General features: G+C 44.7%; 2 protein-coding genes across 7 annotated transcripts; one reads left to right on the top strand and one right to left on the bottom strand.

Moving 5' to 3' along the window:
- Positions 1–52,186: 52,186 nt before the first annotated feature.
- Positions 52,187–179,105, top strand: Rreb1 (ras responsive element binding protein 1). Of its 6 annotated transcripts, none has more exons than XM_057787422.1 (13): positions 52,187–52,239; positions 113,304–113,405; positions 117,842–117,980; positions 118,954–119,166; positions 123,580–123,669; positions 124,937–125,100; positions 144,824–144,968; positions 145,668–145,804; positions 157,440–157,629; positions 159,157–162,076; positions 167,826–167,987; positions 173,300–174,103; positions 175,795–179,105. In XM_057787422.1, exons 4-13 carry the CDS (start codon positions 118,996–118,998, stop codon positions 176,271–176,273), a joined length of 5,262 nt encoding a protein of 1,753 aa, XP_057643405.1. In that variant the 5' UTR covers positions 52,187–52,239; positions 113,304–113,405; positions 117,842–117,980; positions 118,954–118,995; the 3' UTR covers positions 176,274–179,105. The 6 variants fall into 6 exon arrangements, with proteins under 6 accessions (XP_057643405.1, XP_057643406.1, XP_057643408.1 ...); XM_057787423.1 differs by having other exon boundaries at positions 117,842–117,941; XM_057787424.1 differs by lacking the exon at positions 52,187–52,239 and adding an exon at positions 52,821–52,877.
- Positions 179,106–196,652: 17,547 nt separating this feature from the next.
- Positions 196,653–227,167, bottom strand: Ssr1 (signal sequence receptor subunit 1). Its single transcript, XM_057787179.1, has 9 exons — positions 226,998–227,167; positions 224,713–224,825; positions 219,308–219,395; positions 217,346–217,608; positions 215,896–215,972; positions 215,110–215,188; positions 213,226–213,319; positions 208,737–208,800; positions 196,653–197,407 (listed from the first exon to the last, which is right to left on the bottom strand). The coding sequence occupies exons 1-9, from the start codon at positions 227,074–227,076 to the stop codon at positions 197,383–197,385; spliced, it is 882 nt and encodes a 293-aa protein (XP_057643162.1). The 5' UTR covers positions 227,077–227,167; the 3' UTR covers positions 196,653–197,382.
- Between the last annotated feature and the right edge of the window lie 13,141 nt (positions 227,168–240,308).

Here is a 240,308-nt window from a genome sequence, read left to right on the forward strand (position 1 = left end):
GAACTAGCTCTTGTAGACCAGGCTGGTCTCGAACTCACAGAGATCCGCCTGCCTCTGCCTCCCGAGTGCTGGGATTAAAGGCGTGCCCCACCACCGCCCGGCTTTTTTTTTTTTTACTGAGTGTGGGTTTAAAGTAGCCCTGGTTGGCCTGAAAGTTTCTTTGTAGACCAGGCTAGCTTATGACTTGCAGCAATCTTTTGCCTCTGCCTTCTAAGTGCTGGGATTACGGTTTTTCCACCATCATGTCCAGCTGTGATATTCATTTGCATTGACGCTGGAGGTTGAACCCAGGACCTTGCAGATCCTAAGCACAGGTCCATCATTCAGCCTGTCTTCCAGCCCAAATTATTATTATCTTAGGCCTAGATGACCTTGGCCATTGTCACAGGAGTGACAGAATGGCAATCATGATACTTATTGAAATAACTGGCTTCTATTCAAGTAAAGGATTATAGATTTTTTAATTGTATTTTATGCATATGAGTGTCTTTGTCTACATGTATGTATTTGTACATGTGTGCCTGGTGCCTGAAGAAGTCAGAAGAAGGTGGCAGATGTCCTGGAACTGGGATAGGGGATGGTTGTGAGTTAACATGTGGTTATACAAGAATTGAACCTGGGTCTTCTGAAGAGTAGCAAGTGTTCTTGACCGTTGAGTTGTCTCTCCAGCCCAGTGGACTCTGAAATCTTCATTTCAATGAGAAAATACCGTTATTTTCACTTAGGGTGTTTGCATAAGTTATGGAAGGACTTTATTTAGAATTACACATGGCAGACATTCATATTCTGTAGGAAAATGATAGTTAAAAAAGTTTTCTGGAAACTTGAAGAAAGTTAGAAAACAGAAAGATTTTCTACTCAAGAGATAGTTTGTCGCCAGGGAGCGGTGGCGCACACCTTTAATCCCAGCACTCGGGAGGCAGAGGCTCTCTGGGAGTTCGAGTCCAGCCTGATCTACAAGAGCTAGTTCCAGGACAGGCTCCAAAGCTACAGAGAAACCCTGTCTCGAAAAACCAAAAAAAAGCCGGGTGGTGGTGGCGCACGCCTTTAATCCCAGCACTTGGGAGGCAGAGGCAGGTGGATCTCTGTGAGTTCGAGACCAGCCTGGTCTACAGAGCTAGTTCCAGGACAGGCTCCAAAACCACAGAGAAACCCTGTCTCGAAAAACCAAAAAAAAAAAAAAAAAAAAAAGAGAGAGAGAGAGATAGTTTGTCTTTGAAAGTTTGGTTCATAGCAGAATAGTTCTCATAAAAACCAACAGAAACTTTAAGCAAAATGTAGCCATAAATGTCCTTTTCCCATCTAGCCTTTCTCCAAATTTTACCTCAGAATTTATGATTCTTCTATATAAGATGATCTGCTGTTAGTTACAAGCCAGATTTAAAACAAAAGTTAAATTGAGGAAAAAAATATATGTCAAAAAAAAAAATCTCTGTGAGTTCGAGACCAGCCTGGTCTACAAGAGCTAGTTCCAGGACAGGTTCCAAAGCCACAGAGAAACCCTGTCTCGAAAAACCAAAAAAAAAAACAAAAAACAAAAAACAAAAAAAGAGTTAGTGCCAGGCAGTGATGGCACACACCTTCAATCCCAGCACTCAGGAGGCAGAGACAGGTGGATCTTCGAGTTCAAGGCCAGCCTGGTCTGCAGAGTGAGTTCCAGGACAGCCAGAGATACACAGAGAATCCCTGTCTCGAAAAAGAAAAAGAAACCATCAATGCAAAGTTGGGATATGGCTCAGTGATAGAGTGCTCCACTGGAATGGGGGAGGGCCTAGGTTTGTTCTCCATCATTAGAGAAAATTTATTTTTTAAAGAAGTTGTCACCAGTACACGCCTTTAATCCCAGCTCTTAGGGAACAGAGGCAGGCAAATTTGAGTTTGATACCAGCTTGTTCTACATAGCAAGTTCCTGGGCAGCCAAAACTACACAGTGTACACAGGGAGACAACTCTCCTGAGGTGGGGGAGAAGTTACCTATTCACTATATCAGATTTTCACATGTGTTACTGATGTGTTAGGAGCCATCTACTCACTGACAGTCTCAAAATAGTTTTTAAATGAGCGTGTATTTGAACATATGATCTACCTCCATAATGTATGTACAGAACTGTGTTAAGCACTGTGGGAACTACAAACAAGTGGATGTTCAAAAAAAAAAAAAAAAAGTCAATCCAATAAGGTCTCATTGAGGGTGACAGCCAGGTGACAAATGTGAGGAGTTTAGTTGTCCAGGAATTAAAGCACCAGTAAGCTGGGCAGTGGCAGTGCACCCCTTTAATCCCAGCATTCAGGAAGCAGAGACAGGCAGATCTCTGTGAGTTCAAGGCCAGCCCAGTCTGCTGAGCAAGATCCAGGACAGGCTCCAAAGCTACACAGAGAAAACTTATCTTGAAAAACCAAAAAGAAAAGAGAGAAAGAGAAAAAGAAAGAAAGGAAGGAAGGAAGGAAGGAAGGAAGAAAGAAAGAAAGAAAGAAAGAAAGAAAGAAAGAAAGAAAGAAAGAAAGAAAGAAAAGGATCAGTAAACAAAACAGAGAGGAGACAGTGGGCTCATTTACAGAAGTCAGGAGACGGTGGGCTCATTTACAGAAGTCAGGAGACGGTGGGCTCATATACAGAAGTCAGGAGTTGAGAGGTAAAGTGAGAGATTTAAATATGTTTTTCTTCTGGCTTCTCTTCCTCTAAAATGCTAACAGTGAACTTGCACATTGTGTCTGTATAAAAAGAAAAATTGGCTGTTTTTTAAGGGTATTGTTACCGCCAGCCAGTGTGTAAATGATTACCAGTGGGGGCCAGACAAAAACTGTCCCTGACAATTCCAGCATGGCTAGAGAGCTCAGCAGGCGAGGATGGCGAGGCGATAATGGAGGTGACAGGGAAGGGAGAGGACAAAGCACACACCCGAGCTCAGGCCTGGGTGATCTAGGGTGCTGGGAATGTTCTGGTATGGTGGCTGACAGGTGGCAGCCATCAGGAAGTAGTTCCAAGGAAGGTCTTTTTTTTTTTTTTTTTTTTTTTTTTTTTTCGAGACAGGGTTTCTCTGTGTAGCTTTGGAGGCTGTCCTGGAACTTGCTCAGCAGACTGGGCTGGCCTTGAACTCACAGAGATCTGCCTGTCTCTGCCTCCTGAATGCTGGGATTAAAGGGGTGCGCTGCCACCTTTAATTAAGTTTTCTCATAATTCCCCATTATCTGCAGATAAAGTCTCAATACCGAGTTCAGCGAGCTATTCCTTGTCCCTGATTGGTCTGTCTCTAATCTTATCACTGAAATGACAAATTTTATATCCAATCCATCTCTTCCAGCAAAGCTGGTCAATTCAGATTCCGGGCCTGTGCTCTACAACTTCCGGCCTTTGGCTCACAGGCTTAGAGCAGAACTGCCCTTCTTTCTGGCTATAAAAATCACATCCATCATTTAAGGCCCAATTCAAGTCTTAAGACCTTCCTTGGAGCCAGGTGGTGGTGGCATATGCCATTAATCCCAGTACTTGGGAGGCAAAGACAGATGAATCTCTATGAGTTCAAGGCCAGCCTGGTCTACAGAGTGAGTTCCAGGACATTTAGCGCTACAAAGAGAAACCCTGTCTCAAAAAATAAATAAATAAATAAATAAATAAATAAATAAATAAATAAATAAATAAGTTCATCATTTTATTTGACATAATGTTACATAGTTAATAGACTCCAGAACAATTAAACATAACCCAAATATGCTGAGGGAAACCCACAAAATTCAGGTTTTTTTTCTGTTCACTTCATTGCAGTGGTCTGGAAAGGACCCTGCTACATCACCAAGGTAGGTTGTATGAAATCAAAGTTAGATTTGGAGGTCAGCCTTGGGGTCAGGTTATAGTGAGAGTTTAAGGAACACTATTGCAGGAACCCAAGAGGACAATGAGAATAACTTTTGTTAAAGGAAATGGGAGTGGGGATGTAACTCAGTAGTGGTGTACTTGACTAGTATACGCAAGGCCCTAACATGACCGAAAAATAATTTGTGTAAAGATAAAATGGAGGTTGACTGGAGAGGTGGTTCATTGGTTAAGAGAGCTTGCTGCTTTCAGAGAGCCTGGGTATGGTTTCAGCACCCATGTTGGGCAATTCACAACTGTGTATGATTTCAGCTCCAGGGGATCTGACAGCCTCCTCTGGCCTCCACAGTCACCCCCATACACGTGCATGCACATATACACACATAAATAATAGAAAACGACAATTTATTTTTATTTTTTTATTTTTTTGGTTTTTCAAGACAGGGTTTCTCTGTGGTTTTGGAGCCTGTCCTGGAACTAGCTCTTGTAGACCAGGCTGGTCTCGAACTCACAGAGATCCGCCTGCCTCTGTCTCCCAAGTGCTGGGATTAAAGGCGTGCGCCACCACCACCCGGCTGAAAACGACAATATTGTATAGAATGTGTAAGGGCAGGACTCGGAGGTCAAGGTAATGGATGATGTACATCTAGACACTCTGAGCAGTAGGAAGATCCGCAGGAAGCCCGAGTTCCAAACAAACTGCCAAGCTCATTTTGAGAAACCTGTGTTCAAGGTCAAGTCAGAACCTGGGTTTAAGTGATTTAGGGGAATGGGTGAGTCACGGGTGTGTGCTTCACGCACTGGGAGTGATGGCGGGTCCCAGGTGTGACTGAGCACCTGAGTTAGAACCAGCTGGCCAAAGACCAGTTTAGTGAGCATTCTCAGTTAAAATGTACCTCTGTCCAATTTGGAAAATCTCCCTCCTCGTAGACCACAAATTAGTCATTTCTGGGGCTTTCTGGAGAGCCCAAACGATGGCTCAGCACTGTTCTAACCAGAGTGCTTTAGCTCAGTGGCTCCTGACCTGCCTCATCAGATTAAGGCGCCCCACCCTTAGGCACGGCATCAAATCCTCCAGGGGTCAGTAGTCCATTCTTTAATAAGCCCTTTAGAACATCCTGGTGCGGATATTCTGGGATAACGTTTGGCTTCACCAGTTTATGGTCCAGCTTGAGACACCCCCCCAGGCCTCCTGTGGCTCTCCTAAGGAGACTAAGAAGGTTCTAGTTTTCCACACATTCTTGTCAAACCTGTCCTCTGTTTGCGGATTGGATGGACAGCCCTTCACAGCCAGTACTCAAAGTTGTTTTTATCCCGGTGACCTGGTATCTTCCAAATTTAGCCGTGGTCTGGAAGAGAGGATGGATGCCTCAAGTCCTCTGCCCGACGGGGTTGAAAGGAGGTGGCGTTGCTGAGCTCTGTGTGGTGGGGAGTGACTCAAACTGTGTACATGGAAGCCGTGGAGCTGATGCAATAACCCAGCTTGGGCAGACCACTTCCTGTACCTTTGGATTCACAGACCTAGGGTGTGGCGATTGGCAGCCTTAGGAGTACTCTGTTTGGCTGAGGTCTCAAGGCAGCTCTGTCATTCTAAGGTGAGGTGAGGCGAGCCACAGGCTGTAAACCCACAAGGTCCCACAGGGTCTACTAACTTAAACACAGATACATCCTCAGAAATTTGGACTTAGATTCCAAAAGGCTGTGGCCATGGATGCAAGAAATACCCACCTGCACGTGTATTTTATTGTCACAAAAGAAATGTTTGCTTCCTTGAACACCAGGCAGACATTTTGTCACAGCCAACCTTCAGTCAGTCCAGTATTATTTGCCCAGCCACAAACTGATCATTGATTCTTCATTTTGTTTATAAGGTATAAGGAGAACTGCTCATGTGTCTATAGTATGACTTGCCGTAGGAATGAGTGAACTCGTGTTTAAGATTGACAGTGAAGGTTGTGACAGAAATTTTACCCCACACTCCACCCTGTTCTGTGTATGTAGGGGTTTGCTGTGCACACATGAGAGCTGAAACTTGTGGAGGCTGAAGTATCCGATCCCCCGGAGCTAGAGTTACAGATGGTTATGAATCAAATTGAACTCTGGTCTTCTGGGAGAGCAGTCCACACTCCTAACCATGAATCCATCCCTGCAGCCCAAGAGTCCGTTAAAATGTTATTTTCACAATTACTTACTGTTTCCCCGTAGCCATTTGTAATGCCCATGAAGCAGATTTGAAGGCCGTCACTCCAGTGGGTCAGCTTCAGTTCCAAAGTTTTGGGTTTGTGTTTTTCCAAAGGAGAAATGCCCTCCCACAGCTGTGGTGTCTGGGGACATGTATAGTTATTTCATGGCCGTCCACTTGAAAGCACTGCTGGACTTAATGAAACACGTGGAATAAGCTGATTTTACTCAAAACTGCTTTTTGCTTATCGGCCTTTAAAAGATGTGTTAAAACCAGTTTGGCAGCTTTTTTACTATGAAGTCCTAGAGAAAGAACTTTGAAACAGTATCAATGCTGGAACTAAAGCAGAACAGTTTTAAACAATATTTCTGATGTTCAAGCCTCCGAATTAGGAGAACTCTCTTTGCAGGAAAGTCAAGGTTTCTTGATAAGACTGGATTATCAATATTTTTTTTTTTTTTTTGATTTTCGAGACAGGGTTTCTCCGTAGCTTTTGGTCCCTGTCCTGGAACTAGCTCTTCTAGACCAGGCTGGCCTCAAACTCACAGAGATCCGCCTGCCTTTGCCTCCCGAGTGCTGGGATTAAAGGTGTGTGCCACCACCGCCCGGCTCAATATATTTTTTTAAAAAATTGATAGCATCCAAATCATGCATAAGTAATGTAGAGTTTCATCGAGAACTTGGGAGACGGCTGGTGGGGAGGAATACCTGCGTATTCAAATCCTTATCCACCTAGTCCCCTCTGCTTCCAAGTATAGCACAGATGTGGTAGCATCTATTTCTAAATCCTTCTACTATGATTGTGTAGATGATATTCATCCTTTTGCCGTCTCAGCCTGAGATGGTCTCTGGAATTTCTGATCCTCCTGCCTCTAGCCCCTAAGTGCTAGGATCACAGATGTGAACCACCACACTGGGGATTGAACCCAGGGCTTCCTGCATGGTAGACAAACACTCTACCAGCTGAGCTATGGAAGGACATAGGCATCAGCAGCCAAAGACTGCTCCTTAAAGGACTAATTTCAGAGTCTCTGTTATTTATTTTGTTTTTTGTGGGGCTAGGTCTAAATCCCTGGACCTCAGAGATACTAGGTAGTCACACTATCTATGTACCTGGTGGTATGCGCTGACCGCTTCACACTGCATTTCTAGAATGTTTGTCTTTCTCAGTGCACGGTAGTTGTGGGTTTCAACAAGACTGCTGGAGAAAAGGGGCAATCAATTCCTATTGTCAAATTGAAGATCCCTAAAAATGCTGAATTGAGACTATCTTGGGAGTGGAACATGATCTTAAGGTTAGCTTTTGTTTTAAATCCAAAGTGGTTGGTTGGTTTCTCGTTGAACTAGAGAAGTACTCCAACTTTTAAACCCCAAAGTGCAGCTGGGCAGTGGTGGCGCACACCTTGAACCTCAGCACTCAGGAGGCAGGTACCGGTGGATCTCTGTGAGTTCGAGGCCAGCCTGGTCTACAAAGCAAGTTCCAGAACAGCCAGGGCAGTTGTACAAAGAAACCCTGCCTAGGAAAAAAAACAAAACAAAACAAAACATGAGGCTGTTTGTCACAGTGAAATTGTGATTGAAAGGAAACCTTAGGAAAGGTGGAGACCTTGTGTTTTCTGCTACGAAAGTGCATGGTCTCCGCACTGCCCCCCTTTGCTTTGCCAGTCCCTTTCTCAGCAGAACTGCTGCGAACTCCTGAAATGTCAGCTTAGCCCTCAGACTCTGTGTGTGTCTCACTTTTGATTACTTTGGTCCTCAGCCAGCCTCATATTTGACACTCTGGCCATGGGCAGCGTTGGTGCCACTTGGTCTTGAGCTGTTAATCTTTTTATTGTTTCCTGTCATTTTGTCCCGTGATTGATGCTCTTGAGCCTGGGGCAGGGGAGTGATGAAAATGACTTTGAAAATAGTTTTGGAAAGGAATAAGTTAAATTGGGTCTTGGGTCTTACTTGAGAACAGAGAAAGATTGAAAAGAGCACACAGTGTGTTTTAGAAGGCTACATGGGCCCAGGCATGAAGGGAGCGAACGTGCTCCTGAGTGCCTTGCAGAAGTGAAAGGGGGCTTTTCTGGTATTTTATCATGGTTGCATAATTCGGATCTCCAGTTTTGTGGTGGGATGGACAATAAGACCTCCTAGGTCTATGGGAAGGTTACTGAAAAGGGTCTCTTTTTCTTCAAGTTAAAAATAAAATGAGTTTTTCCGGGCGGTGGTGGCGCATGCCTTTAATCCCAGCACTTGGGAGGCAGAGGCAGGCGGATCTCTGGGAGTTTAAGACCAGCCTGGTCTACAAGAGCTAGTTCCAGGACAGGCTCCAAAACCACAGGGAAACCCTGTCTCAAAAAACCAAAAAATAAAAAAATAAAAAATAAATAAAATGAGTTTTGAATCGTAGCCTTAAAAATCTTCCCAATATGCCCCCTACCACTTAGTCCACTCATGAGGGTTGGCTCTGACTTGTAACATGCAAGAGAGACCCTCTGGGATGTGAGAAGAAAACACAACATCAAAGGCCTGGCGGTGGTGGCGCACGCCTTTAATCCCAGCACTTGGGAGGCAGAGGCAGGCGGATCTCTGTGAGTTCGAGACCAGCCTGGTCTACAAGAGCTAGTTCCAGGACAAACTCCAAAGCCACAGAGAAACCCTGTCTCGAAAAAACCAAAAAAAAAAAAAAAGAAAGAAAGAAAACACAACATCAACTTGTGAATTTTGCCTTTCCCTCTGTAGAGTTGGGGTTTTCGAGATAAACTATTCTACTGTGATCTTGTAGCATAAACTACAACTCTTTGCGGCATTAAGTCTGTTGCTGTAGCCAATTAAAGCACAGAAGCCAGTGACATGTTCTGCATTCATGTGTTTGTAAGTTGCAATCCTGTCTACTACGAACATTTTCTAGTCACCCCCAAACAAAACTCCTGTGTTTGTTAAGTATTAACTCTCTATCATATCTTGCCCAAGACCCTCATAACTTCTACTCTACTTGCTCTTCCCTGTGCACCTTCTGGATATTTCACAGCAGTGGACCATAGCTGTACTTTTCCTTTCGAGTCTTGCTCTTTCATCTGGCATGCTTTTTTTTTTTCGAGATTCCTCTCTGCTGTAGCCAGGATCAGCACTTCCTTCTTTTTCTAATGGCTGAATGGTATCCTCCCATCCACGCATAGCACACTTTGTTCAGTCTTCACCTTTCCTAAGGTCTCTTGTGATCACTAAGTTTCACAGTGAGAACAGGCTTATGTGTTGTGTGTGGCCCTCGGCTGATTTGAATGACGCTGCTAGAAATACTGGCTTGCAGGTATCCGTGGGATTGTTGAGTCATATAGTAAATTTCTTTAACTTTTGGGGGAGCTACCAAGCTGTTGTTCACTGTGGTTACATTTTACATTCCTTCTAGCAATGCACATGTTTCTTTATATCTTTTCTAGTATTTGTTATTTTCCATTTTTCAAAATCTAGACATCCAGGCTACACCTTTAATCCCAGCACTCAAGAGACAGAAGCAGACAGATAGATCTCTATGAGTTCAAACCAGGTCAGCTTGGGCTCTATGATAAGACCCTGCCTCAAACAAATTCTCACCACCCAATTGAAATTAAAGTGGGATCTCACTGAGATTTTGATTTCTCTGATGATATCAACCATGTTTCTGGGTTTTGTTTTGTTTTCTCCCAATACTAGGGCTTGAGCCCAGGGCCTTGTGCATGCTAATCACACACTCTATCATCTGAGCTACATGCCCATCTCTTCTTTTCATGCTCTTATTTTCTTTGATGATTATGATGATGATGATAATGATGATGTCTGTGTGTGGTATGTGTGCATGTGTGTGCAGGCAGGCATGCAGGTGTGAATGTGCAAACCAGAAGACAATTTTACCTGCTGAGCCACCTCACCAACCTTATTTCTTATTAGTCATTGGTATAAGTTCCTTCAAATAATGTCTATTAAATTTCTTGTGTTGCCAATTTTGCATATTTTATAACATATCTTGTAGCATATAGATAAAGATATGGGGATACTTGGCTATATGCAAATGTTTTTTAAAGATAGAAGGATCCAATTTGTTAGGAAACCCTGATTACAGTCAATAATGATCCATTTTATTCCTAAAAGCCTGACATTAACAAAAGACTGTCTATTTGTTTGTCTGAGATCTCATTTGTTTGGGTCTCAAATGGCCCATGCTGACCTCAAATCCATTATGCAGCAAAGGCTGAACTCCTGATCCTCCTGCCTCTACCATCAGAGTGCTGGAATTAACACCACACCTGAAAGAAGGAAACATTGATGAAAATCCTTGGTCAACTATTATGTGTATGCTGGGGCCTCCCATATGAAATTAATCACTGGGTCCCACAGCTGTCTTTTATGATGTTTCCTTTTTAATTAAATCCTAGTGGGGAATAATCCCAGCCCTCGGAAGACTGAGACAGGAGGATTGCCGTAAGAGGCTGACCTAGGCTACATATCAAGTACCTGACCATACAGGGCCACATAGCAAGACTCTGTCTTAGAGAAAGAGAATGGGAGAAAGGGAAATACACTTAAATGGTTTCAAGTTAGAGACTTGCCTTGCGCTTGGTGCAGCTGTCTAGTGAGTCAGTGCATTTCAGGGTGTTTATGAGTTATTTGTTTGTTTGAGAGGGGGTTTCACTATGTAGCTCTGGCTATCCTGGAACTAGGTCTGTAAACCAGGCTGGCCTCGAACTCACAGTGATCTGTTGAGGGAGTTGTGGGCCACTTCCCAGCCTCCCAGCTCCTGGCTACCGGCTAGCTTTACACCCAAAATAACAACACACAAACTATTCATATAAGCACTGCTTGGCCCATTTCTATTAATGTGTGTAGCACCATGAGATGGTGACTTACCAGGGAGATTCTAGCTTACGTCCATCTTGGGTCTGAGCTTCATTGCATCTGCCTCAGAGAGGAGAGCTATATCCTCTGAGCTCACTTCCTCTTCCTCCCAGATTCTGTTCTGTTTACTCCACCCACCTATGTTCTTAACCTATCAGGCCAAGCAGTTTCTTTATTAATTAACCAATGACCTTCCTCCATCAGTGATCCACTTGTCTCTACCTCTCAAATCCTGGGGTTAAAGGTCACCAGTCCGGCACTTATGAATCTTATTAAGAAATGTCATTTGGGACTGGGGAGATGGCTCAGTGGACAGAATGCTTGCTGCCCATGCAGGAGAACTCAAGTTTGGATCTCCAGCACCTACATTAAAAAAAAAATCTGAACATGGCAGCCTGTAACCCCTGTACTAGGAAGTACAGACATGCCAGTGCTGAGGGCTTGCTGGCCAGGAAGACCAGAAACAGGGAGCCCCAGGTTCAGTAAGGGACTTTGTCTCGAATATAAGGTGGAGCACGATAGAGGAAATACAGCTGATGTTGACCTGTGGCCTCCATACACATGCAAACACACACTATACAACACATGGCACGTCATATATAAGGACCAGAACTCACAACTCTCGAGACACAGACCTGGCTCTAAAATATAACGATGTCATTTGTGAAACTCCTCTGTCTCTGGGAAGGATGGAGCTGATCTAGTCAAGGACACAGAACATTTCAGGCGTGGGTTTGAGCTGTTAACCGCTTGACCTTCCTATTGTTGTTTTATCCTCTGAGAGTAAACTTTGGGAAGTTGCCCTAAAACTCCAGCTTCTATCAAGGTGTGACATCATCCTCCCAGTAATCCCGATGTGTTTCTTGGAAAGTGACCACACAAACAGGCGTTTTCCAAATAAAACATTTGTTTCAGTAAACAGGTATTTTACCTAGTCACTCAAGTGGAGAATTTTAAAACCAGTGTTTGTTTTGCCAGCAAACATTTTGTTTCAATCTTTGCAGTTTAACAAGTGGGAGAGACTTAAGTGGCTCCTAGAAAAACCAATGCTGGGCTGTCAGCAGCTACCTATTTGCTGTCAGAGAGTAACTTTCACCGCACATGTGGAGAAACAGCCAGTGCTTTCTGGAGAGTTCTGTACTTGGTTGCAATCAAGATGGAAAGTCTCAGGTGTGTGCACATCCTTACTCCTAGCACTCAGGAGGCAGAAGCAAGAGGAGGGCCAGCCAGCATGGTCTACAGAGCCAGTTCCAGGCCAGGCAAGGCTACATAATGAGACCCTGACTCCCTCCCTCCTCTCTTCCCTCCCCTACCTCCCCAACACAATCAAAAACTTAGGTTTTATGGTGGCGCATGCCTTTAATCCCAGCACTCGGGAGGCAGAGGCAGGCGGATCTCTGTGAGTTTGAGACCAGCCTGGTCTACAAGAGCTAGTTCCAGGACAGGCTCCAAAACCACAGAGAAACCCTGTCTCGAAAAACCAAAAAAAAAAAAAAAAAAACTTAGGTTTTAGTGTTTTAGGTTTGGGAAGGGCTTTTAATTATTTTCTTATGTCAAAAGATGAGTAGAAAGGAATTATTAAGTTGGAAGTTGATTTGGGGCTGGGGCTTTGGGCTCAGTAGTAAAGTAGCTTGCCTGGCATGTATGAGGCTCTAGGTCCCATCCTTAGCACTGAAAAATAAAAAATACTTCTATATTTAAGTTTGATAATCTATGATTTAAATGTATGTCCCTTTGAGTGACTTTGTGACCATTTAACTTGATATAAATCGGAACTCTACACAACTATGAGTTCTGCATCCAGGGAATCAATATACGCTGGAAAAACAGAAGCAAAAGCAAGCCAGTTGTTTGTTTACTAAACATATATAGCGCTATTTTTCCTTTGTCATTATTGCCTAAAACACACAAAAATATCTCATCTACTTACATGACATGTATATTATAGTTGGTATTATATAGGAGCTGTCAAGAGAGTTGACTACAGGTATTTGGAAACACATGCCTAGATTCTATGCAGAGAACCCTTAAACCCAAACTCTGAACAAATGAAGATTTTGGCTTTTAGCTTTTTACTTAAAATTTTTATTACAGCCATTTATTTATTTTCTATTAATTGTGTGCATATGAATGTGGGTGACTGAGTGTTCAGGTAAGAGAATAGCTTCTGAGAATCTGTTCTCCTACCACTTAGGATTAAACTCCCGTCATCAGGTTTGGCAAGCACTTTAACTCACTGAACCATCTTGTCAGCCCTCTTTTTAAAATTAAGTTAAATCTGCAAATTGTACAGCACTCCCATGAATCCTGGAATCTGGGTTGGCTTCCAACTCTCTCTGTCATATAAACTAAGTTTGAACCTCCGATCTTCCAGCCTCTGTCTGCCTTCCAAGGCCTGGGATTTTACTATAGTCAGGCACATCAAAAGGATCGTGCAGAGACATCAGTGTTCACTCCTGGATACTGACCCTACACCAAGTCTCTTTGACTGCGTGATTCTAAAGAATTTACTTCATCTTGGTGTGCCTCTGTTCTCCCACCTGTAAAATGGAGATCCTGGGCAGGGAGATAAAGGCCAGTGATAGAATATATATTTCCCATGCATGAGGCCCTAGGTTTGGTACCCAGCAACAAAAAGAAAAGTAAAATATGAATCATTGCAAAGGTGAAACTCTCTTATATCAGCTGATTAGAAACAAACACAGCTACCTTTCTGAGCGTCCACCTTTAAACCCAGCACTCCGGAGGCAGAGGCAAGCAGATCTCTGTGAGTTCTAGGCCAGCCTGGTCTACAGACTGAGTTCCAGGACAGGCACCAAAGCTATAGAGAAACCTTGTGGGGGAGGGGAGGGACTTGAGTGAGTAAATGTGTAGAATATGCTATATCCAAAGAACGTGGAACACGGAATCTTAAATGTTTGAATACTGATTCTGTCTGTTCACATCTTAACATATTTCCTTAACATCTAAGAAAGTTTGATCATTTTCCTTGACAATCTGTATCTAGGAACTGAAGGGCAATTACTGTCCTTCTAGAGCAGTGATCTCAACCTTCCTAAGGCTGTGACTCTCTAACATACTTCCTCATGTTGCGGTAGACCCCCCCACACCATAAAATTATTTTCATTGCTACTTCTTAACTGTAATTTTGCTGCTGTTACGAGTCATGATGTAAATGTCTGTGTCTTTCAATCGCCTTAGGCAAGCCCTGTGAAAGGGTCATTCAACCTCTAAAGAGGTCACAACCCACAGGCTGAGAACCACTGTTCCAGAGAAACTGAGTTCAGATTCCACCACCCATGTTGGGCAACTCACAACTACCTATAACTCCAGCTTCTGGTGATCCATCTCCTCACTCTGGACTTTAAGGGCACCTCCATACACAAGGCACATGCACACAGAGGGATATATAAATATATAGTGTAGTCAATTGTAGTGATGAGGCGAGCAGGTCTGCTTTTTGTCCTGCCCGGCTCCCGCAGGGCTAGCTTTACACCCGAAATAATGACATACAAATTGTATTCTTTTAAACACTGCTTGGCCCATTAGCTCTAGCCTCTTACTGGCTAACTCTCACATCTTGATTAACCCATTTCTAATAATCTGTGTACCACCACGAGGTGGTGGCTTACCGGGAAGATTCTAACCTGTGTCCATTTCAGAGAGGAGAGCTATGGTGTCTGCCTGTCTCTGCTTTCTCTCTCCTACAATTCTGTTCTGTCTTCCCCGCCTACCTATGTTCTGACCTATCAGGCCAAGCAGTTTTCTTTATTAATTAACCAACGAAAGCAACAGATAGATAGAAGACCCACCTACGTCAATATAGAAACATTTTAATAAAAAATAAAACTCTTTATAATACATATTTTATATTCCCATCTATCCCAACATGAATGGGGCACATTAGCCCATGTATGTGGAATTTATTACTTGGTATTAGTATATAACATATATATATCGCATTGTATAATATACATACATATACATACTTTTGCTGCATCAAGTGGTATATCAAGCATCTCTGTGTGTATGATGTCCTTGAAGCTACTTAGTCTATTTTATGAGTTGAGTGTGATCATATTTGGTTAACGCTAGTCAAATGTCGCGTCCCATGAGTCACTGCTTAAAACAGACAAGAATATGGACAGTGTGACAACTCATTGGCCACCACTCTGTTCTGATAGAGCTGAATGCTGTTTCTGTTTCACCCATTTGACGTTTTACCCAATTCAAATCTTTGTAGGCGATTGATTTTTGTTGTTGAAGTTTACCCAAAAAATTGGCAGTCTGCTTCGTTCTCTTTTTCCTGCTATCTCAGGCTGTTGTCAACCTCTAACTTCTTCCTCACTGGTAGCATTAAGATGGCACAGAATTTACTGCAGGATCACCCACAGGGTGCCTGGGATCTTCTTAGAGTCTGTGTTTTCCAATACTCCGTGTTTTCCTGAGTTTGGTATCAGAGGTGCCATCCCATTGGAGATTAAAGTCACTTTGTGTGCTGACTAGCACCCAGCATAAGTCCGGACCCCCTTAGATAAGAAATGTCATTCTTTGTCCATTCCTATCCCTTTCATAGAGGTGTCTGTGGAACTATTTTTTTTTTAAATATATGCTCATACCAAAAAAAAGTATATACAAAATTTCTTAGCGGTATTATCCACAAAGAAACTCAAATAGCCGTTAGTTGCTGGGAAGATAAATAAAATATTGTACACCTCTACAATGGAATATTATTTGACAGTAAAATGGGCGTGAAATCCTGATACATGCCACAACATGGACGGGCCTTTCAGCGCATCATACTGAGCCAGACAGAAGACTGCATATTATCGCTCTGGGATGGTAAATTAGAGCATCAAAATTAAATGGAAGAATTCATAGAAAAGCAGAAATGGAAGGAAAGCGTACATCCGTCCGCCTTGCCTCATGCCTCCCTCTGGTTTCAGTTCTACGGCATAGGCTCCGTCACGTGGCTCTGACTCACGTGGGAGGCTCAGAGGAAAGCTGCCAGGCTGCGTGTGATTTCACTTTGTTGGATGACAAAGAGACTCAAACTGAAACCAGTGAAAAAACCAATGTGTTCTTAATGGTTTTTACCCAAACCATAAATCCCGCCCTTGGAGAGAAGGGGAATCACCCAAGAGTTGGCCCAGGTCCTTCAATATGCTCTAGAACGGGTATCTCTCAAACTCTTTTCTCTCTCAATATTTGTCAATTCGCCGATCACCCGCTCACACTGACCGAGTGTGGCCACCTCACTCCAGAAATTCACCTAAAACACTATTTCTTGAGCCTGTTCTCAACCAAGGGAGCTCAACAGTGTGAAAGGCAAAGAAATTCCAGCCTCTGGAAAGGTTCCCAGGGATACTGTCCATCAGGCAGAGCTTGCTACAAATGATGAAGGTGGTCCGGCTGGGTTTCCATGGATCAAATATCATCAGATGGAGGACTAAAGAGCTGATGCTCATTTAGTGATGTGGTAGGTGAGTACCTCATGTTTGAGCAGAACGTCGTCTACTATTAGAGAACTATTGTCCAGAAGGGCAGGCGGCAGCACAGAGATGTTTGGTTGCACACCCAACATCTAACCTTGGATGCAGGGTTTGTCATGGTCTTTGTGAACCTCTTTGTTAATTATAACATAAGCTGGTTTTCAGCAAAAAGTGGACAGTAGAGTCTAATCCTTTTTGTTTGCAGTTGTTTGTGTTGCTGGGGATTGAACCCAGCCCCTCCTGCATGCTAGGCAAGGGTTCTGCCACTCAGCTGCGTCCCTAAAGGGTTTGCTTGGATCATAGCAGTAGCTTAAGAGTTCTGCTAGATGCTTTATAAATTATCCATTGCTTTGGAAAATCCTTACCAAGTGTTTAGAGTTCTTAGGGCTTGGAATAGGTATGTCACCAAAGAGAGGGGTGCACAAAACTTGTCGGTGTAGCCGACAAACCAGAAACTTCTCTACCCGTGTCTGGACATAGATTAGAGGATTTCAGAGGCTTGGGAAACGCCTAAGCTTTATTGTTACCAGGTGTTGCCTTATACTGAGCTGTGTGCTAAGCATTTTAAGTAGTTTTTTACAAACTTGTTTTTTGTCAAATTCTATTACTAATGCATTTCACAGGAAACTAAGCCTAGAGACATAACTCCTAGTCATATGACATGACTCCTATAACAGGAAGATGACCCTCTTGTTTTGTTTGTTTTTGTTTTTTTGAGACAGGGTTTCTCTGTGTATCTCTGGCTGTCCTGGAACTCACTTTGTAGACCAAGCTGGCCTCAAACTCAGAGATCCGCCTACCTCTGCCTCCCTGAGTGCTGGGATTCAAGGCGTGCGCCACCGCCACCTGGCAAAGATGACCCTCGTTTATGGGTGTGCCATTTGCTTACCCGTGGCTAACAGACAAAGAGAAAATGCAACCTGGCTCTTGGCTCAGCAGGTAAAGGAGCTTTTTGCACCGGCCTGCTAACGTGAGTTAGATTCGTGGAACCCACAAGATGGAGAGAGAGAACTGACTCTTGTAAGTTGGCCTCTGAATGGAATATGTGTGCTGTGGTATGCACATGCCCGCCCCCATCTTCCAACACACGCTTGCACGCGCATGCGCGCACGCACACGTGGAAAAATTTTAAAAGAGAAAATATGGGAGCTGTGGAGAGATGGTTCAGCAGTGTAGAGCACTTGTTGCTCTTGCAGAAGACCTGGGTTCAGTTCCCAGAAGAATCCCTGTAGTAGTTGACAGTCATCCATAACCCCAATTCCAGGGGACCTGACACTCACTTCTGACTTCTGTGGGCACCAAGAAGGCATGTGGTGCACAGGCAAAAGACCAATATACATAAAATAAAATAAATCTCTTTTCAAAAGATGATTTCTAAAAGAGAGAGAGATAGAGAGGATGTAGCCAAAAGTTAAAAAAGGAGCTGGGTGCTGATGGCATATGCTTTTAGTTCTAGCTCTCAGGGAGGCAGAGGCAGGCGGATCTCGGTGAGTTTGAGACCAGCCTGGTCTACAAAGTGAGTTAGTTCCAGGACAGCCAGGAGTTAGAAAAGCAGAAGGTGTATACTACCATGGTGGTGGTGGTGATGGTAGTGGTAGCGAGTTTGCCACAGAATCCTGCTGCGTAGCCTACTCACCTGTCACTCACTGTGCCTCTCAGACACTTACAATTCTGTTGCCTCAGCTCCCAAGTACAGGGAGTACAGGCCTGGTCTGCCAGCTATGATTATTATTTTTAGACCTAGTCTTGCCAAGGCCTTGGATACAGAAGCATAGGTTCTAAGCCGTGCTGTCTAACCTGTGCTGTCTCTCTCTCTGACTTAGTGTTTAGAAAATGGATGTTTAAATGGAAGAGATATAATAAAGAATCCACTAATTAAATGTACTACTTCATGAAAAATAATCACATATATATGTGTGTATATATCGTAAGTGTAGAGTTCCCCCAAGTTCTCACAAAATGAACACACCCTTTTGAGTTTTTAACTAACATAGACCTGATTTCAAGTTCTGGACCTAGCTCTTCCCACCTGTTAAATAGCTCTAGGAAAAGGATTTAACCTTTGAGGGCCTCGGTTTTCTCCCCTACCCAACAGGGAAGAAATAATTGTCTTTCACAGGTATTTGTATTGAAAAGTGATATCTTCATTTCCCAGACATTCTCCAGACATTCTTTTTTTTTTTGGTTTTTTCGAGACAGGGTTTCTCTGTGGCTTTGGAGCCTGTCCTGGAACTAACTCTTGTAGACCAGGCTGGCCTCGAACTCACAGAGATCCGCCTGCCTCTGCCTCCAGAGTGCTGGGATTAAAGGCGTGCGCCGCCACTGCCTGGCTCCAGACATTCTTTTCTCTAATCTCAGGAGCCCTTCTTCGCACAGACACCCCTACAGTACACTACAGTACATTAGATGTGCAGCTGAATGTTCATATTGATTAGAAGTCATCTGGAGAAATGGTTAATAACATGAACTAGGGAAAACAAACGAGCTGGCTGTGTAATCTCAACACTCTAGAAGCCGAGGCAGGAGAATTGCCATGAGTTAGAAGCTAACCTGGACTACACAGTGAGATCTTGGGGTTAGAGGAGAACAGAGCAGTACCTAGTTCCTACTTTCATGTTTGAACCATTTACTTTGGAGATTCCTTTGAAGGGTGGTTTGGTTAAAATAGATTAGCTGGCCGTGATTACCATTGGGAGTCTAAGGCAAGAGGATCAGGAGTTCCAGGCCATCCTGGACTTTAGTGAGGTTTTGTCAAATGGGCTGAAGAGATAGCTCAGTGGTTAAGAACACTTGTTGCTCTTGCAGAGGACCTGGTTCAATTCCTAGCACCCATTTAGTGGCTCACAATGATCTGTAACTCCAGTTCCAGGGAACCTGGTGCCCCTTCCAGTCCCTTCTCACACCAAGCATGCATGTGGTACACAGACATACATACAGACCAAACATTCATATATATAAAATAAAATTAAATCTAGAAAAATTAAAACAATAAACAAAGTAGTAGATTAAAGGCGAAATCTACTTAATCATATACACTTCCCTTCATCCTGAAAAGGAACAACAGAAAAATACACTGTACAACAATATTTAAAATATATAAATACATAACAAAAGAGAAAGAACAAATATATGAACGTATGTTTGGGGTTGGAGTGTAGGTCAGTGGTAGAGTATACTTAGTATGTTTGGGGCTCTGTATTTCAACCCTGGAATCAAAAACTTATTTAGTTAAATCAGTCAGTCAGTGGGCAGAGGACGTAAGGTGGATTGAAACAAAATATCATAAGATCTCGCTTGTTCTAGAAGCTTGGTGGTGTCCTAGTTCCTGTGCCCCTTTCTCTACTTTGCTCTGACTAAATCTACCCCCCCTTAACCTCCCACCTATGAATCTATAATAAACTTCACTCTAAAAACAAAACAAAAATCGCTTTATCTTATTTGCTAGATGTGGTCTGTGGAATTGATTTTGAATGTCTTGCTAGCACTCAAAGCAACTAGACGAAGCCGTTTGTCATCCAGTTCAGAGGACCCAAGGAAACTGAAAAGAAATCAGTTGTGCAGAACAAACCCAGCTTTTTTGCTTGGTTCCACACCTTCCTGCTGTGGGTTTTCATAAGGACAACTTGATAGGAAGCCGCAAAGGACCCCGTGATAGAGAAAACCTGGTTTGTTGTGATGGACCTTACGGTACCAACAAAGAACACAACACTAATGCCTTACTTTACAAAAAATAGTTTGAAAAATAGCCATAACATCTCTTATATTTTCTTCTCCAATATTGCTATAATCCAAGGGAAATGAGTTGGACTGCTTATACCAACCTGGAATAGCGAGCGCCATCTGTGAACTCCTGCCCAGCCATGGCCTGGGAAGCGGGACTTCTGGGTTTAGGTCTCATGGGGAAAGAACAACTTAGCACTGGTTTTGCAGACAACCTTCAGGAGGAGGAGGAACGGTTTTCAGCAAGGGCTTTGACAAGAGTCAGCTCATGAGGTATCAACCAGTTTGAAAGACGATGCAGGATGTGCCATAAAAGACCTCTGAGGGTCTGAAAATTACACTTGAAACTCACCATACTCCCACCAATGAGGAGCAAGGTTGAGGGTAGAGTAAGGCGGTCAGTTTTCTTGTATGGGAGACTGTGCACACAGCTGAACATGCGCATTACATGCCCTCGGTGCTGGCTTAGCCAGAATATCTAGATGATTCTAGAGGCAAATTAGAAAAATAGAACTCAGCGGGTGGTGGTGGTGCACTCCTTTAATCCCAGCACTTGGGAGGCAGAGGCAGGTGGATCTCTGTGAGTTCGAGGCCAGCCTGGTCTACAAGAGCTAGTTCCAGGACAGGCTCCAAAACCACAGAGAAACCCTGTCTCAAAAAACCAAAAAAGAAAAAAAGAAGAAGAGGAACAACTCAGGATTTTTTGTTTTGTTTTGTTTTGTTTTGTTTGAGACAGAGTCTCCTCTGTTGCCCTGGCTGGCCTTGAATTCACTCTGCACACTAGGCAGGCCTTGAACTCCCAGAGATCAGCCTATCTCTACCTCCAGAGTGCTGGGACTAAATGTGTTTGCCACTGTGCCTGGCAAATGATGGCCTCTCACTATTGTTCTTGATGACAGAGCTGTTCTGGAAGACAGGCTTGGGGATTCCTTGGGAATCTCTGATATCTTTTCAGGGGTACATGGAGTCAACACTATTTTCATAACAACATTAAAATATGATCTTGTTTTATTGCCGTTTGTTCCCTCTGGCTTCCCTAGAGGATGCATGATGTGTGGGATTGCAACAGACTGAGCAGAGAACCCAGTGACCTTCCATTAAGCCAGCTACTCAGAAATTTCCAAAAAAATTAAATAGAGCAGTGACATTCTTCTCATTAACTTTTTTGGTGAAAAAAGTTATTTTTGTAAAATATGATATTTATATTAACACATGGCTAGTTTTTTATTATTTTAGCTGAATTAAAATTTTACATTTCTTTTTGTTTTGTTTTGTTTTGTTTTGTTTTATTGAGACAGGGTTTCTCTGTGTAACTTTGGAACCTATCCTGGAACTTGCTCTGTAGACCAGGCTGGCCTCAAACTCACAGAGATCCGCCTGCCTCTGCCTCCCTAGTGATGGGATTAAAGGCGTGCATGTACTACCACAGCCTGGCAAATTTTTATATTTCTAAGCTTTGCTTTTCAATACATAAAGTACCTATTGGGATAACATACAGGAGCTCTTTGGGGCCCTTGATAATGGTAAATGTTCAAAGGACTCTTGAGCTAAAATATCTGAGAATCCCTGTGCCAGGCATGTGCTTTCCATAGACTTTGTTGGTCTGGTACACTAATGATAATATACAAAACAAGAGCTAGGTATATAGCCTGGTAGTAGAGTACTTACCAACACTCCCAAGGTGCTGGGTTTGATCCTCACTTAGCACTGCAGAAGAGCAAAACTCAAACCAAAATAGTCCACAGCACACAGAATGGCTGTGACTCTGGAGAAGTGCTGTCCTCACTAACCCAGCCCAGACCTGCAGACGTGTTCCCAACGCTAAACACCTCTGCTTTCCTGCCAATGTAGTCATCTGATGGGCATTCATCTAGCACTAGGATTAACTACATCGTTTACTAAAGGAGAAAAGTCTCCTGCCCTTGTGAAACTTCTAACAAAAAATGCACTAAGAAATCAGGACTATCCAGCCCATCTTTGTTTGTTTGTTTTGTTTTTTCAAGACAGGGTTTCTCTATGTAACCGCTCTGGCTTTCCTGGAACCTGCTTTGTAGACCAGGCTGGCCTCAAACTTACAGAGATTCTCCTGCCTCTGCCTCCCAAGTGCTGGGATCACAGGTGTGCACCACCACCAGCCGTCTCAGCCTGTCTGTTTTATTTGGATCAACACATATAGCTGGTATTGTGTCTGTGGAAATGGTAGGATGAGACTCTCTGAGAGAATGAGCCCCATTCCTTACTGTGGGCCAGGCCCTGGGAAGACTGGTCTGTGTAGACTGAACTTGTTCATTCGTTTCCCAGCCACCAAGACCCGAATAATCACACAGAAACTATATTAATTACAACTCTGTTTGACCAATAGCTTAGGCATATTTCTAGCTAACTCTTACATCTTAAATTAACCCATTTCTATTAATCTGTGCATCACCATGAGACTGTGGCCTACCAGCAAGATTCTGACTGGCAGCTAGTGTCTTTCTCCTGCAGCTACTTGGTGTCTCCCTGACTCTGCCTACTTTCTCTCTATATCTATCTCTCTTCAGATTTCCCACCTGGCTTTACTCTACTAAGTCACTGGCCGAAATAGTTTCTTTAATAGTCAATGGTAATAAAACATCTTCAAAGCTTACAGAGGAGAATCCCACATCAGTCCTGTGTGCATTATTTATTCAGCATCCCAACCCCATATTAGAAGTGGTCATATGTCTTCACAGGTAAAGGCTTGGAGAGAGGTAGAGACAGAGACTTTGAGTTGTCAGCTAATAGGGGACAGAACCAAGGGCTAGGTGTGCAACAATGGTAAAGAACTTGCCTAGGATGTGTGTGAGGCCCCATCTTTTACCCACAATGCAGTGGGAGCCAGAGTTGGTGCATTATTATAGCATATTTCTGTCAGGCTGTCTGTTGGACTTCCCATTTACTGGTCCCCACATCCTTGTTAGGGACAGCATTGCCCAGGTGGTACGCATGCACCACAGCGCATGTCTTCATCCGTGTTCTCACGCAGATCAGAGAGCAATGGTGAAGAAACCTCTGCCCCTTCCAGGGTGGAAAGCTAGCACTGCAAGTGAATCCGAGTGGCATATTCAAAAAGGCATTGTCTAAACTGGAGGCAGGAAAAAGTGTAGCCAGCCAACCAAGAGAAGCACGCTGAGGGCCACTGACATGTGTGATGCTAGGCTCCAGGAAACCCTCACAGGAAGGCCTGCCTTGTGCGTCATCTTTATCGCGAGAGCAAGTTCACATGTCAAATCACGTCTTTCTTCGCCAGAGCGATTGTATAAAGTGTCTGCTAGAGGTGACCTTTCTGGATCTGTAACTGATCTTATTTCTTTTCTTTTTTATAAATTGATTTTTGTGTGTGTGTGTGTGTTTTGTTTTTTTGAGACAGGGTTTCTCTAGGTAGCCCTGGCTGTCCTGGAACTCCCTCTGTAGGCCAAGCTGGCCTCCAACTCACAGAGATCATCCTGTCTCTGCCTTCTGAGTGCTAGTGTTAAAGGCTTGAGCCGCCACACCTGGTTTATTTATTTTCTTGAAACAGGGTCGCACTCTAGTCTCAAACTGGCCTGGAGTTCATTGTGTAGCAGAGGCTGGCCTCAGCAACCCTCCTGCCTCAGCCTGGTTGTGTAGCACAGGCTGGCCTGCCTTAGCCTCCCAAGGACAAAGATCACAATAGGGATCCACCAAGTCAGGCTTTTTTGGTTTTTCGAGACAGGGTTTCCCTGTAGCTTTGGAGCCTATCCTGGAACTAGCTCTTGTAGACCAGGCTGGCCTCAAACTCACAGTGATCCGCCTGCCTCTGCCTCCCAAGTGCTGGGATTAAAGGCGTGCACCATCAGCGCCCGGCTCAGGCTTGTAATTCATTTGGATTCAAAACCAGTAAGTTTGTTCACTCAGGGATTCAGAGCACTGTCACAACGGTTTTTATTTTTCCTCATCCCACAGGAGCCTCTGATTTGTCTTTTTACCGTCTCCCTTCCCTCTACCACCCTCCCGAAGAACTTTCTCCATCTGTGACCACAAAACAGTGACTTATATTAAGGTTCCAGAGTGGCGACCACTTTGTGTGTTAACCCCAAATACAGGTGATATTTGCAACCAAAACCCATGTAGTCTGGACTCTTTCCGTGTCTTCCAGAAGTCTAAGGAATTTAGGCTAAATCCTGAACAGAGAGCTCATACGTGCACATGAGGGTCACTAGGTGTGGAATCAAGGCCTCCTCTTGCCTGAGTTTTGGGAAGTGCCCTCTCCAGCTGGTATCATTCTGTCATTTGTCACACTGACGACAGGTGCGGTGGAGACAGCCCGAGATGGTGACAGTAGAAACTTCAGAAAGGGCCATTCCTCAGACTTCAGAGTTCCATGCGTTCAGCCTTCCCCGCTTCCTCTGGATGGTCATCTGAGCTGATAGCTCCCGGGTAGAACGTGCTCTTAGCATATGTGAGACTGTGGGTTTAATCCCTAGAGTTCATTTCTGAACCCCTCTTCACCTCCCCTAACAAGACAAGTTCCTGAACCAGTCTTGGTGGGTACAAGCTACTCAGAAGGCCAAAGCCAGGAATTACAAGTTGAAAGCCAGCCTGAGTTACTCAATGTGAGTTCAAGGCCAACTTGGCAATTTAGTTAAGACTGTGTCTCAAAAATTATATATAATAATTAACAAGGCTGGGGATGTGTTTCAGTGGTAGCACACTTGCCTTCCATGCTTGGGGCCCTCAGTTCAAGGCCCAGGACCATAATGAAAGAGACAAAGACACTCTTCCCACCCTACGTGGTTCACCAACCAAGCCCTCACTAGGAACACGTGATGCTCAGGGCATCTTCTTCCCCATGGCTTCTCTTCCGAGAGTTAAGTGGCTCTGACAGTCTCTGCGGGCAGATCTGTTGCTCAGCTTATCAGCTTCCCACCGACCTTTGTCCTGTTGACTTGGTAAAGTTTGGGTGCACTGAAGGAGCTGGCAGAAAAACAATACATCCCTGTTCAAGCCATCCTCCCTTTGCTCCCGTGGTCCCTTTCCCGTTCTCTCCACCACTGTTTAAATAAGACTCTTTCCCCACTATTCCTGAATCTGATGTCCTGGAGAATACTTGTAAAAAGCCAGGTACTGGCAGGCAAGTATGTTTGTAACTGGCAAGAGGACTTGGCAAAGTGGTCCCTTTTGACCGTCTCGGCGAATTGATGTTGGCTTTTTCCTTATATTTCGAATGCTGGCAGCCTGCTTTCTTGATGTCTTCAAGACCAGGCTCACACAGAAAGAGTGGTATTTGGCTGGCTGGTGTAGTCCAAGGTCATCCGAACAAGATGGTTATACTTGGTGGATTGTTTTCATAATTACTGTTTCAAATAGGGACCATGTAGAGAGGAGGACCTTTTTGCTGGTGTGGTTTCTGGACATTGGCACTGTGTTCACAGTTTATACAAGGTGATAAGAGCCGGGACTTTAGTGACACAGGCTAACTCTGTGACCTTGGTGACTTAATCTCTCTAAACCTCGTTTCCATAAGTGGGGCATCCTGTCTTTCTCAAAGGGTGATTGCAACGGTTAAATGAGATCATGTAGGCTAATCACTTGGCTCAAATTTAAGCCAGGGCTTTTAGTACACATGCACATTTATTCCTAATCAACTTCCTGATCCAAATCTGTGGATGGCTCTGTGTGTTTGTGTGTGTGTGTGTGTGTGTGTGTGTGTGTGTGTTGGTGAGGGGGCAGGAGGACCTCATTTTTTAGCATCTGGTGGTCCACATGCCTGTAATCCCAGCTTGTGGAAGCCCAAAGCAAGACGATCATAGGTTCCAGGCCATTCTAGGTTCCACAGCCAGGTTTGCAGGGAAGGAGATCCTTGAAGGAGGACTGGGGACTGTGACTCAACGGTAAAGCACTTGCCTCGCTTGCAGAAGGCCCTAGTTTCAATGTCCAACGCTAGCAGTACCGCTTGAGACGGATGGGAAATAGCAAGGGAAACAGAAACTAGGCCTCAAGCAATGTGGTACTCCTGGAGAATTCCCAGGAGGCCCAAGACAGACCAAGGCCCCCAAAGAGATGCAAGCACAGGAGGCTTGGCGGGTGGTTTGCACCCCCTGTTGGCCCCGAGGGGGCTTCAGCTTCTCTCCCTGACCTTTGGAACACTTGCACAGGATGCAACCAAAACCTAAAGTACTTGGCAGAGTTCAGGGACTCTGTCCCAATGCTGCACCTCCTATGACCAAGAAGGCGAGTCATTGCCAGCACAGAGCCACATGGCCTTGTCAAGTCACTTTCTGACCCAGGCTGGTGTCCGTGAACGCTTTCGGATTCGACACAGTGAGAAGACTACTCAGCTCTGAACTCTGTGGTCGGGAGTTTAGTCTAAGCCTCTGCCTCGCCATCTGAAGGAGCTTCCACAAGTGACATCAGTTCTCACAATACTGAGTTCCCCATAAATCAGTTAGGCTCATCTCACCCTGGAAACTCTCTCTGCGTTGGAGACCATCCCTCTGCCACTGAGTTATCTGCCCAGTCCTTGGTCCTTGTCCATCCAGGCAACAGCACCTCTGTCAGGCTGAATGCCTGGGACACGGTTCCTAAATTCGCCTGCACTTATCAGACTCTGGCCTGTTTTTTTTTTTTAATTATTATTATTATTATTATTTTTAAGTTGTAGTTTTTAAGCCGGGCGGTGGTGGCGCACGCCTTTAATCCCAGCACTCGGGAGGCAGAGGCAGGCGGATCTCTGGGAGTTCGAGACCAGCCTGGTCTACAAGAGCTAGTTCCAGGACAGGCTCCAAAACCACAGAGAAACCCTGTCTCGAAAAAACCAAAAACTAAAAAAATAAATAAATAAAATGGTAGTTTTTAGACCTTGCTGCACACAACCACACCCATGGTTGCTCAAAATTTTCAGCTTGCTTTCCAGCATCTTTTACACCCTGGCCGAGTCACGGCTGCCCCTCAGCTCCCATGCTGCACCTGCTTGGCTTCCCCTTGGGGGTCTGAGACTGAGAACCGAACCATCAGCAACCTTTCACTTTCGGTGTGCCTCTTCCTGAATGAGTCGGGACACCCATTTTTTTTTCCCTAGCTTCTCTCTCTCCTCTCAAGGGCCCCATCTAACAGAATGCATGGGGTGAGGTGGGGAGGTAACCTCTGTGTGCTTCTCTAGGCGTCAAAACCATTTTGGTTTAAATTAAACGCCTTCCACAGAATTCATTTTTAAGAAGACTGGAGCGGTTCATTAGAAAGTGAAAGTAGCTGCTAATCCTTTTTAAATGTGAACTAACAAGTCATTTCACACACTCACGCACACGCACACACACTCACGCACACACACACACACACACACACGCACGCACGCACATGCACACCGGAAACTAAGTACAAATGAGCAAAGACTTGGATCTTGTCATCTTTTCATCGCCCTCCTTTTGCCCAGGGTAAAGATGTTATAGCTGCCCTTACAATGCACACTCCTGCTAAACTCCTTAGGTAGGGGAAATAATTGGCTTTTCCTTGAGGGAAGGGTAGTCACAGAGTGTGCCTGAGCCAGTCTCCCGCAAATCCCCTGGGTACTGAATAAGAAAGCCTGTCTAGCTTCCAGTCTGCGACTCTTCTCGCTTTCCTTTGAACAAGGCCAACCCATTGCTCTTTTTCAGCCCAGCTCTGGCACTGAAAAAAATCCAGTAGGTGGCCAGAGACTAAAGGGAGCTTCGGAGAGCCAGAGAATCTGGTTTTAAAAAGAAAGCTCGCTCGCGTGTTTGTGAAGCAGAGAATACTTGAAGAGTTGAGTGGCGCTTTTGCACACCAGCTTAAGGACAGGTGACTTCTTTAGGTGTGTCCCCAGTGGAAATGTTCCACCGTAGCTAAACGACATTCTCAAGATAACCCCTGCAACGGGAGCCCCTGCTACCGGAGCAAGGGTTCAGATCAGAACTCGCCAGCCTCCCCGTTACTCTTTAGCTATGACTTGGTACCATCCTGCACATCTCACAGCAAAGCCCCTGGAGTGTGTTCCCTGGCATATGGAAGAAGGCTGTCCACATCACAGGAGCCAAACCCCAGGAGCTCGGCCGGCTGAGAACTTTGCCCTTGTAAACTGCTCTGGTAAAGGACTCTAAGGCAGGAGCCTGCGATAAGGAAATTGCTCCGCATTGTTTTATGGTTCCAGAATTCACCCAGTTTCCTGTAGTGTCCCATGTTCTTCTGTTTGAATCGTGGAAGCCTAAGAAGCCAGCGTAACCCTGCTCCCACCAGCTGGAACATCCCATTCACCCCGTCTCCGGGATATGTTCTGTCACTGGGGTATTCTGAGGGACAGTCTGCATCTCTGAGTGAAATATCTACCGGATCTGCCATGGCTCCAGCGCTCACATGGAAGTGTCTTTGTTTGATTTTTTTTTTATTGGGGTGAGGTATGAATTACTGTAACTTTTACCAGCCTAACTATTTTTAAGTGTGGAGGCCATGGCATGAAGTACACTCACACCATTGTGTAACCGTCACCACTGTCTGGCTCCACAGTCCTGTTCAGCTTCCCAAACTCAAACTGTCCTGAAACAATAACAACTTCCAATTTCTCCTAACCCCTGGCAACTTCCATTTTACCTCCCCTTTCTAGGAGTCTTCCTGCTCTGGGTACCTTATGTAGGTAGAACAGGGTAGTAGTCATTGCTGGTTATTTCACCTAGCAGAATGTCCTCAGGCTTATGAACTTGTGTGTTGGTCCCTGCCTGTCCTTTGTGTGTGTGTGCGCGCGTGTGTACACACACGTGCATAGTGCTAGTAACAAATGCAGAACCTTGTGCTTGCTAAGCAAGTGCTCCATCCCTGAACTACACCTCCAGCAATCTCCTTACTGTCTAAAGCTAAGCAGTATCCCAGGGACGGAGAGATTGCTCAGCAGTTAAGAACACTGGCTGCTCTTCCTGTGGACCCAGGTTCAATTCTGAGTGCCCACATGGCAGCTCACAACCATCTGTAACTTCAGCTCCAGCAGAGCTGACACTCTCTTCTGGCTTCTACTGGCACCAGGCATGCCAATGGTGTACAAAGATACAGGTTAGGCAAAATACCTGTACACATAAGGTAGAACTTAATAAATTTTAGTGGTGCATGTTTTAATCCTGAAACTCAGGAGGAAGAGGCAGACCTGATCTACAAGGACTACACGGCGAGATCCTTTCTCAAAAACAAAACAACCAGAAAACCAAACAAAAGGTATTCTAGTCTGGCGGTGGTAGCACATGCCTTTAATCCCAGCACTTGGGAAGTAGAAGCAGGCGAATCTCTTGTGAGGTTGAGGCCAGCCTGGTCTACAAGAGCTAGTTCCAGGAAAGCTAGGACTGTTACATAGGGAAACCCTGTCTTAAAAAAAAAAAGTAGGCATTCTATTACCTTGGCAGTGTTGGCACATATCTTTAATCCCAGCATTTGGGAGGCAGGGGTAGGCAGATCTCTGAGTTAGAGGTCTTCAAAGTGAGCTCCAGGACAGCCAGGGCTACACAGAGAAGTGCTGTCTCGAAAAACCAAACAAACAAAAGTTGTCCTATCGCATGCATTTTCCAGCCCTTTCATCCCTCATTTCCACCTCTTGGCTACTGTGTGTAGTGTGGCTGTCAGCATAAACATACCAATACCTTTCAACACCCCGTTTTCAGTTCTTCAGGGTATATACCCAGAAATGTCATTACTAAATCCTATGCCAGGTCTATTTTTAGCTTTTCAAGGAACTGCCAAACTTTTTCCATTCTGACCAGTGCAGACGGGCAGCAGTTTTCCTGCACCCTCAAAACACGATTTCCTGATTGTTTGGACAGTAGGTATCCAAAAGGTGTCAACCTCAGTGTCATTTGTTTTTTTCTTGCCTAGTTTTTATTCTTAATTATAGATTTATCGAAGTTTTTCTAAATTTTTGGTGCATTTGTTTATTGTGGTGTGTGTGTATGTGTGTGCGTGTGAATGTGCATGTGTGCGCATGTGTGTGTGAGTGTGCATGTGTGTGCATGTATGTGTGGTGTGTGTGTATATGTGTGCGTGTGTGTGTGAGTGTGTATGTTTGTGTGTGTGTGTCAAAGGACAACTTCAAGAGTTGGTTTTCTCATCCTAGCCATGAATCACATAGCTGACGTTCCTGGGATTGAACTCAAGTTGTCAGTCTTGGCAGCAAACCCCTTTATCCGCCGAGCCATCTTGCCAGCAAGCTTTATAGTTGTTTAATATCTAGTAGCTCAGCCGGGTGATGGTGGCGCACACCTTTAATCCCAGCACTCGGGAGGCAGAGGCAGGTGGATCTCTGTGAGTTCGAGACCAGCCTGGTCTACAGAGCTAGTTCCAGGACAGGCTCCAAAGCCACAGAGAAACCCTGTTTCAAAAAACCAAAAAAAAAAAAAAAAAAAAAAAAAAAAAAAAAAAAAAATCTAGTAGCTCTTCTTTCTGTAGTTCTTTAGTAAAGTGGTTTTTGTTGACTTTTGTCATTGTTATGTTTTGTTGTTGTTGTTTTTTTTAACAACATCTCTCAGGCTTCCCTTAAAACTTTATATGTCAAGTAATTTATTTAGTTCTATGTGTGTGTGGATGGAGGTCAGAGGACAACTTGCAGGAGTTGGGTCTCTCTTACGTGGATTCTGGGAAGCAAACTCAGATCACTACATTTGATGGTGAGCACCTTACCTATTGAGCTGTCTCGCTGGTTCCATCAAACTGGCCTTAAACTCCTGGTTCTCTTGCCTCAGTCTCCCAAGAGTAGGACTACAGGCATGGACTACAGGTATGGACTACAGGTATGGACTACAGGTATGGACTACAGGTATGGACTACAGGTATGGACTGCCCTGCCGAGCGCTTTACCAAAATTGTATTTGGTATTCTCATTTGTTTCCTTCAGATGCACCCAAGAATTATTTTTACATTCCTATATTTTATAGAAATTTTGTTTTATACATTTGAAGTTTTGATAGGAGTTGCATTCGTCATATAAATTTAGGATGCACATTAAAGGCATGAAGATACACACCTTTAATCCTAGCACTTTGAAGGCAGAGGCATATGGATCTCTCAAGTTTGAGGCCAGCCTGTTCCATAGAATGAGTTCCAGGACAGCCAAGGCTACGCAGAGACACCTTTTCTTGAAAAAACAAAAAACAAAACAAATTGTATATTTTTGGTAGTCATTGGTTTCATAATGAAAATATGTTATGTAGATGTGTATACCAGAGAATATTATAATTGTCCACACACTTTCTTCCTTCCTTCCTTTCTTTGTTTTTTTCTTTTTTTTTTTTTTTTTTTTTTTTTTGGTGGTGTTTTGAGATAACGTCTCTCTATATAGGCCTGGCTGTCCTGCAACTCACTATTTAGACCAGATTGGCCTCAAACTCATAGAGATATGCCTGCCTCTACCTCCCAAGTAGATTAAATCCCAAGTACTGGGATTAAAAGTATGTGCCACCACACCTGGATAGTTGTCCACTTCCTAAAGCAAATCAATACTATATTAGGAAGAACATAGTCTTTGCAAACAAGACGACTTGGGATGTGTGTGTGTGTGTACACATATATATATACACATATGGACATATATGTATATAACATACACACATATATTTATTGATGATGATGATGATGATGATAGGGTCTTGCTCTGAGCCTGGAGTAGTCTAGAACTTAACAGTCCTCTACCCAAGTCTTCCAAGTACTTACACATCACAAGTGTGCACTCCCAGGTCCCATGAGAGCTGGATTTAAATCTCATGCCTGCTAGTGACCAGATGCATGACCCTAAGGAAATGTGAGTGCACTGTTTGTGGCTATTACTCCAATAAATTGTGGCTAATACTATTAGAGTTCTCTTTAATATATTTTTATTAACTTCGGTGTGTTTTCTAGTCACACAATGATATGACTGACAATTAATGATAATGTTAGCTTTTTCTTCACAGTATTCATCTCTCTTAAATCTGATTCATGTTTTATTGAATTAACAGGAAAAGACACCAGTGCAGTGCTATGTGATTATGTTGAATCAGTCTTGTAGGGGTATTCTGCTTGGGAGAGGAGTGCTGTAACTGTTCATTATTAAGTCAAATACCACTGATTCCACTGGTTGTACTTTTGGTTTTTTTTTTTTGTTTTGTTTTTTGTTTTTTTTTTGAGGCTTCTCTGTAGCTTTAGTGCCTGTCCTGGAACTAGCTCTTGTAGACCAGACTGGCCTCGAACTCACAGAGATCCACCTGCGTCTGCTTCTCTAGTGCTGGGATTAAAGGCCTGTGCCACCACCACCTGGCATACTTTGGATACTGTATGTTAGAACAGTAAGTATTTCAGTTATTGTTAAATGTTTTAAAATGGAAATCAGTTATTTGGGGATATTTATTCAAGCTAGATATTATATTTATCCAAGTTACAATGTTAATGTATCCAAAAGAAAGAATAAAAATGAAAAATTTATCTTGTCTTTTTCTTTCTCTCCCTTCCTCCCTCTCTCCTTCTCTCTCTCTCTCCTTCCCTCTTTCTTTCCTTTCTCCATCCCTCCTTCCCTCCCTCCCTCCCTTCCTTTTGTTTTTTTTTAGATAGGGTCTCTGTTGTCCTGACCACCTTTGAATTCACAGAGATCTGCCTTCCTCTGCTTCCCAGATGCTAGAATAAAAGGCATACCACACCCTGCCCAGAGCCCATCCTATCTTGAAACAGATTAATTTTTCCTCCAAAAATACCCTTGATATGGAGTCTTTATGAGCTTTCCAGTAGACTTGAGTATAGGAATGCAGTCAGTTAACTTACAGGAGGCGTTTGCCTTCCTTTGGTTCTGTGAACAGTTTCTTTATATGGTAGAAATATGTACCTTAGTTCCTATCTAATTTGAGTTCACAGCACATTTTTATCGATTCCAATTATATAACGAAACTTAGAACATTTAATCACAAATCATGGGGGTTAAATTCAGTCTTCTTTTTAAGTACTTATTTATTCCCTTTCTGTGTGCACATATACATACATGCCATAGCATCTGTGTGGCGGTTGGAGGACACCTTGCAGGAGTTAATTCTCTCCTATCATGTGACTTCTAGGCAGCAACCTTGAGTTGTCAGGTTTGGGAGCAAGCACTCTCATCCACAGAACTATCTCATTGGTCATAATTCTATATTCTTAAACTATATTGTATTCTTCTGATTTAGGATCACTGACATTTTTGTAACAATTTTTTTCTTGATATGAAAGAAATTTTTTCTTAATTTCGATTTGTTATTGGTTTTTTTTTTGTTTTGTTTTGTTTTGTTTTTTGGTTTTTCGAGACAGGGTTTCTCTGTGGTTTTTGGAGCCTGTCCTGGAACTAGCTCTTGTAGACCAGGCTGGTCTCGAACTCCCAGAGATCCACCTTCCTCTGCCTCCCAAGTGCTGGGATTAAAGGCGTGCGCCACCACCGCCCGGCTCGATTTGTTATTGTTTATTTCTGTTGCTTTTCCTTGAGACAGTGTCTTACTTGGTGGTCTAGGCTATGCTGGAATTCATTCTGTTGCGTAGACTGGTCTTTAGCTTGTGGCGATCCTGGTTCTGATAGTAGAGAAAATGAACCAACTCCCACAGGTTGTCCTCCCCCCTCAACATATACACAGCATGGCAAATGTACATGCTCACACACGCATATACACACATATACACAGCATGGCAAATAGACATGCTCACACACGCATATACACACATACACAGCATGGCAAATACACATGCTCACACACGCATATACACACATATACACAGCATGGCAAATATACATGCTCACACACGCATGTACACACAATACATAAATATGGAAATGTAATTTTTAAAAAAATTTAAGGGATATAATCTTTAAACTTCCAAGCTTCTATTCACAGTAATTGAAAATATAATTTCCACAATAATGTGTATGTATATATACATATATATATATACATATATATATATATATATATATGCTGTTTTCTGAACTTTGCTAAAGCTAGAGGTGAAACTTTTCAAATAGGTTTTACTCGTTTGATGGGGTAAGAATCTTACTGTGCTTTCCTATTCTTGATACCGAAGTATCACAAACTGTTTACTAAAGATTCATATGTCTTCTCCTGTTAATTCCTTCTGTCTGTCCTTTGTGTACTTAGAAGTCTTGAAGTGTCCATTTCATTGATTGAGAACATCATAATTAAGAGAAAAAGCTTGGAGACAGAGGCAGATGAATATCTCTGAGTTCTAGGTCATCCTGGTCCACACAGGGAATGCCAGGACAACCACAACTCTGCAGTTAGATCTTGGAACTGATGGCTGGGTGTTGTGTTCTCTACCTCTAATCCCAGCAGAGGCCGAGGCAGAAGGATCTCTGTGAGTCCCAGCTCATCCAGAGCTACAGGGTGACCCTGACTCAAAACAAAGAGTGGAATTTAGATTGTTCCCCTTCAGATCTCAGTTTTGCTGTTTATTCACTGGCCATGCCCTGAGAATGTCACTTCTTAACTACTTAGTATGTACATTTAAAAGTGGAGCTAATTAGGGGGCTGAAGGTGGCTTAGAGGTTAAGAGTGGGTCCTGTTCTCATGGAGGACAGAGCTTTGTCCCACAAAATACCGGGCACAGCAATAAAAATAAAGCCAACCATCAAACCACTAAAGTCATTTCATTCTGACAATTTAAAATACTCTGTCATCTACAGTACAGAAGGAAGGGTTTAGGCAACAGGTCAGAGGACTTGAATTCCAATTCAGCCTTCACCATTCGGCAGCTTTTAAGTTGGGTATATTATTCACTGTTAACCTAAAGCTCTCTTTTTTTTTTTTTTTTTTTTTTTTTTGGTTTTTTGAGACAGGGTTTCTCTGTGGTTTTGGAGCCTGTCCTGGAACTAGCTCTGTAGACCAGGCTGGTCTCGAACTCACAGAGATCCGCCTGCTCTGCCTCCCAAGTGCTGGGATTAAAGGCGTGTGCCACCACCGCCCGGCCTAAAGCTCTCTTTTAAAATGATTGTGGAAAAAAAAAAAATCCACATTAGACCAGCAAGATGGGTCAGTGGATAATGATGCTTGCCTGTTGGTACACAGGCTTGACAACCTGAGGTCAGTTCCCAGAATGCACAGTGCAGGGAGAGGAACAACTCCTGAAGGTTGTCCTCTAAACTCTACACGAATGCTGTGGTACACATGTGTAAGCATTCGCACGCACGCACGCACGCACGCACACACACACACAGACATAAACTAATAATAATAAATAAAGTACAGGGCTGGAGAGATGGCTCAACAGTTAGGCACACTGGCTGCTCTCCCAGAGGACCTAGGTTCAATTCCCAGTACCCACATTGCGGCTCACAACTGTCTGTAACTCCATTCCCAGGGAATCTGACACTTTCATACCAAATGCACATAAGATAAAGTTACATAGATATTTTAAGAAATAAATAGCCGGGCAGTGGTGGCGCATGCCTTTAATCCCAGCACTTGGGAGGCAGAGGCAGGCGGATCTCTGTGAGTTTGAGACCAGCCTGGTCTACAAGAGCTAGTTCCAGGACAGGCTCCAAAACCACAGGGAAACCCTGTCTCGAAAAACCAAAAAAAAAAAAAAACCAGACAAAAGAAAAGAAAAGAAAAAAAGAAATAAGTAAATAAAACACAAACTTTAAAAACTTGTAAATCGCCGGGTGGTGGTAACACAGGCTTTTAATCCCTTTAATACCAGAACTCAAGAGTTCAAGGCCAGCCTGGTCTACAAGTGCTAATTCCAGAACAGACTCCAAAGCTACAGAGAAATCTTGTCGGGGAGGGAGAATGTAAAGTCAAAACTTACTCCAAATTCACATGAAATGAAACCAAATTGACCGATCGTAGTCTTCAAATATGTATGCTTCTATAAAATAAGCCAATGTTTCAATGACTCCAAAACTTTTATGACATGGAGCTGGAGAGATGGCTCAGTGGTTAAAAGAAAATGCTGGTATTCCAGATGACTCAGCTTGAGTTCTCAGTTGTGGCGTAAAGATACCCACCTTCTGACCTTCAAAGGCATCTGTACTCACCTCTCTCTCTCTGTCTCTCTGTCTCTCTGTCTCTCTCTCTCACACACACACACATACTCACGTACACATATACACAATACAAATAATTTTTAAAAAATAATAAAATTTTAAAATTACATTTACAAAAATGTATAACTCATTTTCATTATGATGGCTTTATCATCTTACCTATAGTGGTATAATATAACTTCAATAATATTATCAGAGATTATGAGAAATTATGAGAAATTTATTTATTTTTATTTGTTTAAGACAGGGTCTTATTCTGTAGACCAGGCTGGCCTCACATTCAAGATATCCACCTGCTTCTGCTTCTGTAGCTCCAGGACTAAGGGCATGCCTAACCGAACCAAGAATTTTGTTTTATAAGTACCTTAACCACATACACCCACATATACAGTTATCTACTTGTACGGAATCTTTAATATGTGACAGCTTAGGAACAGTGATCTACCGGTAGCACTATTCTGTTTTAAAGAAGAGATTGCATAGGGAATTTGAGCGAATTAAGGTGTGTATGTTTGGCTGTGGAATATAGTTATTAAGTGTCTAATTTTAAGGGCTAGAGATGTGACTTTCTTGATAGAGTAAGTGCCTAGTAGTATGCAGAGAGCCCTGGGTTTAATCCCAGCAGCACGTAAAACCGGGCGTGGTGGGACACACTTGTAAATCTTAGCCCTGGGGAGGTGGAAAGGAAGGTCAGAAGTTTAAAGTTGTCTTTGGATACTTAGTGACTTTGAGCCCAGTCCTGGCTACAGGAGACTGCTTCAGAAAAGGAAGCAAAAGAAGAATATAATTTAAACATGTACAATAGCTGCAGTTCACTGAGAACCTGCCATGGGCCAGGTACTTTACTTGAATGCTTTCTGCACATCCTCTCCTTCAATCCTCCGAGCTGTGAGTGGCCACAGCTCTTCTGAGCAAAGGAACCAGCTTCACTCCAAGGCGGACACCTGTCCTAACATCATTGGCAGTCAGTTTCAGAACCAGGCCAGCCCCGTCCATGCTCTCCCCTCTGCAGCCTACCTGTGTGGTTTTCGTTTTGTCCAATAAATTACAATTTCTAAGAAACTGCAGAGGGAGGGAAAACCTTTACCCTAAATCTGAATTTTGAATTTTAGTATAGGCAGAAAATACCATATGTATGAAGTTGTCTTATTTGTTGTTGTTTCTCTAGATGGGGTCTCTCTGCGTAGCTCTGGCTGTCCTGGAACTCGCTCTGTAGACCAGGCTGGCCTCCAGCTCACAGATATCAGCCTTGCCCCTGCCTCCTGAGTGCTGGCATTAAAGGTGAGCACCACTACTATACAGCTTAGACGTGTATTCTAAAGGGAAATTATGGAAGGGACTCGAGGTGAAGAGGGTCACGTGTTTTACAGCGGCTACCAGTCTTATCCGTCACATTCTCCAAATAATTGCATCAGACCCTTGACTTTAAAGATTCTTACTAGTGCAGGGTGTGGTGGCACACACCTTTAATCCCAGCACTAGGGAGGCAGAGGTATAGTCAGATCTCTTGTGATGGAGAGGGGAACCTGGTCTCCATACTGAATTCCAGGACAGCCAGGGCTATTTAAAGAGGCCTTGTCTCAATCAGTTAATTAATTAAAATGAAGACACTTACTTGGGCTTGTGAGATGACTCAATGGGTAAAGGCACTTGTAACCAAGCCCAGAAGCCTGAGTTTCATACTTGGGACCCACAGCGTGGAAGGAGAGAACCAACTCCTTCAAACTGTGTTAATCCCACCAGGCGAGAAAAAGACCACTATCACATTTCTGAGCTAAGTTTGGAGAGAGCTTTATTAAATACTGGTTAGAATGATAGACACTTGCCAGGTCCATATCCAGGATCCTTAGAGTATGGTGGTGAATCACATTAGTCAGAGGTTTATAAAGGCAAAACCTAGAAGGCTATGTGCTTCCCACCTTCGTCCAATCAGGGGCAAGCATACATCCTGATTACTTCCTGCCTCCATACCTCCGGCCTACCTGTGGTCAAGCCTAACCTGTGCAGTTGGGGCGATTACGCTTGTTTACAGAAGTGAAAACAATTTATCTTACATGAACAACAGCCCCCAGCTTTCCAGGAGGTCATCTGTCCTGGAGCGAGTGGGGCTTACAGGTTAGAGGTGTTTTGTTTTATAGATCTCTTAAGCACAGTAATTTAAACTTAAAACACAACCATTACCGTTGTCCTCTGACCTCACACATAGAGGCAAGTTCATGAGTAAATAAAACACAATTAAAATTTTAAAATTAAGATAGTTACTTCCAGAGCCAGAACTGTAGTTTAGTTGGCAGAGTTCTTACTTGCCTAGCATGATAACCTAGGTGCTAAAAGTTTAAGGGAACGGTGCTGGGCAGTGGTGGTGCACACCTTTAATCCTAACACTTGAGAGGGAGAGGCATATGGAACTCTGTGAGTCTGAGGCCAGCCTGGTCTACAGAGCGAGTTCCAGGACAAGCTACACAGAGAAACCCTGTCTTGAAAAAACAAAACAAAACAAACAAACAAAAAAAAAAAATTAAGGGATGAAGAAATGGCTCACCAGCTAGGAGAACTTGTTGCTCTTGTAAAGAACCCCAGTTCAATTCCTGGCATCCGCATGGTGGTTCATCACTGTCTGTAATTCCAATTCCAGGATGAACTCTTCTGACCTTCTCAGACACCAAACACACACAAGATACACAGACATACATGCAGATCAAATACCCATATGAAGTAAATAAATAAAATTAATCATAAAAATAAATCTAAAACACACACACATGGGAGGAGCTATAATGCATGCATGCATGTATAAATATACACACATAGATGCACAGCTTAAGACAGTTAAGTCATTTCTTGAGGCGGGCACATGATAAAGTGGTGACTTGGCTAAGGCCACCACATCACCTTCTAGAAGTCAGACTCATTCTGATACCATGGGTTTCACTGTGCAGCGACACTGAAGCTCCAGAATGTGTTTCTGTTTCCTATGAGAGGGAAGTCTTTACACCGAGGGGATTCATATATGGCTGCTTTCAATGCTGATAACTGGACAGGGTTTTTCACAGCCATTTGGTAGTGTGACTTTCCTGTGACATCTTCAGCATGTCTCACAACTGAAAACTCTCAGTCTGACCCTTTGACTGGGGAACATGAGAATCCATTGTATGAGTAGGATGACCAGGCAGTCTGGGCGGGGCCATGACAATAGTCAAGGGCTGTCTGTCTGTAGTAGTAAAGTGGTCCACCCTTTACCAGCGTCCTTTGAAGCTGAGGCTAAAGTTTCTTGTTTTGGTTCTGACCACCATTCAGCTGGAGTTGTAGAGACACACACTCACGACTGGGAATGTAGCTCTGTGGTAAGGCACTTGCCTGGAGAATATGAGGTCCAGGGCATCAAACCCTAGCGTTTCGGGAAAACCCAAAAAGGATAGATGTGCACACTACTCACTGAGGAAGTATGTGCTTTATTTACCTGTACCTTGCCTTGTAAATGAAGAGCTCCACCCTACAAAGAAACGCGAACTTTTAAAGTGTAAGTCTTCTGGACTAAGAAAGATTTTCATTTGATAAGGAGGACAAGGCTTTTGTTTGTTTGTTTGTCTGTTTGTTTGTTGTTCGTCTTGTCAGAATGGCTGACCCTTTCAGAGTCCTGCAAAGGAAGGACTGAAGACTTGTAGGAAACAGTGAACTTGCCTTCTGGAGGGAGGATGGGCTCAGAAGAGTTGTGTAACATCTCATGAAATCTTGTATATTTATATCTCTGAAACATTTGCCATGTGCACGCGTGCTAACAACACAACGGTCTAAAGCCCACCAGGTTGGCGGGAAGTGTAACTCGGTGGTAGAGCCCTTGCCTGGCACGGGTGAGGCTCCATCTCCAGCGCTGCCGAAAGTAAGAGGATGGCAGCTGAGAACGGGGAAGTAAACTTGGCTGCAGACAGCAAAAGGAGTCGGTTCTCCTGCTTACTTTTGACACATTTCTAACAACCTTGGTTATCCAGTTTCCTAACCGCTGCAGATTAGAGCAGATCAATTCAAAGGGGAAGAGCAGGTTGCTATTGGCAGGCACACAGAGTTCAGAAAGAAGTGACAAGGGTCAGCCAGATAGTGAGGAGGAGAAGCAACAAAAAGCAGACAAGTGCTTTGGCTGGAAGGGACTGTGGCGGCCTGGGGAGTGCTGGTGAATGGCTATGGGACCTCAAAAGAACAGTTTCTTCAGGATGGGACCACCTGCAGCCTGTGCTAAAATGCTGTTTACAAAACACTGGCATGGGCCTGGAAGTATAGCTCAGGACACACGTGTACCTGGTGTGCACACGTTGAACTCTTGACACCAAACAACAAAGGCAGCAAAAGCTATTGAATGATAGTTGTTAGTATAGACATTTATGATCGTATCATTTTGTTCCTATATTAGTTTTCTGGTGTTTTAGAAAACAAAGCAGGGGCTGGTGAGATGGCTCAGTGATTAAGAGCACAGACTGCTCTTCCAGAAGACCGGGGGTCAATTCCCAGCACCCACATGGCAGCTCTCAGCTGTCTGTAACTCCAGTTCCAGAGAACCTGACATCATTATACCAATGCACATGAAATAAAGTTAAATAAAGTTTAAAAGAAAGAAAGAAAGAAAGAAAGAAAGAAAGAAAGAAAGAAAGAAAGAAAGAAAGAAAGCCAAGCCATACACAGTGCATTTCAGAGGGGGACAAAAAATGACTTCTACTTAAAATGATAACTCTTCAACTACCAGAAACAATGTTTTCCTTAAATCATCTGTGTAGCTAGAGGAATGATGGACTAGTTGAGGAATAGCCTTTGCTTAGAGTAATAAGCGTGCATCAAAGTGTTCTCAGTAGCTCACTCCTACCTTCTTTCCTCTTCCTTTTTTCTCTTTTTTTGAGACAGAGTCTCATTGTGTAGCTCAGGCTGGCCTGGAATTCATATGTAGACCCGGCTGGTCTGAGGCTCCCAAAGATCCACCTACCTCTACCTCATTAGTGCCACCTCTGCCAGCTGCTTTCTACTCCTTGTCTGCGACTCTTTAAGGGAGTGTTGTTAAGGAAATTTTGAAACTGCAAATGACGTCTCAGACCTGGCCAACCTTCTACTGCATTTACTACTCCTAGGCAAACCCTTTCTCCAACCACTTACCCCTTTCCAGCTCCCCTTACCCTCCTCCTCCAGGTTGGTTCCAACTCTGTACACTTTGCCACATATAGTATGTCAAGGGTATGCAAATTCTGCAGGGCAGTGGTGGCACATACCTTTAATCGGGAGACAGGTGGATCTCTGTGAGTTCAAGGCTGGCCTAGTCTACAGAGTGAGTTCCAGGGGGAATAAAAGAGTATGCAAATCCCTTCTTTCAAGAGAGACTTCATCTATGGAGCCTCTCACTCAGAAATCAGTTCCTAGCCGGGCGGTGGTGGTGCACTCCTTTAATCCCAGTACTCTGGAAGCAGAGACAGGTGGATCTCTTTGAGTTCCAGACCAACCTGCTCTACAGAGTAAGTTCCAGGACGGCCAGGGCCGTCTGCTGAGATCAGAGGTGTGTGCCACCACCACCCAGCTCAAACTGGGTAATTTATAATGAACGTAAAGAGTGGTTTATCTAGCTCCTGGCTCTAGAAGTCCAAGCACATGGCTGAGGCATCTGCTCAGCATTTGGTGAGGCCCCTCTTGCTGCATCATAACACATTGAGGGGGTGGGGTGGCGGCATCCTGTAGGACACAGTAAACAAGCCGGCTGACATGCCTCCCTTAATCCCACTGTCATACAGGAGGACCTCGGGTTTTGTACTCTCCTGCCTCTGCCTCCCGAGGGTTGGGATTACAGATTGTGCCGACACAGAGCTTCATGAATCCGAGGCAAGAATTCTACCAACTGAGCTATATCCCTTGTCCCTTTTTTCTCTCCCCTCCATTTTATTTAAACAAAGCTATAATCCAACCAGGCATGGAAGTGCTCCTCTGTTATTCTAGCACGGAAGAGGCAGAGGCAAGAGTACTGCAAGCCAGAGGCCAGCCTGAGCTGCACAGTTTCTATCTCAGGAAAACAAAACAAATATCCATGACCACCATCCTTACCTCCATGACCTCCTATAATCCTATTTGCTTCCAAAGGCTCCATCTCCAAGATCTATAAACCTATCAACATTGCACTTTGGAGATTAAGTTTTAGCATACATTTGGGAGGAGACAAATAGCTAGATCACAGTATCCTCTGTGACTTGAAGAAGTCCGCCTTCTTGTCTCCTCCTGTGTCATTAATCTCTCTCTCTCTCTCTCTCTTTCTCTCTCTCTCTCTCTCTCTCTCTCTGTCTCTCTCTCTCTCATTATAATGTCACCAGTCAGATTTGATCAGGACCCACCATAATGTTTCCATCGTACATCAGTAATCACTTCAAAGATCGAATACAGTTTCTTTCTGAGGCATTTCAAATTAAGGCTTAGAAGTGAATGTGAGGGGCCAAGGCTGAGCCCACCGTACTTCCTCTGATATTTATTTATCTGTTTGTTGTTTGTTTGTTTGTTTGATTTTTTCGAAACAGGGTTTTTCTAAAGCTTTGGTGTCTAACCTGGAACTAGCTCTTGTAGACCAGGCTGGCCTCGAACTCACAGAGATCCGCCTACCTCTGCCTCCCGAGTGCTGGGATTAAAGACGTGCGCCACCACTGCCCAGCTCTTCTTCTGATATTTATACATTCCCCTTCTCATCTTCCGAGTGCTACTGCACATTGCTCCCACAACAGCCTAAGCAGCTATTTTATACTTTTCATCTCAATCCCAACCCCTCCATCATTTTCTGTCCATCCCCATGATTGATCCGTGTCTGGTTTGTTTCTTACTTACTTACTTAATTCATTCATTCTTTTTTTTTTTTTTTTTTTTTTTTTGGTTTTTCGAGACAGGGTTTCTCTGTAGTTTTGGCGCCTGTCCTGGAACTTGTTCTATAGACCAGGCTGCCCTTGGACTCACAGATCCACCTGTCTCTGCCTCCCAACTGCTGGGATTTAAGGTATGTACCACCACTGCCTAGCCTTATTTCACTTTGTGTGTAGGAATATTTTTCCCTACATGCATGTATGTGCACCACATTCATGCCTGGTACTAGCAGAGGTCAGAACAGGGTGTCAGATACCCTGGAACTGGTTACAGATAGATGTGAGCTGTCGTGGGGATGTACTAGGAATCAAACCCAGGTCTTCTGGAAGAGCATCATAACACAGTGCTCTTTCTGTTGAGCTATCTCTCTGGTCCCTGTTGCTCTGATTTCACTTTGTATCTGCTCCAGTTCCTCAACTCAGACTTCTCCATCTCACCAGCATCCATCCTTGGGTTCTCCTTCCCAGAGAACCCCATGCCTGGTTCCTGCTTGACCCCATCTTGCTTGCTCTCTTAGCTCTCCGAGCTAGCTAGGCCTGCTTTCTTTGTCTTCACTCCCTATGGAAGAGCAGCCAGTGCTCTTAACCTCTGAGCCAAATCTCCAGCCCCCAAAAGGACCTCTTGTCACCCTGCTTCCTTCTGGCATGAAGGCCTTGGAGGGAAACTCAAGAGTTATGACTAAGGTTTGTGTTAGCCTCAGCCTGTGCCTCTTTCTTGGTCTTCTGTGCTGGAGTTTTACACATTCAAGGCCATCAGTTACTAGCTCTCACAACTTGCTCCCTTTCCCCCACCAATATGTCTTCTGTGTCCCTACAGTTCATCCTCCCTCTCCTTTGTTAGAGGGTGATTTATCATTGTGGGGCTAGAGAGAAGGCTTGGTGGTTAAGAGCCCTTGTTTTATAGAGGACTCTTGTTCAAACCCCAGAACCCAAGTGGTAGCTCCCAACCATCTGTAACTAGCTCCATCAGATCGGATGCCCTCTCAGACTTCCGCAGGCACCAGGCACAATGTCCCGTCATTGCTTCTCAGCCTCAGGGCTAAATCATCCCAAGGCTGATCTCAGGACATTTTCTTCTCTGTCACAGACGCAGGTACGTGCTCCTTCCTTCCAAAGCAGTTGCTTTCTGCTTCCAATAGCTGTGTTCCCTCCCTTTCTGGTGTAAAGTTTTTTTCTTTGGACATCAGTCATCTGGGAGACTTATCCACACCATACCTCTTTCACACTGATCCTCCCGGAGAGCTGAGCTCTTCCACCATGGCACTATCAACACTTGAGGCCAGAGAATTCTCCCTTGTGGGGCTTGTCCTGTGCACGGCAATAGACTAAGCAGCATGCCTGGCCTCTACTGATTAAGGGCTTAAAGTACCTTTCTTCCCATTTGTGATAAGCCAGGATGTGGAGATGTTGCAGAATGCCCCTTGTAGAGCAGAACTGCTTGTTTAAAAACATTGGTGTGAATGTTTAGGAATGTGGATTCTAAAGGCTGCCGGTGGTGGTGCATGCCTTTAATCCCAACGCTTGGGAAATGGAAGCAGAGGCAAAAAGGTCTCTGAGTTCGAGGCCAGCCTGGTCTACAGAGTGAGTTCCAGGGCAGCTAGGGCTACATAGAGAAACCCTGTCTCAAAAAAACAAAACAACAATAAAAGAATGTTGGTTCTGCCCAGGTGTTATCTCTAGTCTCTCTGCAGGTGTATTGAAATCCATAATATATCCAGCTAAGGCTTCACATTATTCTGCACATACAGAATACAATACTTGAGGAACAGAAAGAGGTTTATACCCCATGCTATGTGAGGGAATAACAATTATAAACAAAGCTGCTCAAACTAAAAATGTGTACCGTCTTATCTATCTGATTAAATTCTTTTTTAAAGACAGGGTCTCACTGTGTAGCTCTGATTGGCCTGGAACTTACTATGTAGACCAGGCTGGCCTCAAACTCACAGAGATCTGCCTGCCTCTGCTTTAAGTGCTAGAATTAAAGGTATGTGCACCATGCTTACCCTTCCTTCTCCCCAACCCCAGTAAAATTCTTGTTAATTGCACACACGGTAACAACTTTTCTGCACAACTCCAGTGAATTGTATTTTATTGAGATATTCAAAACAACCAAAAAGGCTTTTAAGAGAATCAGTAATCGATTTTATTCAAAGTTGTTTGACAATGGCAGTAGTGAGGAAGGTAGGCCCCTGGGGTTGGATGTGTGATTGCATTGCATTTCTATTACCAGTTCTTTGATATTGGGCACTCAAGTAATGTCCCAGCCTCAGCTGTAGAACGGGCACAGTCATGGCACCTACCTGACCAGTGTGTGGAGGGGCTGAAGCCAGATCTTAGCTAGAAGCTCACCCTTGGACCAGCGCCCGCCCAGCACAGCCAGTGTCCAGTAAGCGGTAGCTGCTATCTTCACTGTGCCCTTTTCCTTTCTCTTCCTTCTCAGCCGAGCTCACAGCCTTCACTTCCTCTTCTTCTTTAACCCCTTACTTCCTAGGCCTCCTTGCCTTCCACTCTCTCATCGGCCTGGTTTCGTAGAGCTTGCCTTTTCCCAGTCACTAGCCTTGATGGCTCTGTTTTAGGGTTGGCCACCTCTTCCCTTAAAAGCCACCACTTCCTCGGCTGATCTGCTTCAGAGGAAAACGAGAGGGCCCCCCTGTCACTCCCACTTCCTTCTCCTCCTAATTGCAAGCATTTCCCTGGGTTTAGCCTGGTGGACTCTGATTGTCCATTGTCTTTTCAGACCTTTAAGCGGGACCCAGTTCCCCCTGATCTTCATTGCATCTTCTCCCCAAAATTCATGGCACTAGTGAGCTGGCTCCCCATCTCTGTAAGTCACAGTCAAGGGACCAAAACTAACAGATTCCATCTTGTCCCCCTTTCCTCTAGTCCTTTCCATTCCTGCCGTATTCCTGCACAGACATCGGCCAGGCTAACATCGCTTAGTGACCTTTCTTGTTTTACACCATACTTTTTGATTAATACTCTATAGCTTCTTTCACTTTCTTTCTCCCATAGTCAATTGATCAGTTTCTCTTCATTTCATGGCCCATTTTCCCCCTCTTTCTTGAGACAAGGTTTCACTATATATCCCTCCCTTGAATTCACAATCCCGTTGCTGAGTTCTAGGATTCCAGGCATGTGCCACCATGCCCAGCTTGTGACCTAATGTCTTAAATCAGTTTTCTCCCCTCTACCTCAGCAGCAGCACCCGGATTTTTACTCTTTCTGAAGTGAACTCCTCGACTAACTCCTAATGAGTATTCCTATCTCTTTTTGTCATCTTCCAGACCATTCTCCACAGCACCATGAAGGAAGCTGGCTGCCCTCCTCTGTGAGCTCTTTCCTGGATGAAGTCCAAGTTTGCTTAGAGGTTTGCAGAAGCCCCCTGGCCGCTGCTCCAGCCCCATCTCTTGCTGCACCTCCCCCCAGCTGCTGTCACTGAGGGAGGTGTTTGCAGTTCAGGAGACTGACCTTGTGGCATGCCTCTGTGCCCTTGTGCTGGCTGCTCCCAGACTTCTCTGTCTGGTGTGTGCTACCTCCTCCTCTCTGCCTGGGAGACACCTACACGTCTCAGGAGACTCAGCAGACTGTGTCACCTCATCCAGGCAGCCTTCTCCAGTGTCAATATCCTTTCTTCAGAGGCATAGCCCCCTTTCCCCTTTATTTCCACCTCAATCCTTAGTGTCAGGTACTCTGCTACTTTCTACCTCAAATAGACTCCCACCTCCAGACTTTCTTATTTTTATTATTCTCTTATTTTACCTCAGGTGTTAGCTTGGTCCTGATTTCTTTACTTCTACTTTCCAACCTCCCCTCTGCTACAAGATGTTTTCTCACAGCTTTTTCTCCAAGAGAGTCTCTCTGCTCTCTGCCTTGGGTACTCAAGATTTTTCGTGGGTGATACAGAAAAATTCTGTGTAATCTCACATATTTAACTATGTCCCAGCACCTGTCAATTCCTGCCCATCTTTTAATACATCCATCCTAAAACCTTTACCGATTTTAGGAAAAAGCCCATAATTTGCTACAATACTGCTTTTTTGTTTGTTTGTTTGTTTGTTTGTTTGATTTTTTTTTTAATTTTTTGAGACAGGGTTCTCTGTGTTGCTTTGGAGCCAGTCCTGGAGCTAGCTCTTGTAGATCAGACTGGCCTTGAATTTACAGAGATCCACCTGCCTCAAGTGCTGGGATTAAAGGTGTGTGCCACTACAGCCTGGCTTACAATACTGTTTTTATGTCTACTGGTTTGGCTATATAATATATATGTTTTATACTCTCTCTATATGGCTTCATTTGATTGCCCTTTTGGTCCTAATTTTGGCTTGTGTGTGTGTGTGTGTGTGTGCGTGTGTGCATGCTGGTACCCTCAGAAACCAGAAGAGGGTATCAGATCTCTGGAGCTAGATTTATAGACAGTTATGAGCTACCTGATGTAGGCACTGGGAACTGAAATCTGGTCCTCTGGAAGAGCAGCAAGTGCTCTTAAACACTGGGCCGTGTGTCTCATTCCTCACCTTTTTGTTGATTTAAGATAGGGTCTATGTAGATAGCCCTGGCTAGCTTGGAGATTGTAGTAATACTCCTGCCTCTGTCTTTCCAGTAATGGGATTAAAAATGCACACCACCATGACTGGCCTAATTTATCAGTTTTATTCCCAATTTTTAATCTATTAACTTGCTGGTTATTCTCTATAGCTAACTTTCATTTATTGTGTGTGTGTGTTTACGTATGTACAGGCATGGGTGCCTGCACTTTGGTACACAGGTGGAAGCCAGAGGATAATATTTTGTTGTGAGTTCTCTCCTTCCACTGTGGGAATCTGACAGATTGAATTTAGGTCACCAGGCTGGCCAGCAAATGACTTTACCTGCTGATCCATCTCAACAACCTTCAAATTCTATTTACTTTTTTTTTTTAATTTTTTTAACTTTATTTTATGTGCATTGGTGTGAAGGGGTCGGATCCCCTGAAACTGGAGTTACAGACAGTTGTGAGCTTCCATGTGGATGCTGGGAATTGAACCACCAAGTCATCTCACCAGCCCCCTCTGTTTACTTTTTAAGCTCTTATGACTGATGCTACAATGGACATCTGTGACTGAACACATATGTCATTTTTAGTATAAGACTTAGGAATAGAATTGCTGGCTCACTCGGTCACTATGTGAGTTTTTTTTTTTTTTTTTTTTTTTTGGTTGTTTGATTGTTTCTCAAGACAGGGTTTCTCTGTAGCTTTGGAATCTGTCCTGAAACTAGCTCTTGTAGACCAGGTTAGCCTCGAACTCACGGAGATCTGCCTGCCCTCTGCCTCCCAAGTGCTGGGATTAAAGGCATGTGCCACCTCCGCCTGGCCACTGTGTGTGTTTTAAAGGACTGCCAAGTTATATTTCAGAATGGCTGCACCATTTCCCATCCCTCCAACATCCTTGCCAGCATTTACTTATGGGCCTTCAGGTGAGTGCCATTTTAGTGGCTGTAAAGCAGCATCTCATCGTGGTTTGATAACATGATTCTTCTTTACTTATTGGGTGTTTGGTAAATATTTATTTTATAAATGATATCAACATTTGAACAAATCTTTAAACAGGTACTTTGACTTTCAAGTTTATTAATGAAGGTGGTATAAGGCTATTAGAATCTAATTCTTTTTGTTTTGTTTTTCTGGGTAACAGCCCTGGCAATCCTGGAACTCTCCCTATAGACCAGGCTGGCCTTGATTGAACTCAAAGAGATCTGCCTGCCTTTGCCTTCTGAGTGTTAGGATTGAAGATGTGTGCCCCCATGCCTGGCTAGAATCCAATTCTTTTTAGTACTCTATTGTGTTTTATTTTGGCGTGAGATAGGGGTTTTTTGGTTTGTTTTATTTTTATTTATTTATTTGTTTGTTTGTTTTCGAGACAGGGTTTCTCTGTGTAGCTTTGCGCTTGTCTTGGAATTAGCTCTTGTAGACCAGGCTGGCCTGGAACTCACAGAGATCCACCTTCCCCTGCCTCACAAATGCTGGGATTAAAGGCGTGCACCACTATTGCTGGGCCCCGAGATATGGTCTTATGCTATAATTACAGCCAAGGCTGACCGGGAACTCACGACAATCCTCTGTAGTGTTGCTATTACAGACATGAGCCACCATGCCTCATGTGGTGCCATCATTTTTATTAGAATAAAAAAGAAAAATTCAAGGTGACTTTTTTGTTGCAAGAATTATCTACGTGGTATAAAAATGGTGATTTGTCACGAGAATCCATGGAACTTTGGACATTTGAAAGTATTTTATAAAATAAACTAACTGCAAGTAAAACTCCAACTTTGATATTGCTGCTGTTTGTGACTTAGCACAACGACAAGTAGGAAGTGAAGGCAGAAGGATGGTGAGTCTGAGGCTGGTCTACAAGAAAAGAGCCTGGGTCAAACAAAATACATCAAAACAAACAACAAAACCCCGTGTCTCCCAAGAGACAAGAAATAAGGTAGCATTAAGCATTATCAGAGTGCCCATCCTTGATCCCCTTTGTTGTTGTTGTTGTTTTTTTTTTTTTTTTTTTTTTTTTGGTTTTTCGAGGCAGGGTTTCTCTGTAGCTTTGGTGCCTGTCCCGGAACTAGCTCTTGTAGACCAGGCTGGCCTCGAACTCCCAGAGATCCGCCTGCCTCTGCCTCCCGAGTGCTGGGATTAAAGGCGTGCACCACTGCCTGGCGATCCCCTTTGTTTGAACAGGTTGTAAATTGGAACCACAACACTAATTTCTATGTCGACCGTATGAACTATTCTATTTATTTAAAAGCCAGCCTCCTCTGCAGACCAGTCCTCAAAACAACTTTTGAAAATAACACTCGTGCCAGGAGGTGGTGGCGCACGCCTGCCTTTAATCCAAACACTCGGGAGGCAGAGGCAGGCGGACCTCTGTGAGTTCAAGCTAGTTCCAGGACTGGCTCCAAAGCAACACAGAGAAACCCTGTCTCGAGAGGCTTAGGAGAGTGGAACCAGGTGGGTATAATGGCACACACTTTTAATCCCAGCACTTGGAAGGCAGAGGTAGGTATATCTGTGAGTTTGAGGCCAACCTGGTCTACAAACTGAATTCCAGAACAGCCAGAGCTACATAATGAGACTGTCTCCAAAAACAAAAGAAAACAAAATTGGAATTGCTAAGGTTGGCAGAGCACTTGCCTAACATGAGACCACGCTAGCACTTCATAAATGGGGTGTGATGGCACTAGGAATCACAAGTTCAAGATTATCCTCAGCGAGTTCAATGCTGGCCTGAAGACCTTGTCCGGAAAAAAAAAAAAATGCTACTGCTACAATTTCACTGGATAGAGTTTTGCTCAGTAAACAGTAGACTCTGGGAAATACAACAGGTTCTGAAAACTTACTTTTAATGACTGGAAGTCAAAGAAACAGCCAGCTGAATCAGTTCCCTCCCTGTCTGTGCTTTAGTCTACTTATCTCAAGTTAGGGGTAATGGTCCAACTGTTTTTCTTTGGTTCTAGAGAGATCTATCTTGGCCAGGTTTCATTTTGTTCATTCTATTCTCAGACAGACACTTCTGTCTGTAGTCCCCCCCAAACTAGAGAACATTTAGAGGAAGACTTCAAATTAAAGTCTATAATGGGCTTTACAACTCTAGGGTGCTGGAGCATTCCAAGAGGAGCCCATGGGGTGGAGTTAGGGCAAAGGTCATACTAAATAGCGTGTAGCCAGCTTTCTGCATGTATAACATCAACTAAGTGGTCCCAAATGCATAACTCTATAGTCCTGTTTTCTGTGCTTTTTATCTTCAGAATTTGTGTGTGTGTGTGTGTGTGTGAAGGTAACTATCATTCTTATCTTTCTGAAGATGTATCCAAAGGCCGAGAACAAGCCCCCTTTGGAACCTAAGTAGAAACTGTCTTACTAGTTGGAAACATGTCAGCTGCTTTATGGAGGAAGCACAGCTGAGGCCTGGCTTCTCTGGGTTCTGTGATAACTCGGGCCAAGGCAGTGTGGTGGCTTCAGGAGTCCCAGAGATGGAGAGAAGCTCGCAGGAGGACCCGTGCTTTTCAGAGTTGAAACAGGAGCCCTCTGAGAGAAAGAGATAGTTCATGTGGCTTCCCTGACGCCTTGAAGGGAGACGTGGATGACACAGCACCAGCCATTCCTCGCGGGGTGGGGACAAGGTGGAGGTAGACGCCTTCCTTAGGCCCCTCTCGGGCTGTCAGCATCATTTGTAGGAAGTGAGAAGGCAAAGTGACAAAAGTTTAGGACCCTTGCGTTTGGTTAGAAGAGAAGCAAGTTCCGAAGTCGCTCCGCTGGTGGGAAGGACCAACTTGGGAGAGAAACTGTAGGAGGTTGGGGGCGGGGTGAAGCGCCTGCTCTTTAATCTCCGGCCCCATCCTCTACTCGCCCCACCTGGATGCAGGGCGAGGACCGCGTACTTCAGAAGAAACTGTGCAGGTTGGGGCCCCGCTTTCAGATTCAGGGGAGCGGAGACGGATCTGGGGGTCCACCGTCACCACAGTACCTTCTCTCGGGCCTCCCGGGCTTCCCCCCAAGCTTCTCTCCGTATCTCTGCCTTTCCCCTGACTCTGTTAAAATAGTGAAACAAACCGTGTTGTAGAGTGATGGAAAGCCGCGGGCTGAGAGCCACTGGCTGTGAGGGGCTGGAGAGGAGGGGGTGCGGTGGCCGGAGATAGTGACCACCAGTGAGTGCTGGGTGGATCAGAATTGCGCTCAGCTGCAACCGCTGAGACCCTTCCCCTCGGGCGGCCGGGCCCGCCCCTGGCCCCGGGCGCCTAGGAGGGCGTGGGGGCAAACTTGGATCTGCTATTGGGGTATGGTGGGGACTCCACCTCCATCCATCCTGAGATAGTGGCAACTGCGGTTGCCTACCTTAAATTGGGGCGGGGGTGACGATTGGGACAGCCGGGTACCGCGGTCCTACAGCTCAAGCCACCGTGGCCGCTGCGGCAGCTCTGTAACACGTCCCCAGGAGACTCGCAGGAGCAACACGTGATGTGTCTACTTATCAGGGTGAGAGGGGGAGAGCGAGTCTCCGTGCGTGCGGGCGAGGAAGCGGGGCGGGGGGCCGAGGCGGGGGCCGAGAAGACGGCTGGGGCAACGGGGTCGCCAGCTCCTCGCCCACCTCCCTCCCTATGGGAGAAGAGGAGGAGGGGAAGTGACTGCGGAGTTGATGAACTTTGCACATCCAGAAACGCCATTTTGATTCCTTTTCCGGAACAAGTTTGCATCTCTCCTCGTTCTCTCCCCAAAGCCCACCGGTCCCTACCGCATCATGCCTGGGAGCCCAGCACCCTGCCGGGCCGTAAGTACACATCCCGAGTCCCCGCTTGCCGCACTCGGGTGGCTGCGAGATGACCGGGGCACTGCCGAGCGACCTTTTAAAGAACTTTTTGGGGATGGGGAGGGTGAAGTGTGCAGAGCGCGGTGTACTTCTGAAACTCGGCGTTTGGCAGAAAGGACCCGCGCGCCCCACGCCGCGCAGCATGCGCTCGGTTGGGGGTGCGGGGTAAGGGCGGCCGGGATGAGCTGGGCAGCCCTCTCCCCTCGGGCTGCGCGCCCGGCCGCTCCTCCTCCTCCTCCTCCCCTTCCTCCGCTTCTTTCCCCTTCCCGAGCTGCCGGCTCTGCCAACCAGCTCCCTGCGCGAGTCGCCGCAGCGCCCCGCCAGCAGGACCTGATGCGCATCCATATTAGCCGTCCGAGCGCAGGAATCCGGCCCGACCCGCGTCGCCGAGTTTATTTTTAACCAGTACCGCCGGGACTCGGATGGTGCGCGCACCACGGGCCAGAAACATCTTCCCAGCGCTGCTCTCCATCTTCCGCCCTCTCTCCCCCGACATCCTCCCCCCCCCATGTGGGAGGGGAAACTTTTCTCCTACATACTTTCTAGTCTCTCTCGGGTCGGGAAGCACGGAGATGACGGAGCCTACCAGCCGCCGCAAGGTATCCGGGGGTGCCCACCCGGGGTGCAGGCGCGGGGGGCTGCGCGTTCGGGGCTGCTCAGTGGGAGCATCCGCCGCGCCCTGCTCTGCGGACTTTGATCCTCCCGGGCGGACGGCGCCGACCGGGAGGGGCGGCAGGCAGCCCCGCGCCCTCTGCGGGCTCCCGGCTGGCGGCGGGGCTGCGGGCGACCACCGTCGCTGGGGAGGAGGGGAGGCGGCGACCCGGGCCGGGCCGACACGTATTGTTGGTGACTCTGAGGCTGACTAGGTACGAGCTTTGGGGGAGCCCCCAGCGTGGGGCGAGCTTGCATCGCGGAGGGGGGGCTCGCGCCCGGCGCCGTCACGAGCACAGGAAGGAGGCCGGGAGCATCCGAGGCGGGGCCGGCGCCCGCCCCACCGCCCAGCTGTGGAGCGCGCTAGGAAACTTTTGTCCGCCACCCGCTGGACCAATTTTTTCTGGAGTTCTGGGGCTTCGCTTTCTCCTCACACTCCGGCCCTTACCGCCGAGCGAGGAGAGTGGGGGAAGCCGGTGATTGTGGTGGGGTGGGTGGGTGGGAAACCGACGACGACGAGAGGCAGCCCCCCCCATCAGGCCCAGCTCCCCGCTCCCCCACCCCGTTCGCGGTCTCTTAGGAAACTGCGACCTTAATGGTTGCTAAGGAGCAGGGGAGGTCCTTCCCGTCGCCGGCCCCCTCCCTGGGAGGCGGTGTGTTTTCTGTACAGGGCCAGGGTCGCGTCGAGGATGTGACCCGCTCTCCGGCCCCGGGTGAGTGCGGGGTGCGGCGACGGTGCCCGCGGGCAGCCGGCCGAGGTCTAGGGGCTTGGGGACCCCACTGGGCTTGGGCTCGGCCACTTGACAGGCGCCGCGTGCAGCTTGCGTCCCTCGTCCTCGGTGCATCCGTGATGGGTTATAAAAGAGGAGGAAAGTTATTTCTCCTTGCTCAGCAGATTTGCCCTCCCTCGCTCCTTACTGGTTAAGAGATAGAACGTGAGCCCAGATCCGGACGAGCAGTTCACATTCCATTACGAAATTCTACACGGCTTCAGAGCCAGCAGCAGCACACATTAGGGGCACTTCGGAGGGGATTTTCTTCTTTGGGGGATGCTGGTAGAGGTGGTGGTGGAGATTGATACAAGGGTGAAAAAAAATAGCCTTTTGGGGATGTTGAAAACCTTGCCTTCAGGTTTTCAGCCCACCGTCTTGTTTTAGAGTTTAGAGCTAAGCATATCCCTGTTAAAGCTTATGGGAAGAAAGTTTGTTGGATGCTGGAAGTTGGTGAAGTATTTCTGGAAATGATTTCTGCAAAGGCTGACCTGCTGCTTGTGCATCCCCTGGTTGTGAGATTTCTTTTTCAGATAATATGGTGGTCTGTGTCTGAGTGCGAGTGTATTGTGCAATAGTTAATTGGAGTGGAAGGTGGAGAGATGAGTACAGCCAAGAAAAGAATGTGTTGCCCTTTTTTTTTCACATCCTCTGAGTTTGATGCTTTCTTGAGTAGGCAGGTATAGTTTCCAAGAGAATTTAACCCGGAAGTCTGAGTTGGAAGCCAAAGTCTTGGTTTAAATTTGCAAGAAAATTTTGTGCGAGCTTAAAGAAGCCATAGTTTTTATGGAAAGAGTTCAGTGTACTCTTCAGACTTTATGTGCAAGGGTGGACTCGTTTTAGAGCTTTGTAGTTGGTTTTTGTTTTGTTTTTACCTCTATCCATTGGGGAATCTACTGATGGGTCTTGCTTTGATGTATTTGGTTACACTGATGAATTAAACATTTGAATGGCTCTAATCAAGTTTTAAATGTGTGAAAAAATTCCTTCCCCAATTTTTACAAAAGAAAGAGGAGTACTTGATTTAATTGTGTCCCCTTCTCCATTTCAGATTAGTTAACTTGCACTGTCCCAATCTTAAAGTTTTTTGTTTTTAAGTAAGCTAGTTGTCTTTTCAGGGTGTTTGGTTTTTAAGAAAGGCTTAACTCCTAAGAAATGCTGCTGATGCTCCGTGGTACATGGGATACTATTCTCCCCGTTTCCCTGGATACCACTTTATTTCTCATCTGAAACTCAGACAGTACTCTTACCGTGGATGTGATGGGGAGCATTTGTCTGACTCAACTGGTACAGGTGGTTCATCCATTCCTAACCATTTACATCATCAGACAAGTGACCTTTTGATGGAAGGGGCTTTCATCGTAGATTTCTTCAGGCAGAACCTATCAACCTGAAGAGAACTTATTTGCATCCAGTAGGAGTACCCGAGTGTGGACGGAGGAAAAATAAAACCTGAGTGCCTTCGTCCTCATCTGATCAACAGCTGTTTATTGGTGATCTGCCCTAAGCCAGGCACTGACTAACAGCTGTTAGCAAACTTCTGTTTTTTACTTGGCTGTTTTGAACTGCTGTGTTGGTTCACTTCCTAGGTCAGTTGGGAAGTCTTTCTTGCTATTGTGTGCTCACTTGCTAACACCACTTAGCAGCTTCAGCTAAGTACATTTCCTGGTTAATGAAGTTGAAAAATTCTATCCTCTTAGGGTTTTGCATGGCATAGTTAATATAAACTTTTTACAGAAATTGGCTAAACAGGCCCTCTAGAAGTAGTGAGAAGTGGGTCCTTTTGATGTTTCTATTCATTATCCTTCTGAAAAGTAGGTGGTGCTTAGAAGGTCATAGGATAAAGGTTGCTAAGCAGCTAAACAGAAGGATGCTAAAATTAACCAAAGCTTTTTTGAAAGGGAGTCCTTCCCTGTTTTACATTATTTACTAGGTTTAATTAATTTCTGAATCCTATGTGGTTTTGACCTAGGAAGGTAGGATGTTAAAGTTGGTTTTGGTTTTTGTTATTTAAATAACTTTTGTTAAGTGTCTGTAATTGAAGTTTAGTACTCTCTGACCCGGTGCTGTGCTATCAAATGGCAGCTTGTCAGGGATGACTTTCTTGTCTTTTAAGAGGTTGAACTTCCTCGTTATGTGTGTGTGACATCACCTGCTTTCACATTAATAACAGATTTTTATGTTTGTTTTGGAAATTCTACATAGTCCTCCTCAAAGGTGATATTTTACCTTTGTATTTTTATTAAACGTATTTGCATTCAAAAGACAGAAGTGCAATATAGTATCAGTAGTAACTTCAGTGTGGTCCCTCCTGATGAGGAGGCAATAGCTTGCTTTTCTCCCGGATTCTTGTGGATGTGGCTGTTTCTGGCCCATGTTACCCTGCTTCTGTGGCTCTGTTTATTCAATCCAGCTGATAGATAACCCTTTTAAAAACAATTATTCTAGGTTTAGAATGTATTTGGAGGGACTGAGCAGATATTAGAAGGCAAAAAGTATTGTGGTTTGCATTTTGTCTTAAGTGTGTTTCAGGGTTCTTGAAGTTTTCATGGAGATGAAAGATGCAAGTAGGCTTGAACTAGTGGCTGGAAGCTATCACTTTTGTTGAGAGGCAGGCCTGCTGCGAAGCCAGAAGTTTCCCTGCCTCAAGGTTATACGTGTCTTTTTGACCTACCAAGCAGGCCTCGTTGACGGGTTTTCCCGTTTCTTTTCTCTCAATTTTTAGGTTTAGACTGCAGTTCTTGAGTAGAAACAATCACGTCTCTCAAGTGCAGGAGTCAAAGAATGCTTGCCATGCCCAGGGGTAGAGGATAATAAGTCAGTGGTAAGAGGTGTACCATCTGAACCCAGAGGGAGGCATGCGATGTGCTTTCTGAAATGCATGGCTTACTTTTAATTTCCCCCACTCCCACATGGCAAGCCGACCAAGGAAAGGAAACCTGTCTGCTGGTGTTTTCTTTACTGCAGAGGCCGAAGAATGAGGAAGGTGGGGAGGAGCCTTTCCTAGTTAGCAGTTAGTCTTCCCGAGCTGTGTCATCAGCTCAGCTTTTCTCAAGGTCTCTCTCTTCACGTTCCTCGGGTGCCCAACGTGGTCTGAAGGGCAGCCGAGCCGCCTGGAGAGTTCACCCTGCTTGTTGGCAGCTGAATTGGGGGCGGGCGGGTGGGGAGGCGGGGACAGGGAGCTCCGATCCTGCAGCCTGTTTTGATGGGCTTGCGGGCTGCAGGTTAGCCGTCTGCCCAACGGGAGCGGTGACTGCTGGTGAATAGGTGCTTCAGACAAAGCAGTGGGAGAGGGTGGAGACTGTTTGTTCTGTGTGATTCAGGCAACTAATGCTGAGAGAATTTGAAAACCTCCGCAAAGGCCGGGGCCTGGGGACTGACTGGCTGATGCTGCCACGATTCACCTGAGGGCTCCTTGAGGGCGGTGGAACTCACCGGGTGGAGAGAGAGGAGAGAATGAAAACCCCCACTGGTTTTGTCAGACAGCCAGACTGAAGAGAAAAAGTCTCAGTGGGGGTAATTAGATAAAGCTTTTAAATGCTCTATTTGTTTTTCCCCTGAGCTAGCTCGGTATTTCATCCCTTCACCCCCTTTTCCAAGACTGGGGAAGGATTGTTTCTAAAGTGTTTGATAGGCTGGTCATTGAATTACTTTTGCATTTCCTTTTTTTTTCGGGGGGGGGGGGATGTAGTTTCTGAGACTAAGTTTCAGCCTCCTTTTGAGAAGACATTTAGCAACAATCCTGAGTTTGAACTCAGAACAGCACAGATTTACAGCTAGGTTCATCCTGACCTCTGACTCCTGACTGCTGGCTGGAAGCAGCCTGGCCTCAGAGGACTTAGCAGTTCACAGATACTGTGGTTTTCTCTCTGTGGTGGTGTTTTAAAATGAGGGCAGACCCTTTTGGAAGCAATTCCCTGCTTGAATTTGAAAGTGTAAGGAAATCCAAACAAACACACACAACACTCCCATTGGCTGCATTGCTGCTGCTGAATACGATTATACACATCTTTTCATTAGCTTTTCTACCCCGGGGCATTGCTGGAAGGGTGAAATTAATGTCCCAGAAAGTCAAAATCTATATATGGAAGAAAGCGGTGTTTTTTTGAGCTCAAGATGCTTTGTGGGTATCCACTCCAGACTTCCTTTCCAGATTTTTTTACAATCCCTTTACTGTTGACTGAATTTACCTAGTAGTTTCTCTTGGAGGGGGGGGCAGGCAACCAACATAATGCAGTTTTTGCATTCCAGGGCGAGGAGCAGACACAACTAGCAGATTCTTGTTAATGGGGTTCACTTAAGAGCTTTAAGAAAGTCAGGTGTCAACAACCTTAGGACTTACTCATCGAAGGAATGGCTGTCAGCCTGTTGATTGTAGCAGTGTCTGGGAATATTTTACTGTGACCACTCCCCAACCCCATTGAGGAGGGGGATCCGTTAGCCTGTAAGGAACAGAGACCAGATGCTAATACACCTCCTTCAATGCAGCAGTGCAGGGCAGCCAGCCTCTCTCCACTCTCATGCAATGAAGACTTGAGTATTCAGCCCCAGATGTCCAGAAAAAAAGTCTACTTCCCAGCAGTTGGGCTCAGTCAGGGTGCACCTCTACGCTGCTGAGCCCTGGTACTACCAAGGAAAAGAGGGGGTGGTACAGTAGTTGTGTCCCAAGCAGACTGAATGTGCACTCCATCTTGCATGTGTCTTGTGGGGAGATGCACAATTCGATAGACTTGATAAGCTCTTTATTGCATGCTGGAAGGGAGCTCGGTTGGCAGGTTCAAAGTTTCACAGACAGTTTGAGGGTGGGGAAAGTGTTGAGTGGTGATAAATATACTTGGAAAACCCTGTAAGAACTTATTTACTAACAGGTTCTAGAACAGCCTTGATTCACTGACAGGAGGCTGCTCTTGTTCCTAGCTCAGCATTCCCAACACTCTTCAGCTGCTCTTCTGTCGGGTTCCCTCATTTTGTAAGTTATGTGGAATATACCTTTTTTTTTTATGTTTGAACTAGCCCTTACTTGCTCGATGCTTTTGGGCACTCACAGTCTCTCTTCATTTTGTTTCCCAAATTTTTGTAAAATTCTTCCATAATTATCTATCTATCTGAGCCCAGTCTTTGATCCAGACATCTTTTGGCAAGATAGGCTAGGGAGGAAAGAAGGAAAGGGCACAGAGATGGAGGTAGGGGCACAGCTACTGCAGGTACTTGGGACCCCACAGGGAAATGCCTAGCAACGTCAGGAGAGAGTTACACATACCACTTGCTTTACCCTTACCCGGGCCCTCCTCTGCTACCACCCTAAGTTTCTCACACTGGCACCAGGCAAGGCCTGGAGCAGCAGCGAGAGTAAAGGAGACAGTGTTTTTAATGGGAAGGGCCATGATGCTCTGGCCTCCCAGTCATGTTGTGTGCATCTGGACCATAGCTTTTATCTCTCACACCAGTGGACCAGCTGTGCCGAGAGCACACAGTGCCACAGCTCAGCAGCCACCTTTCAGCCCCTTGCCTAAAAGAGGTAAGGGACTGTCGCCTCCAGTGTTTGGGTGTGTTCCTGCCCTCTTCTCTTACCTCTGAACGGGCAACTCCCAGCTCTTTCTTTTTACAACTTTGCCCAAGCTGGAACCTTCAGGCACCTCGCCCTACAGATCCTTGTAAAAATGAAAGTCGTCTCCCTCCCTTCGGGGATCTGAAGTGTACCGTGTTTTCAGGTGGCCAGGCCAGGCTGTCTGCTTCACTGTCTTCAGCGACTGTCCCCACATTGGGCAGAACCCCTCACGGTGTCGCAAATGTCTAAGTTAATTAATTTCCTGTCGTCAGTTCCTCCCTTCTGTAGTTTACCGTGCATTGTCCACAGAGTGGTGTGTACCGTCCGCTTGAAAACGGCTAACCCTTGGCTGCTTGTGTCTTCAGGAAGAAACCCAAGGGCCTTCACATGGCCCACAGGACCTCCTTCAGCAGCCTCCACATGCAGTCTCTAGCCTAGCTCATGCCAGCCCCCCTTCACCACTGCCATTCTGAGAAACTTCTCTATGCTTTCCAATAGGCTGTGCTTCTTCTGCTGTGTGTTCAGCTCTTCTCCAGCTAGGAACCATTCTTCCCCCACCCCCCAAACCCTGTCTTCTGGGGACTGTTTTGTCCATCGTACAGAATAGCCCCACCCCCAATGTTTTCCCACCTCAGGAACGTTTTTTTTTCCCCATCGGTTTTGGAGAAGAGACACCTGTAAGCTGGAGCCCAGGCCTGAATAGCGCCACAGACGTACACATTTTTTTTTTGCACTCCCATCATGCCAAGGTTTGGTTCTAGGTGCACATTGGTGGGAAAGTCTTGGGTTTTTAAAATCCAAAATAAAAGTTGACTCAGTTTCATTAAAAGAAAAAAATTTTTTTTGAATGCTTGGTTGCTCTAAAAGCTGTCATACTGGGGCCTTTACTAATTATAACCACTTTTCATGGCTCTTGGTTTGAAGTTTACATTAAATAGGAGAGATGGGCACCCAGATCAAAGACAAGATCATTTCAGAGCTCCAACAAGTGGGCCCATTTTCTCTGCTTAGTTAGTTTTGCTTCATTAGTGGTATGAGTTAATAGGAGTGTTGGTCTGTGTATAATTTAACTTCTTTTCCTCCCATTACTCCTTGGACTTAAAACAAAACACCAAACCAGAAATATACAGGATATGGATCTTCCTTCATTCCTCCTTCATTTGTGTGTGTCTGCATCCATACACATGGTAGATATTGCTTGGAGGTCGGAGGAATGAAGGCTTGCCATTGTTTTAGGGGCTCTCCTTTATGCTGACTGGAACGGCTAAGACATGAAATGCTTCTGAATACACAGCATCATCTCAGTCTTTAAGAAGATACACACTTTGTATAAAAATGATGATGCTGGGAAGCTGGAGTGGGGGTTTCCAAACATAGCCGGGATATCCAGAACTCAGAAAATGGAGACAGGAGGATTAGAAGTTCAAGGTCATCCTTAGCTATAGTTAGTTTGTGGCCAGTCTGGAGTGTATGATACCCTGTCTGGTTCAAGAAAAAACATTGTGATATAAAACCATGCACATGGGTTTCCTTGCTAAATAATCACACACGAGAGAGAGAGAGAGAGAGAGAGAGAGAGAGAGAGAGAGAGAGAGAGAGAGAGATGTTTATAGAATCCTTTCTAAGGATGAAGTTATTAATGCTGTCAAATGTGTACAAGGACATAGTTGTCCCTCAGTAACACACACACACACACTTTTAGTCTTAAATGCCTACCTGCTAGGTCAAACTGAGAGTTGGCAGATGCAGTCAGCTGTGCTAACTTTTAATTTTAACTGAGTTCCTTTCTGATGGAGAGAGTAAAAATTTTGATATTTGAGAAAGGGTCTCTCTATGTAGCCCTGGAACTTTCTGTGTAGACCAGGCTGGTCTCAAACTCACAGAGATTTACCTGCTTCTGCCTAGGAGTCCTGGAATTAGAAAATAAAATTTGTCTATTTTTGAGAGAAGGCTTCTTTCTGTGTATCCCTGACTGTCCTAGAACTCACTCTGTAGGGTAGATGGTCTCAACTCAGAGATCCACCTGCCTCTGCCTCTCGAGTGTTGGAATTAAAAGCATGTGTTACCACTGCCCAACATAGAAAGTAAAAACATTGAAAAGCTGTTTTCTTTTTACCTATATTGAACATCTCAAAGCAGTTCCCGTAGAATGGTTGATTAAATCTGTGTATCTGGCTAAACACTTAAAGATTTAAATCAAGTATAATTTGCCTTTGTGTTTGTGCTGGGTATTGAATTTAGGGCATTGCACATGCTAGGCAAGTACCTCTGTCTCTGGGTTATAGCCTTACCCTGAAATTTTATTTATATACAAAATACTACATAGACACATATAATATTAACATAGCTTTTTTGAGGCATGAGGCAGGATTTCACTGTGTAATACAGGCTGGTCCCAAGTTAACTTAAATTTGAATACAGGGACACCACACCTAAATACCAAGTATAATTTAAAGGATGCGCAATTTTCACTTCTGAATTGGATCTTTATGGGTTGATTGCATTGTTGGTGATGAGCGCAGAGCCTTGCAGATGCTTGACAAATGTTCTGATGCTAAGGTATACCATTGGCACCTTGGTTTGCATCTAGACTGTGAAAATTAAGTTTCACTGAGTGGTGTTCAAGAGCTTTAAACTTCACATCCCTCTTTAAAGACTGCATATCCGGCTGGGTGTGGTAGCACACACCTTTAATCCCATTGCTTGGGAGGTAGAAGCAGGAGTATCTCCATGAGTATGGGGCCAGGCTGATGTACATAGAGAGGTCCCGTCTCAAAATCAACAACAACAAAAAGCCCAACTGAATTTTGTATCAGACAATTAATTCAGTCTCTTTGGAAAACAGGTAGTTTTCCATCACTTTTATGAAACCCATGGTATTTTTTTTTGTTTCCATAATATGCATAAATTTTATTTACTTTGAAGATATTAATGATCACCAAGGCTTTAGTTAGGGTGAGAAAGACTGTTAGCCTCTCAGAGAACACATTGCCTACAGAGCGGCAGGATCAGCAATGTGTTACCATGACAGGAAGGTAGGTCAGTGGAGGATTCTGGGAGACAGGTCAGGAAAAGCATCCTATGGAAGAGCCATTTATACGCAAACTTGAAAGACAAAGGAATGCACCAAAGGAATGCGGGTACTTAGAGAACAACTTGCTCAAAGGCCCTGGAATTGGAAGAGGGGATGATGTCTGTAAGGAAGGAGGAAAAGGCCGGAGCATGAGGGCTGCGTGAGAAGAGTAGCAAGTTGGTAATGGCTGGAGCATCGTGCCTGAGGTGCTAAGAGCCAGGAGAGCTGTAAAACCCATTACACCCAGGAGTGGCATTTTGAAATTAGCCTTTTAAGGCCACGCCTACCCACAGTAGAGAACAGACAGGAGGAAGCTTCTGGTTTCTCCTTGGGTCTGCAAGATCAGTTAGAAAACTAGTTTCTGAAAACTCATTGGCCTGTAGTTCGTGTGGGTGTAGAAGTGGGGAGCTTATGTGGATTTGAAGCGACATAAAGGTAGGACGGTCCCTGGGAAGCCTACACAGCTGGGTGGTTTCTGTCTCTGGCATCTCTAATTTTCTGAGATTGGAAGGTGGGCCCAAGTAAAATTGACGAATGAAGTTTTATGTTTTATTTATCTTTAAAAAAATCAATTTACTCTTTTTTTTATACATTTTTCTCTACCTGTACTGTTTATTTGGTAAAAATATGTACCCAGCATAGATGAAGTATGAAAAGTCATAATAATGAGGGTGGGGATGTTAATTTTTGCTTGCTTGTTTTTCGAGATGGGGTTTCTCTGTAACAGTCCTAGCTGTCCTGGAACTAGCTCTCGTAGACCAGGCTGGCCTACAAACTTCGCCTGCCTCTGCCTCCCGAGTGCTGGGATTAAAGGCGTGCGCTCTCACTGCCCGACCGTGTTAGGTAGGTCCTTAGTGGGAGCAATTGAGTTGCTTTCTTCTTTCTTCTGCCTCCTCTCTTTTTAGTTCCCTGATTTTTAAAGGGAACAGGAAATTTGTTGTCCGTGGCCGGAGCTTTTGAATTGTATTCAGGTGAGATGTATGATTATTGTTGTTTTTAATTGCATTTATTTGTGAAACACGAGCCTTCTGGCTACAGTGCCTATGTGAAGGCCAAAGGGCAATTTGGGAATCAGTTCTCTCTGGAAATAGTTTGGATCCCATGGATTGAAGTCAGGTTGTCAGGCTTGATGGCAAGTGCCTTTCCCCACTGAGCCATCTCCCCTGCCCTGCACACTGAAGTCTTAAGACTGCTGAGTTTTCATCCATTCTAGTTTTACTACGTTTGGCTTATGAGCAAAGGAAGGACTCACGGGAAGAGGTTTCAGGTAAAACTCCAAGCTAGGAGTCTTCAGAATTGCTCAGATGAGGGCTCTTTTCATGACCTGGTTTTCCAACTTAGTTCTTCATTAGAGGCACATGAAGACCCAGTGGGCACTCGGTGCCCTCACTGTCTTTGATAGTTGTGTTAATATTTCATTTGACAATAAACTTGTGTATCTACTGTGTGTATACTCAGTTCTCCCTCGGATCTGTGGGTGCCTCAGAATGCCATGAGGGAGGAGGACCTTGTCGCTGGAGAGTGGTTGTCTGTCTGGTATCAGCAGGCTTACCACCCATCACCACCCAGGCATCCTTCAGGTCGCTACCGTGCTAGCTTTTCTCCCTAGCTGACATAAGTCTTTTTGGAACCAGCCAGAGTGTTTTCCGCTGAGTTGGTACACACTAGAGGCTGGCATGCAGGCATGTTCCCTGTGCTCTTGCCACAGCGAGAAGCACGGCAATCTGACTCTCAGAAGGTTCCATGGGATTCTAGGGCTAAACAAGCAACAAGTAGCCAACCATGTCCTAGTGAGGACTCTTGCTTCCTGGGGGCGGGGGTATACTCGTCTGCACAGCTACCCCTTGTGCCTGAGTTGGGTCCCCCCTGTTAGATGGCCCATCCAGATTTGGGTAGTGCTTTTCTGAGGCCATTCAAATGTTCTTTAAAACCTCAAGTCCCACTAAACCCCATTTTTAGTCTTGACTGATGGAACATGAACATCCCATAAACCCCCCGGCAGCTCTGGTCCCACACTAGGGAGTACATGGTTTTCTGTCTCTTGCTTGGGATCCTGCATGTTTTTACATCACTGGTCCATAATAAATCATGGCACAACTGAAACCACACTTTTCTTCGGGTCTGTATTTGTTAAAGAACCGAACAGAGGTTGTTGGGGAGGCCACAGACCCTTCCCCTGTCTTGCTATTTTTTTTTTTTTAAATAGGGGCATGAGTAAAAACTGAAATAGCCCCCTATGCAGGCTGAGGCTCAGGGCCAAGCCTATAACCTAACTAGGTGGAGACAGGGAGGGTCAAGAGTTCAAGGTCACCTTCCCTGCTACAAGGCCAGTCTGGGTTGCATACTACCTTGTTTCCAAACAAACAATAGCTTAGGAGAGGCCTGGCAGAGGGAAACAAAACAAAACCTGGGCTTAAAATCATAAATTTTGAAATTTAAAATTTGAAAATTTAGGTCCTTAAGGTACTATGTAAACAGTTGGGGGACCTTCATCTCACTATGACCTTAACATGTGTGTGAGTTTGTGGTCTAAGTTGACTGTAGACGCCGCTCACTAGATGGTTGCCTTGTAATGGTTATCTACAGTTGCTGTCAATAGTTCATTCAGAATCCAAGTTTTGGTGACAAACATGCGAACCCACTCTTGTACAGTCCACCCATAGCCACTTATTTTGGGGCACTACCATGTCTCAGGTATGCCGTGTCTTCTGTCCAGATACCTTAGGCCACCTGTTGCCTAAGGATGAGGCGAGCTAGGCCTGTGAGGGTGGAGACAGCGCTTAGGGGATGTCTTATGATGCTGACGCAGGGAATCTAAAGCAGGGGTACCAGGAGAAAGCTTGACAAGAGACATAAAGATTATGAATCCAGGTGAATGCTTTAAAATTCCATCAGGCTTTATCCAGAAGTTCCTCATGATGTGACCTGAGGGTGTCTCTGTCCTTTCATGAACCCAAAGCCACTGTTATTTTACCTGAAAGTGTGGTTATGTGAATAACCAGAATTCAGAGGCAGGTAGGTCTCTAAGTTCAAGGTCTACAGTAGGAATTTCTAGCCAGCCAGGATTTCATAGTGAAGACTTCTACTTTCTTTTTTTTTTGAGACAAGGTTTCTCTGGTTTTTTGAGACAGGGTTTCTCTGTAGCTTTGGAGCCTGTCCTGGAACTAGCTCTTGTAGACCAGGCTGGCCTCGAACTCACAGAGATCCGCCTGCCTCTGCCTCCTGAGTGCTGGGATTAAAGGCGTGCGCCACCATCGCCCGGTGACTTCTACTCGTTCCTCAGAAAAGGGATGTTGAAGTACAGCATATGTTTTGGTACTGTGTGGAGTCATGAGTGGGGATGGACACCCCACTTGCTTGAATCTGTAGTGCTGAGGGATGGAACGCTGTTCGGACCAGGTAAGCCCTCTGCCACTGAGCCACATGTCTAGCCCTTGTCAGGCGCGCATGTGTGTGTTTATGTCTGTCTATCTATCTGTTTTTTAAGTCAGGGTTTCTTTGTCAAACAGTCCTGGAACTCGCTTTATAGACCAGGCTGGTCTCGAACTCACAGACATCGGCCTGCCTCTGCCTCCCGAGTGCTTGGATTAAAGGTGTGCACCACCACTGCCTGGCTTTGTCTCTTCTATTTTGGTTTTTTTTTTTTTTTTTCGAGACAGGGTTTCTCTGTAGCTTTGGTGCCTGTCCTGGAACTAGCTCTTGTAGACCAGGCTGGCCTCGAACTCACAGAGATCCGCCTGCCTCTGCCTCCCGAGTGCTGGGATTAAAGGCCTGCGCCACCACCGCCCGGCTTGTCTCTTCTATTTTAAGTGAGTCAAAAGCAGACTTATTTTAGAATTTATACAAAAAAAACCTCATTTGAAATTGTGTGTTACCGTGGTTCTGAAAGGCAGGAGACCCGTTTTAATTCAGCCTTAATTTTAACGCAACACTCTTAGCATATGTGTAATAGTTTGTTTCAAACATTGGAAATTACAAACAGTGTTCTGATGGCTTTGTATAATTTTGGCAAATTCTTTTTTTTTTCTTTTTTTTTTTTTGGTTTTTCGAGACAGGGTTTCTCTGTGGCTTTGGAGCCTGTCCTGGAACTACCTCTGTAGACCAGGCTGGTCTCGAACTCACAGAGATCCGCCTGCCTCTGCCTCCCGAGTGCTGGGATTAAAGGCGTGCGCCACCATCGCCCGGCTTGGCAAATTCTTTTTTAAAACAACTTTTTCTTTGGGGACAGGATCTCATGTCCTTGAATTTAGAATTTCCTGCTTCTGCTTCTAGAGTGCTAAGATTGAAGGTGTGTAGTCACACCTAGCAGAAATTTTAGTTCTTATTTTATTTTCTGAGTCATATCATTTCATTACTTTTTCAATGAAAATTGGCAAGAAAGTATTTTTAGTTTCAAAATAAGTCATAGTAAGTTCATTAAAATGGAGTTTTGAGATGCTAAGTCATTTTCTTCGCAGCAGTAAATTAAAATGATGAAAAGCTTTAATAAATAACATGAACAGACAACCAGTACACACTTTTTGTTTCTGGAAGTGACTCGTGGTGCAGCATTGGGTGAATAATAGTGTTTTGTGCATTGTGACTGTCACTGGGAGAGTAGATGGTTCGTAATCACATGACCGTATCATTTTGTTTCCAAGGGAATGCTGTATGTATGTTGGAGGTTGGGCAGTGGTTAGCGCTGCTCAGGTTCTGATGTTCAAAAGCAGCTTCAATGATAATGGGTAATGAAGCAGCGGCAGGATAGTGAGGGGGCTCAGAGTAAGATGCTGTCTAAGAAGCCTGATGACCTGAGTTTGATTCCTGGGAGAACATGGTGGCAGGAGAGGATTGACTCCTGCAAGTTGTCTTGGCCTTCACACATAAACTGTGGCCTGTGCACACCCAGACATATACACGTACGTACCCAATAAATCAGTAAGATGTAATTTTAAAGCTAAGGTTCACCTGATTGTTGTTCTGGAAGCGCTGTTTGTGCTGGTTTGTCTCAGGAAGTCTGATAGTTGCTATAGTATAGTGTGTCTCGTTTTGCTGCAGAAGATTGAATACAGAAAAGCAGTTTTTTGGGGGGGCAGGGAGTGCTCTGCACCTCTTGATCCTTCTGCCTCAGAGTTCTAGGGTACACCACCACACCCAACTAGAAATCTAGTCTTAAACGGGAGAAACTAGCACACGGTATTCATACTGCAAATGAATCGGTCTAGAGTTGCTTGGAGAAGTTCCACAGACAGCGTTTGAGTTCCAGGCCACCGTTAGTAAAAACATCATTGCCGAGGCTCACCTGCATGTGCTCTGAGCCAGGTATAGCATAAGTGAAAAAGTGATTACACTTCAATTTCACCCTTTTGGTGGTGTTAGTCTGTTGTGCAAAGATAAGTCTAGGCATGAGTAGGAGCAGTAGTCATTGCTCATATGTGTTGAGAACATACTAGTTACTATTGTCCCACATTCTCCATGTGCGTCATTTCCTTCATACTTCACAGGACTTGGACCCAGTGATGTAGGTGCAGTTATTATCCCCATGATTCAGATAAGGAATTTGAGACTTGAAGAGGCAGTGTGTAGTAGATGCAGACAGCGAAGTGGACAGCAGGGACTTGGCCACTGCTCTGCTAAAACTGCTTCTCATTAAAGTATTATGAACTCTCCAGATAAGTATTCCTTGAAAATTTTCTTCATATAGAACCCCTCCCTATGACACATATCAAAGGAACTGATGAACAAGTGTGTTGTGACAGGGTTTCTGGTTTCTAGAAACATCTCACCGGTGAAGTGGCGCATTCTGCCTGGACTCGTGAGTTAGACCACTAGACCAGCTAGATGGAGTGAGTCAGACCATCCATCTCTCTGCGGTGGTCAGAAGGGGACATTGGAGACTCCTAGAGTGCCCAGCTTCTACAGATAGTCAGCAAAGTAGCTGTTTTCTTGGGTGCTGTTAGAAAGGAATTGTAGGGAAACACTGAAATAAAACCCGGGGGAAAAAACCTGGAGGGGGCATAGCTAGAATGGACAAGGGAATGTTCACCAAGGCCCTTTGGGAAAGGTGACCTCAGAGAATAAGAATAGGTGGTATTTCACTATAGTAGGAGGAAGAGACTATCCTGAACCTTTCCCATGGACACCCATGTTGATGTTATGGACAGCTCAGAATTGTTTCAAAGTAAGATGTGTATGGTGCCCACTTTTGATGAGACGACCAACTGAATGCTCCCTTTGGATTTCTGCAGGAAAAACCAGTTCACTGCTTTTTGTTGTAATCACTTTTTGTTTGTTTGTTTGTTTGCTTTTGTTTTGATTGAGGTAGAGTTCCCAGGTAAAGTCCTGGCTTTCCTGGAACTAACTCTGTGTAGACTAGACTGGCCTTGAATTCAGAGACCCATTGCCTCTTCCTCCCAAGTTCTGGAATTGGAGCTAAAAGCATAAAGCATGAACCACCAAGCCAGGTTCCACAATCATTTGTTATTTTCTTTCATTCTTTCTTTCTGGTTTTTCAAGACAGGGTTTCTCTGTGTAGCTCTGACTGTCCTGGAATTCTGTAGACCAGGCTGGCTTTGAACTCTGCCTCCCGAGTGCTGGGACTAAGAGAATTTGGTCTGCACTGGTACCGTGGTGATCCTCAGAGTTCAGTGATCCATCTGTGGTGTGAGTGGTGACAACTGGATTGATTTCACAGTATCTTCAGGTTTGCCTAGTTCAGATGATATAGCTTCAGTTCCTTTGATTTTTCTTGTTCTTTGATTTCGAACTCTTGCAGTCCAAGCTGACCTGTAATTCTTGATCCTCCAGCCTCAGCGCCTAAGTGCTGGAATCAGGCATGGACCACCTTGTTGAGCTGTTTTGCTTCATAAACAGGAGGCATGGATTGGAGGATGGAGAACAAACATCCCATCTTCCTCAGTGTTTGTGGGGTGGGGCTCACCGTAGGTGCTTTGTTCTCTACAGGGGACCTGAGCGAATTGTTGAACTGACTGGGTCTGAATTGGTGTGGGCCCTCGAGCTTTGCTTTCTGTGTCTGGTGGGTCTGTGAAGGAGGACTGTTTTAAAAGAACAGAATTTTAGTTTTAGGTGCCACCAGCTCAGTTATCACCGGCGTGCCTGTGTGCTCGGTTATTATGATCGTTTGCTCATGGCAGTTTGATAATTTCAGTGGAAGTCCAGTGAGAAGCAAACTGGGAGAAATTTGTGCTCTTTATTTCTCAACTGTGGGCTGTCCCGTCAGTGTGTTTAGGTTGGTTACCCTGCCGTGACACCTAGACCAGGCTCTGGGAAGGCAAGGCTACCCATATGGTATGGTTCCTGGCTTAAGCTTCCATAACACTTGGCAACTGGCAAGACCATGTGGCAGAGATGCAAGCGGGAAGTGGCTGGGGAAAGAGGAAGTGAGGCCTCAGCCATGAAGGGTTTGCCATGTGGAGAAGGAGGTGGGGAAGGAAAAACAAGATGTACTTCTCGGCTGACAGCCTTGCACACACCGAAGCGGGAAAATGTGACGACTGAGCTGGGGACAGAGTGAGGCAGTTGGGAGAGGACTGGAGGGTGGCGTCCGGGTGCTGTGTAGATGGAGACAGACGTGAGAGATACTGATTGGTCCTTGGTTTTGCAGGCTGCCATAGACTTCAGTTGCTTTCCAGTAAGTCGTGGTGGGAGCAGCCTGCGCTTGGGAAAATGCCGTTAACCCCAGCACAGATAATCTCAATCTGTAGGTCGTGATTCTGGGGAGAAGGGGTCGAAAGACCCTCCCTTGGGGGATCCCATATCAGATACCCCGTGTAGCAGGTGTTCCATTTTGATTCACCACAGGAACAAAATTTCAACCAAATAATTTTCTGGTTTGGGGTCACCACAACCTGAGGAACTGTATTAATTAAAGCATGAGGAAGGTTGAGAACCACTGGCCTATAGGAAAATTACCCAAGAGAGGTGGCACCATGTTCAGCTAAGTGCAGTACGAAGTGGAAATTTGTTATCTCCTTTTATGTGACTGGGCTGGCCTGCAGCTCACTATGTTCTAGACTAGCATGGACCTTGCAGTGAGCTCCTGCTGCTGGGTCCTGGGCCCTGGGATTGCAGGGGTATATACACCATTATGCCCAACTTGGTGTCTTCTGTCATAGACTTCCATTTCAAAACCGAGGACTGTCTTGCCAACTACTGTTAAGCGATAACTGAGGGTATGGGGTGTTTGCCCTGGGTTTGATCCCTAGCCCTGCATAGGTTTTTTTAAAAAGATCATTGAAAGGTGGGAAAATCTATTTGCAGCAGATAGAACTGAATCAGACACTGTTTAATTTTTATTGTATTTTGCTAATTGGCACTTACTAAATTCATTAGAGAGCAGAAGTCTTTAAAAGGACAGAGACTCACACACACACAAACCCACTCAAAAAATGTTACAAGAGTTGGGCTGGGGTTGTTGCCCAGTATTCGAACATTTGCCTGTTACGCACCCCCACGCCCCCCTTCAAAAAAAAGAGAGAAGCAAAGGAGGTGAATCCTAGGAGCTTTTAGTTACTGTGATACCTGGTCTGTCAGTCCCCATGGACGGAGTGAAGGCATGCTGGGAATAAGTGAAGAGGGGGCTGGATATTCACACCTTGATACTGGAGCAGAAACCTTTTAGGGGCTGAAAAAGCCTCTGGTAGAAACAGTCTGTTTCTGAAACAGAAGCCCCTCAGGTCCTTCAGGCCCTCGCTCCACCTCCTTCATTGTATGCAAATGAGGCACTCAGGGAAGGGGGCCCTGCCCAAGGCTTTCAAGTGTCCTGGTAGGTGTGGAAGATGTCAGATAGCAGGCTCCTCAGACATTTAGTGGCTTAATAATTACTGTAGACACAGTGTTCCCTAGGACTCTGAAAACTCCAGAGTCCTCTGTCCTCTGGGGAGGAAATGCTAATTTTTTTTATAGGCCTGACTTTATCCATTTCAAAGCCTGTGCACAACAGACTAAAGGAGCCGCTGGCTCAGAGGATGGGGGAAAAAGTGTGTGGGTCTCTGTAAATTTGGTGGGTCAGACAGCACACAGACCTTCAAGTCACTCTTTTTGATCACTCAAAAATGCCAGGTGGTGGTGGCACACGCCTTTAATCCTAGCATTTGGGAGGCAGAGGCAGGCAGATCTCTGTGGGTTCAAGGCCAGCCTGGTCTACAAGAGCTAGTTCCAGGACAAGCTCCAAAGCTACAGAGAAATCCTGTCCCCAAAAACAAAAACAAAAAACCCCACAAAACTGATGAATATACTTTATCATTTTCCATGTTGCTGTTAATCTTTTATTGCTTAGTGTCGTTTTTAACAGTGGAGCTACAAGTGTGCAGGAGGAAGTGCGGTCCTCCTAAGCTGAAGCAGGGTTTTGGGGAACCAGGATAGGGGGAGGCATTTGAAAGTGCCACCCGCTCAACGTTCCTTTTGTATATGTGACCAGTGAGGCGAGGTGCCTGGGGGAGGTACCGTTTGTGACCCATGCTCAATGTTCATCACTGTCTGGCAGGATGTAGCTGCTTTTCTCTCCCTTTCGCTTAACAAAAAATAATGCTTTTAGCTTTATGTGTATGACTGGTTTGACTAAATACATGTGTGTAGTATGTGCGTGCCTGGTGCAAGTGAAGGTCAGAAGTTACTACATATTCTGGAACTGGAATTAAAGAGACTGATGTGAGCTGCCACATGCGTGCATTCAGCTCTCAACCACTGAGCCAACTCTCCAGCCCCGCTGTCTTCCTTCTAAAGGAGGAAATCTGGGGGTTGGAGACATTCGTGTTTCTTACATCATACAGCGAATGGTAGTTTTCCAGGAAGCTTTACAGCCCATTTTTATAGTCTTAGGAATAGTTTTTTTTTTCACCTCTTTTCTGATGTTTTTTGTTGTTTTGGTCCTGGGTCTGAACTCAGAGTCTCACATATACAAGGTGTGCCCTCTTCTGATGAGTTACACCCCCAGCCATCTTGTCATGTTCACCGTGGATGGTTTCTCTACACCTTGGTCCCCGGAGCATAATACTCAGTTCATGTGTCTTGAGGATTGGAGCATTGCATACGATTTGACTGCCTTCACCTCCAGTTAAAATAGCCTTAACTGAGCAGCTGTAGTATTGAGAGTATTTGGTTTGGTTTTGGCAGGTGAAACATGGTGGTTTTTTGCCTTCGGGGAGTTTTATGTTGTGAAAGGAATCCACAATGCTATGGACCACGAGCCAAGTTCCCATGGGAAGGCCAGAGTTAGGGGAGGCTCTCTGGACTGGGTCTGCACTTCCAGGAAAAGCACAAGCAGGGGCTGAGGTCCCAGCAAGAGAGGGCAGGCTGGTTTGGAAGTCCAGGGTTATAATTTGCTGTTGAAGATGATGTACGGAAGATAACAGGGTTTATGGGTTACTTAGAGCCCAGGACAGGTAAGGCAGAAGTTGATCTTTCCAGCTCTTGGTTACAGGAATCCTAGGATCTGAGCGGAGTAGGGACAGTTTGCCCTTCTGGGGCCTTGGCAATGTCTTCAAGAAGGAGAATGGTTTGAACATTGGTGCTTTGGTGTAGACACCATGATCCAAAGCAGAGAATACATCCCAGGGCATCTGCTATAGGATGCACTAAGCTGAGTGCTTAAGGTTTGTTAATTGCTCTGAGCCACTGCACTGATATGCACACACACGAGGAAATCTTTACTTTCCGCGTGGACTTGCTGAAAAGCTGAATCACATTCTCTGGCTCCCTACTGGACTTCATAGAGCTCCCGATTCGGGCGAGCCACACCTTTGCAAGGTGGGAGGAAGGTGGCTCAGTAGCAGGCAGCCGGGTTCTAGTTAGGCCTCTACCTGGAATCTTGGGCTCTTTTCTCTTTGGTCTGGGAAGCTCTTTTAGGGTGTGTTGTGTTTATAATGTTGGCAGTTGAGCCTCGGGTATCAGTAGGAAAACTTGTACACACCTAGGTGGAGAGAGCTGCCCGTCGGTCAGGACAGCAGATCTTACTATGGACATGCTCACGGTACCTGAGCCCATCTCCTTTCTTTCTTCATCCTGGCTTTGGGGCTGCTGGCTTCTGTCTCAGTCCACGAGGAGAAAAGTGGATCCAGGGCTTCCTAACCTGCCCTCCGCAGGGCAGGGCAAGTCTGGATTTATGGCTTTTTACTGATAATAAGTCCCAGATCATTTTGATCCTCTACAGCTAACTGGCCTTCCTCTAGAAACCTGCAAAGCAGTGGTAAATCCCTTTGCACTGCATTGCTTTGTGCCCCTCGGCCTCTGGTAAAGCTGGAAGTGCCTGACAGAGAGGCAGCCAGAGTCAGGGGCCCACATAATCCACACGCTCTGGACGTCACCCCGGGTGACTCAGATTCAGTTGCATTTGCCATTTCACAACCACCTGCATCTGATCTCCCTCCGGGCAAACTCTCTGCCTGGCGCCTGGTACTAGGAGCATAGTGCTCTTCCAGGGATGGCTTTTCCCAGCTGCTTCTTCTTTTTTTTTAAAGAAGCAGGTGTCGTGAGTGTTGAACCCGCCCTGTGCCTTTTCCCTGCTGCCCTCCTAACAGCGCTGGCAAGTGTGTATACTTAACTGTTTCAGAGATGGGAAGGATAGGAACTGAGGTGGAACTGAGTCCTCATCATTGGGACACATTTTTGCATTCACCTCATGAGGTCATTGTTGCTTCCATCTTACACATAAAGAAGTGTGGGGTTGCTTAGAGAGATGTGGCTAATTAGTCTAGGGTCAAAACGACAAAATTCAAATCCAGGCCAGGGTCCCACAGTACCCTTAATTCTTGTTCCTTTGCAGCCGCTCCCCCTTCCCCCCAGACAGGGTTTCTCTGTCTAGCTTTGAAGCCTGTCCTAGAACTCACTGTGTAGACCAGGCTGGCCTCGAACTCCCAGAAGGACTGCCTCCCGAGCACTGGGATTAGAGGCATGCGCCAACAACACCTGGCTGCTCCTTTGCAGTTTTATTAAGTAAAATAGTTTTCTCCTTTGTGACTGACCATAGCCTATTACTTCCATTGGGTTCATTTTTTTTTGTTTGGATCGCTCTCCCTCATTGTAAAAGGCAGAAGAAATGTATATAAAGGGTCCAGTAAGTATCAGTCATTTATTTATTTTTTTCCTAAAAGAGGGTGAAACCAGGTTTCTTTATCTAGGAGTGTTTTGCTCCATGAGGCCTTTTGGTCCTTTTAAAATTTTGTTGTTCTTGTTGCATACCAAGTGCTGGTGCATCACTGGGTGCTTGGTCAGTGGTCACTGAAGACAGGATGGCTAAGGCAGGGTTACTTTACCTGTTGGACAGGTGTAGACACGAGGCGGGATTTGGGTGTGCAGCTCGCTCAAGGGCCTTTGCGTTTCACACTGCAGGTTTTTGTTTTTGTTTATAAAAAGCAGATCCTTTTTACACATGTTAAGGGAGAGTAATCAGATCTATGCCGTGGGATTACAGAGCATGATATAAAACCCTATAAATACCCGATTCCAGCACCATATAAACAGTGGAGAAACTGAGCTGTATTTGTTGTTTGGCATGTGTCTTCGTTTTAGGCTGGATTACTGCACACCTTAGTGCAGCTGGAAATGAGCGAGTCAGTGGAACGCCCGGGAGCGTTTTTTAAATTGAACATCCCTGCCTCTGCTTTTTTCTTTTCAAGTCAAGTAGGTAGTAAAATTGGCCAAGTCAGTTCAACTGTACTTGGGTGAGTAGTGAGGAAGGTCAGGATTTGGTTAGTCTCTTCTCTAATCTTTGTTTACAACAACCATTGTGCTTGCTCTCCGTACTCCTTAACCGGCAGGTGAGGAAAATGAGGCCCGCTGAGGTGTCCAGGTGTGGACCGTTGGTCAGATTTCCTTAGGCATCAGCATGCCCTGTCTAGCCAGGAGGCCCAGTGTTTGTCTTTGTTGGTTTTCCTGAGCACTCATAGTGGAGCTACAGTTGCTCGGGTTATGGTGTTAGCAAGTAGTTTATCAATAAATCTGCCAGCAGCTGATAAGTCAGAATTACACTATGGTTGTAAAAATGTTTGTATTCATGGTAGATAATGAGGCATTTGAAGAAAAAGTGATTTGGCGCTTGTTTAAGATTAAAAAATTACAAAGAAAATAGCCCTAAGGACTTAAAAAAATCATTTTCCTGTAATATTTATTTTTATTTTATGCATATAAGCGTTGTGCTTAAGTGTGTTTACATCACATGCATGCTTAGTGTGAAGGGAGGTCAGGAGAGGGAACTGGATTCCCTGGAACTGGAGTCATGGGTTGTTGGAAGCTACCATGTGGGTACCGAGAATTGAACCTGTGTCCTCTGTAAGAGCAAGTGCTTTTAACTGCTGAACCACCTCTCTAACCTTCGTTGGATTTTTAAAATTAAGATACATAGTCACCGGGGAAAATGAATTAAAAGATTAATATGAGTGGAAAAGAAAGTAGGAGTATGCCTACAAATCTGAAAACACCGTTACTGCTAGTATATGTCTTTTTAGATGCCCTGTGGGCGGGGTTCTCATGCAGGCCAGGCTGGTCTTAGTCTCCCAGAATTGCCGGCGTGCACCACCATGCAGGTGGGTGTACGCTGTGCCAAGGATAGACTCCAGGCTTCGTGTATGCTAGGTGAGCTGTGCAGGACTTTTTTCTTGGGCGAACACAGTATGATTCATTTGTGGATGAGAAACTTCATTTTTATATACCTCCTTATGTTGTACTATATCTTTTTCAAATTTAAAAATATATGACAAGTCTTTCCTGACATAGTCAGTGTGGCATAACAGTCACATTGTTTTGACGTGATATCATCTGGAGGGCCAGATCATAGGCAAATGTTTAAATTAGTTTCCACTCCCTAGGTTCTCATTAAGGGGAGGGGAGATGTTTTCTCGTTTATTTATTTTTAAAGATTTGTTTGTTTTATGTGCATTGATGTTTTGGCTGCATGTATGTCTGTGTGAGGGTGTGGGACTGGAGTTACAAATAGCTAGCTGTTAGCTGTCAGGTGTGTGCTGGGAATTGAACCTACATCCTCTGGAAGACCAGCCAGTGCTCTTAACCATGGATCTGTCCCTCCAGCCCCCATGTTTTCTCTTTTAAATGAAGTCAATCTAGGATTCCGTTTTTTTTAAACACCATCAGAAAATGGTTTAACTTTATGTAAGAAAGGGCCGGGCGGTGGTGGCGCACGCCTTTAATCCCAGCACTCGGGAGGCAGAGGCAGGCGGATCTCTGTGAGTTCGAGACCAGCCTGGTCTACAAGAGCTAGTTCCAGGACAGGGTTTTTCGAAACCCTGTCTCGAAAAAAAAAAAAAAAAAAAAACTTTATGTAAGAAAACACTAACTGATAAAAGTGTTTGTTTTTGTGGAGCGAATGTGATCTTTCATTGTAGTATCCGGAACAAGCTGAAGTCAGCAATGACAAACAAATTGAGTAGTTCAAGAAGTCCCTCTGTAGGGCCAGACTCCAAGCTGGAGTTGTAGCAAGGCTCTACACTTGCTTTCCAACTGAAAACAAAACAAAAATCTTTTTAAAATTTGGAATAAAGAATTGTTAGGGGAGTGAGAAAGAGGGGCCGGACTCCTTGTTTGGGGTCTTTGAAATGGGGGTCTCACATCTAGGAGCAAAGTTCTTTTTTGCTTAACTACGTAGTACTATGGATATGACATGTCATTTACCAGTGGTTGTGTGTCTGTTGAGATATTTTATTTTAACCAGTCATCATATTTGGACAGTTTCATAATCTTCAAATATAAGGACTGTTATTGCTATTACTAATCTGTATGTATGTGTATACACACATGCATTTGCAAGGCTAGGCCTTGAACCTACAGTCTTATACTTATTAAACATAGGCTGTCACTAAGCCACACCCCTGGCCTTATGGATTGCTCTTTTTAAATTAACATGTATTTTCATACATGCTTTGTGTTGATTCCTCTCTCTGAATCTCTTAATGTAAAAAGATAAACTACAGTTCTAGGTGGCTATGGTAATGCACACTTGTGATCCCAGTTGAGAGGCAGGAAGGAGGACTTAACTGAGCCTTAGGGGCAGCCTGACCTATAAGTGGATAGTTAGCTCAAAAAAGCAAAATTGGCTGGGAATGGTGGCTTGTGCCTTTAATCCTAATACCCAGGAGGCAGTGGCCAGCTGTGAGGCCAGCCTGGTCTTCATAGAGAGTTCCAGGCTGGAGGGTTATATAGTGAGAACCTGTCTTAAATCTTCAAGACCAAGTATGACTTTATATTTTTAGAATATGTTGGAAACTGTAATGTCAGAAGGGCCATAATAGCATCTTAGTGGCATTTATTATCATTAATTATAGCAGAGTCTTCATATACTCAGAAAGGAACAGTACTTACATGTACTGGTAGATAACTTGCCCAAGAGATAATTGACTGGGTTCCTTGAAACAGCTCCCCAGAGGCTCCTGCCTCATACAGTTCCTGTGTGAATCACTCTAAGGTCTGCTGTCAGGAAAATAACTCTTAGGTCAGTTCTGAACTGTAAATGGAATCCCTTGCCTCAGTCCAGGAATGGCTGCAGAGTCGCTATGGAGTTGCTATGGAGTTAGGGCCGTTCTTCGGCACCTTAGGAAGATGTGTTTCGTTTCCACTGGCCCATCAGTAGGATGCCTTTCCCCTAGCAGTTTCCAGTGCAACCCTTTGACTGACATTCATTTTAGAGCAAAATATTGAGTTAGGGGAGGGAATTCAATCTGCCAGATTGTCTGATCATTCCTGCCTACCTCTTGCTATCATTCCCTTAAAAGACCCTTTTAATTGTCCTCTATGATCTGTTAGCATGAGCACCCAGTTTTAATTACGTTTAGTCTTTGTTTGTTTGTTTTAAATCTCTGAAATGGGCAGACTATATTTCTTGTACTGTATTCCTAGGTGACAAAATGATGCCTCTAGGCAGTTTGTTGTTGTTTTTCTTAGCAGAGCCTACAAAGAAACTTTGGGAGGAGAAGGTATTGTCTTCTCACATAAAGGAAAAGGGCCATAAATCTAGGGAAACTCTAAACATCTCGAAAGTGGCTTTTAAGGTAGAGCAACAGCAAAGAGACCTTCCATGGAAGGAGAACTTCCTCAGAAACCTTATCTCCATTTCCTCCGCTTGTGTTTTCCTCATTTTAAAACGGGATGCCTCCTGTCATCACCAGGGACAACAGGGTTACTGCACCGTTGAACTCGCCATGGTGCAGGCAGAAGCAGTGCAGGCGGAGGCGACAAGCATCTCATTGAAATGGGCCTTGTTATCTGTAGGAAGACCTTTCCACCATTCCCTGCTTTCCTAAGAGTCTGGGCTAGAAGCAGGTATTCTGTTTACATTTTAGGCGGGCCTGTGTGTGCTCCAAAAACAGTTAACGTGTCTCTATTTCAAGCCTTTCCAAGTCGCTCACGGAACTTTAGGCAGCTGCTTAGCAAAGAGGAGCAGACAGTGAGTGCTTATCAATTGACCCCTGAGAAAGCACAGGGGTCGCCAAGCCAGTCTCCCTAATCGGTGTGTAAATGCAATGCAGGCAGGGATAATTTGAGGCAGTAGGTCTTGTGAGGGAGATGGCAGGTGACCAGACAGTCAGCCAGGCCTCCGTTGAAGAACTTGTGGCCATTCGTCCTGTGTACCTTTGCTTGGTAAGCTCAGCTGCGAGGCAGGCTCCTTTGCCGTGACCAGAGAGGCCCTGGTTACTTTTGGTACACAGTGACCTCACGAAGGTCTCAGGGGGAAGAGTGTAAGAATTCCAAAGCCATTTTACCAGCTTGATTCTGGCCGAGGTTTGAGGTGGAGGGTGCCTTTGTAGATGTTAGTGATTAGAACTTTTTGTAATAAAATAGAAATGAGCTGTAATGGAAATCTTAGGGTTTTATTTTGTTTTGAAGTCTTAAACAATTGCCTCAGAGTATTTCACCTTCAGTAGCTAACTTTGGGTATTAAGTGGAATGGAGATAATTAGAAATAAACATTTCTCTATGTGAAAGAAGCTATTTGAGAAAGGGGTTATAAAAATATGTATATATATATATATATGTAAAAAAAACAGCCTAGGAGTACATATGTAATTTTTTTTTCTGAGTAGACCTACCTTCTTGAAAAGAAGGTGAATTTTTTTTTTTAGGTGTAACAGACCATAAAGTAAATAACATTCTCCAAAGACGTAAGTCTATAAACAAAGCTTAAATATCTTTATTTAAAATGGATTAAGTTCTGAAGCCTAATGCTTTTTAAGTGTTGTCTTATCAGGTGACTTACAAAAGTGTGTCACTAATCGTATGTGTTGCCCTCAGAATTTCATTAAGAAGGCATGCACTGGCTCATAGATTCTTACGTGCGGCGGTGGTGGCAGTGAAACAGAAACTGGATACAAATACGGAGGAGGGTAAAAAGATGAGGTCGTCGCACACCTGGCTGTCTCCCTACCCTTCCTTTCCCAACTCTGCCCCATTGCGAGGCTCTTGCAGAAGATGGAGGAAGCTCTGCTCTTCGGGTCATCATCCTGGATCCAGGCATGGGAGTGACTGGGCACTAAGTCCTTCCTCAGGAGCCCAAAGCTGACTCTTTATAGGCTGTCAGGAGGTGGGCAGTCCTGTCCTCAGGCTCTCCCAGAAAGGCCTGGGAGGAGCAGGGAGGAACAGGGAGAATGTTCTGCTCCCCTGGACTCTTCCTCCCCACCCCTGAGGTGCAGGGAGGAGTAGGTTGGGAGCTGGAATCCAGGGAGCAGGGCTGAAGGCTGTCACTGCCGTTGTCTGCACTGGCCAGGCTGCTGAGGCCCAGAGGTTGTTTAGCTGTTGGTCCTGCCCTCTTCATATTTGGGTGTTCTGGAAGTGCATCTGATGAGTTTACAGTGGACTCACACGAGTAGCGCACACACATACATGTTTAGATATGTCAGATACAGAGGCAAATAAAACCAAGAAGCCAAATGTTGAGGGTTTTGTTGTTTTTCTAAAGAATTGAAACTGGCTTTTCTGGCCCAACGGTGGAGTGGAGTTAGTGGCTTGCTCAAATTACTCCAGGTAGTCATTTGTTGTTTAGGTCACTAAATGTGACTCAGAAAGGTGCAGTGTTGAAGTGAGGCTTGGAAGGTTCCCCTGGTGCTTTGCTGGAAGAAGAGGATGGGAGAAGTCATTTGGCCCTGGCCTGACTCCTCCTCTTCCTCTTCTGGCCCGAGCTGCGGCTGCCTGGTGCTCAGTGCTGTGGCCGGATTTTCAAGTATTTTTCAGTTTTCAGTATCATCAGTCATCACATCCAGGGTTCCTTTTCGTTTTCAAGGGCACCCAGTCTAACGGTTAAGCCCCCCTTCAGTGTGCCTCCTCACTGTGCCAGCCGGGGAGGTTGATAATGTTAACTGATGCCCTGTCACTGTGAAAAAGCATCTGTTAATTAGACTTGCGCGCGCGCGCGCACACACACACACACACACACACAGCTGATGTGCAATTTTACTCAAGAATGTTAAAAACCCAAATCTTTGAGGGGGGAAAATGGAATGAAGAAAGACTGGCACTTTATCCAGTTTAAGCTGCTTGTTGGTTAATTAGGCATTTGTGCCTTATTCTAGAGGTGTAGAAAATGCCGATAACTGTAGTGTTCAACGGACACCAAGCTGTTGTCCAAATACTTCAGTTAGACTTAGGCTTCTTTCTTAATTGGTGGGAAGGAAAACCCACCCAGGAAAAGGAGGAAGCTGTGACTTACATTGGACATTTAAGTTCTTCATGCTGAAGGGTCTAAAGAACACACGTGTGTTTCTTTTTAATTAAGTGCCCATTTGTGCTTTTTCAAGACAGTAGCTGTCCGAATGCAGCTCAAAATGCTGCATTGATGTCAAGCTTCAGCAAATGAAAGTTTGGTACTTGTCACCCAAGGTCAAAAAATAGTTTTTGCTGTCTGAAGTTCATATAGATACGTGTATTTCTTTGCTGCTATTTTTAAAAATTGTTCTGGAAATTGAGGGTTTGGTTTTTTGTTTGTTTGTTTAGTTTCTTTTTTTTTAGGTTTTTATAGTAAGATTTATCTGTACCAGGAATTCATAAGCTAGTTAAGGCGCCATGCACTATACAAATGAATATGGTGGTGTATTAGAAGAATACTGTGATGCCTTGGTAGGAATAATTAGATGAAACATGCTTTTACTGTTTTCCTGCAACTTCCTTGCTTTCTGGAGAGTGATCATCAGTAACAAGAATGTGCTCTATTTTTTTTTTTATATAAATCTAAACAGTTCCAAGTGTAAGTTTTTTTTTTTTACTTTAAATCTCACTGACGTTGTGTGTGATGTCTCGCCAAAGGCTCTCATGTTATAGCACACCTCAGCATTCGTAATGAACGACTCTGTGGCGCACTGAATGAATTTAATATGTTAATATTCCTGTAAGGCCCAGAATTGCTTGGTTGCCCCTTGCCCTGCCTGCCTGGTACTGGCTGAAAAGGTACCATTGTTTGTTCTGCAAACACTGGGTGATGTTTGTTTCCAAGGTGACTGATTCTATTGGTGCTCTTTATGCAAGGGGGATGGGAAAGAGAAAGTTAACTTTAAACACCTGAGAGCATCCTAATATTGTGACACAGTCTATGTATGTTGGATGTGTAGAGGTTGAAATTTTATGTTAATTGGGGTTATTTGGGGAAAAAAAGGGATAAAATAGAAATGAGAAATACAGTGTGAGTTACTAGCAAGTTCTGCTATATAATTCACTATATAGTAAATGTATAAAGAGATGTTAAGAATCAAATCTACTTAGGCTGAAGTAAACTGGAAAATTAAAGAGCTAAGGGAAAGATTTTAGACAATAACTGAGAAATATTAACCTTTTTTTCTAGAGTTATGTATTTACAAAGACTATTCAGATAAATACTTGGCAGTATAATTAAAATTGGTCATTGATAAAGTATATGGGCCTTCAAAAAATGACAACATGAAATATAAATTTGTTTCAGTTTTGAGTTTTATGAAATTGTTTTTCTGACAACTAGAAAGGTCATTGATGTGTATTTCTTCCACAAAACTTCTTCAGGCGACAAAATAGATCAAAAAGCATCTTTTCATGGGTGATATATATGGACATAACTCGTTAAACTTGGGACATTGAGAATTTTTAGGTTCCAACTAGAGAAGAATATCCTCACCCCCACCCCCTGCAGTACATGGATGCGGTTAACAGAACTTTGCCTTTTCACTCCTATCTGGCCCGGTACAGTTCATGCGCAGGTTTCAGTAAACATTAACTACTTTTATCAGGGCTTGCAGTGTACTGAATGGTTAGTAAAGAGAGTGGACTGCAAGAGACAGATGAAAATGAGAGTCCAAGGTCAGGTGGCTGTTGAATTTTTTTTTTTTTTTAATTATTGAGAATTGAGGGGAAAAGCAAGTCTTTATGAGGCCTACCATTTTATGTGTGGAGGCTAACACAGATTTGTCCAGATGCCATGAGTGGCAAGGCCAGCTGACTTTAGAAACTCATGAAAAAGCATCCTTCAAGGATAAAAGGTTCTCGAGGCCTCGGCGACAAAAATGAGGTAACACTTATGTCACAGGGATTTCCCTTATTCTTTTCTAAAAGATGCTTCATGTTGGCCGTCAGACCTCCATTTGTATTTCTAGAGTTAGCCCAGTAAACCAAAGTGCTAGAATTCATATTGCCAAATATAGAATAAACAGGCAAGTTTCACATATCATGTAATATTCCAGAACTTTGGCTGTTATTTGGGTTCTTTTTTTTTCCCTAGCGAAAATGGGAAAATCTCAACACGGATAACAGCCTTAGTCTTCCTGTCCCTCCAACCCGGGGTTTTAAGGCGCTCACAGCCGTCGCCCGTTTGCCCGGCGGCCTGTCGGGTCTGGGAATGCTCCGACTGTGGCGGCCACCTCGAGGTGAATGTTGGAGGAACTTAAAGCCCTCGGTAAGTGCTTGGGCGCCCTCAGGCCCAGGTCTGTCCTTATCAGGACCAGGTCTGCACGCCGGGTGACCGGCGGGGCATCGGCTCGCACTGGGGAAGGGCATGAGGTGGGCAGCCATTACGAAGGCGTGCTCGGCGCGGACGGTTGGCACGGTGTGAGGGATGAGGCGCCTGAGGAGCTGGCCGCGCTCGTCCGGGCTCCTCGGGACCTGCACGACGCCAGCCCACCCTCCCGCCTCACCTCAGCTCAGCTCGAGTGTTGGGCACTCTGCGAGCGGACCACGGAGCTGTCAGTCAGGCCAGCAGCGTCGCCGATTGGCTGACGCGCCGGTTGGGGGCAGAGCCGGGCGCTGGCATTCCTGATGGGACCTTGAAGCTCTTCTCTCAGGATCTCTCTCCTCAGGCGCTCATCTCACCGCAGCCCTGACGGGGTGCAGCAGCCGAGTGGCAACCAGAGGTCTACAGAGCCGGTTGCGCCACGGTGACTTCCAAAGAATTCTCTCAGGGAGAGCTTAGAAAATGTGGGTGCCCTGAGCAAGACCCTCTTCCTCCTCCTGGGTAGTTCGAGGGCTTCTAGCTCGTGGCCACGTTTACAGTTTCGGAAGTTTTCCGAGGCCTGCGCTGGTCTGCTCGCAGAATGTACCCCCTCCACCTCCCAACAAGTCCCCGTAAGGCTCCGGGGTTTCCCCCACGATGGCTGCGGCTCTCTGGAGGGTGGTGCTGGACCCACAGGAGGCCCCCGTGGAGCAGGAAGTCAGGGACTTCCACGTGGGGACAGCAGCAGAGTGGCAGCAGCCAGGTGGCTGAGTGCGAGTGGAGCCTTAGCGCGGCCTTTCTGAATTCCTGGGTGGGGGCGGGGAGGGGAGCGTTTCTAAAATGACGCTCATTCGGAGAACAGAGGAAGAGGTCCAGAAGGGGCCTAGGGCTTTGCATTCTTCGTGGGGAGCCCCCTACCATGCTACAATCCCTCTGCTGAAAATGGGGCGCCCTTGTCTTCTTTGAATGATGTTTCAGGTTTCTCTTCTTGGGACCAGTTAGGAAAAAATGAGCCTGCTTCGCTGCGGTGAGGTTTCTTGATGTTCTGAACTTGGGCATCACCAAAGGGGATACCGTTGCTACTGTCGGGCAAAGGTTGCTTGCCACGGAGCCAGCTTGCTGAGTCTGCGCTGTCTTACTCTAATCCACAGGGTCAGCCTCGAAGCTTCCTGACGGGTGCTCTAGTTGTCTTTTACCATCATGCAACTCTGCAAAGAGCTGAGCCAGGGCCAGGGATGTAGGCTCGGATAAGTGGCCCTCCCATATAGCACACTGTAGGGGCCTAGAGATTTACCTCCTTTGCTAGCTTAGGTCAAGGCTAGAACCAGGTAATTCGGTGTGTTTGTGTCAAAAACTTCTGTGTGAAAAACCCTGTCTCGAAAAACCCAAACGCTTCTGATGAGGTGGGCATGGTGGCATACGCCTTTATTCCGAGCATCTCTGTGAGTTTAAGGTAGCTAGAGCTACATACCCCCCCCACACAATCTGATGAGGCAAATAGATGTTTTTTTGTTTGTGTGTGGTTTTTTGGTTTTGTTTTGTTTTGTTTTAAAGCGTGCATTGACACTCATGTGGGTCATAGCAGAGTTTCCAAGAGTTCTTTCTCAGTGGTTCCTGGGATTGAGTTTGTAACAGACACCTTTACCCTCAGGGCCAATCTTACAAATCCAGCAACTAGGTTTTTTGTTTTTCGGTTTTTTTAAGACCAATGAAAGGAGAATTGGTAAACCCCAAATTTTCCTAGCTGTTCGCTTGCTGCAAAGCTGAGTTGGCTATTAAACAGGGTGGTGCGGTACCTGTGCTAGAACCACCATGCCCTCAGCACCGACAGGTGTAAACGCCACTAATTAATTTTTTAAGAACTTGGAGCTCTGACAGAATTATCAGGGATGCTGAGTAGCAGGTACCAGATGTTTCTTTTGTTAAAGCCATGGAGATGTAGCGTCTCAGGCAATCAGACTATGGACGTTTAATCGCCTAGTCTGGTGTTATGGGGCTTGGAGTGTTGAATATTTTCTTTGAGGGGAGAAGAGGGCGTGGATTCTGGTTCCTAATGTGCCTTTCCCCCTCCCAGGGTTATCTTAGGTGGAGATGTTGACTCAATTATCATTAGGCCCAGGTCCTGGTAGAAGAGGGTTAAATAGTACTTGGGGGCCTCTTTATCTGAACCGTTTTTGCCACAGCTGAAATTGTCCGCCTGTCTCTAACTGAATTCAGTCCTTTTACACTGGGGGACAGCAGTACAGTCAGCAGCTCATCGTGTCGAGCAGGCTTTACAAGCCTCTGAACAGCTTTGCCTTTTGCAGTTCATGAATGCACCATTTGTTGTTTGGAGCACAACTGTTAGATACAACTGGTCTTGCAGCCCACTCTGCTTGTGACCAGTGAGCATCAGCGGAGATGGATTCCTCCCCCAACCCTTGCTTCTTCTTTTTTTTTTTTTTTTTTTTAAGGGACCAAGTTTTTACTGTAAATCCTATTTTGTCCACGCTAGAATTTCTTTGACCCAATTTACATTTTTCAAATGTGTAATTTTCAGAAATAAGGTTTTAGTTTGCTAAGAGTGGTCTGAGATTTCTGAATAGACATTTTAGTTGGTTAAAGAAAGATTTATTTGGGGGGCTTTTGCACACATGCTTTTTGTAAGTCAAAAACTTCATTGTGACTTTGAGGCTGAGTTTTCAATTGAAGTTAGAAAGTTCTTTGTACATCATCTCTTCATCAAATATTGCCTTCAATTCAGAATTTAAGATTAATTTATAAATGCTTTCATAGAAAATATAAGCATGAAGTGATGGGTTTGATTTAACCACTTTACAATGTATACATATATCAAAACATTTTATATATATTATATATATATATACTATAAATAAATACAGCCCCCCACCACCACCCCAGGGCTAAGACTCAACCCAGAGTCTTTGTTGTGCTAGGCAGTGACTACCACTGAGGTATATGTCCAGCTTGGCAAGTTTGTCAATCACACCATAATAAAACTTATTAATTAAAAAATAATTTAAGAGAAGCTGTCAGTTAAACTGTAATATGGCGTTCTCAAGTGTTTTTAGAATATTTCTGGATAACTTGATCATTCTTAAAGCGGGACCCTAATGCTCATGTTAGAATTTTTACTTCTGTTTCTTTCCACTCACACACACGTTTTTGGCCCTGATTGGTTGCAGCAGCTGTTTACATTGAAATTATTCCTCCTTTATAGTTTAATGTATTTCCGCTAGAGAGCATTAGCATCCCTTTCTGCTGTGCTTTCATGTCCACGTTGATTGTTCCAACCGCTGTTGGATCTTGGGTGGGCCGAGATGAATTTCTGTTAGAAGCATCCTATAACAACTGATTCCATGTGCATTGATAACCAAGGTCCTCTAAAATGATACTGTCAGGTTGCTGCAAATGAAGCTTTGTGTAGTTGAATCTTTGATTTGTTTGTTTGTTTTGGTTTTGAAACCAGGGTCTTAGCAGGCCTTGGCTGGCCTGGGCTTGCTTTGTAGACTAGGTTAACCTTGAACTCATACACTTGCCTCTGCCTGTGTTCTGAGACTAAAGGCTAGTACCACCCACCACACCCTGCTGTGTAGTTAAATCTTAAAAGTAAAAGTAAATTGTTATTTTCTTTCTTTCTTTCATTTTTTTGAGGCAGTCTTACTATGCAGCCCAGGCTGACCTCCATCTGTTTTTCAGAGACATTACAAAGACACTGGATTATATTTGTGTTTTTGTTGAAAATTGGCATAAACAAACACATAGAGGAAGAAAGTAGAATCTGGTGTGAGCTCTTCTCACGTCACTGTTCTTTTGTGAAGATGTCTCCTAAGCCGCAGATTATGTGGTAAGGCAAACTCATGGTTAAGGGTTCTCAACTGTAGCCTTCTCAGCCCTGTCCTTAACTTTTAAAGCGTGTTTTACATACGCAGTGTCCCATGTTTCCGTGCTTGGTTTTGATCTGTGCGTTTAAAATGCATGAAGTTGCAGATAGCTCTCCCTTTACAGTAGTTTGTGTGTGTTTAATTATGTGTGTCCTTTGAAATGGCAACGAAAACACCACCAGGAATTACCAGCAGGTAGAAACTGCTTTTCCTATGTCAGAACAGCCCGGGTGGCTTAGTGGATGCTTCTGTTGCTAAGCAGGTAGGTTTCTGGTCTGGAGGCTACCCATTAACCCTGTAAGTGCCTAACGGCAAGCCGAAAAGATAAGAAAATAGCCTGTTTTCTCCAGCATCCTGCTTTGTCTGAGAGCTTGGGAAGTGGACATAGAGAAGTTTAAACATGATTGTCATATTCGGAGGGGAAGGAGGGGAACTAGGAAGATGGTGAGGACTCGGGCTTGGCAGTTTTCACTGGAGTGAAGGCTCCATCTAGTAGCTGATAGAGAGGGTCTCAGCAATATGATCAAAATTATGGTTGGATTGTATTGAGGAATGGGTTTAGCTCTTCGGTAGTTTTCTCTTTTAGCCTGCCTTTAATTGCCCACAGGGCTGTGAGGAGAGGAAGAAGGAAGAAAGAGGTGGCTGTTTGCATCCCTTTGCCAGAAAGGAGTTAGTTAACAGAACATACCACAGAACAGGTTGGGCAAGACTGTTAAAGTCAGTGATGAAGCCTGCCTCCCCCTCTTCTCCTCTTCCTCTCTCCTCTTCTGCCTTCTCCTTGCTTTACTGCATTCAGGACTTTAAAACATCTTTGGGTCTGGCCTACACCCCCACTCCCCCCCCACCCCAAGTCACAGTCTGGCTTTCCCTCTCCTAATCAGAACACTTGATGTGAATAAAATACTTTGTTCAGATGAGGAGCTTGTCTGCGACAGGCAGGCTGCGTGGCCAGCTGTTTCTCGAGCAGCCGATGGTGCCCTCTGTCATGTAACATAGGCCCTATTCAGCTGCAGCATTCTTGAGTATGCATTTATGCCTCTGTGGGACTGGAGTGCACAGCTTGGGAGGGAAGGGGAATGTGGAGGCAGGATGAAGAAGGAAGTGTGTGCATTCGCACAGACTAGGAGCTGTGAGCCACTCAAATGCCACTAAGTCAGGAGACACTGCTGTTTGAAACGTGTACGTTTAACTCTGACTTCTGGGGTGTCTGGGGGCCTAGGATGCAGGAGAACTGGGTTCGTTGCAGGCCGGTCTGTGTCTGATATAAGGTCTACGTGGTGTTTGCATCCATTCATCCCATCAACATACCATATATAGTCATGTTTGAGCTCACTATAACATCACAGGGGAAGCACTCCTGATGCACAGTTCCTTTCTTGCTCAGAAGCAGGCTCACAGAGGCTATTTCTGGTCTGTTGTGGCCTCCTGTCTTTAGGGATGGGGAGAAGAGGTTCTTGCTTTCCATATTTACACGGTTTCTAATGTTTCTGATTCTTGTTTGCCTGGCGCTCTGAGAGCTAAACGAGTCTTACTGCTATGGGAAGAACGATGGAATCCTCTGAGTGCATCTGTTTTAGAATCAAAGTCTGTTATTCTTATTGTCTTTAGCATCACATACGTTTGTTTTATGGTCCCTGGTCTCTCACTGTTCTGAGAGCATCTTTTGATGGTGTTAGGGTGAGCCATACCCTGTAACTTGTATTTATTGGTGGCCACGGAGAAGTTTTCCTTCTGTTTCTTTTTCAGCCTTCCCTGAACTGACCAGATTATTTCCCACGTGTCACCTTAAGATGTTCAGGTCAGGTCATGTAGCTTCTGTGGACCTGGTGGCAGCATTCAAACTGGGTCAGCTGAGTTGAGGAGCTGGCAATGAGAAAAGAAAAAAAGCAGTCGCTTTGCCCCGTACCTTAAATACTGTATTTTAGCTTGGAGTGAGCATCAGGGCATTTCTGGTTCAGATAAGAGGTCTGCGTGCACACCATCCATCCCCCAGCCCCGCACACCTTATTCCTCCATGCCTTGAAGTGTGTTCTTTTCAGGATATGTGAACTCGAGGGAAAAGACAGTTTGCCAAAGCTGGGACTTGGAATACTATTAAAGTAACAAGATGGGCACTTTCTGTTTTGTTTTCTTTAGTTAGCCTCATCAGAGTGAATTTATATCTGACTGTGTGGCAAGTTAATTGTTTCATTCTTCCCCTTTGTGTCTATCAAGCCTCACCGAGAAGTTCTAAATGCAGTAGAACAAAGTTATCATTTTTATAACTTCAGTTCCTTAATTTACATAATTGTGTTTTTTCCAAGTAGTGCAGGTTGGCTAATAAGTTTCTTCAAAAGCATCAATAAGTTCAAATTGAAAAACAAAAAAGCGTTGAGCACTCCAGAGGCAGATAGAGCTCTGTGAGTTTAAAGCCAGAATGATGTACATAGAGAGACCTTGTCTCAAAAATAAACAAAAACCAAACAAATGTCTAAAGAGGTGGCTCAGTAGTCAAGAGCACTGGCCACTCTGCAAAGGACCCAGATTTGATTCATGGTACCAGTGTGGCAGCTCAGAACGGTCTGTACCACCAGCTCCAGGAGATCTGGCCCCCTCTTCTGTCTTCTTTGTATTCTGCATGTATGTGGTACACAGAGATAACACCAAGAGAAAACAAAACGGACAAAAAAAAAAAAAAATCAAAGCACTTTCAAGTGATCTACATTTGTTTCTAGATTATTATGAGCATAATTGCTAATTATTTTAGTAGTCTCTAAATATTACATAATGTTTAGAAAAATGACACCTGAGTACTTCCAGATGGCCTGCTATCACCATGGAGACAGTAGTCAGTCGGTTAGTATGTAGTTATCTCCTATGTACGGCATCACTTATTTGGCACTTCAGGTCCAGAATGAGTGAGAGCTAGTGGGGTGAATAGCATATGGGGGAGATTTATATAAAATAAAGTTTTAAAAGTCACACAAGTTAAATTCTGGAAATAATACATTTAACCTGACTTGTGTGGTGCACCAGCATTATTTTGTTGTTTTTTTGAGACAGGATTTCTCTGTATATAACCCTGGCTATTCTGGAACTCATTCTTTAGGCTATTCTCAAACTCAGAGATCCGCCTGCCTCTGCAGAGCTTAAAGGTGTGCACCACCACTGTCCAGCTTTGTTTATATTCTTAATGTGAATTGTCTTTTGTGTTTATAACTAAAGTAATATACCACTGTGTTTTTTTTTTAAAGAAAAAAATTAGAATTTTACTTTACATGTCTGATTGTTTTGCTTGAAAGTATGTCTGTGCACCATATGCCTGTCTGGTGCCCATGGAGGTCAGAAAAGGGCATCAGATCTTTTGTAACGGAGTTACAGACAGTTGTGAGACACTGTATAGGTGATGGGAATAGAACCCGGTTCCTCTGTGAGAACAAGTGCTCTTAACTGTTGAGACATCTGTCCAGTCCTAAGATGCCATTGTTTTTGTTTTTAAAACTTTTCTGTTTTAAAGAAAGTAGATGCCGCCACACCAGAAAATTCTAGGTACCCTGAAAGACACTAGTAAGGGATCTTGGATTTTGACTGTGCTATAAGATTTATTTTATTATTGCATAGATATGTGTGGTTATTTGCATGTAAGTGTGGGTGCCTGAAGAGGGCATCAGATACCCAATGTGGATGCTGGGAACCAAGCTCAAGTCCTTTACAAGAGCAGCAAACCTTCTTAAAGGAGTCATCTCTAGTCTGATTGTGTGTGTGTGTTGTGTTGTGGTTTTGTTGTTGTTTGTTTGTTTTTTAAGAGTCAGGGCCCTTCTTTGTAGCCCAGGCTGGCTTTAAACTAACTACTGTTCTTTTGCTTCAGCCTTCTGTGTGCCGGGATAGTTTTGTAGACTTATCATCATGCCCAGAAGGACCAGATCTAATAGTCACTTGTGGATACATTAGCTTTCAATATATTAACTTTGTTTAAGACTTATTCTGTACATTTAAATTTGCTGTAGTACATTACTTACACTGATGTAAGGATAGTATGAACTTCCTTTTCAGATAAGCCCTTGGTGTTTCTCCTATGCAAAATTGTTCGTTTGAATTTTAGAGTTAAAATTGAGTCTAGCCAATATCTAGGGAAACTTTGACTCCAGATTGCCACAGTAAAGGTGGAAAGGATTCTCTTACGTTGTAGTCATTTTCTCAGAGTGTCAGGCAGTCTGAAAAGCACATTTGAATTATATATAAGAAATAGGAGCCGGGCGGTGGTGGCGCACGCCTTTAATCCCAGCACTTGGGAGGCAGAGGCAGGCGGATCTCTGTGAGTTTGAGACCAGCCTGGTCTACAAGAGCTAGTTCCAGGACAGGCTCCAAAACCACAGAGAAACCCTGTCACGAAAAAAGAAAATAAAAAAAAGAAAGAAAAAAAGAAATAGGAATTAATCGTCTATATGTTAGCTGCCCAGAGTAGCTAGAAAGGTAATTAAAAGCCAGGACTTCCCTAGAAGCAAGTGATAGGTTTGGGAGCTGTCCCTTTGAAGTGGGAATAGCACAGAGGATATGTACAGCACGTTGCTGAGAGGTTGGAATAGTTTGTTTTTGAAATTTGTGGCAACTGGAAGAAGTGACCTGTAGCAGGTTGTGAAGGCTACTCCATTTGTCATCTCCGCTGGTAGGTGGAGCCTCAGGGACACTGTTAGCAGAGTGGTAGAACTGGAGGTGCCGGTAGGGAAGTGTCCAGGCATGGAATGGAATAGCCTCTGGCTGCCTGGAGAGCGGCCCTGTGAGTCACTGGCATAGAGAGCTTTGTTCCCTTGGAGCTGATGGGTAGAGAGCAGGAAAGTGCATGCTCCCAGTTCATTCTCTGATGTCCCTGCAGAATTCTGAAGACATCACAGCTGTTGCTGGGCTGTTAGTTGCCCTTCAGCCTGTCAAGTCCACTATTTAAGAAGCTCTTTCCCCTTTATAAATACTATAAATATAAGTTTAAATAGATATACTACCAATCAGCTTTGAAGTTGGTTAAAATTGCTCTTATAGATATCAAGTTAGTTATCAAGAAGGTGAGGAAACCCAAGGAGAAAAATTTGATCAATTGATTTAAGGTTGTTGGACGATTAAGATGTTACTTGATTGCTGTTCTTATCCTGGATTTGGAGATTTCAAGGAAAAGTGGACAATGCCAGCTTTTGTCCAGGGATTTCAGCAGTCACATGATCTGTATAGCCAGTTCCAGGAGTAGAAAATGCTGGCACTCTCTGTGCCTCGGTCCACTCAGAGGAGGAACTGCAAAATGGAAAGGGTATTCTGCCTTGGGAATCGTTGAGCTGATAGCTGAGTTTGGTTCCTGGCCTTAATTTTATACGAATATTGACACATCCCAAGGCCATCGTATGAATGGGCTGCGATATTTGGGTGTAAGTTGGAGTTTAAGGAGAGGCAACAGCAGGGAGACCAGTAGAGGCAGTCACTTCCAGTCCCCTGTGGCAGCACCTAGGAGAAGCTGACTCAACCAGGTTGGGCCAGGGCAGAGGGGTCATCTTGATAAACTATCTCATAATTTATAGATATAGATATGACACTGCAAACCTCTGAGCATAAGTAAATGGGGGTTTGGGTTTATAAAATCCCAGGAATTTACTTATAACTAGATTCTCCTGTGATGGACATGTATGTAGGAAAAATAAAGTGATCATCGAGTTAGACCACAAGAGCCATGTAGTGTTGATTTATATGGTTTTGTTTTCTCAACGTTGGATCCCCATATCTCTTTCACAGATGAAACAGTATGAATATTATAAAGTCACTTGGCTGAATAATAAAACATTTAGGAATTTTGTGGGAAAGTCACTCATAAGATGTGATGCTATTTCCTTTAGTTAATATAAGATTTTGTTCTAATGGCATACAATTTCTACTTTTTTTTTTTAATAAAAGGTCTAGGAGAATGTGCCATGTTATTTCCTTATGAAAAGTGAAGAAGTGATCCTGCTTTAGGACTCAGATGAAAATTTTATTGTTTTGTTTTTCGAGACAAGGTTTCTCAGGCTATGGGGCCTGTTCTGGAACTCACTCCATAGACCAGGCTGGCCTCGAACTCAGATCCACCTGCCTCTGCCTCCCGAGTGCTGGGATTAAAGGTGTGTGTCACCAGTGCTCGACGCGGTTGAAGATTTTTGATTTTCTTAATACAAGTTGAATGACACTTTGCAGGGAGTGGTAGGTTAAGCTAGGTTTTCAGGGCTGGTAATGCAGTGTAGTGGTAGAGAGCTTGCCTAACAAGTGATCTAGCATGGATCGGGTACATGGGGATGGGCATTTGGAGAGGGCATTTTGCTGTGTCACCCAGGCTAGCTCCAAACTCAGTGGCTCAAACAGTCTTCCTGCTTCAGTCTTCTCGGTAGCTAAGACTGCAGGCATGCACCACTGCACCCTACCTAGATTTTCTTCTTTTTTTAAAATTAATTTAATTACTTTTATGTATGAGTACTCTGTCTGTATGCCTGCATGCCAGAAGAGGGCATCAGATCCCATTGTAGCTGGTTGTGAGCCACTATATGGATGCTGGAAATTGAACTTGGGACCTCTGAAAGAGCAGCCACTGCTCTTAACGGCTGAGCCTTCTCTCCAACCCCCTTTATTTTTAATTCTGATTTTTTTCAGCTGAGTTTAATGTAGGACTAAATGTATTGCATGAGTGTTGACCTTTTTTAGGGGGTGCTACAGAAAAGTACCTAAAAATATGGAATGTGACACCCAGAGAATGTGTTCAAGAGAGCTTGACACAACAAGTTTCCTTCATCTCAGATGCTGAACTTCAACAGTGCTAAGAGGGGAACAGGAAGCCCTCCTTAAGAAAAACGTTTTGAAAGTGTGTGTGTGTGCACCTGTCTATCTGTCTGTCTGTCTGTCCCTGTCCTTTTGTTCTGTGTAGAATGATGGTATATTCTAGGAGGAATTCTTCCTCCTTTGAAATGAGTTGTAGACTAGGGTCCCCATAGATAGCCCTCCAGGGAATTGCTGTTCTGGTTTAATACACTGGAAGGTCATGCATGGTTCTGTTCTTGTTATTTCAATTGTGTGTATTTCATTGTCTAGTTTGAACCTGGCATTGCACATGCATACCTCTAACCATAGCACTTTGGGAAACTGAGATTTTTGAGGCCATCCTGGGCAACTTAGTGATATCCTGCTCTATCCCTTAGAAAGAAGGGATTTTCCTTTTCTTTCTGGGCAAAGTAAGTTATCAGTCCACACACAAATAAAATGGAAGCTTTGTGTTCTTAGTCTGTCTCAGAGAAGTAGAGAGAGAGAGAGAGTCAAAGGGTTCCAGTAAAGAGAGGGAAGTACACAGTCACCCTTCTCTGCCTACAGGCAGTAACTTTCAAGATCCCTTACCAAGGATGCTAAGATTTAGTAATCTCTAGATTATTTATATCTAATACAGTTCTTACGTGACTTCATTCATGATTCAGTATAGTATAGCAGTCAGCATGTAGCAGTTTGCTTTAGAAACTTCTGAATTTGGGGATGTGGGAAGATTTATAGGAGCCATAGGTAGAGAAGGCCTTCTGTAAGGCTTCATCTAACCGAACTCTTGTTCCGAGTCCCCCAGTGTTTACTTTTCACCTTGGAAATACTTGTTAGCATATTTAGCTTTCTCTTTTACAATTGTTTCGTGAACATGCTGCAGTGAGAAATTTTTATAATTAACTAGAAAAAGACCTCAAAAGGGAAGAGATAACAACATTATTGCAGATAAAAGTTAATGAGGATAGGGTAGACATCCTGGCTGATTTTTAAGAATAGCCCACTCATCCTCATGTACATGAGTGTTTAATAGATTGGATATGATGTGGGTATTTGTGTCATAGAGATAATAGACATTGTTTGTCAATCGGTTGGTTAGTTAAGACAGGCAGGATTTCAGGTTGTAGCCCTAGCTGGCCTGGAACTCACTATGTAAACCAAGCTGGCATGGAACTCACTGAGATTCACTTATCTCTGCATTCTGAGTGCTGGGATTAAAGGTGTGTGCGACCATGTCACTGAGAGACATTGGTTCATTTAAGCTATATTGAATGAGGTATCAAATCAGCCTTGAGGCTTTACTTAACTCATGCCTTTACTTGTTGAAGAGTTACAACATTAGTCTAACTCCATCCCATGTTGGTGATTCGAGGATTCAGGCTGCAGTGGTAATGTGGCCATGTTGGCATTGTACATGCTTACAAGTGGCAGCAAGACAAGCCGGCAGGTCTTATGGGCAGCTTTAAAAAGCTCCAGCCTGTAGTGATATGCATCCTTTGTGTTCACAGCCCGCTGGCCCTAACTAGCAATGTAACTCGCCTGAACGCAAAGGTGAGTGAGTCACCTGCTTTGTTTCATTATTCTTTCGTCTCCTGACTCCGAACATAAATAAATGAAGACAGGGCCCAGAGCCTAAACACGAACTAACTGTTCACTTCCCAGTGATTCTCAAAGTGTGGTTCCCCAAATAAGCAGCATAAAAAGTGTCATCTGGGAACCTGTTGGTACCAAAGATTAAGCTTCTCTTAGGTTTCAGCAGAAGCTGGAGAGCTGGCGTGTTCCATTGTAAAGTGTTTGCTTTTATGTGCCAGGCCCTCAGTTCCTTGATTGATAATTCACACCAAAAGCAAAAGAAGAAACTGCAGTGGGGCCCTGCTAAGGCATTTTACTGAGTTCTTGGTAAAGATTAAGAATGACTTACTTTAAGATTTAGTACCAGTTGGTACTAAATGATTGAGGAATTAAGCCTAATGTACTGATAAGTGCTTACTAGTGTGAATGTCCAGGAAACATACAATCACAAATATGATAACAGCAAGTGTGGGGGGGGGCGGGGGTTGTACTGTGTGTCTCTGTCCCGAAGCACTTAACAAATGTACTCACTTCTTTTGCCCTCAGCAACCATATCATGTAGCTATTGTTACTGTCTTCATCTTTTAGCCTAGGAAACTGAGGCACAGAGGGAGCATCACAAGGGCAGAATGCAAGTGTTAGATGTAGGAATTGAACCCAGGCTCAGAGAATGGCTCCTGGGTCTGCTCCATAACCACACTGTGTGCTCTTGCTGATTGATCTTTAGGATGACAGTTTGCCAGGCCCTATCGTAATCTTTTACTTTTTCTTGAATGGAGACAGGAAGTGTGGTGTGACAGTGACAGTTCACATTTTAAGTTAAGCCCCCGTGCCACGAGCTTCATTCGTTGGTGGTTTACATGTGTGGTGGGCTACCGACAGTGTTGGCCAATCGTGGAGATGCATAGCTGAGCTACAGTTGCTCAGTCATTTAAAACTGAACAATAAACAGAATAAGGTTGTTAGGGTAGAGCCAAAGCATTAGTGGGAAGTGGTTTCTCAGAGTGAGGTAGTTCAGTCACATTACAAGAACATTTTCTTCAGTTAACTTATGTGCAATCTTCTGGCTTAGGAGGTGGGAGGCCCCATTCTCATCGCCTTCCCTTTTGAGTCTTCTCTGGCCTTTCATCTCTCTGTCCTCTCTGAGATGCCTGTGTGAAACTGGATTTCATCAAGCAGTTTAAAGATTTCTCTTGAGTCTGCCGCTGTGTTAATGGAGAAAATGTGGTTTTCCTTCCAAGAGATGGGGTAAAATAATTCTCAGCCTTCCTCTTGAAGGCTCGTGGAAGGGCTTATATGGAGGGGATCTAATTATTAGCATTGTAGCCGATGTTTCCAAGTGACATTAAGAACTGCTTATTTCCTTACATCCTTTAAATTTTGTGACAGGGGCCGGAGAGATTGTTGAGCGTTTTAAGAGCACTGGCTGTTCTTCCAGAGTACCTGGATCAGATTCCCAGAACCCACACGATAGCTCATGACCTTCTGAAACTCCAATCATAGGAATTTCCTAGATCCAATGCCTCTTCTGGCCTCTTCAGACATGTACATAGTACGTAGACATGCAGACCCATAGTATATGTATATAGATTTTATATTATAATATATGATATACAATATGATATATGTATATGTTATACATGCGTTATAATGTATATACCATATATTATAAAAATAAATACATCTTTAAATAATAAGTAAAATGTGATGATGTCCATTTTCTTCCAGGCAGGTTTGATATCTTGCTGTCATTGGTCCGTTGCTGGCCCATGCATTTTCTCACTTGCTTTGTCCCTTGTACTCATCAGGCTGCAGTTGAGATGGTTCCTGGGCCGCGCTACAGGGGACAGTGTCCTGGCTTTGACTCTCTCTAGGTGGAGGGTAAAGATGGCATCACCTCTTTCAGGTTTCATGTTGTTTGGGAACAGCTGCTATGCTCTGTATGGTCTGAACATAATATTTCATTCTCAAATTGTTGAAATTTTTAGTTTTCTTGAAACTATTGCTCAGCCGAGGTTTTAATATTCAGACTGAAGTCTAGGGTTTTCCTTTGAGAAACAGTTGCTCGTCTAGTAATTGAATAGAGATGGGAATAGCAGAGATATGGGGAGGAGCGCCTACCATCTACTTCCTTCCCCTTCACCAGTTTAAATGGTTTGGTTTAGTTAAGTACTCCAACGATGGTGTATATAATTGGTGGAAATCTTGAGTCAAATCTAAACTAATCAAAAACTCAATGCACCCTGATTTGATTGACTCATAGATTGGTCCAGACGTAACTGAACTTGTGAGAACTGCCAGATCACAATGCCCGTGGTGGCCCATGTATTCAATTCTAGCACTTGATGAGGCCTAGGCAGGCGGATCTCTGAGTTTCAGGCCAGCCAGGACTACACAGTGGGACCCTGTCTTGTGTGAGCTGTCAGCCTGCGTTTACACTGAGCGGCATCTCTCTCTATTAGAGCAGCAAAGTTCAGCCCAGAAAGAAAATGTAAAAAGTATTTGGGTTGAGAATTTGGAAGGTGTTTTCTCTGGGAGATCTGGTGCCCTTGGTATTTGTATGTGAAATCTACAAGTTTATATTTAGGAGAACAGGTTCATTACTGTCAGCTGGAAGAAAAGTAACAGGCTTACCTCTCTACTGGAATATAAGGTGCAGTGTTTAAAATAGCACACAATTCTTTTTCCTCTGCCACCCTTCAGAAGTGGGAAGCACAAGGATGCCATAAACTCCCTGAGTAGGGGAAGGGCCTCCCAGAAGTGCCATTTCACTGTCCTTGGGCCATTTGATGTGTGGGGGTCATGGATGAGGGGGTAGGGGTGCGGTGTTTTTGAGACAGGGTTTTACTTTGTAGCTCTGTCTGAGCTGTAACTCACAAAGTAGCCCGAGTGCTTCTAGGATTATAGATTATAGACATTTCTGGGATGTGCATAAGTGAGGGTATGTATATAAGTAGATTTGTGTACCCTAGGCTGGACTCCTGTTCCCCGCATGACAGGATGACCTTGAACCTTCTCTATCTTGCTTCCACCTTGGAAGTATAAAATGTGAGTAATGCATTTTCTTCTTCTGACCCACAGATGGAACCAACTAACTACCTGTTTTCTGGAGATTACCAATCCAACCAAATCTTTGAATTTTTGTGTGCTAAAGATGAAGACACACACACACACACCCTCCCCCCCAGCAAAGATTTCACTCTGCCATATGCGGGTGAAAGGGCTCTGTCCATTGGTTTTTATGCTTGGGGCGGGGGGTGGTACTGGTGTCTCTTCAGTTTCCTATTTCAAGCTCCCGTCCCTTACTATTTTACACTGCCACCACCTTCTGGGCAGGCCTCTATGTATTGCATCACAGCCAGAGTCTAACAGAATTTAGCCTAACTCTGTCAACCATCTTGGTCCATTCTGGTGCCTCAGGCCCCTCGCCTGTGGCTGTTCTCGCTTCTCTTGCCTGACCGCCTTTCTTTGAAAGTTGTTCTGGTTTATCTTCTCCATTCCCTTTGTTCCCCTTTCTAGTCAGTCACCCCTCCCCCAGTCTCCATGTTCAAACAAGTTTTCAGAACTCTTACATCATCTTCTCAGACTACTCTGAGCCTATACCCCGTACTACTCCAAACCCACCTTTCCCAGTTCCCCATAATTTGCCCCCCCCCACTACCCTCTGTAATCATCCCTTGCCCTTCAGCAGCACCTGGTGCTTGAGTATCAGCTTCCCCATCAGGCTTTCCACTCCCATACCCTTCCCCGAGTACACACCTGTCTGCTTCTGGTAGACCTAATGCTCTGCCACCTTCTGCCTCTTTCTCTCCTCTGGGTGGTAAGTTTGTGAGTAGCCCCCTCTCTTGACCTAGTAGTGGATTTTGTCTGTGTAGTTGTGGGTGGGTAGGGGTGGCATTTTTATCATAAATTTTTATCAGTTATATTGGTACATTCCTTTAAATCCAGTACTAGAGGGGCAGAGGCAAGTGGATCACTATGAGTTCAAGGCTAACCTGACCTAAGTAGTGAGTTAGGATTCCACACTGGGACCCTATCTCAAAATACATATATACAAATACATAAATATAAATAATATTCGAGGCCTTGGAAGTATTTTATTTCCACATCTTTGGATGCGAGCATGCATGTCCTGTTTGTTGTTCTTAAGGTACCTTGGGAAGGGGTTGTGAAACGGGGTCCCACTGTCTAGCCCTGCCTGGATCTTGTCCAGTCTGGCACTTATAAACCAGGTTGGCCTTAATCTCACAGAGATCAGCCTGCCTCTGCCTCTAAGATGTGTGATATACTTGAATATATATGCTTTATAATGTAATAGGTAAAAAAAGTTTTCATTTTCTTAGGGACATATGCTGGATCATTGTCTTTATTTTTATACCCATGATGGCCATAACTTCTAGTAAATGTGTGATTACCAAATCAGCCTTTTCTGGACTCAAGGCAGTTGCCAATTGAAAACCTGAATAGGTACTAATGATGTGGTGTACATATTTTAGTTATTAAATTCTACAAAATGGAGCACATCCATTTGCCAGATTTAATTCCTTTGGAGTACTCTTAGAGTTACTTCCTGCAGGTAGTGGTGTTTGGTTGTATAAAGAACAAGGAGGATATCTCCTTATAATTTCCTTGACTTCTTGCCATGTAATAGAAAAGTCATTTTTTAAACCTTTGCTATTGACATGATTTGTGCGTGTGTGTGTGAAATTCTGAGGTCTTCAGCACATTTCCAATCAATAATTGATTAATTTCTGCATTACTTTGTTCTAGATGACCTGACAGACCCATATGGGATCAGATATGTGTTACGTATATGGGATACAGTCTATTCCTTATTAATTTCTTGAACCTGAATGAATAAAGTCAATTCTGTATCATCTGGTATAAGTTCAGCAGTTTCAATATGCAAAACAACTCTTTCTACATGTAAATCAGTAACTGTGTTGAGAGGTTTTTTTTTAAATCTCTTAGTACCATGAGACTAACATATAGTTCTGACTTTTGGACAGAATCATCTGAGCTTTGTTCACTTTACTTAAATCTTCTGATTGTAACCTGCCCTTCCCGATTTATTTGCATCTATATAGAATATAGGAGAAGACACACACACACACACACAGCAAAACAAAGCAAAACAGTATTGCTATGTAACATAGCCCAGGCTGATGTGGAACTCACTATGTATCTGCCCTAGGCTGGCCTTGAACTTGGGTTCCTGCTGTCTCAGCACGTGCCCCCATGTTTCAATGTACATTTCAAATTCTCATTCTATTTATTTAACTTTTAACTACTTTTTAAAAACATCTTTTTAACTTTTAACTTCTATATTTGTGTATGTTGTTTTGAGACAGAGTCTCTTTGTGTATCCCTACTTTCCTTGATCTTGCTTTGTAGACCAAGCTGGCCTTGAATGCAGAGATCCACCTGCCTCTGTCCCCCTTGAGTACTAGGATTAAAGATGAGCATCACCATGCCTGTTGTTTTTGTTCGTCTAAGAAATTTTAGTTTTATGTGTCTGAGTGTTTTGCCTGTATATGCTCCTCATATGTGCTGTTGTCCTCAGAGGCCTGAGAAGAATGTTGGATCCCCTAGAACTCAGTTATAAATGGTTGTGAGGCATCAAGTGGGTTCTAGGAACATGAATTCCCCTGCCAGAGCAGCAAGTGCTTCAACAGCTGAACCATCTCTTTAGCCCCTAGATAGGACTACTTTTAGAAGTTGCTTCTCTCTACCATGTGGGTCCTGAGAATCAAACTCAGGTTTTCAGGCTTGGTGGCAAGTACCTTTACCCACTGAGCCTGCTCACTAGCCTCTGCCATAATTTTAAATGCTGCACAGTTAGTTAGCAAGGTATTATGTTCATTTTAAACTAGCTTCATCAATGCTTGAATGTACCAACTTGCTTTTTATGGTTTTTGTTGTTGTTGTTGCAGACCTGAAGCTTAAGCCCAGGGCCTCAGGCATGCTTGGCCAGTACTCTTAACAGTCTTAGCTCTCCCCTCTATTCCCAAACTGCATTTAAAAGAGACCCAGATTTATAAACATTTTTCCAGTGTTTTGACCACTTTTCTTTGTTTGAGGCAGGGCCCAGTTTGATCAGGATCTGTGTAGATGAGGAAGGTGGGAATGGCTCATTTGCCTGCTTAGGAGATGCCCCTGTCTTTCTGGTTTCGTGGGCTGTTTCCCTCTATATACTGTAGCTCATAAATAGTAAGCAAAGTAAGTCTTCACGCTACCTCCCCCTCCCATGCCTACAGGGAAGGCCATACTAGACTATTTTTATTCCTGCCTTGGGGCTTAAAAACAAAGGACTACAATGTGTAGTAACCCAAGAACACTAGAGAAAAGCACCACAGACCTGCCCTATCCAGTGCTGTAGCCTCTGGTCATGACTAGCCATTTAAAGCAGACTCACATAAAAATTTTAAAAGTTGGACAGCCAGCTTAGCAGACAAAGGAGCCTCCAAGCCTGAGGACCTGGGACTTTCTTAATTCTGCTGTCCCATAGTCACATTCCACTGTGTGGCCCACACTCCCTCCTACAGGAGGAATTTCCCTCTTGTGCTAACTGCTTTGTCATCCACTGTGTTACCTAAGGCAGGCAGCCCAGGGGCATTCTGAACATTGCCACAGGGGCTCTTCTCAGGTCTCCCTTCGTGATGCTCCAGGCCCCCTCCCCAGCAGGACCTCTTCCTGTCTGTCCTTTAAACTGTCATAGTTCCCTCCTAACTGGGATTTTGTGCCTCAAGTCGAAAGCTTTTTAAAGTATGGATATGATTAGGGGGAAAAAAAAATCAGTGGGTTTCCACAGTGGCAGGCTAAAGTTCATCCCTTCCCAGATGGAACCTTGACCTCAGAGTCTTTCTGCCAGCCTCATCTTTGCCATTTCCCCTACTCCACTCTCCCTCCTTTCTCACAATGTGCTGTATGCGCTGAGGGCTCCCAGAGGAGTTTGTTTTCATGGGTCAGAAACAAAGCAAAAGGTTTGTAGTTAGATGGGGGTGGTGGTGGTGGAATAGCGGTGGTTTATTTCTTTTACCAAGTAAGGGCCTGAGAGAGCAATCTCAGTCACTTGATGTCCTTACCTTAAAAGCAAAGGTGATTAAATAAATAAATACAAACTAACCATGGGCTTCAGCATCGCACTAGAGAAGGGTGAAAATGGTCTACTTAGAAGCCATGCTTTCTCCACACTGTGTTCTCGTTGCTAACATTTGCTCCAAAGCTGGGTCCTTTCTTCAAGTTGAAGTTTGCCTTTGCCCCACTGCCCTCATGTTCTGCACCTCCTGCCTCTGGTGAGCCCCACAGCTTTAAAGCAGTTGGCTCATGGTCCGCTTTTCCTTGGGTTGTAATTTCACTCTGTGTCTGCTCTGTCTTCCCAGCCTGTTAGCCAGGTGCTTGTTCACTTCCTTGAGCTTCTGATACTCAGAGCCTCAGTGGCCCCCACTGCCTGCACATGGCAGGCTCAGGTTCTCTTCCCGCCCAGAGCATAGAACATCTTCAGTAACTTTCATTGCCTCATGTGATTGCCATTCTAATTTGCTATAAATTTGGGTTAGAACTAGTAACATTATTTCGACATAAGATAGAACTAGAATTGCCAGCATATCTATGCCCCAAACTCTCATTTCATTCAAAATAAGATTTGGTTAGAGGCTCCAAAAATGTTATTACCACAATTAGTAGTCACCTATAGGAGAATCGTAAAGGATTATTCTTATCTTAACCAGGTCAGAGAATTAGGGAACTATAGGGAATAAAGAGGTGGCACTTTAGTTTTACATTTCTGCGTTTATTGTAAATACATTTCTGTGAAAAGGCAGCTAGTTGTATAGTCTGTCAAACCTTCGGTTTGGTTTTCATTTATTTTTTTATTTAAAGAGAGAGAAAGTGGTATGTGTGTGTGTGTGTGTGTGAGAGAGAGAGAGAGAGAGAGAGAGAGAGAGAGAGAGAGAGAGATACACACACATGTATCATAGTGGTGTATGGAGATCAGAGACACCCTAAGGGAATCCATTTTCTTCCTCTATGATTTAAGTGCCAGGGATGCAACTCAGGTCAGCAGATTTGGTGGCTTTGAAGGCTGAGCCATCTTGCCTGCCCTTGATTTGGTTTTCTGAGAGTGCTAGAATTAATAGACATGTGTCACCCTATCAACTCTAGTTTTTGTTTTCTTTAAAAAAATATTGTCTTCTCACTGGGATACTGCCAAGATATGACCAACTTCTGACATCCCTGTGGAAGTATGCTCACAGCTGTTTGTGTTTGTTTTTCTCTTCGGAATTGTCATGGAACATCTTTAAGAGCTTTGAAGTTTATCTCAGGTGTATTCAGTGAGTACTGTAGACAACATTGTTTGCAAGTTTTCTGGGTTTTTGTTTGTTTGTACAGGGTGTTCCTGACTTCACAGCTGTGGGTAGTTAAGGGTGTTGAAGCTGTTTGCTGGTGGGGTGAACCAGTTAGTTGACTCCTGTTCTTTCATGGTCCCTGACAGGCTAGGTTCTTTGTCTGGGACGGAGGCCACATGGACGACAGTTCTAGGCGGGAGTGGAATAGCATAGCTCCTGTGCAGTCCCCTTTAAAGAAATGCTGTCTGTGTTCTGGAGTGTGGGCGTAGAAGGTGGGGCTAGGGACTCAACTTGTATAGTACAGTTTGTCACTGCCCCCCCCCCCATTCTCTCGTCCCTGGCCTGACTTAATCATCCTTACTGCCTGTTTCCTCTTGTCTGTGAAACTGTGAGAAACTAAAGGTGTTTAGACAAGAAAATGGCCCTTATTCTTTCATTATAGAGAGACCCTTCATACCCCCAGAAAGGTGACAGTTAGTATCTTGATTTTTATCATTTTCTAAACCAGTTATCTTCATGGTCACTGACTGAATGCTAAGAAAAATGGAACACTTCCCTCATGGTGGGCAGTAGCTAATGTGCTCTGGGGTATCGGTACATACACAAGTGTGAAACACAGCTTTAACAGCCTCCTTGACTGATGCACAGAGAAGTGATTTTCGCTGCCGTTATCTGAGTCTTGGGCTAAGTAGACAGGAGTGCTCTGGGGACTGAACCATAGAACAGACAGTTGAGTGGGTGGGACTGGGTGGGCTGATCGACAAGGGATCCAGTGCACTATTCATCACTGAGAGCGCACACAAGCATGTGCTCTTGGTTCCATTGGTTAAGGAATAGTAAAGTAGCACATATGGCTTACTGTAAGAATAGTAGTGTATGTGGATGGGAATAGTGGCTTATATCTGTAATCTCAATACCAGAAGGCTGAGGCATGAGGCTCATGAATTCAGGGACAACTGGGTTAGATCCTTTTATTTTAAAAAAAAAAGAAAAGATAATCTGTGCTTTATTCTAGCTATTGTTACAGTTTGTACATCTTGATGAAGATAGCTATTGTGTTTGTTGTGTAAGTGCCCACAGAAAGCATGTTCTTTTCTTGGCCATGTCAGGCCTCTCCCACATCAAGGCTCAGGCAGGTGAGACAGGTTAGCCAGCCGGTGAAGACATCTGCCACCAAGCCTAATGGCCCGAGTTTTATCCCTAGGACTCATATAGCAGAAGGAGAGAATGCAAGATGTCCTCTGACCTCCACATGTGTACCGTGGGTATATGTGCAGCTCATGTGCACACAAAATAAGTCAGAACTGTGAAAACAATCTTAAGTGTGCTCCTCCGTTGCACTGCAAGTTATAGCTGAAGTGGATGGTAGGCAGGTGTTGCTCAGGCATTGCAACAGGCAGGAGAGGCAAGTGTTTGGAACAAGTCAAACAGGCTAGCTACAGGAAGTCCAGCCTTTGGCTTTGAGTGGTCAGTAGTAGATAAAGTATGGACTGTTAGAGGTTTGGCCCCTCCTATCACTGGGAGGCAAACTGTGAAAGGAAGATAAAGAGTAGGGATGTTCTTTTTGAACATTCAGAGAGCGCCTTTATCACATGCTTGCTTTATGGTGATACTTAGAAGGATTCTGCTTGAGATGCAGTACTCTGCTCCATAGATGTGAAAGCAGTTCCTTGTGTTTTGATTGAGAATGTGTAAATCACCTCATACTTCGTAAATGGACATTAGCTTGGTAATCCAAATCTGTTACTAGGAAGATTCCTTATGCTCAGGTATCTGTCTCAGAATTGTCCAGCCATCCAGCCATGTCCCAGATGTCTGGGACCCTGCTAAGTCTGGGGGCAGGGCATCCCTTTCCTTTAGCTGTGGATTCAGTGTTGGCCTAGTTATGAGAGAGAGAGTTCAAGAAAGGGACCTGTCTCTCTGGGATTATCTTCCTCTTTTGTTTCTTTGTGTAGTTTGTAACACTTGGTGAGAATTCAGTTCTTTGTAAAGGAGCTATCTGTTTCGGGTGGGGCTTGGAAGATGTAAACCAACATTTTGTGCATATTCAGGAAGCCTGTGCTTTCAGCACCTGGTAGGAGATCAACCTAAAGCAAATGAACCTACGTGCTTTTGTGACACAGGCTTCTTTCAGAGCCAGTCAGGAGTGGAGAGCAGCCTTTCACAGCAGCAAGACCAAAACCTAATCCCGCACGCCCCACCCCTGGCAGTACAGTTGTCAAGACCTAATCACACTCCCAGTGGTCAAGGCCAGGGCAGTGAGGACTGGAGCCTCAGACTTCCATCAATATACTGCATTAATCTCCCCAAGCCAGGACATATGCTGGACTGGACTAGTCTGCTGGTACTCAGATTATGCCACGATTTCCTGACACAGGTCTCTTAGGAGGACCATATCTGGCACCGTAATAGTCACATTTGACTAACTCAGCCAGTGGTTTTGTTGTGTGTGTGTGTGTGTGTGTGTGTGTGGTTTTTTTTTGTTTGTTTGTACAGTGTATAAACACTTATCAACTACTTATATTTTAGAGTATGTTTGCTTTCACACATGCAGTATTGAATTCTTTTCTTAGAGGTAAAATTGGGGAGATGGGGGATGAAAGACCATCTGTTTATTCACAGAGGGCCGCCTATCAGGTCCCTGGGAGCTAGGGCACATCACTTCCCCAGGACAGTCATTCTCAGCTGACAGTTGGTAATGTCTGATTACCCACTGTGAAATTTTGACCACAGCTGACCACTTTTCCAGTGGTCAAATGAAAGATGTGAATCTACCTTCCAGTGCCTTCTAAAAGCAGCCAGGGGAGGAGCAACTCACACAGTTTTATCTTCCATAGAATTAGTTTGATTTTCCTAGGAGAGTCATCCTGCAACTGGAATGTGTAGCCCCTTCTGATCTGATGTTAGATACTTGCCCTGGGGTTCTTAGCCTGCACTGGGATCCTCCTCAGAGAAGAGCCGAGACTCTTGATGCTGCTGTGCCCTTTCCCAGCCTGAGACCTCGGGACTCGTGAAAGGGTTGCAGGATATTGCCCAAAACTCTGCAAACTGCTACTGAACTTTACCCCAGCTTTCCCACAAGCTGTAAGTGTAACAGGATACGTACGTAGTTGTATCTCAGAGAAGTGCCCAGAACAGTCGGATCACTGCAGTCCAGTAGCCTGAGTGGGCCAGGCAAATTGCTGGTTGGAAGAGAAGAGCTGTGTTAGGGAATACAAGGAGGAAGCTGCCATGGCCCTGTCCTCACGGGTGCCAGGAGTGTGTTTAACAAATGTGGAGCTGAGCAGGATTTGTTTCGGCAGCGCACATAGCCGGATGGACTTTATTTCCTGCTTGTCGTGCAGCATGGCAAGAGTCAGCAGCTGTTCTCCCCTTTGCTGTCAGTGGGATTGTATCTATGATAAGCCAACTTACTCATTTTTAATTGTCTCACTTGTGGGCTGAGATGGGATTTGTTGTTTGTTTGTTTGTTTGTTTTTAAAACAAAGACCATCAAATTGGGCTGCTGTCAGAACCTTGCCAATCTAATAAGGGAAGCTGGAGGCAACTTGAGGTGGATTTAACACTGGGGCCAGGGGAGACTGGGAATGCTCAGTGAAGAAGCAATAATATCAGTAGCTCAGACTGTGGGGTGCCATATTGTTTCCCATGTATTTTAATAAGTTTACATCACTCTCAGACAGGAGAACTAAGGCCTCAAATATATAACCTGTCGGCAGGAAAAATCATATAGTCTGGTCAGACTGATAACTTTTTAAAATTATTTTTACTAATATTGGTATGTCTAGTTGGTTACCCATTTTATATTTGGATGTACCCAGAAGAAGCAAACTCATAGCCTTACTGGGCCTCATTCTATCCAACAGCTATTCTCTTTCAAAGCCCTGGCTTTCAAAGGCTGGTAAAAGGACCTGCCACCAAGCATGGAAACCTGAGTTCAGTTCCAGGAACTCATGATGGAAGGAGAGCCAACTCATACATGTTGACCTCTGACCTCTACACACCAGTAATTGCACGGTTTTGTTTGTTTTGTTTCTAAGCACAAACCAGAACAAGCCAGTAAGCAGCATTCCTCCATCTGTCTGCCTCAGTTCTTGCTTTTAGTCTCCTGCCTGATTTCTTTCGGGGATGAACTGTTACCCACAATCATAAGATGAAATAAACACTACCACCACCAAACAAACAAACAGTCTGGGTCCCAGCACTGTCTGCTGCCATTCCTTATTCTTGTCCTGGTGGACCCACGGGATGTATGTATCCTTTCTAGTCCAGCAGCATTTGCAGCCAGCTCTGCAAATTCTCAGCCTCTCCAGCTTCATTATATCTTGTTTTTCTGCTGCCTTGGTTTCCAAGTCCTTTAAGTTGCTTGTTTCCTTCTACTTCTGTGATCTTTTGTGGTGTCTTGATAAGTACAAGAATCGTGGAGTCACAGAATCCCAGGCTGGAGTTCTGTTCCCATCCCTTAAGAGTAGTGTAGCATCCATCAGATAACTAGTCGTTGCTGTACAGGATTTGGAGAAGGATTAAATACATATAAACTGCTTACTGCACTTCTGGCATAGATAAAGCTTATGTCTCATGAAATACCCCCAGTTCTCTGGAATTAGCATATTTGAATACAAACAGGCTTCTGGTATACTCCTAAGTTGAATCCTGTTTTCTGTGACTTTAGCCTTTTCTTTTCCACTTTTAAGTTCTGCAATATCGGCATATTATAGAGGCCCTACTCCAGCCTTTCCTGTACCTGTTTTTACCTGATAAGCCAGAATTCCTCTAGAGGTGGGGTAGGGGAGGAGTCAAGCTTAGTCCCCATTCTAAACCAGGTGACTATGCACAGCAGGTAGGTAAGGACATTTGTCTCTCTCTGCATAGGCATTCCTTGTACGGGTGCAGACCACTTTGACTTCTTACCCCCCTTTTCCTCAGCTGTTGGTAAAGTAGAGAATGGTACAGGCTTCTGCTAAGCTGGGCAAGAAAGTGATGAAATACCAGGGCCTAGATGCCAAGCAGAAAAACTAATGTTTAGGAAAAGTCTGGCCTGCCTGGGGAGAGGGCCAGGGACTTGTTCTTCTCACAGCCTGGTGCCAAGGGCCACCGGTGTTCCCCTCCCAGGGGAGGAGGGTGCTGGGTGACAAATGGCTACCAGGTGGCAGCTGCGTCTTGGCCTTGCGAATTTGGCAGTTGTTAGATCCTGCCTGTAAGATGTGTTCTGCTGAGAGAAGAGTTGCAAGGAGTCTGCTCCTTCACCGTGCTGTGTGCTCACAGGAAAGGGTGTGATCAGGGAAGGTGCTGCCTGCCTCCTTCCTCTGAAGGAGCAAAGAGATGCTGGGGGAAGACTGGCTACCGTGGCAACGGTTCAGGCCAGCATCTACCGGACTCTGCATCCTTCCAGCCGTTCATATTTTGTTGTTGTTTGATTTTGGTTTCATCTTTATGGTGCTAGGGATAGAACCCAGTGGATGCTAAACATGCACTGAGCTAGCCGAGGAGTGTTCTCCGTTCACTCTTCCTCCATCCTAACTCTTCCCGGAGCCTGACACACCTCAGTAGGTCCTGAGTTAATGCTAAGGCTGTAGGAGGCAATGGTCATGCTCTCTAACGCTTCTTCTCTCTTCCTGTCCACCCTTTGTTGAACATTTCTTCTTGTCTAGGAGGGGCAGAGAAAAGGGCAAAGGGAAATTGTCCAGGTCCACAGAAATTCTGGACAAAGTGCTTGAGTATCAAATAAACTGAATTTCCAAGGAGTAGCATAGACTTGAAAAAAACACCATTTGCTGACTACCCATGCATGCATTGCAGTTCTGTCCTAATTCTGTCTGAAGCTTGTATCCAATATGTTCTTTCTCCTTCTCCAGAGGAACTTAGAAACAAGGCCCTGTGTAAATGGTTTCCTTTTCCTTTTCTTTCTTATTTAGTTGTGCTATAGGAAGTAAGCTCAGTGTTGGGAGTGGATTCTTAGTTTCTGCTTCAGTGCTTTGGTGTTTGTTCAGGACTTTGATAGACCAGTGGCTCTCAGAAAGGTTGTTGATTTAAATTCCTGGGGGTTTTGACCTTGTTGTTGACCTTTACGAACTAGTTCAAGGGTTAAATAGAGTCCCCTGGAGAAGTATGAGGACAGACTGCTGGGCCTTCCCCCAGAGGTGTGAGTTTGAGGTAGAGCCCAAGAATCAAGGAGGTGCCATGCACATTTAGGAGTGGTAGCCGTGGTACTGGTGGGTGACTTGGGCTAAAGCTTCCGAGTGACTGGTTAAAGAGTGAGCCTTCCTGTAGGCGTCAGGAAGGAAGTAGAGAGGATATCTCACCCGTTACTTTCACGCTTGTCTCTTAAACTTGGTACAGTCTCCATCTCTTAGCAACCCATCTTCACTCAGGAGGAAGCACTGCAGAGTTGACTGCAGCACCTCGCTGTGCTCAGTTGATCAGGGGTTGGGTACTGTTAACTTTAGCCTTCATTTTACTCAAGCCTGGGCCGACCTATCCAAGGCATAGCCTTGCTCCAAGCCTAGAAACACATCAATGTCCTGGAATTCAGAGAGCCACCGCCCCAACTCTGTCAACCTTCAGGGCCATCCTGGTTAGTTTTGGTTTGCATTGGTGCTTGGGGCTGGGCAGGCTTAGACTTGATGGTATAGCTAGTCAGGTTAGGTTCTGTCCCCAGCTCAGCCCACCCTTTAGATGTTTTCTGTAGTTTTGTCAAGTGCTTCAATCATTTTCATATCTGAATTTCTACTCTTGTATCTTATGCTTTGTATCTTGTTCTGGATTGGCCCGAACTGGACAGGTCGGCTCTCATCATACATCCCTCACAAACTATCCCACGTGTATTTATGCTAGACCTATTTGTGGACATCATAGGGACTCAGGCTACAGCCATTTCAGCCAAGTATTAGAAAGGCCAAGGCCCCTTGCTGTCATCCTAGGCATCTCAACTTACTCCATATTTCCTGAGAGCCTGAGGACAGATTTTAGATTTCATCTTCAGAAGATGGGATGCCACCCTTTACTTCTAAACCATCCTTGCTTTTTTATCTTTGATCTCTCTGTTGCTATCTCCCTGGACCTGAAGACAGGTTCCTTAATCTTCTCTTTCTGGCTTTGCTTAGCATTGTCCCTTATCTGGGGGGTGGGAGGTAGGGCTGGCTTCCTCCACCACTCCTCCTCCCAGAGGCTTCTGCCTCTTCTAAGATATCCTGCCTCTTTGAATTGCACAAGCCTTCTGGGAAGCAAAATCCAGATAGTCTGCATCCTAGACCCGCCCTCAAATGCTGTATGTAGCCAGTCAGTCCTTTTTTCTTCTCAGACATTACTAGCCATAACCGCCCCCCATTTTTTTTTTAATGATGGAGGTAAGGGGTATCTAGAAGTTCCTTTTAAAAACTGCCTTGTATTTTTCCACCCTCAAGCTTTATGACTCCCTTAGACCTAGTGGAACTCAAAACAAACAGGGAGGTGGCTCTTGTTATTCAGCTGAATTGTTCGGCATTCTCAGCATCCAAATCATTTACTTCCAAGGTCAGAGGATACAGTTTTGAGAATCTAGTCTCAGTTTCACCCTTGGTTTGAGTGGATCCATCCCTTGGTTCTTTGTGTTTATGGGGAAGCCACTTGGGCTGGCCTGCTTTTTTTAAGTGTCTAATGGGAAATGGAAGTGGATCTACATTTTAATATTATTTTTCAATTCTGTAAACATGTAATTCCAGACTTTGTTCACTTGTTGGAAGACCTTGACAGTTTATCCTTTCTAGACTCTTGGCTATTATACTATATCTGTCATTACATTTTTTTTAAAAAAAAAATGTGTGTGTATGCTTTTAACCTTTTCAGTGGTGAGCATTGAACCTTGAGCCTCATCGTGTCTGCACTAGACAAATACTCTACATGGGAGTTACAGCCACAACCTATTATCACTTTAAAAATGAATACAGTCAGGGAAAAATTGCTTTTTTTCTCTCTGTCTCTGTCTCTCTGTGACAATGGCACAGAAGGAAGAGATGATGCTGGGCCAATGCTTTACCACTGAGCTATGTACTCCAACTTCTTTTCTTTAAGATGAGTCACAAAACAATAAACAAAGATCCTTCCCCTTCTAGCCCTGGATAGGAGTCTTCATTATCATAATAATAAAACAAGTGTATGAGTATTTCTGTGGAAGGATTTGTAATTTTCTTTACCTAGGGAAGTACTGGGATTTAATCAAATATTTTTAGGCTTGAGCTTCTCCGTGGCTCATTCAGAGCTGTCCCTGAGTTGTCTGAGAACATTTGAAAGAGAATAGCATAAAAAAATATGGCTGATGGAGCCACTGAAATGTAAACAGAAAATCTTCTGGGGGAATCATGGTGTCAAAAACTCCAGGAACTGCTTGTGACAGCCAAGGGTGATGGAGTGTTCTCATCCACACAGACCAGTCCTGCCCAGGGTGCTTGGGAGCTATCTGTGGAGGGCTCCAAGTAAGATGGGAGGTGATAGCTGTATAGAGATGAGAGCTATATGACACACTTGTGCGGCTTGTTTCCAGATGCCCTGAAAGAGGATGAAGTGAGAAAATGTGCCAAACAACTGCATCTTGGCATTCTTGATAATTATGGGATTTTTTTCCCCCACTTTGTGGTGCGGGAACCTAGAGCGCCTGTGCATGCTAAGCAGGTGCTGGCCCACTGAGCTATACCCTAGTTTTTATTCTGCTTAAGTTTGCACTCTGCTTCAGCTGAGCGATGCTGTGTTGAGAGCAAGAGGCGAGTGAATTGTAGCTTTGGATGTGTTGTAGCCATCGTTAAGCAGGCACAACAGTCAGTTTAGTGTTTTCGGGGCCTGTGGAACCCCAGAGCAGACTTTCTCCTATTCCTGAAGGCAATGTATAGAGGTGTTTTCTGTATTTCTGTAGAAAGAGAAGGGCATGCATTTGGTCCTGTTTGAAATATGTTAAGCAACGCCCCCACATTTGCATACTTGCAGTCATCTCTGCTTTAAGGCACTGTAAGTTTGATATTTTTTGTTTTCTTCGGCTCTTTCCTCTCCTGTTTCCATTACTACCAAGTGCTGTTTCTCTCTCTCTCTTTTTCATCCGTGTTGGAGGATCAACTGTACCTATTCAGCCTTTTTTGTCTTTCTTTGTGGTGCTGGGATGAAACCCAGGATCTCACACATGCTAAGCAGGTACTCTGTCATTGAGCTGTACTCCTATCCAAGACTATTACCATGCCACTGGGATGCTCAAAGCTCCACCTAGAGCCAGCAGTCTGAGCATTCTCCCGTGTCGTTGTCCTCAGACTTGCTGGAATGTAGGATGTACTTTGGTAGAGGTAATGGGGGTTCTGGCTGTTGAAAACGCACTCATTTTCAGCAGCACTTGAGGGGATTCTGATAGAATCAGCTAACAGTTTGCTTGCAGTTGGAGATAGGGGATTTTAATTGTCCCCATCATCGTGACATCGAGTAGAGGAAATGATACAGAGTCAGAATTATTCCTTCTTTTAAACCCTTCTAATGTTGCCCTCTTGTATTTTTTTCAGGTTGTTCCAACTCTGTGCTCTAGAAGGGGCGGCTTTGAGGTGTGACCCTGCCCACATTTGGGCCCAGTCCGTGTCAGCTCCTCAGCAGAAAGAAGGAAACAGGTCAGTTACTATTTATAGGCCTCCTTGAGTCACAATAAAGACCGATCTTCTGTGCTCTCTCTCTCTCCTAGCCTCGCCTCGAGTTGTCCTGTTTCTTTCCCAAATCCATCTGTCCTGTCTCATCCTAGCTCCCCACCCCTGTACCCCACCCATGCTCTCCTTCCCAAAGTGTAGGGTAAAATAAGATTAAAATTGTAACTGCAACTTGCTGCTTCTTCTTGACCAGTTGAATCTCTGGTGTGGGATGAGGAATCGGTTTGCATCACAGGAAGAAAAACTTCAGACACTCCTTCTTTCTCAGATCCATGATGACGCCTGTTGGTCAGTCACTTCTGTGGTTTGGGAACTTCATCTGGGGTCCTATCTTCTGATTCCAGTTGGAGGTTTTTGTATTAGAATGGGCCAATGATTTTTACCTTAAAGATTTAAAGTGTGTACGTTGGAGGGTGGGGTCAGAGGACTACCTACAAGTATCACTTCACTCCTTTTGTAATATGGGTTTTGGGGATTGAACTCTGGTTGTCAAGCTTGGCAGCAAGCATAGAGTCATCTTGGCAGATTTATCCTTTTTATTTTTGTTTTAAGTCTTAAATGATCTCGGATGTAGCACATGGGAGAAGAAATTGTGTGGAAAGAGAATGAAAATCCTCTAGGTCTGTAACTATTAGGTTAAAAAAAAAAAACAAGCAAGCAAGCAACCAAAGACACTGTAAATGGATCTTAAAACCATCTTTTAGGTCAGCAGATAGGAGGATCCTTTCTGACAGCTCAACCCCACATGCCGGGGGATTTCAGCCTCTCAGCTGTAAGCACAGGCTTCTCTCTGACCTGGAGCCTGTGTTAAAGAGTGGGCATTAGCATCCTCTGCAAGGCATTGGGGTATCGGCAGGGGATGGGGGGGAATCATTACACCAGTGGGGACTAGACTGGGTGAGGGAATCAAAGGGAAAACTTGTCTTTCTAGACATAAGTATCAGCAGGTTTAAATGTTTCCAGTATTGCTGGGTGGTTACACAGGATCAACTAGAATTAGCCAACTTTTCTGGTTAAATTATCCTGTACCTATTCCATAATGTAAAGATGGATGTTGTTTTTTTACCCCTAAGGCAGAGCAATTAGTGACGTGTTTTATACCAGTCTTTTCCTTTTGCACTGTTTCATGATCCCAAAGGAAAAAGACTCAATCAAGAATAAACTGGCGTGAGGAAAGCTTATTGGTGCTTCTGAAATACCCTCTCAAGGTGGATTCAGACTCCTTCCCTTTTGCTAACTGCATTCTCATCAGAAATGAGAGGTTCCTTTTAAAAACATACTGCTGTTTACTTAACATTTCAAATGCACGTAAAGGAAGTAAACAGAGGGGTTCTTAGTACCACCTGTTATGCTTTATCCCCAAGGAGGAAATAACTGTAGCCTATGTCTTCCTGCCAAGACACTGGGAAACAGCTTTGCAAGACTTTTCTTCTTTCCAGCTAGGAAAATGTGCTAGGTAGCTAGCTATAGGCATTCTTACAGGGTGGACAGACTGTATTTAAATCCTTAGATAGGTTGAAAGAATCCATCTTTGATTCTATGCCTGTGGGACAGGGATTGTTGGCAGTTTGCCTCTGTCCAGTGAATATATTTTGTCAGTTCCTACTGAGCTAGGCATGGTGGAACACAATCCTAATATGGGGCTGGGCATGGTAGATAGATCACAACCCTAACGCAGGACTGGGCATGGCGGTGCACACCTTCAATCCTAGCACTGAAACATAAGCTTGCTCTCCACCTTACCTGCTGCTTATAGTTGCTGCTGCTATTGTTCTCATCAACCCTAGGATTTCTCAGGTGGTAGTAGGAAACATCATCACAAAAGAACAGTAAAGTGAGAAAGACCTCACACCAGGCTCTACTCCTGTATATTTTCACATGGTAGGTTTAACAGAAATACAAATGTAATCCAGGGTTTACATAATTTCTTTGAAAGACAGATAAATTAATCCTAGCACTCAGTTCAAGTCATTGTGAATCTCTGTGAGTTAGGGGCTAGCCTGGTCTACATAAAGAGTTTTAGGACAACCAGGACTATATAGATTTAAATTGTCTAAATATAAACAAAAGGATGGGCTGTATAGATAGACTCTATCTAAGAGAGAGAGGTGGAAAACCAAAGATCATCATCTAAACTTGGAAATAATTGGTAGATAGATTCATTTTCTCTTTACTGAAATAATAGAAATGTATTGACGATTTCTAGTCAACGATCTTAAACTTTCTGTACATTAAAAATACAGAGGAGCCGGGCAGTGGTGGCACACGCCATTAATCACAGAACAAGGGAGGCAGAGTCAGGTGGATCTTTGCGTGTTCGAGGCCAACCTAGTCTACAAGAGCTAGTTCTGGGACAGGCCCCAAAGCTACAAAAAGCCATGTCTCAAAAAGCAAAAACAAACAAAAATACAGAGGAGAATACTTAGAAGAGAGAGGTGACTTCATTTATGAACCAAATGCGCATTCATACTTGCTGATTAATTACAGCAGGAACTGGTGACATTTGTTAGCAATCTCTTTAAAAAGAAGTATGTGTGTTCACTCTTCTGTCTTTATGTTCCCTAAAGAAAGAAAAAACCACCCAAGCACTGTGAATTTTTAATAACTTTAAGTGGTCTGTTCTGTTAGCGTGAGGGAAACTTCATGAAAAGGCAGCAGTTCAGGTTTGAGGTTTGTCTCTTTCCTTGGTGAGGCAGAGTAGGTCTGCTCACTCCTCCTGCTGCTCCTCCTCAGTAGATCTCAGTAACCTTCTAAAAGGCCCCGCCTCCAAAGACCATTCATTAGCCTATGAATTTGAGAATTAAGTTTCTAATGCAAATGTTTGAGGCAACACTTGTTCCTCACACATTTTGTCTTTTGAGGGGAGGTTCTGGTGATTGAATCCAAAGTCCTATATAGGCCTAAAATGTTTCCTACTACTGAGTGTCTCCCTTATTTTATCTTTCGGGCATAAGTTTTAGCTTGATACTACTTAGCCGGTAGAAACTTCACAAAATTCCATCCCCAGGCCTCTCCTGCTCTGCGGCTGTAAGTGCTGTTGTGGTTGGGACCCACTGTTAAATCCCCTTAAAGTTGAAGGAGGGAATCACAAACTTACAGTTTTTTCCCAAGCATCTGCTTGGAAACTGAGGTGACGGCCTTGATCTTAGGTTCCTGCTTCATTGGGATACCAGCAGTTACGACTAACAGGGAATAGTGATACTCAGCCTGTGGGTCCCACCCCCTTGTGAGGTCAGATGACCCTTTCACCGAGGTCACATCAGATATTTACATTATGATTCAGAACAGTAGCAAAATTATAGTTATGAGTAGCAACGAGATAATTTTATGCTTATGAGTCACTGCAACGTGAGGAACTGTGTTAAAAAGTTGAGGAAGCATGAAGAAAGTTGAGAACCACTAGATGTAGAATATTTTGCCAGATAAAAATGAGAAGAACATATCACCTATGTTCTTATAGTTCAGGAATGAAGTCAGTTCTGATGTGGTTTGGACTATGAATTTCCTTTTGGTCATTCATTTCCTATTACCCAGGTGTCTTCTGGCTGTGACCTAGTATTGTCTACACTCTGAGCTCTTAGGAAATGATGTGGATCATGTGGAAATCTGTGAAGAAATGGGGTACAATATAAAAGAAAATTTGGAGTGAAATAGGTGAGAAAGTAAAATACTGGAAAAAATTCCTTGGCCTTTGAGAGTATAGGAGGCAGCTCAGTAGGGGACATTAGGTTGAAAACCCACATCATACAGTTTTATAAGAAAAAAAATGATTTAGACTAGATGTGGTGTCTCAAGTTTAATCTCAGCGCTCAGGAGGCAGAGACAGACAAATCTCTGAGTTTGAGGCCAGCCTGGTCTACAGAGCGAGTTCTAGGACAGCCAGGGCTGTACTGAGAAACCTTGTCTTGGGGGGCAGGGGAAGAAAGATAGAAAAGACTGACACAGAATTGTCTCTCCTTTGCGAGTATGGTGATGTGAGGTCACAGCTAATCAATGCTTCCACATTTTTATCACTAAGCAAAAACACTGAATCTATTTCTTTTCTTTTTTTTTTTAAATATTTATTTATTATGCATACAATATTCTGTCTGTGTGTATGTCTGCAGGCCAGAAGAGGGCACCAGACCTCATTACAGATGGTTGTGAGCCACCATGTGGTTGCCGGGAATTGAACTCAGGACCTTTGGAAGAGCAGGCAATGCTCTTAACCACTGAGCCATCTCTCCAGCCCTTTCTTTTCTTTTTTTGAGATGGAGTCTCTTATGTAGCCCAGGCTAGCACCAAGTTCAGAATCTCATACCTCTGCTTTTTGTGTCTGGGGTCATAAGCATGTACCATTTACTCCAGTACTAAGTCATTTTCCTTGATGAATTAACTGACTCAGTGTCCCGTTTCTCTTCCAGTGTAAAGGGGTGACACAAGAGAAGAAAAGAACAGAATCGTTTCCGACTTGGGTGGATGACAACTGCAACCAGGAAGTGTCCTTTGTGACAGAAAATGGAGGTATCTAGAGTGGCAGCATTTCTCTCCATCTTCTGAATTGTATGTTATTTACATTTTTTAAGAAACAGGATTTTTAACCTTAGTTTTAAATTTGGTTATAATTCTTGCAGGGTTGGCTTCTAGAATTCATATATACACACACCTTTAAATCCATGAAGCCATATAGCCATGAAGTTAGAGGAAACCTGAAGTGTCCTATAAACTAGTTCTTAAGTCTAGAACATTTCAAGTACAGAGTGGAATGTGTTAGCCAAACACAGCTCTGTTTCCTCTTGTCAAACTCTGCTCACAAAGTCTAGGAAAATCACGGGCTAGGAAGATGGCTCACTGGATGAACTGCTTGCCCTGTTAGTGTGCGAACTAAAGCCTGAATCCCCAACACCCACATTAAAAGCCCAGCCCCAGCCTCATAATCCCAGTACTTAGGAGGCAGAGATAGGATTCTTGGAAGGTGGGATAGACTGGCTAAATCACAAGTTCTGGGTTCTGCAGGAGATACTTCCTCGGTACATAAAGCAGACAGCTATCTGGGAAACCATGAATTTGTACACATGTAGCCACTTTAATGCAAACACAAAACACACCACACAAAACACATGAGATTTAAAAATAAAAAGAAGAAAAAAGAAAACGTAAAGCTGCAGATAGCTTGAATTCTATTGGTGGCCTACACTTAGAAAGGAAACAAGTTGCATCTGTAGAAGAAAGCTCTAACTATTTTGGAACTGGGTGTGGTATCTCATACCTGTAATCTCAGTACTTGAGAGCCTGAAGCAGGAGGATCAGGGAGTTCTGAGTCATCTTGGCTACAGGGTGAGTTTGGACAGCCCAGGCTACGTAGCAAGCTCTTGTCTCAAAAAACAAACAAAAATCATTTTGAGCTCTATTCTGGGTAGGGGTTGAACCAGGCAAAGGGTATTGGGGGTCTATCTCTATCGCCCTTGCTATGATCAGCACATGACTGTGACAAGCCTAAACTCACATGAGAACTTCAGTCGTATCTGTGTTTCAGTTCTACAGCAGAGATTTCTTAGTGGTATAAAACCCCGGCCCGATGACGTCAAATTCACCCATTGGTTTAGAAGGCTCAGACCTGTCTTCCATCAACACCATGATGTCAGCAGTAATGAGCGTAGCAAATGTCACTGAGAATGGTGGGAGCCCCCAGGGCATCAAGTCCCCCATGAAGCCTCCAGGACCAAATCGGATTGGCAGAAGGAACCAGGTAAGGGTCTGTGGGTTGGGTGGTAGCAGCCCGAGGCTTTTAGGGGAGAATTCCCAGGCTGCCTAAGAGGAAACCCTGGACAGATTCTTAATTGAAGATATAGCCAAAGGCCTCCATCATTTTTCAGGAATAGATTTTTCATGACTTATGTCCTTGCATGGAGGAAATTTCTGTCATGGCATCTCTCAGGGAAAGCCCCGTTATCCCTTTAAACATAAAGAAGCTTGTGTTAAAGGAGTGAACTGGACTGCCTCTGCATGGTGTTGCTTTTCTTTTCTCACAGCTGATTAATTAGTAGTGCCTTCATTTTTTTTTTCTTCTTTTTCCCAAGTATCTTCAGATTAGGTGGTAAATACATTCCTGTTTGCTCAGAGTTCAGCTCTCTAGTTTTAGAGACCTACAATTATGGCTTCAGAGAATCCATCGGATGGAAAAGGGTTGTGCTCCGTTCATAGCTGTGCAAGGTCCCGAGTTCAATCTGTTTAATCCTCTTGAGCTTTCAGTGGTCACAGGGTCGGGAGCGGTTGGAAAGAGTAGCTGCTGCATGAACAGAAATCGGGAGGAACGCTGTTAGAAAAGCCCGTCTCCTCTATTAACATCAGGGTCTTTTCAGTTAACGAACAAAGAGTTGTTGCTGTCCTGATAGCAACATTTACAACAAGGTAAATAAGGAGGCAGAGGGCAGATAATTCTCAGTCTGTCTCTGAAACCATGTAGTGTTTCTTGTGATATAATGTAGTCACACTCAAAGCTTTATGGGGACAAGGCATTCTTCTCAGCTTATCTGGGAGCGAGGATGGACAAGAGAACTCGTTGGAGCTTCTGTGAACTAATGGCTTCTTATACAGCCAAGCACACCCATGATGGATTTTTGACAGATTCTCATGTTTTTAGTACAATGTGCCCTCTAGGATGTGATAGCAGCCCCAGGTTCCCTGAAGTGTGTAAGTGTGCATGCCTGCATTCCTCACCTACAGCCTGAGGATTCAGCAGCGCTCAGGGATGCATTAGGTTTTGGAGCACTGTTAACGCTCTCTCTTTCTCTCTTTTCCCTTGCCTTCGTGTGCCTCTCTTCCTGTGGGTGCCTGAGAAAAATGCTCAGCCTGAGTACAGATGGAGCACTAGTCCTGGGAAGAAAAGGTTTATTTCCACTCACATATGGCTGTCTGTCCATCTCTCCATCAGTCTCTCTGTCTATCAGCTCATATAATAGTAGATCCAGCTTCTTATTTCTGCCTAGCCACTGTACCAGGTGTCAAACATTCAAAGGTGATTAAGCATCTACTCTACCAAAAGTGAATGGAAGACAGGGAAGAGCCTTTCCTTAAATAGCATAGCGCAGCACAGCTGCCCAAAGTCCAGTCACTCAGACAGTTAGGGTCTCTGAAGACACCCACCATTCCTTCCATCTCTGGATACTGAGGTTTGTTTCTTGGGAGTGAGGAAGTCAAATGTGCTGTGTAGCTGGGTCATTTGTCATCTGCTTCCTTTCTCTTTCAGGGATGTGATGATACGCTGGCTTAGTTTTTGGAAGGGAGGCTCAGGCCAGAGGTAACCTACTAAATACAGCACCCGATTTCAGAAAATGAAACATAATTGGTAGACAGCTCAGGGAGTGAGGAAGTGCCTTTACCTGACAACTTCACAGGGAGAGAGGAAGGAGGGTGCCTTGGGAAAGCTTGCATCCATGTGACCATAGCATTCCAGGAGAGATTAGCCCCAGCCGGATGCTGACAAGGGTGCCAGATTGTTTCATTATGGGCTGGTTAGTTATCACATTAGCTGCTAATTTTATCTCCCAGCTCAGGAAGTGTGTTTCTTTCACCAGCGTGAGTATAACTGGGCTCAGACATCTTTAATGGGCCTTTTCCACCATCACAATGCTCTTTCACTATTCTCTTCAACTTTAAGTCAGTACATCTGATTCCACAGACACCCCGGGTTTTGTGAACGTGTATTATGGCCTGCACAGCAGCGTTACCAGCTTTAGGCTTGACAGAGGTTAATTATCAACCCTAGAGTCAATATCAGTCAGCTCCGTGTACCTCCACACAATGTGCCTGGTGTCTACTTCAAGGTGACCACAGATGGTTTTATTAAAATATGTCTCCTCGAGTGATTGGCCACTTGGAGGCCCAGGTTTTTTTGAGACAAGGTCCCACTGTGTTGCGCTGAACAAGACTGACATGAGCTTGTGGGCTTGAACAGTTCCCCCGCCTAAGTCATCTGCGGGACTAAAGGGATGAGCCACTGTGCCTGCCTGGGTTTAGACTTGTTAAAATGTACATTTAGTAATTTAATACACAAGTTTGCACTTTACAGTGTAAAACGTCTACATAGTTTTTTCAGTCTGATGGCTTGACAAACCTCAGAGTTTGACTTTAGGAAAAGTTTTGACCTGGCTGTGGGGCATCTTCTTCTTAAGCCTCTGAGAGAACAAGAAGTGTATGGATAACTGGGTAAAACCAGATTTTTTAAATTTATTTACTTATTTGTCTATTCGTCTCTGGGATCTTCAACTTAGGATTTGAAAGTGAACTAGGCTTGGCTGGCCTAGTTCTCCCACCTGCTTCCACCGGTTAGAAAAAAAGTTAGAATAAGAGAGAAGGTAGCCACAAACAAGACATCATCATGCGTTCATTTCACCCATCTGGTTTGTGGTGCCGTTTGTTTTCACAGTCTTTAAAATACTTTTATTTTCATCGCCTCTCATCAATCAACAACCAGAAGGATGTTGCTTTTCTGTGTGGTGGGGTCAGACTTTATATAGTATCGTTACTTAGGGTAATGGGCCATCGAGCAGCTAGTCTGAGTGTTAAGCTGGTGTCGATTTCAAATTCCTTGTTTGGAGCAAGTTTCTTGTCCTTCTGTACTCTAAAGTTTCCTTTTCCAGATAATAAGTAGCTATCTCTTAGTGATTGTGGAAAGAAAAACCCCAAACCTGATGTTGCTATAAATTCACAAATCAGTATGTGCTCAATAATTGGTGTTAACAGTAAAAAAGCAGAAACTCATTCAAATGAGTGCAAATGAAAAAAATCTACTCAAAGCTGTCCCAGACCAGAATAGGATGTGGAGGTTGACCAGGGCATCCCGCCACTCTTCTTCTCTTGCCTCTCACCTCATTTAGCACAAATGAGTTCTTGTGGCTGGGCTTGCCATAGTGTGAGCTCAGGGTCTGTGATTTCTCCATGGACATGCTCATGATCTCCTGATTGAGCAAGTGCATCAGTGTCTTTTGGGGAGATTGTGAGACAAATAGATCTCCAGTGTTCCCCCCAGCCCTGGGCCAGTCAGTGTGTTGAGAGTCTAGAAGTTTATATTACCCAGAGCTTCCAGATGACCCTGCTGTTTATGGAAGCCCAGTGATGGCAACATTTGCACATTCTAATTCCTGAGAGCTGCCCAGGCGTGAGTAGAGTTAGTTTTAGGAACATAGACAGGGAACCATGATGCCTGAGCTCTGTGTGGGTAGGAAGGTCATACTGGGCTTTCCCTGTGATTTCCCATGAATGATGTAGAAGGAAGAACTTATAACAAAGGGTCAGTGAAAGAAGTTAGCCTTTTTCTTAGAAAGATGAGACTGTTGCTTGAAGGAAGCTTATCCTATATGTTTTGAGGGAAAATAAAATGAGCCACCTAACCAAACAGTAAGCTAAGTTTTTGTCACTTCTTGTGGAAGTCTTCGGTTTGGGTTATCCTGCTGACTAGTGTGGACAGGGTCAGAACTCTCCTTGTTCTTTACTTATGACACTGCCAAGAAGATGCTAGCTTTCTGGGCAGAGCCTTGTTATTCCCATTGAGTATTATTGGTGGGGCACTGAGAAATCCTTCCACGGGTAGGATGCAGTTTTCTGATAAAGACTTCTTAACCTCTCTTAAGTTCCAGAGGGGCCTTGAGACCTGGTCATCTCAGCACAGGCAAGGTGGAGGCAAGAGAATCAAGAGTTAAAGGAAGCCTAGGCTGTTTAAGGACTTAGAGACCAATTTGGGCTACATGAGTCAGTAACAAACAAACAAATAACCAAAGAAAATAGTACCTGGAGCTTGGGTATGAGTTGGGAGAAATACACCCTGTCCTTTACTCAGCTGTGGGTGACATGGTGTTTTTCAGTCACTGGGGTCAGTGAAGTGATGTGTGATGGACCACTAATAAACAGTGAGAGCCTCTGTGCTGAGCACTGTGGCCCTGCCTGCTCTTTGTCCACTAATTTAATCTTAGCACAGCGAGGCCAGTGTTAGTTTTGTCATTTTTAAGCAAGGAAACTGAGGACAGATGGGCGAGCGACCTGCACAAATACCTGGACAGACTCCAATCTAATGATTGCAGCTGCTTAGACATGGGCTTATTACAAAACAGAAGGTGCCAGTTTACTGTGGTTGGAAATCCATGCTTCGTTCTGATCTCTTTAGGAGACGAAAGAGGAGAAATCTTCCTACAGCTGTCCCCTGTGTGAAAAGGTTTGCTCTACCCAGCACCAGCTGACCATGCACATCCGTCAGGTTCGCCACTGCTTTTGTATTTTTGTTTTAAATTATTCTCACTAATTGAATTGTCAAGTAAATGTAAGCTATGTCTAAAATTTAGTGTTTTAGCAATCTTGGGGTCTTTATGAAACAATTTTTTGCATAGTCATGTTTCTATATGACAGACTAAGAATGTTTTTCAAAAACATACAGTTAACTGATTACATATGTTGACACCGTGTTTCTTATTGTGTGTATGGTATGAACTAAATCTCTTATGATAAAAGATTATAGTTGTTAGTCCCCCCCCACCACCTTCACACTCTTTCTGGTCCTGTAGATGTGTGCAGAGAAAGGAGAACTGACATGGGGGTCTTCACATGTAGTCCTAGTCTATGCTGCTTTGAACTCAGACTGTAGCCTTGGTTATCCTAGAACTATTAGCAACTTCAGCCTTGGTGCTGGGATTATAGGCATGTCTCACCACACCTGCCTTTTTCCTCCATTAGTATTTCTTACCAGGGTCATGCTATGTAATTAAGCTGACTGAAGCCTCTAGTCCTCCTGCCTCAGCTTCATCCTGAGTGCTGGAACACAAATGTGTATCATTGTCCCCGTTGCTGCTCTTTACATGACATAAGCGTGCTTCCTGCAACCGAGGATTTCCTAGACGTGGGATCTTTTCCCCTTTACAATGGGAAATTTATCCTTTACAAGGGGATGTATCCTTATTCCCCTCACGCCAATGCTGGCTCATGACAGACTTCTGGTGAAGAGAGAACAGTAAATTTCGAAATGATGGTGGAAAATCATAAAAGGCTGCTAAATAGTAATGGCGCCGAGTAATTAAAGAAACATGGATTTGGATAGAAATGTTTTTTACCATATTTAAGAACCCCAAACCACCTCATAAAGGTTTCTGTTCTCTAACCAACCTAAGTCGTCAAACTGGAACAAGGTTTGTGGTCTCTCAGTGTGAAGATCCTGTTTATTACGCATATTGGCTGTATAGTTAAGATTCCTTCCACCCAGAGGAATTAATATATGTGTTTATTTAACCCATAGACCTGCAAAGACTGTCTCAGTTTTGCACTGGAACTAATTTTCAAAACTAGAACATGGGAGTGGAAGATAATCTAACAAAATAATTATATGCCCATGTCCCTAATGCCTTCGGCTCCTTCGAAGACACTTCAAAAGAAACAGGGGAAGAGTTGAGAGACTTGACTGGTTTTATAGAGCCCAGATCTGTATTTCTAGTGCCGTCTTCTCAAGTGATCATTGCTCTGATTGCTTTCTGCAGCACAACACGGACACTGGAGGAGCTGACCACTCATGCAGCATCTGCGGGAAGTCACTGAGCTCTGCCAGCTCCCTGGATCGTCACATGCTGGTGCACTCGGGCGAAAGGCCTTACAAGTGCACTGTGTGTGGTCAGTCTTTCACCACCAATGGCAACATGCACAGGTAGGTGAGGTGTCCCTTGCTTGGGTAGCTGACCACACCAGTGAGCCATTAGTAGACTTGCCTAAAAACGTCAGAGTTTTGTTTTGAATTCCCTGTTCCCCATAGAGAAAAATCTGAGATCATTTTAATTGCCTGTTCAAAGTATCTCACAGTATCAGAGGTATTGGCTAGGTTAGACCTTTCCCTTGGGTTCTTTGGCGTGGAACAGTGTCATTTACCCTTGCCACTTGGAGTTTTTCTTTTAAGAGAGCCAGAGGTGGGTAGCTTATTATATACAAAGCGCCCTTTTAAACGTCATGTATGCAACCTTTTACTGTAAACAATATCTTTATGTGCCTACCAGATCTCATAAAGGCTTTCCTTTATGAGAAAATAAAATACTTTGGAGCCTTTGAATAGTTAAGTGGCCTGGTTCTGAGGCTTCAGAAAGATGGCAAAATGGGGCGGGGGAGTGGGGACTATCCGATAAATACCAGGAAATGACTTTCTGGAATGATACTCATTCAGGGATGAGAGAAAATAGAGGTGGATATATTAAAAATGCTGAGAGGTGAAGCACTGGAAATATAGTTTACAGAGTGGTATCATATGTTCCAGTCAGTTAGAGCAGAAACAGCTTCTAAATGCTCCCTCTTTTGGTTTTTTGAGACAGGGTTTCTCATTGTAGCCTTGGCTGTCCTGGAAATCACTCTGTAGACCAGGTAGACCTCAAACTCAGATATCCACTTGCCTCTGCCTCGGGAGGGCTGCTCCTGAGTGCTGGGATTAAAGGCGTGTGCCACCACTGCCTGGCTCTTTTAAAATACTAACATTATTGGAATGGAGTTATGAGAAGAGACTCAAAATATATCAAATTCTCATGGAGTCAGTGACACACCAGAATGCAAATCTCTTTGGGTGTTTGTAATTTTCTGTTCTTTATCTCTTTGGGCATCAGTTTTAAATTGTTTGATGGTGGGCATTGAATCCAGTCTACTTAATTGAATTAGGATGAGGATTAGAAGGTATCAGTTTAGCAAATAGTTTCAGGCACATGGTAAGCACTCATTTTATCTGTTATTATGTGGTATCTACGTAATTCTTCAATAATTTATAGCCACTCTTGTCAAAAAATTCATAAATGTAAGGATCTGCTCCCCTGTCTGTTCTGTTGGTCTATGTACCTAGCCTAAGGCCATTATCACAGTATAATGAGTCTGCAATAAGGGAGTTCAAGTCTTTCAACCAAACTCCTTTCCCAAAAACAAATTTTTTAAGTTGCCTTCTGAGCCCACTGTTAAAGTCATGCCTGGTTCAAACTTGTTCTGATTAATCTGACTCGTTTGCATTTCTATCTGGATAATAAGTTTTGGTTGTTTTCTTGTTTTGAGGAGTACAAGGGACCCTGATATGCTTGTCAAGTAGCTTGTTACTGAGCTGTACCTCATCCCTATATGGAATTTAGGAACTGAGGCCAGTTCTTCAGAAAGGGTAGCTACAGTTATTGTAGGGATACGTTCAGTCTCTTAATCAATTTTGGTGTATTGCCATCTTTTGGTTGTTTGTTTGTTTGTTTGTTTGTTTGTTTGTTTGTTTTCTTCAGAACCAGGATTGAACCCTGGGCCTAGGGAAGCAATCCACCACTGAACTACATCCCGGCTTCATTGTTGCACTCTTAACATCTTGTGTCTTTCCGTCCAGTGGCATAGGCTGCTTTCCCGCTCATTTGCTATCTGGATTTTTTTCAGCAATGTCTCAGGATTCTCAGATTATTGATTTTATTCTTTGTTAAATGTATTCCTCTTTTATTCCTTACTGTGGTATTGAGTAGCGATTGTTTTCTGTTCAATGCTGGTATATAAATAACAGAAGTTTCTGCACTGATCTTGTTTCCTGTGATCTCTCTAGGCTTCTTTCTTTGTTCCTGAGAATTATTTAGTAGATTCCTTATGATTTTCTGCTCCCAAGATCATGGCATTTGCAATAGAGATGGCTTTGTTCTTTTTTCCTTCCTGGATGTCATTCATTTCCTGCCTTATCTCTTGGAGTGCACCAGACTTTAGTATAGCACTAGATGGAAGTAAAGCATGTAGACATTTTTGTCTTTTTATTCATTTTAGGAAGAAAACATTCAGCCCCTCCCTATTAACTGTGATTTGTGTTGTGGGTTATCTTAGTGAAATTTAACATCTGAAGGAAGTTCATCTCTAGTCCAAGTTTGGATTTTTTTTTTCATAGTGAAAGAATATTAGATTTTGTTAATAAATTTTGTCTGCATCTGTGTTTGTTTTTTTTTGTTCTTGTTTTTGTCTATTTTGTTCTGTCCTATGGACTACAGATGTGTCTCCCAGATTTCTCCCCATTACTGATTTGAGTTCATCATACTATGTTTATTTCATCTTTTCTGTCAAAGTTTATAAGGGGTGGGTTAAAAGAACATGTGATATCTTGCTAATCAATCAGAAAGTCATTATCACCTTCATTTGTTAGCAAAGTTGGACTTTGAAAAAAAATTATAGCTGGGCGGTGGTGGCGCACGCCTTTAATCCCAGCACTCGGGAGGCAGAGGCAGGCGGATCTCTGTGAGTTCGAGACCAGCCTGGTCTAGAAGAGCTAGTTCCAGGACAGGCTCCAAAACCACAGAGAAACCCTGTCTCGAAAAACCCAAAAAAAAAAAAAAATTATAAAAATGTGAATTCATTTACAAAAATGTGTCAGAGTGAGTTAGATTTATTTGCCTTGATGGATCCATTCCAGAATCTGAGACTTCTGTGATCTCTGCTAACTGTATACCTGTGCTGCATTAATTAGGAGCCAAAACTTCCCTGGGATGTGTGTAGGAATTTAAATAGTAGTGAAACCTGAGAAGTTGGTCCTTTCCCCACTTCCCTGCTGTTGCTTCCCGAGGTCTTTTGGTACCCACCAGGGTTGAGTAGCATCCAGGAGCTCTTTTGTGGCTTTTCCAGATTTTAACACTGAGCTGGATAGCCAGAAGACCTGCACAGTGACTTCCCTGGCACCTGTGAGACCCCATCTGAGTATCCCAATTCCATCTTGGTTTTGTTTTTTGTTTTTGTTTTGCTTTGTTTTTTTTTTTTGGCTTTTTTGTTTTGTTTTGGGGGTTTTGGGAGGTTGTTTAGTGTTTTTGTTGTTGCCTTTTATTTGCTTTAAGTCAGGATCTGATCTGGCTATGTCATCAAAGCTTGCCTCATTCATTCACCTGATTCAGGCTCCCAAGTTATATGCTATCAGTATGTGCCACCGTACTGACACCTATATTTCTGACTGGCCATAAGCAGTCTCCCTTGACCTAGTGGGCATATGATCTGTCTCTCCCTTGAATGGTTTTCTATATTTCTGTTTCTTTTAATCTCAAATATAACTCATTTCATATACTTAGCAAACTTTTTAAATGTAGATTTCCATTTCTTTGAGGACTTAATTGCATGAGAAGGCAGGATACAATGTCTCTGAGGACCCTTGCTTCACTTTCTGCTCTGAAGGCTGTCTGTGTGATGTGCCTCCATGTGTACACCGTTCTTGCAAATGAACTCTGATCTTCCACTGGGTTGTCTTATGAGATAAGTCTAGTCTCCATTCCAGAGATAGCACACAAATCTGTTATGGGCAGTCACACTGACAGTTGCTTTATAGAACCCAGAAAGCTTATACTTCTTCTTCTTCACTGACAGTTGCTTTATAGCACCCAGAAAGCTTATACTTCTTCTTCTTCTTCTTCTTTTTTTTTTTTTTTTTTTTTTTTTTGTTGGTTTTTCGAGACAGGGTTTCTCTGTGGTTTTGGAACCTGTCCTGGAACTAGCTCTGTAGACCAGGCTGGTCTCGAACTCACAGAGATCCACCTGCCTCTGCCTCCAAAGTGCTGGGATTAAAGGCGTGAGCCACCACCACCCGGCTAAGCTTATACTTCTTAAACCTTAATTACACAAGTACATTTACATGATATTTTGTTCTGTGTATGAATGTGTGTGTACACTCGCTCACTCACTCACTCATTCACTGAAGTACGTTTCCCAGGGCTCTATACAACCATCCTGCTCAGCCTCCCAGTTCTAATACTACATGTACATTCTAGGACACCCAACATAATGCGCTCTCTTAAAACTAAAGATAAATAACACCAAGAAATTTTGAGAAAGTTTAGGTAAGAGACTTTTTTTTAAAAAAAAAAGTAAATTAATAATAATAATAATAATAAAAAGAATGTATTATCATATGTGGTTCCTGTCCTGCAGTTCTCGTGTTTTTGAAGTTTGAAAATGTATGTGTGGGGTGCGGGGACACGCTGCTTATTTCCATTTTTTAATATGTTTTTACATGAGCAAGTGGAGGCTAGTGGTTGTCAGGCATCTTCATCTCATTGAACCTGGAGTTCACCAATTCACCTAGGCCGTTTAGCCAGCCAGTGAGCTTCAGAGATCTGCCTGCCTCTGCCTCCCCAGCACTGGTACTACAGGTGTGTGCTGCAGCACTTGGCTTTTTCTGAGGATGTTGGGGATCCAAACTCAGGTCCTGAGTCTTGTCTAGCCGACACATTATCAACTGAACCTTCTCCCCAGCCCCCTAAAAACTCCTTATCTAAAAACTGTAGCTTAGTTTGTGAGCAGAATAATAGAGTTCCATCAGCACAGAAAATAATTCACAGAAACATCACTGTGGTCCAACCACTAACTTTCCCAAACTCTTTTACCAGTTGTTCTCGTGTTGAAATTTTGTATTAAACAGTGTGTGCCTTCCAAAGCAAATTTAAGAAACTAAGCCGGAACACACCCTCCAGGTGAGATTAATATAGGAAAAAGCATCAAGCTCTTCAGTTTGCAAAAGTTGTTCCAGAAAGCATTAAGTTGTGGAGCCATGACGAAAGAGAAAATGGAACAGACCTTGTTTGAAATGAGTATTCTTCAAGAAAAAATAAATAAATAAATAAAACAAATCCCTGCAGACCATAATTGTTTTTGCAAATTAGGAAACTCAGTTCCACTTTGCTCATTTCCCAGACTTTAAACTATAGAGTTGTAGATGTTTATTAGTCTTAAAAACATGCTGAAGACCTTGGCGGGTATTCTCATGACAGCCTTTTTCCTTCACTATGTGAAGAGCAGCGATGTGTTCTCATTTTGACTGTCACAGAAAGGTAAAAAGAGCTGGGCGGTGGTGGTGCACACCTTTAATCCCTATAGTCTGGGGGCAGAGGCAGACGGATCTCTGAGTTTGAGGCCAGCCTGGTCAACAAAGCAAGCTCCAAGACAGGCTCCATAGCTTCACAAAGAAACCCTGTCTTGAAAAGCAGAAGGAAGGAAGGAAGGAAGGGGAAGGGAAGGGAAAGGAAGGAAGGAAAAGGAAAAGAAAGGCGGCAGCATGACCAAGTGCTTTCCCATGGACTTCATTGCCCGACCCTGAGGATGCTACTGGATAGCATGTCGTCTTCAGGAATAGAGGCTTATGTTTTCCTGTTATACTTGAAGAAAGTTTTAGCTGCACAAAAATGTGACCTACTCCATGATCAATGAGACCACAGAGACTCCGGAGTTAGCATGCTATTCTGCAACGCTTGAGCTAAGCCTGCTGTTGGCATGCACAGCTAAACTCGGCAGTCTGGAACAGGTGGTCAGCACAAAACAAGACAAGCAGCAGAGGTGCGGCAGTGTCTCCAAGGGACTAGTCATTTCTTTGCCTTCTGTCCCCACCAAGAGGAAGAGCTCTGTGAAATTCTCTTATAGTCGTATTGAGTTTCCGAGGATTCTGAGTAATGAATGAATCCTGATACTCGCTGCTTCTCACGTGAGGAGGTGACAATGCAAAGGTTCAACCAGTCCCCTCAAAAAATGTTCACTCTGCCACTATGTTCCTCTGTGGGGAAAAGGCATCAATAGGAAATTAGTTCCAGGAGAAAAACCTGTGGGGCAATCCTATTATCCCATGACTGTTCCTGTTTATTTGATTTAGAGTCTTGCTGTGTGCCACCCAGGCCTGCTCCCAAACATCTTTGCTCTAGTTATCCTCCTGCCCTTATCCCCTCAAGTATCTGGAACTATAGGCATCTGGGCTTGAGATAGTTCTAAAGAAAAGAAGAAAGACAAGCTAAAGGAAAACTGCTTCAGAAACAATTGGAAATCTTAATTTTAATTCAGCCTAGAAGACTGTACGTCGTAGGTGGGCACAGGGACATTGTGCTTCTAATCTCAGCACCAGAGGCTAAGTTGGAATGATCTCAGAGCTGCACAGCAGCCTGGGATACAGAGTGAGACTATTGTCTCAAAAACAAAACAAAACAAACAAACCAAAAAAAAAAAAAAAAACACCAGATGAAAGATCATACATAAATTTCCTGTTATCTTGCATGCAACGCTATAACTGAGATTACCAAAAACATCATGTATGTGGGGTTTTAATTGTATATACACAACAGAAGATTAACAGCACTGAATATATGTAAATGCACACACATCACACACACACACATTGAGTATTTAATGAGTGGTAGTTTTACGGTGATAGTATTAAGTATTATCAACATATCTAATATTTTATATTAAACACAACTCTGATACAGTTTAGAGGACATTCTTTAAGGACTGAAACTTTTAATTGGGGGGAGGGTAACCAAAACCTTTATATGTATTAGCCCCTGCTCACTCCCCTTAATACCCTTTGCATCCTCTTGAGTGTGCAAGTGATTCAGTGGCCTGGTGTTTCTTCTGGACAATGAGCATGAACATTGTAAATCTGTTCATCACAGAATTCTTAAGTTACCAATTTTTCTCTAATTACATTATTAAACTTCCAGTAAGTAGCTTTCTTACTTGATTATTTTTATAGCTCTTGTTTGATCATCTTTAAACATTTTTAGCCTTTGCTGTCATCTCAGTAGCCAGATTTGGGACCCGGGTGCTTTGATATAGGTGACATTTCCTGGACTGTTTTTGCAGCCTTTGATCTCATCAATTTTCCCATTCTGACTTTCTAGGAAAGGGCTCTCCATGGGCCAGAGGAGTCTCCCAGGGTCTGTCCTAGGATTCAGAGCTAGGCCTACAGTTTGTGTTAATGCTTGACAACTTGTCCCAATGCCCCTTTTCTTAAGATATTTAGCCCAACATTCTGTTGCAGGCCAGATCTGCACACAGATTTACAAACAGAATAAAAATAGGCTCTGTGCCCTTTAAAAATGGAGCAACACAATGCATTCTAAGAACCCAAGTCTGGTGACAGTGTTTTGCAGAGAAGCTGTGGGCCAGATGCCTGTCTCCATTTTTAAATTGTGCAAATCCTCATTGTTATCTTTTCTGCTTGTTCTGTGATATTTTCATATTTAGAGTGGGGTGTGGACTTGTACTGAGCTATTAGATGATATTCTGTGGCTCTTTTCAGTGCTTTTACTTTGCATTTGAGAAATCTGCAAGCAGTAGAACACTATTATTCTCTGAGAAAGAGTAGGCGAAAGTGACCTCGCTTAATTTTATTATTCAAATAAGATAAAATGCATGAGAAGACATCAAAGTGGAAAGTTAGCTGATGTTGACTGAATCTCTTGAGTAGCTGTTTGGAAATTACATTTTTTTCTTTCACTTTGGATTTTCCTTCTCTAATATACTTTTAAAGTGTCACTACACTTTTATTTTTGAGTGAATAATTTAAAAGTGTACTTGTGACTGGTGCTTCTTTCTTTCTGAATGACCAGTTGGAGTTCAGTTAGGTTGAAGGGAGGGAAAGAGCTCATAAAACTGTCCGCTCACAGGGTGTGTTAAACAGCAGTCAAGCCTTCGCCTCAGAGCCACTTCTCAAATTCATGATCTGGTTCATAATCCTTTATCATTTGGCTGGCTGGATGCTAATATTTTTAACAACCTTTCTTATGTTGTAGCAGTAGGAATGTTTATCTATTCATCTTCTTTTGGAGCTGAAGTAAGTACCAAAGTTTTATCTTGAATTCAGGCAGTGTGATGTTTTTGACCTATTTTGCTGAAATATTCCAAAAGCTTAGTCATACTAGGTGAAACGAGTGGATGGCATCAAAACCCAGAGCACCATGCTTGCCCATACTTGAACAGCCCAGTAGTTAGGAGAGCCGAGAACTAGGTCACAGCAGACAAGGGGTAAGTGTGCTGGGAGTAGGGTGAGAAGTGTATCGTAGTCTCTTCTGCTGTGCATTGGCCTGGTGTTCCAAGGATTTGGCACAAACCGTGGGTGTGTATAACAAGAAATTAGCAACATGGAGGAGGATTCTGCTTTCCACCATGCGCTCACAGATGGAGGCCTGCAAGGGTGCTGGCTGCATTTCTAGGGCAGCGCTTCCCTGGGCTTTAGACCTCACATTTTTCCACCTTTGTTTAAATATCCAACCTGTCCAACCTGTTTGGGCTGTGCAAGCTGGTGCTAGCAAACACTGAAACGTGCCCACTCATCAACGTTTCTCTGATTTGTTAAGAAAGGCAACATCTACACCCTTTACCCCCTTAGATGAGGAAATGAACAAGAAGCACAGAATCCTGTGCCGTGTGTCTGGCACGGAATCAGCATCTCTCCTGGAGCCTGTGTGCACCCGTGAACTGCTCTTTACTTTTTTGGGGGTTCTAGCATCCTCCATGAGGAGCTCACTGGCCTTCAGTGGAGATTTTGTTTTCTCAGATCAGACTGTTTCATAATGGGCTCAGAGAGTGTCAGCAGGTCGTTCTTATGTTCCGTGCTTATGTAACCCAGCTCACTCAGAGGGCTGCACCAGCTCTACAGGTGAGAAAACTGTGGGCCAAGATTATAAGCTGCTCTTCTGAGGCCCTCTCCTCCTCAGCTTGCTTAATTACAACGTGTGCGATTCTTCCCTCAAAGCACGGTATTTGATGGAAAGCAGAGGCCATCTGTGCCCTGCATCGGTCCCGTTTAAGATATAAGGCAGCTGTAAGTGCTGCCGGCCTGCAGAACGAGCCCCAGTGGTCTGGGCAGGTGATGATGCTCAATTGTCATCTTCCCTGATCCAGATTCCTCCTCCTTTCCCATTTGCTTCTCACTCCTAAACGATACAAGATGTCCCTGGCAGTGGAGACTTCTCTTCATCACCATGCTCTTTTCTCTCCACCCACGATACTGCCCTCCATTGGGCATGAGGTGACCATCTTGAAGGGCCCAACCTAAATGTTTCTTGTTCCCCTTCTGGAAGGGTTGGGGAGTGGCAAAATTGATTCACTGTTGGCTTACTATGAAAGTGGTTGTCTTTTCCTCCTCCACAAAAGGAAGGTTCTGCCATCTTTCAGAGACCTAAGAAGAACCTCCTGCCAGGCTAAAGTGACATGCTCTCGGTGACTTGAGCATTCCATTCTACCATGAAGCATAGGCTTGGGCTTGGTTTGACACTGTTATTTTAGCCCGTGCCGCAGACAGGCTTTCTCTGTGGTGAAGCTGGCAATGATTTCCCACAGAGGTAATGGCTCAAAGCCAGGGAGGCCACTTTGAGAGTGGTGACTTCATTTGGGGCCCCATCACCTAAGACTGTCATTTTCAGGACAATCTGCCTGTGGGTGTGTACTTTGGATTTCAGGTTATAATGGTAAAGTTAAGGAAAATGAGGCAGGTTAGCCTGGGGAAGAAACTGCCGCGAAATAATTAGGGACTGTTAGCTGGAAATGCTTCCTTCCAGTCTGTCTGCACTCACACAGCGGAGATGCCAGCGAGTGATTTCAGTTCTGTGTGCACAAAAGTTCTGTTTGACTGTCAGAAACAGGTCAGCTCATGTGACCTCTCATGTCTTTGTTTTTCAAGAATAAGTAATGTTTGGGTTTTTTTTTTTTTTTTTTTGAGGGAAGGTTTATTGTCACTTTTCTCTATACTGCCAACCTCCAAATAATGACACAGAGACTTATTATTAATTATGAAAGCTTGGCCTTTAGTTTAGGATTGTTCCCAACTAGCTCTTATAACTTAAATTAACCTGCTTCTATTAGTCTACCTTCTGCCACGTGGCTCTTTACCTTCCCTCTGTTCTGTATGTGTCTGGCTCCCTCTGTGACCTTCCATGTAATATTCTAACCCTGAGTTCCTCACTCTCCCTGGAAATCCCACCTAGTCTCTCCTGCCTAACTATTGGCCCATCAGCTCTTTATTAAACCGGTCAGGTGCCTTAGGCAGGTGAGGTAAAACAGATGCTTGTTTGTTTGTCTTTCAAAACAGGGTTTAGTTCTCCTGGCTTTGTAGACCAGGCTGGCCTTAAGTGCACAGAGATCCCAATGCACAGAGATCCATCTGCCTCTGCCTACTGAGTGCTGTGATTAAAGGTGCGCGTCACCACTGCCCAGCTAACATGGGCATATCTTTATGCAGTGTAAACAAATATCCCACAACAGTTTATCACCTAGGCTGGCCGTAAAACTCCTGGCCTCAGCCTCCCTGATAGCTAGATCAATAAGCACTGATCCCAACTGAACATGTATTTTATAGACACATGTATGTACAGATAATCTATACAAAATGTAGTAACTGAGAAATTGCTTTAGGAAACAAGTGCAGGCAAAGGAGAAAGGGGGTATGTGGAGTTAGAGGCCTGGCCATTAGGAAGATGTCTAAAGATTGGAGCGATGGCCTGGGCTGCCTGCCTACCCCCTTCTACTGGGTGTGAGTCAAAGAGAGGAAGAGGGAGGTAGCTATAGCAGCCACTAACAGAACCCTGTTTCTTTTTTCTTTTTTTTTTTTTTTTAGTTTTTTTTAATATTTATTTATTATGTATACAATATTCTGTTGTTTGTGTATGTGTCTGCAGACCAGAAGAGGGCACCAGACCTCATTACAGATGGTTGTGAGCCACCATGTGGTTGCTGGGAATTGAACTCATGACCTTTGGAAGAGCAGACAATGCTCTTAACCACTGAGCCATCTCTCCAGCCCTTTTTTTTTTTGTTTTGTTTTTTTTTTGTTTTGTTTTTTTTTTTGTTTTTTGAGACAGGGTTTCTCTGTGGTTTTGGAGCCTGTCCTGGAACTAGCTCTTGTAGACCAGGCTGGTCTCGAACTCACAGAGATCCGCCTGCCTCTGCCTCCCAAGTGCTGGGATTAAAGGCGTGCGCCACCACCGCCCAGCAGAACCCTGTTTCTAAGGAGACAGATGATAGCCAGAGGATGCCATCCACTTCTCTCTTATTTATTTATTTGTTTGTTTGTTTGTTTGCTTTTTTCGAGACAGGGTTTCTCAGTGGTTTTGGAGCCTGTCCTGGAACTAGCTCTTGTAGACCAGGCTGGTCTCGAACTCACAGAGATCCGCCTGCCTCTGCCTCCCAAGTGCTGGGATTAGAGGCGTGCGCCACCACTGCCCGGCTTCCACTTCTCTTTTAAAGAAGAAGGAAAAAGAGAAGAATGTAAGGTTCTCTTTGTGTCCCCAAAGGACACTACCTCTTGAGAGCCAAAACTGCGGTTCCTTTTATCAGTGATAAGTGTTTATACCAGGATGCGTCTTTTTTTTTTATTATTATTTATTAAAGATTTCTGCCTCCTCCCCGCCACCGCCTCCCATTTCCCCCCCTCCCCCAATCAAGTCTCCCTCCCTCATCAGCCGTAAGAGCAGTCAGGGTTCCCTGCCCTGTGGGAAGTTCAAGGACCTCCCACTTCCTTCTAGGTCTAGTAAGGTGAGCATCCAAACTGCCTAGGCTCCCACAAAGCCAGTACGTGCAGTAGGATCAAAACCCAGTGCCATTGTTCTTGACTTCTCAGCAGTCCTCATTGTCCGCTATGTTCAGCGAGTCCGGTTTTATCCCATGCTTTTTCAGACCCAGTCTAGCTGGCCTTGGTGAGTTCCCGATAGATCATCACCATTGTTTCAGTATGTGTCTCACGGTCCTGAGTTCCTTGCTCGTGCTCTCTCTCCTTCTGATTTGGACCTTGGGATTTCAGTCCGGTGCTCCAATGTGGGTCTCTGTCTCTGTCTTCTTTCATCGCCTGATGAAAGTTAATATTCAGGATGATGCCTATATGTTTTTCTTCGGGTTCACCTTCTTATCTAGCTTCTCTAGGATCAACCAGGATGCGTCTTACGCAGGACCAAGACAGAACAGATGGGAATTGACTTTTCCTAACTCTGGAAGGTACTTGATACAGGAGACCGGAAATAGTGGTCCAACCATCAGGCCTGGGACTCTCGGTTTAGGATTAGAGAGAGGACCTGGGCTGGCAAAGTAGTGCTCAGAGCACTTGTTAATGAGGAGTGTGAAAGTGCTGTGTGCCTTCTCTGAAATAAGCTTCCCTAACTCACCTGAGTAAAGCTAACCTGTCCTTTAATCTGACACCCTCAGAATGTGCTCTGCTTTGCTGACATGTTATCTTGTGACATGTTATCACATGAGTATTATGGAGAAAGTAAAGCTCAGGAAAACAGTCTGTGATTGTGGAGAACATTGTCTCAACACGTGCCTCCTCTACACAGCAGGGGAAGTAGGGATAAGTTTCAATATTAGGACTAAGGGCTGGAGTTGCACTTTGTTATGGCCTCCATTGGGCCCCATTGCCTTGAGACGACTTGGAATCTAACTGTACAGTGGTGGAGTAGGTAGACCCATGCATCACAGAGATTGGGAGCATAGCCAAGACATTCCCACGGAGAGCCTGCAGGCAGGAGGTTTTTGCCTCATACCCTGCTGACTTCTAGACTTATCTGAGAATGCACAGCTGCTTATACACCGTCAAATTTTCCTCCACACCTTGGCATAGCTGGTGTGACCTACCTTCTTGACAAGCATTATTGAATATGAACAACACTTTCTAGTAAGAAGGTACCATTGCCCTAACGGGTGGGGCGCACTAAGACTGTCTTGCCAGTCAGTCCTCTTCATCAGCTGTCTTATACTGTCTTCATGCTCCACCCCCCTTTTCAGAACTTGACTGACAATGTGAGCACCAGTCTCAGCATTCTACCCTAAACTCCTTTGCGAGGTATTTGTTACAAAAACAAACCCAGATCTTTGCAGAGACATGCTTTCCTCCCGCCAGAAATGTAGGTTGTAGAGCTGTGATGCTTCTCAGATTTCTTCACGCCCTCTTGGCTTATCACAAGGCACTGTGTGAAAGGCAAGAAAAGCTAGCACCAGGTAGATGGCGATGTATCTATACCCAGGTTTCCAGAAACCTGTTTGAACCAGTCACCTTCAGTAATGTAGAGCTGGCAGTGTAGAGTGTAATGATGGGGTAACCTTTCTTGTAATGTCATTTGCTCAGAGTATGAAACACTTCAACCCCTCCACTAATACATTTATGAGGAAATTGCAACTGGAACTCTCACACACACTGGAAATATCTAGATCTCTCCTGAACACTGCCCTTGCGATGTAAAGTAGATATGGGAGATTTAATGAATGTCCTGACCTGGGTCAATCCTTAGTTTGGGTCCCATTTAAAAGTATTCAAAAGAATTTTAAGAATGTTACATACCCAATTTCCTTTAAGAATTTATACCTGGTGTATTGGAAGATGGGTGTGTGAGAGGGTCCACATCCTTCCTGGTCTGACGTAACGAAATCTGAAGGCAGTGTAAAGAACTAAAGAATTTGAGGAGGCTCCTGTACCATTCACACTTGTATCCTTCATTGTCACCCTCGAGTCCTGTGCAAACCCAGGTGGGTGGGCTGTGCCTCAGCCTCGAGTCTGTGGGTCTAGGAGGCAAGACTTTGTAGTTGTAAGAAGCGTCCAGGTGATCTTGATCTGAGGTCCATGCATTAGAAATCGGTATCTAATACCCAGATTGCATCACTACTCCAAGGCCACTGCAGTCAACAGATTCTCCTTTTCTCTAAACTCCTGCTTGCTGTGCAGACCGAAAGAACCAACAGTTGATCACATGCCAAAATCTGAAATATCAGCAGAAAATTCCTGTATTTGAAAATGAGAAGATGTTAAGAGCTAGATAAGGGTGCATTTTAGGGACTGAGCTGAGATCCATCTTCCTTGAGTTAATTGTACAAACTGTAGAAAGTACGGTTAACAATGATATCATCACTTGACAGATGCTTGCCCAGCATACTCTAGGTTTTATTTTCCTGCATTGTAATCAATCAATAAAATGAACCTCAAATTTTAGAAAACAACAATTACATTTATAGGAGGAAGTCTTTTTTTGTGTGTGTATTAGTGTTCTGCCTACGTGTTTGTTATATGTACCATATATGTGCTGGGTACCTTTGGAAGCCACAAGGGCCCCAGACATGCTGAAACTGAAGGTACTAATGGTTGTGAGTAACCATATAGGTGTTGGGAACTGAACCTGGGTCCTACAAGAGCAATAAGTGGTTTTAACCATTGAGCTATTTCTCCAGCCTCCAATAAAGGAGGAAGGTTTAAGTAGAAAAATTAATGATCACCCTCAAATTCAAAGTAGCTGTTAAAAAAATATTCAGCTAGGGTCCATAAGATGGTTCAGAGGCTAAAGGTTCTTGTCATCATATCTGATGACCTGAGGTCCATTGCCAGGACCCACGTGGTAGAGAGAGCTGATTTTGAAAGTTGTCCTCTGACCTCTGCTCCTGTGCCACACACATGGCCACACAGAATAGATAAATATGTAAAATGCCTGCATTGTCTTTGTGTATCACTGTAAAAGCCCTCCAGGTGTTGGAAATGACCGATGGATACAAGAGAACTGATACCATATTCAAAACCTATTGACATCCAAGGCACTTAACCAAACCTGTAGACAGTGCAGTAAAAAGAATTCTACTAGGTTTTGGTGGAGAAGATTTCTGATTCTAGAAATGTTAACAAAATTGCCAGTTTTTTGGCAGTGTGGCAGACTTACTACTGTTAATATATCACATGTCCAAAGGAAAAGTTTAGAATTTTATGTAACAGCAGAAGTATACTTTGGCTATACATTAACCTTTCTGGAGGAGAGGCACTATTTTGAGGTAGTTAATTAGTTCTAATAACAGGGGAAAAATTAACCTATATCTTCAGCATTCGTTTTTGACACAGTTGGCATTAAAATCTAATGTTGCCATTAAAATTGACAGCGCAATAGTCAACCATTGGATGTCAGGTGTGCTCACTTTATCGTGTTGTGAAACGTGAAGGTGGATGTTACAGTGATGCTCTGACTAAAATGGTTTCTGCATATGCTTTGTTCTTCATTTGTCCATTCCTTGCTTTGACAGACACTCATTTGTTTCTTCATCAATCTAGCCACAATGTATGTATTTCTTGTCAGTTTGCTGTGTGCCTTGGTGCAGAGACCAAGACGGAACAGGCTCACAGTAGTAGAACTCACTTTTGGTTGAAAACCGAGGATCAAATTGAGTACATGATATTATTGTTTTCTGCTATGGATTATGAAGGAATCAAAACCAAGTAGTAGGCTTGAACATCTGCAAAGGTAGCATGTGGAATCTTAAGGCCTCATAAGAGGAATCACATGATACAAAACCTAGATAGCTGAAGCCAGACCTAGGAAGTCCTGGAGTACCACTTCCTAGGCAGAAGGTGTAGGAAATACCTAGGTACCAAGACAGGAGCTTACTAAGAACCACTAGGAATTCTGAAAACTTTAAGCAGGGGGTGTATGATACTATCTGTTTTAGAAGCTGCCCCTGTGCTGTGTAGAGAATGAATAGCAGGAAGGAAGAACAAGTGAAAAGATGGCGTGGTTAGCGCACAATAGTACTGAGATAGTACTGAGACTCTGTAGTCTCTGATGCAACCATCTCAGTTATAAGACAGCTTGTCCAGGAACAGTGCATTCCCCCACCCCCACAATTGCTCTGTGTGAGTGTGTGTGTGTGTGTGTGTGTGTGTAAGCGTGTGTGTGTAAGCGTAAGCGTAAGCTCTCAGGCATGGAGGTTAAAGAACAACTTCTGAGAATGGGTTCTTTCCATCTACCTCATGAGTTCCCAGGATCAAACTCAGGTTGGTAGACTTGGTGGCCACATTATTGCCTTTTAAGACATATGTCTTCCCAGCATGCCACTCCCAGAAGACAGGTTGAGACAGAAGAACCTCTAGAAGCTGACTGGCCAGCTGCTAGCCTGGCAGGCACAGCAGTGAACAAGAGACCTTGTCTTGAACAAGGTGGAAGGTGAGAACCAATACGCAGGGTTATCTTCTGACTTCAGCATGCGTGCTGTCGCACCTGCGCATGCACACTCACATATCCACACACTTGCAACTACATGCAAAAACTGTTAAATGCAGTTAGGGTCATGGATACTGCTTATTTAAAATCTGTGATACTCGGCTACTTTTCAGAAAGATGATTGCCTGTTTTCACTTCTGCTAAACTACATCATAAGCCGTCTTTGTCACTCTGGAAATGAAAAGATATCCTTTTAATTGCTCAAAGGAAGAAAAGGGAATGCTTTATTATGGTCTTGGCTGAAGGAATCCTATCATCTTAGTCACAGCAAACTTAGTGGGAATTGGAATGTGTCAGGTAAACTCACTTGCTCAGCAGAAGCAAATCAGGCTCTTTTTCTGTTGTCTTCGGTGGTCAGCATGTGTCAGAGTCATGTGCTCTGTACACGTTCATTTAGATTTGTACTTGCTGGATCCAGTGTGGTGCCGATGTTGTTTATAGCACATACTCTGAGATCAGTAAGTGACCTGTATTCTTAGCCTCGTAAGCAGTGTGTGTGTATGGGGGGGGGGGGGCTGCGGTGTTTTAATTATGAAGAGAGAACTCGGAAAAATGAAGTGCTATAATCCCCCTGAAAAGCTCTACTGTGGGAAATAGTGTAAACTATCACTTTGTCACCTCTGAGGACAGACACTTAAAGTAAGAGAGGAATTTCAGCTTGGGATGCGAAGGCAGAGTTTTACAGTGAGAACGGTTGGTGAATGTCGAGAAATCCCCATGTCTGGTAGCATGCAAGTGAAGCTGGAGGATGTATACATTCTGCTCTGCTTGGATGGAGAGAGACTTCATGTGCAGAGTGGGCAGCAGGATACCATCTCAGTCAGCTTCGTGCTCATTGGCCTTCACTGATTTGGGGTACATGGAAATTAGATAAAATCTAGGGAGAAAATGGACTCTGGCATTTTATGTGTAGGAATTATGAGTTGTATCTTGCCCACCAATCCTTGCGACCATGGCCCTACCCTGAAAGGAAGAGGCCATTACTGGCTCATTGAGATGGCTCACCAGTGTCCTCCAAGCCTTCTGAAGGACGCGTACAGCCGAGTTGTCATCCCTGCCTCTGGAGGCTAGGGAAGCAGAACCCAGTGGAGACTTGGCTAGAACTCTCTGGCTGTTGACTGACTGGAGACCATGAGTCGCCCTGCCACTATTGTCATCATGAGGCCAGGAGAAAATATTGGGAACTCCCCATGCTGTGGCCAGCAACCAGAGGTTTCACTGTCGCAGGAAGCTATACTTGAGCTTTTGAATCTGATGTCCCAGCAGGAATTGAGAGAAGTAGAACGGATTGCTTTGCCCAGCGTTTGTGTGCCGTGGAGATCCTGCTCCAGCCTGCCGCCTTCACTCAGTGTCCTTAACACTCCTGCAGTGAAAGGTGTGAGCCTGGGCTGAGGATTCCGCGGTGACCGAGACTGGAGTTAGGGTGTGTTCTGTGTCTCACCTCTGGGACCCTCACCCTCCTGTCTCCTGGTATAATTTGCCAAGAGTTTAATATCTGCTGTTCTGCCTTGTGCCACAAGAAACCAATAAGGAAGTAAGTGGCCAGGTTCAGGTTATGGTCCTGAGTTTGCAGCAGCTGATCTGGAACAAAGGCCTGAAGTGGCCTTTGGAGGCTGTCTTGTCTGTAGGTAGAGCATGGTGTCAGGCTCATTCTGGCTGGAGGGTTGTGGCCTCTGTGCCTCTGAACTGTGCCATGTATAAAGTACAGTCATCTAGATAATGTTCTCACGGGACCCTCACTAAACGCTGGTTCCAGACCCTCCTTCCTGTCTGCTATGAAAACAATTTCTCTCATAAATCCCAAGGGTGAAATAATACAGCATTGCCTTATATATCCATGATTGAGACTATGCAGCCTGAAATGGGCCCGTGTTTACAGCTATCATTCTCTAGTTTCTAGTATTTTTACTATTTTAGGGATAGCAAGGAATATTCAGTTAGCTAATTTAATTAAAATTTATCAAAAAGACTAGATTGATACTAATTGATATCCCTTGCAATTTAATTTTTTCCAAATCTTAGGGTTTTTTTTTCCCCAAACAACATTTGTGGTGAATCATGGAACAAATGTCACAAAGAAACTAACCTAAACTTGCCATTTCTACCTATAAATGTCAACTTGAAAAGAGATGGGTTAGCCAGGCCTAATGGTGTGAAAGCCCAGCATAGTGTGCATGTTTATGATTTCAAGACTAGCCTATTCTATGTACACAGTGAAGTCCAGGCCAGCTGTAGCTGCATAGTCGGACCCTGTCTCAAAAACAGCAAGCAAAAACAAACAGATGGTCTCCTTGAATCGCCATCACTTTGTTACTTAGAGCAGAGGCATTTATGTCTATTAACTAAATAATAATTTCTCAGGACTAAATAATAAAGCATCCTTCCCTCAGAGTCTAAGCAAGGGATTATGTGGCCATAGCTTGATCATCTGTGATTCTTGCCTGTTTTCTCCCACTAGATGTTTAGCTCCTTCTGCTCTGCCAACACTGATTTCCACAAAAGAACAGAGGTTTGAGGGGCTGGAGAGATGGCTCAGTGGTTGGGAGCACTGACTGTTCTTCCAGAGGTCCTGAGTTCAATTCCCAGCAACCACATGGTGGCTCACAGCCATCTGTAATGAGACTTGGCGCCCCCTTCTGGAAATGCGGGCACACATGGAAGGAATGCTGTACACATAATAAATAAATAAATCTTTAAAAAAAAAAAAAAAAGACTTGAGGTTTGACTTGAGCCTTCTTTTCCCAAGGCCTGTGTTCTCTGTCTTCAAAAGCCAGGCCACCTCTTTGGTAGATTCAGCTTGGCTGATGACTGTGGTGTCTGTAGTCTAGACAGGAGGTTCTGATTCTAGAGAACAACTATGAGGCAGAAAGAACGATCCCATGGTACTCTCTCTGTAGCATCATTCTGCCACACCCATGTCGGAAAGAGGACTCCATTGCTGTAGGGCAGGGGCTGATTTTAAGAAACCACATCCCAACCATCTCATATCTTTGGTTTGGTCAGCCTCCACATGTGGCCTGCCACTGATGGACAAACTGCTTAGCCTTTTCATACTCAGCCTGTCTTCTTTCAAGAAGTCATCCAAGGAACATGAGCTAGGCTGCTTTTCAGGGTAGGGGACAGCACATGAGAAATGCTATTTCCCCACTCTTAAAAACTTATGGAACTGGGCCTGATGGTGCTTTAGACTTTAGACTGAAGCAGAAGGATCACAAATTTAAGGACTGTAGACTGCAAAGTGAAAGAAGCCAGAGACAGTGAGTCCTGACTCAAAAAAAAAAAAAAAAATTAAAGCAGATGTGGATAGAGTTCCACTGTAGATAGAGCACTTGCCTAGCGTGCACGAGGCCCTAGATTCAGCCTCATCGCTGTGAAAATGAACTTTGAAAACAAATGCTTGTCATCTGGGTAGAAATGATGCCCTTAACCGATAAAGTTTAGGAGCATGATGATGTTCAGTGAGAGAACACTTGCCTAGTGTGTACAAGTGGTTCCATCCCCAGTACTTATAAATAATAGTGATAACTGATGAGAAATTCCAAGTACCCTGCTTTTTATATACACTATTTAAAAAGAGAAAAGAAATACTGCGTGTCTGGTTATGGTGGTTGTCAAATCACATTCTCTGTGTCTTCTTTCTAGGCATATGAAGATTCATGAGAAGGACACCAGCAGTACTACAACTGCAACCCCTCCGTCCCCTCTGAAGCGAAGGCGGTTGTCCTCCAAAAGGAAACTGAGTCACGATGCTGAGTCAGAGAGAGAAGACCAGGCACCAGCTAAAAAGGTCCTTTGAGTTTATAGCACAAAGCCCCATCATGTGGCTTTGGTCAGAAATATCTAATCTTCATTATCACAGTGTAGAGACATGGTCGACATCAATTCTGGGCTTATTTTGTTCTGCTTGTCAGGATTTCTCTGTGTAGCCTTGGCTGTCTTGGAATTTACCTGTATGTGCTTTCTCTTTAGAAGCCTGCCGGGCGGTGGTGGCGCACGCCTTTAATCCCAGCACTCGGGAGGCAGAGGCAGGCAGATCTCTGTGAGTTCGAGGCCAGCCTGGTCTACAAAAGGAGTTCCAGGACAGGCTCCAAAGCTACAGAGAAACCCTGTCTCGAAAAACCAAAAAAAAAAAAAAAAAAAAAAAAAAATGGAAGCCTCAGGTAGAACATGAATGAAATGAGTTTCCAAAGTTGTTCCCATGCTTTTTACATTACCTATGTTGCTGCCCTCACATTTATTCCTAATCCCTTGCAGATAGTTCATGGTCCATAAGTACTTGTTGATTAGATGAGGGGACTGAGGAATGGGTGGGTGAATTGGGTGAATGTCTAGAGGTGGTGTTCACTGAGTAGAGTGGATGGGTAGTCAGTCAGACCTTGTTAGTGAAGAACATACTTTTTAGCGCTTGCTAGACTAATGTTAGACTCTTTGAAAGAAAACCTTTGTGAGAGACAACCTTGGTGATGCCACTCTGCTTTTTCCTAAGATGGTAGAAGATGGGCAGTCGGGTGATTTGGAGAAGATGACTGGTGAAGTCTTTCACTGTCCAGTGTGCTTCAAGGAGTTTGTTTGCAAGTATTCACTAGAGACTCACATGGAGACCCATTCAGATAACTCATTAAGGTAGGGAAAACGTGAATTAGATTGGTGGTTTGGGAAATTACATGTTACTGTTTCTTCTGGCTATGACACTCTTATTTCTTGTCACTCCAAACTGGGCTCCAACAACTGAGCTTATTTATGGGGATTTTGGGAAGGCGCTTAAGAAACACATGGTATATAGAAAAGGTTGGTTTGAAGATTGTGAGCAAGCATGGCTGTAGCCATGGGCTGTGTTCACTTTGCTCCTTTGTTCTTACTGAGGTCCCTTGAGTAATTAGCGAGTCTCCAGGCATTGGAGAATCTCCTGTCACAGGATACTTTTGTGTCTATTCTTTGCAAAATGTGTTGCAACCAAATTGATTGCTTGCTGTATATGGATAAGTGGTCTAGACAGGGACAGCCCATGCATTTCATGTTTCCAGCACAGCGTTGACATGTACCAGGTGCTCAGAAGTGCTCTAATGAGCTGGACCCATAGTGCAGAAACCTGAAGCATTGTGGGTAAGAAAGAATTCTCAACATGCAAAGGGGAAAAGCCGTTATGTAGTGCTTGTTCTGCGTTAGCCTCTATGTTACTCTCAGCAACCATGTTTCTGATCCTCAGCTTCAAGGGCCGAAAGTATGGTATAATTTCCAGAAGTGTTGGAGAGGGGAACACTGCTCTGTCTTTGTCTAACTTCTCTGGTAACTTTTATCAGCCCCCCTCCCCCTGCAATCCTTCTTCTAGGTGAACAAATAGGTTTAGAAATTTTTCCCACAGCATTGTTGACATTTTATGTTCTATGTATATGTTCCATCTATTTTAACTTAAGCTGTAGAAGGACAAAGAGCTACATGGGAGCTTCTGCTCAAGCATATAGCTAAAGGTTCCTCTAAGGGCAGGCCCCCATGTTGTCACACTTTTGGAAGACATCTTGGGAGTACAGGATTTGTGTATCTGCCAAAATTCTCCGTTTTATGGCAGTTTTCATTGGAGTGGGAGGAAGAGCTTTTAGAGAGGTTAAGGTATGAAGCAATGAAATGCTGTCAAGTGCTGGATGGAACTTGCCAATCTAAGACAGCAGCTTATGGACTGGCCAGTGTCTAACGGGGTTCTCTCTCCATTCTCTGCGAGAAGAGGTCCCTCTCTAGAAAGGCCTGTCTCTGCCCACATATGGCTCCCATCAGCTGCATCTGTATCTCTGTTTACCCATTCACATTGAAGTAGGGCTAGATCAGTAATGCCTCTTCCAGTGTTTTCTTCCCATCCTCTCTAAATATGTCTCTGAACTCTGATCTAGACTCTGATCTATGAAGAAATAGCTGTCAATGAGTACTGTTTCTAAGAACCTCAGATTTTTTTTTATTCTTATTTATTTATTTATTTATTTATTTGCTTTTTGAGACAAAAATCTCTCTATATATCCTCAACTGTCCCGGAACTCACCACGTATACTAGACTGTCCCTGAACTCTGAAATCTGCCTATCTTTGCCCCAAGAGTGCTAGGATTAAAGGTGTGCACTATCACACCTGGCAAGAAACTTAACTTCCTAGTTTCCTTACCCACAGCGTCTCCTGAATGTGGAGCTGTGGTGTGAAGAGTGAGTACCGCCATGACACAAGCCTCTCACCCTAAGATTGGTGCGGAGATAACACATGGACTCTAGCTCCTCCAGCTGGGGATTGCTGCCAGGTGACCGCGCATTCCGTGCTCTTGTGTATATTTTATTTCACTTCATATTTTATTTTGCGATCAGGTACTGTTTGGGGACAAACTACTTTTACCTTCCTTGAAAATTCCATCGTACAGGGAAGTAGCCTGGCTCTCATGAGAGATTTCTAGGCAACGTGCATCTGCACGGCATGGTGTAGCTGTGATGAGACAAGACCAAGTGTCCCTTTGTAAAACGCGGGTCTGGAAAGCCCTTTTCCTCAGAGCAAATGGAGGTGGGAACCACATTAGACGTGAACCAATCCGTGAGCGGAATCATCTTGGTCATGGTGTACAGGCGGGCTGTGAGTCAAAGTTCTATAGTCCTTTTTGTTACCAAAGCAGGTTTCCTCACCTACTTAATGGTGACATCATGTGTTGAGGGGGTCGAAAGAAGTTTCTTAGCGTTGGATGGACTTAGCTCCTTCAGGCAGCTTTTCATTCCCACTAACCCCCCAGCAGCTAGCCATTGAAGGGTGGCTTCGTGGCTTGTATGTCTGGTGAGCAGACCAGCTCCAGCTTCATGGCTCTGTCTAGTAACTACTGTGAAGCCGGGTAGGGCTGGCTTTTTAAAACCGAAAAGAGTTGATTATAGAACATAGTTAATTCCTCTTTTCTCATCCCTACTCAGCTTCCACATAATAGCCTACTATCAGAGGAAGCCTGGGCCAGTAGGGGCCTAGCTGGGGTGGTGCATTATGACAGTAGCTGATGGGAGAGACTGCATGTTAACCCAGAGCTAAAATAGACACCAACTCCATTTTCAAATCCCAGAGGCTACCGCCACAGTGCTACCAGTTTAGAACCAGAGTCTGTAACTTAAAACAGCTGTTGGTTTCTGTCTTCTGCCCTTGCCCCACTCCCTCCCCTGTTACCAGAGTTGGCAAGGTGCCCATGTTCCTTAATAAAGTGTTGGCAATCCAAGCTTGTATATATGCTTAGTCTTTTCTCCTCCACTCCGCTGTGTTTCAAAATAATGAGTTTCTGGCATCAAACAAAAGGAAGATACAAAGTCCCTGTATAGAGTCTCGTTCTTAAGATCGGGTGTTACTTGATGCCTTCTATCTTCTAGCTCCGGGGCAAGGGTAATAGGGCAGGGAAGAAGGCTGAATAGAGCATGCTGTGCAGTGGCGTTCAGATTGGAACTGTGGTGCAGGACAGTGCAGCGAGCAGGTGGGTGCCGAGGGAAGAATGTGATGCTGAATGCCTTGCTCTGTTGTTAGAGGAGCAGCAGAGTGACAGGCTGCACTGCTGGGAATGTAGTGAGCTGGAGCAATGTGCAGACTCGTGCTGCTGAGCAGAACGACGAACAGCATGACCCATGTGTCATCTTCTAGCTGTGAAAAGTGCTGTTAGTGATACATTCTTACTTTTCACTGTCTTATGTTTAGTCCCTGAAATCTGTCTGTGCGTCTGTGCAGTCGTAGCCCTTCTTAATGGAAAGCAGTCCCCTGCCAGGAGCCGATCAGCCCGCAGAGCAAGTTAAAGACAAGCCAGGATGCAGTGAAGCCTTCCCCAAGGATGGGCTGTGCAGCTGGGTAGTCACCATGTTGATGAAGGAGCTGCCAAAAGCAAACTTGGCCCAAGTTATTGTATAATCTTAGGTGGCTTCTTGATTAAAGGGGATTGGGTAATAAGTAATTCTAACATTATTTCGGTTAAAATATATCCAACAAAGTACTGAGTCCTCATTGTGACAGTGCAATGCATTTGACCAGTCTTGAGAAAAACGGGGATGTTTGAGGTGGGGCACGGAGGCTGACCAGAAAAAAAGGGAGGGAGGGCAACAAAGACACTGTGGCGAAGAGCTTTGGATGTGACATTGGATGTTGTGGCACTCTTAATTCCTTCCAGGTTATGGCCATCATTATGGTCACATTATTGATCTTGGCGTAATTTATAGTTTATGGCAGTGCCCTCAGATCAATCAGGATATGGGAAGCAAGAGGGGTCTTTGGCAGACACCCAGGGCTCTGAAGGGAAGCTGAGCACCACCCTCACCAGAGTAAGCTGCAGGCCAGCCAGCCATGCCCTTGCTGGGGATCCTGGCTATGGGGCCACTTAGTGAGACATACCGGGACATTCTTGTCTCTATTTCATGATTGTTTTAAGGAGTATTCAGCTCCCTTCACTGTACACCTACTACCCGCAGAGAGACCCTGAGACTCTCGGTGTGTCATTGGCCCCATGTTCTCAACATGGTTAGCACAGGGCAAAGGTGAATAGAATATTAGAGTCTTCTATTAAGACTCCAGGGGTTCAAGGATGAATGAAGTAAGGACAGAGGCCTGTAAGGGCCTGGTGGTTAGAGGTGTCTTAGTTACAGCTTCTTCACCACCCAAGAATAGAGCAAAGCCTTCTGTCTCCTCTGGGTCCTTAAACTACTCCCTGCTTCATGTCATGCTGACTTCGTTGAATAAGCCTAGCTGGGTGCTGGTCTGTGGGTAGGCACCCTGCACATGACCCTAGGATGTGGCAAGGGAAGGCAACCCAGCCAGGGGTCTGTCACAGGCCCTCACTGATGCTCACAACAACTGGGAGAGATTACTGCAGCTGTGGATGTCAGTTCTCTGCCCCAGGATGGGCCAGGAAGGGTGGGCTGAGGGAAGAGGAATGTCTGGGTGGGGTGGGACTCTAGACAAGGGATTGCTTGCACTTATTCCTTTTGGCCTCTGGAGACAGAGCAGGAAAAATGAAGCATGAAATCCTTTTTTTTAAAAGGAATGCCAGTCTCCATCAAATCTCTGTAATGAGCAAGGAATTGGATCACAGGGAATCCGGCTGGCCAAGAGTCACCCCAGCAGGTATTTCATAGGTTCTGTTTACTGCAGGGAGTGGGGAGTTATCAGTGTCAGGAAAAATGCCCGGGTATTGAGGATGTGACATGATTCAAGAAGGAGCTGGGACGTCTGCAAATGACTGTCCTCTGAGCAGGCAGGGTTACAGACAACGTGGTCCCAGCCTACTGCCTGGTACCTCTGACCTCAGGGAAGTAGAGGCTCAGTTTCCCCATCTGGAAAATAGATATGATGATTTGTGAAGATGAGGGAGAATGATCTAGGTCTGGAACTGCAACAAATACTAAATGAGTTTTTTGCTGTCTTGGAATGTGTTTTTCTTACAGGGTTTTTATTTTGTGTGCGTACGTGTTTGTGTGGTAATGTGCTTTCCTATATGGGATAACCGATATCACACCCAGCTTTTATGTAGGTGCTTGGTGGGGCGGGTGTCCTCATATTTGAGCCGCCAGCACTTTTCTGAGCTGTCTCCCCAGCCCACATGTGTCCTTCTTAGTATTTTAAGCTCTCCAGCATAATAGTTAACGATTTGATGTGGTCTTTCTTGACTATCCCTATCCCAGTGACACAGAGGAGTCAAATTCTAGGACTTCTCCCAAGTACTGTGGACTTGACAGCATAAAAGCATTTGTCCTTTGCTCCTTATTGCCATAGTCATTTTTTTAATCTAGTTTTGCTTTTGTAAACGCTGAGCAGCTATTTAAGTGGGGTTTGAGTCCTGCATCCTGGGAGTATTGTAACCCTTATAGACTATCAAATAGCCAGATTTAGAAGCTTGAAGGACCTTGATACCGACAAATAAGAGAGCCATACATCACTTTTTTGTACCATGGTGGAGAAACCTGCAAGTGTTTTGTTTTGTATTATTTTGTTTTAAGTTCCTTATTTTGAAATTTGCCACTATATTCTTTTAAAAATATCTTTTGGGTAGCTTTTTCTTTATGCTTAAGAAGAAGGAGGGTGTCTGTTTATTCCTCTGCTACAGTAATTTTCTTTTGTTTATATTTTTGAGACAGGATCTCTCTATATAACCCTGACTGTGCTGGACCTGGCTATGTAGACCAAACTGTCCTTGGACGTGCAGAGATCCACTTGCCTCTGCCTCAGGAATGCTGGGGTTAAAGGTGTGGGCTACTCTGCCCAGCTTAATTTCTTTTCAGGATTTGTTTTCTTTTCGATTACGTGTGTGCACATGAGTGTGGAGTGCCTTCAGAAGTGGAGAGTGTTGACTCCCCTGCAACGGAACTTAAAGGTGGTTGTGGGCTGCCTAGCATGGGTGCTAGGAACCAAACTTGATTCCTCTTAAGTTAAGAACAGTACCATCTCCTAACCACTGAGACGTTCTGCAGCCCTCCTTGTATTTAGAAGGAGGCATTGTTTTTTGTCATTTGCTTTGGGAGTTACTGTTTTGTTTTGAGATAGAATCTTGCTATAATAGCCCAGACTGAGTGCTACTGTGAACAGGCAGGCAAACTAACACCCAGACCCCACTGCCCAGAATTGTACTTGCTGGGACTGGGCGAGAGTGGAGAGGCTATAGGGGACCAAGACCAGCTTACCTCTTTAGGTTACTTTTTGAAACGTTTCTGCTGACTTCAGGGTTTCCATCTTGCTCTAGAACATTAATGTCACTAGATGAATAAAATATTACTGTAGCAGATACTGGAGGAAGCATCCCCCAATATTGCTTAGTTGCAAAGTTAACAAAGAAAAGACATCTGGTTCATTTTTTTTTTAACTATTTTAAGCTGTATCACTGAGTCCCTGCAGTGGATATGCACACCATAATAATATCCCACTGCATTTCTACCTTAGCTTCACTGTTCATCTAAGAAGTAAATGAAAGAATGCCTTCTTTCATTGCATCCCTCTCCCCCTCTTACAGGGATGCTTGTCATCAAAGGAGTAGATAGCACAGTTCCCTTCCCAATTCGATCTGTGGCATACAGCAGTTAGCAACCAGAGATGGCTTCTCAAAGCTCGCCTTGAACTCCTGATCCTCCCTTTTTCATATCCCAAGTGCTTAGGATTATACGTGTGCATCACCATACTCGGCTTCAGTGCTTTTTAAATCTTTAATTGAACTTTTCCTTTAAGAACATCGCTTGCTTCATCACTGGTCTTTTAAGAACTGAAAGGACAAAATCCTCAGCTCGTGTTTCCTCGACCTGGGTGATTGGCAGGCCACTCCTTGCTGTGGTGACTGGAGCTGGTTGAATGCTGGCTGTCAGGGTTGGCTCTTCTGTACAGGAAAGCTCCTGTGGAGCCAGGAGTATTGGCAATAAAATCTTTCCAAGCTGGCAAAAGTCACAGATAGAATGTGGTGGCTTTTGCTTGTTGATACTTGAAGGAGAAAGGATGGGGACTATGGATATAGGGGTTCAGAACTTAGCTTCCCTAGGACTGGGGATTGAGCCAGTTCTGTGGCAGTGCCACCTTGACAGCTGAAAACCACTTCTCTAAGCATATACGATGTGTGGGTTCTCTGTGATCCTAATTTTCCAGCACCTCCCCAACTTCACATACTAGCAGGTACAATCAAAACTTTGCTCGATTATCCTGGCCTGCTGCTGGGAGGAGTTTCCGGTCCTTGGGACCTCCACCTACAGACCCTCCTATCTGTACTTCACACCTACCCTGAACCCAGCAGTGATAGGACAAGTGGTACTGAGGGAAGCTGGGAGAGGAGAGATAAGCTGCAGGCAGCTCTCTCCTCCGTTCCAACGCCTCAGCTCCTTTCTCCTCCCACCATCCTCCCCATGGAGGTAGGACCCCAGATTCAGTGACTGGGAAAAAAGTTGGACTCTGTCCTAACATGCCAAATTCAAAATTCTCATCGTCTTAGCTATGGTGGCTAATGTGGTACTAATTTAGGTGCTTTCTAAGTGAAGTCAGTACCTGTGTTCTGCCTTGGGGTGCAGAAAGCTGTTTCTGTGAGCACCATGCTTTGACAGTCAGTATATTGAGCATGCCTGTAGAAAAGTCAAGCAAATATCTGCTTTTGTATCACCCGTGTTAATTTATCTAACACCACCTCCCCCAACCCCCCAGAGTAACCTATTTCAATAGGATTTTGAAATGACAGGGTTTTTTTTTTTGTATGAGTTCTTATAGATTCAAAAAAAAAAAAGATTCACTTTCCCCTGAATATATTTATTTTACTGCGAGCAAAGTTGGTTTCCATTTGGAAAAGCTGCCCTCTGTTTCCAACAGAGGGCCTTTTCCATTGCCAGAAAATCAAAAGACAGCCAGTCTGGTGTATAAAAGTTCTCTCTGGCACGTCGTCAGGATCTGTTGCAAAATGAAAATTCTCCTACAGCCCTCCCCTCACTGTGACTCCTGAGTGTGTTTCTGCTTCATCTAAATCTTTCGCAATCATTGTCTTTATGTGTTCCTGGCCTGACTGAGATATTCCACAAACCCAGGTTGAGGATGACAGAGTCCTGGGGACCACCCAGCCCATGGCTGTAGCCTTAATGAAGAGTGATAAATCCAAGCCAGGTTTGTCAATACCCTGAGAGTAACACCAGCTGCAGGCTCTGCCTGCTGCCACAGGCTCCATAGATTTACAGTGACCTCCCTTGTCCTTCAGGCACTTAGAAACCATGTTGCAAAGCCTTGCTTCCTGTCTGGGGAGGGCTGTTAAACCCACTGATAAAGGCCTTACTTTTCTAGGTGACAGTTTTCCTCCCTAGCTTTATTTAAAGTGTATCAACAGGTGCAGAGTGTGAGACAAAGATTTTCTGAATGTCCCACTTGTTTATAACTGTAATTTTGCAACTGTTAAATCATAATGTAAATATCTGATATGCAACCGCAAAGGGGTTGAGAACCCCCACTCTTATTCTTTTCAGAAGGGAAGCCAAGGTCTCAGCTACTTGGAATTGCGGGGATCCTTTAAAAAACAAAATCCAGCCTGGCCAGGTATTGGTGCAGGCCTTTAATCCCAGCATTTGGGAGGCAGAGGTAGGCGGATCTTTGTGGGTTCCAGGCCATCCTGGTCTACTGAGTGAGTTCCAGGACAGCTGGTTCTACACAGAAAGATCCTGTCTCGGGAGGAGGGGGATTCCATACTTGGGAGACAAAGGAGGCAGATCCCGTGAGTTTGAGACAAGCCTCGCCTACGTAGAGACCTCTAGGCCACCCAGGACTACATAAACGAGACTCTTAAGAAAAAGAAGGAAGAATTTTAAAATGTGAAATAGGGGTGCTTAGGCTGAATTCCTGTGAAAGTGCAAGTGTGAAAAGTAGATCTTAGACTGATTTGAAGGTCCTAGCGTGCAGATTGGAGACTGTTCTCTCATCTGTGGCCCCAGGGCAGGCAGACTAGGAAGGCCTGAGGAAGCAGATGGTTAAGAACAGAGGGTGGACCAGAGAGAGCACTTGTTTTACATGAATCTTTCTCCAAATTAAACCTGCTTGCTGAGGAGGAGTGGTGTGTGCATTCATGTATGTGTACACCGAAGCTTTGCTTCCAGGGGAGCAAAGTTCCTTTCCATCAACCAAAATCTATATAATCTTTGTTTCTGTTGAAAGCCTATGTGTTGAATATGTTTTATTCTTTTATTAGCATTGACCTCAACAACCAATACCTCTGTAATCCATGCCTGAATAGAGCCCCCCAAATGCATGTGCTCTTCTGTAAGGCACAGCATAACTGCCTGTGCTTAAGACACGAGACAGTACTTCAGAACCACATCTAGGAACCATTCTTTACCATATCCCCAACAGAAAGCATCAGAACAGAAGAAACATGGCACGAAGTACCATGAGTATTCTCTCTAAGAGCCAAACAGGCAAGCAGCGTGTGATTTTTCTCCTATCTCAGCAGGGAATATTAGATACAAGTGCAGAACCCCTAAATAGTAAGAATCATTGCTATTATCTTATTTATATGAATATATTACATCTCAAACATAATATTTGAGATGTATATAAGTTATTTTGTGAGACCTTTTTTAGCCTGATAAACAAGTCCTTCTGCTAAGTATAAGCCTGCTGACTTCACACTAGATGTGTGCTGAACGAAGTCTCCTGCTCCCAACAGTGTCTGACTATCTTATGTAATTAGGATAAAATGAGCCTATATATATGGGTAGGCCCTCAGTATCTAGGATAGTGCCTTGCACAAGTAAATATTAACTTAAAATTCTACCAGCACTGTATAAAAGTAGTAAATTACCATTAGAAGAATGAGATAATGAGTTCTTAAAGATGGCAAGTCTCCTACTATGCTGCCCTCCTTGTTTTTCACCTTCCAGGGAAGGCACAGTGTAGCTTCTGTCTTAATCATGTCCTTGAATTATCTCTGGTTCATAGAAACCAACACAGTGTCATAGACTTGAGCCAGCGCCTTAGTGTGCTGTAGGGCAAGATGAGCAATGGACAAAGCACTCTGTTCCTTGTGCCCTCCCGACCTCTTCTAGAAGCTCTCATAGTCTCTTAAGTGTGCAAGCAGGAAAACATTAAAAGGAGCCCTTTCACATTGCATGTGCTAAGGGAGTCAGGGTTAGTTTCTGTCAGTGGAGTCCCTGCCCCATACTCAGCAGCTGTTGGAGGTCATTTTTGAGACTCGAAGTGTTAAAAGCTCACCTCACTCTTCCTAGCTATTTGAGGTAAGTAGTTCCCCTTCTTATACACGTGTTAAGGAGCATTTAAAGCATACACAAAAACCTATCAATTTCGTAATAACAAACATGTGGGCAGAGGTCGGTTTACCTAATTCTGATATTTCTCTCATCTTTTTAACCAGAATAGTGTGAGAAGGTGAGCTGGTAACCATGTTCAGTTGACTTAAACCTAGAAGGTCTAAAAGCTAGAGTCCCATATCCAGAGGTTTTTCCCAGCCTCTGAGGTCAGGATCACGTGTCTGCTCCAGAACTCAAACCTGTTTCAGCTGAAAATAGACCTGGCCTGAAGTGCAGTGCCAGCGCTGCTGTCCTGCTTACATGTCCCTAGCCTGTGACTTAGCCCTCTTTGTGCTGTGGCACGGGGTGAATCCCCCAGACATTCCACACCAGGGGAACCCATGGCTGAAGATTTCCGATCCTCACTTGTGCACCTCACAACCACAACTTTCGGAAGCTCAGTAGATGCCCCTCAAAGGGAGCATTGTGTTTCCAGTAGCCGATGGGAACGTGTTATTCTAAATCTTGCTTACCAGGGGAGCGGCAAGAGGTGCAGCTGCTAGGGAGTGATGAACAGGGCTGCGCAAACTCTTCCAGCATTTCAGCAGCATGAGCTCAGTGGCAATGTGGGTGATTTCATTGTCCTTCTTTGCAGAGAAGAATGAGCAACAAAGCAAGCTTCCACTAACAAGTATGTAGTGTAAATGGAAGCAGGTTGCTTTGCCTCTGTAAACACATGGTAACAAGACCCGCCCCCTTAGAGGGTTTATGAGAGATGTGATTATACCAATAAATGGAACATTCTACCATCATGCAGATGGGCACATCTGCCCTGCCCCACACCAATGAGCTCTGTGTGAATGGGGATTTTGAATTTCCATTTAACTAGCCACATGGACTCCCGTGATTATAGCGAGTACAGACTGGGAGTTGCTTATCATAGTATCTGAAATTTCACTCAGTGAAGCTCTAGAGATCATGGTACCCACTATCCTGTTGGCCTCCTGTCCATTTCCCAGGACTTATTGCACTTATTGTAAGCTCAGCATATGGTTATTTTTCAGATAATGCTGGTGGTGCTACCAATATAATTAGTTTATCTCTGTTAAATGCCGGGAGTGCTGTGTGATTTCGCTAGAGCCGTGTAGACATGTGGTATTGGTTTTGAAAAGGGGTTTTGCCGTGTAACACCATGCCCAGCAGCATAGGCTTTTGATTTTGAGACAAAGTCCCCACTTTGGTGACTTCAGGAACTCCCAGCTGTCTTCTCTTTATGCACAGGCATTGGGTGATGGTGTCATACATACATCTTGTACAACCTGCAAAGATTTGATATCCAGAGTTATTAAAATATATCTTTACAAAAACAAAAGGAGAGAGAGAGAGACATTGTGTGTGTGTTCACACATGTGTGCGTGCTAACTACTAGCAATTATGCCTTATTTTATTCGACTAAAACTGAAGCAGCAAAGCGTACAGTAAAGCTTCCAGAGCAGCAGAGACTCTGAGCTGCCTCCTCATGGTTGTCATCCCTTCTAGATGTGACATTTGCTGTGTAACCTTCCGCACACATCGAGGACTGCTGCGTCACAATGCACTTGTCCACAAGCAACTTCCCCGAGATGCCATGGGAAGACCTTTTATCCAGAACAACCCTTCGATTCCTGCTGGCTTCCATGATTTAGGATTTACTGACTTCTCCTGTAGGAAGTTTCCTCGAATTTCTCAGGTATGCCGATGGACCCATGCAACCTACCGCATGGTCTCCCTCTACATTCTGTGCAGCTGTGTTGGGTGGGGTGGTGGTATTTTCTGTAATGTCGGTTTGCTAAAATCTAGTCTAGCCCTGTCTGGCCTCCTTGGGTTTCTTGAGCTGAGAGGGATCAATGGTTGTGTTTTCCAGGAGTTTTTGTGAGGGTCCAATGCCTTTTGCCCACCCTTCAGGCTTTGAGATTTGAAGTTGTATACTCACCACCCTATCAATTGTTCATCACTTTTGTTGCAATTGTTAGTGTCTGCTTTACAGCTAGGTATTTATTAGCAGTTTCTATTAAAATGCATTGAGTATTTTTGGGTGGGTGTGTGCACACGTGCGTGTGCATGCATACATGTGTTAATATCTGTCATGTGTTCCTGGAGGCCAGAAGAGAGCACTGGGTCCTCTGAAGCTGATTCTAAGTGGGCGTGAGCCATCTGATGTGGGTGCTGGGAACCGAACTCAGGTCCTCTGGAAAAGCAGTAAGCATTCTTAACTACTGAGCAGTTTTTCCCAGCTCCTTGGATCATTACAGATTTGAACAAAACCATGAGCCAATTTGTTCCTATCCTATATAGAAACTACCAAAATCACTTTGTAATTTTTGTCATGTATGAAATTCAGACAGGAAGTGTCCACATAGAAGTGGCACATATGTACATGCATGACTCTCCCTTCACACAAACAGCCAATTCTCATTATTTTGTGAAGAACTACCCTGGTTTGTCCCCTCAGCTAATCTGGCACTACACAAGCTGGCCATCCTCCTGCCTCAGTCTGTCAGGTACTGGCTTTCTGCTTTCCAGTGTAAGCACTCTCCCTCTTTTAAAGGCTTAATTAAAGCCCCCTCGTGATGTTATTTTACTGTACTTTTAGTATATCCCTTTTGGTGGTGTCCCTAATCAAACAAGCGTGATTCTTTCGGGCTTGTCCATCCTTTCGGAACCTACTTTGCTTTGATTCAGACACTAACCATTACAACAGGGCTTTGATGGGGATGGTGAACCACAGCTTTAAGTACTAGAGCCTGCAGAGAGGGCAAAGGCAGTGAGCTAGATCCACAGAAAACTCAACCTAAGATCATCCATCCTTCTCAGCCCAAGAAACCCAAGGAGGAGAGACTGGGCCTGACTGGATTTTAGTGAGAGAAAGGACATTCAGGAAAACAACAAAACACACACACAACATTGCAGTAAGACAATGCTATCTAGAGAGCTTACACTCGTGAACTGTGCAGTGGGGTGACAAAAGAAAACTACCCTTTAGTGTATCCCGTTAGGGTCACCACTCTGTTGGACTGCATCTGTAGCTGTCCATGGCCAGACTCCCGCTTGCTGTTTGTCGGTTTCCTAGTTCATTCTCAGGCTCACACTGAGAAAGGTCAGCTCTGTGTTGATGAAATGGACGCTGTCACACAACAGACACTTCTCACATCTCCCTCAGGATTGCTTTTAAAGCCTCACCTTTTCTCCCTTGCTTTTGCTGGTGGGTCTCACTTAGGCCTGGTGTGAAACAAACCTACGGAGGTGCATCAGCGAACAGCACCGGTTCGTCTGCGACACTTGCGACAAGGCGTTCCCCATGCTGTCTTCACTCATCCTGCACAGGCAGACCCACATCCCTGTTGATCAGGGCCAGGAGAATCCCCAGACCAAGACCCTGGCCGATGATACCGTGGACCAGAAGGTCTTCCTGGCCTTGCTGGGCCTGCAGCACACCAAAGACATCAGGCCTGCACCTGAGGAGCAGCCCCTGCCGGACGACAACCAAGCAATACAGCTCCAGACACTCAAGTGTCAGCTACCTCAGGACCCTGGCTGCACCAATGTGCTGAATCTGTCCCCTTTCGAAGCTGCTTCTCTAGGTGGTTCTCTGACAGTCCTCCCAGCTACAAAGGAGGGCATGAAACATCTATCCCTGCAGCCCTTCCAAAAGGGCTTCATCATCCAGCCGGACAGTAGTATCGTGGTTAAACCTATTTCAGGAGAGTCAGCCATTGAGCTAGCAGATATCCAACAGATTCTAAAGATGGCAGCTTCAGCTCCTCCACAAATCAGTCTTCCGCCACTTTCCAAGGCTCCTGCCACCCCTCTTCAGGCAATTTTCAAGCACATGCCTCCTTTGAAGCCAAAGCCCTTGGTCACACCCCGGACAGTGGTAGCCACCTCTACACCCCCACCTCTCATCAATGCGCAGCAGGCATCCCCAGGCTGCATCAGCCCCAGCCTTCCTCCACAGTCCCTGAAGTTCCTCAAGGGGACAGTTGAGGCAGCCTCCAATGCTCATCTGCTCCAGTCCAAGTCTGGGGTCCAGCCAAACACCACCACACAGGTCTTCCTGCAGCAGCCTGGAGTGGAGTTGCCAGGCCAACCTGAGATGAAGACGCAGCTGGAACAGGACAGCATCATCGAGGCCCTGCTGCCCCTAAACATGGAGGCGAAGATCAAGCAGGAGATAACGGAGGGTGACCTCAAGGCCATCATGACGGGCCCCAGTGGCAAGAAGACCCCCGCCATGCGCAAGGTGCTCTACCCCTGCCGCTTTTGTAACCAAGTGTTTGCTTTCTCTGGAGTTCTGCGTGCGCATGTTCGCTCCCACCTGGGCATCTCACCCTACCAGTGCAACATCTGCGACTATATTGCTGCAGACAAAGCCGCTCTTATCCGCCACCTTCGCACACACAGCGGGGAACGGCCTTATATCTGCAAGATCTGCCACTACCCATTCACAGTCAAAGCCAACTGTGAGCGCCACCTGCGCAAGAAGCACCTCAAGGCCACCCGGAAGGACATCGAAAAGAACATAGAGTACGTGAGCAGCAGTGCAGCGGAGCTGGTGGACGCCTTCTGCTCCCCAGAGACGGTGTGCCGGCTGTGCGGTGAGGATCTAAAGCATTACCGCGCACTGCGCATCCACATGCGTACACACTGCAGCCGAGGCCTGGGTGCGTGCCACAAAGGCCGCAAGCCCTTCGAGTGCAAGGAATGCAATGCCACCTTTGCGGCCAAGCGCAACTGCGTCCATCACATCCTCAAGCAGCACCTGCACGTGCCCGAACGTGACATCGAGAGCTACGTGCTTGCCACAGATGGTGGCCTTGGCCCCACAGACACGCCCACAGACGCCTCCGCCAGAGGAGAAGAGGGCAACTGCATTGCTTTTGGTGAGTGCAAGCCCCTCGCCACTTTCCTGGAGCCCCAAAATGGCTTTCTTCACACAAGCCCCACCCAGCCCCTGCCTTCACACATCACTGTCAAGTTGGAGCCAGCTAGCAGCTTTGCAATGGACTTCAACGAGCCCCTTGACTTTTCACAGAAGGGCCTGGCACTGGTCCAAGTGAAGCAGGAAAATGTGTCCTCCTTACTGAACTCTTCCTCCTCTGCCCTCTATGACGGCTCCATGGAGCCCATTGATCTCTCCATCCCCAAGAGCAGAAAGAAAGGCGACAAGGACACAGTTGTTCCCAGTGACGCCAAGAAACCAGAACCAGAATCTGGGAAAGCTGAGCAGCTCTCTCCCTGCCCACCACCCTGCCCTACCTTGTCAGTGACTACAGAACCCAGAGGGAGCTTGGAAAACCCCACAGGCACTGTGGTGGCCGTTACCACGGCTGCCAACCTGGAAGCCCACACGCAGCCCCTCCAGGGCCCCGTGCAGCTGGCTGTCCCCATCTATTCCTCAGCTCTCATAAGCAATCCTACCCTCCTGGGCAACTCTGCCCTTCTGAACAACACAGCCTTGCTTCGGCCCTTACGGCCAAAGCCTCCCCTGCTCTTGCCAAAGCCCCCCGTGACAGAGGAGCTGCCTCCGCTGGCCTCCATTGCCCAGATCATCTCATCTGTGTCCTCGGCCCCTACTCTGCTGAAAACGAAGGTAGCTGACCCTGGGCCATCGATCAACAGCAGTAACACTGTGGCCACAGACAGCTTAGGAAGCTCTATCTCCAAAGCTATCACCACCCCCAGTGACATCACAAGCCCTAAAGAATCCAGTGACCCACCTGCTACGGCCAGCAGCCCAGAGGAAGCCTTGCCTACTGAACAAGGGCCCTCTGGCTTATCCAGGAAGAGGGGAAGGAAAAGGGGGATGAGAAACCGGCCCCTCACCAACAGCAGTGGTGTGGACCTGGACTCCAGTGGAGAGTTTGCTAGCATCGAGAAGATGCTAGCCACCACAGATACCAACAAGTTCAGCCCATTTCTGCAGACTGCAGAGGATGACACTCAGGATGAGATGTCTGGAGCCCCTACAGACCACCATGGGCCCAGTGATGAGGAGCAGGGTAGCCCTGCCGAAGACAGGCTGCTGAGAGCAAAACGGAACTCCTATGCCAATTGCCTGCAGAAGATCAACTGTCCTCACTGTCCCCGGGTCTTCCCTTGGGCCAGCTCCCTCCAGAGGCACATGCTTACACACACTGGTAAGGCCCCCAGGGCTCACCAGTTGGTGAGTCTTGAAAAAAGAGACTGAGGGGGAGGGGGAGGCCTAAAATCTAGGGCCCTTTTCTCATGCTCCATTCCTCTGTGTCTCAGAAGCCGCAGGCTGTTGGTTTGCATTTAATCTGTGCCCATGGTCTGAGCCAGCAAGGTTATGGGTAAACAAGTGGATCAGACAGAGGTGACAGTGGTCATAGGCTCTCTCACTTCCCTCCCTACATCCCTTGCCTGACAAGTGTCAAGATTTTCTACTAAGTTAAGTATAGAAGCAATCTGGAGAAGTGGGACTTTGCATTAATAATGGTTCTGGAGATGTAATTAGCTTAGTTCTTTGACATGAGAACTCCCATCCTGGTGTCTTCGGTGCCACTTTTTCAGGTTGAACATTCTGTAGGGTCCTTTGCCTACCATACACATAAAAGGTAATACTGCCAACTGTGACTTGGCCATTTTTTTCTCCTTCTCTGAAGTAGCTGCACCTTCCCCTATTTTTTCATTTTATCTTTTTTCTCCTTTTTTGAATATTTATCATAAATGATTGGTAGTGGTAATAATTTTAAGTTCTATTTATTGTAAAATGTCAACTCTTGGTAGAAATACTTTCATTAAAATTCTGATGCTCTAAATAACAGAGCTAAATTACCAAAATGATATCCCAGAAACATTTTTCAGATGTCAGTTTCTAGAAGTTGAATTTTAGAAGTCTTAAATACAGAATATTTTATGCCAGGTATTTAGTATTTTAGTAATTTTCATATATAATTATAATTTTCTGAGTATTATCACAGGATTTGTATCTTTGATCATTTGGGCTTTGTACGTTGAGTTAACAGGTCCTTACCCTTTTGGAGTATACAATTCAAATATTAATAGGTAAGACTGAAAAATCAAATTATTCTTACTTTATGTGTAATACAGGATTGCTAGACAAAAGCTCACCAGAAAAATTTGAATTTTAGACCAACAAGTAATTTTTGTAGTGTTAGAGACAGACAAAAGCATTACTTGTTGATTTGAATGAAATTTAAATTTAACTGGACAACTTGTCATTGTCCTTACAAACTCTAGGGAGTCAAGGTCCTTAGGAAGTTTCCAGCAGTGTTGTGAAGGGCAGGTGATGAAAAGTGGGTGTGAGCTGCATTCTGTGTCTTTGGAGATAGTCTGGACCCTGTGGTTCCCCCAGCCCCTCTCAGGTGAATGCGAGCTCTCCCAGCAAACTGACAGTCTTCCTAGAAACTAAAGCAGCCACGAATTTTTGATTTGTGCTGGTGTCGGTACATACCAGAGACACATCTGCACTTGAGAGTCCACTGCTTATGGTTGCCTGGGTTTTGATTGCCAGGATCCCATCCCTGCTGGTTTAGGAGCTTCTGAACCTGTTCAGTTTCCAGGACCCACATGGTAGATGTTAAGAACCAACTCCCACAAGTTGTTCTCTGGCATCTACATGCATGCCGTGGCATGTGCATGCTCACACACACGGGGGGGGGGGGAGGGCGGGAACTACTTTTTCCAGCCAACAGCATTGAGCAAAACCCAGTTTCAGCTATAGTTAATCATGAGAGATACTTCCTTCCATCCCGTCATCTGATCTGTGGGATTATCCTAGCATCTAATACTTTGTCTCGATACATTTCTCCAGTTTACCCGTTCCCTACAACGGAGCAAGGATGCCAAATGCTAAATGTCCAAACAGGGGCCAGCCAGCACAAACATGGCTTTAGCTCTTTACCCTGCTTAGGTTCCAGGAACTGTATCTGAGGAGGAAGCTGTCATCTTTCATGTCCTCTTGTGTGGTTACTACACACTCAGTTTCCTCCCTCCTCCAACTCCCTACAAGCTTGTGGTTCACTGCTCTTTCTCTGAATATGTTACACCTCATGAGACAGCGATGCCCTGTTCCTGCCAGTTTCCCTCTTGAGCATCTCATCCTGTGTCTTCAGGCCACGGGAGGACAGAGTGCCAGCAAACAACCAGTCCCTTTCAGCCTCTGTTCTCATCTCTTCCTCCTTCCCTTTGCTCTGGTTCCTTGTTCCACAGTGACGGGTCACGGTGGTGCAATATCTGAGAATCCCCTCCAGCTGTAACATCTGGGATTCCCTAGCTCACTCACTTTCTCATGGGTGCTTTGAGCTCCCTTGCCAGCTCTGGGCTCTTCCCCCTCACCTCCTACCCATTGCTAATGGGTCATAAGCACCGAAGTTTGAGTAAGTGTAGAAAGCAACTGGAACCAGTTGTACTGGGATGCCTTTTACTAAGGTTTATTTTAATTTCTGTTGATCTATGGATTTGTATGTATAACTGCACGTACTGTGCACGTCCCTGCAAAGCCTAGAAGAGGGTGTTGGATCCCCTGGAGCCAAAGTTACAGGTGCTTATGAACCAACAGAAGTAGGTGCCCAGAACTGACTCAGGTCTTCAGGACCACTAAACCATCCCTCCAGCCCAAGTTCTTACTTTACCACTTTTGCTTAAGTGGTAGTTTTGACTACAAAAGATGAAAGACATCTTGACCCTGAGAGCAGAGCTGGCGGAGCGTTCAGGGAGGCTTGCACTTCTGCAGTCCTGTCACCACAAACACTCCGTCTGAGTCACAGGCTAGAGCCAACCTTGATTCTCTTCACAGAACATTTGCAGCTCATCTCATCCGTCCTTTAGGTCTTGACAAACAAGGTCCCGTTGTCCTCATCTAACTTGTTCTTTCTGCCTGGCTTTGTTCCCAGTGCCCTTCAGATAATGCCTCTCTCTTCCTTCTCTGACTGCTCTGCATGGATGAACATTGGCTGACTGGCTTCAGTGCTCACATTAGGATGGAGGACATACAGGCCCTGGGTACAAAAGTAATTCCTTATGGTTAGAGTTGTTCTCACATACGCACACACCAACAATAGTAATCATAATAATATAGGACAGCTACCAGTGGTCATTTAAATCATATGATGTGGCTGAAGTCCTCTGATGTCTTTCAGATCTACTCTAATATGCTAAAAAGGCTCACCATTTTTGCATTTCTGCATGGCATACTGCTATTTTAAAAATGAGGGGTTTTTGCAGTAAACATGTGAGCTTTAAATAACTGTTACTTGTCAGTTTGAGGCTTTTCCTATGATCTAAAGCTTGGTACTACCAAACTGTCTTCATCATGGAATATAGCCTGTCTATCCAAACCACCTATAAAGGAAAAGCGTGTAAAAACTAAAAAGTAAATCATGTAAGAGACAGGAACCTACCCTTTCCTTTGAAATCAACAATTCTAGCATAGTGAAGCCCGGATAGATGGCTGAGTAGTTTAGAGCAGAGTTTAGATCCAGCAGCCGTGTAATAGATTGGGCATCTTACAAGTGTTTGTAGCCCCATCTCCAGGATATGCCATGCCTCCTTTGCCCTTCGACACATGCACATGTACTCAGACACACAGAGACACAAATAAAAAAATCAGCAAATCCCAGTATAGTAGTGTCTGACCTTTTCCTCTTTTTTTTTTTTTTTTTTTTTTTTAGTTCCCCTGTCCCCTTTTTGGTGCTGGTTCTTGAACCAGTGCTTCGTTGTGCTGCATAGCTCAGGCGCCTCCACTAGCCCTGCCCCTTTGTTTCTCCTTTGTCTTGGTTCTCTTCTTCCCCATCTGGCCAAACCTGAAGAAGCTGCCATTTTGCTTCTTGACAAAGAAATTGTAAAGGAAATTTTAAAATATCATATTCAATTATTAATGAAAAGGAAAACAGTCACCTGAAAAATGCACAGCAGTGATGTTTCTACAGCTAGTTGCTTTTTTTTAATGCCTTTTTTTCTTTTTAAATGAAGATGTTGTCTATATTTTTAGCAGAAAGCTCCTGTAGACCCCTGTCATGGAACTCACCAAGCAATTGGTGGGTTCTCAGCTATTGTGCAAGGGTCCCTTGTTGGTACATTCTAATGTGCACTTGACACGATTTTAATGTGGCCTTTCCAAGGTCTCTAAGTATGCTTGGATTGGTGCAAACATTTATGTCTGTCTCGTTACCCCCAACCCCTTTTGTGTCTACTCCATGGACTAGACATTGCCAGGATAGGGGTCTTTTTCTGCTTGCTTGGCTGGTTTCGAGGGGTAGATGTTGCTACTGCTGCTCTTCGATGCTGAAGTGCCAGACAAGACCTGTGCCCTTGAGCTCCATCCCTGGCCCGTCTGACAGTGCAGACGGCTCCAAAGGTGGTCTGTGAGCCCTGTGCTCTTGGGAAGGAATAAATGCCCCTTGTCTTCAGTTATTCCTGATAGCAGTCCTGGGTGCACTGACACAGGCATTCTGGGCCTTCCTGCCCCTGGAAAACAAGAAGCTCTTCTGGCTCTTCCCAGCAGCAAACCCTGGTGGCCTCTGCTGTGCCCGCCTTGCACACTGCACTAGTCCAAGCTTTGCCAGTATTAAAATATTAGTCTAAAGGGAAGGTCCCTGGTTTGTGTTTCCAGGGAGCTGTGCCAAGTGACTCTTCCTTGTCAGTTATTGAAGGTTGCCTCCAGGTTCAAGGTTCTAAGATAGCAGCACCAGGCAGCAGCTCCACGGTTTTAGTACGTGACACCTTGTCCCAGTGGAGTCCAGAAACTGGGGCCTGGAGTCTGCCGCTAGAGCAGGGCCTGGGGGTGGAGGCAAATGTGACACTGAGCAGTCCATCATTCCCTTCTCTCTCCTAAAGCTCCGGGTGCTGCCCTCTTCTCTCCCCCTTCCCATTTCTGTTTCCCAACCTTTCCTCTTCCTTCTCTTCTTTTCTTTCCCTCCTTTCTTCCCCTCTCTATTCCTCCTCAGCTTTTCCCATTTCTCTGTCCTACTTTCTCGTGCATACATACTCAGCCCTTGCCCTTTCCCCTCCACGTCAGTCCACACAAACTCAGGACAAGCCACAAGGGAGCTTCCAGTGCATTTTGAAACACAATGTTTACAATGCAGGTGGGATCAAATAAATGAGGGGGATAAGCAGGCCAAAGCAGAACCTCCTCTAAGAGGGAACAAGGGCCTCTCCTCCCAACATGCCACCCTATTCATTCATGGCGTTGGCGTGGGGTCTGGGCCCGGCACTGGCCTAGCTTTCCTTGTGCTTCTGTAGAGCAGAACATGTAGCTCAATATAGACGTAGCCATGTGCTGGTAAGAAAGAGTAAGAAAACCTGGGAACCATGGGATGAGTCCTCCTGTCATTTGCCAACAGGACCTAGGTAGAGGTTACTGCAGAATTTCCTCTGTAGGAGTCACAATAAGAAGGGGGAGACCTGCCACACTGGGTGAAGGACTCACTCTGACTTCTCGGGATGGGCCCTGCAGGTTGCCAGGAGTTCATGATCCCCTTGGGGGAGGCTCGAGCCTGCTTCCCTGTCCCAGCTCACTCCTCACCTTCAGTATTACCTGCCAGACTGGAAGGGGATGGTTTTTCTCTGGTTTGTAGGTATTGCTTGCCGTGCCTTAAGGCCCTTATGGCGGTGTTAACACTTTTTTACTGTCTTATTGGAACACATGTATCTTGGTTTCATGGTTAACTTTATTCTAGCCACTTGAAGACAGCTTCCGTTACATGAAGGCTAAGGGAAAATGATTATTTTAGTTGTCGTCTGCTTTTGATTTTGTTAAGTGTGTTTCTCTTATTTTCTTAAAATGAAAGGGTGGAGGGGTAAATAAATGCCAGCAATCCAAGGAGAGTAGATCAAAAGCAACTTTGCTTTTTCATTGCAGTAGAAAGTCAGATAAATACATATTTTTTTTTCCTGCTTCAGGTCAGAAACCCTTCCCTTGTCAAAAATGCGATGCCTTCTTTTCTACCAAATCTAACTGTGAACGCCACCAGTTGCGCAAACATGGAGTTACCACCTGCTCCCTGAGAAGAAACGGGCTTATTCCCCCAAAAGAGGGTGATGTTGGATCCCATGATAGCACAGGTAGAGCCTCCAGGTGATGGAGAACCAGAGAGAGGAGGGCGCTCCCCAGATCTCAGCTAAAGCTATGTGAGCTGGAGATGTGCACTGTGCAGCCTCCGCTTAGGGGGCCTTGTGCCCAACTTCTGCCTAAGCTGACTGACACCCAGGCCTGTGTAGCTGGGGAAATAGTGTCAGTCCCTAGGACACATTTGAAATGCTAAGGGGGAGAACCAGCACCTTCCTTCCAGAAATTGCCATTGTTCTGATCCTGGAAGGTGGGATATCTGCATGTTCTATACTTTCAGCTCCTGATGTACATCCCTGAAGGAAATGCACAGCTTTGAAGTTTGGGGGACCCAGCTTCTGCAGCCTTCTTGAGCCCCTCTTGTCCAGTAGACTCAGTACTGCAGGAACTGTGACCCCCAAGCTCTTAGAAGGGGAGGGGGTCTTGTTGGGGCAAGGCAAGGTGTTTCTTTTCAATAATTCTTTCCCAGTATAAACCTGTCCTTGTTTGAAAAAGCACTCTGCATGTCCTTTCTTTAATCATAACTTTGCTTGACCTGGATCCGGGTATTATTCTCCTGTGCTGATTTGTGCTTCCTCCCTCCAACCCTACAGAGTAATTAACACTGGCCCATTCCTGTCATGCCACCCTCACCCCTTCGGCTTCTTTATTTACTCATGTCCTCTCTTCGATACATTCCATAATCCAACTACTCAAGTATGCTACCTTCTAACCCCCAAAACACACCATTTAAAACCAAGCTGCTGCAGGCCACCTAGTCCACCCAGGTAGGGGTGAGGGCATTGCAGATGCGGGTTCAGCTCTGTGGGTGTTGAAAGCTGGCATTTGCTCATTGCTTGAATCTATGCCACAGGTGTGTTTATCTAGGGTTACAGTTGTGTCTTGCTTCTTTTCTTCCTCAGATTTGGGTGGGATAGAGTGCTGTGTAGTTTGAGTGGCACCCCAACCCTGGGAGTCAGTGTGGACAGAGTGAGAGTCATTAATCCCAACCCCTGACTCCCTTGTCCTTCTCTCGGTGATGACACATCACGGTGGACTGGATTTCAAAGAGTGCTGATCCCAGTGGGGAAGTCAGCTCTATCTCCCCTTCCCACACCTTTACTCAGACTGTAAAAGCAATGGAATGCCTTTGGCTTGCTGGGTCCTTTTGCCCGGGTAGACCCTCTAAGGGCAAGAAGGGCCCAGCTGGTTCACTGGCTCCTCTCCCCCGCCCATGACTTCATTTCCACATAATTCTCCAAGGTCTTTGAGTAAAGGAAGGTATCCTACCATGGCTGACTCCCTGTGAGCCAAGCCCAATCTCAGGCTCCAGGAAGCCCAAGGCACTGCAGCAGCTGTCTTTGCCGCAGACTGTCCAGTTAATGTTTAACCGTCATTGCCACAGTACCTATTAGACTGAAACGTTTTCTTACAGTCTGTTTTACAGAACTGTCCTGTGATTCTTCCCTAACCAGTTCAAGGGGGAAGGCAGCTGACACAGGGGTTGCTTCGGGGAGGGAAGTCTCTCTGCATCCAGCTCATAGAGGAGGATGTTCACAGGAACGCCTCTGCTGACAGCAGAGCTCAGTCAGGGTTTATGGTCTGAGCTTTTACTTAGCTTTGGCACCAAGTGTTAGCCTGTGGTGTATTTACTTTTTAAGTTTACAGTTGCAGGTTTTCTTTTTCCAAGGCCCTGCCCCAGAAGTTATACAGGTTTTCTTAAAGGGACAGAGCCTCTGAGGAAGGAAGTCACTGGAAGTCGTGAAACTATCAAAGGGAAAAGTGTCTGTTTAAGCTCTGCACACAGCCCGTGACCGGAGGGAGCAGACTAGGAGACAGGTGTGAGGGACTTGAGACATTTATAGACCGAGTGGCTGTGATAGGAGCTGAGGGTGGAGGAACAGGCTTCCTTTAAAAATTCTTTTCTGGTTTTGACCTTGGAGACAGGATAGCTCAGGTTATCCTCAAACTCAAGGATGACCTTGAATTTTTGGTCCTCCTGCTCCTAGCTCTGGGGTGCTTTCCCAAGTCCATCAGCTTGGGTAGGCAGGTGCTCTAACACCTGAACCACATCCTCAATCCCAGAACAGACTCTGTTTTAGAGAGACAGGAAATGACAAGGAAGTTCCTGAAGTTTTTGAGGTTTGGTTTATATGTGCATAGATTGAATTCTTTTAAATAGCTGAACATGTTTTATGATGTCAGTGTGACTTTTCCAACCACATGAGATCCTCCGTGAAAATGCACCCCAGATTTCTCCCACACCCAGGGCTAAAAATACTGTGATGGAGGACAGTTTTCTCTTAAAGGGCTGTATTAAATACTCAGTTTTAAACTGAAACTCTTCCCTCTGCTGGGCAGATGTGGCCTACTCTGCCCTTGAGGAATCTTCTTGTTCTTAGTGATGCATCAAGTAGGCATCACATTGGTAGTGCCTGGACAGGACCTTTTTAACTATTCCTTAATGGAAGGCACTTTTACCAACTCTGAAGTCCTGTTGTCCACACACACTGGTACCCAAAAGTGCGCCCCATGCTTGAACACATCAGGCAAAGTGTAGGCAAAACTGTCTGCCAGGTCCTGTAGGTCAGTTGCATCTGTTGCATTAGCTGAGTGACATTGCATTTCTAGGAAGCAAGAGATGACCAGCAGAATCTGCTGCCCTGTAGGAGGAACTGGGCACTCATTGTCTACTGGGGTTCCTTCTGCTTCCCCCACCAATTTTCTTTAAGTGTCATGGACACTAAGGGGAGACTGATGAGACAGAAACATTGCGTTCTCTTAAGGCTGCCTTGCCCATAAGAAGTGGTGAGCTCAGCCGCCTACATTTGAGGAGAAGCCATGGTAGGACATGGCCTTTCTCCTCACTCACCATATGTGAGTATTGTTCCCAATCAGGTCACAGGCTCCCTGCTAAACCACTCCCCCTAGTGGGAGTTTGGAGTGCAACCCAGCCACTTCTGCTCAATTGTACATAGAAGTTATCCACCCTCAGAACTGGATCATGGGGCATAATTTTGTCTTAGTGCTAGTACTCGAATTTGGCCTCCAAATTCATTTTTACTTTTATAAGTGGGTTTTGGACTTGGGGTGTTTTTTATTTATTTATTTATTTTTGAGGCACAGTTTCTCTGTGAATTCCTGGCTGTCCTGGAACTCACTCTATAGACCAGGCTGACCTCAAACTCAGAGATCTCCCTGCCTGTGTCTCCTGAGTGCTGGAACTAAAGGCGTGTGCCGCCACCACCCAGCTTATTTTTATAAGTTTATCATTTTAAATACATTCAAACAGCTGTGTACTGAGTGCATGCTATTCTGGGCCTAAGGTGGGAGAAACACAAGTTCGAGACCAGCCTAGGATACATAGCAACCTCCTGTTGCAAAAAAGAAAGAAATCATGGTTTGCTGGGGGGAAAATCAATAATAGGAGCAGCCTAGGGCATACTAGAAAAAAGTAAAATGACTCATTCCAAAAAGTGCTTGACACACAAGCGTGAGGATCTAAGTTCAGTCCCCAGCATCCATTAAAAAAACAAACAGGTAGTGTTGGCTTGTGCCTAAAATCCCTGAACTGTGGTAGCAAGAGACAAGATGAAAGAGGACCCTTGGAGCTTGCTGGCCAGTCAGTCTCACCAATTAGCAAGCTTCAGATTAGTCTCAAATAAATAAATAAACAAACTAGAGATGGAAGAAGACAGCAAACACTGACCTTTGGTTTCCAAACGTATGTGCATTAAAAATACATGCATGTACACACAGAATTACTCACAAAGCAAGCAATCTATGCATCCTATGCTTCTGTTGCCAAGCCCATCCCATAGATGCTCTCTGTAACACCATAAAATGAGCATAGCTGTTTTCTTGAAGTATAGCCTAAACTTAAGTGTACATCTCTCAGGATTGCTGCTCCTTGTCACAAGTTATCTTTACGCCATGATAACTGGTTTAATTCAGAAGTCTCTTGAGACACCCAAGCAGTAACCTCTACCAAGCACAGTAAGAATGAAACCAAAGAACTGACATAGATGGAGGTGTCCTCACTTGGTCGCAGGTGTGAAGTATACATACCACGTCAAGGCAAGCCCCCAGGCCCGTCTTGATGGCACATGATGGAGCTTGTGGCACTGGGAAGGAATGATAGGCATATGGTGGTCTTCTACCACAACGAGAGTCTAGACTTCCTCGAACACTGATGTGTCTATCAGGGGTGCACCTTCTCTATGTGCTGTAAAACCCCAAGTTTCCACTCCGGGTTCAGAGGAAGCACTGAAAATCTACAGTAGTAAATTGGACTTTAAGTCCGTGGCTAAACAGTAGTTCCCAGCCAGGTTCCATTTTTCTGGTAGAACCATTAAGTTCTTATTCAACCCTAGTAGAGAAAAGGTTATGTTCCTGATACTGTTCAGTGTGGTTAATTTTTTTTCATAGCTGTTTCTTTATTTTTCTTCTTTTTTTTTGTTTTGTTTTTGGGCTTTTTTGTTTGTTTGTTTGTTTTGAGACCATCTCATAGTTCAGGCTGGCCTTGAACTCACTGTGAGAAGCCCAACCTGGCCTCCAGCTCTTGTCTACCTGCTTTAGTCTCTGATGAGTGCAGGTGTGCACCAATGTGCCTGGCTTTGGTGTGTAATGTTGGCATGAACTTCCCATGTCTAGTTTTGCTGTGGGAGGTAGACATCACTGTGTACAGGAGATTCACCCTCTAGGTCCCTGTCGTCATGCTCCCCCTCTCTCACAGCCCCTCAGAGCCACCTGCCATCCCTCCCCCAATGCCTGTACCCAGGTTTGTGTTGAAGGTCCTCCGCATGCATTGTTCACAGGTGCGTTGTTCATCTGCTCTGGCCTCTACCTGTGGACCATGTAAACAGAACCCACATGTGGGTCGTTTTCTGCGAACCTGCTTGAGGACCACGTTTGGAAGATGGGGGGTCGTTCTTGTGTATGTTGCATGTTTGTAAAAGCTCTCTGCACTGGAAAGATAACCTTTACAACTTGGCTTCCTCAACCTCCCTAGTGCTGCGAGTTTCTGGAATGCACGCCCTCTCCTGTCTGCACTGCCTGAGTCACTACACCTTCCTTGGGGTGGGGACAGCTGAATGATCTTGGGTGTGACAATGGAGGTCAGGAGTTCTGAGGCACAAGAACCCATCTGTTTAACTGGGAATGTGAAGGCTAGTTTGGTCCTTTACAACTCCAGGTTCAAAAAGTCCTCACTATGTTTAGTGTCCAGGCTGCCAGGGTGGGTCCAGCCAAGTCCCAGTAAAGCCCTTGAAAAGGGCATCCTTGGTGTCACCTCATCTGAACCCCTTCCCTCTTTTGCTTGCTTACACAGACAGCCAGTCAGACACAGACACATTGACTACCCCAGGTGAGGTGTTGGACCTCACAGCCCGAGATAAAGAGCTGCCACCATCAGAGGGAGCCATGGAGCACAGCCCAGCTACACAGGACCTCCCTGTGAAAGAGGCCAAAGCAGAGGCAGCCCCTCTTGAGAACGAGGAAGAAAAGGGGACAGAGGAGAACCCAGAGCCAGAGGAAGAATGTGGCGTGGAAGAAAGCACCAGGGATGCAGATGCCCCGGAGGAAGATACAGCCAGCAACCAGAGCCTGGATCTTGACTTTGCCAGCAAGCTGATGGACTTTAAGCTGGCAGAGAGTGAGGCAGGCTCTGTGGACAGCCAAGGCACAGCCCAGCAGGACCAGAAGCATACCTGCAATACCTGTGGAAAGAACTTCAAGTTCCTGGGCACCCTGAGCCGCCACAGGAAGGCACACAGCTGTCAGGAGCCCAAGGAGGAGAAGGAGGCACCTGTGCTGGAGAATGAGCGTGCTGGCAGAGCAGCTGAGGGGCCCTCGTCTTCCCCTGAGCCTGAGGAGAAGCCTGCTGAATCCCCAGCAATAGATCCAAGCCCAGGAACCAGGGAGGCCTCAGTGGAGAAACAGAACGAAGAAACAGAGGGTCCCTCTGACGGGGAAGGCACGGCCGAGAAGAGGAGTGGCGGTGACAAGAGACCAAAGACAGACTCCCCCAGAAGCATGGCCAGTAAGGCGGACAAGAGGAAGAAGGTTTGCAGTGTATGCAACAAGCGCTTCTGGTCCCTGCAGGACCTCACCCGGCACATGAGGTCCCACACAGGTATGAGAGACCAAACCCAAGTCAGTTCTAGTGCTCATTTGAGAAAACTGGCTAGGTTTGGTTGTCCTTTGAGCTGGGAAAACCGGGACTCTTAAGGAGAGTGGCATAGGCCTTCTGCGGGGCAGGTGAGGGGGCCTTCTGCAGCAGCAGTACATTGGAAAGCACTGTTTTCCTCGGCCACTCAGTTCTAATCCTGGCCTCTATAGATAGGTTGGCTGCCCTGTCCACAGACTTCTAGAACAAGAACAGTGGGCGTATGTCAGCCAGTTGCTAAGGAGGACACGGGTGTATATGCCAGGGAAGCCAGGTGCTGGCCCGGCCTATGTTATGAAGATCCGTGTGTCATCTATTAATAGGTGGGTAGGGCCTTGTCCCTTGTGGAGCTCAGCCTGCCACCTGGGGGCTGGAGCTGCGATGTCCACAGAAGGTCCTGTTATTTTGACAGAGAGGGAGTGGAGAGAGACCTGGATAGAACCTTGAAGCCAAAAGATAGAAGCATCCTTCCTCAGCTGTCATCCCCCCAAAGAGAGCACCCCAACCCCTTGTCCATATCTCATTTCATGCCCCCCCACACACACACACAAGTAGCCTTGACCCAGCCACCTGGGCCCTACATGGGACCTTGTTCTGGCCAGAGATGTTCTCAGCTGTGGCAACTTGTGTGTGTAAGCTATTGGGAAAAGTCCAACTACGCCTTCTTGTGCCGTGATTGAGGGATTTGAGGGAATTGTTGCTGGCCATGCAGTGCCTGAACGAGAACCATTCAGTCCTCCTATAGGACTCCTTGCTTCTGGGATTTTTTTTTTTTGTTTGTTTGTTTTTTTGTTTTGTTTTGTTTTTGTTTTTCGAGACAGGGTTTCTTTGTAGCTACGGAGCCTGTCCTGGAACTAGCTCTTGTAGACCAGGCTGGCCTCGAACTCACAAAGATCCGCCTGTCTCTGCCTCCCGAGTGCTGGGATCAAAGGCGTGAGCCACCACTGCCTGGCTTGGGATTCTTTTAAGATCAGTATGTAGAAGACTTAGTTGAGAGGAACAGGAGAAAGAATGTGACTCCTAGTCTTGCCAGTTGTAGCAAATAAGAGGGCTTTCCCTAGGGCTAGTGAGATGGTTTAGCAGTTAAGATCACTGCCTATTCTTCCAGAGGACCTGGGTTCAGTTCCCAGCACCCACATGGCCGCTCACAGCTGTCTGTAACTCCAGTTTCAGGGGATTTGATACCTTTATGCACATAAAATAAAGTTAGGCTGGGTAGTGGTGGCGCATGCCTTTAATCCCAGCACTGGAGGCGGAGGCAAGTCTCTGAGTTCAAGGCCAGCCTTTTCTACAGAGCAAGATCCAGAGCTATAGAAAAACCGTGTCTCAAAAAAAAACAAGCCCAAGCCGGGCGGTGGTGGTGCACGCCTTTAATCCCAGCACTCGGGAGGCAGAGGCAGGCGGATCTCTGTGGTCTTCAAGAGCTAGTTCCAGGACAGGCTCCTAAACCACAGAGAAACCCTGTCTCAAAAAAACAAAAAAAACAAAAACAAAAAAAAGTTAAAAAATTATTTTAGAAAAAGCAAAGCTGGCTCTCCCTAAGCAGCAAGGTTTATTTGTTAAGTTCTGGATGCTGCTTCATTCGTGTAGATCAAGGGGCTGGGAACCAGTGGCCTTTGCGTTAATGGACATCTCGTTTTCCTTCTCTCGTTGCTCAGGAGAAAGGCCATACAAGTGTCAGACCTGTGAGCGAACCTTCACCTTAAAGCACAGCCTAGTTCGACACCAGCGGATCCACCAGAAAGCCAGGCACAGCAAGCACCACGGGAAGGACAGCGACAAGGATGAGCGGGCTGAGGAGGACAGTGAGGATGAGTCTACCCACAGTGCTAACAACCCTGTCTCCGAGAATGAGGCCGACTCAGCTCCCAGTACCAGCAACCATGTGGCCATCACCAGGAGTCGGAAAGAGAACCCGGCCAATTCGGGAAAGGATTGTAGCCAGGAGGAGAAGACTGCAGTGGAACAGGCAGCTGAGTCCAGCCACAGCACACCCGAGGAGCAGGCGTCTCCAGGTGAAACAGACTCCGAGAGCCCAGCAGCCCTTGTACAAGACTTACTGGAGCTGTGTGCCAAGAGGCCTGCCCCAATCCTGGCGGCCACCGACGGTCCCTCACAGCTTCTGGGGATGGAATGACAGCTTGCCCTGTCCCCATCAGCACACAGATAAAGCTAGCAGAGCCTCCCGAATAGAGAATTCACAAGGTTTTCTCGGTGTCCTTCAGCTGTCTGGAGAGAGAGGAAAGAGACAGGCAGTGCGGCCAACCAGCTCGTGCCATAGCCTTACCCAGTGCGCATGCTCCCGGCCCCAGTACGGCCGGCTCCAGTGCCTTAACTACTTATGGGTTCTCCCACGTCGTTGTGGGTATGACGCCCCCCCATGGCGTTTTAACAAAACGTATTTTAATGAATTGTTGGGAGTATCTCTTCATTTAAGCATTAACATTACCTTTTGTGTTGGTGTGTTTGAGCTTGTTTCTGTGAACCTGTGATAGATAGTACTGTTTGTTCTGTGAGCTGGAAATAGAAGAAGAAAGCCTAACCCTTGGATCCCCGTAGCCAATAACTGGAAGAAAATGATGTGAATTTCATGTACATGACCAGAGGGAAGAGGGTGCGAGGCTGATTTCTAAGCTAGACGTTTTTTTTTGTCTCTGGGTCACCTGGTGGAGGAGCCATGAGCTGGTCTTTGTTAGTGGGTGTGGTTGGTGCAGAGTTCCAGTGTGGCGTGAGCCAAAGCCAGGAAAGAGTCTAGCTTCAACCTCACGTGTCTCCACTCTCTCCGTGTTAGAAATGGTTACTGTTCAAATTCTTAATTTACAGAGAAGAATGGCCTCCTCAGCAGCATAACCTATGGAGGACATACCTGGATGTCATTGATTTTTCCCTTCTCCCCATTTGGTATATGTTATTAATATTATATTATTATTATTATTAGTTCATCAGTTTGCTGGGCTCTGCATTCAGCAGAAACAAATGGGCAATATTTGTCCTGGGAGACCTGCACTGTCGCCTGGTCCCCGCACGACGTGTGCCTGAAGCTTTGTTGGCACACCAGTGATGGCTCTTCTACTGTACGCAGACAAGCCTTACTTCAGTGGCTGTAGAAGCCAGCAGGGGCCAGGAGTGGGCTTCCAAGCATGGCTGAGGCGTGGCTCAGAGGGGACAAGGATGCATGTGTGGTGGGAAACAGGCATCCGAGACGCCAGGCCATGCCTGGGGCACCTCAGAGACAGCTGGCAAGGCCTCCCAGTCTTCCTGCTGAGCCGCGTCCAAGCCTTCCCCCTGCTGTGCTACTGTCGTTTGTAAAGCAATGAGATACTACTGCTGGTGATGATCTGAACTGCGCAGGCGCCCGCGCAAGGTTTAGCCTAGAGGGCTGTCTTCCTGCACCTTCCTGCAGTGTGGGGCCGCTGCTGGGAGAGAGCAGCACTTCCTGATTGGCCGATCCCCCGGTGCACAAAGGCAGGGTTCCCTTTGTTCCTGAGTGTTCTCCGTAGGCAGTAGACTTCCTTCCCTCATCAGCAAAGAGACCGCTCCTACTGTAGCTGACCTCTGTTCAGCACCCTGTCCTGTAGCTGAGACCCGAGGATGCCTGAGCCACACTGCTACTAGAGCCCCTGGCCTTGCCCCTTGCCTGCAGAGCCTCAAGACTTCTCTCCGGGAGGTCTGCCTCTGCTCCTCTTCCTCCCCTCGCCCTGTGGCTCCCCGTGTTCCTCTGTCCCTGAGACATGGGTACCCTTCTGTCCACCAGTCTCTAGTGACTAAAATCCAACCACCCTGACTTCAATGGAAGATAGACATTCTAGAGATAATGAAAAGTGATATATTTGCATATGAAAGAAAAATGTTGAGGTATATGTGATTTTTAACTTTATTAGGGATGTATGAACCAGTTTAAAATTGAGATTTTATTTACTGTAGAGAGAGAAATCAGAACCAATGGCCCCGTGGTCTTTTAAGTTAAAGCCAGCTCCTGCATCCCTTAGTTGTTTTTTATTATAATTACGATTGTTAGTTTCATTGTTGTTATTTGGGGTTTCTTGTGTTTTGTTTCTCTTTGCAACTCTCCACACTAAACTCATCGTATTGTGGGGAGAAGCCGTGACTGAACTCTACGCTGCAGTAAGATGTAGCAGGGATTGGCTCCCAGCAGCAGCCATAGCCGGGGCTGCAGCTCGCAATAATCACTATTGATTTAAAGCTTTATTTAGTCTGATCTATTCCTTCATAGTCAATAAGGTCTTGCCACATTTTATTAGTGAGATTGAGAGATGTATTATTTGTCTGTTGCCCTGCCCGCCTTCCTCCCCCCATATTAAACTGTGAAATTTGTGATTTGTTTAAACGCTGGGTGAATCATAGTTTAGTTTGCATGTCCAGCTAATTTGTTTCTATACATTTTGTTTGATTCTCTTTCTCCTCAGGGCTTTTACAAATATATATATATTATATATGTATATATATATATGGATCATCTGAAAAAAAATTTGAGGTGCAAATTTTTTTCTTGGTTTTGTTGTTATTGTTTTGTTTTTGTTTTTCTCTTTAATGGACACAACGCTGAGATTCAATCACTACATAAGATACCTGGCTGTGAAAACAAGGCAAAAAGGCCCCATGGGGCTGTTTCCCAAGCAGCTCCTCAGATGCCGATTTCAGACAGATCATCCTCCGTGCGTCTTTTTCTTCTCCTCTCTTTCCTCGAGAAGTTGATCCTGATGATTTCAGCCCATGCATTAAACAGGAAACAATAATAACTGTAGAATTCATATTTTTCTAAAGGGAACTTAAAAACTGCTGCTACATGTTATGTACAAAACTGGTTTATGCCACATGAACAGAATCACAAGTTTGGTTTTGGTACTTTTTGTTTCTCTTTGTACTCAGTTGTATAGAACTTCCAGATTCAGAATGAAAAGAAAGCTGTTCTGTATCAAACCATCTAAGCAATAAATGTTATATTTAAAAAGTGGCACATGACCAACCTGTGAGTTCCTCCAATCCTGTCTCTAAACATGCAGCCCACTCAGGGCCGGTGTAAGTGGCCAGCCCTGTGCAGCTGTCAAGGGTTGATGCCCTAAGAAGCCTGGGTACCCAGGCAACATCTTTAAAAGACGGTTGGGGCTGGAGATGACCCAGTCAGGAAAGTGCCCGACACAAAAGAGTTGAGGACCTGGGTTCAGATCCCCGGGTCCCTCTGCCAACACAGAGTGGCAGGGGGGGTGCATGCAAAGACAGACAGATCCCTGGAACTCCCTGGGCAGCTAATCCTGCCAGATTGGTAATCTCGGGCTCACTGAGAGATGCTGCTTCAAATAAAGGTGGCAGGCTGGCACAGCAGCTCAGTGGGTAAAGGCACCCACAAAGCCGACAGCCTGAGACTGATCCTTAGGACCCACCTGGCAGAAAGACAAAGGACTCTCAGACAAAAATCACAGACTGGAGCAAAACATGAATCTGGACAGGGATGTCAGCAGCTACAGTGAAATTTTGTAACGAGACCAGATGGGAACACCTGAAAGGCAGCAGAGATAGCTGGAGTGGCCCACACAGCCAGGCTGTTTCCTATGCTCCGGTGACTCCTAGGGAGAATGGCTGGCCTTTAAGGGACTGAGTTGACATGACATAGAGCAGTGTTTCTCAACCTGTCGGTCGGGGCCTTCTGGGGGATCAAATGGCTCTTTCGCCAGGGTCGTCTAAGACCATCAGTAAACACACACCTATGATACTTATGATTTATATCAGTGGCAAAATTACAGTTACGAAGTACCGACGACGTTTTAGGGTTGGGGTGTCACCACGACATGGGTTTTAAAGCGGCATTAGGAGTTCTGGTAAGCTAGAATCTTAGTGCTGCAGATTTTAGTGAGCCTAGCAATAGAAGACCAGTCCCAGGGCTTGGGGACAGCTGGTCAAACCCATGTGTTTGTGAAGAGCCCTGTACCATCTCCCTGGGGAGTAGCCTTCAGTAGGCAACCCCTGCCAGGCAGTGATGGTGCATGCCTTTAATCCCAGCACCCAGGAGCCTGGTCTACAGAATGAGTGCTAGGATAGTCAGGGCTATTACACCCTAGCTTGAAAGGGGAAAAAAAAAAAAAAAAAAAGCAACCCCATTAGAAACTGATTTGTGGGAAACTAATTTTAGGATATGATATAAAATCATTGACCAGATCACAGCATGGCAGGAGTGGGATCCCTAAACCTCAGGCTCCTCTGTTGTTCTCAACTGTTGGCTTTGATAAAGATACCAAGGATCCCAGCCGGGCGGTGGTGGCGCACGCCTTTAATCCCAGAACTTGGGAGGCAGAGACAGGTGAATCTCTGTGAGTTCGAGACCAGCCTGGTCTACAAGAGCTAGTTCCAGGACAGGCTCCAAAGCCACAGAGAAACCCTGTCTCGAAAAACCAAAAAAAAAAAAAAGATACCAAGGATCCTAACATACCACAGTGCTAGCTAGATGGCTCAGCGGTTAAGATTCTGGTGATGGTCACACAAGCAGCTTACCCGCACAGCCTCCAGCCTCTCCCGCTGGGTAGAAGGGTGCCGCCAACCACTGAGTGATGTCTAAGGCGCCTGTGAGCATGGGCTCGGTGGCCAGGTGCATTGGACAGCAGCTGATATTCTGTTTGCTTTCTATTGCTGTGGCAGACACCAAAGGCAACTTGGGGAGGGTCAAGGGTCTATTTCTTCTTAGAACTCTGAGGTCACAGTCCACTGTGAAGGGAAGTCAGGGCAGGAAGCAGAGAGAGACCATGGAAGGATGTTCCTTGCTGCTGTGCTCCCCCTGACTTGCTCAGTCTGATTTTTTATACACCCAGGACCACCTGCCTAAGGATGACACCACCCACAGTGGGCTGGACTATCACATCAGTCACATAAATCAAGAACATGCCCTAACATACCTTTTAAGCACAGTACTCAGGCAGAGGCATAAAGTCTACATAAAGACCCTGTCTCAACACTAACAAGAACGACCTACACTGAGTACTAGGGGTCTCTGAGTTGCTCATTCCTCCCCCAGGATCCAGTCACCCTTGCCTGTGCACTTCCTCCTGTTCTCCCGGCAGCCACTGGCCGGGACAATAGGAGAATCATACAGAAGAAACCTGATTCCTTTGCAACTTAAGTTCTAACAGGGAAACTGACGGTAAAGGAAGTAGATGAGAAAGATAAAGAAGATATGAGTCTGGGGGAAGAAGGAACCAGGAAGAGACAGGAACGGCCCTGCTAGCCCTGAGGAAGTCACCTGTGCAGTTGTCTGCAGAGGGCACAGAGGAAGGCCTGTGGGCCACAAGCCCTGCAGGAAGCCAGCGAGAGAGACAAAAAGAATGAACCAGGTGTGGAGCTTGCAGCAGACTGGAGTAGGTGGGCGGGATTCTGGTTTCATGTTTATGCTGGGGTGACAAAGATGGCCACAGGAAAACCAACAAAATGAGGTGGCAGTCGTGCCTTCTCATAGGAGTTATGAGAAGAGGTGGGTTTTTTGTTTGTTTTTAAGACAGTTCCTCACTATGTAGCCCTGGCTAACCTGAAACTCACTGTGTAGACCAGGCTGGCCTCAAACTCTGAGATCTGCCTGTCTATGCCTCCTGAGTGCTAGGACTAAAGCTGTATGTAGGCACCTGGTGAAGAGACAGGGCTGAGAATTGCAGGAGCATCCCCAAGAGGCTTCTAGATGCTAAACCAGATTCAGGGTGGGCGCTACAAGGCAGTCAGGGAAAGGCACGCTTAGCTATGCCTTGCTCTAGGGGCCAGGAGTTAGCTTTGAAGAGAGGTGTCCCCCTCCCCCCCAATTATCTTAGCAGGAAATGCCTTGCACCTAAGAGCCCATTTCCAGGAAGTGGCTGAGGGATGGGGGAGGCTTGCTCTTCTGGGCTGAGTCCCACAGAACCCCAGCCTCCTGCCCTACAGGGACCCTTGGGTCTGGCCCACCGCCCTCATGCCCACCCTTTCCCTATATCCAGGCTACTGCCACGTCAGCGGACCACCTGTGCTGAAGAACACAAACCCACAGAGATTTCAGAAACTGTTCCCTGGGGACATAGTGAGCCAGGCAGCACAGTAAAGCCTGTGGGACCGTCCTGAGCAGAAGAGAAAGCCTTAGATCTGAGGTCCAGACATCAGCCCTGGGTGAGTCAGCCTGAGAAAGATTTCTTTCATCTCTGTTATTGTACCATAAAGTCGACCAAAAGCAACAAGGAGGAAAGGTAAGGTCTTACTTGACTTAGACTTCCAAATCACGGTCCATCCCTAGAGGAACCCAGACAGGAACTTTAAGAAGAAAGCAAGGAAGTAGGCTGCTTTCTGACTTGCTCTAAAGGTCATGCTTAGTTGAAAGCATGATTAGTAAAACTCAGAGAAAGAAATTGGGGTTCAACCTGAAGATCCGAAAAAGCAAAGCAGCCAGCCACTGACTTTTACTTCGACCTCAGTCTGAAATGGCAATCCTGCTCCAGGAATCTCAGAATGAGACTGTGTTTGAGAGCTGTTTCCTGCCATTTTATAATCCTTCTAGGGCTGGGATTAAAGGCATGCACCACCGTCATAAAAGTCATGCACCACCCGGTTTCTGTGACAATTAGTGTGGCTGTTGTACTTTCCCGATCCCCAGGCAAGCTTTATTTATAAAATACAGATGCAATACCACTACATTAGGTAGCTTTCTTGTACAATCCAGGCCCACCTGCCAAGGGAATGGTGCCACCCACAGTGGGCTGGGTCCTCCTGTATCAATTGTCAATCAAGACAATTCCCCACAGACATGTTCACAGGTCAGTCTGATCTGGGCAATCAATCCCTCACATGAAACCCCGCTCCCTTCTCAAGGACTTGGACTGTAAAGTTGATAGTTAAGATAGCTAGTACAGTGACCATGATGATCAGCTAGACACGTACGACCGCCCAAAGACACTACCTTCACTTTGATGGGCATTGCAAAAGGACCCGGCCATGAGCACCAAGCCCACCATAGTAGCTATCTGTGCCAATCACCCACACTTGGTCCTCAGTAATCTTGAAATAAGAGTGGTGTTGCACTGCCTTTAATCTCAGCACAAACTGAGTCCCCAGACAACCAGGGATTTGCGGGGAAATACTGACTCAAAAAATAAATAAATAAGTAAGGAAGTTGTTAATCCCAGACTTAATGATAAGAAACTGAGTTGAGAGAACTGTGTCTAGTCAATGTTAGGCCATTGTCCAACCTTGACTCGCTGGGTTTCAAGGTCAGTGCTTGTGTTATCGAACCTTCTGAGGTTAGCAGCTTATAAGAAGAGGTTTATTTGGGCATATGGTTCCAGAGGTATTGGTCCATAGTTGCATAGCCCTTGTCTTAGTTTGCTTTCTATTGCTATGATAAACACCATGACCAAAAACAGAGCGGGAGAAGAAAGGGTTAATTTCGCACCACAGTCACCCACATCCTCAGAGACACCAGAGCAGGGTCCTGAGGAACTGAACAGAAACCATGGAAGAATGCTACTGTGGAGGTTTGAAAGGAAATGCCCCCCAAAGGGAGTGGCACTATTAGGAGGCGTGGCTTTGTTGGAGTAGGTACGTTCTTGTTGGAGGAAGTGTGTCACTGGGGGGGGGGGCGCTTAGAGGTCTCTTTTGCTCTGGCTTCGTTCAGTGTGACACAGAAATGATTTTCCTTTCGCCTGCAAGATGTAGGACTCTCAGCTACTTCTTTCGCATCATGTCTGCCTGCACACACAACCATGGCGATAATGGACTGAACCTCTGAACTGTGAGCTGCCACCTCAGTTAACTGTTTTCCCTTAAGAGAGCTGTCGTGGTCATGGTGTCTCTTCACAGCAATAGAAACCCTAACTAAGACAGCTAGTAACTGGCTTACTTCCAGGTTCCTGTTTGCCTACCCTTCTTATACAGCTCAGGTCTACCTGGCTTGGGATAGCCCACCCACAATCAACCAACAATCAAGAAACCACCTCCACAAACATGCTCCCAGGCCGATCTGATGGAAGCAGTTCCTCAACTGAGGGTCCCTCCTCCTAGAAGTGTTAAGTCAGTAACTAAGATCAGCCATCACAACCCTGGTGCATTTGGTCCTGTGGTGAACAGCATCAGAGCAGAAACTTGCTAACACTCCTGCTCGGTGCTAGCAGCTAGGAAGCAAAGAAAGATCTGGAAAGAGGCTTGGATTTCACACATCCCCTGTAGGACACACCTCCAAAGACTAACTGCCTCCCACCAGGTCCCAGCCCTTAAAGAGTCTACCACCTCCCTGTAGGCTGACAACCAAGCTTTCCAGGCATGGACCTATGAGGGACATTTACCCAAGCCACAGTGGGGTGACCATCAGCCCCTCTATGTCCTGAGAATTTCAGTCTGGGCTGTCCTGATGCACCCATTTGTCACAGCCTCCATCCTTCCTGGAATTTATCATCTCCTGCGACTAATCAAGTGAGAGGCTAGAGGCGTTGTTCAGTGATGGAGCTCTTACCCAGGATCCCCAAAGTATGTGTAAAAAGATGCTTTGTGTGTGGGAAAATATATCAAACAAACTCTTTCAACTTTGTTAAAATTTTTTGTTTGTTTGTTTTTCAAAACAGTTTCTCTGTGTAAATCTGGCTTTGTTGGAACACTCTCTGTAGACCAGGCCTGCCTCAAACTCAGAGATCACCTGCCTCTGTCTCCCGAACACTGGGATTAAAGGCGTGCACCACCACCGCCCGGCTGACACCTTGCTATTTTTAAGTTTACAACTTGGTGGCATCAAGTCCACCACATTGCTGTACTCCGGTCCCCACCATCCATCCTCCTAAAGCAAAGTTCTGCACCCATTAACCCTCTCTTCCCATCCCCCATCCTCATAGCCACCTCCATTCTGCTTCCTCTCTGTGAATATGGCTCCTTAGGTAATTCACTCAAGTGAAAGCAGCATCGTTAGCACCTTTACTGAGGGCTTGATTTCTGGGAGGTCAGTGTCCAGGAAGCAGGTGTGTGTTAAGCAGCACTTGGGGATGCCGAGTCTCGATTCTTCCTGTTGGCTAAGGTGGTGTGGTGGTTGATATTTAGGGCCAGCTTGACAGGGTGTAGAACCACCTCTGGATGTCTGTGAGAGAGGTTCTAGATCACATTAAGTGAGCGAGAAGAACCATCCTAACTGTGGGGAGCATCTCTATGGTCTGAAGAAAAGATGGGCACCACTTTCACCTCTCTCTGCTTCCCGACCATGGCTACAACATGACTTGCTCACCGCCTCATTCTTCCACCATGGCTTCTCCACTGCGATGGACCGCCCCTTAAAACATGGACCAAATAAACCCATCTTTAACTTGCTCTTGTCAGAACAGTAAGAGATGTAACTTGTGGAATATTAGTTTAACCTGTGTTACATTCATTTATGCTGTGGAATATTTGTTTCATGATGCAAAGATGTGTTACATTCTTTTATGTTGCATTTGTTTAACTCTGTGAAGCTGTGTTACTTTGCCTGCCTAAAACACCTGATTGGTCTACTAAAGAGCTGGAGGGCCAATAGCTAGGCAGAAGGAAGGATAGGCAGGGCTGGCAGGCAGAAAGAATAAGTAGGAGGAGAAATCTAGAAAAAGGAAGGAGGAGCTAGACTAGGAGGAGAGGAGGACACCAGGGGCCGGCTACTCAGCCACACAGCCCTCCATGGAGTAAGAAGTAAAGAAAGATATATAAAATAAAGAAAGGTAAAAAGCCCAGGGGCAAGACATAGTTAAAAAGAAATGCGATAATTTAGTTTAGAAAAGCTGACTAGAAACAAGCCAAGCTAAGGCCAGGCATTCGTAAGACTAAGTTGTGTATTTATTTGGGAGCTGGATGGCACACCCCCCAAAAGAGTAAACAAACAAACAAAAGTCAGCTACAGTAACTAATACAGATGAGTGAAGAAATGGCCGAGAGCTGGGTCTACAGAGTCAAGCTGGATGCATGTAGGTCCCAGCTCTGCCACTGATTTGTGCCTTGGTCTCTCCTTCCTGAAAATGTAGTAGCAATGTCTGCCTCCCGGGAGTATTGTGTGGGCTATATTAGTTACTACCTATCAGGAGCATATTCGCAGCTCTCAGTAATCAGGAAGGAAGCAGACAGGACTTCCAAGCCATACCTTCCTTCTACAGATACTGGCGGAGGCCAGGAGGGGCAGCTCATGGGAGACTCAGGCCCTGCCCTGCAGCTCAAGGGGTCCTCTACCCTTCTCCGTGGCGTCTCCTTGCTCATGATCCAGGCACTTTCCAGTTCAAAGTGCCATTATACCCAGAACCCTTCTGTGGCCTTGATGCTTGTCACACTTCCTCACTCTGGGAGTTCAAAGGGAAACACCTTCTAGCCTTGTTCCACAGCACCGGTTCTGCATTGAGTCTTACCTACAGGAGAGCTGGCCTGCATTGTTCACCCAGGGCAAGGCCAGCTTTCGAGTTACGAGGGTGTGGCTGAGGACTGGTAGCACCCATGTTCCGTGTGAGTTGGTTAGAATGGGGACTTCAGGCTATCTAGACCTGTTGGACCAATAGCCCTGTTTTTAAAAAAAAAAACAAACCCAGGGAATTCATAAGTATATTAAAATCAGTGAGGCTCAGGTCTAGAGAGGAAAGTTTGTTTCAGAAGATAAATCAGTAACCAGTTCCACAGAGCTCTTAATAGACCCCATTTGTGTTAGCCAGTTTTTCCATTACTATAACAAGATACCCAATTCTATGAATTATAAATTTCTAAATTATAAAACTTATAAATTTATAAATTGCTCTTCCCGATTACCTGGGTTCAATTCGCAGAACCCACCTGGTGGCTTACAACTGTCTTTAGCTCCTGTTCAGGGGGATCTGACGCTTTCTCTCTTCTGAACTCCATGGGCACCAGGCATGCACATGACGCACAGACATGCATGCAGGCAAAACACTCATACACATAAAACAAAATAAATCCAAAGCAAGACAAAACATCATAAAAAAAAAATAGGAAAAGATTAGCCAGGTATGATAGGGCAGGCCTAGAATCCCAGGACCTGGGAGGCTGAAGTAGGAGGGTCTCAAATTCAAGGTCAGCCTGTGTTTATTGCATAGCATGCAGTCTAACAAAAACAAGAAGTGGAATCTGTCTGCGTTTATAGTTTCAGAGATTTCTGTCCACAGTGGCTGAGGAAGTCCCTTACCTCACAAGGATCAGGAAACAAAAAAGAGAGAAAAGAATGGCCAGTGTCCCCATAGCCTCTTTGAAGGTGTGTATATCCCCAGCTCACTTCCTCCTACTGGCCAAGCTCCTTAAACATGCCTCTGCCTTCCAGGAGCATCTCATGCTAGGGACCAAGTCTTGAACCCAGAAGCTCCAAGACTGGGGAGAAACTCCAGATCCAGATGACGGCAGCATTTGAGGTGTAAGAGTATCCAAGTGGTGGTGGCAAACGCCTTTAATCCCAGCACTTGGGAGGCAGAGGCCGGCGGATCTCTGTGAGTTCAAGACCTGGTCTACAGAGTGAGTTCCAGGACCAGCTCCAAAACTACAGAGAAACCCTGTCTCCAACCCCCCCACACACACAAAAAGAAAAGAAAAGAAAAGAGGTGGAAGAGTATAAAATCAGGATGTAGATTTAGAGTGGGACTCTGAGCCACACCCCTGCCTCAGTTGCTGGTAGACCTAGCCTTAGCGTCATCACGCAAGCCTCCCTGGAGTCTCATCCGGGCTTTGTATTAGTTGCTTTTCTGTTGCTGAGGTAAAACACCATGATCGTAACTTCTGTGGGGAAAATTTGATTTGGGTTTATGGTCCCAGAAGGGAAAGAGTCCCTCGTGGTGCAGGAATATTGCCGCACGCGACAGGACACGGAAGCAGCAGAGAACTCACATCCTGGACCACAGGCTTGAAGCAGAGAAGGGAAACTGCAAGAAAGGAGGGGTCTTAAGATCGCAAAGCTGCCATTGGGCGGTGGTGGCGCACGCCTTTAATCCCAGCATCGGGAGGCAGAGGCAGGCGGATCTCTGTGAGTTCGAGACCAGCCTGGTCTACAAGAGCTAGTTCCAGGACAGACTCCAAAACCACAGAGAAACCCTGTCTCGAAAAACCAAAAAAAAAAAAAAAAAAAAAAAAAATCGCAAAGCTGCTCCCAGTGACCAACTTCCTCCAGCAAGGCCACGCCTCCTAAACCTCCCCACCCTGCCAGAGCCTATGGGGACCATTCTCATTCCAGCCGCTATAGGGTTTACCATGCCCAGCAGATGTCTGCCAGCCTCACTTGGTACCAATACACAGGCCTCAAAGCGACTGGGGCCTCTCCCTTGCCGTGACCAACTCCCGAGGAGGCCGGGAAGCAGGGAGAACGACTGGGTTTATTTTAAACCTATAATTGAAGGCTGCGTGTTAACAACAAACAGCGTCCTCTAAGCCTGGGGTGCCAAAGCCAGTGTCCTAAATAAGGAACAAGCAGTCACTCCTTTACCGTTTTGCTTTCAGAGGAAGAAAGCTGAAGCCAAGTGGAGAAGTGGCCTGCTGTGGGCTGTCTTGAGTCCTGCCTGCCTCCCATAGGAATTGACACACTCGTGACGTGGAGGGCTCTGTAGTGACGGTTCACGCCTGCTATGTTGGGATGAAATATCCACAAATGTGTTTTTTCCCTCCGGGCAGGAGACTCAGGGGACAGCACACACACAGGCGCACTAAGACAATTCCTTAGGTTGCTTGTTGGAAAACCCATTTCAGACCCGCTGATCCAGGGTTTCAGGAAAGGGATCCTAGCCATGAAATTCTCATGGTTCTGGAACTTGGGAAAGTCTGCAAGCCACAGCTCCGGATGCTGAAACGGTCCAGGACTCTGCTCACAAGATATCTCTCTGTATCCATAGGGATTATCTCCAGGATCACAACATTGGAAAATGATCAAGGCTTCTCCATAAAATGGCATCACAGGGGTTAGAAAGATGCTCAGTAGTTAAAAAACGCTTTTACAGGCAAAGGGGTCAATTCGTAGCATCCATATGGTGGCTCACAACCATCTGTAACTCTAGTTCCAGAGGGTGAGATAGCCTCATCTCCAATCCTCGTCTGGTCTCCAAAGGCACCAAGCATGCATGTGATACGCAGACATATACACAGGCAAAACACCCATCTACCTATTAGCGCCACTAATTATTATTATTTAAATGGCATCATGTGTGCATAGAATTTGTGCACATCTTCCCATAATTTCTTTTCTACATTTTTATGTGTCTAATGTGTATGCACACATGTGTGAACATGACATGGTATACATGTGGAGAGGTCAACTTGCAGGAGTAGGCTTTTTTTTTTTCTCACCAGGCTAGGCTGAGAAATCTGGTGAGCATCAGGACCTATTACCTGCTGAGAATACAAAGTAACTGCTGTGGGCACTGCTGTTTAGTACATTGTTTAAGGACTAATGACAAGAAAGAAAACAATTCTATCATATCTTTAACACAGACAAGAGTTTCAAACATTTGCTTTCCTATCTGCCTCTGGTTACATCTGGGGATGAGACCCACAGAGATTCAGGATGGGTACCTACAGTCGCCTCTCAGACACATGTTAAAGCAGATTCAATGAAGACCTTTGACTTTGGGGCATCGCTTTGACTTGAATAGCTCTCCAAGATCTGGGGGCAATGCCAACTCATCCACAATGTCTCTTCCCTAGCCAGTCCAGGTATTCTGTGTGTCAACACAGTGGGCTCACCCCTCTTCAGGATCAGCTTCCAGTCCTTCTGGGGAGAACCCCCAAGCAGTTATGACTGGGCTCGACCTTGGTCCTCAGTCTGGGAGCAAAAGCCTCCAAAATACTCTCATGGTTCTCCCACCTGCCTGGAACTTTGGGCCATTCTGCTCCTGGCACCCACCTGCTTTTCAGTCAGAGCTGGAGATGTAATGTGTGAGACTTTGTTGAAAACAGTGGGGAAAGGATTTTCCCCTAGGTGTGTGTTCTCTGGAGTCCTAGTTTTCAGTCAGACACTGTAACATGAGGGCCTGATTGTTGGGGTTTCTGACCTGCCCAGTTCCCACAGCAGGTAAATGCCACCCCCCCCAAAAAAAAAACACACAGAGAATTCTACATTAATCATAAACTGATTGGCCCATTAGCTTAGGCTTCTTATTACCTCTTATAATTTATATTAGCCCATTATTCTAGTATATGTTAGCCACATGGCTCAGTACCTTTTTTAGTGGGGTAGGTCACATCTTTCTTCTTAGGTGTCTGATCAGGACTGGGGAAAGAGCTTCCTTCTTCCCAGAATACTCCTGTTCTTATTGCCCTGCCTCTACTTTCTGTCTGGTTGTCCCGCCTATACTTCCTGCCTGGCTACTGGCCAATCAGCGTTTATTTAAAACATAATTGACAGAATACAGAATTGTCCCGCACCAAGACACAGACTCAGCTGAAGCAGGAGAATGGCTTCAGTCCACAAGTTTCAGACCTCCTGTGCAATACTTCCATCTAAAAACAAAGCAGAAACCACAGTCCTGATTTTCTTAATTTACTAAGGTCACGTGCCATGGTGATGCTGCAGGCAAGCACCCACACGGGACTGGATTGCTCACTTCTGGAATCAACATGGAACCCGATCCCAACCCTCCGTAGCTACATCTACACCCGGGCCACCACCTGAAGGTGGGGTAGGAGGTTGATGGTATGCAAGGCTGGGGTCACGAGCAGTTCAGAATCTGCTCAGAAAGCTGGGACCACATAGTGCTGGAATCGCAAGCCCTCTGAGTACACCCCATTGTGCAGAATCTGCTTGCTTCGGAGACAACCCAGTGAGAATTTCAAGATGGTGCCTCCAAGCACAGGCTACTGCCCAGCCCAGGGATCTTGGGACAGCTGTGAGGGTCACACTGCATGAAGCTGGCTCTGTCATGGGCCCAGAACGGTCCCTCCAAGAACCTTAGCATTGTCTGGTCTCCCTGCTGCATCTGTCCCTGAGGTCCCTACCCATCCACACCCAGAAAACGGTCTCTTCCATTCCATGCTGACGACTGTGGCCCTGCCTGTGTCCTGTGCCTGGGCATCATTGTCCTTGGGGACACTTGTCCTCCGACCCGCTGTTCCTTTGCTGTCCCTGGGTCTGCATAAGGCTGTGTGTGCAGCCCCAGTGAAAGGGTCATCTGGTGTCATAAACAGAATGGTGAGGCTCTGTTGGACTGGCATTCAGAGCTGGGTCAGACCTCTGTGAACTTTACCACACACATCCTGTGCCACACCCTGTCTCCAAGCTCTCAGCACTCAAGGAGCCGACCAACAAACAACTTTCCCACCCCTGCTTTACCTTTGCTCCAGTGAATCTTCCAGATCTTTTCTGCTTCCCTTGATCTCCCAGCTCCAGGCCTTATGCATTTCATCCAAGCCCTGGTTCTTCCCAGAGGCAAGTGGGTCTCCATGAGTTCAAGGCTAGCCTGGTTTGCACAGTGGTGAGTTTGCTGCGGGCCTGTTAAACTGAAATCAATTAATTCATTATTTTTGTGTGTACAAAGTCTTGACTCTCAGGGGTTTGTGTTCTGCTGGAGAAAAGTTGGAGTGAAATCGTGAGAAGAGGCATGGAACCCATCAGAGGACTTCTGTGACTCCCCAGGAAGAAAAAAAAATTATAAAAAGGGGAGATGTGGGAAGTGACATCAAAAGCTGAAAAACCTATTAGCGTGTGTGCTAGACACGTGTGTGCGCACTTGAGTATGTGTGCCTGTATGCTCAAGTGTGGTGGTCAGAGACTGACATGTCTCCATCTATTGACCCCAGCTCCCAGCTTACTTTCTTTTTTTTTTTTTTTTTTTTGGTTTTTCGAGACAGGGTTTCTCTGTGGCTTTGGAGCCTGTCCTGGAACTAGCTCCGTAGACCAGGCTGGTCTCGAACTCACAGAGATCTGCCTGCCTTTGCCTCCCGAGTGCTGGGATTAAAGGCGAGCGCCACCATCGCCCGGCCCAGCTTACTTTCTTTGAGACAGGGTTTCCCACTGGAAATCTCAGATTGGCTAGGCTGTCTGGCCAGTGAGCCCGTGCCCTGGGATTGCAGGACTAGGACATCACACCCAGCTTTGCTCGTGGGTTCTTGGGATCTGAACTCAGGTCCTTGGACTTGCATGACAACATCTCATCACCGAGCCATCTCCCCAGACCCCAGCCTAGGCACTTTTAGCTGATAGTATGTCTTGCCAAATTTTTCCTGTTATGTGTGTACAATCTTTTTAAAAACTGGCTGACAAGATGGCTCAATGAGTTAAGATTTTTTTTTTCCCCAAGCTGGGTTTGATCTCCAAAACCTACATGGTAAAAGAAAAATTTCCTGAAAGTTGTGTTCTGGCAACCCCATGCACACTTGCAGGTGAGCGCATGAGCATGTGCACACACACACACACACACACACACACTGACTAAATGAGTATAGTAAAAATATTTTTAAAAATGTTTTATTGAGGGTAAGGGTGTGTGTGTTTACAGACTGGCTTCTTGTAGAAGAGCTTTAAAATGCCCATCAGAGAAAAGCAGGAGTCAGCCAGGTAACAAGAAGCAAAAGGCTCCGGGCCCCCCTGTGGGATGCTGGGACCACTAGGAATGAGGCCAGCAGGAGACCCGAGAGCTGAGCTTGGGGTGGGGGCACGGTAGTTAAGCCTGCCCACCCTTCCTTTCCTGGCACACATTTGCAGAGCACCAATACATGCAGATGCTGAGTCAAGGGAGCGAGCAGACCTCCAGCAGGTCAGGAGGGACAAGAAGAGGCCAGTGATGCTAAGGTGAGAGGGACAGAGATGCTGCTCAATGAGGTTGCAATCACAGGGCACAGAGCACCAAGGATAGTCAGAGGTCACAGGAAAGCCAGCTGGGAGGACTTCAGGAGACAGCCCTAGGAGGTTCTTGAGCACAGCAGTAAGGGCAGGAGCTAATTGAGTTCTATGCATCCCAGCTGTATGGCTCAGGGTTCTCTAGACAACTTAGACGACATGGTTGGAGTCATCCAACCATGGCTATCTTACACGAGAAAGGCAGAGAAGCCAGGAGTAGTGCTCACACCATGAGGCTGGATACCTCCCTCTACAATCCTGCCATGCCTGTGAAGGCCTAGGGGATTTCTAGTGAGCCACTGGTCCTCAGTCCACATGGGAAGCCTGCAAAAACCTGGTTTTTACATCAGTCAGCAGAGGCATCAACAGTAGCAGCAATAGGGAGATGAACTTGGCACAAACACAAAGCTTCCCTTCATCTGTGCGCTGCCATCAGAAGGTGCTGCCCACAGCTCGAGCGAGCTTGTCTTCCCACTTCAAACAATCGGATGGAGCAAATCCTCAGTGGAGCCCCAGCAGCTTGCCTTCTTGTTGATCTGAGGTCTAGGCAAAATGACAACAAGATAAACCATCACGCTGGCTTAGGCAAGAGGGAGTCGGGCTGGAATGGAAGGGCGCTAAGAAGAGCAAGGGCGAGCTGCTTGGCTGGAAAATAAAGACAAGGGCTAAGGCAACACACAGTGTCGTAATTTGGGGCCTGGGAGAGATGAGGTCATGATAAGAGGAGGAAGCCTACAAAGGACCTGTGTTGATGGATCATGAGATTGCAGGTTCTGGCTTGTTTGAGACACCCAAGTGAACCTTGGCTAGCAAGTAAGGAAAATCTGAATCAGGCCAGTTCTGATACAGATAAAAGTGTCAGCCTATGTAGGAGTCCCTGTGTCAGCCTATGTAGGAGTCCAGGTGTCAGCCTACGACATGGGAGTCCATGTGTCAGCCTACGTCATGGGAGACCATGTGTCAGCTTATGTCATGGGAGTCCATGTGTGTGTCAGCCTACGTCATGGGAATCCATGTGTGAGCCTATGTCATGTAAGTCCAAGTGTGTGTCAGCCTATGTCATGGGAGATCATGTGTGTGTGAGCCTACGTCATGGGAGTCCAGACAGTGGCCTTATGTGCGACAGATCCAGGTACTCTGGAGCTGGCTCCAGAACCTAGCTGCCACACTCGGCTTCCTCCCTCCCTGTCCTTTCATTGTCCAGCAGGTACAGCACTGATGGTGACCATGCCAGGTCACTTTGATACTGAATTAGCTGTGCAAACTGAGAAATTTGTTCTTGTGAGAGAGTAGGGGCTCTTCTTCCTGCCCAGTCTGAACCAGGGCCCCATGTCAGGCCACAATCCATACGTGTAGTGGATGAGCCAAACATGTTTCCCTACCTGGAAAGATCAGAAGAGGGAGACAAACTAGTCAGCCCTCCCAGTCCCCAAGTTAGAACACTGGTATGTTGACTGAGCCTTAGACTTAGTTATTTTTCTTTCCCCAACAGATGGTTCCCAAGACTCAGTCCTCAGAAGACTGGACCCCAGGATGTGTTCCTAAGAAGTGGTCCCAAAAAGGTAGACCCAAGAGGATGGAAGCCAGGAGGTTGGGAATTGGGCCCCAGGAAGGCTATCTCCAGGAAGCAGTCCTCGAGAGGAAGTGACCACCCAGAAGGTGGTCATTAGGAGGGTGGTCCCCAAGAAAAGGTGGCCGTGTAGCCAGGAAGGGGACGACTGTTCCCTGCGAGTCCTCTAGGTGGCGCAACTGAAACCTACGGAGCTCCTAGGAGCCACAGCCAGGAGTGAGTCCTGCGGGAGGTGAAGTAGTTAAAAGTCAGTGGAAAGCCCTGGAAAAGAGGTCCTTCCAAAGGAGGTGGCTTGGGGTCACCCCGTTGGCTCAGTGGGTGTGGGTACCACCCTGCCATCAAGCCTGATGACTGATTCCACCAACCCACATAGTAGAAGGAAACAACAGATTCCCACCAAACTGTCCTTTGAACTCCATACATCAGCTCTGGTATGCGAATTACCCAAACACAAAATATTTTTAAATGTAATAATTTTTTTAAATCAAGAGGTGACTCCAACAATGTCTACTATCATCTTTCTGATGGGGAAGGTAAGGCTCTCCTTTTATCTCTGATTATGGGGAGAGGATGTAAAGTCTCCCCTACATAACCTATCTAAATACTTCTGTCCATTTTACAAAATTATCACTTCTGGGCTGGTAAAGGGACTTATGACCAAGGCCAACAAGCCTATCTCTTGTATCCACGTGGTGGAGAGATCGGCTCCCACAGGCTGTCTTCTGACCTCCCCTTCACTTGCTTGAAGTGGCGCATGCATGCACACAACAAATCAAGACAAAAGAAAGCCAATCATGCCGGGCGTTGGTGGCGCACGCCTTTAATCCCAGCACTCGGGAGGCAGAGGCAGGCGGATCTCTGTGAGTTCAAGACCAGCCTGGTCTACAGAGCTAGTTCCAGGACAGGCTCCAAAACCACAGAGAAACCCTGTCTCTAAAAACCAAAAAAAAAAAAAAAAGCCAATCACTTATAAATTAGGCATGCTTGCACAGGTTTGTAATCTAAGCACTCAGGGGCAAGGGTGACGTGGGAGCCCACCCCCACTGGAGGGCCTGTGGAGTGGGGGCGCGACCACTCAACCCTTTGTGAGGTCCCCTGTAAGCCCAGCCTGAGGACGCTCATCATTGAACATTTCCTCAACCGGTCACGGAAGTTTGGACACATCATCCTTGTGATGTGTCACTCTTGTGATGTGTCACTCTTGTGGTGTGAATCTTTCTTTTTCTGAAAGGGAAGTGGGCGATGGAAAACCCCCATAGCGATTTGGGCTGCGGCCTGCTGTGATGCTGGGTGCTGGCGTCCTCTGTGGGCCTATTTTGGAATTGCACCCCATCCAATAGACTTGCGCAGTTCTCGTGTGAGCCCTTCATCAAGTCAGACTCAGAGTAGAATGAACGCCAGCAGGCTGGCAGGGATCACTAACCAATGGGTGCCTGTTTTGTGTCTCATAATCATGCCATCTGTTGGGTCCTGAGTTCAAATTTTGGTAGTTGAGATGAGTCTTACTATGTTGCCTTCTTTGGCCTTTAACTCCTGAGCTCAAACATCACCTGTGTACCCAAGAGCTTGGAAGGTGCAAACATGTTCGTTTGAATCTTAGATAGCGACTGTGAAGTTAGGAAAGACAAGTGGGGTGCTGGCCGCCCTGCTGAGATGCGGCAGCACCCTGCATCCCCAGCGGGAGTTTTTTTTCTTTTTGTGTGTTTGTTTTGTTTTTTTGAGACAAGATTTCTCTGTGTAACAGCTCTGGTAGTCCAGGAACTCACACAGATCTGCCTATCTCTGCTGGGGTCAAAGGCCTATGCCACCAGCACCCGACTTTTCTTTTCCTTTTTCTTTTTGAATGCAGGCTCTTGAGCCAGCTCTCTGAAATCCCAGAGTTTGACTTAGGCTGGTGGTGTAGGGAGAGGGGTTGTTTCCAGGGGACCCGGATGCACATGGCTCACTGGCAGGGTTGGTGACACAGCCTGGCTCTGTGTGCCTGTGTCCTGGACCAGACGCAAGGCTGCTTCCTTCAGCCAGTGTGTTGCTCTCACCTCCTCCCAAGATCACCACCCACCACCCCAAATGTGCTCTTTCCACGAGCGATATCATTGGATACACCTGGGAAGGGGGATTGCCTTCACCTTTCACCTCCCAAGGCCTGGCACCCAGCAAGATTCACACGTCTGTAAGCCTTTCACATCAATTTATTTCCATCCAATTTGATCCAAAGCAGTTCAACTCGGTTTCCAATAGCGTGGTTCAAGCTCACAGCGAGTGTCAACACACAGAAAACAGCCCGAGAACCAGCTAGGGGAATCTACATTTGTAGGAAGCAGTACTGACTCCGGTGTCTGGCTCAACCCCACCAGTGGGCCTGTGGAGTGGGGGTAGGGCCACTCAGCCCTTATGAGGCCTCCTGTAAGCCCAGCTGAGGATGCTCATCCCAACCATTTCCTCAAACAATCATGGAAGCTGCTAAATTGTGTCTAGTGAAGGAGGTATGCTAGCACGCTTCACAGATTCCTCTGTCTCCTGCCGTCTTTGTCATGAGGCCATAGATGATGTGGGGACATGAAAGCCCGCTGACCCAAGTGACCCTAGAGCTTGGTCTGAGGCTCCTCCATTCCTGGCTGGTTGGGTTCCTCCCCTCCTCCTCACTAGCTGTCAGAGCCGCTGGACTTCCTGGGAACACCCCACCCTGAGACAACACCCAGCAGCGGTTGTTCATCAGCCACAAAGCCCTGGTGACAGCCATTCCCAGCGGCGACACCACAGAGGGTTCAGCTGAGCAGCTGGTGCTGTCCTAAATCTCACAAACAGCAAGCCGGTGCAGAGAAGACATCCGGGAACCACCGGTCTAGGAAGCAGTTGAGGCAGGCACGTCATGCACCTGAGACAGCAGGATGGCCGAGCTGCAGGGTTCCCTCAGTGTGTGTCCTTCTTTCTGCGCCTGAAAGAACAAAGGGAGAGGGTGACCTAAGAGGTGCTCTCGGCCACTGCTCCGGTGTCCAGAGCTTGTGGGATGGGGCAACGGGGCCTACGACCATCTTAAAGGCATCTTTCTGCTGCTGTGTGAATCTGAACACTCAGAGCCAGGGACTCTCCCTTATGAAGACTCAAAGAGAAAAGTCTAAGCCGGGAGGTCAAAGTTATTAAAACTGGCCCAGAGTATGACCCAGAAAGAAGGTCTAATCAGCGTGCTTCTTCACTGAGATTTAGTCACTCACGCTTCAGGAGGGACCTGGTGTGGAAACAAGCTTCACCACATTGCGGCCTAGAGCAGAGGCCACAGAGGACTCTAGAAAGCAAACCAGCACCTCGTCATTTTCATCCCTTCACCCACTCAACAAACTCTGAGTCCCTGGCTCCAGACTAGGAGCTGTTGTTGTCGCTGTCCTAGGGAGCAAGGTATGACCCTCTTAGCCGATGGCAGCGTTCACCCCCTGAGAACTCAGTATGAGTGAATGAAACCCTGTGCCTGCGATTATGGAATAGACAGCCACCCTCCGATACGAGGCAGAGTTCAAGAAAGCTGTGTCACAAGGTACTGAGAGGAACTAGCAAGACGGCTCAGTTCATAAAAGGCCTGCCAGGCAAGTGTGGAGCAGAATTTGGATCCCCAGACTCCATGAAATGCTGGGTGGACTCAGAAGGGACAAGAATGGCAGTCAGAGTGGATCAAGGCTCTGGCAGCCCCATGGGCAGGGGCCACGACCACCACTTCGGGGACACTGGCATCTGGCATGTACTTTCTAAGCAGGCAGGATCCAGGTGTGTCCGTGCACACTTGTGGGGGCTGGGCAGCTGGCAGTGTGGCTAGCTACACGCACAGGAGCAGCCCGAGATTGCTCGTAGACAGATGAAGCAAGGGAGGATGAGAGAACTAAGCCTTTAAACAGGTCACGGTTTGGAGAACAAAGTTCAAGCACTTCTGTTAGCTGCGGACACACGATCACTGCTCGCACGGGGGAGAAACGGGAAAGCTACGGTGGGCATTCGGATCAGCTTTCTTTCATGCTGCTTCTTTTAAAAAAGTGAAGGTAAACCCAAAGACTTAGAACCTTCATTGGATTAACTAGGAACTCTACTGTCCCTCCTTGACAGGCGACGGAAAAGGAGGTAAGTCAGGGTACTAGAGGAAGGCTAGCCATGCAGTAAATGGGTGGGCGGATTCAGGTAAGGGTTCATCGCAGCAGCTGAACCAGTTAGTGCACCGTCATCAGCCAATGACTGGAAACCAACTGCTCTGTTCTCATGACGTCACACGCATAAATAAGAGCCTGTCCATGGCAGGCAAAGCAGAGGCGTGGTTGGCTTGCTTTGCTCAGCTTGCTTCTCTTGGGGCAGTGGTTCTCACCCTTCCTAAAGATGAGACCCTTTAATGCAGTTCCTCATGATCTGGTGACCCTAACCATAAAATGATTACCGTTGCTACTTCATCACTGTGATTTTGCTGCTGTTATGAACTGTAATGTAAATATCTGATATTCAGGAGATCTGTATGTCCCGACCCATAGGTTGAGAACCACTGTCTTGGGGAGACGAGATGAGTCTAGAGGGTACATACTGCCTGTGACTGGCTGCACTATGGATGGCCTGAGGGGGAAGGATGTTTATTATAGCTACCATCTTCCTACTGACAAATCATTCTGGTAACCAAGGACATTTCACTGATGTCTTTCTTGATAAAGCAGTATTTTTTTTCCTTTTTTTTTTTTTTTTTTTTTTTGGTTTTTCGAGACAGGGTTTCTCTGTAGCTTTGGTACCTGTCCCGGAACTAGCTCTTCTAGACCAGGCTGGCCTTGAACTCCCAGAGATCCGCCTGCCTCCGCCTCCCGAAAGGCGTGTGCCACCACCGCCCGGCCAAGCAGTATTTTCTATTCTGCTGTAATATGTAATTTGGAGTGGGCACATCACAGGCATGCTGTGCCAAGGGCCAACTGGCTTAAGTAGTGTGTTTAGGAGAGAAGTCTTCCCAGGTTTCTCCAGCTTTCAGGCAGTAGGAACCAGCTAGGAGGCCCTGGGAATGGGTGGTTTAGTCATCGCCATACCCTCGATGGGCAGCAGAGGGCAGCAAAAAGACATCCCTGCAAACTGGCTTCAAGGGAGTCTGGGACACCTCCCACATTAAAATGTTTTCTTTTTAAATTTTTTATGTTATTACTGTGTGTGTGCACGCATGCACCATGGTATGTATAGGATCAGAGGACAACTTTGTGGGGTCAGTTCTTTCCTCCCACTGTATGGGATCCAACTCTGACTTGGTGTGGCAAATGCCTTTACTTGCTGAGCCATCTTGCCTGCCTAGCAATACCTTATCATTTGGAAGTTCCTTGAAGGGTAGAATACATCTCTTTAAAGTTATGAAGAAAAACAAATATCCCAAGTGAAAGTGATTATCTCCTATAAGAAACTGACTTTTATACACATTTAGAAATGTGTGCATTTTCTTTGTATTTTTGCTTGTTTAGTTTTTCTCAAGACAAGGTCTCTCTGTATAGATCTGGCTGTCCTAGAACTCACTCTGTAGACCAGGCTGGCCTCGAATTCACAGAGATTCACCTACCTCTGCGTCCCGAGTGTTGGGATTAAAGGTGTGAGCCACCACTGCCCTGCTTTTTTGTTTTTATTGAAATTTAAAATTTATGGTGTGTGTGTGTGTATGTTTGTGTATGCGGGAACCTATGTGAAGGTCAGAGGCCAAACTCTCTCAAGTTGGCTCTCTGCTTCTCTTGATTCTGGTTTGGGCAGCACTTCTTTAATCCTCTGAGCCATCTCAATAACTCTAATTAGGTTGTCTGAGACAAGGACTCACTTTTTAGCCCAGGCTATCCTTTAAATACCCAGCAAGCCTCCTGCCTCAGCAGGATTACTAGGATTTTTACTGTATCTGTGACCAGCTGGTACTTAGTTTTGAATTATTTGTGACCCCACTAATCTTTGGAAGCAGAACAACAGAGGAGGGGCTAAACTTTGACCATTTTTCTTGTCCCCTTCCTCCTGCTACTGTCAAGGTTAGTGGGCAGCTTGTGCTGTCTGTGAGGGCTTAGTGATTTTTGCTTGGCACCATTTGGTAATGCCTGGCCATTATGCACATAAGAAGGTATCTATGGTTACAACTTAGTTTAGAAACAAGCTTTTCGTACTGAAGCTACAGCTGCCATGCTTCCGTGGCTTTTCTAGAGCCACCCGATGGAATTTCACAGGAACCACTGCCAGCAATCAGGAAGCCTTGGCTGCCATTTCTTGAAATGAGCAGCAGTCTACACTCCAGATCCCATCCGCTCTTTGCAGAGACTAAGGTGCGGCAGCTTGCAAAGGTCCTGCCTGAAAACCCCAAGCACAGCGTGCAGACGCCTCCTCTCCCCTGGGTTTTCAGTGGATGGTGACCAGGAGAGAGTTTTGGTTTGGAAGGAACTTTAGATGGAAGGCAGCACAATCATAGCTCAGGATACACACATGAACCTGTGTTTGAATCTCAGTTTTGTCGCTTAATAGTGGAATTTTTTAAAAGTCAAATTAACTGGAACTTTTAATTTCCTTATTTGCAAATGTATCATAGTGTGGCTGTGTAAAGAATTCCTATCATCAAACACCTGCCACTCAGGTGTTTGAAGACTCCATCTAGTGACTTTGCTTTGGTTGAGCTGGGTGTGTGCAGTGTGGAGCCACGTGCATCTGAGGCAATGGATCTACCACTGAGCAGCATCCCTAGGCCTTGAACAGTTCTGGTCCTAAAGCTCACATCTCATAAGGGTGAAACAATGTTAAGGACCTGTAGGAGGAGGACAAGGACAAGGGCGGTACCAGCTTACCTTGCGACACAAGGTAAGCTGGTACCGCCCCACTGCTGGAGTGAGGCTGGAGAGGGTGTGCAGGTGAGGGCAAGGCAGCGAGGATGCTCTCTCTAATGGAGACCCTGGCGCACCCTGCAACCACAGTGGTGCACCACAGCCACAGGAGTGCCCGCAGGAAAAGTCAAGGTCCTGACATGGCGGGGCAGGGAGGCGGCACTGAACTGAACGTGGGGGCTGGGCTAGTGCAGAGCAGAGGGGAGAATGGGACATTGGCAGTTCACAGCAAGGATGTCATAAAATACCTGCAGGGACTGCCTGTCAACAGTTACCCCGACCTTCAAACAGGAAGTGTGATAACACATTTTAGGCATTGGCTCACTTTTCTTTTCTTTTTGGTTACAAGAAAGCTATCTGTAACTGCTTTGAGGATCACACTCATCTTTAGAGGCCCAGATAAATTCAACATTCATATTTATTGCTTTCATTATAAAATATAAGCACTTTACAAACATTTTGAAAAAGAAAAAAAAATCCACCGCCCTAGCACAGACAGCATCAGCATCCTAGGTTCTCCCTAGACTTAGCATTTGAAGTTAATCTGAAATTTAATACTGTTCCAAGCATTTAGAAGAAAACATAAAACATTGGCTCGTATAGTCCTTGTTTTTCCTAATTCTTCAGAGCATGCTCTTCGTTCACAGAGAAGGCTGGAAGCATCAGTTATAAAGCCACATTCTCCAGGTTTCCAGCCGCTGCCAAATGACCTTTCTGTGAGGAACATAGTGTGACTGTGCAGAGCAGAACTTGGAGAGGCACCTGGTGCTCCTGTCTCACTGGGTGTCCAGGTGATAGCAGGTTTAACTGGTTGCTCTGTGGTGTGTGATTGATTATTGGAAGCCCACTCTTAGTATCAGTGAGAACGGGAGGAGGGTAGGTCTTGGAACCCTCACTTATCTTTTACAGCCATGATCTGCAAAGTCAACAGCCCAGCAGCACACGTGAGCATGTGCAGTGCTGGGGATGGACCCAGGGCCTCACACACCCTAAACAAGCTCGCCACCACTGAGCTCCATCCCCAGCTCTTTCCAGACAGGATCTCATTAAGTTGTGCTGGCTGGTCTTGAAATTCACCTTACAGCTCAAGCAGGCCTAGAAGTCACAAATCCTCCTGCCTCAGCCACCCAAATAGCTGGGATTAAAAGCCTACATCATTAAGCTAGGTATAAAATTGTTAGTCCACTTGACTTGACACTACTTTGTTGTCTGAAATGGCAACATTTTTGTATGTAGAGATTGCGCTAACTTTTAAAAACATAATTCTGAGAAAAATAATGATTAAGTTTGTAATTTATTTTTAGACAGGATCTCACTACATAGACCAGACTGATCCAGAACTTGTGAGAGATCCACCTACCGCTACCTCCTAAGTGCTGAGGTTAAAGTCATGTGCCATCATACCTAGTCTATTGTTTGGTGCTTTAGGTATCTTTGTGCCTCTCATCTCTCAAGATATTGCAGCGAGGCTCTCCCGGTCAGCAGTAATGATGGGCAGGCCTTGGAAACAGAAGCAAAGCAGTTCCAGAGGTAGCACCTTTACATCCTGGGCTCAATGGACTTAGCACAGTAATCTTGATACTCATGTGGAATGCATATTGAAGTTGCATGAGAATTACTGGTTCATTACTCCCATTTTCACTGAACAGACACAAAAGACACCCAAAGAACACCTTCAGACATATCACCATGGAGAACACACTAGAACGCTTCCTAATAAAATGAACCTGCCTGAAGCACACTGTGGGAAACCACAAGCGGGGAAGCGTTAAGTTAGGAATCAGGAAATAGAGAAGTGATTTGAATCAGAGGTATCGCAGAAGCAGAGAGAACAGAAATCTAATGTTCATTCGCAGCAGAGCTAGGGTTAGCTGTCATTCATTAATTAAGGCTAGACAAAAGGGGAGCCGCACTGCTCAAAAGTGACCCAAGAGCTGCAGAGAGCCATAGAACATGTTATTGGCCTGGGGAAAGAGACTAACAGGTCACAGGCAATTAGAATGCCCCTAAAGTAAACAATTTAGAGCGAAGAACCCAGGACTGAAAACCCACCAACATGAAATGGTGGTGGTGAGAGATGATTGCGTGCTGAAGTTAGCTGTCAGCCAGCAGCACAGCCCTGGACGGGAAAGTGGACTTACGGCTAATGGAGACCTGGGAACTGAGTGATGGAGATGGCTCTGGCCACGTGAGTGCCACAAGACCCTAAAAGAGCAGGCTTTGCCAGGGCAGGGATAAGTCAGAAGAAAATTGAAATGCTGCAAGCAAGCCTAGTGAAGGGAAAGCAGGAAACAGCACAGGGGACATTCTGACAAAGGAGAAAAGCAGACACAGGGGAGCAGGAGGAGCTGCAGGGCTTAGGATGAAGCTTTCACGAAGCAGGCAGAGCCGGAGGTGGAGAGGTGGGGTGAAAGGAAGAGTCCCCTAGGGACTGAGAACAGTCTACTGCAGAAAGTCCTCCAGACCGTGAAGGTTCATACAGCCCTGAGGGTTGTCACTAAGACACAGGGGAGCCTACTGTGTGCACAATGAACACACACTCATCAAGGGATTCCTTACACCTCCAGAGGCTATGCCGCATGCCTGATGATTGAATGAACATGAAGCAAGGACTCGATAAATCTGACTTGAATACCTTTATTTATTGGCACTAGGAACTGAACCCAGGTCTTGTGCACATGAGCCAAGCACTAAACTCTATGAACACCATTCTTCAGTATTTCCCATCCTCTTGTCTAAAATGCCTTCAGACTGCACAGGACAACCTTGGGTATCATCCTTAGGAATGCTGTTCTCTACCCTTGAGACAGAGCTGGCCAGCACATGCCACCATACCTGGCATTTTCATATGGATTCAGGAGCTCAAACCCAAGTCTTCATGCCCGCCACACCATTGTCAACTTAGCTATGTTCCCAGTCTGTATTGCCTTTTCTCTCTCTTTTTTTTTTTTGGTTTTTAGAGACAGGGTTTCTCTGTGATTTTGGAGCCAGTCCTGGAGCTAGCTCTTGTAGACCAGGCTGGTCTCGAACTCACAGAGATCCGCCTGCCTCTGCCTCCCGAGTGCTGGGATTAAAGGCGTGCGCCACCACCGCCCGGCTGCCTTTTCTCTTGAGACATTGTCTCACTATGTAGTTCTGATTGGCCTAGAACTCACTAAGTAGATTAGGCTAACCTCAAACTCAGATTCACTGGCCTTTGCCCTTGATGCTTCTTTAGGCAGTAACAGGTCTCCACCTGAGCTAGAGACCGTCAGTACACAAGCTCTGGGCTCACAGTCTAGCAGAGGGGATGTGACAACGGGAGGACGACTGTCACAGGCACACACAGCAGTCTGCAAAAGGAAAGCAAGGAACACAGGCACAGATTACATCGCTGTGCCTTGAAGACGAAAGACCTAACCTTTGGGCTTTCCAGGTACACTGGATTTTCTTTACAATGTCTTACTGTGCCTAAAGAAAATCCAAACTGAACAGAAACTACATGAGAGGTCTTGTAACCCTAGACCTGTCCCCACCTGCCTGTGTACTACAAACACCTATTACATCTCTAACATGAATATGGATAGTTCAGCTAAAAAAATCCAAACTGCTTTCATTTTTTTGAAACAGGGACTTGCTATGTGGCCATGCTGGACTTTCTCATGATCTTTCTACTTCTGCCTCCCCAGTGCTGGGATTACAGATGTGTACCACCACACACTGTCAGAAGACATTTTTTAAAGAATATAAACTCTTTACTAGGGAGACATATAAACTATATTATTTAATGAAGACTAAATGTTAGGGTATTGTGGTTAACTAAATTATAAAAATTATGTAACCAGTTCAAGTAATTTTACACACACACACACACACACACACACACCCCACAAGCAAAGTGTAAAGATGCATTTCTGCCGTGCCTATGAGCTAAGTGGCAAGTGTGTTCAATGTGTACATGGTATAAGACATACTGGATATCCAGTACCAAAAGCCATCTCCACTTTCTAGCTGCTGGATTCTGGAAAATGAGTATTCGCAAGCTGCCCAAATGCTTGGTTTTATAAAATTTCCATGCTGCCTGGAGTGCAGGGAAAGAACACAGAGGTTTTCAAAACAGGTATCTCTGAAGCCTCCAACTCACTTAAATTCAGTGACTTTTCCCCACATACTACGTGAGAACAACGTTCACCAGATAAGCTTCCTTCTCTTCCCACTCCCTTAAAATGGCAACCACAGGGGACCAGCTTTAGTGTGTAGCCCCCACACAATTCTACCATCTAGAAAAGACCCCCAGAACTTCAGAGAGAACCACAAGTCTCGGTTTTATGTAAATGAAGAAGTAATAAAACCATATAAATATCAACAAAATTAATACCTGGAATCAACTATTGCTTAGCTATCTGCAATAATTGCTAAGCCCTATTCTCTCCTTTTAGGAAGTGCTCTGCACAGGTGTTTTTTTCTGGAACACATATGAGAATAACCAGGAAACCCAACATCACACATTCACTGCTACCAGGAAACATGGCGTTAGGTGCTCTTCACTAGCTGAGTAAGGGAGGACTAAGAAATATAGATCAAGTATACGAACTAGCTCTATGGAATAAATGCCGCCCACAATTAAGTGCTTCGACTGCATCTAGAAATAGTCTTAATTTAAGCTAACATACAATTTTGGAACTCAAAGAAAAACCAAGGGTCTAGCCTATCAACCTCTTGATGAGAGTATATATATTGTTCTGAGCTAAATTTGAGTATTTCACACCATACAGTAGGAATTCAAGACCATCCTGAGCAAGGCCGTAAGACCCCATCTAAAAACAAAGAAAATTCATGACTCAAATGCACTACCAAGCACATTTTCCTTTATCCCAAGAGTATGAACACCTTTGCCCTACAAGAGATGAATGCTGGATGTCCTTGCATGAAATGTCATCTACTGTACCTCCCAAATCTTAGCAATACTGTTCCAATATTGTATCACTTGCCTCTCTCCCTAACAATTCTAGGCTGAAGTTATTCCACCTACCAAAGTCTGATTTTCTGTCGTCACTGCTACTCTCAATTCTACCTGGTTCTCTCCCCTTAGGCTTTTACAAAGTCTCACCACTCCTAAAACTCCTCAGGCAACATTCCAGGGGACAGTTTATCTGTCCCAAGTCCCTTACTACAAAACATGATTCAAATGATGAAGCTATACAACCAGAGTGGGATCCATGCTTTATGACACATTATTCTCAAAGGTCTGGGTCACAGGGTTGATACACATGATCCTTAAATTCATTTAACAGATTCTGAAACCCACTTGTTCAAACAAGATAAATTCTGGAACTAAGGCTGATGATGCAAATGACTATATTGAAACAAAAAAGAAAAAGCGCTTCATCCAAGTATTTACATTTTAAAAAGACATTTAAAAGTAGACTACTTATTAAGTGTGCTTGAACAAACCATGTGTGGAATTGAATTCCATTCATTATGGAGTTAGTTTCTGCTAAATACTTACTGATGCTATAATAGGCGCCTGGCATTTGAAGACTTGAGTTTCAGCTGTTCCCAGTCTCCACTAAAAAGTAATACATTCTACACTGCTGAGGCTCTAATCTGGGCCTCAGAAACAAAGAGCTGGTGTATAAGGCAATTACTCAGGGATGAGAACGTGGAGGCTATAAGTGTGGTTTCTGCAACTACCCATGTTTTTACCCAGGTGTTTAGTCAAACTCTACGGGCCATTTAAAGGTTTTAATTATGTATATCTTACTGTAGTATGTTACAGTAGCTTAACAAACGCAGATATTCACAGAAGATTCTGGAAAATGCTTGAGAATGAGAAGCGTCTCCTATATTACATCAAGTTAAAAACCATACAGTTCCTCAGGCCTCAAAGCACCTTTTCAAAATAAACTGATTATACAGCTCAATTTAAAAACCCGCACACATCATATTACAGGCATAGAAAGTTTACAGTTCAACAATGCAAACACAGGCAATTTGACATTTCAGCCCCTTTTGCAACGTGATTAACAATTACAGAAGACCTTCTATCATTATTGGCTTTGGCTTACATCTTACACAGCTTGGAAGTTCTGTTTCTGTCTATGTTTTGTTGTTTTCCTGTAGGTGAAGGGATTGGACCTTCCAATAAAAATGAGAAGAGGTCAGGAATAAAAGAACCTACTGAAATTACTAGTTCCTTGTAATACACCAGGGAGAATATGGCTTAAACACAGAGCCAAGTCTCTTACCCATTCACACTCAATGTTAATTTCTATTAAGTCTGACAATAATGTCAAACTTAATTCACTAGTTTAGGCAAGAGTAACTTGAGATATTGTTATCAAAACCAACTTAATTTTGGTCCCGAAATCATAAGTGCTTAAATTTTGGGAACTTTTCACATTAACAAAGATAGCATGTAGGTCAACAATCAAAACCTCAAAAGATCAAGTTAAAAGATAAACCTTGTAATGATTTTAAATCTATCCAATTAATGTTTTTGTAGATTAGGATTAACTAAAATGTACCCTGCCCTGAAAATTTGATCCCCTTGGTCTGTAGACCATGACAATTTTTAAGATTATTTTTAAGAACAAAAAGCTCCACTTAAACCCAACAACAAGCAAAGAAGCAAGGAAAGGAGGTCACTCCAAAGCTCTCACAAGTCACACAGAACAACAGACAACACAACAACCCAGTTTGCACAAACATACTATTTTTTGTTTAAAAACAAAAAAAAAAAAAAAAAAAAAAAAAAACAGGTATGGAATTAGGATTTATATACCAATATCAATAGAAGTGTCAGGTTTCACAATTTTGTTGCTTAGAGATTCCAAATTCTTTGACTCCATCGGTAAGGTAAGATCCTGAAGGTGTGCACACAGTAAACAGCAGCAAACACCTAACAACACGCCTCTGTTGTTCAGACAGCAGCCACGCCTGCCTGTGCCTTTACAATATGAGCTGTAGCAGACAGCAAGCAAAAGGGCAGTTTGTGCCATCAATTCAGATTTGATTCGAAGAAATAAGCAAATTATTTCCTTGAAAGGCAGAACATCTAAAACTACACTGGGGAAAAGTATCAATTGAGCTTGGGGTAAAAAAAATCAGAAAATATCACAAGGGAGGCAGCAACAGCGCTTTGCTGAGTATTCTAAAGGCTTGTTTCAGGTAGTTTGACAATGATTCTGGTAAGACAACTGCTCAGACACTCACACCCACACAGTTTAATGGCTTAAAAAAAAAAGTAAAACCAAATTTGTTACTTTAGAAAAACGAATGCAGTGCATTTTCAGCAAGATTATCGCCACAGACTCTGATTGCTCAGTCCACACATAAGCAGGAGTTGCCTTCTATGGTGATAGGGCTTCTCTGCACTAATTCCCATCAGGCTGAAAAACATTAGGGCAGGGGAAGCACAGACTGAATTGTTGCACAAAGAACATTTACTCATCAGATCCCACTGATCTCTTCTGTGCCCGCTTCCTGGGCAGCCTTCTTGGAGAAGCTTTATCTGAAAGAAAAAGCAAGAAAGAAGCTAACTAACTCAAGAACATTTTGTCTTTTCAGCAGTAAACTTAACACACACACGCGTGTACACACAAATACACCATGTGGCAACAAATGCCCCTTACCTAGCTCTAGGTTTTTTTTTTTTGTTTTTTTTTTTTAAATATTTATTTATTATGTATACAATATTCTGTCTGCGTGTATGTCTGAAGGCCAGAAGAGGGCACCAGACCTCATTACAGATGGTTATGAGCCACCATGTGGTTGCTGGGAATTGAACTCAGGACCTTTGGAAGAGCAGGCAATGCTCTTAACCTCTGAGCCATCTCTCCAGGCCCTAGCTCTAGGTTTTTAAAATAAGTTAAAAATATCTTTCAAGGGTAATACCAATTAAAATAAAATTTTCATACTTGTGTAGGGAATGATCTGACAATGGATGTTGTGCTACTGCGAACACTATGCACATCCTATTACACGCAAAAGGAAGAATTTGAAAGTACTGTATAAACCCAGGCATGGTGGTCCATACTCCAGTACTTGGGAGGCAGAGGCAGGAGGATTGGGAGTTCGAGCTAGCAAGGGTTACTATGAGTTTCTGTTTCAAAAACAAAAGTTTAAAAGGTCTGACACAGTTGGAGCATATTTATGTTGGGCACTAACACCAGATTTAGTATTTGTGGGTACATAAGTGTTGGCAAATACACAAATCTAACTGCAAGAAGCAAGCAAAGGGCATTAGTACCTCAATGCTAAAACCACCCCAAGACACAGCCTCTCTTTAGAATTTAACAGAAATACATGGGGTGTTGAGTTTCTTCTATTCTATAAAAGAAATAGTCTATATGTTTCTTTTAAAAACAGGACCAAGATGGGTATGGTGGTACATTCCTGTAATCTCAGTTCCTGGGAAGCTGAGTTTGAGGCCAGCCTAGGCTATATCTAATAAGGCTTTTTCAAAAACAGGTTTGACATACCGTTTCTTTATTTTCTAGAAATACTCTGCACCAGGAAGAATAGCTCACTGTGAAATAAGCTATTATTTTTTTCAAAAAGAATAATGAAAATGTATACGGCCTGGTGACATGTGCTAACTACTGAGGCAGGATGATCATATGAAACAAGGAACAAGGCCAGGTTGGGCAATATACAAGACCTGTCACCTCCTCCTCATCACCAAATGATTTCTGCAGATTAAAAAAAGTAAAAAACTGGAAAAAGATACTTTCACCAAGGTGTGAAGTTTATTTATGAAATGAAAAAGAATGCCTAACAGTCTTTTTCTTAAAAGTTACTAGGACAGAATACATTTTATAATAAATGTTTATCAAAAATATCTAAAGACAGCTGGGTTGTGGCGGTGCAAGCCTTTAATCCTAGCACTTGCGAGGCAGAGGCAGGCATATCTCTGTGAGTTTTAGGCCAGCCTGGTCTACAAAGCAAGTTCCAGGAGAGCCAGGACTGTTATACAGAGAAACCCTGTCTCAAAAAACCCAAACACCCCCCAAAAGATCTAGTAAGATTGAACCTACAAGTCACATAAACAAGGCCAAGAGGGGTTGTTTTTCTTGCCTAAAAACTCACTTCTAAGCAAGGACACGTTTTCCTAGTGAAGAAAACACTTTCTTATCAGATTTTCCCCAAAGATAAGACTAAGAACTACTTTATTTTCCAAGTGACCAATTTCCAGATTATTGTAAAAAATAAGTAAGAAGCTGAATATTTCATCTCTGAAGATTCAAAAAGCACCCACAATCTAACAGCCATCATTGTGAGCAGTTAGTGATGACATGTGATCATTAAATCCCAGTCAGCTGGAACACGGTAATGAGGGGGGGAAGGGGAGGAGGAGGAGGAGGAGAAGAAGAAAGAGTAGTCCAGAACTTTTGATGCCTGTTTCAGTTTCCGAATAAAACTCCATTAAAAAGACAATCAATTCAGCTAGCCTTCACCATGATGACCTGCTTAGGCTAGGCAGCAGACAGAAAAAGAAGTCTGTAAGACAGTACCTTGAGGTAATTTGGGTTTAGAAAAAAATCCTTCAAATACCTCAACAGCAGAAAAAGCATTCTGTTTAAATAAAAAGCAATCACAAATATATATCATGATTTTTTTTCAGCTACCAAAGGAAAAAAATTTACCATTACTTCCCATAAAGGTTTGGGGGAGGGGGAGCAAAACGAAACAAGCAAAGCCTAAGGAAAAACTCTAAATTACTTAAAGTCAATATAGTTTATCTTTCCAGAGTAAACTTTAAACTATATGCGGGGGGAAAGAATCATGTAAGTGGAAAAAAAACTCACACCAGACTCCACAAGACAGACCTGCAAGTGCATGCACCACCCATTTAAAACAGGCTGACCAAAGCAAAACCACTTCACAAAACTTTAACAGTTTAATCCTTCATTTTTACTAAGGACAACAGCACCGTGTTAGTAGACACTCAGCTCAGTCTCCCCTCACCTAGGAGCCCATGCAGGTCAACTGCAGCTCATTTTATTATTTATTTATTTATTTATTTATTTTGGCTTTGAAGAGAGCCCAGGAAGGTCCCAAAATGTGATCCTCCTGCATTAGCCTCTTTTGTAGTGAAATTAAAGGTATTTACCCCCATATCTCGCCTATTTCTTTCTAAAATTAACAAGTGTGCGCTTATGAAGACTGTATGTGGGGGGGGTGTTGTTCTGCAGGAGCTTCCACCTTGTTTTCAGAGACTCTCCCTGGTCTTGGAGCTCATCAGTAATTGAGCAACCAAACCCCAGAGGGCTGCCTGTTTCTATTTCTGCCTCCCAAAGGCATCCTACCACCCTCGGCTTTTTCACAGGTTCTGGGGCCATAGTAATGGTCTTCATGCTTATCCAACACACACTTCACCAACTGAACTATCCTGTCAACCCTTTAAATGGTATTTACATAACAAATGTTATGATTGAAAAAGATTTTGTATGCATTTAAAACATTATTTAGCAGGGCTGGAGAGATGGCTCAGAGGTTAAGAGCACTGGCTCCTCTTCTGAGGGCCTGAATTCAATTCCCAGCAACTCCATGGTGACACAACCGTCTGGTCCCCTCTTCTAACCTGCAGGCATGTATAGGCAGAACACTGTATAATAAAAAAAAAAAAAATCAGTTAACCTGTGAGTTTATAGGTTAAAAAAATACTCAGGGGAAATAGACCCACTTCACCTTAAAATGTAAAATACTTATCAAGAAATCAGATTAGTGGAAGCTCAAAGTGTCCTGTGCTGGTTAAGGAAAAACATCCTCAAAGCATATGAGCCCTAGGCAAGAAAAGTGAGACCATGGGCATTGTCATCACCATGCAGACAGAACACTCATAGAGAAATAAATATGTACAGAAAACCATTTTAATATCTAAGTATAAATTATTTATTGAAACTGGTTTTAGTGAAGTCAAGGACAGAATTTTATATTTTTGTACAATTTAAATTTTTTTTTTTTTTTTTTACAATGAGGCTAACTTGAATGCTTTCCCCCTTTTTTTTTCAATTTTCTTTTTCTGCTTTTTTTAAATGTGTATGCGTGTGTTGCCTTCATGGTTGTCTGTGCACCACATGTGTACAGTGCCTGTGGAGGTCAGAGGATTCTCTAGACCTGGAGTTGCAGACAGCTGTGAGCTGTCACGTGGGTGCTGGGAACTGACCCTCGACCTCTGGAAGAGCTTTAGTGCTCTTAACCTTGAAACTACCTTCCCAGACCCTTTTTAAAAGAGCCACTCACCAAATGGGAAAAACTGTTCTGTATTCCTTCATAAAAATTAGTACTTTTAACAAACTTCCTATTAAAAAAAACACCAGAATCCATTAAGTAATATTTTAGATCCATTCTTTAAAAATTAACATGTAGCCAGTTGTTGGTGGCGCACGCCTTTAATCCCAGCACTTGAGAGGCAGGAGGCAGAAGCAGGTGGATCTCTGTGAGCTCAAGGTTAGCCTGATCCATAGAAACCCTGTCTTGAAAAACAAAACAAAACAAAACAAAAAAACCCCAAGAACAACAAAAAGTAGTTGCAGTAGTTTTCCCCTAAAATACATTATTAAACTTGCTGTAGTCATGCACTATGCAAGAGCCCCCAAAACTGCAGCAGAGACCACTAAAGAAATTAAGTCACCTCACCTCTTCTACTCTGCACTGAAGCAACAGGAAGGAAAAAAGACAGGAAACAGATTAGGAAGAGAACTAAGACATTTACAAACAAGCTGTGTGTTTGAAAGCACTTCTAAATTAAATCATAAAAACACTATAAACAGAACAAGTCTTTAAGTGCTTTGTTAATCATTATACTAGAGTCTACACAAGTAATGGAAAAGATCAATGTTAAATAGTACTGACCAAGGATTTTTTTGGTTATTAGAAACTATTTAATTTCCATTTAGAGAAAAATTCTCACCAAGTTTGTAAGAATACTTACTGATCTGATTCAAAGTTTCCTGAGGAATCCAACTCATGTCAACATCATTTTGACTCGATGTACCCATTTCTACTTTCTGTATAGGTCTCTTGCGCTACAAGAACATAAAAGACTATTTAAATACATGCCATAGCATTGTTTATTCTAATTTTAAAAACTTTGATCAAAATATATAATTTGAGTATCTTAGCAGACAAATTACATTCTTTTCTTGCCTTAAAACACCCCAACACACACTTTATCTGCTACAAGGATAAAAACATGTCTTCTTAGTGAGTAAAATGCTTGTCACCAAGCCTGATGACCTGTATTTGATCCCAGAGTCCCAAATGATAAAAGAATCAACTCCTCAAAGTTGACCTCTGGCCTCATCACATGTGCCAAAGCACACACATGTGAATGCACAGGTACATATGCCTACCCCAAACCAAATATATGTAATAGGAAAATGTTTAAAAAAAATAAATCTTCGGCCGGGCGGTGGTGGCGCACGCCTTTAATCCCAGCACTCGGGAGGCAGAGGCAGGCGGATCTCTGTGAGTTCGAGACCAGCCTGGTCTACAGAGCTAGTTCCAGGACAGGCTCCAAAGCCACAGAGAAACCCTGTCTCGAAAAAACCAATAAATAAATAAATAAATAAATAAATAAATCTTGAGAGTCTAAGTTGTTGTTATACCACTGATAGATCAAATAAAAACTACTATTTACTCAATAATTTTCTTTCCATTTGGGAATCAAATCATAGAAAATAAAGTTCCAGTCTGTGAAATTCAAGATAATTACTGAAATGTAGAAAGCAGAACTCTTTCACTGGTAGCTAAATATAATCAAATAAAGTAGGTACAGACACAAAAAAAACCCACAAAATCTCAAATAGGTTGAGAATAATGAATTCATTAAGAGTGTGAAGGTTTCAAGACATAGTGGTATGTATATATAATTCCAGGACACTGCAGGGAGAGGCAGAAGGATCAGGAGTTCAAGGCCTGCCTTAGCAGCATAGTAAATTCAAGGTCAGTGTAGGCTGACCCTGTTTCAAAAACAAAACAAAGACAGGGTGAGACTTTCTCTATAGTCTATCTGCTGCAATACTGGACTATGAAGCCCACTTAATTCCATTTTCTTTAGTCTTGCTCTGAAGTTTAAAAATCAAAAATCTGTGCAGGAAGCTGGCATGGTGTACACACCTTTAAGCACAGCACTCAGAAGGCTGAGGCAGGTGAATCTTTATGAGTTTGAGTCCAACCTGGTCTACATAGTAGGTTCCAAGCCAGCCAGATCTACATAGTAAAAGACTATCTCAAAATTCTGTGGAGAAAGTTTGTAATTCCAGCACCTGGGAGGACACAGGAGATCCATGCCAAGCCAGACCGAGCTACACTGGACTTTAAGGCCAGCTAGAACTACACAGAAAAACCCTGTCTCAAAACCCAAGGGCTATAGCTATAGCTCAGTATAAAATGCTTGCCTAGCAGGTAGAAACTCTAATAATCTATTTAAACAGATTTACACAGTCTATAAATTCTGAATACACAAAAAAGTATCCCCTCTCTCACTAAGAATTGTAACCCAAATAAATTGTTTGATTATAGATAATTCAATACATTCATGAGGAAAATGTATTAAGTAGAAGAAAAATCGTTCTGAACTCAAGGAATATTACTGTAAGACAGCAAGGATCACTTTAGAGAGGGTAACTAGCACACTAACTGGATTTGTGCACACATCTCAACAAATTCAAGTCACATATTCAAAGTCTCATCTCTGGGTAGTGTTAAAAAAGGCACCACAAAGTTCCAAGCCTACAAAACTACAATAAGAACTAGAGTATAGTTAGTACCGCAACCACTCAGTGTGGTTTGCCAGCTGCTCATTCATAATTACCTTTCTAGATTCCAGGAGTTGATGAAGGCCAACAACAACTAGAAGCCCAAGACCAGCAAGGAACATATACATAAAAATTCTGGCAGAAAAAAAAAAAAAAAAAAGAGAAAGAAAGAAAGGAAAAGAAAATAGAGCTGGTGTTAATTCATACATACTGTATCTAATTAAAAACAAAAACTTAACATATGCTACAACAGCTTTCCAAATAACTTGTAGGAAAAATACAGCATTTTAATTAATTCCAGGCAACAAGCTTTACAAATTTCCTTTTATTTATAGTTAAGAACACTTCGTCAAAAAAACTCTACCTCTAAAACATGTTTTATTTCAAACTCGTGGTTTACGACAATTTCAGTAGTTTTGTTCACCTCACATTTACATCCTTATTTCATAACTGGCCTTATAAATCCCATCAAGTGAGTCACATCTACATTCACAGATGATTCTTCACTCAGAAAAAACATTTTCCAAGAAAACACCCTAATCTGTGCAGTGATCTCAGAGGCCTGTGAGAGAGGCTAACCTGTGCAATGATCTTAGAGGCATGTTAGATAGGCTAAGGCTCAGTTAAGCAGAAAAGAATTTGGGAAAGGAAAAAGTCAACGACTCCTGCTGTAAAAACAGTTTCTCGGGTTCCACCATCTTCCTTGACTTATATAATAGGCACAAGAAGCACATAATGTATGGATTTCACATTCTGACCTTTTCTAGACATTCTGTGATCTGAGCACACTGCCTTCCAGCTCAATCTGGGAGCTCCAGATCTACCGATACAGCTTTACTTACGTTTCTCCATCTAGCCCATCCTCTCTTTCAATAACTGTAACTGTCTGATTGAAGACAGCATCTTGGAATACATTGCCCTGTTTAAGAAACAGATGTTTAAAAAATCACATGAGATGTGTTAAAAGAATAAAAATTACAAGTGTTCTTAAAACTGCTATTCTACCAGACTTAACTTTCCATCACTTTGTCATACAGGACAATAAAGCCATATGTAATTTATGATTCAGTGCCAGGTACAAAACTTATGTTATTTCACCTTTAAAATAAAAATGCCTAGGAACTTGCCAAGACCACCCTCTACCTTCTGCAGGGAGCAGGGAGGTGGTGACTTCAGGAGCCAGGGCAGCTGTGAAGATCACAGAGCCCTGGTAGGAAGAAGCACAGCCCACAGAGCTCCTCAGCAGCTGCAGGAGCAGACCACTTAAGAAGCAACCCAGACAAAGTCAGGCCCATGCTCTAAATGGAAACTGGAATGAAAACCAATTCCACTCTAAGGAACAGACCAGTAATTTATTTTCAGTTTCAAAGTGTTTTTTTCATTATCATCTTAAAACTACTTCGATAATTTAACAAAACTTTATTTTTCCAATACAGAAAACCACCGGACACACACATACACACACACACATATATATATGTCTGTATCTGTTCTACAAATGTAGTACTTTGAAACTGAACCTGAACTGAGCTCAATCCTACTTGAAAACAAGATGAAATAATAGACACAAAATGAAGTAACTCTTTAGCTATTTAAAGGTCACTCTGAAGACAGAATGAGAAGCTTTTCCTCTGTGCTAATCACAAGGGAGGGCCTGGCTGAAGACACAAGAAGTCATTAACAGGCTGAGGGAAGGTAGAACCCACTCCTCGAAGGACGCTCTTGGGAAAGGGAGTGGAATAAACTCATCCTCACGCAATAGAGAATATAAAAGTTGTCACCTGGGGTCTACTCCCTACGGTTCCTTTCAGGCATAAGTGAAATTAACACATAAATCTTATTGCAAAAATTGTATTTAAAAGTGGATTGTATTTCACCTATGAGCATACAAAAAAGCAAAACAGTGAAAGTCTTTAGAAGCATTTAAAAGGGAAAAGGTCTACAACAAAATAGGACAGAACAAACGTCTTACTATTCAACAGCGTCTAAGTAGAGGCAAACTATACTGTAGTACACTTCCTCCCTTGTCAAGATCCAACTCAAGTCACTTTCTCACACACACAGCAGCGCCTAGTGACACACAGCCCAGGTGTGCACACTTGCCACTATGCTACTGCTTCCTTCTGGCCATCTCCTTCAACACCTTGTGAGTGAAGTTAGAGACGTTTGTGTTCCTGTGCTATTATAGTTTCAACTACAAACAAGCACTTATACAGACAGAAAACTATTCAACAATGGCCACTCTCCCATGTGGTTCCTAACAAAGACAAAACACAACTCAAAAGTTCTTACATTCAAATCTTTGTAGTTCAGATTGATGACCAGACCAAAAGGCCGTCCCCCCATGGGTTCTGCAGGAATGAAGGAATACTCAAAAGTCGCCTGTCTCTGGGGTGGCACTATAGTGTTCAGAGGAAGAGCTGTGAAATTCTGGATGTAAAACTGGTAGTCCTGAGGATAACGAAATGAGGCATCTAGAGATTCAACAATAAAATCTTCTGTCCCCTTGTTCGTAAAGCCTACCAGGAACTTCACGATGTTGTTTGCTGGAAAATCTAAGACACAAAACAGGAGAGGTTGGGGTGGGGTCAGAACACATTCAGAGTTCAAAATGAAACACAGACATGGACTTGGTTTCAAAATTCTCTCGACCAGAGCATTCTAGCATGACTGCACACTAGCTCTGAATAATCAGAGCTGTAGTACAAACTGAAAATCTTTTGGCTGCTCTCTGGGTTCCAATTTAGGAGATAAACTGGGTATTGCAATTCCAGCCAAATCACATTCAGATTAAGAGGCTAAGAAAATCGTAGCAGCAAGATTATCATGCAAGAGGTTTATATAACTCAGTATGTTACTACAAAAATAAATGGGGGAAGGTATCGTCACATACTCAAATTCCCTCTCTTAGGTGGGGAGAACAGAACAGCGGCTTTGCACATTCTAGGTATGTAAAGAACTACCGAGTCCATCCCCAGCAAGCAAATCACTTTTTGTAGGTATTAAGTTGGAATACATAGAAAACAGAACACTTAAGTCCAAGAAAATTAGTGGTTTTTGTTATTAAGTCTTCCATAACACTGTATGACAGGCTAATGGGTTGAATTCCATCCAGTATAACAGGTTATAGAACAGACAGACCTGGGTTTGAATCTTGTCTCTGAGTAACTGTAGAACAAGTTTCTTAACCCCTGTAAGCCCAAGACCAACAATAACTATATCCTCAGGGTTTGCTGGATTAAATGAGCACTGCAAAGTTAAAGACCAATGCTCCTCACAGAGTCCTCAATAAATAAGTGTACACAGGAATTTCAGTAGCCCTAACAGGAAGACTGGAAATGCTCCAAATTCTAAACCTTTGTGAGCCGCCAACAAGACGCTACAAGTGGAGAATCCAAGTCTCAAGTGGCGAGGTGTACGTGAAACAAACTCCGCCCTCCAGGCAGCTCATTATGCACATAAAAATATTCTACAACTTAAATAAAATATTCAAAACCACTTCTGGTCCCATACATTTGGAGCAAGAAATATGCAACATTAATTTTCTTTTTTAAGTTAATGCTATTCTGTAACCAAGGCCTAACTGTAGACATTTAGTATTTCATTGATATTTAAACATTCGAAACTACCATCAAATTCCAGACAGACCTGATAACATGTGCCTGTAATCCCAACACCTGGGAGGCTGAGGCAGGAGGACCTTGAGTTCAACACCAACAAAATAAACTCCTTTTGAAAGTGAGTATGTGTGTGAGTGTGGATGCAAACAGAGCAGAGAATTACTTCTGGGGAGTCAGTTCTCCCCTTCACTTGCTCAGAAAAGAGCCCTCCTGTCTCTGCAGTGCTGCCTACTGCACGCTGTCTCACATCTTCAATGAAGCCCCTAACTGGCATTTTCGTGTGACTGCTGGCTAATCTTTAACATGAGTTTAAACTCAAGTCATCAAAACAAAACGGTATTCCTGACACAGCTTGGAAAGTTTCAAGAATGGGACCTTTAGGGCTGGCAAGACGGCTGCCTGATAACCAGGGCTCAATCCTCAGAACCCGTGACAGGATAGTCCTCCTGCAAGTTATCCTGGAGCCTCCGCATGCTCCCAGAGATACATGTGCACCCAGATACACATTTTTTCAAAAAAATTTTCTTTGAGAAGAATGTTTAATTTCTAGAAAACCAAATAACATTTATTTTCCCCTTTAAATACCAGCATTACCACACAAAAGATTGGAATTAAACAGACGATTCTGCTTTACCTTCTCCTTTTACAAATAAGATAGTTGTGTCTGCACTCGGTGAAGCTTCTGGTTCACCAGACACATCTTCTTCTTCTTTATCTTCTGCCTAAAGGCAATAACATCAACAACAGAGTGCTGTGAAAGGGGTGAAAACATTCACTGCAGTGCAGACTTCACTAGACCGGGCTAAAGCACTGATCACTGGTGCTGGTGGTGTGCATTTCTTACTTTTTAGGAGGAAAGACAAACACAGTTCCAGATTATCACAGTTTATACAGTAGAGGTTCCTGCCCTGGGAAATCACTAGTCAGCCCAGTGCAAAGGAAGAGCCTCTCTCTGGGAAAGCCACTTCCTGGGTCAGAGCATATCTCCCACAGGTAAGTACAATGGTGCAACTCTGCTCTACCTCGTCAATTAAACAGTACTCCTCATGGAAATGTGGACACTCTGGTAACTCTACCTCAAGTAAAGACTGAAATTCTGTTCCAATTTTTCCAAACATTCAGGAAATGCCAGCATGGATAGGAGTTCAACCACACTTGAACTGCAAGGTCCCTAAACAGACTGGTAAGCTAGCTTCCTTCCAAAGAAGGACCATAATAAGTTCCCCTCCCTTTTACTACTTACTTCTGCTGTGTAAAAGCAACCGGACAATAAATGGATGAGCAGAGCTGGATTTGGCTAGTAACCACATTTTGCCCAGCCCCGTTCTCAAGCACCTTATTATTAGCAGCCCAGGAAGATTTCCATACCAATTACAATTTCCTCATAGCCAGGTGGTGGTGGCGCACGCCTTTAATCCCAGCACTTGGGAGGCAGAGGCAGGCGGATCTCTGTGAGTTCGAGGCCAGCCTGGTCTACAAGAGCTAGTTCCTGGACAAGCACCAAAGCTACAGAGAAACCTTGTCTCAGAAAAAATAAAAATAAAATAAGATTTCCTTATTACAATCAGTCACGTATCACTGAAATGGTATGGTAATGATGGATACAGACAGACAGACTGACAGACAGACAGACAGACACACACACACACACACACACACACACACACACACAGTGACAGAGATCCCCAGATCCAAAGAATACAAGCTTTTGGTTCCTGTCCTGGAACTAGCTCTTGTAGACCAGGCTGGCTTCGAACTCACAGAGATCCGCCTGTCTCTGCACCCCGAGTGCTGGGATTAAAGGCGTACACCACCACCGCCCGGCTTGAGAATAGAAGTTTGAAGCCAGCTTGAGCAATATAGTTTCTCCAAAATACAATATGCAAGTAGGTGGATATACCTGAAACATAAAGGCTAACAAATTCTATAAGAATAAAGTAGCAAAGTATACTTGAGAAAAAGGAGAAAGAGAGAAATTACAACTAAGATTCAATTTAATGAACTTCAGAATATGTTGAGAAAAAAAGTGGTTCTAGTCAGAAAAAGATTACAGATATGCAATAAAGACAAATCCAGACGGAAAAGACCTCTAAATGGTCACAGTGATGAATAAATATATGAAGGTTTGGGAGAGAGAAGAAAGAGTATAGAAAGTTATTGTGTTTTCTTTGAATTTTTTGACTGCAGAGAGATATTTGATTCTGGGGGCTGCTAAGATAAACCAACATAAAGGTACCTGGACTTTAAAATTTGGGTCTAAGAATTTGTTGCTTTGGAAAAGAGGTTCTTTTGTTTCCACAGAGCAAACCTGTGGATTGCTTCCAGACTAGAGTCATTTGATGAACAAAGAGCTCCTGAAAGGCCGCTGTGAACAGCCCCCAAAATACTTTGCCCAACAAAAAGCAGGAAGCAGTTTGGAGAGAACTATGCCCATATTCCCAAATATTGTTTATAAATGTTTGTTTAGATTTAAAGGGGGATGTGCTATAGAGATTTTGCACTGGTATCAATCTTGGTTTATCGATACAAATTTAAAGTTAATTTTGTTGTATGTATATTTCTGTTCTTGATTAAGGTATTGTATTTGTGCAGCTCATTTAAAAATGTAATGTATAATTAAGAAATATAGGTCAATAGATAATCATCTATAATAGTCAAGCTTGTACTCATGTTAGGTTTTCTAAATATATATAGAGATATATTTCAGTTAGTTAGGTATTCTTCAAATCTTTCAGAGACTTTCAGAATATGGCATTTAAAATGTTTTAAGAACTTAGACTAGACTTTTCATGACAATGAGACACATCTGCTCCTGGCAGCACCAATCTACTTCAGAGGCTTCTCATGGAGTTTGCTAGCCATATGGGCAAGAAACTGCTCTTGCCTGGACTGCTTGATGTCATGCTATGTAAACTGACATGCAGGACCCACAGAAAAATGACTGCTGAACTTGCCTAAAGATGAGATGGTCCTTTGGGATTCCTTGCTTCATGAAAGAAACTGCTCCAATATTACAGAAGAATTTTGGGTAACTGTCCAGGTAGCAAAATGTCTCTGTCAATTCTAGAGTTTTAGAAGTTGCTTACAATGCACTTCCTGTTCATTTAGGTAATATATCCTTCTAAAGTCTTTGATGGAATTGAAGAATAGATAGTTATGATAAAAAATGTAAATATAAATATTGTAAATGTAATTCTTGCTTGATACCTGTTTCGCTATATGTAATTTTACTATGTTAAAGTTAAAACCTTCCTTTTTATTTAAACAGAAAAGGGGAAATAGTGTGGGACACCATTCTGTATATGAGTTGCTTTTATTGGTTAATGAATAAAGAAACTGCCTTGGCCTGTTGATAGGGCAGAGTAGAACTAGGCAGGAAAAACTATACTAAATGCTGGGAGAAAGAAGGCAGAGTCAGGAGACGCCATGCAGCTGCTGCCAGCAGATGCTGGAACTTTACCAGGTAAGCCACAGTCATGTGGCTACACACAGACTAACAGAAATGGGTTAATTTAAGATATGAGTTAGCCAGAAACATGCTTAAGCTATTCGCCAAATAGTATTGAAATAATATAGTTTCTGTGTGATTATTTCAGGTCTGAACAGCTGGGAACAAACAAGTGGCCTCCTACAAGAATAGAACAACAACAACAACAAAGATACTAGTTCAATTCCCTGGAGCTACATAAAAGCAGAGAGTCATTTATGGGAGGACAAACTGGTAAGTGCCAGACTCCATCGCGGGCATATGAAAATGGTACTCTCCTGCAAAGTGGTGGAGATATTTGCGGAGCTCAAGGCAAAGGGCTAGGAGACCTGAAAGCCATCAACGGAAGGCTGTGGTGGTTAGAATCAGGTTTTACCAACATTAGGGAGTAAGCAGAAGAAGGTAGCAGAGAAAACAGCAAGTCGGCGGGAAAGAGAAGGAGTGTCAACACAGTGGGATTCAAAGTGCAAATAGCAAATGTTAAAAAAGCCTGAAATACACAACCAGGAAAATGGGCCAGGAATTTGGCAATTAGGTTGCTGGTGACCATAACAACTTTCACTACACATATAGGATTGCTCCTGATGGGTAATGAATATGAAGCTAAAGTAAGAGGAAAAATTACTAGCAAAGGTAAAAACGGGAGTAGCAACTGAAGGAGGGAAGACAGCAAGCACATCTGTACATGCGCAGCTCCAGGGCCAAATGCCAACGAGAAGGAACAAAGAATCCTGTACAATCCACAGACTGAGATCCTTAGAGTCGTGAACACACCTCATTGTTAGGGAAATGCACAGAAGTTTAACTTGAATAGTTCACTGTTGAAGGTCCTCATTTTCTGACACCAAAGCCAACATTCCTGCCAGAGCGGAGTTTAAAGCAAGCAATGTTTGCGAGAGCAGCTGACAACATAGAAAGCATATCAAAGTAAGACGGATAACCTCACGATTTACCTTGTCACAAAGGAATATAAAGCCCACTGGTGCAACAGCAGACTAGTCCGTGTACCCAGACACCTCCATAAGCAGAGGAGAGAGCAGGTAGCATGGGTGAGCTATTCAAAGTTGCTCCTCTATTGAAATGAGTTGAAGAGGCAGAGCCTCCGTGTGTAAGGCTTGGCACAGGTTCATCAGTAAAGGTCTCTCAAAGAGGGAGCTGGCAAAGCATAAAAATTAAGGGTATTCTATTCAGGTGAAACACCATGTGTCTATATATCAAAATGTTAGCTTAAAAAAAAAAAAGTCAGATATATCCATAAAAATGAAAACAAACTTCATGAAGGACGATTACAGTATTCCTGGGCAGGAATAAAACTAGGAAGAATGTTGTAGCAATGACCCTAATCTGAGCTGGGTTTTTTGTTCGTTTTTTTGAATTTCATGTGTATGGATGGTTTGCCTGGATATATGTATATCATCTATAGACCATGTGTACACAGTACCTATGGAGGTCAAAAGTGGGCACCGGATCCCTTGGAACTGATTGCAGATGTTTGTGAGTTATGTTGGTGCAGGGAAAAGAACTTAGGTCTTCTGGGAGAGTAGCCAGTGTTCGTAACTGCAGAGCCATCTCTCCAGCTCTGAGCCAGATATTCTTATTGTCATTATTACAGAGTATAAATTTCAGAGCAAACTTCAAAGAGATCATCTCTAACTGTTACTATTCATAAAGTGTATTTTATCACCTGCTCTTCATTCCCTGCTCCCAAAACACACTCATATGACCCACAAAAACATGAACTCTAAGAAAGGAGAGGAAATACTTCACTTGTTCAATCTAGTACCCAGAACAGAGCCTTGTTACATAGCAGAGATGCCCCTACAGGACTCATGGCAGGTTACTGAATGAAAAGAAGCAAGCACACACACACAAAATACAGAGCTAGAAAGCTAAGACCTAGACTCCAAATTTAACAGTCAGGGTCTGCTGCTGGCCCAATTATGTGGTTCTCCTCCAGCCTTCACATAGGGATGATCCTGACATGTTCAGTGCACCTTTTCTCTTCCCCTACTCCAGAAAATCCTCGGGTTCATTCTCAATGATTTGCCCTTAGGCCAACTTCAACCCAGGGGAGATGGCTCAGAGGCTAAGAGCATATATGACTTTTGCAGAGAACCCATGTCTAAAACCTTCAACTGTCTGTAACTCCAGTTACAGATCTAAAGCCCCTGCCTTCCTCAAGCATTTGCAATTACATGCAAGTATCTACACATTCATACATAACTTAAAAAATAATTACCAAATTTGCCTATAAATAGAATATATTCTTGGGCTGAGTATCTAGCTCAGTTGATAGTATACTTGTTCCCTATGTCTGAAGCTCTGGGTTCAATCCCTGATACCACATAAAACATGGCATTGTAGTACATGTCTCTAACCCATCATGTCCTGTATTTGGGAAGAAGAGGCAGAAGGACCAGAAGTGCAAGGCCATCCCTCACTACCTTGAGCTCAGGACCAGCTGCATTACATTAAGACTATGTCAAAATTCGGGGGGGGGGGGGGGATCTTCATATGTCATATACATTCTAGATATAGTATATAGCACTAACCAAATCTGTGGGTTCGTCTTCTTCTACTTCAGCTTCATCGTCTTCATCTTCAATTATCGAATCTTCCACTGTTTCTTCATCTTCTGTAAGATCCTGAGCCACTGCTAATGACCCTGAAAGTAAAATAAAAAATGAGCACACAAATTTTTATCAGTGTCTTTAAACATCAGGTCTAAACAAGAAAATGTCCTAGCCAGGCGGTGGTGGCACACAACTTTAATCCAAGCACTGGGAAGCAGAGACAGGCAGATCTCTGTAAGTCTGAGGTCAACTCTTCTACAGAGTGAATTCCAGGATAGCCAAAAGCTACACAGAGAAACCCTGCCTCAAATAAATAATAAAGAAGCCGGGCGGTGGTGGCGCACGCCTTTAATCCCAGCACTTGGGAGGCAGAGGCAGGCGGATCTCTGTGAGTTCGAGACCAGCCTGGTCTACAAGAGCTAGTTCCAGGACAGGCTCCAAAACCACAGAGAAACCCTGCCTCAAATAAATAATAAAGAAAAAGAAGTTCTGCCTGTAGTAATTCAGTCTTCCTGGTCAGCTGAACAATGCCCCTGCACAAAAATATTTATAATATCTTACTAGTAGTCTTAACTTCTGTATGTTAATTTTAATGGGAATGTTTCTAATATCAAAAGGCACAAACTCAGTGGGTTAAGGGCACTTGCTGCCAAACCTAACCATGTGAATTTGATCTTTAGGATTCACCCTGAAAAGTGTCCCCTAGTCTCTGCATATATACTGCAAGACACAAGTACAGATACAGGCAGGCAGACAGACACACACACACACAATGTAATACAAAATTTAAAATAATAGTGGTATCTTCAATGGTTAGTAGCAAAGAAAAAATCTAATTATTTTGCACATGACTTTAACCATATTTTCAGATAGATTTAAAATACCAAAAAATAAATTATAATCATAACACTAAATTATAAATCATAGTTTTATAGACAAACTTTCTCAACAAGTCACACTACATCAATTTCAGGCAAAATCCTCAAAAGCCCTTCAAAGTTCTAGCTAGCAGTTCTTCCCACCACTTCTCAGAAACTGATGATGTGGCAATTCAGTGGGAAGAGCCACACGTGCAGTGTCCAAGAGCAACAATCCATTCTCAGGACCATGCATTTTTAAATCTTTTCACTTTCCTGGGTTAAAACGATTCATTCATAGTTTATACTTCATTTTCCAAAGCCAGTTTCAAAAAAGAAAGAAAATCCAGGGGGCTACGGTTGTAGCTCAGTTGTTAGCTTGCATGTCTTGCATGCCTGGCATGCTGGAAGCCCTGGGTTCCTCTCCACCACCTCACTCATGGGGTGTGGTGACAGACACCTGAAACCCAGTACTCCAGAGGTACAGGCACAAGGATCAGAAGTTCAAGGTCGTGTTAGGCTACAGAGACTTTGAAGCCAGCCAGGGCTACCTCCATGAGACTGTCTCAACATCTGTCCCGTGTCCCCACCGCGCCCCCAACCAAAATCCCTAACGGTAACTCAAAGTCCCTATTAGCTACTAAATAGAAGCCAATCACTTTCCTGATTGCTTGGCTAAACAGCTCGTGAATGCGGATCATTACTTTTTATGCCCTGAGCCGCTCAAACTTAGAAAAATGAAAGGAATTCTGGCGATCACTCAAACTAACTCATTTTATAAATTAGAAAAATCAAAGCTCATGAAAGGAAAGAGGAAAAGGTTTCTACGTTTTTACATTCAGCCAAGTTTTTACTTCAGGTTAAACACTGGAATGAATAAACTTATAAAGCTCGAAGTAACTTCTTCCCAGCACATTTCCATCCAGCAAAAACTGGCCAGGAAAGGGAGAGGGGAATGGGGGAGAAATTAGAAAAGCAGAAGAAAGCCATCCCGCGGGGACTCTTCGGTACCGGCTGACTAGCAGCAGGAGGAGGGGGGCGTTTTTGGACACTGAGTCTCGAGGTCCACACCGACCGCGATGGACGATCGAGGAGACCGAGAGACGGCGATCCACCGCGCCGAGGTAGAGAATCCGCTCTGGGCGAATGAATGGAGGCGCACCCGCGTGGGGCTAGCGACACGTCAGCGCAGCGGCCGGGGGTTGGGGGTCGAGGGTCCGCGCCGGCAGAGACCAGATCGGCCCCGGCGTGGGTCCCGTGGACCGAGGGCTATGGGCCCGCGCTCGCAGAGGGCGCCGAGCCGCGGCGGGTCCTGGGGGGCAGCACGGCCCCCCTCCCCGGGAGTCCGGCCGGGGAAGCAGTCCCGGGCGGCCGCGGTGCCGGCCCCTCTCCCCCCGCGTCCCTCACCTCCCGGGCCTCCGCGGAGCAGCACGGCGGCGGGGAAGGCCAGCAGGAACAACAGCAGCAGGCGGGGGAGGAGTCTCATGGTGCGGCCGGTCAGCGTCCACTGCGCGTCCGCTAGGGCTCTCGGCGGCTCTGGCGGTAATGGCGTTACACTTCATCCGGGCTCCGCCGGAGGAGCGGGGCACGCAAGCGCGCCAGCCGTGGCCCCGCCCCGTCACCATCGACGTGGCCTCTAAGCGGCCAGGGGCGGGGCCTGCGGTCGGCGAGGTCACGTGGCCGGCGGCGAGGCCTCGGGGTTCCCGCGAGAGCCTTGCGGGCCTACCTCTTCCACTTACGTCTCTCCTGCAGTGGTTGCTTTGAGGGACAGACCCTCGGTAAGTAGCGGTGACGTGAGGGACGTAAACTTCCTGCATGTGTGGCTTTTGACAGAAAGGAAGGGCTGTGGGTAGCGACAAAAAAAAAAAAAAAAAAAAGCCAGGAGTGACAGCCTCACGCTGTAATCCCAGCATGTGGGAGATTGAGGCAGGAGGATCGCGGGGAGTTAGAGAGCAGCCTGGGCTATGTTGTGAATTCTAGGCAAGTCCGGGCGGGCTGCAGAGTAAACACCTTGTCACAAAACAAAGCAGATAGAAAGAGGAACACAGGCTGGAGAATCTCCCCCATCGTCTGCAATAAACAATGAGAGTTCTGGAGTTGTATTCTTTTACACTTTACTCTGAGTGAGCGCGCGCACGTGGTGTGTGTATGTGTGTGTGTGTGTGTGTGTGTGTGTGTGTAATTGCCGGTGCACAGATGTGGAGGCCACAACGAGATTGGTGAGTGTGCGCCCGTGTGGGGTGTGTGCGCCCGTGTGGGGAGTGTGTGTGTAATTGGCCGTGCACAGATGTAGAGGCCAGTCAGAGGACATCTGGGAATTGATTCTCTCCTTCCACCTTTACATGGGTTTTGGACTTGAACTCTGGCTTGCATCACAACCACCTCCTAGGCTCGGTTCTGGGATTTTTTTTTTTCTCTCTTAATGTAATGGATCCAGACTTAGAAATCACCTAGTATTTCTGCTGTTTCCACTCCACAAGATCTCACTTGGCATATTTCTGGCAACTTCAGCTGGCAAGTGTGAAACAAACTCAGGAGACCCTCCAGACACAATCCTTTATCAAGGCCTTACTTAGTTATTTTTCAGTGGCTATCAAGAGACACCATGATCAAAGCAATGTATAAAAGAAAGCATTTAGTTTGTAGGCTTGTTTACAATTTCAGAGGGTGTGTTCATGACCATCACGTCAGGGAGAATGAGGCAGGCATGTTGCTAGCGCAGTACCTAAGAGCTTACAGTGCTGTGCCAAAAAAGCCTACTCCAATGGCGTAGGCTTTTGAAAGCTCAAAGCCCAACCCCAATGACATATCTCCTCCAAGGCCACACCTGTTCCTTAGCAAACAGTTCCACCAACTGGGACAACACATTCAAACACTTGGGCCTATGGGGGTTATTCTCATTCAAATCACCACAGGGGCTAAGAGGCCACCAGGATATTTGGAGCCTCTGAGCCACATAGGGAATAAAGGCCCCTAGGAATTGGTGAATGGAGTGGAAGTCACAGCTTAAGTATGAACTTAACCCTAGTGAGTTCAGGTCTGCTGAACCATGCTGAGAAGAGGTGAGAGACATGTCTGCAAACTCTAGGAACTTTAAAGGACCAGAAGTGCTCACCATCTGAATCAGACCTGAGAAGGGGAGAGTCAGAGAGATCCTCCATGCATAACTTCACCTCAGTTACAGTCCCTGAAAGAGAAGGTTAAATAGAAGGACATGTTTGTCCAAACCACCACAACAATGAACAAACAAAAAACTAAAAACTGGTGGTCTGAATAAGAATGGCCTCCACAGGCTCATATATTTAAATACTTAGTCATCTAAGAATGGCCTTATTGGAGGAGAATTGGGGGTGTGGCCTTGCGCGGCAGGCCCAGATCTCTCCCTGCTACCTGGGGATCAGGATGTAGAACTCTCAGCTACTTCCCCAGCACCATTCTGCCTGTGTACAGCCATGGTCCCTGCCATGATAATAGATAAGCCTCTGAAACTGTAAGCCTTGGTCATGGGATCTCATCATCATAGCAATAGAACATTACCGAGACAACCTTCTCAACATCAGCAAGTCAGGGCGGGTCTGAACAGTTAACTCAGGACACAAAAGGGCTCCCTTAAATTTGTTTTTGTTGTTGGTTTTTGAAACAGTGTCTCTTTCTGCAGTCTTCAGAACAGGTCTTGAAGTGGAGGTGCAGGATTATTCCACCCTGTGGCTCTGCACAGAAATATCAGCGAAGTGGGAGGGTGCTCCTGGGGAGCAGCCATGGTCGCTGTTGCATGGTACTCTGCAGTTGCCGTTGCAGCAATGGCAGCACTGGTGACTTCGTGGAGCACTTTTGGGTGATTAGCTGTGAAAGGTGCAACAGAAACCAGTGATGTGTGTGTTCAGAGGTGACTGGTCTGTAATGAACTAGGGAATATAAAAACATGAAGATGGGAGGGGGAAGAGAGAAGCACATTCAGCCATTTCGTTATATAAAAAGCAGAAGCCAGTGTTTGAGGGAGCCTTGAGCCAAGTCAGCTTTCCCTCAGTGCCCACTAGGAAAGTTCCCCTAAATTGGCCATGGTATTTATTAAAGTCCCATCTACTAATTTAAGCCTTCCATAATATCCCCTCTCATGCCCCCTATCCTCTCCTAGCCTCTGGCCTGCTTTTTGAAAGGTTTTGTTTTCAGGGAAGATGGGACACCCAGGATAATCACATTGGGACAGTTCAGACAGGCAATTCTCTGCTTTGGTCATTTGATTCCTTTATAATATGTAGGAGCAGAAAATCATTTCCCTTGATACTTGAGTTTGCCTCAGCACTGTTCAAATTGCACGAGCCCTGGGTTTGTTCTCGGCGTTCTCTAGGTGACTGCATGGCCTTCAGAATGTCACTTACCTGTCACTTCCTCCACATACCCTGACCTGCCTTAAAATTACAGACAGCCCTGGGACTGGAGAGATATGTCAGTGGTTAAGACCACTGTTCTTCCAGACGACCCAGGTTTGATTCCTAGCAGCCATGACCTTCCTGCTTTTCAATCTCAGATCTCCCCATTCACTTCATAGCATCTGTAATCTTCTTATACAAGCCATAGCTCTTGGGTTTCCTATCTGTTAATACACCCAACCACAGTGTTAGAAAACAGTCTTTTTGAGACGGGACCTTCTTGTGTAGCCCAGGTTGGCCTTAAGCTTTGAACCCTCTTGCCTCAACTTCCCAGGTGCTAGTACTACAGGTGTGGACTGTCATGCCCAGCTCGTAAATAACTTGTTGAACCAATAAGATATGGTTTTGTTATAGTTAAATCTTTCCTGCTTAAATTTGTAATCTGATTGGAGGACTTATAAAATGTCATTCAAAACAGTTGTGTTTGTTTGTGACCATATACTTAAGTGTTCTTTCATGTATCAAGGAGCGAAAAAGAATTAAATATTCTATTGTATTCTCTCAGAGGGAACAAAAATCTATGGGAAAAGGGAACAGGAAACAAGACTCTCCTGGCCAGTGTCTCAATTAACAGGAGAGCCTCCATTCCTTCTACAGCCCACAATGTAAAAAGATCATGAGCAATCCAGCCACCGGATTGACCACAAACCCCACCACTTAACCTGCCCCTGTCCCCTCAGGCTTTGCCCTCCTTTCTCTTACAGTAAAATGTTTATAGGCCAATCAGAAGCTAGTCACCATTTGTGGTTTGGATCCTGTCACCTGTGTAAAGTTGTGATTCTAGAGTCTCCCTCTCTGCACCACAGTGACTGCTTCTCAGTGCGTCACTCCCATCAACCCACACCACCCACTAATGCCACCTCTCAAAACTAAGGGCTCAGAGGCCGCTCCTTTCAGTCCTGTGTCCGTAACAGCGACAATATGGACTGTCATTTTGCAATTTTCTTCTCAGTACAGTTCGACTGGCTTGGATTTTAAATTCTCCACTAAAACTTGATAAATTCCATGACACTCATGTAAAGCCCCGCACCCCACCCCAGCACTCTGACTCCCATTTCACCTCAGTGGCCCCTTCCCTACAGGACAACCACATAACAATACTGGGCCCTGAGAATGGCTTCACTTCCTCGGAGTGTCAGTCCTACCTGCTTTGGCTCTGTTTGGAAGCTGGCAGGACACTCCCTTCAGCGGATGGGAATAAAGGCACTGGTGAGAGGCTGTGGGAAGAGTGGTCAGGTGCTGTTTGGGGGGCAAGGGCTAAGTGCAAGAAATTCTGGAGAGAACTGGGCCAATGGAGTAGAGATAAGAGAATGGGAATGGGGACAGGCAGACATAGCCTGGGCACACTACAGTGAGCTACAGGTAAGACAGGAGAGGTGAGGGGAAGTGGGCAGAGGGTATAACCTGTAGAGAGCTGTGCTATTGTAATGAAGCGCCAACCTAGGGAAAGGACAGAAGGACATGTTATGTCCACAACACTTCAGCTGTGATAGAATACCCTGACAAAAGCACCTAGGGGAGAAAGTTCTAGGTTACAATCCATCATTTGGGGGAATCCAGAGACAGCTGTTCATATTGCAAACATGCTCCCTCATTTTCATTCATTCAGTCTGGGGCCTAGCTCACAAAATGGTTCCATCTAGTTCAGGGTAGGTCCTCCCCTCTTACTTAACTGATTTAATTAGCAAACTATTTCACAAGCAAGCTCACAGGCCAACTAATCTAGACAGTCTGTCATTGAACCTTCCAAATGACCCCAGATCTAATTTATACAATTGATGTGTCTCCATCTACATACAATTGAGGAGACTGAAGGCTGTTCACTCTTTAAAAAATAGAGGATATGTATGTATGTGTATATATATATATATTATATATATATATGGTTTTCGTTTTTGCTTTTTGTTTTTTTTTTTTAGTTTTGTTTTTTTTTTTGAGACAGATACCACTGCCGTGAGGACCAGCCTCCAGCAGTAGCTCTGGACTCAGTGGGAATCCATGGAGTCAGTGAACTAGGACAAACAGACACACAGGGACTTCCCTGAGGGCCAAGGCTTAGTTCTTCATTTTATTATTCTGTCTGCTGTTTGTTCTACTCTCTTCTGATATTTCCCTTCTATCTTCTAACTTCCCTTCTGCATCTTTCCTGGTGTTTTCCTTCTCTCATTCCTGATGATTTCCTTCTAACTGACTTAATTTTTTTACCTTATGGCTTATATACCCCAGCAAAATCTTTCAAGCAATATAAAAATTACAATGTGGTTACATTCTAGTTTTCAAGTGAATGATTATAATGGATACAGGTAACAAACATGTTTTCCATTTCCCTTACATGATTAAAACAAAGTCATCCCCAAAACTCACACATACATTCACATCTAAGTAACGTGCTCTAGATTAATAGACTGTAAGCAGCAGGTTCTTTTTTTGTTTTGTTTTTGTTTTTTCTTTTTTGTTTTTCGAGACAGGGTTTCTCTGTGGTTTTGGAGCCTGTCCTGGAACTAGCTCTGTAGACCAGGCTGGTCTCGAACTCACAGAGATCCGCCTGCCTCTGCCTCCCAAGTGCTGGGATTAAAGGCGTGCGCCACCACCGCCCGGCCAGCAGCAGGTTCTTTTTCCCAGTCCGTTCTTTTACTGCCAGGCTGTATGTTGCGGTTAACCAGGAAAGAAGCAATCAACTTTCTTTTTCATTTTTCGAGACAGGGTTTTTCTGTGTAACAGTCCTGGAGATCACCTGCCTCTGCCTCCCAAGTACTGGGATTAAAGGCATGTGCCACCGCTACCTGGCTCAAGAATCAACCATTCTATTACTTATCTTGAAAAGTAATCTTACAAGGAGTCTTAAAGGAATCACAAACCTAAACTTCTATATGTGAAAACCAATCAGTCATCTCTACTTTAAATCTTTAGAGTGCATACCCACTCAACAGTTTTTATATCAGGAAGTCGAGGGCAGAAATGTGTGTAAGGAATTAATCATCATCTTTGATCAATTTTAGCAAGGCAGGTATGTCAGGTAATAACTGGGCTGCTTTGTTTTTGTCCCTAATCTTAATGAGTTCCTCACTCAGCTATGTGCCTTCCTAAAATTTTAGGTTGTCTTCTTGGGTTTTTTCACCTCAAAACCATTTGACAAAAAAATCTTAATCCAACCGTAAGTTATTTTTAAAGCTTTGTTTCAGCTACAATGCACTCTGAAACCTGTGAACACATCTCCCAACATTAAGGTTAAAGGAATTTAAGCTAGCTGGGCTACTGGGACTCAGTTTTTTTTTTTTTTTTTTTTTTTTTTTTTTTGGTTTTTCGAGACAGGGTTTCTCTGTAGCTTTGGTGCCTGTCCTGGAACTAGCTCTTGTAGACCAGGCTGGCCTCGAACTCACAGAGATCCGCCTGCCTCTGCCTCCCGAGTGCTGGGATTAAAGGCGTGCGCCACCACCGCCCGGCTCAGTTGTTTCTCTTGACCTAAACCACAGTCTGTATGGCTCCTCAATACAAACTCATGTGTTCTAGCTGTGTGATACTTTCTTGTTTTATGCTTCATCCTCTGCTTTATCAGAGGCAGGGACAACATTTATCCTATCCTTACCTTTTCCATTAAATAACTTCTATCATAATCCCTTACTATATTTATTAAAAATAATCATCAAAATCCTATTTATTTATTTTTTTAATTTTATGGTACCTGGAGAGACAGCCGTGGGTGCTGGGAACCGAACTCATATTTTTGGTTGTAAGCCTAGTCATCCCTCCAGGCCCAAAATCCTATTTAAACTAACACTGTTATTATATAAAATCATTCAGTTAAACAGTACAGCTTAGGAGAAAATCATCTTCATAATAACCCACAGGTAAAAATGTCCAGTAGAACAGGATGTTTCCAAGAGATGAACATACTTCATCAAGGGTAGTGAGGATCTCCCCATGCCCATTCACACTATGCCAGATACCAGAGAAAAATGGCAGCAGCAAGAAACATTCTGGGGCTAAGGCTCCCATGGCCTTGCTTATCCGAGATTCACCCATCAGGGTTTGTTTCCTGGTGGGCCGATCCCCTCAAGTTAGTTGTCACCTGCTGCTCCTGTGACATGGCAGAGGACATGGTCTCCTATGTAGCTCTGACTCTCCTTATCTCTGTAGACCAGACTGGCCTCAAACTCACAGAGATCCACCTGCCTCTGCCTCCTAAGTGCTGGGAGTAAAGGCGTGCACAACTACACCTGACTTTTTTTTTTTAAAGACTATATTATAACCCTCTTTGTATCCTAACATGCCATGAATGTTTTTTTTAAATTTTTATTTATTCGTGTGTGTGCGTGTCCAGAAGGGAGTGTTGGGTTCCCTGTAGCTATAATTAAATGTGGTTATGATTCTGGGAACTAGACTCATGCCCACTGGAAGCAGCATGTACTCTTAAATGCTGAGCTATCTTTCCAGTGCCACCCCCTCCCCACTTCTTTTCAGGGCTGATTAGTTTTGTTTTCAGACATGGTCTCCTATAGCTCACACTGTCCTCAAACTTACCTTGGAGCTGAAGGTCACCTTCAATTTCAGTCCTCTTGCCACTACCTGTTGTGAGAAATTTACGGATGCTTGAGAAGACTTATTTATTGAGGAATGAAATAGAGAACACACGCTCACAAATACAGTGGGAAGCAATGCCATTGACCTCTTCATCCACCAGAGAAGGATGGGGAAAGCTCCAGATCAGGTCCCAACAGTGTGTCAGGAAGTCTTCCATGTCCAAGCGAGAGAGAGCATGTGTGTGTGTGTGTGTGTGTGTGTGTGTGTGAGAGAGAGAGAGAGAGAGAGAGAGACACCCCCCACACACACACCTCAGTTCTTACCTGGTCACGTATCAGAGAAAATCATGCCCATGGCAAGTAACCCCCAAATGTCATTGGCTAAAAGGATCAAGCTCCCACAACATCTTCCTTTTGAATTCTGGGATTACAGATTGGTGCACAGTTTCTGCAGCACCGGGGCCTTTAGGGGCAATTAAGTCATATGGGCATAACAGTCACATATGTGGGTAGTGACATTACAGGAGGGCAGGGAAGCTAGCTAGGCTCTTTTCCCCTTCTGTCTCTTGTGTCAGGCAAGAACACAGCAATCGACCTCTTTAGAGGGCACAGTGACCAAGTGCCACCCTGTAAGCAATGCCTGAGCCCTCACCAGCCACCAAATTCATCAGTGACTGCATCTTGAACCTCCAGAACTATGAGGAGTAAATGTATGTTCTTCACAAATCACACAGCCTCGGGCATTCTGTTGTAGTAGCTGAGCCAAGCTAGAACAGACACCCCAGCCCAGTGCTGGCCTGAGCCAATTCCCAATACCAGAACCTCAACCTCGTAAAGCAGAAGCCAGGCTCATGTGACAGCCCTGAGACACCATAACAACCACTGTGCAGTATAACCACACATTTTCCCTCAAAGTGGCTCATGGCCATTTATACATAGTGTCTTAGTTGTTGTTCTGTTGCTACAGACACCAGGGAAGAGACCAAGGCGATTCTAAAGCGCTTAATTGGGGGCTTGCTTTTAATTTAGGGCTTGTTTCAGGGGCTTGGTCTATTATCATCATGGCAGGGAGCGCGGAAATAGACGGGGTGGAGAAGTAGCCAAGAGCTACATTCTGATCTGCAAGCTGCAGGGTGAGGCAAGGCAGGGCCTTGCTTGGGTATTTGAAACCTCAAAGCTTACCACAGTGTCACACTTCCTCTAACAAGGTCACACCTACCCTAGCAAGGCCACACCTCATAATCTTTTTTTTTTTTTTTTTTTTTTTTGGTTTTTCGAGACAGGGTTTCTCTGTGGCTTTGGAGCCTGTCCTGGAACTAGCTCTTGTAGACCAGGCTGGTCTCGAACTCACAGAGATCCTCCTGCCTCTGCCTCCCAAGTGCTGGGATTAAAGGCGTGCGCCACCACCGCCCGGCCAACACACCTCATAATCTTAATTCTTTTTTTTTTAATTGAGCTCTACATTTTTCTCTGCTCCCCTCCCTGCCTCTCCCCTTTCCCCTTCAATCCTTCCCCCAAGGTCCCCATACTCCCAATTTACTCAGGAGATCTTGTCTTTTTCTACTTTCTTTTTTTTACTCCCAATTTACTCAGGAGATCTTGTCTTTTTCTACTTTCTTTTTTTTTAAAATATTTATTTATTTATTACGTATACAATATTCTGTCTGTGTGTATGCCTACATGCCAGAAGAGGGCACCAGATCCCATTACAGATGGTTGTGAGCCACCATGTGGTTGCTGGGAATTGAACTCAGAACCTTTGGAAGAGCAGGCAATGCTCTTAACCTCTGAGCCATCTCTCCAGCCCCCTTTTTCTACTTTCTACTTCCCATGTAGATTAGATCTATGTAAGTCTCTCTTAGGGTCCTCATTGTTGTCTAAATTCTCTGGGATTGTGGTTTGTAATCTGGCTTTCTTTACTGTATGTTTAGAAACCACCTATGAATGAGTACATGTGATAATCATCTTTCTATGTATAGGTTACCTCACTCAAAATAATGTTTTCTAGCTCCGTCCATTTTCCTGCAAAATTCAAGCTATCGTTATTTTTTTCTGCTGTGTAGTACTTCATTGTGAAATGTACCACATTTTCCTTATCCATTCTTTGGTCGAGGGGCATTTAGGTTGTTTCCAGGTTCTGGCTATGACAACCATAGCTGCTATGAATAGAGTTGAGCACATATCCTTGTGGTACGATTGAGCCTCTTTTGAATATATACCCAAAAGTGGTATTGCTGGGTCTTGAGGAAGGTTGTTTCCTAATTTTCTTTTTTTTTTAAAGTATTTATTTATTTATTATGTATACAATATTCTGTCTGTGTGTATGTCTGCAGGCCAGAAGAGGGCACCAGACCTCACCACAGATGGTTGTGAGCCACCATGTGGTTGCTGGGAATTGAACTCAGGACCTTTGGAAGAGCAGGCAATGCTCTTAACCACTGAGCCATCTCTCCAGCCCCTGTTTCCTAATTTTCTGAGAAATCACCACACTAACATCCAAAGGGGTTGTACCAGCTTGCATTCCCATCAGCAATGCAGAAGTGTTCCCTTTCCCCCCACAACCTCCCAAGCATAAGATGTTATCAGTGTTTTTGATTTTAGCCATTCTTACAGGTGTAAGATGGAATCTCAGAGTTGTTTTGATTTGCATTTTTCTGATGACTAAGGATGTTGAACATTTCTTTAAGTGTCTTTCACCCATTTTAGATTCCTCTGTTGAGAGTTCTCTGTTTAGGTCTGTACTCCAATTTTTTGAGTTCTTTGTATATTTTGGAGATCAGACCTCAGTCTAATAGGGTGTTAGTGAAGATCTTTTCCCATTTTGTAGACTGCCGTTTTGTCATTTGCTTTACAGAAGCTTTTCAATTTCAGGAGGTCCCATTTATTAATTGTTTCTCTCAGTGTCTGTGCTGCTGGGGTTATATTTAGGAAGTGGTTCCCTGTACCAATGCGTTCAAGTGTACTTCCCACTTTTTCTTCTATAAGTGTGGCTGGTGGCTTTATGTTGAGGTCTTTGATCCATTTGGACTTGAGTTTTGTGCATGGTGATAGATATGGGTCTATTTTCATTTTTCTATATGTTGGTATCCAGTTCTTATGCCAATATCAGGCTGGTTTTGGTACTGTAGCTCTGTAGTAGAGTTTGAAGTCAGGGATTGTGATGCCTCCAGAAGTTCTTTTTTATTTATTTATTTATTTATTTATTTATTTATTTATTTATTTATTGTTTTTCGAGACAGGGTTTCTCTGTGGTTTTGGAGCCTGTCCTGGAACTAGCTCTTGTAGACCAGGCTGGTCTCGAACTCACAGAGATCCGCCTGCCTCTGCCTCCCGAGTGCTGGGATTAAAGGCGTGCGCCACCACCGCCCGGCCAGAAGTTCTTTTATTGTACAGGATTGTTTTGGCTATCCTGGGTTTTTTTGATTTTCCATATGAAGCTGAGTACTGTTCTTTTGAGGTCTTTGAAAAATTTTCCTGGGATTTGATGGGCATTGTTTCGAATCTGTCATAATCCTAATTCTATCAAAGAGTTCCACTCCCTGGTGACTAACTATTGAAATATATGAGCCTATGGGGACCATTCTTCAAACCATATAGCACTCATGCTTTGGAAGAAGGAACCCCCAAACTTTCTGAGAATTGATGACTGCAGGCCTGAATTGACATATCCAGGATGCAGAGTGCCAGCATGGTCCTTTTAGAATGAGAAGGTAAATGTGACCAGATGATGTACACCTGGCCTCTGAAAGCACACACAGCATGAACAGACATGCTTACTTGCTTATTGAAAGAGCCGTCATACCAGTTCCCAGCAGGCAGGGTAAATGAAAACAAGTATGCTTTTCGAGGCAGCTGTCACTATGCCCAGCCAGCTAAGATAATAAACTAAGAACACATCTGGCAGGGCTGGGAGGCACAGCCTTGTAATTGCAGGTACTCAGAAGACCGAGGCAGGAGGATCACAAGTCCAAGGACTGCCTGGGCAGCTATAGAGAGATTTTGTCTCAGACAGTTATTCAGTGGTAGAGCTCTCGCATGGCACACGTGAGACCCTAGGTTCAATCCCCGTCACCAAGTAAGTAATAAATAGATAACATATATGAGGGCAGTGTATGTAGCTCAGTGATAGTGCACATGCTCAGTTTAGCAAAGGAGTAGTGGTCACCATTAAATCTGAGTGTTTTTCTTTCCTTACTCCTTCCAAGTCTCTCCATCATTCTATTTGCTGTTCCCTATGGGGTCTAAATCCAAATTTAACTTGCCAGTCAGAGGCCCTCATAAACGCCAGGCAATCATGTCATGTGATCTAATGCTAAAACATCAAGTAGCAGCCTTGGTACCTCCAAGTGATCTCAAGACTTGAACCCAAGTCTTAGGATTCATGTTCTTTCTTGCCATTTCTATTGGCTCTTGTTCTATAATTTAACAAAGACTATACTAATGCCGTTAAAGTTTGATAAACTATGTGTGGTGCATGCCTATAATCCTAGCACATGAGTCTGAGGCAGGAAGGTTAGGAATTCAAGGACAAATTGAACTACATAGTGAGACTTGAAAAATAAAAACTTGAAAAAAAAACTTTCAGATATTTGAACTAAACCTTGAAAGGTGTCTGTTTTGAGTACGAGGAACTAACTGGGTGAAAGAAGAATGTTTGCTAGAAAGAAATAGCATTTTAGGAAAAGAAGATCGTGTGGACAAAAGTATATCCATCCCTTGGAGCCAGAGCATTGAAGGTGGTAGATATTGACTTCTGGAGCAAGGACCTGAAAATCTTCCACAAAACAGAATTCAGTAACTAGACAAACATATGTGTATTCTGTGGAATATTATCTAGTCTTTCGGATGAGTTGTGAAGACTGGTAGACAGTATGGGAAGATATTTACTAGAAACCTCCTGAGTTTAGATCGCCCAAGGGCTTTGTGGCTGGAACAGTCTCTCTGCAGGTCAGTGGGGAGTAAGGAGGGGAAGCGTGCAGGAAGAAGTTTTTAAGGTAGGGTAAGAATTCAATAACTCTAATTTCCAAGTGTGAGATGGTGAAAGTGGTGGAATAAAGCATTGAGGAAACATAAAGGGTCCAAATCAGGACACAAGATACTAGGCCAAGGAGTGCACAGTAAGCACACAGGAATGGGTATGGGAGGGACTCCTGAGGTGCAGCCAAGCTTGGTGCCTTGAAGGTAGAAGCAGGGGCCACAGCCAACCTTTGCCTTGCCCCTGAGCCTCTTAGACCCAATGTGAGAGGCAAACCTTCAGTCTCTGACTCTTGTTTAGTTCACTGCCTGGATTTCCTGTCTTCTAGCCCGTCCCTAGGCTATGCTGTGGAAGCTGGTCACTCTTCTCTAAGGCCTTGTCTATCAGGTATCTCTTGGTCTTCCCTTCAGCTCCAGTCCCAGCACGTGCTGTACTGTTCTTCAAACTTCCCCTCAAGTTCTGCATGCGTCTGAAAACCTTCTGTCCCTCTTACCTGTCTTGTTTTGAGACAGGATTTCACTGTGTATGCTAGACTAGCTTCAAACTCACTATGTAGCTCAGGCTAGCCTCAAACTCATGGCAGTCTGTTGTGGGCTATTTGTACACTGTGTGAAGACGTGTTGCTGTGACTGGTGTAATAAGAAGCCGAATGGCCAATAGCTAGGCAGGAGGTAGAGTAGGGACTTCCGGGCAGAGAGAGAGCTCAGGGAGGAAGAACCGTAGAATCACCAGCCAGATATAGAGGAAGTAGGACAGGCAGTGAAGAAGTGAGGTGATGAGCCTTGTGGGAGAA

The sequence above is a fragment of the Chionomys nivalis genome, chromosome 13 (assembly GCF_950005125.1).
Source record: "Chionomys nivalis chromosome 13, mChiNiv1.1, whole genome shotgun sequence".
Classification (NCBI taxonomy): Eukaryota; Metazoa; Chordata; class Mammalia; order Rodentia; family Cricetidae; genus Chionomys; species Chionomys nivalis.

Excerpts from the sequence above, each read along its gene's own strand:
- Rreb1 (XM_057787422.1), top strand. The coding sequence starts at position 118,996 with ATGACGTCAAATTCACCCATTGGTTTAGAAGGCTCAGACCTGTCTTCC. Across the intron at positions 125,101-144,823 it reads ACCAATGGCAACATGCACAG|GCATATGAAGATTCATGAGA; the intron begins GTAGGTGAGGTG and ends TCTTCTTTCTAG. Across the intron at positions 167,988-173,299 it reads TGGATCCCATGATAGCACAG|ACAGCCAGTCAGACACAGAC; the intron begins GTAGAGCCTCCA and ends TTGCTTACACAG.
- Ssr1 (XM_057787179.1), bottom strand. The coding sequence starts at position 227,076 with ATGAGACTCCTCCCCCGCCTGCTGCTGTTGTTCCTGCTGGCCTTCCCC. Across the intron at positions 217,609-219,307 it reads CTTATTTGTAAAAGGAGAAG|ATTTTCCAGCAAACAACATC; the intron begins GTAAAGCAGAAT and ends TTTGTGTCTTAG. Across the intron at positions 215,189-215,895 it reads GATGGGCTAGATGGAGAAAC|AATTTTTATGTATATGTTCC; the intron begins GTAAGTAAAGCT and ends TTTTTCTGCCAG.